The sequence below is a fragment of the Pinus tabuliformis genome, chromosome 1_2, assembly GCF_031772625.1.
Source record: "Pinus tabuliformis cultivar Carrire ecotype Pingquan chromosome 1_2, CPIR1, whole genome shotgun sequence".
Lineage (NCBI taxonomy): Eukaryota > Viridiplantae > Streptophyta > Pinopsida > Pinales > Pinaceae > Pinus > Pinus tabuliformis.
Window position 1 is genome coordinate 941953014 of NC_142298.1, and position 288358 is coordinate 942241371.

The window sequence follows — 288358 nt, forward strand, 5'->3', positions numbered from 1 at the left end:
ATGATAATACTAAGAGGGGGGGTGAATCAATATTAAGGCTGATTTTAAATTTTTATGTCATTTACTTTTCTAATTCGTACTTGGCAACCATCCATATAATGAGAAACAATATAAAATCAACATACAAGCACACACCATGAGCATCATACACATGAGACACAAGGTTTTACGTGGAAACCCTTTTGGGAAAAAACCACCAAAGCTTGTTACTGTTATTGATGTAAATAAGAACACCTACTCTATTACATCAATTTTTTTTGTGAGAATCCACTCATAGGAAGCACCAACTCCCTTTCATTTTTTTCTAGCACTGACTAGCAGGAAGCACCAACTCCCTCTTTTTGTAGACACCTGTCCAACTTACCAAAAGCACCATGTGAGGCACTGACCTCATGGATTTTTTGCAAGCAACAACTTGCAACTCCTTTGATTTTTGCAAGCCAACATGTAGGAGGAACCAACCCCCAAGCCTTCTTAAGCGCCCGCTAGAGATGGAAGCACCAACTTCCTGTATGCAGGCACCAACCCACACTCAAATAGGAACTGAATTTCCTCTGTAGTTTGGCAGCCACTCTGCCTGATAACAACTTTGTTCTTTGCTCCCTCTGCTCACTCTGCATCATCACACTGACTTATTCAACAACAAACACTCATCACATTCCATGCAACTCTGTTCTATGATCTTCAAAAATAGTCACATTGCTCTCGACCTTTTTCTCTCCAAGCCACCCACATAGCTCTTGACCTTCTTTCTCTGCATAAGGACCTTTGGACTTTCATCCAACACAAGAAAATTCCCTCTTTACTCATAGCACACAGGAAATTTCTGCCTTACACATAACGCACAATAAACTTCTTCCTTTCTCACACATCATAACTCTTAGGGTCTCTTACCTTTGCATAGGCACTCTCAACCTTTCTCTACAGAACAAGCTCTCTCGCAGCCTTACACAACAGTGCACACATTTAGAGATTTTCCACTTAGATCACTTGAAACTATGCTACTTTCCCCCATTTTTCTCATTTAAGCTCTTGCGTTTTGTTCCTCTACTGGCTCCCGATCGATACTGCAACTTTGTCCTACATTCACACTGTACGAGTGTACCTCGACATGGATCTACCATTCTTATGTCACGTCTAACTTAGTCTCTTCCACTACATTAACCATGAGAATGGGCACCTGAATGTTTCTCCATACTAAGAATGAATTCTCATTCCACCTGCACACTCCAACCAGACATTATACTCTCTATGTGAAACTCTCCTATCACCGAGGCTCTCCATGCTTATTCATGGTTTCGCACAGCTTGGCTGTACTTCAACCTAGCTTCTTTGTGGACCATTGTCCTTGTTGCCTTGTCTCAGAGTTTTCTGCTGATCCGTTTGACTCCATGAACCAACTCCGTCAATCTGCATTTGTTCTATGGTAGCCAATCCACTTATCTCACTAAGACATGCATTGGATCACATGAATATCTTGCCTCACCTCAAGGTAGACCCAACACTCTTTCTTGAAGATCATGGTCCTTGCTGCCTTGACCCAACGATATTTTATAGCCGCCCTTTATTCCAGTGACCAACTCCTGTGCACTCATTTACTCTTTATCTACCGACTCATCCAACCTTCAATATTCCTCTGCGCATCTATATAAGAGATTTTACACCACAGTGCAATTTCAGAGCCCAAATATCTCATAACTCTATTAAGAAGATGTTATGATATTACAATATTCCAATTGTCCTTTAGCCTCTTATTCTTATCTCCTTATCACATCTCCACCATAGGACCACTTCCTGTGATTGTCGGTATAGCACTTAGGTGCTAAGTCCTTTAGCATCCTGCCGGGGGCCTTTATCCTTATGTTATTACTCTACGCCCATGGTTTTTTGGGCTTCACAACCAAGCGCCAACAACATCGGAAGCTTCACATATCGTAAATTTCTCCAAAATTCATTTAGAGCGAAGTTATGAAATCTCCAACCTATGATGTGCTCCATAACACTTAGGTTCTAAGCCTCGCTCTACATCATTGGTTTTTTGAGTCTTTACGATCGTGGTGCCAACCCAATATCGGAAGCTCCCTCCATCAGAACTTTTCAATAACCAACTGTTATCAAGTTTTGATATCTTCAATCCTCCGATCACCGACTTCCGATATGATGTCATCACTGCCATGTCATGACTCCTGAGAGGTGACACATGTCACTTGTTTATGGCCCATTAAACCACCGAATATGGTTGAATATGCCTACCATATGTCTTTTCATACTGCCACATCATGCTGATGTCAGTTGCCACTGTACCTTATTGGAGCCAATCATATCATGCCATATGTCCTTATCATAGCCAATCACATGTTGCCATGTGTCCTTATCGGATCCAATCACATGTTGCCATGTGTCCTATCGAAGCTAATCATATTTTGCCATCTGAGAGAAAAGGGCTCGCCCACCTTTGGTTTTGCAATGAATTCCTTTATTAATCCTTTATCATTGTTCCCAACGTTTTTTAACACTATCAACGCTTTACCCATATGGCAACTTTTAAAATTTTCTCACGTTTAGAGGTTATGATTCTTCAATCAATGATCTCTGATGTCTCTAGATCTCCAATATGCGATGCGCTGATATGCTTGATGCTCTGATGTTGTGATGTGCTGGTACGCCTGACCTCTGATATGCGATCACCGATAAGGCTGATGCTCTGCTGTTGCGATCGTCGATATGGCTGATGCTATGATGTTGAGATCATCGATATCTCTATACCTATGATATGCGATCACCGATATGCTAATATGCCGATGTGCCGATCTTCGATATCCTGGACCTCTGATATTCTAATCTTCTTTAGGACTTCAAGTCCCTGATCATCGACAAGCCATAAATTTTGATCCAGGATTCCATTTTTAGACTTTCACATATTGTTGGAAAGATCTTTTAGAGAAATTTCCAATGGATAATGTATGATTTAGGATTTGAGCCCACCTTCTACCTCTAATATGCCTCCAAAATCTCTTCAATTTTTTTCTCTTTGACTCTCGGGACAGAGGAACTCACAACCACCTGTTGGGTTGTGTTATATTCTTTCCACGACTAGCTCACGTAGTTAACTGGGGGGTTAGGGGGGGGGGGGGGGAGGGGGGCGTAGGCCCCCCCCCCCTCGTTGCTTCGATTGCATAGCGGGGGTGTCATAGGGGGTTTGAGGGATGTAGGTAACCCCACTCTATGTCGTTCGGGGCAGCAGAATTTTTTTTTTTTGGACCCTATATTAGGTTGGGCGGACCTACCTATGGTTTTGTGCATATTTCTCACACATGGTTTTGGACGCAATGGTTTTCAGTCCATGGTTTTCGATGCAATGGTTTTCAGTCCATGGTATTGGATGCTTCGACATGTATAAATATGTATTGTAACATTAAAAGGAACATAATGAAAAATCAAGCTGGTAGTCCCGGTTTTGGTATCGAGGGGAAAATATCTGTGTATATTTGTTTTATGTGTTATGCTCTCGCATTGTTTATTTTCTGTGTTTTAGAATTTATATGCAGGTAATTTCTATACAGGGTTAAAACCTACACCACCATGACGATCCTCTTCATGAAGCCTACAAATATCATGGACTTCCATATGGTTCATCAATGTAATCATCATTTTATGGCTTCTCCAATAATCCTGCTATTGCGATGATTTTCTACATGAAGCCCACAGCTACCATGAGATTCTTTTTGGGCCATCACTGCAAACATCTGCTACGACAATTATCAAAGCTAGTTTGGTTGACATCAATTCCAACACTCCTGCCAACAGTTAGGAAATGTTCTTGCCAATAGTTAGGAAATTCCAACTACCCAACACATCTCCCCAACATGACTATTGACATCAATACCAACACACTTGCAGATTCCTTCACCAGGCCACTAGCCATCCAAACAATGCCAATTGTCCAACAAATAATAAGTTTTGATTTTCCTTGATGGAAGCTAAGGAGGAAAACATAGTTTTAGGTTCATTCAGAAGAAGTTTCAGATGTTTGTTTGATTATGGTTACAACCATAAAGGTAAGGTTGTAGGTCGGTTAAATTTAGTTTTTATAACACATATTTTTACCTAAGGTAATGATTTTAACCTTTTGTGCAAGATATTCAAGTTCTTATCTTTCCTTTTGCACATTATAATATATCGATTTTAATTGCTCAAATATTTTTGATTGTAGGTCGGGAAAAACTATGGTGGTTACATTGGAAATTTCATTACACTTAGCCCTGACCTTCTAGATGGTTAGGTTAGGAGTAGGTCTAATTACATGAAAGTTTCCCTTGCACACTCATCTTGGATTTCCTCTCTGTTAGTATTTCCTCTATTTCTTATTTTGTCTTGCATGTAATTGATTTTTCTTTATCCTTTTGGTTTTGTTTGCTTTTTTTTCTTGTTTTTTCTTTTTATATTTTTCTTAATAAGACCCTACATGAAAGATGCTTCTATTCGGCTCAAAAGACAATGTGGAAAAAATTGAAAATGGGCAATTGTAATGATGAACGATGCTTGGATAATATGTTACCTCTTCTATATTTTGGTTTAGATATCTTTAAAATCAATGATATCTGAATGGAAAATATGATTCATTTTGGACATAAATTCTTTGGCCAAACTATGAAGCCTCTACCTATATTAGGACCTTCATTCCTAATTCAACCTTGTTTTGAATGGTGTTTCGACCTTTCATCTCATCCGAGTAGAGAAGGGAGAGGAGAAAAACTTAAAACAAACATATTAACTTTGATTATCTTTCAAATCCCTTAATAAAATATCAACCTATCTTGCAAATAAATAATTCGGGATCCCTCTTCCACCCATGTTATAAATGTTCATTAAATTCTTCAAGCTTGTAATTAAGGAAATTAAATAGAGGACGAAGAATATAAATTCTTCCTACGCGGAGAGGTAAAGAAAACAACTTCATTAGGGTACTAAACAAGCCTGTTGGCAGTGAAGTGATGCTTGTGATTCCTTGAGGTGACTCTATTGGGGTACTGAACATGCTTGCTGATAGTGGAGAAACATCGGGGAAGTGCTTAACTTCGATTATCAAAATCTCATTATACTTATTATCCTTATCCCTTGTCGAAACAGTTGAGGCATGACTAGTCTTGCTAATGTGTTTGAAACTAAGAAAACAAAATAAGGTACTTTATATTTAACCGAGATAAGTGGAAAATCAAGGGAAATATACATGGTGAATTAATAACTACGGAAAGAATGAGACCTTGCACTTAAATGTAATACCTAAATAGAGAATTTGGATTTCTACCAGTGCGTCACCAAGTGTTGATGCTACGATTAACATCCTCCAAAAATTTGCCTACACTTGAATTTTGGAGCCTACTGAGGACCTTATGATCTATCATTCTATGGTCACTTCATCATCTATTAATGTTTTTGTAAGTTATTCAGTCTTATTCTCAAGTTCTAAATGTCAAAGTCACTTGCTCACACATGCTCAATCCTTTATGAGTTTGTAAGTGCACTTCCTTTATGCAAGCTTGAATAGGCATAGCGCAATCCACCAAGACAAAGTCTGTGAAATATTCAACATATTTCACATTCAGTGTACACTCTCTATTGACAGTCTCCCTCACTTTGGTTGTAATTTTACTTCTATTTTGGTGAGTTTTTCCCACTGTCTCTTTTTCACAAGTGTCTCTTTTACTTTCGCAATTGTCATTTTTCTTGATTTCACTTTAACAAGTGGATTTTTCATGTTATCTTCACTTTAACATGTGTCACTTTCAATTTCTTTATATTTTGCAAGTGTCTCATTTTATCTTTTTTCTTACAGTCACAAGTGTCGTTTCTAACTGTTTTCACAGGAAGCACCAACTCCCTTTGATTTTTTTCTAGCACTGACTAGCAGGAAGCACGAACTACCTCTTTTTGTAGACACCTATCCAACTTACCAAAAGCACCACGTGAGGCACCGATCTCATGGATTTTTTGCAAGCAACAACTTGCAGCTCCATTGATTTTTGCAAGCCAACTTTTAGGAGGCACCAACTCCCAAGCCTTCTCAAGCACCCACTAGAGATGGAAGCACCAACTTTCTGTATCCAGGCACAAATCCACACTCAAATAGGAACTGGATGTTCTCTGTAGTTTGGCAGCTACTCTGCCTGATAACAACTTTGTTCTTTGCTCACTTTGCTCACTCTGCAACATCACATTGACCTATTGAACAATAATCACTCATCACAGTCCATGCAGCTATGTTCAATGATCTTCATCAATAGTCACATAGCTCTCGACATTTTTCTCTCCAAGTCACACACATAGAACTCGACCTTCTTTCTTTACATAAGAACCTTTGGCCTTTCTTCCAGCATAAGAAACTTTCACCTTTACTCACAGTGCACATGAATCTTCTGCCTTACACGTAACACACATGAAACTTCTTCCTTTCTCACACATAGCAACTCTTGGGATCTCTTACCTTTGCATAGGCACTCTCAACCTTTCTTTGCAGAACAGGATCTCTTGCAGCCTTACAGAACAGTGCACACACTTAGAGGTTTTCCACTTAGCTCACTTGTAACTATGCTACTTTCCCCCATTTTTCTCATCTAAGCTCTTGGGTTTTGTTCCTCTACTGCCCCTCGATAAATTTTTCCACTTTGTCCTGCATCCACACTGTGTGAGTGTACCTCGACATGGATCTACCATTCTGATGTCACGTCTAACTTAGCCCCTACCACTGCATTAACCATGAGAATGGGAACTTGACTATTTCTCCATCTGATAATGAATTCTCATTCCACTTGCACACTTCGACCAGGCACAATCCTCTCTATGTGAAACTCTCCTATCACTGAGGCTCTCCATGCTTATTCATGGTTTGACACAGCTTGGCTGTACTTCGACATGACTTTTTTGTGGACCATTGTCGTTGTTTCCTTGTCTCAGAGTTTACCGCTGATCCACCTGACTCCATGAACCAACTCCGTCAATCTGCATTTGTTTTATGGTATGTGACCGATTCATCCACTTATCTCACTGAGACATGCTTTAGAGCACAGGAATAACTTGTCTCACATCAAGGTAGACCCAACACTCTTTCTTGAAGATCATGGTCCTTTCTGCCTTGACCCAATGATATTTGACAGTCGCCATTTATTCGAACGACCAACTCCTCTGTGCTCATTTACTCTTCAAGTACCGACTTATCCATTCTTCAATATTCCTTTGTGATACTATATCATAGCTTTTACACCATAGTACAATTTCAGAGCCCAAACATCTTGTAACTCTATTAAGAAGATGCTACGATATTATAATATTCCAATTGGCCTTTAGCCTCTTATGCTTAGCTCCTTATCACATGTCCACCATAGGACCACTTCCTGTGACTGTCGGTATATCACTTAGGTTCTAATTCATTTATCATCCTACTGGGGGCATTTATCCTTGTGTTATTACTCTACGCCCTTGGTTTTCTGGGCTTCATGACCAAGCGCCAATAACATTGGAAACTTCACATATTGTAACTTTCTCCAAAATTCATTTAAGGCATAGTTTTGAAATCTCCAACCTCTGATGTGCTCCATAACACTTAGGTTCTAAGCCTTGCTCTACATCGCTTGTTCTTTGAGTCTTTACGATCGTGGTGCCAACCCAATATTGAAATCTCCCTCCATTAGAACTTTTCAATAACCAACTGTTATAAAGTGCTGATATCTTCAATCCTCCGCTCGCCGACTTTCGATATGACATCATCATTGCCACATCGTGACTCCTTAGAGGTGACATGTGTCACCTGGTTATGGCCCATTAAACCACTGAATACGGTTAAATATTCCTGCCATGTGTCCTGTCATACTACCACGTCATGCTGATGTCAGCTACCACTATACCTTATCGGAGCCAATCATATCCTGCCATGTGTCCTTATTAGAGCCAATCACATGTTTCCATGTGTCCTTATCAGAGCCAATCATATTTTTCCATCTGTCCTATTAGAATAGAGAGAAAAGGGTTCGCCCACCTTTGGTTTTGCGATGAAATTCTTTATTAATCCTTTATCAACATTCCCAATGTTTTTAACACTATCGATGCTTTACCCATGTCGCAAATTTTAAAAGGTTCTCACATTTATAAGTTATGATTCTTCAATCGCTGATCTTCGATGTCTTTGGACCTCCGATATGCGATGCGTCGATATGATTGATGCTTTGATGTTGTGATGCACTGGTATGCCCGACCTCTGATATGCGATCACTGATATGGCTAGTGCTATGATGTTGTGATCGCCGATATGGTTGATGCTATGATTTTGTGATCACTGACATCTCTAGACCTATGATATGCAATCACCAATATGACAATATGTTGATGTGCCGATCTTCGATATCCTAGAGCTTCGATATCCAGTCTTCTTTAGGACTTCAAGTCCCTGATCATTGACAAGCCATAACTTTTGATCCAGGAGTCCATTTTTGGACTTTCACATATTGTTCGAAATATATTCAAGAGAAATTTCCAATGGAGAATGTATGATGTAGGATTTGAGCCCATCTTGTACCTCTAAGATGGCTCCAAAATCTCTTCAATTATTTTTCTCCTTGACTCTCTGGACAGAGGAACTCACAACCACCATGATGATCCTCTTCATGAAGCTGGAAACTATCATGGACTTCCATATGGTCTATCATTGTAATCATCATTTTATGTCTTCTCTAATAATCCTTCTACTGCAACGATTTTATATATGAAGTCCGCATCTACCATGAGATTCCTCTTGGGCCATCACTACCAACATCTACTGCAACAAGCATCCAAGCTAGTCTGGTTGACATCAATGCCAACACTCCAGCCAATAGTTAGGCAATGCTCCTACCAATAGTTAGGAAATGCCAACTACCAAACAAATCTCCCCAACACGACTATTGACATCAATGCCAACACACTTGCAGATGCCTTCACTAGGCCACTAGCCATCCAAACAATGCCAATTGTCCAACAAATAATAAGTTTTGATTTTCCTTGATGGAAACTAAGAAGGAAAACATAGATGTAGGTTCATTCACAAGAAGTTTCAGATGTTTATTTGATTATGGTTACAACTGTAAAGATAAGGTTGTAGGTCGGTTAAAGTTATTTGTTATAACACATCTTTCTAACTAAGGTAAGGATTTTAACCTTTTATGCAAGCTATTCAAGTTCTTATCTTTCCTTTTGCACATTATAATATATCGATTTTAATTGCTCAAATATTTTTGACTGTACGTCGGGAACAAATATGGTGGTTACACAGGAAATTTCATTACACTTAGCCTTGACCTTCTAGATGGTTAGGTTAGGAGTAGGTCTAGTTACATGAAAGTTTACCTTACACACTCATCTTGCATTTCATCTCTTTTATTCTTTCCTCTATTTCTTATTTTGTCTTGCATGTTTATCCTTTTGGTCTTGTTTCCTTGTTTTTTCTTTTATGTTTTGCTTAATAAGACCCTACATGAAAGATGATTCTATTCGGCTCAAAAGGCAATGTGAGAAAAATTGAAAATGGTAAACCGTGATGATGAATGACTCTTGGATAATATGTTACCTATTCTCTATTTGGGTTTAGATATCTTTAAAATCAATGATGTCTAAAAGGAAAATATGATTCGTTCTGGACAGAAATCCTTTGGCCAAACTATGAAGCCTATATCAATATTAGGACCTTCATTCCTAATTCAACCTTGTTTTGAATGGTGTTTCGACCTTTCATCTCATCCGAGTAGAGAAGGGAAAGGAGAAAAACTTAAAATGAACATATTAAATTCGATTATCTTTCAAATCCCTTAAGAAAATATCAACCTATCTTGCAAATAAATAATTAAGGATCCCTCTTCAACCTATGTTACAAATGTTCATTACATTATTCAAGCATGTAATTAAAGAAATTAAATAGAGGATGAAGAAGATAAATGCTTACTATGCGGAGAGGTGAAGCAAACAACTTCCTCAGGGTACTGAACAAGCCTGTTGGCAATGAAATGATGCTTGTTATTCCTTGAGGTGACTCCGCTGGGGTACTAAACATGCTTGCTGGCAGTGGAGCAACACTGGGGAATGTTCTTAACTTCGATGATCAAATTCTCTTTATACTTATTATTCTTCTCCCTTGTCGAAATAGTTGAGGCATGACTAGTGTTGTGAATGTGTTTGAAACTAAGAAAACAAAATAAGGTACTTTATATTTACCCGAGATAAGTGGAAAATCCAGGGAAGTCTACATGGTGAATCAATACTTCTGGGTAGAGTGAGACCTTGCACTTAAATATAATACCTAAATAGAGAAGTTAGAGTTCTACTAGTGTGTCACCAAGTGTTGACGCTGCGATCAACATCCTCCAAAATTTTTCCTACACTTGAATTTTGGATTCTACTCAGGACCTTATGATCTATCGTTCTATGTTCAATTCATCATCTATTGATGATTTTCTTAGTTATTCAGCCTTCTTCTCAAGTTCTAAATGTCAAAGTCACTTGCCCACACATTCTCAATCCTCGATGAATTCATAAGTGCACTTCCTTTATGCAAGCTTGAATAGGCATAGTGCAATCCACCAAGACAAAGTCTGTGCAATATTCAACCTATTTCAACATTCAATGCGCACTCTCCATTGACAGTCTCCCTCACTTTGGTTGTAATTTTACTTCTATTTCGGTGAGTTTTTCCCACTGTCTCTTTTGCACACTTTTTGATTTCACAAGTGTCTCTTTTACTTTCGCGATTGCCATTTTTCTTGATTTCACTTTAGCAAGTGGAATTTTCATGTTATCTTCACTCTGACATGTGTCACTTTTAATTTATTTATCTTTTTCAAGTATCGTTTTCGATTTTTCTTACGGTTGCAGGTGTTGTTTCTACTAAAAGTAGTCCTAGCACACTTTTTTGCATTATATGGTCCTACATATAATGAGAATATGTGCTAGACAAATTCCTATAGTGCAGCACATGTTTTGGTCACAATTGACACTTACGTTGCAACTTGTATTCTAGGTTTCACAATGTGGCATTTGAACTAAAGGTGTGATTACTATTCATGAGTCTTGTGTTTTCCCATAGCTTATATTGATATCTTCCATCTGTGTGATCCATGTTTGAGTCTTGTTCATATGATTTTCCCTATTTTACTCTACATATCCCACACTTAGCCATTTTGAAGCTCTTCTTGATCCTCATGTTCAGTGAAAGTTATGAAAGCTTCAATCTTCTCCCAGGTAATGAGAACTACCTATTCATGAGCCTTATTGATGAGATCTCTCCCTCCTAGAATTGTGCACTGATTATTTCTTACGGTCATCTCCTATGGCTGCACATTCAGAACCTTTAAAGCACAATCATTTAACCCTTACTTGAACTGACTTACTGCACTGAGTTTTGAGAAATTATTCCTTGTATAGCACTTGAAGCATTTCTAGTGGCACTCTGCAAAAGAAAATTGCACCATACAAGGTCTGTTCCCTCTCAAAGTGCTTTAAATCTCTCCTTCAGCAAAGTGACTTTCCTTCCACTACTTGCCTTAGCCAACAACGCAATTTTCTCTTCCAGCGAACTTTCTTGATCGTAGGATGCATTATAGTGGAAAAACAATCACTATGGAAGCAAACTACACTAGCATAGGGTACAAGGTACATTTCCAGTCTACAGACAACCACTACTGAAGAAAAATGTTCCTTTATTTAAGCCTGTAGTCTCCCCAATGCATGGTGAAATTCTTGTGGATAATGTGACACTCTCTCAATCACTATTAAAGAAAACTATTCCCTCCTTTAATTTCGCCTCTTAATTATAGTGCATGGCACAATTTTAGTCAACAAGCCTTCAAATCTTGTCCACTAGAGCCCCTCATGAGTTTTTTCCTTCCTCCTAAGCACATGGCACACTTATAATCCATAGTAAGGGCCTCCCTCAGTCACTGTGAAGCTCGACTGCACTCTCATTGTCTCCTTCTCCCTTGAGCCTAGCATGTGGTGCAATTTTATTCAGCAAGCTCATCACACTATCTCTTGCACTTTCCCACTATTTTGGACCTTGAAGAACCCCTCCTCATAGTGCATGAAACATTTCTAGTGAGTTGTGTTTCTCTCCTTAGCCATTGCTCAGCTCAACTACGCCATCCTCATCAAGCTTTTCCTCCTCAATCCTTACATAGGCCTATCACATGCAACTTATTCCATGAAAAAGGTAGAGATAGAATAGATTATTTCAAGACTGGTTTTTCCTTATCATGAGTGATCTTCATTGGTAGGAATACTACCTCAACATGGCAAGATGATATGATCAAGGAATATGCCAAGGATAATATACAAAGAAGCACTTACAAAGAAGAAGGACAAAGAAGAACCATCATGAAGACATGAAGAGATCCTTAACTAAGACAGATTAAAGACATTTCATGATTACTCAGAAGGTCCCAATGTTGATCCATGACACTTTGGAGGGTGAAGATGAAGAAAAAAGAAAACATTTCATGAAGAGGGAGTACACATCAAATCTATCATAAAGAAGTCAAATACATAGCAACAAGAGAGAAACTTGGCATTTCCACGTCATCATGAAGTTCCATGTCATCAATGCCAAGTCATTACTTGAAGAAGTATCATCATAATGTCATATGTGTCAATGTGTCTTACCACATCATATGTGGAATGTAATTATGTATTATCGAAGGAAAATGACAAAATGTAAATGTGTGGAAGTCCAAGAGTCACATGTGAACCATATAGTCATATGTGGACAAAAAGGTCATTAGGAAAAGTCCAAAAGTCTTATGGAAGTCAAGAGGTCACATTGGAAGTCCAAGAGTAATGAGGCTAGTTCAAGATTCATGGGGATATGAAAGGTCATTCATCTTGTTTTAAAAGAAACCTCATAACTCAAGAAAAGGGTTTTTGGAGGCTTAGGCTTTGGAGAGCTAGTCTTGGGTTCTCTAACTTGGCATAGAGAGAAAACTATTCCTTAGAGAATAAAGAAGTGACTTAATGTTCCACTACCAGAGCTAGTGGCTCACCATTATAACTGTGTACTTGGATCTTTCACTTAATAATTGAAGCTCATTGAGCCAACACATTTTCATGCATGTATCATGAATATTGTAAGACTATATTTTGGATGTTTGCAGTATATGTTAATTTCATATGTACTGAAGAAATTTAACTACTTCATTGGATTTGGTGTTTATCTTGTTGAATTCACGTTTTATTTTTAATAATGATCATTGTTTATATATGAAATACTTTTCTAGACAACTAATGAATATTTCCTTGCTCTTGTGTGCCTCTGTTAGGATAGTAATATTACTTCCCTTGTAGAGACTCACTCGTATCTCCGTTCTAGTGAAGGCCTCCTTTTACAAATTGCAATTGGTGTTTCTTAATGTCAGCTTACTTGTTTTTTCAAAGGTTATGTGTATAATATATTATGTTATCCATTGAAACCGAGGAAAACCTGAATTTATGGTGGTCAAGACGATACTCCACATGGGGTTCCTACTCAAAACGGTGTGAGGTCTAATTGGGACTTCACATCAGGGAGATCCCATATATGTTAGCAGTATCCAACACTGTCAACAAGATACTACCATCCCCACCCCATTAAAGGAACACAATCCTCATTGTTCTACTATTCATAAAACTAAATTTATATAGATAACAAAAATGGGTATGACTTTCTCGTGGCATCCTCTAGTTCCCATGTTGCTTCATTTGCTACAAAGTGCCTCCATTGCACCTTGGCTTGCATGATCACTCAATTCCAAAGCATAGTCTCACTTTTGTTGAGTACACACTAATATTTTTGCTAGAATTCTCCTTCTATTTCTACCTATTCAATTCTAATCAATAATATGGTTAACATCATGCATATATCTTTTAAGAAAGTATATAGGAAACACATCATGTGCCTTCATTTACGGAGGCAAAGCAAGTTTGTATGCTAATAGCCTTACTTTCTCCAAGATTTAGAATGGTCCATAGTATCTTGGTGCTAACATAGAACATGATTCTACTTTTAAGAAATGTCTCTTTGGATTGATTTAGAGACATACATGCTTTATGAAATTCGTTATGAGTCCTACTCTAGTCTACATACCTCTTCTATCGGTTTTGAGCTACCTTAAATTTTTTCTTTATGTTGATCATTTCCCCTTCCATTTCCGTTAACATATCTTGCCCAAGTTTGACTCTATACACTATATTATCCCAACTTCTTGGGATGTTTCACTTCCTTCCATACAAAGGTTCAAAAGGGATCATCTTTAACGACTCTTGATAGTCATTATTGTAACCAAATTATACTAGAAGCATAAAATCTTATGGTCATTAATATAGTGCATTCACGTTCATCAATTTTATGAGAGGGGGTTGAATAAACCTTACACACCACTATAATTAGCTTTACTGATTCACCCCTTCTCCGGAACCCTGCTTATTAATTTGAAATTAGTCATTTAAAAAAAGACATGATTACTGATTCATCCCCCTATCAATAATTACCTAGTTTTCAGTAATTGGTATTAGAGTTTGTTCCTTTTGCAACAACTTAACAATTGGAGGGAAGATCAAACTCATAGAAATGGATACTCATGAAGGATGTTCTACAAACAAATCTCCTTTATTTAATGGTACTAATTATACTTTTTGGAAAATTATAATGAAGACATATTTAATGTCACTCAGAGTAGATGTTTGGGGTGGAATACAATATGGGTATGAGAAACCACTAGTCATTGTTAATAAAAATGATAAATTGAAATTTTTCTACAATGCCAAAGCCATGAGTTCTATACTTAGTGGGATAGGCAAGTCAAAATTTGTAAAAGTAATGCACTATAATATTGGTAAAGAAATGTGGGATAAACTGAAAAACATTCATGAAGTAGATGGTAAAGTGAAATTGGCTACAAGTTTACAAAATGAAATTTGAGTCTTCAAGAATGAGTGTGATGAAGATATAACTAAGTCATTTCTTTGATTTGATGAAATTGTTAATGTTATAAAGGGCCTAGGTGAAGAAATTAAGGAGTCTAAAATAGTGCAAAGTGTAGAAATTATGGTGTATATTTGCAACTGCTCATGAAGTTTTAATCAAAATCACAAGACACAAACCTACTCTACTTCTCTGCGAAATTCAATTCATAATTTACAATAGAAATTTTAGAGATGAAATAAGAAATAACACACATGCACACAATAATTTTCCGAGGAAAACAATCTGCACTAAGCACAACTTCTTTTCTCAACTAAGCACAACCTATAAGTGAATAACATATGTCTTTGCTTACTGAGAAGCTCTGCCCAGACTTATTCAATTTCTTCTTCTGCTTGAGCCCCTATTTCCTTGCACAATTCCTTGAGAAATTATGCCCCTATTATTTAGGAATTTCTCCAAAATGGATTGCGTAATTCCCAAGGTTGATCATCAAACTGCATGCAACACCTATGCACTCAAGACTAGTCTACAAATGATGTAACACTACCTTGGAATCTCCACCAAAACTAGGGAACTCGAATTCTCTACATGCACTAGCTATTTTGAGTGGATTGATCACTTAACTAGATGATCACTGAGTTAGACTGAAGTCCCAATGCACAAATGACCTTCCACTCGTTCCTGCAATAGTTAGAACTAGTTTAACTAAAAAAACTTGAAATAACTGACCTTGATTGCTACAAATTAGTAATCAAACATTCTTAAATGAACTCTAACTCCTCCAACCCGAATTTATTGAGTAAATTGGATGACACAAGCCATGCCATGCAAATTAACTGTATCCAGGTTGTCTATTGGTGTGGAAATTGAAATTTTCTTAATTTAATCAAGGCAAAATCTAATTGAGAATTTCTTGTTGCATTTTTTAACACTCCATCTAGGTAAGAAAGGGATTATCAGCCACCCCCATCCTATGCCCGTGGAGCTCGAACTTCCCTCTTGAAAAGGCCTTTATCAAAATGTTAGCATCTTGTTCCTCTATTGGAATGTACTGTAGCAAAATTATCCACCTATGCTCACAATCCTGTAAATGGCGATACCAGATATCTATAGGCTTGGATCGATTGTGAAATACAAGATTCTTAGATATCTTGATGCAGCTCTGATTATCATAGTAGATCACAATTGGATCCATCATCTGACCAAACAATCCAACAAGTATCCTTCTCATTTAGATCGCCTGGTATGTTGCTTGACTTGCAGACATGTATTGTTCTTCTCCCAAGCCGAGCACAACATATATTTGCTTCCTGCTGTACCAGGAAACTGTTGCGGACCCAAAACCAAAAATTCCACCTGATGTACTCTTTCGGTCTAACGGACTGCCCACCCAATATGAATTTATAAAGCCACACAACTTCACTACCTCTATCTGTCTATACCATAGTCCAAACTAGGTAGTGCCTCTGAGGTACTGTAAGACATGCTTTGCTGCCTTCCACAATAATTTGGTTGGCCTAACCATAGCTTGGCTCACCTGGTTGAATTCATAACACATATATGGTTGTGTTCACAAGATACATGAGTGAACCCATTAGCTGCCGATAAATGGTAGCATCCACTTCCTGACCTGAAGTGGCATCCTCCTTCCTCTAGTTTGTTTATAGAGGTGTCTCCATGGGTTTCAAACTCTCCATGTGAAACTTCCATAGTATCTCATTTGTATACTTTCCTTAAGAGACAAATATATCCCCATCACCTTGCCATACTTCCAACCCAAGGTAGTAGTGCATGAGACCCATCTCCTTCATTTGAAATTCCCTTGCAAGGAACTCCTTAAAATATATGATCAGCTGCTCATCACCAGTTAAAGTTAAGTATTCAACATATAATACAATAATAAGAAATTTACCTTCTACCAAGATATGATAGACGTTTGCATCCGCTTCACTTTTGGTGAAGCCCAAACCAATGAGTTAGTTGTTGATCTTAGTGTACCAAGCACAGGGTGCTTGTTTGAGACCGTATAATGCTCGCTTGAGTCTGCACACATGAGACTCCCGATCAAATTTCTCAAAACCTTATAGTTTCTCGATGTACACCTCCTCCTCAATAAATCCATTGAGGAATTTTGTTTTTACATCCATCCAATGGATCTTCCACCCCATCTACGCAGCCAGTGAAATAATTGATCTAATGGATGAGTACCTTTCTACATGTGAAAATGTCTCCTCATAGTTAATTCCCTCAGCTTGAGAGTACCCCTTGGCCACAAATCTAGCTTTATACTTCTCTATATTTCCATATGATGCATGATTAACCTTGAAGATCCATCTTGAACCCACTATTGATTTATCTTCTACTCTTGGAACCACTTCCCAAACATTCTTTACAATAGATTCATATTCCTCCACCATTGCATCAACCCATACAGGTTTCTCTACTGATTCCTTGAAACAAGATGGTTCAGTCTCTACAAGCTCAGTCATTAGAGCCATGTATCCAATGTACTAATCAGGTGACCTCGTTTCCCTGTGCAAATTTGAAGGAGCTCCCACATTCTCCCTCACATCCTGCACAAGTCTCTCAACTTCCCTATTCCTTTTCCTACCTTCCTTGGATGTCTCCACTCTTTGTTCCTCTACTTGTTGCTACTCCACAACTTCTTGAGGCTCCTCCTTTGGAGCTAAAATCTCCTCTTCTGGTAGGATCTGAAGCTCCCTCTCAAGAGAGCACCACATCATTTTCTGCTCATCAAAATTTACATCCCTTTGCACAACTGTGATTCTGAGGGATGGAAGGTACATACAGTAGTTGTGGTTAGTTTCTATGTAACCCACAAATACCCCCAATTATGCTATTGGTCAAGCTTATTCCTTGATTCTTTGGAGAGATGGAAGTAAACAGAGACTCAAAAAATCCTGAAGTACGACACATCTGATTTCCTCCCCAAGAAAGCCTCCTCCGGTGTAATCATGCCCAAAATACTATAAGGATTCCAGTTTTGCAAATAGACTACTGTGTTCCATACTTCAACCCACAAATGTAGAGGTAGGCCTTGGTCATGCAACATCACCCTCGCTCCTCCCACAATACTATGGTTCTTTCTCTTAACCATCCCATTCTGCTATGGTTTGTGGGGTGTTTTCAACTCTCATTGAATGACGTCTTTCACACAAATTTTTAAATTTATTCGACACGTACTCACCTCCATTAGCTCTCCTGAGAGCCTTCCCCTTCTTGTTAGTTTTTTTCTCAAATAGTGCCTTGATTTATACAAACTTGGAGAATTTCTCATGTTTCCTCTAATGAAGAAGATCCAACACTTTTGTGAGAAGTCATCAATAAAAATGAAAAAATATTTGTGTCTGGCAGTGGAGGGTGTCGAGAAATGTCCATAGACATCAGAGTTGATCCTTTCTAGGACTGCATGTGCTTTGTTGTCCCGATCATGGGATGTGGATTTTGTGTACTTCCCCAAGGTACATCCTTTTCATACATCTTGCTACTCAAGTGCTCCTTTGGGTAGGCGAGTGGTTATTTGTTGCATAATGTTCAAGGCACCAAGATGTAAATTCCCAAGTCTTATGTGCCAAATTTCACCGACATCACAACCCTGCACTCCCTTTGCCTTAGCGCTTAATCCAACATAGTCTTCCACATCAATCTTATATAGGTTGTACACATGGACCCCAATCTTCTTCACCTGTCCCATGGCTATGCGTCTCGGGAATGCTTTTCCTTTGCTAAAGATCACATCATAACCACTGTCTTCTTAAAATGTAATAGAGATGAGATTTTTCTTTAGGCCTTGAATGAACATGACATCCTTGAGTCTGAGAGGGGAGCCTAAATCCCTCTGAAAGGTGACTATACCAACCCCGATCACATTGTACCTTCTGTTGTCTCCTAACTAAATGTGCATCTACAATATTTTCTCCTCTAGGTCATTGAAAAAATATATACACCCTGTCATGTGGAACGAGGCACCTGAGTCCAAGTACCACACACTCCCCATTACTATGCTAGCTATGCATTCGATAAGGGTAAATTCAAGCTCGAATTGTGAAAGCAAGGCTTCACCTACTTCTCCTCTTTAAGTCATCTTGCTTGCATTTTTGTGTGGACACTTTGTGGCATAATGCTCGAATTCATGACAATGGAAGCCTTTATTTTTTGACAAATATTTCTTCTTGCCCCCTAGGCTAGATTCTGGTTTGGTTTGAGATTTCTTCCCTTTTTCCTTCTTTCCCTTTCCAACGAATGAAATTTTTTCTTCATCCTCGCCCTTGGATGAAGTCCCATCTCTGGCATTCTACCTTATTTCCTCTTGTACCAAATCATACCATAAGCGTTCCCAATTCGGTAAATTCTCCCTCCCATTCACCGAATCTTGGTAGCTATGTCAGCTCTTGGGAAGGCCTAGAAGGGCTAGGATTACCAAATCATCATTTGAAATAGTGGCACCAACTCCAACAATATCATCATGAACTTGTGCGAACCTACTCAGATACTGCATAATAGTGTCATTCTTCAACAGTTTATCCATGAGCGTCAGCTTCCTATGGTCACTACTATTCTTGAACAGATATGGCAGTTCTTGCCACATTGCATAAAGAGTTTCTTTCCTATGTATATTGGTGACAATGTGATCCCATACTCCCTCGAGTATTATTTTCCTTGCCTTGGCTACATATTTCTTCCGATGAGAAAGGTTATGGACATCAAATTCCACTAGTTTTGCAACATCTCTCTTGATGTATTCTAGCAATCCATTGTCATTTAACACCGCCTCCATGCGATGAAATTAGAGGTGACTTCCAAGGAATACTCTAGCCTCATCCCATTGAAGGTGATCGTCTCAGATTTTAAGAGATCTTAAATTTAAATTTGAACCTCCTGAGAAATAAATTCAAAATTCCTAGTCTGATACCATGTAGAAATTATGGTGCATATTTGCAACTTCTCATGAAGTTTTAATAAAAGTCATAAGACAAAAACCTACTCTACTTCTTTGTAGAATTCAATTCACAATTTAGAACAAAAATTTCAGACATGCAATAAGAAATAAAACACATGCACACAATACTTTTCTAGGAAAATAAATCTTCTAAAAACCCAATGCCTTCTTGCATTAATCTGATGAATAAAAATGTATTACAATTTCTTTGCTCAACTGAGCACAACTTGCAAGTGAATAACATATCTCTTTTCTCACTGAGAAGCTCTAACCTATACTTAGTCAATTTATGCCTCTACTTGAGCCCCTATTTCTATGCACAATTCCTTGAGAAATTAAGCTCCTATTATTTAGGAATTTCTCCAAAATGGATTGCACAATTCCCAAGGTTGATCATCAAACTGCATGCAACACCTATACACTCAAGAATAGTCTATAACTGATGTTACAATGCCTTGGAATCCCCACCAAAATTGAGGAACTCAAATTATCTGCATGCACTAGATATTTTGAGATGATTGATTAGTTAACTGGATGATCACTAAGTTAGACTGAAGTCCCATTGCACAACTAACCTTCCACTTGTTCCCCCAACAGTTGGAACTAGTTTAACTGAAAACAAATTGAAATAATTGACCCTGATAGCTACAAATTAGAAATCACACATGCTTAACTGAACTCTAACTCTTCCAACTCGAATTTACTAAGTAAAGTGAGTGACACAAGCCATGCGACACAATTTAGTTGCATCCAAGTTGTTTGCTGATGTGGAAATTCAAATTTTCCCAATTTAATCAAGGCAAAATCAAATTGAAAATTTCTTGCTACATTTTTCAACACAAAGAGTATTTAGGTCTCTACCAGCCAAGTTTAATCCAAAATTATTAGCAATTAAAGAAGCGTTTAATATTGGAGAGCTAACAATGGATCAATTTCTTGGGTCCCTAACAACATATTAATGACGATTACAAAAGGAAAGTCATCCACAAGGGATGAAATATTCAAAGTAGATAAGAAATATACATAAGACTAAGAGTGTTCATGTTCATAGTTTGATGAAGAAGAAGCAAAATTTGTGAGAACACTGAAAAAAGGGGTTGATAAGTATAAAGGAAAAATTCCTTTAAAGTGCTTTAAATGTTGAAGAGTAGAGAATTACGCCTCAAAATTTCCAGTTAAGAAGGAAGAGAATAAGTTAAAGGTACAAAAAAGAAGAAATAACAAAATGAAGAAAGAGAAAAGATTAAAAAAGAAAAGCCTTTATACACAAGAAGATAATAGTTCCTCTGATGACACAAATAAATATTTTGATGAAGAGGGAATTAACGAGTTCATCGTTATGGCGCTAGAGACTCAATTTGGAGAACATAAGGAGTGTAAGTTAAATGAATAAGAAGAAGGTGAATCGAATCTTGAGGGGGCGCTAATTAGTGCTCTAAAATAAATTGACAGACTCAAGTATAAGAATAATAAACCAAAAGATAGTTTGTTAAAACATGTTAAAGAAGAACCTAAGTCTAAAGATCTTCTCCAGTTAAAATTTCAACTAGAAGAGGCCAAAAAGTTGGAAGACATTATGCTACAATAGTTAAAAGAGAAATGAAAATAATGTGAGAAGCTGGAAGAAGAAGTAGTTACTCTGAGAAAGAAGCTAGAGAAAGCACATTTTGAGTTGAATTAAGGGATCTGAAAAGTTGGATGAGATATTGAATACTCAAAGATCTCCACTTATGAAAGTTGGTTTGGGCTATGAAGGGGAAACAAATGAGGAAAACAAAATATAAAAATACCATTAGCTTTGTCAAAGTTGTCACAAAAGATAATGACAATGATCAACAACTAAAGAATAAGGATAACAATGCACCTATTGATAGTGCTGAACCCACCAACATTCATGGGGACTCCTCGATATGTGGTTCCAATTGGACCTCACACCATTTGGGATAGGATCCCCATTCGGAATATGGAACAATTACTAGTTTCTTAAATATTTTTCTTGGCTCTAACTATCATCAAGAGAGAGGAATGTAAGTGTTCCTTCGAAAAGCAAGTAATTGTGTCTGGTGAGTGTTTGGTTGTAGGTGTGTCAAGGTTCTTCTACTGCAGAGGGAAAATAAAGTGAGCCTGTAAGAGAGAGATGATAGTACCACTCTCATAGAAACACACACAAATAAGAGGTATATTTCTAATATCCAGCGGAGTAATCCACAAAGATGCGACCGGCATTGCAACTGATGAGCCCCAAATTTGGTAACATTTTGGGCTCATTTGGCCTACTTACCCTTGCTCAACCCTTCATTTTTCATCACTTATGCATCATTTTTAGTATATTCATGTTATTTGTACGAAGGAGGGCAGTCACTATTTCTAGGTGGCTAACACATGTTTATTTCAGGTTTTTTGACATTTAATGGAGCAAAACCATGCATATGAAGGCTAGGAGACAGCCAAGATGGGATTGCGGTTTTGTAGGAAGGTTGTCCACAGCCTTGAATGGCCTTCCTCATGATCTCCACCCCAACTCCGAGCTCCAACCACCACCAAGCTAGAAGGCAGCCAAACGGATTGAAAGGAAACAGTAGATTACTCTTAGTTTGGACAGCCAAGCCCCACTAATTTAGGAGTCCAGCTTGGCCCTTGTAATGTATAAATGATGAGGCTGTAGCCTTCGATGCGAAATTTTCAAACTTTGTTGTTTATTCTGGACTACGAGCTGATAGCTCTGTTTTGCTCTTTGTAAGCCATTTTTGGCATGTTGTTAGACTTATGACTATTATCTTTTAATAAAAGGCAGGCAGATTTGAGTTCAGTTATGAGTTCTTAGAGGAGCTATAGCTCTCGGGGTTGGGCCCAACCTGAGAGCAATAGGCCTCCTTTCGTTGTATTGTTACTTTCCTTTCAGCATTTTATTTCTTTTCCTTTACATGCATTTGGAAACATAGTTTGCTGAGTTGAATTTCTTGATGTGATTAAGTAGGTTAGTTTTATGGATAAAGTTGCTTCGAGTAGATTAGATTAGAGTAAGGAGATTAGAGTTAATCAGAGCTCGAAAAAGGGTTGATTGCACACTCACTTCCACCTCTGTTTAGAGATTGGGATTGCAGCCCGTGCCACCCACCAAAAACACAGTTTTACATGTTCATGCAAGCTTTGATGCATTGTTCTCGGTTGTAGCAGCATCCATGCGTTCAGATCTTGTGGAATGAATCTTTGTTTCAGTACCATGCAAGAGTTTCCTTACAAAATCACGTTGCTGTTCTATGATTTTATAAAAACAGTTAGAATAGGTTGATGAAATCTCGGTTTTGTGCAAGACACGGATGATTTGTTTCATTTACACTATGCAGTATCACTCTCTCACGCCCTTACCCTCCTAAGCCGTGCCTAGGCCATCCACTCTTCCCTCAGTTAGACCACTTACCTCCTAAACCCTTCTATCACCCACGTGATTCTACCTTTTCGGCCTTCCATTCCCTCTAACCTCCTCTAGACCAACCAGCTGTGCACACCCCCTCTCCATCTCATCTCTCTGACCATAAGCCATCAAAAGCTCCCCTCCTACCTCCCTGTCCATCCGTATAGCCTCTTCCACTCATCCATCACCCAAAAATCCTATTGCAGAACATCCTGTAGAAATTAACAGACTTCCTGTAGAAATTCTGAACATCCTGTAGAACCCCTGCAGACTTCCTGTAGAAGCTTGTAAACACGGTTGCCAAGCATCTGAACTTTATGAACTTCTCTGAAAGGATGCTAGGGATCCCTTAGACCCTCTCTGAGCCTTCCTGACCTCTTCCAAGCATTTCCCTCCTTGATCTATCCCTGCACAGTCAAGACCCAGTTAGAAGCACACACATAATAATTCCAACAACTTGAACAAAAATACAAAAACATGTTTTCTTTAGATCAAAGTAGTCTAGACACATGCACCTCACCTTCCTAGAAGTAATGACACCTCTTTCAGTAGTTTGCATTCCCACCTTTGCATCAGTAGGACTAGCTGGTAGAATTAGGGTTTGCTAGGGTTTTCATTCCTTGTTGGCTTTCAGTTTCTTCCTGCAGTAGGTTAATTTCCTTTGAGATAGCTTTCATTCATCGGTTAAAAAGCTTCTTCTGAGAACTCATAGAAGTTGGCTTGAGCCCTAGCGGACTTGTGCCAGCTGACCAAGTGACAGCTGCGACAAGAGCTAGTACTTGTGCATACAGCACCGTCGCTTCCAAGTTTGTTACGAACTACCGGGTTGATAAAATTAGAGAAGGAAGCTCCAGGAGTTGTAGCATTATTGCTACAATACTGGAGCCCACCATGTTTTTGGCGCCGTTGCCGGGGAAGCGTCAGAGTATTAGTAATTGTTTCTTTTCTTCTATTTTCCTACTCTCACCTTCGGCCAAGTAGTTTATTTCATTTCCATTCTGCAAAAGTAGCATAGACATTTCTTGCTTTCATAGATTAACATTTCAATTCTGCAATTTCATTTTTGCAAGCATAGATTAGCATTTCAATTCTGCAAGCGTAGACTAGCATTTCCATTCCTACAATTTCATTTGAGCAAAGTAGATTAGTTCTTTCCCGCTTTCATTTCAATTCTGCATTTTCATTTCAGCAAGATAGTTAGTTGTAGATCAATCTGTTTCAGTTTTTGCAGGTACCAGAGAAAAAAAAACAAAAGCAATCAAAAGTCTTTCCATTTCATGCCTCGTAGGAATCGAGATAAAACAGGCAAATTCTTACCCAGCACCCCCACTACATCACTGAGTCACCCTTCTCTCTTCTTCAGTGACAGTGATCCAGAAGAACTTATAGGTGAACCTCCTGAGATATACGAAGATCCTATAGCAGAAGAAGAATTAGAGACCATTCCATCTGAAGCTATGGCTGACAATAGAGGAGATTATGAGAGAATAGAAGGTGCCTTCCCCATCTGAGAGACCAATGGAGACATGAAGATGAAGAACATTAGCCCCTCCGCTTTACCTCACTTCCATGGACTGACTATTGAAGATCCTGATACCTTCCTGTTTGAGTTTGCTGTCCTTTGTCGAACCTATGATTATACTGAAGATGAGCAGAAGCTGAAACTCTTCCCCTCAACTCTTAAGGATGCAGCATTACGCTGGTTCATGGGCTTACCTGGGAACACTATATCCACTTGGGCTCAGATGCAGCAAGCTTTCAATACCAAGTACCGGGACTACTACAGGTCCAAGGAAACCAAGGGAGAAATCCTCGGATGACCATGGGAAATGATGAGTCCTTAGAGGATTATGAGGAAAGGTTCCAACTTAGCTATAAACGGGACAGGTGCACACTTGACCCTGAATCCCTCAAGTTGGTCCTGCTCCGAGGAGTCCCTGAAGACCTCTTAGATACCCTTCACATGTTAGTTGGAGGAGATATTTACCAACTTCCTTATGAGGACATAAAGACTGTGTTTAGAAACCACTCTAGGGCAGCCCACAAACGAGGTAGAGGAAACCTCCTCTCAGCTGGTATTCCTTTCTCCAAACATGAGTTTGCAAATCAATTAGAGGATCTCAAAAGTGAGGTGAGACAGACCATTTCCATGCAACTTGATACATTCAGGATCCAACAGAAGAAGGAAGAAGCTGAGAGGGCCTTGGCTATCTTCTGCCCTAGGTGTACAAGGAGACACCCTAAGAACGAATGCCCATTACATTCGGTTGAAGTATGTTTCGTTTGTGAGGAGGACCACCCCACAAACCAATCTCCAACCTTACCTGGGCTTAAAGCCATGTATCAAGGGACAGAAACCCCCACCGAACCTCTCTATTTCCTCAACCAAAGGAGGCCACAAGGACCTAGACCTTACCAGCAGGGGATGCAAGGGGCACCCCAAGCTTATTACAGCCCCAACCAATCTACTCCTATGCCTTCCTGGGCCCCCCCTGCTCATCCTTCCTGGTCTATGCCTCCTCCATGGTCTTACCCACCTCAGTACCATACTCAACCCACTACTCATTCGTATCACTCACATGCCCAGCCACAACCTCAGTGGAATGCACCTCAATCGGGGTGGAGGCCCCAGTACAACAATCCTCCCGCCATTTTGCCTCCACCACCAGTTCAACCTCAACCATTACCTCCTGCTCCTCCAAGGCAACCTCAAATGCCTGCTCAACCGAACTCGAACCCCAACAACAGACAGGCCCAACAGGTATACACTAGGGAAACATCATGCCCTACCTATGCTGTGGAGATCCAGGAGATCAATCTGCGATCTGGAAAGACTCTTCCGGATCGCCAACCTCCTCCCCCAGAGGACGAGGAAGACAAACAGGAAAGTGAACCAAAGGCTATTTCACCCTTTCCTGAGAGACTAACAGCCATCACACAACCCAACCCAGAGGAGGATGAGCTTCTGGGAGAGCTCAAGCAGTTGTGTATGAAAATACCACTTCTCCAAGCCATCAAGGATGTGCCAATATACAACAAACTGGTTAAAGAAAAGTGTTTCAAACACCCAGGCAGGCGAAAGAGGGATGCTTCAACCATCAATGTCATAGGACAACTGTCTGACCTTATGTTGGGACAAGTCATCTGCCCAAAGTACCTAGATCCTGGGAGTCCTATAGTAGATGTCCACATCAATGGAACCATCATACCTCACACCTTGATTGATCTGGGGGCTGCCATTAATGTGATGACCAGGGATACCATGCTCAAACTAAACCTTCAGGGTTCCTTGAGGAAGACCTCGACAGTCCTACAACTAGCAGATCGCTCCACCGTGACTCCCGAAGGGATTGTGGAGGATGTCTTGGTCTCTGTTGACTCTTGGGAATATCCTACAGATTTCTTGGTGCTGCAACCAAAGGCAAAGCTCACTGGATATCCTCTTATTTTGGGAAGGCCTTGGTTAGCCACTGCAGATGCTTACATAAGTTGTCGTGCAGGAAACATGACCATCAAAAATGGTCCTATGTCCAAGCAACTAGTCCTATACCCTCCTGCCCAGCCCTCATTAGAGCATGACTTACCACTTTGGTTGGAGGAAGGAGAAGAGGATGAGGTGTACTCATCACCTTTGTGCACCCTAGACACCACTAGGGGAGACCCCCCAACCGAGGATGATTTGATTGAGACCTTGATCCAGAATCCACCTCCCAGTGCACTGACCTTAGAGGAATTGGTGGAGGATGCCCAAGCCAGCACCTTAGTGGACCTTTGTGCAACCAACCCTGTCACTCCCAGAGTCAAGAATGTGGAGTTCGGCCCTGAGAGGACGTTAAAGATCAGCTCCTCCCTATCTCCTTCTCAGGAAAAGGAGCTGTGTAGTCTGTTGGCCAGTCATCTAGATGCCTTTGCTTGGAGCTATAAGGAGATGAAAGGAGTCCATCCTTCGGTCTGTACCCATCACATTTACATCAAAGAGGATTGTAAACCGGTTAGGCAACCCCAGAGGAGGATGAATCCACCCCTTAAGGACATTGTCAAGGAAGAATTGCAAAAACTGTTGGATGCCGGATTCATTTACCCCATCTCAGATAGCGAATGGGTGTCCCCTCTGGTGTTGGTTCCCAAGAAAAATGGGAAGTGGAGAATCTATGTGGACTACTGAGAACTGAACAAAGCTACCAAGAAAGACCATTTCCCTCTACCTTTCATAGATCAGGTGTTGGATGGATTGGCAGGAAAGAAGTTTTTCTCTTTCCTAGATGGGTTTAGCGGGTACAACCAAATCCAAATCAGCTCGGAAGACCAAGATAAGACCACCTTCACTTGTCCTTGGGGTACCTTTGCCTACCGAGTTCTTCCCTTTGGGCTATGCAATGCTCCTGCTACCTTCCAGAGAGCCGTCCTGAGCATCTTTTCTGAGCTGGTCCATGATGCGGTGGAAATCTATATGGATGACTTCACTCCTTATGGGTCCAATTTCCAGGAAGCATTGTCCAATCTGGGAAAAGTCCTAACCAAATGCATTGAGATGAACCTGTCCCTTAGTCCTGAAAAATATGAATTCTTGATGACTGAAGGGACCGTGCTAGGCCATACCATTTCTTGCCAAGGGTTACAGGTGGATCCTAACAAAATTGCTCTCATCAAGAAGGTTCCACCTCCCCAAAAGGTAAGGGATGTTCGGAGTTTCTTAGGATTAGCAGGGTATTACAGAAGATTCATTAAAGACTTCAGCAAGCTAGCCTCACCATTGTTTGGCTTGTTGGCAAAAGAAGTGGAGTTTAAATGGACTGACGATTGTCAGAGGGCTTTCAATGAATTAAAGGACAAGTTGGTGTCTGCCCCAATCTTGAGAGGTCCAAACTGGGCCCTACCTTTCCACATCCACACTGATGCCTCGAACAAAGCCATAGGGGCAGCCTTAGGACAAGTTGAACAAAAACTTCCGTATGCCATTTACTTTGTCAGCAAAAACTTATCCAAAGCAGAACTGAATTACACTGTAACCGAGAAAGAATTCTTGGCTGTGGTCCATGCACTGAACAAGTTTCGACATTATATCACTGGCTATCAAACATTTATACATACTGATCATGCTGCAATTAGATATTTAATGAATAAAACAGATGTGAATGCTCGTATTATTAGATGGTTACTTTTGTTGCAGCAATTTGATTTGACTATCGTTGACAAACCAGGTAAAGAAAATGTTGTTGCTGACTTTTTATCTAGATTGGAATAATCTGCAGATGAGGATGGAACAGTGGATGACCAGATGCCCGATGAACATCTGTTTGCTATTTCAGTACTCTCTCCATGGTTTGCTGATATAGCAAACTACCTTGTTTCAGCACAGTTCCCTCCGCACCTATCTTCAAGAGAGAAGAGCAGAATCATCAGAAAAAGTGCCTCATTTACTTGGATCGGGGGCAATCTGTTCAAGCTTGGCCCTGATCAGATCTTAAGGCGTTGTGTAAGGGAGGAGGAAGTCTTTGATATCCTCCTCACCTGTCATGATGGGCCTTGTGGACGACATTTTGTAGCAAAGAGGAATGCCTTCAAAATCCTGCAGGCAGGCTACTATTGGCCCACACTTCATCAAGATGTCAGAAGGTATATCAGCCAATGCGACCGATGCCAAAGAATGGGGAAACCGACTCAAAGGGATGAGATGCCTCTCCAACCTCAAGTGACTCTTGAGCCATTTGAGAAGTGGGGTATGGACTTTGTGGGTCCAATCAACCCTCCTTCGAGGCAAAGGTCTTACATCATTGTGTGCACTGACTACTTGACAAAGTGGGCAGAAACTAAGGCAATCAAAGCAGCAACAGAAGAAAAGGTGGCTGAGTTCTTAAGAGAAAACATCTTCTACAAATTTGGCTACCCAAGCGAGCTAGTCACTGATCAAGAAAGCCAGTTCACATCCAACTTAATTGAAGACCTACTAGCTCATCACAAAATCAAGCATAGGACTTCCACCCCCTATCATCCACAGGCAAATGGGCAAGTAGAAGTCACCAACAGAGCATTGGAAGGGATTCTGACTAAGGTGGTGAGCAGCAGTAGGAAAGATTGGGAAGATCGTCTGGTTGAGGCCACATGGGCTTATAACACCACCTGGAAGACCACAACCCGCTTCACACCTTATGAGCTGGTCTATGGGAAGAAAGCTTTGCTGTCAATTGAATTTGAATACAACACTTTGAGGTTGGCAGCTCAGCTGGACCTAGATATCAGCCATGCCCAACAAGAAAGGTTATTGTAGCTGAATGGACTGGACGAGCACCGAATGCAGGCCCTCCTTCACTCAGAAGTGGTTCAACTTCAGAGAAAGGTGTGGCATGACCAACACATCAATGACAAGCAATTCCAGCCAGGAGATTGGGCGCTGTTGTATGATTCCAGGCATAAAGATTTCAAGGGGAAGCTGAGAACCAGATGGCTGGGACCATATGCAGTGGAAAAATGTCATGACAATGGATCTGTTCTTATTCGGACCATTGATAAGGAGGCCATCCCCATGCTTGTCAATGGACATCGACTGAAGATCTACAGGAAACCTCTCTCAAGACAAGAGTTCATCAAAACTGTGGAGAAATCAGTGTTGGTCATAGAGAAGGGTTCTGCCTCTGTTTTGGGCATACCCTGAAAGATCTAAAATAAAAATAAATAAAAATAAAGATCCTTGGGTGAAAAACTTTCTGAGGCTCCCAAGGCAGGTGGTAGGGGTGAAAACCTCATTGAGGCGCCCCTATTGTCTTTAAAAAAAAAAATATTTGAAAAAGATCCTTGAGTGAAAACCTCTCTGAGGCGCTTAAGGCAGATGGCAAGGGTGAAAACCTCATTGAGGCGCCCCTGCTATCTTTCAAAAAAAAAGAAAAGAAAAAAAGAAAAGAAAAAAAACAATGGAAAAAAACAGGGACAACAAGTTTATAATGTGGCAATGCATGCAAGTTGCAGGTATTCTATGAAGGAGAGGTCTCAACTCAAAGCCAAGGATCCTTATCATGCTGCCAGGAGACCTCACCAGCACCTCCTCCATAAACACTCATCTTCTCCAAGGTATGGGCACAATTTCATCACAGCTTAGTCTTCTACAGGAAGGTGCAGACTTTCTACAGGAAGTTCTGTATTTCTACAGGAAACTTCCTGTAGAAGTTTAGGACGACCCAGAATTCATTGTGTGAGGAGATCTACCGACCAAGGTTCGACATGGAGACATGCAAGCTACTATTTCCTCCATCACACACTGCGGTCACCTCCTTCTACCACCCCAGTTGACATGCAATAAAAGTACCTGCAAAATCAAAGCAGATCATTGAGTTATCAAGAGAAAGCAATTTTTAAATGAAAAAAGATGCTGAGATGCCATGCCATACCCATCCCAGCTATCCAAGAGCCCTGTGAGCGTGATTGTGAGGCCACTGTCTTCATCGTGCAACATGCACCTGAGGAGGAAAAACTGCTACAAGACATCCTGCAGGAGTCCCGTAGCAGTTAAGCCAACTAGAGTGTACACCATTCAAGCGCCTGCAACATGCAATGATAACGCGGGCACATGCAGCAGAATCATAAGCTTCATTGCCAGCGGCTTGTGAAGAGGAACCTCCAGGCCTGTGCAATTAAGCAGCAGCAAGCAAATCCAGTCATCGTCGTCCAAGAGCCTGAAAAATCATGTCGCGGCCGCACAGGTAAGTGCCTAGCCATTTCTTTCGTCGAATTACATGAATTTTACTTTGAAATGGTTGCAAGTGTGAAGTGAATGGGTTTAGCGGTCGTATGGACATTCGACTGGCCACGTAGACCAGTCAGATGGTCTACTCGGATGTGTAAACGGTGGTCGTGGCAAAAGGAACGGGTAGTGCACAGGTGAGAGCCATCCAGTCGGGGAGAAGCGCGTTTTAACAGAAATGACGGCGGTGGATCTGCGGGGAATGATGCGGCAGTAAGGGAACTTGCAGAAGAATGATTGAGTGACGTCGTCCAATGGTCCAACAGGGACAGCTCACCCCCGCGCCACGGATTCCGCCGGATTCAAATCTATCTGCTAGATTGCCACCCCACCCATTTATCATCCGCCGTTTGAAAGTCGAGTGAGCATCCGAATTCCTGTGAAGCTCGACACTCCAAGTCTTCGGTCGTTCGAACGTCTGCTAAGCAGCACAGAGAGCACAAAACCACTGCAGTGTTCTCCAGGACCCGTGCGCTGTTTCTACAGGAAAGCTGCTTCTACAGGAAGCTCGCTGTCATGGCAAAATTGGGCTCTTCACGTCAAAGGTGGCAAATTAAAAAGGTAAGCCTGAACCTTGCCTCCCATGCAATTGGTTTCGAGGGTGGCAGAGTCCACGTTCTACAGTTTGCTCATAAAGGAATGCAAGTATTGTTTGCCGTTTGCATGAATTGTCGTCGGGGTGTATGTAAAGTCTCCTACAGGATATAATTTGTAATTAAAGCTCTGTTAAAACTCATCTAGAGATAGTTTCGTGAATTGTATGCGCGGCTCTATCCCAAAAGGCTAGTTTGTTGCATCGCCACCTCCAGCCAACGTAGCAGTTTTTCACCATGCTGGGTGGGTTCATCAGAAAGGAACCAACTGACTCTAAGAAACTACGAGAGAACCCTGAGGTGGTGGAGTTGTTCACCCGTGCGCAATGGATGTCGTTCCGCGACAAACTGCAGGGGTATGATGATGACGTGGCAGAGGAGTTCTTGCGGGCTCTGAAGCCGAAATCAAAGACATTAGCCATCGTCAATTTCAGGGGTTTGAGTCTCAGACTCACCCCACAGTTCATCAGCCGAGTTATCGAGCTCCCAATGGGAGTACCATGGGACAAAGAAGAGAGGAAATTAGGCTAACAGGCTAAGAAAGAATTCTTTCCACCAGAGGAGCAATTCTCAGAAGATAAGAACGGGGTTCGCAGGACTAGCTTACTGCCACTTTGGAGCGAAGTCAACCTCCAAATCATGAAATACATCACCTGCGAAGGTCGGTTTAGCATTGTGTATGGGTACCATTTTCGGTTACTCACAGAATTAAGGCATCAGATGGGCCAACCTGCAGAGAACAAATTAAGCATTCCCTACTTTCTATTGCAGTCTATGACTGAATGTGCCACCAAGTTGAGGGAGGGCACACCAGACCAGGTAGCTCATCATGGGCTCATTAAGCTCCTCGTGGAGGATGCAATCCACACCTAGAAAGTCCCTCTCTCATGGGAAGCCTTTCGAAATTTAACCAAGGATGGCAATATAAAAATGTTGACTGAAGAGCTTGGTTCCTCCAGCAGCAAGGAGAAGGAGTCAGTACCCACGGGGAAGAAAGAAAAAGGCCAGAGACCCACGGCCAAAACACCAAATACAAAGAAAAAGGAGAAACAAGAGAAAAAGGGTGCCAAGGAGAAAGAGGAAGCACCCATATTAACACCTCGAGAGAAGAGATTACAAAGCAGGGTGGACAAGACTGAGCAGGTCCACATCAGCAAAGGCACCTCGACAGCAGCCTCGACCAAGTCAAAAAGTAAAACACCCTCAGCAAAGGAAACTAAAGTGGTGCCACCTGTTCCTACAGGAAAACCGAAACCGACTTCTACAAGAAGCCCGAAATCAGCTGAAAAAGGGCCTTCTATAGGAAGCCCTGAGAAAATAAAATCAAAGGAAAAGAAGGTCGACATTCTTGCAAGGGAGGCAGTAGCTGTGCTGGCCGCCCTTAGTACACCTCCTAAGCCCAAGGAAAAGAGAAAGAGGGAGGCCCCTCTATATTTTAAAGCTAGGAAAAGTGTGAGAATAAAGAAGGGCAAGCCACAGCGTCCGTCCAGCAGCCCAATCACTATTGAGGATGCCCCTACTTCGCCCAAGGAGAGGTACCCCTCAAAGATATCAGTCACCTATGAGAGGGGGAGCCCAAAAACAACCACTTGGAAAGCAAGGTTAGATCAATTGGCTTCAAAATCCCGGCTACAGGATGCTGAAGCTGCTCTATAGGAAACCTTAGCCCGGCTTAAGGAAACAGAGAGAATGGAAGGGGAAGCACCCTCATCACCACCGAGGGAGGGCGAAGTAGAGCCATCAAGAGAAGAAGAAAAAGAGCATATCCCGGAGCCTAGCCCTCAGCCAAGTCTGAGCTCATACTATAACTTCTTGGAAGCTGGAAAAATTATACCATAGAAATTCACTGTGCCACTGTTCTTTGCATTGGAGGAAGAGAGAGTACGTACACACACGTGGATGAAAATAGCCAAATCAAAAGGTGTGGCGGACATAGGCCCCTTGGAGGAGCAACTCAAGGAGGCCAGAAGGGAATTAGCCATGGCTAAACACGTGGCAAATTGCCAACGGGTGTTCCTACAAGAAGAAAACGAAAAGCTTAGACTGCAGCTACAGGAGCTGAGGAGAGGAACATGCACATCCTCCGGGGACATCACAGCAGAACAACAAGGCAAAAAGGAACTGCACAACGGTCTTGGGGAGCCAACCACACATCTACAGGAAGCAGAGCTGCAAGCACAAATTGAGGTGCAAGCTCTGAGACAACAGTTGCAGCAGAAAGAGGCACAATTGGCCTGCATGGCCAGTTGGGCCATGGATGCTATACAATGCAGACAGCCGGCCAAATCCTATGGCCTGTACCTGAGAGACCAATGGCTACAATTTCAAATCAACACCTTGGCGCAAAGGGGTATCTCTCATCTCCAAGACCCACAATAGTTCACTGAATTATGCAATACCAGTTCATCTAAGGATAAGGCCAAACTATCGGAGTTCTACCTCCATAATTTGGCCCTTCCTAATGTAATTTCATGGGATCCCAACTGTTATAGACATTTTTGTGCCTAACAGCATGGAGCATGAAATGTCAATAATCTGAGGGATCCAAAGTCCCTAAAAATGTTGTTCTTACCCCTAGAGGAACAAGGTCAACAAATCACAGCACTAAAAATCAGTTCTCCACCTGAAAACACTCAAAAACAAGCTATTTCTGGATCATGTCAACTGCTCCACTGAGCATCTGCGCTGAATGTCAACTGCTCCACTCTATACCTGCGCTGAATGTCAAAAGCAATGAAGGCTACCTGCGCTGGGCGAGATTGGCCAAGTGGCACAGTCATTCTGCAAGGTGTCAAATGCCCAGGAAGCTTCCAAACTGACACTTGGGTCAAGAAATTCGCCTTGTGATGAGTAAGAGGGTCTTGATCTCCATGTGGAAGCAAGAATCTCCAAGTGGACTCAAGAACTGAAGATTAACTAAAGTGGGAGAGGACACTAGTCAGCTTCATGCCAACCTCACGCTGACTCATCCTTTCTCCAAATCTCCTATATATAGAGCTCTCTCAAGAGGTCTAGGGAGGCTGGAATTTTGTGCAAGTAAGGAAGTGCTATTGGTTTGTGTATAGAACTATTGGGTGATTGCTTGAAGGAGGTGAAGAGGAGATTTCTTTCTGCTGGGAGGTGTTGCTGGATTGGGCCTATTATGGTTGTAACTCTCTCAGAACTTTACTTCTTCTATTAATAAAGTATTTGAGGTTCTTCTATATGCATGTGTCTTTATGGTGAATCGATGCTTGTATATTTGATTTATGCTAATCCCTGAATCGATTATGGATGTATGCTTCTTGTAGTTTCCTTTTCTTGTGCTTTTACAAGATCTTTGTGTAGCTGGGCCGGTGAAAGAGAAAGGAGCTGGGAGCAAGCAGCAAGGAGTGAAGATTGGATCAACCATTAGCGCAAGATAACGGTTAGTGGATCATCCTTCTCTTCTCTCTCTCATCTCATAAAGAAGTAATCTTGAATAGCTTTGCATTTAGTTGTTGCTGAGGTACTATCACCCTTAGAGTGGGATAGGGTCATTCTGTATTGGATACTTTTCCCAACAACAAATTGGTGACTCCACTGGGGATCATATCTTCTTGGTTACTTGTGTTTTTTGCTATTCATTTTATAAACAAAGGGAGTACCAAATCGAACTGTATTTGAATCTTCCGAATACAAAGTAGAGGGAAGCTACTCTAGCTCAGTTTCTGGGCAAGTTTATAATTTGAAGAGCTGATCCAAAATGACTCTAATAAGATCTTAGTGATAGCTTTTCATCCTCCTTGTCATCCCTTAGTGTGTCCTTGACTGATAGCTTCTGATTTGAGCAAAAACTGTGAATTTTTGAGCAATCTGTGACCCGGAAACCACCAGAAACAAAAGTTTCGTTCTTCAGTGCAGGCTGTACAAAGGCTGTTTGCATTTCAACGCAGTTCCCGAAGGGGCTACCTGCGCTGAAGGTCAAACAGGCAGTGTTCCACCTGTGCTGGACCAGTCCTGCCTTGTGCTACTGGGGTTTCCTGCTATTTCTTGCCTTGTTTTCACTCTTGTTTTTGCTGTTTGTTACCAGTCAGTAGGCCTATCTGAAACCAACTTCCCTTGCCACTATTTCGCCTCAGTTGTATAAAGAAACTGTGTTTGTTCTTTATGTATTTCTTATATCATTTACAGTTTCCCATAACGAAAGTGAACTAGTCTTGTTGTGGCCTCTTAGATCTAGACCTGTGATTAAGTGTCGTATTGATCTTAAGAGTTAGTTTGTTTGCTGTTCATAGCTGATTGAGCTTGTCGCTTTTGTCATATGGTTTGAATTTATATATTTCTAGTGTCAAAACAAGTAAATCTTAAGGTGTCTTTTGATTTTGGACAAGCTTGTTTGCTTTCACTTGAAATTGAATTCAAAATTATACAACAGCTTTCTTTTTGCACTTCACCAACATTAAGAAAGAGAAAAGAAATACCTGCATCTTTGCATTTTTCATATAAGTTTGTATGTTGATTTAGGGAAAAAGTGCATTAGCGAGTGCTCTTTGATCTGTGTGAAAAGATTCTTGTCTCTCTTTTCCCTCAGTAGTTAAGATTTTCATAAGTCGAAAAGATTGAAAAAGCTTGCTTCTCATCTTAGACTGCATTTAGGAATTTGTATCAATACATCTCATGGGTAACCTTGAAAGGCAAACTTTAAAAAGATCAACTTAAAATATATTGAATGAACCTAACAACGCTTTGAAACATAACACAAACATCTAGAGGTCTAAGCTAGAGACGTGTTCCGGCGTCGTTAAACGTAGTGACTGTCGATCTCGACGAAGGTGGGTGATTCCTCCTGAGAGTCGGTGGCACTAATACGGACTTGTGCTCCCACGTACCGTCGCGTATATATTGGTAGACCCCTATAGGAATAAAGCCTTTATCCAATAGGAAACCGTGTTGGCCGCCCTACTGATCGCAATGCAGTGAACACAGCATTCACGAAGATCGACCACTTGTACCGTAAAACGTATTCTGTGGTTTTGCGAAAGGTTTGGCACACCCTCTGCCTAGATCTCCAGAGCAGTTTCTTTTGGCCTTTTTCAAACTCTATAACTGAAAAAGTCCAACCGAGCATTTGTCACTTCGGGCTCGTTAATACATCGAAGGAGACTAGAGTCATCTTTAGCTTTTTCTCGACTCTTAAAAAGTGAAAAAGAAAGTTGTGTCTAAAAGCGTCTAATAAAATTCATTCAATTCGGAAACACAATTTTCCCCTTTTAATATTTTAGTTGATCGAGTAATCCGCAATCGTGGAAGAAAGTCAATTGAAACTCCGTCGTTCGCAAAGGCTTACGAGTCAACTGTCTTCGTCCCCGGAATCGAAAACAGTACGGGCAAAGCGAACTCGTTTAACCGGTTCAAAATCCCCTTTGAAAGTTAGAACAAGTGTTCCGACTGAATCCGAGGTTCCGGTTACTCCTTACGTTTATGGAAACCCTGCCTCTATAGAAGAAGTTCAACAGCCACAGAAGGACAGTAATACTGATCCTGGTCTGGGGGCAAATACTTGTGTAACTGAACCAGTTCCATCTGTAACCGGTCCAGAAAGTTTTGTTCCCCAAACAACTGTCGCTGTCGAAACAACCACTTCTTCAGCACCAGAAATATTTTACGGACCTGACGGTCTTCCTGTTCCACTGGGTTTGATTGCGATAGAGGAAATTGTAGAGGATCCGCAAGCAAGTACTCCAACTCATTTTGGAGTCGGGGTCACTCTTTTTCCTTCATCAGAAGTTAATCCACCACAAGTGGAAGTCCATGTAGAATCGCTAGGCAATCTACTGGATAGACTTAAAATGTCTGAACAACCGTCATCATCTAGGACTGTGTCAAATGACACAGCGACAGCAGAAGCCCCTGCCGTCACTCCAACGATGTTTACCGGCATACCAGCTGTCCCAACTAGCTCTCAACAGCTAGAAGGAGTCCACCAAGGGACTATTTCAACAGTATGGTCTATTCCAGTTTGTTCATCCGGAGTAATACCCGGTAATTCTTATGTTGAAACTCGACAGATTGATCCTCATGGAGGTCAATTTGGGCCATCTAGTCCTCAAGGACTAACAATCCCTCTGAGTTCCGGATTGCTACCATATGGGGGGCAGTATGCCCTTTCATTACCTCCTTCGGGAGGATATCCATATGGCAGTTCTCAACAGTATTCAGGTTATACTGGAATTGCATCAAGTAGTTGGGTACCTATGCTACCTCAACAACCAAGGATTGTATATTCTATGCAACAGTGTGTACCTGTGACGAACATCCCAACCACCCCGGCTATTGTAACCGTGTCGCAAGTTCAAGCGATACCTGTTACATGTCAAACTCAGGTTGTAATGCAACAGTCGCTTAACCATGGGTCACAACCACAATCACCAACTGGTGGGACGACACAAGTACAAACGGGTACAATTACCCCACACCTTGGTCCAATGGTTAGCATGGCGCAACAGAACATGGCGTCACAACCATGGCTTGTACAATACCAACAACCGCAGTTCCAGCAAGTGTACCAAGGTTCTGAGCAGCAGATCTTTGCGAATAGTGGACAGCCGTATATCCAAAACAGTCAAAACCAACCACTTTACAGTGGTCAAGTCCACCAACCGTATCAATCATACCAACATCAATTACATTATGCTGGTATGCAAAGGCCCACTGCTCAAGCGATTCCATCGTACTCTGGTTACGCTTCGCCTAACTTGAATCAACAGTTACCATTCGTGGCAACTTTAGAGTTACCTGATTTACACCTTTTAACCAACGATCCGATTGCTTATGCCCCTTGGTGGCCAGCGATTCCTCATAAACTTCCATCTGACATTCCTAAATTCAATGGAAATCCAGGTGAAGACCCGTCGAATCACGTGATGACTTTTCATCTGTGGTGTTCGTCGAACACCCTTAACGACGATTCGATAAGACTTTGCCTTTTTCAGAGGACATTGACAGGTCCAGCGGCTAAATGGTATATTGAATTGCCAAGAGCCTCTTTCGACAATTTTAGTTCCCTAGCCACGACTTTCTTAACCCACTTTCAATTACCGATAAGGTATGAAACGGGAACAGAAATATTAACCAACTTCAAACAGACAACTGCTACCCATATATCTGATCATATACATGAGTGGCATCGTCGTCGTAGGATGGTGAAAACATATGTTCCTGATCAGCTATTAGCTGAATGGTTTATAAAGTCGTTACTTCCGGCTATTACGGAGGATGTGGCCAAGGGGGGAGTCGTAACAGAGGAGCAAGTGATTGCTCGTGCCCAATATTTGGACTTAGTGTATACTCAGTCCGGCACACTCTATGACAAAATACCTGACGCCCCTAGACCGGAATTTTCAATTCCTCCCCCTCCTAAATCAAATAGTGACTCTCATGCCGGTGATGGCGTGATTGGCACAGCAAACGCGAAATCGATAAAGGCTTCGTCAAAGAAAGCCCGTAAGAATTCGGATCAAAATGCAAAAGAAGAAATTCTTGCTTCGGAAGTAAATGCCGTATCGGAAGATAAAGGCAAAGAAACCAATCAACCAGGGAGCAAGAAGAAACAAAACAAAGGGAAGAAGAAGAAACAGGGTGAGTCATCCCCTGGAAAAAATTCTTCAAACCCTCCTGGCAAAGGGAAACAAAATTATCCATGTCTAATATGTGATGATAAGGATCATAACACAAAGAATTTCCCATTCAAAGCTGAGTTAAAGAGGTTCTTTAAAAGTTCCCAAACATCAGCTGTGTTAACTGATCCGTTTCCCAACCCAGGTCAAAATCTGGTTGATAGTGGAAATGCTTCCCCGTCGCAAGTCCTTATGTTGTCGGTTTCGAAACAGCAGAATGATGCTTTGATTTCGACAAGGAACAAAGATTATGGGAATCCTCAGGTGTCGAACGAAAAAGGTAAAGATCAACCAAGCAGTTCGACAACAACTTCGACAGAAGTTGTAACGCCCACCATCCCTGAATTAACAATAAAACCACCAAAGGGTGTAGTACATAAGTCAACATTTAATCCTCGCGCCAGAGCGGCGCAACATTATAATATAGTGGAAGATTTGGCCCAATCGCCATCCGCTATGTCGACTCTTGAAGTACTACAAAATTGTCCAACCTAAAGGCAAGCATTGTTATCGGCAATTGGTGGGGTTGATCCTAAGGATTCCAATCTTGTATCCTTTGATCACAAGGGATATGACCCTCAGTTACCAGCTCAGCTAGCTTTCCTTATTCAAGTGAAAGCACTCAACAAAACTGTTCATAGAACAATAATTGATGAGGGAGCCTCAACATGTATTATGTCAATGAGTTGCTGGAAAACTTTAGGATCTCCAACCTTGTCGCGATCTTCGACGACATTAAAAGCTTTCGACGGAAGGACTTATACCCCTTACGGTATACTTAATAACTTGAAAGTTGAACTAGGAGGAAAAACAGTAGGAATTGATGTAGAAGTCATTGATGGAAATCTTGACTATAACATCATACTGGGTAGACCATGGATTTATGCCATGGCGGCTGTCATGTCGACTTATTTTAGGAAGATCGCATTCCCGTTTGAAGGAGGGATTACGATCGTCGACCAACAGAACTTCCTCCCTAATGGTTCACAAGTTACAGGAAGCATTCCCATGATCCATGAGAGTAACCATTCAATTCAAGATATCGGAGTAGGATTATTGAAAGATCCCACCTTGATGGGAACTTTCGCGCTACCACCTCCTATTTATATAGGAAATGTACCGTTTGTAGCAACCTGCAACATGATATCTTCCACGAAGGTCAACATGGATCATTCAATGGTTTTGCCCCCAAGCCCTTTAGAAATATTGTAGCAATCAATGTTTCAAGCATGGGAGGCGAACCCAAATCAACGCTCGTCAAGCGTTTGGGTAGATAGATCTAGAGAATATGGAACCCCATTAGATCCTTGGTTGAAAGTACATGGGACTGAAGAAGGAATCTTACAATCAATGATGATTGAGGGGGCACCATGGAATGATCACCACCATCGTTCCCTTCTTCCGGAATATGAAGAAGATACTCAAAGTGACCTTTATCACTCTTCAGTATTTGAATTCCTAACGAATACTGTAAATACGGTGGATTTCGAGCGAAACCTATCCAATATTGAAGAGACTATAGCCATAAATATCTCGACTAAAACAGATGTTGTAGAGAATATTTATGTTGGCAAAGGTTGTTCCCCTTCAGAATTGGAAATATATAACGCTCTTTTTCGCGAATTTAGAGATGTCTTTGCTTGGTCATATGATGAAATGCCAGGCATTGACTCGAGTATCGTTGAACATGAAATTAAAATGTATCCTGATGTCAAACCAGTAAGACAACGGCTTCGGCAAGTGCACCCGAAGAAAGCCGCTGCCATTAAGGCGGAAGTTGAAAAACTCCTCCATGCTGGATTCATCTACCCGGTTCCTCTAACCGATTGGGTATCGAATATTGGCCCTGTTATGAAAAAACAAGGGACGATTAGAGTGTGCGTTGATTATAGGGATGTAAACCAAGCTTGTCCAAAGGACAACTACCCTACACCCTTCATCGACCAGATAATTGATGAATGCGCTGGATGTGAAATCTTTTCATTTATGGATGGATTTTCGGGGTATAATCAAATAAATATCCGCCCACAGGACCAGTCGAAGACTGCATTTATTTGTCCGTGGGGCACATTCGCTTATCGAAAATTACCCTTTGGTTTAAAGAACGCAGGGGCGACGTTTCAGAGGGCGATGAATTATGCCTTCCATGACATCAAGAACATTGTTCAACCTTATCTCGACGATCCTCCGGCTCATTCGCGAAAGCGGACTGATCATCCGCAGCATTTAAGAGCGATATTTCTATGTTGCCAACACTACAAGATAAGACTCAATCCGCACAAATGTGTGTTTTGCATTGGTTCTGGTCGTTTACTTGGCTTTGTAGTCTCTAAAGATGGGATTCGTCTCGACCCCTGTAAGGTTCAGGCAATCATTAATTTGCCTCCACCTTCAAATTTGCTTCAGATTCAGAAACTCCAAGGGAAAGCAAACTTTCTGATGAGGTTCATTCCAAATTATGCAGAACTTGCTAAAGGTTATACTCGTCTTTTGAAAAAGGATGTACCTTTTGTCTGGGACCAGGTGGCGCAAGCTTCCTTTGATGCTCTGAAAGATTGTCTAGTAAAAGCATCATTAATGTACGCCCCGGACTATCAAAGAGATTTTAACTTGTATCTGGCTGCAGCGGATACGACCATTGCGATGGTTTTAGTTCAAGAAGTCGATGGAATTGAACATCCTATATATTATTTAAGTAAAAACTTAAACGATACAGAAAGTAAATATTCTTATGTTGAAAAACTAGCGCTTGCAGCTGTTCAAGCGATTCAAAGGTTTCGACATTATGTCCTCTTTCGGAAAACTACCATCCTGTCAGATTGCAACCCCATGACTTACATATTGTCGCGACAGTTGCTGGGGGGCAAATATTCAAAATGGATAGCGATCCTTCAAGAGTTTGATTTGGAATTTGTGAAATCCAAATCAAAGAAAGCTCTAGTTTTCGCAGAATTGTTATGCGATCTCCCATCATTGTCCAACGATGAAACATCAGAAGAGTCAATCGTGGACGAAAGTTTGTTTCTGATATCTGTAAGCGATGAGTGGTATGGAGATATCATAGTTTATCTCCAAACCCAAAAGTTTAGGCCTAACACCTCTCGCTCCAAACAAAAACGTATACGATACCAAGCAAAAGACTACATGATCATCGGTGATACGCTTTACCGTCGTGGTATCGATACAGTTCTGAGGAGGTGCCTTACCCATGAGGAGGCCGAAAAAGCCCTGAATGATTGTCATTCAGGCGCGTGTGGGGGGCATCAGTCTGGATATGCAACAGCACAAAGAATCTTACGAGCAGGATACTTCTGGCCAACCATGTTCAAAGACTGCATAACGACAGTCAGAAGTTGCCATGCTTGTCAAATCTTTGATAGCAAAACCAGACGACCACCCGCACCTTTACAGCCAATAGTTGCTGTTGGGCCCTTCGCCAAGTGGGGCATTGATTTCATGCAATGTAACCCCACCTCGAACGGGGGGCATGGGTATATTATAGTCGCTGTTGACTATTTTACCAAATGGGCCGAGGCGATGCCTACATTGGATAACACTGGTGAAACAGCTGCCCTTTTTTTTTTAATCATGTAGTCGCCAGGTTCGGCGTACCACAGGCTATAGTTAAAGATCATGGGTCACATTTTCGCAACCACATGATGGTCGAATTAGCTGCCAAGCTAGGGCTATCTCACGATAGCTCTACCCCATATTATCCACAAGCCAACAGACAAGTTGAGGCGATCAACAAGGTCCTGAAGCGTATGTTGCAAAGGATGATTGGGGTTTATAAAAGAAGATGGCACCTAATCCTGTACTCAGCTTTGTGGGCTTACCGAACCTCGGTAAAGAACGCAACCGGGTTCACACCTTTTCAACTAGTGTATGGCCTGGAAGCAGTCTTACCAATCCAGTGTGAAATTTCATCACTTAAACTCGCAATCGACCTCCTCCCCGGAACTTCAGAAGAAGAGGCCCGTTTCTTGGAATTAATCCAGTTGGATGAAACCTGTCGTGACGCCGCTTTGGCTAACGAAGCTCATAAGAAACGAGTCAAGGCTCAGTTTGACAAAAATGTCAAACCCCGTGTCTTCTCAGAAGGTGATTTGGTCTTGCTTTATGATCAAGAATCCGATAAATTGGGAGCAGGTAAATTCAAGTCCTTATGGATGGGCCCCTATATTGTTAAAAGGGTGTTAGCAAAAGGAGCCTACGAGTTAATGGATTATGATGGAGTTCCACTAGCGCAGCCCCGCAACGGGTTGTACCTCAAGCGTTACTATGTTTAAATAGTAACCTGCATGCTTTTGTTGTATTTTGTTTTCGCTAAAGTGTTTGTTCTGGTTGAGTGATCCACCTTTTTCCGTTGCAGATGTCGAACCTTCTGGAGACATGTGTTGGGTATGCCGACGGAGCGAGTCGTAGTTCGCGGAACCTGTCCTTCGCAGCCTGGGCCATTTTTGATCCAAGCGGCGAGTTAGTAAGTTTCAGAGGTGTATGTATTGGGCAATCAACGAATAACATCGCTGAGTATAGCGCGTTGATAAAACTACTCTCTGATGCCATCACACATGGCATACGCCGACTAATTGTCAGGCTAGACTCACAGCTCGTAATACTACAACTCAATGGTATATATTCTGTTCGCAATCCAGCTATTTATCGCATGTTCCTAAGGGTTAAAATCTTGGAAAGACGATTTGATTCAATTCAATATCAACATATTTCAAGAAACTTAAACACATTAACTGACTCATTAGCGAACTATGTGTTAGATAGACATTTGCAAAATTTATAAAAAGGACACATCATCAAAAATTGTACATATGGATCACGTAAATCAACTAGAATAAAACCCAAAAATCAAAATATATAAGCTGTTTATATAAGTTCATACATAATGTTCTGTAACCAAGACAAAATTGGTCATATGACCTAAAAACTCAAAAAGATGCTAGGGGGCACCCTAGCCTAGTGGTGCTCATGATAGTACATCATGGCCTGTGCAATCATGCGCAAGAGACGAGTCCATCGTTTAGGCACACCGATAGTATGCCGCTGCATCTGTAAAGGTAACTCGTCAATCTGTACATCCGGAAGGCCACGAGTAAGGCTCTCAACCTGCTCCCGCACAGCTGTAAGGGTCTCAGTATCGTCAAGATCGCGAATAACAACTCTCCTAGCTTGAACGAACTGTTGGACAAACAGGACCAATATCTGCATGCACCGAAGAGTACAATTAAAAGTCTTGATAGAATAAAGCACAACAACATTATGAGTAAGAGCAATAAACAGTAATATGGTCGAAGAGTTTACCAATGGCACCCCACTACTCGCCATCCGGTAGCACCAAATCCGGATCACCTCGGAAATCCATACCCACATATGGATACTCAGAAAACGCCATCTCCTGGCGCTCAAACCACCTAAAGAAGGCCTCAGTAAAAGTAATCTGAGGTTGACCTGCATGCCTAGACATGTGGTCAACCCACCTCTGCATGCGTGGCTCGGTCGGAGAAGGCAAGTCAAGTATGATGTACTGAGGCTGCATCAGTGGGATTTTCTCCAAGGCAAAGGTAGTCAGAATAGAACCAAATCCAAAGTTCTTCAGCTTCCCGTCCTTTACCTTGGTCAATTGACTTTTCATCTGAACAAGTACTGCATCACACCAGTTGAATACTTTCGGTTGGAGACACTCCAAGGCGTGCTGCATATAAGACCTGTTGGCAACATGTAGAGCTGCGCTGCCGGCCATCCTACCAATAGTGAACAGAATGGACCTGAGAGCCCGATCAGTAATCTAACGGATAACAATCTTGCCGTCTCTGCTCGGCTGAGAACCTTCCCTGCAATACTGGCGGACATAATCTCTGGTGGAATCAGTCCCCCGGGCCATACCTGATAAGGAAATGGGGGCACCTCGTCTTGATAATCCAGTCAAGAAGTACATGTCCTCTATAGTCAAGGGGATGGTCTTCCCCCTAATCTGGAACACTTGGTTAACAAGATCCCAAGCATCAAGCATATACTGCAGTAAAGAAATCTGTGCTCTCATACTAGAGATACGGAAGAACTTCAGCAGGCCACAGTTCCGCAGCGCGTTCACCGTGACCGGGTCATGGAGGGAAATCATGTCCTCCTCTTCATGTTCTCGCTCTCGCCATGTAAGGGACATTTTGTTCAAGGTTCCCTGCAAAGCAAATAAGAGAAAGAGTGAATTCCTGATTTGATGAAAAACTGGCGAAAAAATCATCAAAAATAACCTTAAAACTCAGTCTTTTTGAGCCCAGCGCAGGCAGGAAGTCTCCCACTTGCGCTGAGGGTCAGGCTGCCTTAAGGTAGCTTGACCTTCAGCGTAGGTTTCGAAAGGGAAACCTGCGCTGATCCTAGGGCGCCCTGGCAAAACCCCAGGGGCTCAGAAAGACTGGAAAACAGGCAAAAAATAGGAAAAGAAAACCATGAAAAGAAAGAGCTAGGGTTTAGCTCCTACCTGGTCCAGACGGCACCGAAAATCGTCCGCAGAATCTCCCGGAATCAGCTGGTGAAAATCAAGGGGGGAGAGGCACCTCCAGAGCTCCAACAAACCAAATGCAAATGAAATGGTAAATGAGAGGTACAAACTCCTTTTAATGGCTTTTTACACAGTTTAAAAGTGAAATATTAGGGTTATAATCTCATTTTCATGCAAATATTATTCATTTCTAACAAAGTTTGTTGCAGCAATTGAAAAAGCAGTACTATATTTGAAAAGGGAAAAGCTAGTAATGGTAAAAAATCAAAATTTGGCCATAAGATCGAGCAGTTTTACCGCGGAATTTATGCTCGTTAAAAAATAAAAAGCGAGATTCGAGCAGTTTTAGCGTCATAGTTCATGCTCGTTAAAAAATAAACATAAGCTTTTGTTCAGTGTTTTGGCGCACTCAAGCTCTTTAAAAAATGAACCCAGTACCGGTAAATAACCATTGTGATCATAAATTTATTAGCCATAAAAGCCTTGGTCGTGTTTTGCACCTGCCACCTCCATTTCATTTGGCCAATCGTTCACCTCCATATGATTGTTTACCCATTTTGAGGAACAACTGTGAAGAGTGATTTCACTTAGCCATCCTTGTGACACTGCCGTGATTGGAAAATTCCAACCTGTACCTGGAATCTGTTGCTATCCCTGTTTATCACTCATTCCTCAAAAGACGAGTCTTCTTTGAGCTCTTTTCTCCTGACTCGTAAAATATGAAAAGTTTGCCGAGTTTTGGCCTTCCAGCTCGTTAAAGTGACCGGAAGAGCTATCCCTCCTCTAGATTTTAATCTTTTTGGACCTGAGGGATTATTGCACAAAAAGGTCGAGCGCTTGTTTTATTCGGCTCGTTAAAATTATCGAAAACTCATCCCTTCTGTATTGTTTTATACTTTTTCGGACTTAAGGGATTAGATGACGAAAAAGGAATTTTGGAGTTAACTTTCTGTACCTTTTTAGACTCTCTAAAAATGAAAAGGACCGAGTTTTCCTTGTCGTTAGACTCGTTAAAATGATTAAATAGCGACAAACTTGTCTTTAGACGAGAACGAGTTTCCCTATCGCTAAGCTCGTTAAAACATAGCGATGGGCTTGCCCGAAGGGCAGTTTATAGAACAAGCATATGTTATCCTCCTCAAGCTTCACAAAAATAAAGAGGTACTGGTCAGAAATGACTGGGGAAAAATTGGGAGAACCTCAAAGCTTTAATGGTAGCAAGTCGCTCTTGAACATGACACTTTGTCCTTCGTATCACATCGGGTTGGGTTGTTTCATTCACTGGTCTCATCACCATGGTCCTCGCCAAACCATCCACATTTGGGGTAATGCTACCGATCCATCACATCAGTGTCATTATATGTTCAAAAGATGTGTTCAGAAAGAGTCAACCGTGTCCCATCCACTGCCATAAATTATCCTTCATCCACCCATGATCGCCACCCTGAATCATATTTCACAGATCATTTTCACCTCCACTAAAATCATTAGCTCCGTTCCGTGTCATTGATGTGGGATTCATTAAGGCCCTCCTTTGACGGATCGCTTCTTGTCGACTTCAGCTCCTTATCTAGGAAGTTGATCTAGGAACAACCCCCCAGTACTTTGAAGCTTGCATGCCTCAATGGCAAGTTTCTCACTTCTGGCGACAGGTATACATCAATGACCTTCGACCAGAAGATTTTGCATGGTGTTCGACGCCAAGTCCTTTATTCACACCACGTGAATTGTACTGTAGTACCTTGAGGGTCATTGTCATTATTGGTGATTCCTCTCGCGCTTGTTAACGGTTTACATTATTGACCGGTAATCAAGCGATGTCTTTCCATGTTCGACTTCAACACAATTCTCACATGGATCGACTTGTACTTAGAGTGAAGATCAAATGAGTTTGAAGACCCCGGATCTAGTTTCATCCATCCGGGCTGCGATATATATATTCAGGATATAAAGACATTTGTTATGTACATCATTGCAGCAGATGATCATCCTACTCAAAGGATGATAATTTCAGCAGAGAATTATCAGTCTACCATCAGACGATTGTCTGTTCTATGTACCAAAATGAATTTATAAAGCTGAGCATGGGAATGCCCGCCTCAGCTAGATCATGAAAGCAGAATGAAAAATAATGTATTGTATTGTATTTTATTACAGGGCACCTCTCAGCGATTGAATGAACTTTGGATCCTCCTGATAAAGCATTTCACCCGATAAACGACCTCATACTTTAGGGGGCAACTGTTATAGACATTTTTGTGCCTAACAGCATGGAGCATGAAATGTCAATAATCTGTGGGATCCAAAGTCCCTAAACATGTTGTTCTTAGCCCTAGAGGAACAAGGTCAGCAAACCACAACACTGAAAATCAATTCTCCACCTGAAAACACTCAAAAACAAGCTGTTTCTGGATCCTGTCAACTGCTCCACTGAGCATCTGCGCTGAATGTCCACTACTCCACTCTGTACCTGCGCTGAATGTCAAAAGAAATGAAGGCTACCTGCACTGGGCGAGATTGGCCAAGTGGCACAGTCATTCTGCAAGGTGTCAAATGCCCAGGAAGCTTCCAAACTGACACTTGGGTCAAGAAATTCGCCTTGTGATGAGTAAGAGGGTCTTGATCTCCATGTGGAAGCAAGAATCTCCAAGTGGACTCAAGAACTGAAGATTAACTAAAGTGGGAGAGGACACTAGTCAGCTTCATGCCAACCTCAAGCTGACTCATCCTTTCTCCAAATCTCCTATATATAGAGCTCTCTCAAGAGGTCTAGGGAGGCTAGAATTTTGTGCAAGTAAGGAAGTGCTGTTGGTTTGTGTATAGAACTATTGGGTGATTGCTTGAAGGAGGTGAAGAGGAGATTTCTTTCTGCTGGGAGGTGTTGCTGGATTGGGCCTATTATGGTTGTAACTCTCTCAGAACTTTACTTCTTCTATTAATAAAGTATTTGAGGTTCTTCTATATGCATGTGTCTTTATGGTGAATCGATGCTTGTATATTTGATTTATGCTAATCCCTGAATCGATTATGGATGTATGCTTCTTGTAGTTTCCTTTTATTGTGCTTTTACAGAATCTTTGTGTAGCTGGGCCGGTGAAAGAGCAAGGAGCTAGGAGCAAGCAGCAAGGAGTGAAGATTGGATCAACCATTAGCGCAAGATAACGGTTAGTGGATCATCCTTCTCTTCTCTCTCTCATCTCATAAAGAAGTAATCTTGAATAGCTTTGCATTCAATTGTTGCTGAGGTACTATCACCCTTAGAGTGGGATAGGGTCATTCCGTATTGGATACTTTTCCCAACAACACCAACACGGTCTTAGGGGATATGCAGTTAATGGCGCTTGCCTCATGGTTGAACCATGAAGACAAAAGAGCAGCAGAAGCCAAAGCGGTCATGAACCGAGAGCTGAATGAGCCATTACTAATTAGACCAGAACCAGGGGATCCAACTGCACTAATATCAGCACACCAACACTTATCCACCGATCCTCAAGCTTCATTGAAATTTATGGATCAGCAGGCCCAAGCCATAGCGCATTTCGAGGATATGGAGAGACTGTTAGGAGATAACTGTATTCAAGCTTGCACCCGCCGATAGAATACATTGGACCACAGTCTAAAAATCAGAGAATATCATACTCCAACTCGAATGAGGGAAGCTCTAGTATGGGTGCCCCTCCATAAGAAATCTATGCAGAACCTCCAGGCCAGCTGGACTGGCCTCAAGCTAAGCCCACCTCTGCTGTTAGGATTGATGGAAGGCAGCACAGAGAAAGATGAGCAGGAACAGTGGGAAGAGGTGGAGAGAAAGGTTGGGTTCCATGTCAGTAAGGAGGACACTACTGCAGAAGCTTGGGATGTGAGGGTGGCAGTAAAGGCAATGAAGGATGAGGAGCTGGATTAGTTGCTCAAGGATGAGCAATCACTTTAGCTGGGGGTGATGATGAGCCCCAAATTTGGTAACATTTTGGGCTCATTTGGCCTACTTACCCTTGCTCAACCCTTCATTTTTCATCACTTATGCATCATTTTTAGTATATTCATGTTATTTGTACGAAGGAGGGCAGTCACTATTCCTAGGTGGCTAACACATGTTTATTTCAGGTTTTTTGACATTTAATGGAGCAAAACCACGCAGATGAAGGCTAGGAGATAGTTAAGATGGGATTGCGGTTTTCTAGGAAGGTTGTCCACAGCCTTGAATGGCCTTCCTCGTGATCTCCACCCCAACTCCGAGCTCCAACCATCACCGAGCCAGAAGGCAGCCACACGGATTGAAAGGAAACAACAGATTACTCTTAGTTTGGACATCCAAGCCCCACTAATTTAGGAGGCCAGCTTGGCCCTTGTAATGTATAAATGATGAGGCTGTAGCCTTCGATGGGAACTTTTGAAACTTTGTTGTTTATTCTGGACTACGAGCTGATAGCTCTGTTTTGCTCTTTGTAAGCCATTTTTGGAATGTTGTTAGACTTATGACTATTATATTTTAATAAAATGCAGTCAGATTTGAGTTCAGTTCTGAGTTATTAGAGGAGCTATAGCTCTCAGGGTTGGGTCCAACCTGAGAGCAATAGGCCTCCTTTCGTTGTATTGTTACTTTCCTTTCAACATTTTATTTCTTTTCCTTTACATGCATTTGGAAACACAGTTTGCTGAGTTGAATTTCTTGATGTGATTAAGTAGGTTAGTTTTATGGATAAAGTTGCTTCCAGTAGCTTAGATTAGAGTAAGGAGATTAGAGTTAATCAGAGCTCCAAAAAGGGTTGATTGCACACTCACTTCCACCTCTGTTTAGAGATTGGGATTGCAGCCCATGCCACCCACCAAAAACACAATTTTACATGTTCATGCAAGCTTTGATGCATTTTTCTCGGTTGTAGCAGCATCCATGCATTCAGATCTTGTGGAATGAATCTTTGTTTCAGTACCATGCAAGAGTTTCCTTACAAAATCACGTTGCTGTTCTATGATTTTATAAAAACAGTTAGAATAGGTTGATGAAATCTCGGTTTTCTGCAAGACACGAATGATTTGTTTCATTTCCACTATGCAGTATCACTCTCTCACGCCCTTACCCTCCTAGGCCGTGCCTAGGCCATCCACTCTTCCCTCAGTTAGACCACTTACCTCCTAAACCCTTCTATCACCCACGTGATTCTACCTTTTCGGCCTTCCATTCCCTCTAACCTCCTCTAGACCAACCAGCTATGCACACCCCCTCTCCATCTCATCTCTCTGACCATAAGCCATCACAAGCTCCCCTCCTACCTCCCTGTCCATCCATATAGCCTCTTCCACTCATCCATCACCCAAAAATCCTATTGCAGAACATCCTGTAGAAATTAATAGACTTCCTGTAGAAATTCTGAACATCCTGTAGAACCCTTGCAGACTTCCTGTAGAAGCTTGTAAACACGGTTGCCAAGCATCTGAACTTTATGAAATTCTCTGAAAGGATGCTAGGGATCCCTTAGACCCTCTCTGAGCCTTGCTGACCTCTTCCAAGCATTTCCCTCCTTGATCTATCCCAGCACAGTCAAGACCCAGTTAGAAGCACACACATAATAATTCCAACAACTTGAACAAAAATACAAAAACATGTTTTCTTTAGATCAAAGTAGTCTAGACACATGCACCTCACCTTCCTAGAAGTAATGACACCTCTTTCAGTAGTTTGCATTCCCACCTTTGCATCAGTAGGACTAGCTGGTAGAATTAGGGTTTGCTAGGGTTTTCATTCCTTGTTGGCTTTCAGTTTCTTCCTGCAGTAGGTTAATTTCCTTTGAGATAGCTTTCATTCATCGGTTAAAAAGCTTCTTCTGAGAACTCATAGAAGTTGGCTTGAGCCCTAGCGGACTTATGCCAGCTGACCAAGTGACAACTGCGAGAAGAGCTAGTACTTGTGCATACAACACCGTAGCTTCCAAGTTTGTTACGAACTACCGGGTTGATAAAATTAGAGAAGGAAGCTCCAGGAGTTGTAACATTATTGCTACAATACTGGAGCCCACCAGCAACCATTACAACACATTCTCAATACGATAGCACTAAAATAACCGAAATAGTTCAATTACTTTAGTACATGTAAAAAACAAACATAAATCATAAAAATTCATTGAACAATATTACAAACATTCATAGTCCATGCATGAAGAACGTGATGACCATCAGGTTTCATGTACTAAGTAAAATTCCCAAGACACATGTATACATCGAACACCACTAACTCTAATAGTGGAGCACTAGAGCCATCACTTGCTCCCCAAAGGAACTAGCTTGTCTCTCTAATGTCTTGCGGGAGGAGACAAGGTGAAAAGTCATTGTATCATACAATGAGAGTGTATATATAACCAATGGGGTGATGTTTCACCTCCCTTGTGACTCTTTGACTACCCTCATGACTATTTGACTTCCTATGACTTTTCAAATTTACATGACTCTTCATATTCTGTACATGTCCTTTGGAATTCCACTTTACAATACATTTTCAAATAATAAATTACATAATCCACAATAATGATGTGGCATATGACGACTTATGACATGACATGACATGACACTGCTGACATGGAATTCTTGATGACATGGAAATGTCAAGCCATTCTTGTTGCTCCTTGCTATGTGTCTTCTTGGGAATTCTCTTCTATCCACCTCCATATGGCTTAGAGGTAAGGAGTCTTTGGTGATATCAGGTCTTGAGCTGCGATCACAAATTGGTGTCCCTTTTCTTTCTCTTGATTGATCAGCCTGCGTAATCAACTACAAAGATGTTTTCAACATGTTACCTTCTCCATCTCATTCCTCATCATCCTGTCATGGACTAATAGAGTACATGCATATGCACTTCACTCATGACAAGACGACACAAATCCGATAAACCCCTAGTCTTAGATGTTGCATGTTGATCCACTGACTAAGCTGAAACTGGTTGCAAGCTGAGGGATAGGCTTAGTGACTGTGCAATTACACACCTCAGGTAGTAAGGGTTGAATCTTGAGCATTGATATTGCGCAATGCACAGTTTAGGCTGGGTTGAGGAAGATAATTGTGCAATTTTGGAGCTCAATGAGCTAGGTTTAAGGGTTGAGAATTGATTTAGGATACTACGCAGTTATGGAAGGCAAAGCAGACCTGCTGATTGTGTAATTGTCTATTTCAGGTTTTCAAGGGTTGTGCTTTAGCTTAGAGACTTCACAATGCACAGTTGGGGCCATGATGGAGGGTTTAATTACACAATTTTGGAGGCCAAGGTATGGGATTGAGCACTGAAACTACGCAATGTGTAGTCCTAGCAGGTGGGAACTATGTATTGTTTAGTTTCCAGAGGTAGGGTTGAAGGTTGTGGGTTAGAACTGCGCAATACGTAGTTCAAGAGGGTCATATGAGATTAAGTTTCTTAGTCAGAAAGTTTTTTGGGATTTGACTAAATGTGGGATCGATGAAGCTGATGTGAATAGTGATGAGACTCGACTATTATGCCACACTTAGAACACATGAAAAAACAAAAAAATATATCATCTAGGACACATGGGCAATATACTTTCCTTAGTGCGATAACTTTGCGATGACCTATGACAAGCACAACACTAAAGATACACTTTGCGATGACCGCGACGACACTTGTGCGACAATGCTTAAGACTTTGGGAATGAGTGTGAAGCATATTTACATGGTAAGATGAACTCATTTTCACAAATATAATCCCTTAAAACCACCAAAATAAGATCATATACATCGTGCGATAATTAACATGTGAAAAATGACATTTTTCTTTTCTCACAAAAGGGACCAAAACACTTAGAGAAAACACATGGAATGGATTTCAATGTTTGCGGTGATAATATACAAGACCAATGTAGGATATGAAATTTGGTGTAGGGAAAAAATTTGGAGGGTATTTTAGCAGAGAAAACAACACCTCAGCTACAACAAAATATTTATCCCATTCAGTAGCAACAAAGGACTAATCCTACTCAGCAACAACATACAAGAAGATTGGGCAAGCAATCAATGAGCTATCAAATAATTTATTTCTTTACAAGGAAAAACTATAAGACGTCAAGGAGATCATATTTACAAGCACCATCCTTCCCCATGTATGAATTTATTTCTATGGATACTGTTATGTGTGCAAAAATTTTGGCCAAAAAGTTATGAACTACAAAACATACATTAGAAGGAATGAAACAAGAAGCATGGAAACAAGTGAAGTGAGCAATATATTTGTAAATGCAAGAACAAACATGAGCAGGAACAATAATATATTTTCCCTATTTTTTCATGTCACTAAGTGTTACTATTGTCACAATTTTTGACATAAGTATTATGAATGTCATCTTAGAAACTTCAGACCATAGTATCAGGACAATCACAGGATATAAGAAACTATGTAGTGGAAAAAGAAAAAGATAGAAAAGAAAACTAGTAAGTGTGGCCTAGTTCTTTATGCTCAGAACCATAATAGATAGTGGTATGTGGATAGTGGTTGCTCTAGACATATTACCAGAGACAAAATAAAGTTCTTGTCTCTAGATGAAAATAATTTTGGAAATGTCACCTTTGACAATGATGCAACAGGAAAATTAAAGGGAGGTAAGGAACATGATGTATTATTCGTAGATGGAATGAAACATAACTTGTTGAGTGTGAGCTAGATGTGTAACATAGGATATGATGTCATATTTAGGGATCAATAATTTGAAATAAGGTCAACTATAATATGAAAGATATTAGCCAAAGGAATCCAAATGCAAAACAATGTATATGTTTTGAAGGAAGAGAGTGAAGAACGTCATTTGGGAAAACGAGATGATTGTTGGTTGTGGCATAGAAAACTAGGGCATATAAAATTTGAACATATCATTAGACTCAGTTTAAAGTGACTTCTAAGAGATCTACCTAAGATAACAAAGCCTATAAATCCTATCTATAAGTCAAGTGAAATGGTGAAACAAGCTCATGTTCCATTCAAGACTAAGGATCAACTATATACTGACAAGCCTCTATAACTAGTACACATGGATATGTGTGGAAATTCTAGAATAGAGGCACCTGGAGGTGAGTGTTACTTCATGATAGTAATAGTTGATTATTCCATACTAACATGGATAACCTTTTTTAGAAATACATTAGATGCATTTGAAAAATTCAAAATCTTTTAAGCATTAACAAAGAACCAAACATGTTGCATGATAAAGTTCATACAGTCAAAAAGAGAAGGATAGTTTACATTAGATGAATTTGTAGATTTATATGATAAAAATGGAATAAAGAGGAAATATACCATTGCAAATGCACCCCAGTAGAATGGATTTGATGAGAGGAAGAACATGTTTATACAAAAAATAGCTAGAGATATGATCCAGGAAAGGAACATATGAAAAACCTATTGCACATAAGTTATTCACACAGAAGTCCACATACTGAGTAAGGAAAATATTAGACCTAATTGTGACAAGACCCCTTATGAGCTATGGCATGGAAAACCAAAATCAATTGAACACTTCAAAGTGTTAGAAAATAAGTGTTTTCTTAAAAACAATGATGAAAATTTTGGTAAGTTTGATGTTAGGAAAAAATCTAGGAATCGTTTTGGGGTACTGTTGATGGTGCTCAAAATTTGTCAACCAAGGGGGTATCCCTAATGTGAAGTCCCAATAAAACCTCACACTGATTGGAGTAGGATCCCTGTTTGAAGTATTAGCCCGAACACTATAACTTAAAGGTTTTCATCATCTGTAATGAATAATGTAAGAGACTATGCACATAAGCTTTGAAATCAACAACAAAATTGACACTGTGAAACACCAATTGCAATGTGTAAAAGGAGGCTTTCATGAGAGGGGAGTATGAGTGAGCCTCTAGAAGGAAAGTAATAATACTATCCTAGGAAAGGCACATGAGATGAAGGAAATATTTGTTAGTTATATAGAAAAATAGTTCACATAGACACAATGAAAATTAAAGAAAATACAACACACATTCACCAAGACAAGTACCAAAGCCAATGAAGTAGTTCAATTTCCTTAGTACATATGAGAAAAACATATAGCACAAGAATTAAAGAATAATCTTACAATATTCATGATACATATAGGAAAATGTGTTGGCGCGAAGCTTATAATTATAAGGTGAAATATCCAAGTACATAGTTATAATGATGAGCCACTGGCTCCAATAGTGGAGCATTAAGTCACTTATTTCTTTTCCAAAGAATGATCTTCTCTCCTATGATAAGTTAGAGAAGCCAAGGCTAGCTCTCAAAAGTATAAGCCTCTAAAAGCCCTTTGCTTGAGTTATGGGGGTGTATTTATAACAAGAGATATGGATTTTCATATCCCCATGACTCTTGAGCTTCCCTCATGACTCTTAGACTTCTAATGTGATCTTTGGACTTCTATATGACTTTTTGAATTTTCCTAAAGACTCTTTTATCCATATATGACTATGTGACTTTTTATATTCCACATATGACTCTTGGACTTCCACACAATACATTTTGTACTTCCCTTTTGATAATTACATCCACAAATAATGTAGCAAGACACATGGGAATGCATGAAATTGTGATGGAATTGGTAGAAGTCACAACTTGGCAATAATGACATGGGCTCCATGATGAAGTGACAAGACCAAGTTGTTCCTCTTGCCACTTTTTCTTAATTATTCGTGAGAGGTTTTTTTAGTACTTCATTAAAGATATGCTTTGTTATTTTTCTTCATCCTCCAAGGGGATGAATGGCATGGAGTCTTCATGTGGTTCTAAACTTTGGTCTTCTATCGTAAACTGGTGTCACTTCATCCTCTTATGTAATGGTAGACCTGTCTTCATGACTTCTTAAGCGTCTTATAGTATGGTCTCATTATCCTTATCTTCAATCATCATCCTGTCATGAACATATATAATACCTTGTTGACAGTTATGGAAATCCATCAACCGAGGGGTCTCCTCAATGTGAAGTCCCAATTAGACCTCACACTGTTTGGAGTAGGAGCCCCATCCGGAATATCGATCCGGTTGCAATATATTTTAAAGATATCTCTTGGCTCTAACTATTATCAAGAGAGAAGAGTGCAAATGCACCTTCGAAAAGCAAGGGGGTGTGCCTGTTGAGTGTTCGATCATATGCGTGTCAAAGTTAGTTTATTGCAAAGGGGAGGTGTTATGAAACCAGCTCAAGAAAAAGATAGAAAAGATAGATCAATGCCTTAAAATTCAGCCTCTTCGAGGGGGCAACCTCCTTTATATTACATAAATGAAAAATTCTTCGATGATACAAATGAAAAGACCCCCTTTCTATATATAGGAGTCTAAGGGTCATAACATAATCAGAGCCGACATAACAATAATAATTTAAGGGCACAATAATAACAATAGTGGGCTTCTATGTGGCACAATAGTAACAATATGGGCACTACATGGGTACATCAATATAATAAGTGGGTTGTACTAATAACAATAAGGGGTTACACTAGTAGCATAGGGGCCTAACATGCCACTCTCCTTCAAAAAGCGTTGTCCTCAATGCTTGAGTAGTTCTTGATGCTTTTGTATAAAATTCTTGTCCTCCCATGTGGAATCTTCAGTGGGTAAGTTTTTCCACTTGATGAGATACTCTGAAATTGATCGATTTTGTAGCTGTCGGGTTCTTGTTTCTGTGACTGCTCCAGGTTCCAATATGATTTTTCCTTCCTCTTCAATTTCTGGCAATATTGTTTGAATTGGGATCTTTTCCAACTTTTGAATAAGTGGCCATACTTCTTCGTCCTTCTTCCATTCATCCCTTGCTTCATTTATCCAATCTGGTTGGATAATAGAAATAGCACAAAACAATGCTTCCACATCCTCATCCTGGAAGAGTCTTCCCGTTCGGTAAGGTCGCCATTTTTTAAGTGCATGTAGTGTTGCCAACATTTCCTTCTCATAAATATCTTGCTTGAGATGTAGCAGTAAAAATACCCAATCACCTACATCAAAACATTTTCCACTACGATGTTGATCTACCTGTTGTTTCGTTTGATTTTGCACTGAAGTGGCATTATCCTTTAGAAGTTGGAGAACTTGTTGTTGATGCTCGATGTGATCTTTCTCTGCTTGAACCTTTTTCTTCTTGATATGTCCTTCTATCTCTAGAGTTTGAGGAGTGGTAATTTCTTCCAATCCTTTACAAGATATGGTCGGATTCATTTCTTGATGCTCGATGTGATCATTCACTTCTTGAACATTTTTCTTCTTGATATGTCCTTCTATCTTGATAGTTTGAGGAGTGGTAATTTTGACCAATGAATTAAAGATATGGTTGGATTCATTTCTTCTTTCTCGATGTGATCATTCACTTCTTGCACCTTTTTCCTCTTGATATGTCCTTCTATCTTGAGAGTTTGAGGAGTGGTAATTCTTGCCAATGCTTTACAAGATATGGTCCGATTGATTTCTTCTTTCTCTAGGGTGGGGTCCTGGAATATATCCTCTTCTTTTGATGTTTCTTGATTCTTTTCTTCCTCCTCTTCATATTCTATGTAAAATAATTTCTTCTTAGCACACTTATGACCTATAGTGCATTTGCAATCACAATTGTAACAAAGCCCTTTTTCTCTTTTTTCTTCAAATTGTTGTGGTGTAACCCTTGTAGGTTGTGGAAGGCTGGGAGAAACAACACTTCCATCTTTATAGTTGTGAGGGGAATGCTTCCTGGTTTCCATAATTTTGCTTTCCACTATGTCACAAAGCCCTTTTACTCTTTCCATTTGTTGTGGTGTTGCTCTAAAGAAGGTGTTGCTCTTTGTATCCTCATAATGTGCTATTATTTCCTCCGTGAAAATTGACCACGTAACAAGTTTTTTACGAGAACAAAGCCCTTCATACCATAAAAATTGATCCGGTTCTAAATATGAAGATGCAATTCATAGCTTTTGTAACAGTGGTACACCATGTAGATCAAAATATTGCTCCATCTGAAGTATCCAATTTACCGGATCCTTTCCATCAAACTTCCTCATGTTGTTTTTTCTTGATTTTAGGAGCTCGATCTTGAAACGACTATAACTCTGTACTTATGGATCTTTAAGTTATGAAATTACGACCTGTAGTACCCCTTTGCATCCTCTTTCCAATGCCACCAGTCTGATCCAAATTGGATTCTCCAAGGAAAAGTTATGCAAAATCTCCCACAGTGACCTGATTATAGACTAGTTCAGTAGAGCGAACTTGTACAACGTGCCACGAGTCATTGTTTCGACCTTTGGCTCTGACAAATTTATACAAGAGACTACAGTCCATCCTCTTTTTGTACCTTCTTAGGAAATTTCAATCCGATGCTCAGAGAGAAAGTTATGACAATTTTACCCAGGTCACCTATTTGGAATGTAATTCAGGAGTTCGCAAAAATACCAACTTCCTCAGATCATATCTTCGCAAATATAGCGTGAAAATATTTGAAATTTGGGCCCGTGTTTCAACACGATTTCTTCTCAAATGGGGTTTTTTTAGCTTCTGAAACGTCGTAGAAAAAAGTTATAGCAAGGCCACGATGACCTGTTTGGAGCAGCGAAACCTTAGAATCCAAAGCTCTGATACCAAATGTTATGAAACTAGCTCAAGAAAAAGATAGAAAAGATAGATCAACGCCTTAAAATTTAGCCTCTTTGAGGGGGAAACCTCCTTTACATTACATAAATGAACAATGCTTCGATGATACAAATGAAAATACCTCCTTTCTATATATAGGAGTCTAAGGGTCATAACATAATCAGAGCCAACATAACAATAATAATGTAAGGGCACAATAATAACAATAGTGGGCTTCTATGTGGCACAACAGTAACAATATGGGCACTACATGGGTAAATCAATATGATAAGTGGGTTGCACTAATAAAAATAAGGGGTTAGACTAGTAGTATAGGGGCCTAACAGGAGGGAAAGTGAGCCTCTAAGAGAGAGGTAGTAGTACCACCCTAGTAGAGACACACATGAACAAGAAGGGTCTATACAAGATTAAGAAGAATAGTCCATAGAGATGTGATGATCATTGAAACCAATATAGTGAGGAAGATCTGTCTAATATTCGGCGGAATAGTCCACTAGGACGCGACAACGATAATAAAAGCTACAACACATTCTCAATATGGTAAGTAACAAAATAACTGAAATAGTTAAGCTATTTTAGCATAGATGAAAGAAAACATGAATTAAAAACATTCATAGAATAGTCTTACAAATATCCATAATCCATGCATGAAGAACATGTTGGCCATGAAGGCTTATGTTATTAAGTAAAAGTTCCAAGACACATCTATACAATTAACACCACTAGCTCCAATAGTGGAGTGTTGGAGACACTCCTTACTCAAAAGAACTAGCTTATCTCCCTAATACCTTACGGGAGGAGCCAAGGTGAAAAGTCATTTGCTCATACAATGAGGGTGTATATATAACTAAGTGGTGATGCTTCACCCTCCTTGTGACTCCTTGACTACCCTCATGACTGTTTGACTTCTTATGAATTTTTGACTTACATGACCCTTCATATTCCATGTGTATCCTTTGGACTTCCACTTTAAAATACATTTCAAATAGGTAATTACATAATCGACAATAATGATGTGGCATATGATGACATGCGATAGGACATGACATGACATTGATAACATGGACTACATGATGATGTGACAGTGCCAAGCTATCCTTCTTGATTCTTCCTTCTTTGTGTTTTCTTGAATAAATGATACATTGTAGTGTCCCTTCATGGTTATTTAGTTTTTGTGACACCTGGAGGGTGATTTTGATGGTGTGTATAAATATTATATATGTCAAACTTATGTATATGCTTGTACACTATAGACTTGGTTTGGTTCACATGGTTTTTGCATGCTTATGATAATATCTATGGTTGTGTATTTTGGTTAAGTGCATATTATTGATGTTTCTCTTTTGGCATCCTATTGTGACTTGGGTGCATGACATGAATGATGGTCTATGATTGCGACACATGAACAAAATCTACTGTGTGGATAGTTAACTTACCATAATCTTGTTTATGGTCTACGAATTACATGATTATGTTTGCTTAACCATGTATTTAGCAAGAATTGGCAGGGAACTTAGTTACTTGTCGAGAAGGATGCTAAAATAATAAATGAACGTGGAGGTCATGTATACAATTGGTTAAAATATGATTGAATTAATTCATTATGAATTTTAGTTGTTGTGTTTAATAAACAAGGTTATGATGGGTACAAGTATGGGGAAACAAGACCATGCCAACAAATCATCAGATGCATATGAGCTCACAACCAGTACCTTGAGGAAAAGCATGGAGCTTCAAAGAATCATAGATGACAATCTATGGAAAATATTAGGGCATGGAGTCCCAACTTACTGAAAGATCAAGGCCTGGAGTCTTGATTCTACTAGGATGCAAAGTCCTAGGTACAAGGAAAGGGCACAAACTTTTAACAAGTCGAGAGAGGTGCACAATAGGGGTTTGGAATCCCTATTCTCTGACTGAAAATAAACACCACTTAAGGGATTACATCAACCAGGTGAATTAATCTAAGTTAAAATTTCACTTGAATTGATTCCAATTTACCCACTTTAGAGGGTCATTTGAATAAAAATTATTTTAAAATATGAATTACCTATTTTTGAAAAATCAATAATAGAAAGTTTTCTAGAAAGGACACGTGGTGGGATTAATATTATATAATTAAAGTAATTAGATAATTAAGAAAAAAATGAGAGGTTTCCACCTCAGGGAAGGCAGTGAATAATATGAATTATAATAAATTAAAAATAAGTTAATTTTTGCATGAAGGTGGTGAGGTGTCACTCCACTCAATGATTATAAATATTGAAAGAATTTTACCCATGGAGAGGGGATACAAGGAAGAGTAGGGAGATGTTGTCGAAACGACTACTAAATTCCTAAATTAGATGCTGTTGAAATGCCTACTAAATTCCTAAATTTAAAATCCCAATAAATTTACTTTGTTGATGGAAACTTAGTGGTGTTAGAGGAAGATAAGATAACTTCCTTAGTTTTCCCAATGATTCTCACTATTGCTGAATTTGGTACTGTTTGTGAGCTCATAAGGCTTGAGGGTTCCAGGGAAAAATGTTTCCCTTGGATATGGTTGGGTGGTAAAACTGATTGGTCTGTTGGAGTTGGCAAGCGAAACTGCTGAACAAAGATGACTAAGTATCAGGTAAAATTTCCAGTTTGTTATATTTTTCTTTAATTAACCTTTCTTGGATGAAGATGTAGCTAGTTTACCTTTTAAATAGTTCTTTTCATTCTAAAAGATCTGATCATTGTTTTTGTTTTAACTAATGGGTGAATAGCGGCTCCAATTAGTAATTATTTCATTTAAATGGGTTGTAAGCCGACAACATGGTAGTGTTAATTGTAGTCCCTATGTTTTCTATCCATTACAAGTGTAGTGTTCTTATTTCTAGTTTGCAACTCTTTGATTTATTGTACATTTTTGCTTATGAAATCATATATTGAAGACAAGTTATTTTGTTAATTTTTGTTGAGAAAGATTATTTTCAATTTGTAGCTCTCTGATTTATTGTACATTTTTTCTTATGAAAGCATATATTGAAGATGATTTATTATTTTGTTAATTTTTGTTGAGAAAGAAAGGAGGATTACAATTTAAGGTTAAAAAATAGGTAGAAGAAAAAAAAACAAACCATCTCATGTAAATTATAATTGGAAGAGGCGATGTTCATATTCGTATTCTCTCACATCCTCCTTCGGTTAGTTGGTTTCATAGGTTATATGTTTATCTTTTATCTAATAATAGTGTACCACACAAGTCTTGTTTCAGAGTTTAGAAGTCGTTGTTTTGAAGGCACCATGCACAATTTTTCTTCTTGTTTTCTTTGAAATATAACACTTATTCTTTTTACAGAAAATAAAGTATTCTTAACATTTATTCATTTTGCAGAAAAGAAAAACATATATCTCTGCTTAATTGCTTTTTTTACGAATGTTGATGTGCTAATTTAGAGCGTTATATCTTTTGCAGAAAAGAAAAACATACATATCTACTTAATTACTTTTTTTTTAACCAATGTCAATGTGCTAATTTAGAGTGTTGTATCATTAAATGCAATGGTGGATACTGCTTTTAGTTTGATGGGTGTATATATTGGTGTGTTACATTTACCTTGGTTAATATGTGATATACCTACTAGTTTGTGAGATAAATTAATGCGGTAAACTTTGATGGGTGTATATATTGGTGTGTTACATTTACCTTGGTTAATATGTGATATACCTACTAGTTTGTGAGATAAATTAGTGCAGTAAACTTTGTAAATTTTACTAGAAAACGTAAATTAATGCGGTAACCTTAACCTAAGAAGTTAACCTTGGTAATATTTTATAATGTTGGTAATCTTTATATGCATTATTGGCAAATGGTAGTTTATAATTTATCCATTTGCATTATGTAGTTTAAAGTCTTTATTTTTGTCAAAAATATTAGATGCGATAATTTTGAAAGAAGATAAGCTTTATAATATTTTATAACGTTTACTATTAAATGTTTTATACACTGGGATCTTTGGTTAATTTACCAATAGTTGATATTCTCATTGAAAATAATACTTCTGAGTCTTTCTGTAGGCAAGGTATACTTTGATTTTGTTTCATGCAACATGCAATTGTATATTTCAAATAGTATAGATTTTGGTAATTATGACGAATCACTTATGGACACCATACTTTTGGTATCCTTCCCTGACAGGTATGTGGATGTTTTTTGTTTTTTGTAAGCTACGACATTTCTATTATCTACATCAAAATTAGAAGTACAACCAGAGGAGCCTCAATCCGCCCAACTGGGAAACCAGATCTGTTGGCTCCAATTCATCAGACAGTCAATAAAGTTTTTCATGCTGAAAAATGTCAAAAAAATTTGAAGGACATTAAGCCCTATCTCTCCAGGTTTATCCAAAAAACTATTCTGTCCCATTACTGCTAACAGATCTAGATTAACTACTACTGCTAAGGCATACAAACTCATATTCAAAAACCAAGCAGTATCATTCTACATTCAAAAGAAAACAGATAACAGGCCTCTCAATTCGCCGCATTTCCTCTTCCGGATTTGCTGCTGTCGTTGGTCTTCCCCAGCTCCTTCAGCATCTCTTGGATTTCCTTGAGTTGCTCGTTCTGTTGTCGCAGCAGCCCTTCCACGTTCGCCACCTCCTTTTTCACTGCCGCCGTTTCCTGCGCCATTTCCACCATCTCGGCCGCGACTTGCTCCATGGCTTTTGCCAAGAGGTGCTTCAGCACCCAGTAAGTGTGAAGCGCACGGCGGTACAGGGTTAATCTGCCCCGCGTGTTACCAGGGTCCGGCAGCTGCGAGGCCCATTCATCCATCTCCGGGTCGGACGGTTCCTCTAATACCCTGTCCTCCATGGCATCAATGATTTTCCTTATGTCCAGATTTGTCTCCAAGTTGTAAGCCTGTTCAGCTTCATGCACCGCCATGCTAATTGATTTCTTTCCCCTTTTCCGTCTTCTTTGCGCCTGATTACCCTCCTCGTTGATGGTTGGTTTTCGGGGTCGACCTCTTCCTCTATGTTCATGCGTCTTCCATCTCCCACCTTTTCTGCCTCGTTTAATTCCTTTGCTGCTTTGCCCTGTTTCGAAATGCTTGCCCCTGAAGCCTCCCCCCTGGCTATGCTCCATTTCGTCTGAGCTTTCTATTTCAATTTTGACGCGGCCCCGTTCAAAGTGCCTGTCGCCTACTGCCTCCCTCTCTGCCTGGACTGTCTTATCCCTTCTCTCAGCCATTTTGGTGTGGTTGAGGCGTTGATTATGATTCCTCTGCCAAATCTCCCCTTCTCTCGCCACCTTCTTCGAATTCTTGTTGCCTGTCATTCTCCTCCTGTTCTGCCTTATAAACTTCTCGCCACCTTTTCGCTTATGATGGGTTTGCTCTCCACTTCTTATCTCCCTTACGCTTTGAATGATGGTTCCTGCGGTGATGTCCGGTTTTCGCTTTGGGCCGCGTCCCTGCTGATCTGAATGATCATTAAATGCTGATGACAGGGATTTAAGGCCGTCGTCCTTCTGTCCTGTCTTCGCTGCCGCATGAGCCTGCCTTATTCTCCTTCTCCCGCTCCATGCGAAATTTTGATTACCATTATGCTGAGTCATGGTTATCGTTGTTTATGAGCTGTTTTAAGCCGTCCCATCTTGCCATCGCTGCTTGATTGGACCAGCTGTCATCCACTTTCGCCAATGATTCTTTACTTCCCCAATTGGCCAAGCAATCCGCGGGCTTATTTCCTTCTCTTCTTACATGAGAGGTGATCTTGTATTCAATCCCTTTCAGAGTTTCCTCGATTTCTTGGACTATACTTGCTGTCCTCCAGCTTTTAACTACCTTCTCCCACTGTTTCCCTTGGATTAATTTCCTTATGGTACTGATGACCAGGGCTGAATCCCCTTCGATTTCGATCTTCCTATATCCATTCCTTATGGCGATTTTGAGCCCCTGATACACTGCCATAAATTCCGCTTCGTTATTAGTCATTGTTCCTCCGTGTTCTGCATAGATCCATTCTACCTCTCCTTGTCTGTTTCTGAAGACTCCTCCAAATCCAGCTGGACCTGGGTTCCCCTTTGCTGCCCCGTCGAAATTGAGTTTGATAAACCCTTCCGGAGGTTTTTGATAGATTGAGTGACTTTGGCCTGCTATAGGTTGGTGCTGCTTCGCTTTTTGATGATAGATCATCCCTTGATCCAAATTCAGCCTTTTTAGGATTTCAGTTTCTGCTTCAGATGTCTTCCAATCTTCTTCTGCCCAATTTTCCGCTAGGATTGATTCTCTGATTTGTCTTAGGGTTCTTTTCCAGACTTCTTCCGGGTCTGAAGATTTCCCCTTAAATATTCTACTATTTCTCTCTTTCCAAAGATTCCATACGTTGAAGCCTGCTGTCAAGCTCCAGGCTCTTCTTACAATCTTGCTTTTAAACTTCCCTTCTCCCCAATCACATAGGGTTTGAATTATATCCTGTGGATTTCGTTCCGTGGTCGAGAATAAGTTTCTCGTCTTTTCCCATTGGAATTGGGCCGCGCTGCATCCATTGAGAAGGTGTTCCTGGTCTTCTTCGTCTAGATGACAAAGGCTGCATCTTGAAGGACCTGAGAAGCCTCTTTTTTGAATTCGATCCCATGTTAAGATGCGTTTCCTTCCTACCAGCCAAACGAACATTTTGATCTTCGGCCACCATTTATTTCTCCATATCTTCCTCCACTTCTGCTCTTCGGCCTCCCCCTGCTCTTGCTGTATCTTTACTTTATAGGCTTCCCTTATGGTGAACGCTCCTTTTGTTTCCTTGCCCCATCGAAGGATGTCGCTGCCTCCTCTCTTTTTTATTTTCCTGGAATCTAATTCTTTACTAAATATAATTTTTTGATCCTCTGTTGCATCCCTATTCCATTCATCCATAGGTTTCCATTCCCTCCATTCTACATTCCCTCTTTCTTCTGTCCAATAATCTTTAACCCTAATGAGGTCTCTGTCCATACCTGTTCTGTAGATTTCTTGCATTCCTTGTAGATCTAACATTTTCTCCCTCTGTTGCCAGGCTTCCTCCCAAAATCTCGCTATCTGGCCTCCTCTGATTTCCCAAAAAATATGCCCATCAATTAATTCCCTGTTTTGGATGGTTAGGTTCCATATGTCTGATCCTCGAGGTGCTTCTTGCTTCCTTAGTATTTCTTCCGGAGTGACTGGCATATTATATTTTGATGTCCAGATCTCTTTCCACAGGTCCTGCCCCCCTTGCATCCATCTCCATCTTAACTTAGCTGCTAGCACTTGATTTAGGGTCCAAGGGTCTCTCAGACCGAGACCTCCTTTTTCTTTTGGTTTGGTTAGGCTGTCCCAAGAACAGAGGGCCCATTTCTTTTGTTGCTTGGGTCCTCCCCACAGAAATTTTCTGTAAATCTCTACCAGCTTATTGCATATTCCTTTTGGAGCTGCCATCACTGATAAGGGGTATATCAGGATCACCTGAATGGTGGATTTAAGCAAAACAACCCTTGCTGCCAAGTTCAGAGTACGAAAAGTCCAATTTTCTAGTCTTTTCATGATCTTTTCCAGGGTGTTCTTCCAGTTTCCTATTTTGAGGGATGAGGAGTCTAGCATCGTTCCTAAGTACTTTGTAGGGAGATCCCCTTTCCTGTAACCCAAGATCCTGGTTAAATGGTTTTTAATGGGCTCCACCGTATTAAAGAAGAAAGTTCTTGATTTTTCATTGTTTACCTCCATGCCTGAGCCTTCCATAAATACCTCTAAAATTTTCTTTATTCTTCTCACCTCCTTCATGGATGCTTTGCAATATATCATGATATCATCCACGAACTGTTGGTGGGTGACTGTAGTTTGATTACCCCATAGTCTCAGGCCTTGGATTTTCCTTTCTCTTAATTCTTTTTTGAAGTATCTACCTAATCCTTCTGCTGCTATTATGAAGAGGAAGGGGGATAGGGGGTCCCCTTGTCTAAGTCCTCTTGTAGCATTAAATGTCTTTGATGGCGCTCCATTCAGCAAGATAGAGAAATTCGGGGTGGAGATCATGCTCAAGACCCATTTCACCCATCTATCACAGAATCCAAATGCTTTGAGGATAGTTTCAAGATAATTCTAGCTTAACCTATCATAAGCTTTTGATAGGTCTAATTTTATTAGCATCCCTTTTTCTTTCTTCGTTTTCCAAGTGTGGATTACTTCTTGGGCCACCACTAACCCATCCAGGATCTGTCTTCCTTCTACGAACCCAGTTTGCTCTGGGGAGATTATGCTTGGTAGAATCGATTTCAGCCTTTGAGCCACCACTGATGCTACTATCTTGTAAATAACGTTGCATAAGGCTATAGGGTGAAAGCCTTCAGCCTGATCCGTTTGATTAGTTTTAGGAATCAGGGTCAGCAGGGTTGAGTTTATTCCTGGCCATATTCTTTGATTTATTCTAGCTTCCTCCGCCACTTCTAGGACTTCCTCAGCGAGAAAATGCCACCCTGCTTGAAAGAATTCTACTGTATACCCATCCGACCCAGGAGCTTTGTTCCTTTTCATGTTCCTGACTATATCCTCCACTTCTTCCATCGTAACTTTCCTCATTAGGGCCAAATTCTGATCTCTGGTTACCAGTTTTGGGATCTCTCTACTTATCTTAGTTATGGCTTCTGATCTATTATCGTGAGATTCCTTTAATAGATTCTTGAAATGATTGACCAGTACTTTTTCAATTTCTTCGTGCTGGAGGACTCTCTGACCTTCTTGATTTTTTATTGAGACATGTATGTGGATGTTATTCAAATATTACATTGGATTTATTTTACTAAGCTTGAGATTTAATGACATCGTCTTCTTTTTCATGATTTTAAAGTAGTATAAATATTACCATATTATTAAGTAATTGAAATTTTATACGATTTATTAAGTATTGAAAATCATATCTTACTTTTTAAAAACTGAAATAAGAATTATGTTGGATTTTTCCTTTTAGACTATATATATATTCCCTTGTAATATTTTGCATGTAAAGCTATGGTATTGATGAAAGATTCTTAGAGTACATAAAGAGATTAATTTTAGTTGTTTGGGGTAAATATGAAAACTAATTGGGAAGTAAGATAAATGGATTTGAAATTAGAAATATTATTCAAGTTATAATACTAGATATTTAAGAAGAAAGTATTATAGTGGGGTCAACAATATATGAGCCAAAAGAATTTCCATGACGACTAAAAATCTTTGACAATGATGTTAGTAAGTAAGTTATTGAGAAGAGGAAATGGAAATGAATCCCCATGTTGTGATCATTTAATGGTTTCATAATGGTATCAAATATTTCTAAAATGACAAAATTTTATATTTAAAATATAGGGTATTGTTGCAAAGAAAGATTCTTCAAATGAATGGATCAAATGTTAATATCTAAACTTTATGTTACATGGAATGAATGTTTTTGGATATGATGAGTTCTTCTTCATTTTTGGAAGACTTATAATTTATGCGAGGATTAATGTTTTTAGTTTTCATGTTTTATGAAAGGCCAAAAGCATGATACAAAGTCTATATAGAGTATTGTTAACATATAGAAATAATATGGATCTATTTTCAATGTTTGTATGAAACATGGATGGGTTTTATGTGTGAAGTCATATTTTATGATTTAAAATTAACATTTAATATTATAGTTGGATTTGAGACAATTTAATTATATCTTCAAACATTTCTTAAGAATTTATATGATTTAATTGAAAACTTACATATTATATATATATATATATATATATATATATATATATATAATATATATATATATATATATATATATATATATATATATATATATATATATATATATATATATATATATATATATATATATATATATATATATATATATATATATATATATATATATGGTGTACTTCTGAATATATATACAAATTAATCGTAAAAGAGAAAAAAAATCACTTGTTTTGGGTAACTTAAGTTATCGACCTAGTTGGCAATTGAGGGATCTTACATATGGTATCAGAGTGAGCTACAACACTAGGGCCTAATTGATATACCTGCTTGCTAGTGTATTAATATATGAATGTGTTGTGGCCAGCAACAACCCCCCTTCTTATTTAGTGTTATTCCTAATACTAAATAAGTGGGGACCCTTAGTTAAAAAATCTAAGAAATCAAAGTTATGCTTAAATTTCCTTTTCGAATAAACTTACCATCATAAGCTTAGGAAAACCCCCTTGAAAAATCTAAAAAATCTAAGTTTTATGATAAGGTAAGACACAAATCTTTCCTTAGGAAATATCGCATCGCAAAAAGATGATAGAAGACAACCTTACAAACCAAATTCCGATATTGCGAAATTGCGATATGCGATAATATCGCATCACATGTAGCAAATACAATTTACATTGAAAACATTTTAATTTGCCGATATGCGATGACGCCGATCGCAAATCGCATTTCGCAAAAAACAAAGATTGTCATATATAATGTTCCTGCGATCTGCAATATTGCGATCTCGCGATACCGCGACAATGCGATACCACGAGCGACCAACTTTGCGATGTTATCATTTTACGATGTTGCGATCTGTGATATTGCGAAGCAAATCGCAAAATTGCTTCATCACAGATCTTTCGGGCTCGTTATTCAAGAAAAGCATTTTCCCTAAGTTAACACCTGGTTATGCGCTTTAATGCTAATAAATGTGTTAGTTGCCAGTTATTAATGGAATATGGGTTCGTGCTTATCGAAAAATCATCTCACGTAAGGCGGCCTATTTGATGTGTCTTTGGCATTTAAAACTTTCCCATCACCCTTCCTTGTTATTATTTTCACTTCACTTGTGAATCGTAGGAACGGAGGACAGAGGACAATACAAAGGAATACGTAGGTTAAAATGGGAAAGAAAAGCAAAGCTCCAAGCTCTGAAGAAAAGGAAATGGTGCCCTTATATACAGACACGGCCTGTAATAGAGACGCAGGAATTGCTACGTGGGAAGGCATGTATAATCTGCTTGAAGAGGAGAATCCCAGAATAATGGAAGTTGCTGCTACTGCGGGCTTAAAGAGTTCTTCTGAGGCATCTATCATAGAGCTAGCTTACTCATTCTTGCACCGGATAGCAACAAGACCTAAAATTCTACCATACACAGACATGGTTAAGTGGATACTGGACAGCGCAGATATCAGGAACAGACAGTTTAAAACTCAGGGTCAAGGACTCATCGGCTCATTCGCTACATAGGATTTAAGGCTCATGTATCATTTACCGGAGCCATAGGCAACTTATAACAAGCAGTTTATGGAGACATTTGTAAAAGAAAATCAAGACCTGGTAGAAACCACCAAAGACTGGTCTAGGAGGGACGAACCTCTAAAGAAAGATAAACACGGTATGTACAATACTGGTTCTCTCACATTCCCATATTGCTTTGCTGCTGCCATGCTCTGTAGATTGTTTGGAATGCCAGATATCAACAAATTTTCATCTGAATGGCTACAATTATTGGATGCCGCCACAAATGCCACTATTTTAGATTGGGCCAAAATCTTGTTTGAAAATCTAGTCATGGCCATCATAAGTTACCGATCTAAAAGAACTCTCTCAGAGAGAATCTATCCTCCTTTTTACCTATTTGCATATGTAATGGATGCGATATGTTATGTTTCTAAGTTTCCTGTTATGGGTTGGAAGTGGACTACCCAAGACCCCTTACCCATCCATGTCTATCATAAATAATTGTGGGACTCTAAATTCACTCCGCACTTCTACCAAATTTGTCTTGGAATTATGCTGCCCTTGTATAGAATGTTGTATGATAAAGATGCATCGAAATGCTCCCCTGAAGCAGAGGTAGACATCCTCCTCGTCGCAAGATGGTTTGGAGAGGAATTGTTTACTTATGTCAGGTTATTTGGAAGTTCTGCTTCCTCTCATGTCCTACCATTATATGTCCCTGATAAACTCTTAGCTCGAGAAATTGCTTATCAAACCTGTGGAGAAGGGGGTATGACTAAAGATTTGAAAGACAAAAAGAAGGTTATCTGGGCACAATTCCTGTAGCCTGTGGGGCCTTTTCACTATTTGATGTAGGCCATGCATTCACAGAAGGAAAAAATATGACGTGTTTACAGTTATTCAAATTTTCAGGAAGACCATTTGACCCTCATGATGTTGCTAATAATTTCACTACTGTAGTCAAGATAAAGGTGTTTTCTGGGGATGATGATTTATTTGATGATATATTCCAACAGAAAAGCACACTTGAAGAAATTTTGCATGCAGCCCAAAGGCAATTCTCTCCAGAAGAATTTCAAAAGTTCAAAATATATAGGGAAAGAAGGTTAGCCAGTATTCCTTTGGAGAAATTACGCCTAAAACCCGCAAGGGAACCAAGTCCAAGTGTTAGCCTTAGTGGAAGTTCAGGCACAAACGGATCTAAATCAAAGTCTGGAAAAGAAACATCTGAATAGTCTAAAAGATCCGTAAGTGAACAGGATAAAAGCGAAGAGTCAGTAAAAGATACTGCCCAGTCAACGAAACTTCTACAGCAACAGGTTTTTACCTCTCCGCAAAGAGATCCTCCCCCTCTCATCGTTCAATAGCCATCAGTCACAACCGAACTAGATAAAGAATGGGAAACCTTCAATGACTTGTTCAATCTTGAAGGGAAAACCATAAAAACACCTGCGAGCAATGCACAGGTAACAAAAGAAGTAGTCACAAGAACAGTTAGCAATGTCTCAGATATGGAACATATTCCTATTGCCCCATCCTCTGAGCTTATGCTCAAAATAGAAGAAATTCATCCTCTTGATTTATTTTATATCCCACAGCACAAAGTAGTAGTAAGAAGACAGAGGAAGAAAAGGAAATTGGAAAGCGTGCTCCCTCAAGACGCAGAACAATTAGACGTCCTGTGGCAAGATCCCACTAGCAATCCCATTGAGAATCTCACCAAACTATCTCAGATTGCAGGAGCATATGCCTCTGCAACTATTAATAAAGCGTCTAAGGTACAACAATTGCTAAAAGAAAAGAAAGACCAGATACAAGTATTGCAACAACAATTGCAACAAGCTAACGCCAACAATGAAGCACATAAACAGCTTGAAAGGTTACAACAGGACTTCCAGCAGATGTACATAGGATATCAGAAAATTTTGGATGAGAAAGGAAAGCAATTACAGTATTTACAGGAGATTAACAAGGACAATCCTAAACTCACAAAATTTATCACAAAGTCCATTTCCTTGAATGAACAATTACTACAGCAGCAAGAAGCATTGGGCAAAAAGATATCACAGTGGAACTATTATTGTGAAATAAGTGATAAAACCACTAATCAAGATGTAGATTTACGAAGTGACTATGATTTAGTTGATAAATGGGTTATCAAATATTTGGCTTGGCAAGAAATAGACGCGGGAAAAAGACCAGGTGCACCAAGGATCAATGAAAATCACAAATAAATGCTCTTTAACAAATGGGACAACCAAATCAGGGAGGCAGAGCAAGCAGCAGAAGGAGCAGCCACGACAGCAAGCAGTATTATTGATTTTGTAAATGAAAATTTGCACGGGGAAAATTTGATCGCAGAGACCACTCCACGATATTTACCTAACACACAACAACTACAGGCAGATTGGAAGAAGAAGGCAAAAGAAAAGGCAGAAGCAATCCAAGGGTTAACGAAGTTAAACTGGGATTATTACTGGGCTTACTTGGTAAAGCCACATAGCCAATGGATGACTCTTAAGTGTATCATCAATTCGGCCTAAAAGATGGCACCAGCTCTTGTTGATTCCGTTTTCTCAGCTTAGCTAAAATCGGCAGTCGGCCAACCGAATCTTCTCAAACAGATGCTGCATACGTGCGATTTCAAGGATCAAATACAAAAGTAGTTTTAATTTTAGATTCAATTTTAGTTTTATTTTGTTTTATTTTCTTGAAATGAGGACGGTCACTTAAACTGCATCCTACACTTTTGTAATAATTTATTTTTAGATTTAGTTAGTAGTATTTAAACCCTTCTCATGCATTTAGAGAAGGGTCCTGAAATTTATCAAAAACTTATCCCCAGAACATGCACTTCTGTACCCTTTGAGGAGGTTTTGATGAATGAATGGAACAAGATTTATTGATGTTTGCATTTGATATCTGCTACTAATGTTGCACTTTTGTACTCTTAGTGGATGTTAAATCAAGAAGAGATAAATCGTTATCACTTGAAGCTCATGAGTAGGACTAGTTATAAATGGTATTTCTATCTCTTAACTATTTCTGCCTTGTGTTAGAGTGATTTTCATGTTCAATTATTTATATATTAATGTATGAATGCCTGAGTTATCATTTGGCACTTTTGTACGGTGATAGCTATTTATTTATGCTTAGTGTATGAGTAGCTTACTATGCGATATGTTTTTCACAACTGTTTCGTCTAACTTTTTATACGAAGTGGTTCATCTTTATTGAATTCTTTTCTCATAACAGTTGAATGATCTTTATTACCAGTTGTTATTTGAAATCATTTTAGATCGCATAAAGGAAAGATTACACCCCGGGTTAGTGTAGATTTAGATATTTCTGCTTATTAGAATATAATTTCCTTATTATTAGATTAGAATTAGAGTAGAAGTATTTCATTTAGAAACTATTAGATCAGAAATATCAATATTTCTCACACACACACAAAAATTGGGAAACTGGTCCCATATCCCCAGTCAGACCCGCTATACCAAACGGAAAAGGAGCTGCCAACCAAGGTCCGGACCGGGCGGGTATCCCCCTTGTTGTAGACCCGATTTTCAGGGCTTCAACATATTTGGTGCTAGAAGGAGGGCCACGAACTGTGAATGACAAGAAAATCTAAATCTAAATACCATTATGAGTGTAAATCGCCCTCACCATCTCCCCCGACTTCTCCATTGCATTTAGAATCTTTAAATCCAGAGTCAAAAGTCGCTGGAGCAACAACCGTTGCTGCAAACCCTGACTTTTCATAACAATGTACTATTGAACCTCCTGAAGTTGAATCTTTGATTCACAAACTTCATTGATTTTTTATATCTCCTCAAAAATATGATAAATCTCAAGGCAGCGTGACTTCGCAATATAATCCTGCTCATCCTCTTACCAGGTTAAAGAGCGAAAAGTTTGGTGTTCAGCCAACTGAATTACCTCTACCTACTAGGAAGAGAGCAAGGAAGTCTCCTAAAGGATATGATAGCGAGACTTTTTCATCATCATCATCCATCTCAACCTCTTCACCGCGAAGTCAACCATCCACTCCTCGACTTCAGATCATTGTCCATCAGCCTATTGGAACTTCCCCAACTCCTTCTCAACCATCTGGAGTCATAATATCCTCATCCTCTCAGCCACAGGGATCATCTTCTGCACTTTCCTCTGTTAGTAGTTCAGCGATGGCCCAAACTCCATGGAATAACCCAGGGGCAGTCTTAATGCCTGCACCCTTGAGTCAATTACCAACCCATCCCCAAAAATGGCTTCCTAAGTTTAATCCTGAGGCAGGCATGCTAGTGGAAGAACATATAAATAACTTTATGCTATCCATAAATCTCAATGGAGTGGTTAATGAAGATGTTATTGTTTGACTTTTTCCCTATACTCTGCAAGGAACAGCCGGATCATGGTATTTCTCATTACCATATGGATCTATTACTAGTTGGAACATCTTCCAAGAACAATTCTTGACCAATTTTGGTGATGACAGGTCTATAGCGTCACTGATCAATGACTTGTCTAACCTTAGGGCCGAGTTAAGAGAACCTATCAAAGATTTCAATTTATGTTTCAACAAAATCTTAAACAAAATTCCTACTGCTTCTCAGCCTAGTGAAGAAGTGCGAAGTGAATGGTACATTACTGCTTTACCATCAAACTTAGCAATCTTTGTTGATAGGACTAACAAAACAACTTTGGTTGAAAATATGAAAGAAGCAATAGCAGTAGAAAAATGTATTATGGCCTTAGAAAAGAAAAATGCGATGGAAGAACGAAAATCTAAGAAGGTCTCTTTCAAATAAGATCGCAAGAAAAACCAATCGAAAGATCCATTCGATTTAGAGGGATTACAACAAGTTTTGAAGACCATGTCTAGATAAATGGTCGACATTAAAGAACAAGTGGCAGAAACTTCTTCTAAAAAGCCATACAAGCCTTTTAAAAGAAATCCTTCAACCGATTCTAAACCCCCTAACACTATTTCAAATGCTGAATTAGAAGAAGAAGAAGAGGAAAACACTACTGAAGAATACACCGATAAAGAAGAAGTTGTAGAGTTACAAGGTATGTGGGATTTCATCCTCCCAGATGAAGAGGGGCAAGAGGCATTCTCGGTTAGTACTCGCAGTAGAAATCAACTTGATCCTCCTCAACCTACACCTAAGCCAAAGAGCGCAAGCTCGATGACTAAGGATAAAGTCGCAACTAAGAAAACATCACCTAAAGCGACTCAAACCAGCCCAATCCAAACAGACACATCAACTCCGTCTAAAACGCTAATCACTTCAGATGAAATGGAGTATAACATCATGGAAGATATGAAAAAGACTAGGGCCAATATTACTCTTTTTGAATTGAGCAAATTAAAACACTAGCAGAAAGTACTTTTGAAAGAATTACATGCTGTACCAGTTGCACCTCTACCAGTTGCCGTAATCTCTCAAGCTTCCCATGATATGGGAAGACCTCCAAGTAATGCGATGAATAAAGTTGATCGAAATGATATTGCCTTAATTGGAGGAAGATTGAGATCGCATACTCCCCCATTTCTCCTTATGAAATTTTTAATAAAAATGTGCATAATTGCTTAGTGGATTCTGGAGCTTCATCAAATATCTTACCAAGATCAATTTGCGCAAAATTGAACGTTCAACCACAGAAATCCGTTGTGCGCATAGTTCAGCTAGATCAATCGCAAGTCAAAGTGATTGGCGAGTTAAATCAGGTTACCATAAGGCTATCATCCAACCCAAAGGTATGTCAAGTTACTGACATTTTAGTTGCTGATATTCCTAAATTTTATGGCTTAATTCTTAGCAGAGATTGGTCAGAAAAACTTCATGGATATTTTGCAACTGACTGGTCGCACATGTGGCTACCTTATAATGGTAAACCAAACCAAATAAAAGTTGAACGCAAGCGACATCAGAAATACATAGTAACAGAACTCGAGGGAGAAAATGAACCAGTAGCATATAATTCTAATATCATAGGCAACTATTCAGTAGATTCTTTCCTAGGAAATTTTAATGCTCACACTTCACCATATTTAGAACATTCTGTTTTATCTCAAGTAGAAATTTTTTCTCAAACAGATAGTTCTAAATGCATTAATTTTATAGATAGTCTTGTAAATAAATCTTTGTATTGAAAACTATTTTTTGATGGTTCTAAGTCTAACGAAGGAGCAGGAGCAGGATGCGTATTAGTAAGCCCAGAGGGAGATAAAACCATGCTAACTTGCAAATTCGAATTTGAGTGCACCAACAATACCGCAGAGTACGAGGCTCTAGTCCAAGGGTTATACAAAGCAATCGGATTAGACGTCAAATAACTGCAAGTTTTCGGAGATTTTGAAATTGTAATAAGTCAGGTACGTAATACTATACACTGTTTATCAGGTCATTTAAAGCATTACCAATCATTAGTTGAAGATCTAACTAAACATTTTATAGCATTTAATATTTCATCAATTCCTAGACTTCAGAATGCTAGTGCAGACCTCTTAGCCAACGTAGCTTCCAAGATCATTCCTTCAGAAGATTTTAGCCCTGACTGATTTTCAATTGAGGTAATTTTTAGACCATTTATTCCTGATAACATTACCAATTGGAGAATTTTCAACGATGATCTTGATATCGTGAGTTTCCTCACATCTGAAGGATCCTACACCAATCAAATAATTGACGAAGACCAACATGACCAACAATTGCAACAGGATAGTACTAACAATGTTATACCTAAATCAGTAGTCAAATTAGAAGACCTTTATGATTTGAAAGATCGATTCAAAAAATCTACCAATTCAAAACTCCAAAGTTCAACTTTGAATTATGAATTAGTAAATCTAGGAACTAATGCCAAACCATAGAATATCAACCTAGGCCTTGGCCTAGCCCCTAAACAGAAATTAGCATATATCTGTCTCTTGAAACTGTACAAACGTGCATTTGCTTGGAATTATGACGAACTCAAAACATACGACACCTCCATCATCCAACATACTATCCCAATGATCGATAATGAAAAACCTGTCCAACAAAAGTTGAGAAAGATCCATCCAAATTTAGAAAATCAGATCAAAACTGAACTCAATAAGTTATTGAAAGCCAAAATAATTTTTCCTATTAGAAATTCTAAATGGGTCTCCAATATGGTACCTGTTAGAAAGAAAAACGAAGATACTAGAATCTGCATTAACTTTCGAAACCTTAACAAGGCCTGCCAGAAGGATAATTTTCCTTTGCCCCCCATGGAACAAATACTGCAAGCAGTTGCGGGCTCAGAATTAATGTCATTCTTGGATGGATTCTCAGGATATAACCAAGTGCTAGTACATCCCGACGATCAATTAAAAACGACATTCAGAACTAAATGGGGCACATCCGCATATCAAAAGATGCTGTTTGGTTTGATTAACGCGGGTGCCAGATTTCAGAGAGCCATGGACATCGCATTCAAAGGGTTAGTTAATAAGTCAATGGTAATCTATTTTGATGATATAACTGTTTATTCCAAGAAAAGAAACAACCATCTCAGGGATTTAAAACAAATCTTCCAACATTGCCTAAGGTATGGAATTTCGCTTAAACCGAAAAAAATCTTTTTTCGCATTAAGTGAAGGAAAGCTTCTAGGATTCATTGTGTCAAAATCTGGAATTCACATCGATCCTGATAGAATCAAGGAAATTTCTGCAGTACCCCTACCTCACAACAAGAAAGCCATGCAATCATTCCTTGGTTAGATTAACTTTGTAAAGAGATTTGTGCGAGATTTTTCAAGAATCGTATCTCCTTTACAAGCCATGATTAAAAAGAATGCAAACTTTAAATGGGGCCAAGATGAACATGAGGCATTCAATCTGATCAAACAAGAAATTATCAATGCTCCATCTTTAGCAACTCCAAATTTTTTTGATCCTTTTATTTTGTATACATTTGCCTTAGATAGATCATATGTTGCGATACTCACTCAAGAAAATTAAGAAAAGGCTGAAGCCCCAATTGCTTCTTTCGGTTCCAATTTACAAGGAGCTGAGTTGAATTATTCAGATGTGGAAAAACAAGCTTACGCTATTTTTAAAGCAATTAAATATTTCAGACCTTTTTTACTCAAAACACATATTAAGATCGTAGTACCGTTTCCAGCGGTAAGAAATATTCTAGTATAGAAGGATGTGGGTGAGAAAAGGGCCAATTGGGTTACTGCCTTACAGGAATATGATGTAGAAATTAAACCAACAAATATTGTAAAAGGTCAAGGCTTTTGCAAAATGCTGGTAGGAGCATCGCTAGTACTTGAAAATCCATCTGAAGAGGTACAAGTGTACGAGGTAAGCCTAAATGATGTTGAGTCATTATATGCTAATATTATTTATTATTTAAAGAATGGATATGCTCCTCCAAATCTTGATCATACCAAGAAAAGAGCCCTAAGATTAAAAGCCAAACAATATCAACTTGTGAATGACGTTCTTTTCAGAATAAATTATGATTCTGTTCTCCGTAGATGTCTTGAGAAAGCTGAAGTTGAAAAAATCTTGTAGGAACTCCACGATGGGCCAGCAGGCGGACACTACGCTGGAGATGCAATTGCTCACAAAATTTTACGCGCAGCCTATTACTCGCCCACATTATTCAAAGACGCAAATAACTATGTAAGGAAATGTCAAGTCTGCCAAATTGCTGCTAGGAGACAAAAAAAACCATCCTTGCCACTGCAACCAGTTACCATTGAACAACCTTTCGATCAGTGGGGATTGGACATAATAGGTGAGATCGTTCCTCACTCTTCTAAACAACATAAATACATCCTTACAACAACATATTACTTTACCAAATGGGTAGAAGCAGTTCCACTCAAGACAGCTAACACTGAAAATATCATTGAATTCATAGATCAGTTCATAATCACCAGGTTTGGATTGCCTTCCGCTTTAATGTTTTATAATGCATCATATTTTTCTGGTAATACAATGACTGAATTTGCACTCAAAAGTGGTTTCAAGCTTAAATACTCGGCCAATTATTATCCACATGGGAATGGGTTAGCTGAATCTACAAATAAGAACTTAATTAGGATCATTAAGCGAACCATTGACCAAAATCATAAAAATTGGCAGAAGTCTTTAATATATGCTTTATGGGTAGACCGAATAACGCAGAAAACCTCTATCGGCACTTCTCCCTTCAACTTAGTTTATGGGAAAGAAGTAGTTCTTCCAACACATCTGGAAATTCCCTCTTTAGCCTTAGTTCAGTACATTGATGAAGTACCAACTTCCTCCTTACAACTAAGACAAATGGAAATAATCAAGTTAGAAGAACAATGAGAGCAGGCCAAAAGAACTCACGCTCATCATCAAGCATTGGTAAAAGCCTCTTTTGATTCCAATATGGTATCCAGAAAATATTTTCAGATGGGAGATCTAGTTTTAAAATGGGACAAGGCTCATGAGGAAAACGGAAAACATACAAAATTTCAAAGAATGTGGCTTGGTCCTTTTCAAATTGTAGAAGTCGTAGGTCCGTCTACCTTCATGTTACAAGATTTAACAGGGAAAAGAGATTCTTTACCTATTAATGGTCAGATACTCAAGAAATATTTTCCATAGAAGATTATTCTTCTATTTTGTAGAATAGTTGTTTTTCTTTTCATAATAAAACAAGTTGTGAATGGTTACAATAGGCATTTATGAAAAAGACACCAATTCTCTTTCAAATTTTGATATTTTTCTTGCATAAATAGCAAATCTTTTGGAAAATTGATCTTTATTATTGAAATATACAGTTAAAAACTCTAGCCTAGATATGATACTAGTTTCAACTTCATAAAATTTGATGAAAACAACCTTTAGTGAGAAATTGTTTTATATCAGTGCAATGAAAGGTATCAATAACAAAATAAAGATTCTATGTAGAACAGCTATTTCCAAAAAACTCTACTATTTTCGTCTAGAGCTATCTTAAGGAAACAATGACTTCCTCCCTACTAAGAAAATCACAACTTTCAGAGGAACAATCCAAGGATACACTTTATCTTAAAGAGTGAGAGGTCTCATCACGAGCCGACTTATCATAATCACATATATTATAACTCGCTGACTTTGCCAATACTATATACCACAATACGACAATGACTCAAGATTGTTGCAATCAAAATACAAGGGGTCTCATCGCAAGCCAGCTTGTTCAACGAAGTTATAAATCAAGTGAATGACTATGTCATAAATTGGCTATGAAACCAAGACATTGTTCTTTAAGAGTAAAAGAAAATCAAAGCAATAAGTGTGGATGTGGATTCTTCTTTGGGAATTGTAGGTTTCTTTAAGTAGGATACAGGATCATTGCTGGGTAACAGGTAACCCTGTCGAGGCTATAAACGCTTGCTGGCAGCAGAGGCTCTACCTACGACAAATGAGCATATTTAAAACTGGTTTACAGAGAACACTTTGTTTTATCTTTACAAGCCAAGTAATGACTGATGTAAATACAAGGACTAGCTTGAGGTAGCAAATAATCAAAGTTGATAATAGTTGAAACAAAATATCATTGACAGTTTAAAGTATAATGTACTTTATCTTTCGATAATAAAGTTTAACTTTCTGGAAAATTTTCTGTTTTGGAAGTTTTGAAAATTTAAAAAGCAGCAGAGATAACTGGTTCTTCCAAGTGAATCGCCAATTGTTGTGGCCAACAACAACCCCCCTTATTATTTATTTTTATTCCTAATACTAAATAGTGGGGACCCTTATTAAAAAAATCTAAGAAATCAAGAGTTATGCTTAAATTTCCTTTTCGAATAAACTTACCATCATAAGCCTTAAGAAAACCCCCTTGAAAAATCTAAAAAATCTAAGTTTTGTGATAAGGTAAGACACAAATCTTTCATTAGGAAATATCACATTGCAAAATGATGACAGAAGACAACCTTACAAACCAAATTCCGATATTGAGAAATTGTGATACGCGATAATATCGCATCGCATGCAACAAATACAATTTACATTGAAAACATTTTAATTTGCTGATATGCGATGACGCCGATCGCAAATCTCATTTCGCAGAAAACAAATGTCACATATAATGTTCATGCGATCTGCGATATTGCGATCTCGCGATATAGCAACAATGCGATAATGCGATACCACGAGCGACCAACTTTGTGATGTTATCATTTTACGATGTTGCGATTTGTGATATTGCGAAGCAAATCGCAAAATCACTTCATCGCAGATCTTTCGGGCTCATTATTCAAGAAAAGCATTTTCCCTAAGCTGACACCTGGTTATGCGCTTTAATGCTAATAAATGTGTTAGTTGCCAGTTATTAATGGAATATGGGTTCGTGCTTATCGAAAAATCATCTCACATAAGGTGGCCTATTTGATGTGTCTTTGGCATTTAAAACTTTCCCATCAGCCTTCCTTGTTATTGTTTTCACTTCACTTGTGAATTGCAGGAACGGAGGACAGAGGACGATACAAAGCAATACGCAGGTTAAAATGGGAAAGAAAAGCAAAGCTCCAAGCTCTGAAGAAAAGGAAATGGTACCCTTATATACAAACACAGCCTGTAACAGAGACGCAGGAATTGCTACGTGGGAGGGCATGTATAATCTGCTTGAAGAGGAGAATCCCATAATAATGGAAGTCGCTGCTACCGCGGGCTCAAATAGTTCTTCCGAGGCATCTATCACAGAGCTAGCTTGCTCATTCTTGCACCAGATAGCAGCAAGACCTAAAATTCTACCATACACAGACATGGTTAAGTGGATACTGGACAGCGCAGATATCAGGAACAGACAGTTTAAAACTCAGGGTCAAGGACTCATCGACTCATTCGCTACACAGGATTTAAGGCTCATGTATCATTTACCGGAGCCACAGGCAACTTATAACAAGCAGTTTATGGAGAAATTTGTAAAAGAAAATCAGGACCTGGCAGAAACCACCAAAGACTAGTCTAGGAGGGACGAACCACTAAAGAAATATAAACACGGTATGTACAATACTAGTTCTCTCACATCCCCATATTGCTTTGCTGCTCCCATGCTCTGTAGATTGTTTGGAATGCCAGATATCAACAAATTTTCATCTGAATGGCTACCGTTATTGGATTCCGTCACAAATTCCACTATTGTAGATTGGGCCAAAATCTTGTCTGAAAATCTAGTCACGACCATTGTAAGTTACCGATTTAAAAGAACTGTCTCTAAGAGAATCTATCCTCCTTTTTACCTATCTGCATATGTAATGGATGCGATATGTTATGTTTCTAAGTTTCTTGTTATGGGTTGGAAGTGGACTACCCAAGACCCCTTACCCATCCATGTCTATCATAAAGAATTGTGGGACTCTAAATTCACTCCGCACTTCTACCAAATTTGTCATGGAATTATGCTACCCTTGTACAGAATGTTGTATGATAAAGATGCTCTGAGATGCTCCCCTGAAGCAGAGGTAGACATCCTCCCCGTCGCAAGATGGTTCGGAGAGGAATTGTTTACTTATGTCAGGGTATTTGGAAGTTCTGCTTCCCCTCATGTCCTACCTTTATATGTCCCTGATAAACTCTTAGCTCGAGAAATTGCTTATCAAACCTGTGGAGAAGGAGGTTTGACTAAAGATTTGAAAGACAAAAAGAAGGCTATCTGGCCACAGTTTCCTGTAGCCTGTGGGGCCTTTTCGCTATTTGATGTAGGCCATGCATTCACAGAAGTAAAAAATATGACGTGTTTACAGTTATTCAAATTTTCAGGAAGACCATTTGACCATCATGATGTTGCCAAGAATTTCACTACTGCAGTCAAGATAAAGGTGTTTTCTGGGGAAGATGATTTATTTGATGATATATTCCAACAGAAAAGCACACTTGAAGAAATTATGCATGCAGCCCAAATGAAATTCTCTCCAGAAGAATTTCAAAAGTTCAAAATATACAGGGAACCAACTCCTAAAACCCGCAAGGGAACCAACTCCAAGTGTTAGTCTTAGTGGAAGTTCAGGCACAAACGGATCTAAATCCAAGTCTGGAAAAGAAACATCTAAACAGTCTAAAAGATCCGTAAGTGAACAGGATAAGAGTGAAGAGTCAGTAAAAGATACTGCCCAGTCAACGGAACTTCTACAGCAACAGGTTTTTACCTCCCCGCAAAGAGATCCTCCCCCTCTCGTCGTTCAGCAGCCATCAGTCACAACCGAACTAGATAAAGAATGGGAAACCTTCAATGACTTGATCAATCTTGAAGGGCAAACCATAAAAACACCTGCGAGCAATGCACAGGTAACAAAAGAAGTAGTCACAAGAACAATTAGCAATGTCTCAGATATGGAGCATATTCCTATTGCCCCATCCTCTGAGCTTATGCTCAAAATAGAAGAAATTCCTCCTCTTGATGTATTTTATAGCCCACAACACAAAGCAGTAGTAAGAAGACAGAGGAAGAAAATGAAATTGGAAAATGTGCTCCCTGAAGACGCAGAACAATTAGACGTCCTGTGGCAAAATCCCACTAGCAATCCCACTGAGAATCTCACCAAACTATCTCAGATCGCACGAGCATATGCCTCTGCAACTATTGATAAAGCATCTAAGGTACAACAATTGCTAAAAGAAAAGGAAGACCAGATACAAGTATTGCAACAACAGTTGCAACAAGCTAATGCCAATAATGAAGCACAGAAACAGCTTGAAAGGTTACAACAGGACTTCCAGCAGATGCAGATAGGATATCTGAAAAGTTTGGATAAGAAAGGAAAGCAGTTATAGGATTTACAGGAGATGCACAAGGACAATACTAAACTCACAGAATTTATCACAGAGTCCATTTCCTTGGATGAACAATTACTACAACAGTAAGAAGCATTGGGCAAAAAGATATCGCAGTGGAACTATTATTGTGAAATAAGTGATAAAACCACTCATCAAGTGGTATATTTACGAAGTGAGTATGATTTAGTTGATAAACGGGTTACCGAATATTTGGCTTGGAAAGAAACAGACGAGGGAAAAAGAGCAGGTGCACCAAGGATCAATGAAAATCACAAAGAAATGCTCTTTAACAAATGGGACAACCAAATCAGGGAGGCAGAGCAAGCAACAGAAGGAGCAGCCACGACAGCAAGCAGTATTATTGATTGTGTAAATGAAAATTCGCACAGGGAAAATTTGTTCGCAGAGACCACTCTAGGATATTTACCTAACGCACAACAACTAAAGGCAGATTGGAAGCAGAAGGCAAAAGAAAAGGCAGAAGCAATCCAAGGGTTAACCAAGTTAAACTGGGATTATTAATGGGCTTACTTGGTAAAGCCACATATCCAATGGATGAATCTTAAGTGTATCATCAATTTGGCCGAAAAGATGGCGCCATCTCTTGTCGATTCTGTTTTCTGAGCTCAGCTAAAATCGGAAGTCGGCCAGCCGACTCTTCTCAAACAGATGCTGCATACGTGCGATTTCAAGGACCAAATACAGAAGTAGTTTTAATTTTAGATTCAATTTTAGTTTTATTTTGTTTTATTTTCCTGAAATGAGGACGGTCATTTAAATTGCATCCTACATTTTTGTAATAATTTATTTTTAGATTTAGTTAGTAGTATTTAAACCCTTCTCATGCATTTAGATAAGGGTCCTGAAATTTATCAAAAACTTATCCCCAGAACATGCACTTCTGTACCCTCTGAGGAGGTTTTGATGAATGAATGGAACAAGATTTATTGATGTTTGCATTTGATATCTGCTACTGATGTTGCACTTTTGTACTCTTAGTGGATGTTAGATCAAGAAGAGATAAATCGTTATCGCTTGAAGCTCATGAGTAGGACTAGTTATAAATGGTATTTCTATCTCTTAACTATTTCTGCCTTGTGTTAGAGTGATTTTCATGTTCAGTTATTTATATATTAATGTATGAATGCCTGAGTTATCATTTGGCACTTTTGTACAGTGATAGCTATTTATTTATGCTTAGTGTATGAGTAGCTTACTATGCGATATGTTTTTCACAACTGTTTCGTCTAACTTTTTATACGAAGTGGTTCATCTTTATTGAATTCTTTTCTCATAACAGTTCAATGGTCTTTAATACTAGTTGTTATTTGAAATCATTTTAGATCGCATAAAGGAAAGATTACACCCCGGGTTAGTGTAGATTTAGATATTTCTGCTTATTAGAATATAATTTCCTTATTATTAGATTAGAATTAGAGTAGAAGTATTTCATTTAGAAACTGTTAGATCAGAAATATCAATTTTTCTCACACACACACAAAAATTGGGAAACTGGTCCCATATCCCCAGTCGGACCCGCTATTCCAAACGGAAAAGGAGTTTCCAACCAAGGTCCGGACCGGGCGGGTATCCCCCTTGTTGTAGACCCGATTTTCGGGGTTTCAACAGAATGATGATTTTGGATCCATGTTGAATTGTTATGTGTGTGTTTGATTATTTGTTCTTAGAAATAGTGTAATTTGGATTACTATCTATCTATCTATATATATATATATATATATATATATATATATATATAGGCTTAAGGCTAAAATTTCATGTTGTTGTTTAGATATTTATTTATTTTTGGTTTGAGTCTAAATTTTGAGAAAAAGACAAAAAATTGACGGAGAGCTCCAAAAGATATTTTTTTTGTTTATTTTTGGTTAAGATTTTGGAAATATATAGATAATTTCTAAACTTATAATCCCCTCCAATTTAATAATTAAAAAAAATGTTAGGGCACTCTAGCAAATAGTTTACTTGGCTTAAAAGCTAATTTTAAAAATATTACAACACTTTAGCACAAAGCTTTTACTTTAGCACAAAGCTTGTACTTCATCTTGTTGTACTTTAGCATTGAGCTGGTACCTCATATTGTTGTATTTTTCATGGTTTAAGTTTTAATTTGCATGGAGATTTAGCTTGGAATTCATCTTCATGTTTTCTGGTTTAAGGATATACTTTTGAAAAAATTTGTAAAATTATGGGGAGACTAAATTTGGAGTTTCTTTCCATTTCTTGTTATTCCATTTAAAGGTTATAATTTTGAGATTATTTCGAAATATTCGAGTTGAAGCTTAGTTTGGATTTAAACTTCATATATATTGTTTTATCAAGTACAATGATATGATTTTAATATTATTAGTGAAAATTCAATTTCTTGTCCTATATCTTTAAGTTTATTGCTAAAAACATTTATTGGAAAATCTGCATGGTATTTTTTTTCACGTAGTTTCTATATTAAAGTCATAATAATGAAATTATTAGAGAATTAATATAGATAATCATTAAAGTTTTAGAATAATTGCTACAAATTCACACTTGAGTTTAAGCTTGGAATCTTCATACTAATAACCTCGAAGTTAAATTTGAGCTAGTTATGGTGAATTGCTCTTAATATGCTCTAGCTAGTTTAAAAGAAAAAAATGAAAACCATAAAATTCACTTCCTATTTTTTATACTAGTCTATAAGAAGTTGTAAAGAGATCAACTGCAAAAGAATTGAAATACCATTCTATCTTAGACCTATCTGTGTGTAGTCTCCATTAAAAAAAAACCACATTTTCCCGATGAAATCACACATGCCAAGAAAAACCATGGCTTAGTATGGAATGAATACTTAGTGTGTATGGATTGGTATTGTGTAAAAAGTATGAGGCTGAAATTTCATTAGTGTAATGATTGAGTTCATAATACTAATCTTGATTATGAAATTATCCACGCTAATTAGAACTCAATGTAAGTTAGCCCCAACAAGTCATTTTTAACTATGAATGTAGGTGCATAACTAATGCACAAACATTAAAGAGTTAAAATATGTTTTATGAAGACCTTCTTAATGGTTAAGAATGAAATTTTTGTGGTTTCTTTTATCTAATTTGTGATCTTGTTAAGTGTTGATTATGGGTTGGTTTTCTTCATGAGATAACTTGAAATTATTCTAGGACTAGGTTGAGATATGCCATGCCTAATAAATAAGGGGTTCAAAAGACTTGTAGGTGTGAATGGTTATGGAAACCATTTTAGGGAAAGTTGAAGGATGTACTTGCTATGTTATGTATGAGGGTAGAATGTATATTAACTTATATATGTAAGGTAAGTAATTATTTATGTATATAATGAAGAATTGATTTTGATGAAATCTCATGGACATGATTAAGAAGGGTTGATTATGCATACTTTGAATTTAGTGGAATAAATGTTCGTAACAAGAATTTGTTTGAGATTTAAATGCATTATTTTCCTTAGATTACAAATGAAGAAAATAAGATTGGTATAGTGTACACCATTAGGTGGTTTAGAATGTTTGTAATAGCTTATCTTGATATATGTAGTTAAATGTGGATTAAGTATTTATACTCCAATATTGTAATTATTTTTGTATGTGTGATAGAGGTAGGGTTAAATTGATTTTTAAATCCTTGAAAATGCAGAAAGAGATTATTTTAATAAGTTGATGAAATATATTTTTAGTTTTCTTAAGACAAATGAAATCTAGCATATTTAAAGAAGATTTCATATTGTTGTGCCTAGGAAATTCATAATGGTCTCCTTAATGAATTTAAGGATTGCATATTGATTGAATTGTATTTAATTAAATTAATTAGAGAAATTATGAAGATTGAACTCATGAACTTCTCAAACCTATTTTTAGTTAGTTGATAGATTTAAAATTCATATTGTTTATGAACATGATGAATTACTTTCTTGGAATTTGATTAGAACGTAATTGTTAAGAGAATAACATGTTTAGAGATAAACCTTTTTTGTGATTGGATTTTATTTATTTATTTTTATTTTAGCTTAAATCATAAGGTATGAGGTTAATGTAAAGTTGATTTGAGTTCTTATTTTATAAGAATATGTGTTCGTGATATTATTGAGGGGAAATTTGAAGAAAAGTGATTTCACATTTTTTTATGAATTGGAATTGTTGCATGATTTAGAAACCTAATATGATTGTATTGTATGTGGAATGGAAGAAATTGTTGGATTTAGGAATTTGTACTGGGATGTATAGTTGTATGAGTAGTGAGTAGCCCTGCAAAAGGGTGTAATATTTTGAGAGGGTACTAATTCTTATTTATAAAAATAAAATAAAGAGAGAAATAAAAAAAGAAATGAAGCTTAGCTTTGCACTAGAAATGCCATTGTGATAGTGTAAATCTTACGTAAAATCAACATGATTATTCATAGTTTGAGAAATGTATGGTTTTCATAGATTTGTTTAAGGTTTATTATTATTATTATTATTTTATATGTATTAATGTTAAGAAATAAGGTCTAAAACCAAATTAATTACCTAGCTATTCAATAGAAATCATGAGTAATTGAGAAATGGGTGTTGATATAATCTTATAGGTGACCTAATTTATGAGTTATCTTCGATTGAAAGATAAATCAAGATTGCATAGGTTCTCAAAATTGATATGTTGAAATGAAATTACTTTAAACCAATATTGAATTGGTTCTCAGGTAATGAATGTGAATAACATCAATGGTTGTGGAATTCAAAGAAAATTCAGTGGTACAAAGTAGATGTTGCCACTTTATCCTGAGAAGTTAAAATAATTGTGCTTTGAGCTTCAAATTATTTTTATTCTTAGGATTAAACTTTTGGTAAAAATAGTAATTGGTTCCTAAGATTTTTTATTGCATCTATGTATTGTGAAATGAAAAGAGTAAATTTAGAGTGAGAAAACATGTCATTATTTATATCATGTTTGGTAACTAGATTGACACGCAATTGTATATGTATGATTTGCTACCTATTGTCATGAAAGTTTGATTATATGATAGGATGGACCATCAATGTTGTTATACAACTAATGTGGGAGCTATTTATAACTTGGAAAGCTCAATATACTATAGAACCAAAAAGATGACACATGAAGGATTAATGAGAACTATGAGAAGAAAAACATGTGGAATTTCAATCTATTATAGATAACATAAGTAGATGTCCTATCAATTACATAAAACATTATCTTGTTATGGTATTATAAATTGTACGGTTGATTTTGATATAAAAATATTTGGAATTTTATATATTGAAACACAACTAATATAGTTGTCGAGCAGTAAAAAGGGTCTTTTTCACCTCTATTTATCCTACATTAATTGTCAATCCAGGAACGATTTGCTATCTCAAAGAGTGTACTTAGTTTGAGGCGGTCATTTTTTAGAGTAATGCTAGTAGTATAGCGCTCTCAATACAAGAGTAAACAGAGGCTTGGAATGAAATCTACTTGTTAGAAAATTATATATTACGGAGCAATGGAACACATAAAATATTGCAGAAATATAAACACAGAAAACACACAAAACAAGAGAGACACAGATATACGTGGTTCACCCAGTTTGGGCTACGTCCACCCTGAATAGCCAGTCCTTCCTTTCTATTATCCAGCAAAATGAAGAGACACAACCTACAACAAATCTGCTGTAATATCCTTTGTTTTCTCTCACAGTCTCACCTCTCTATTTCTCGCTCACAGAATACACATCTATCACACAGACTCAAATACAATACCCTCATACAAAGAGAGGGGTTGCCTTCTAGGGCAAAAAACCCTAAACTAAACATAAGTTCTACCGTCAGATCATCCGCCTAATGAACGACCCAGATTGACTAGAAATTACTGTACTTTTACAAGGCAATTTTACAGCTGTTTTTAGCTTCGGGGGCGCTGCCCCCGAAACCCCCCGCCAGGGGGGGCCTCCCAAAGGTCACAGCCGCCTCCCCCTAGACCCCCCTTGCAGCGAACATTTTACGGGCGGCGTTGCCGCCCCCATTTCGAACTGGGGTCCTATGTGGCGATACCTTTGAATATAGAAGACAATCAGGCTCCATACCCAACACTACTTGCCAAAAGAAACCTAGGACTCAAATCATGCATTCAGAAAGCTACAACAATTTATCAGTCAAGGGTACAGTAACGGTAACTCTTCCCTCTATAAACTGATGCAATCAAGAAGGCACTCAAAGGAAGGATCATCAAACTGGGAACTAGACAACGTATGTCGATGTTCACTACAGTCTCAGACCTTCTGCACACCAAAGCAATGATGATCTTCAAATGACAAGAAATGGAACAACAACTATCTCTATAAATAGGATTGAACAACAAAACCTTAACCTACGGAAATGAATGCAGCAATAATTATAATCTACAGGAATTAAGTAACAACCTTTGAATTGAACAGCAAATAGAAATGGAACAACAGACTATCAGAAATAAAGTATAGAACAACAACTTAAATATGAATGTACAACAACCCAAGTTAAACATGCGACACACCTAACATTAAAAGGAACAATAATCTGAGCTTCGATACAATACACATGAATCACAGCTATAAAGTAACAACAATTGTAATGAAACAACAATCCCGAATGAACATCAGCCACAATATAAGAACATAACATACGATAGTACCGATTTAGGAACATATAGTGCGGTTAATCTGTAATCGAATGGCAATATGTAAGGAACAACAATGTTATATCAATTGTCAAAAGGAAAAACAATGCGATACAAAGTTAGAATGATAACATAGCATTCCTATTGCAGATAACAATAGTATTTAGTCAAGTATATATAATAGAGCTGATATGTAAAACAGTAAAGCACATTAGATTACTGAACACAGTAAATGGAAGAAATCAAACCACACATGAATCAGAAATATGTTACAGGAGCAAGTGATCCACCAGGGCCGAGCCCTTAGCCTCCAGGGACTCACTACTTAAGGCTACTCCAGAATCAACGATAGAACAACAACCAGGTTTTTATATTAAAACATTAAACAGAGTTACAATGAATCACTCTTCAAAGAGAGTCGATGATCAAAGTTCAAGTACCAAGGAAAATTTCATAAAAATAACAATAGTTCCCTCTCCCAAGCTAACAGTGCTACCCCTTCTTATAACAGCCGAGCAGCGATATCAACAATGTAGAGGATTGTTAAGATAGCGATCCCTCAGGATTTGCTAAGCTATTAGTTTGCAGTTATCCTCTTGTTCTTTTGCGCCGATTGGAGATCTCCTTTTCCTTTTTCTAGCTGTTACGCTCCAATTTGGATCGCCTTGTTTGAACGTGGTTCCCTGCCAAAGGGACAGCAGTTAACTTGGTCTCGTTCTTTCCTTTGGGATGACAATCTTCCGTTTTCTCCTCTTTCTGCATAGAAAAAGGGTAATTATTAGTTATTTCACATTACATATAAATCTTCTAGATTTTATCATATTCTTTTGTCATATGCCTAGCTCATGATGTGAAAAGGTTGTGAGTTTTGATGTTATATACCTAGGGGGGATAATATGGGGTACCAAGGGAGGTACCCAAGGTAATAATGTAATAATGGGATGGGCCATAGTAATAAATAAGGTGGTTAACCATGTCATGTAAGGGACCACAAGTAGTTAATAATAATGTAATGGGCCCATGGTATTAGTTGATGGTATGAGGGAACCATGGTAATGATGCATGGTATTCTATGTATGAGGCCTATATAGAGGCTAGAGACTCCACATGGAGAGATATGAAGAGAAGTATTATTGTATGAACAGGCATATGGCTTGTGGAGTGCTCTCCTTCCTTAAGGAGTGAATGTATGGTGTTGCCCTACCTTAAGGGTTTGACAATAAAGAATCATTTCATCTTATTCTTGGGTTTATTTGCATTGTCTTATATCTTTATATCAGATCTGTAATATTCTTGGGTTAGATCTACAACATTTGAAGAAAAGATAACAAAGTAAATGAAAATAACATACCTTCTCCAGTGCTCAACACACCCCCCTGCTTACCCTTTTTCATGGCCTCATGAAAACATTGTAGTTGACATGCAAGGCAGTGAGGGAGTAGGCTGGAGACAGGATCTCATGAGGAGGTCTACAGCCATGATGCCTAGCTAGGTGCTCAAAAAGATGTCATGTCTGGCCCTCAGGTATTTTGTATAAGGCTTGGTATCCTGGTGCGAGATGCCAAATGACCAGACTTCGGAACCTACAACCTAACCAATATGGCCCTTCCCTCAAAATAAGATCACCATAGAGGCCCAAGCGATCAACAGCTAACTTAAAATTCTCATAATTAAATGGTTCCCTGTGTTGGATATTCGGATTAGAAGTTTGATATCGAAATTTAGCAGCTGCAATGGCAAGGTCTTTGATGGTAAAAAGGTATTCTATCCCTTGCCGATTGATTGCTGTATGAATGGGTCCTAATGCTTCAATCACGCCCAGAGTCCTCATGAGGTTCCTATGTTTATTCCATAACTGCAATGGATCTCTAGGCTCAGCTCTTACCCATAAGTCTAATCTGTTTTCTTGTCTTTGGAAGGCATTATAGGCTTTAAGCCATTTTATTTGATTAACTCCAAATGAAATAAATGCCTGCAGTTGGATATCCCCAACGAAAGGGCCGAGATTCTGCTCTGTTTCTTGATCTAACACAAGGTTGTGCAAATAGAACTCACATAATAATCTCTGAACCTTTACCCCATAGTGCTTACAACAATTTATGAAATCATCAATAGTGTTTATTTCTATAGGGGCTCCTGCTTTGACAGCCTTAATTTTCAATTGCAAATATCTTTCCATTAAAAACAAAGCATAATTCTTAGCAGGTGCTCTACATGCTAGGATGTCAGTATACAAAGAGCATAAGGTATCCATTTGTTTGATAACTACATCTAGCCTATGAGTTACCTTTGTGACTCTTTCTTCTTCCTTTCGCCATCCTTCAAAAGCCTGACTTTCGGATAAATTGACATCCCTTAGCTACTGTTGTAATTCTTCATACTTTTCTCGAGAGACAGTTTGTTCTGTAAGTTTTTCTACTGCTTGCTGGGCTTGCATCAAACCCTCTCGTAGGGTTACTGTCCTCGAGTCACTATCCCACATAGTAGTTGTAAGTGGGAGGTTCACTTGAATCTTCTTATTGCGTCGCTCTGTAGTTATGGTTCGAATTTCTTCAGAGGACTATGCCTCTGTCTGAATTTATTTGTCACAGGCCGTTATGTCATCTGTTTGAATTTCGACATGGGTAATAGCCGAATGCTGTTCCTTTTGATTTTGAATGGTAGGCTGGACCTGAGTCCTCTTAACATTTTTCCTAAGGGGTTTCCTTGGAGTGGTTGCATGCCTTACCACTGAGGTCCTTTTTTCTCTCTTCCCCATCTTCAAAATCCTGATTTGTTATCGAAGTTGCGCAATTACATTAAGCAGTCTTTTTTGTTCCTTTCGTAATCTTTTGATTTCTTCTGTTTTATTGGAAGGAACAACTATTCGCGCACTTGGGCCTGGATTTTCTCCTTGACCAATTTCTTGATTTTTCTCTTGGGGTGCTTCCTCATTATTCTGCTGATCGGGTTGTTCGGGGGTAGAAACCCTAGCTTTCTCTGCAATCCCCTAGGTAACTTCTTCTTCCCCCCTCTCTTCTTCATAAAATTCTTCCAATGTATTCTGACTTGGAACAAATTGTTCCTCCTCTTCATCCTCATCATTTTTCTCTGCAGATGCACTTTCATCATGGCCGGAGTGATTCTCTTCTTCTTCTTCCTCGTTGCATAACTCTTCAGATGCACTCTTATCATGAACAGAGTGCTCCTGTGGCTCATCTTCAGTATGGAGGTTTAGTGGGCTGAGAGGTTGAGTATATTCTCCCATGTTGGCCAGAATATGGGCTAATTCATCCTCTCACAACGGATTTTGCAACGGGCTTTTCTCAAGTTACCTTGTTTCTTCTTCAACCTGACCAAATTGTTCGGTCTCTCCCTATGTTTCTCCCTCATCATTCAATTCTCTTTCATTCTCTCCTCCTTCCAATTACGGGGGTTGCTCATCCCCTGAATCAACTATTTCCACCGGTTGACTGGTGTTTCCTTGGGAATTTTCCAGCCTCCCTCTGATCCATGCCAATCTGACAAATTTCCTCCATTTCAATGGTCTATTCGATGTACTTGCAGTACGCTTTTGTTTGGGGGTTGGCAAAGCCAGTTCCCCGTGTTTGCTAGCCCCCTGTTTATTGTAAAAATTAGTTCTTCCCAACTGCTCTATTGCTAAGTAATACAATAGCTAACTATCAATCGTATCAACCCATGATGACTTACTACCGATTCTACGTGGCGAGATTTCTTCATGCTTCGGGCAACATCATGTAATAAAGAATTTAAAAACGCAGGAAAATTCATAGTGCATTTTTGTTTTAATACAGCTAAAAGCTTAAGGTGGCGTGGTCTTACCACGTCTTTTCTGCCTTCACAGGTAATGTAATTCTGAATGATCTTTGCCAATTCTACCCACGGTTCTCCCAAGGCTGCTGGTAGAACTCCCTTTCCACTTCGAGTCAGGTTCTAACCTTCATCTTGGAAGATTTTGATGGCATCTCGCAGTCTTACTTTCTTCAGAGTCCACACAGATCCAGTGGTTGGTAGTCCCGAAACCTCTGTGATTATGTCATCGGTGACTGCTATCTGTCTCCCTCTTACTGTGGAGTGATATTCTTGCAGGTTCTGCAAAAATTCAATTGCCACAGTCTCGTTGGACTATTGCAGATGATTGAGATAAACTATCCATCCTGCCCTTGTTAGGATTTCTCGTGTGGCATCAGAGACTGTCAACACTTGTGGTTCTCTACGAATTGATCTTCCTCCCATGCTTATGTTGAAGCCTCGACAATCAGGTCTACAACAAGGGGGATACCCGCCCGGTCCGGACCTTGGTTGGAATCTCCTTATCCGTTTGGTATAGCGGGTCCGACTAGGGATATGGGACCAATTTTCCAATCTATGAGTGTGTGTGTGTAGATTTTGATGTTCCTGGTCTAACAGTTCCTAATTAAGATATTCTAATTCTAACTTTAATCTAATGCTATGCTATTGTAATCTAATAAGCAACAACATCTAAGTCTATACTATCCCGGGATGTAATTCTTCTATTATGCGATCTAAAAAGATTTCAAATAACAACTGGTAATAAATATCATTAAGCTATTATGAGAAAAGAAATCAATAAAGATAAACCACTTCGCATAAAAAGTTAGACGAAACAGTTGTGAAAAACATATCGCATAATGAGCTATTCATACATTAAGCATAAATAAATAGCTATCACCGTACAAAAGTGCCAAATGATAACTCAGGCATTCATGCAATAATACATAAACAACTAAAAATTGTATATCACTTTAACACATAAGCAGAAATGATTAAGAGATAAAAGTACCATTTATAACTAGTCCTACTCATGAGCTTCAAGCGACAATGGTTTATCTCTCTTTGCTCTAACATCCAATAAGAGTACAGAAGTGCAACATCAGTAGCAGATATCAAATGCAAACATCAACAAATCCTATTCCATTCATTCATCAAAACCTCTTCGGAGGGTGCAAAAGTGCATGTTCTGAGGACAAGTTTTTGATAAATTTCTGGACCCTTCTCTAAATGCATGAGAAGGGTTTAAATACTACTAACTAAATAACTTATTTACAAAAATTCAGGATGCGGTTAAATGACCATCCTATTTCTAGGAAAATAAAATAAAATTAAAGCTAAAACTGAGCCTAAAATCAAGCTACTTCTGTACTTGGTCTTTAAAATTGCACGTATGCAGCCTCTGTTTAAGGAGAGTCGGCTGACGGTCTTCTGCTTTTAGATGAGCTGAGAAAACAGAATCGACGAGAGCTGGTGCCATTTTTTTGGCCGCATTTATGATACACTTGACAGTCATCCACTGGCTATGCGGCTTTACCAAGTATGCCCAGTAATATTCCCAGTTTAACTTGCTCAGCCCTTGAATTGCTTTTGCCTTTTCTTGCGCTCTCTATTTCCATTTTGCCTCTAGTTGCTGTGTGTTCGGTAAATATCCTGGAGTGGTCTCTGCAATTAAATTTTCCTTGTGCAAATTTTCATTTACACAATCAATAAGTCTGCTTGCTGCCGCGGCTGCTCCTTCTGCCGCTTGTTCTGCCACCCTGATTTGCTCGTCCCATTTGTTAAAGAGCATTTCTTTATGGTTTTCATTTATCCTTGGTGCACATGCTCTTCTTCCCTCGTCTTTATCTTTCCAAGACAAATACTCAGTCACCCGTTTATCAATCAGATCATAATCACTTCGTAAATCTACCACTTGATTAGTGGTCTTATCACTAATTTCACAATAATAACTCCACTCAGATATCTTTTGGCCCAACACTTCTTGCTACTGTAGTAATTATTCATTCAAGGAAATGGACTCCGTAATAAATTCTGTAAGATTAGGGTCGTCTTTGTGTATCTCCTGTAAATCCTGTAACTGCTTTCCTTTCTCATCCAAACTTTTCTGATATCCTATCTGCATTTGTTGGAAGTCCTGCTGCAACCTTTCAAGCTGTTTTTGTGCTTCATTATTGGTGTTAGCTTGTTTCAACTATTGTTGCAGTACTTGTATCTGGTCTTCCCTTTCTTTTAACAATTGCTGTACCTCAGATGCTTTATCAATAGTCGTAGAGGTGTATGCTCCTACGATCTGAGATAGTTTGGTGAGATTTTCAGTAGGATTGCTAGCGGGATATTTCCACAAGACGTCTAATTGTTCTACGTCTTGAGAGAGTGTGTTTTCCAATTTCCTTTTCTTTCTTTGTCTTCTTACCACTTCTTTATGCTGTGGGCTATAAAATATATCCAGAGGGGGAATTTTTTCTATGTTGAGTATAAGCTCAAAAGATGGGGCAACAAGAATATGCTCCATATCTGAGAAATCACTGACTGTTGTTGTGACTACTTCTTTTGCTACTTGTGCATTGCTCACAGGTGTTTTTATGGCTGGTACTTCAAGATTGATCAGTTCGTTGAAGGTTTCCCATTCTTTATCTAATTCGGTTGTGACTGGCGGTGCTTGAATGATGAGAGGAGGAGGATCTCTTTGCGGGGAGGCAATAACCTACTGATGTAGAAGTTCCATTGACTGGGCAATATCCTTTACTGACCCTTCGCTCTTATCCTGTTCATTTCCGGATCTTTTGAAGTGTTCAGACATCTCTTGTTTAGATTTGGATTTAGATCCATTAGTGCTTGAACTCCCACTAAGACTGACACTTGGAGTTGGTTCTCTTGAGGGTAGGCGTAGTTTCTCTAGAGGAATACTGGCTAACCTTCTTTCTCTGTATATTGTGAACTTTTGGAAATCTTCTGGAGATAATTGCAATTGGGCTTCGCGCAAAATTTCTTCAAGTGTGCTTTTCTGTTGGAATATATCATCAAATAAATCCTTTTTCCCAAAGAACACCTTTATCTTGACTGTAGTTGTGAAATTCTGGGCAACCTCATTAGGGTCAAATGGTCTTCCCGGGAATTTGAATAGTTGTAAACACGTCATATTCTGTACTTCCGTGAATGCGTGACCTACATCAAATAGTGAAAAGGCCCCACAGGCTACAGGAAACTATGGCCATATAGCCTTCTTTTTGTCCTTTAAGTATTTAGTTAGACCACCTTCTCCACAGGTTTGATATGCAACCTCTTGAGCTAAGAGTTTATCAGGGATATACAAAGGTAGGACATGAGGGGGTGCAGTGCTTCCAAATACCCTGACATAAGTAAACAATTCCTCCCTGAACCATCTTGCGACAGGGAGGATGTCTACCTCTCATTCAGGCGAGAACCTTGGGGGGTCTTTATCATACAACATTCTGTACAAGGGCAGCATAATTCCATGACAAATTTGGTAGAAGTATGGAGTGAACTGAGAGTCCCACAATTCTTTATGATAGACATGGATGGGTAAGGGGTCTTGAGTTGTCCACTTCCAACCCATAACAGGAAACTTAGAAACATAACATATTGAATCCATAATATATGCAGATAGGTAAAAGGGAAAATAAATTCTTTGAGCTGCAACTCTTTTGGACCGGTAACTGACAATGGTCGTGACTAGGTTATCAGATAAAATTTTGGCACAATCTACAATAGTGGCATTTGTAGCAGCATCCAATAATGGTAGCCAATCGGATGAAAATTTGTTGATATCTGGCATTCCAAATATTCTACACAGCATGGCAGCAGCAAAGAAATATGGGCAGGTAAGGGAACTAGTACTGTACATACCGTGTTTATCTTTCTTCAACGGTTCGTCTCTCCTGAACCAGTCTTTGGTGGTTTCTGCTAGGTCCTGATTTTCTTTTACGAATTTCTCCATGAATTTCTTGTTATAAGTTTCCTGTGGCTCGGGCAGATGATACATGAGATTTAAATCCTGCGCAGCGAATGAACTGATAAGTCCTTGACCATGAACTTTGAACTGTCTATTTCTGATTTCTGCACTATCCAGTATCCACTTGACCATGTCTGTGTATGGGAGGATTTTTGGTCTTGCTGCTATCCAATGTAAGAATGAGCAAGCTAGCTCTGTTAGGGATGCTTCAGAAGGACTCTGTGAGCCTGCAACAGCAGTAACTTCCATTATTCTGGGATTCTCCTCTTCGAGCAGATTATACATGCCTTCCCATGTAGCTATTCTCGCGTCTCTATTACAAGCCGTGTCTGTATACAAAGATGCCATTTCCTTTTCTTCGGAGCTCGGGGCTTTGTTTTTATTTCCCATTTCAACCTGCGTACTGCTCTGTATGTTCCTCTGTTCTCCGTTCCTGCAATTCACAAGTGAGGTAGAAATGAATGACAAGGAAGGGTGATGGGAGAGGTTTTAAATGCCGCAGACATACCAAATACACCACCTTATGTCAAATTATTCTTCGAAAAGCACGCACTCATATTATATTAATAACTGACAACTAACTCCTTTATTAGCATTTACAGCGCATAACCATGTGTCAGTTTATGGGAAATAATTTTCTTGAATTACGTGCCCAAAATATCTGTGATGGAGCGATTTTTCGATTTGCTTTGAAACATCGCAACATCGCAATATCGCAGAACCGCAACATCACAATATCGCAGAATCGCAAAAACACAACATCGCAACGTTGATCTGGCCTGACGTCGCAACATTTCTTTATCGTGAAATCGCGATATCGCAATATCGCAGATCGCAGGAGTTTTATGTATGACAAATTTCTTTAACCTGTTTCTTGCGAGATGTGATCTTGCGATCGGCGTCATCGCATATCGGTAGTCTTTGAAGTGTTTCATGTAAGTTTCGCTGAATGCGACGCGATGTTTGTTTATTGTCGCGATCTCGCAAATGTTGGGGTTGTGCTTGTAAGGTGGCATCCCACTATCTTTTTACAATGTGATTTTAAAGATTTTTACCTCATCATAAACTTAGATCTTAAGAATCTCCAAGAAGCCTCCTAAGCTTATGATGGTAACTTTATTTGCAGAAAGGGAATTTAAGTACTACTTTGTTTTTCCTGAATTTTATAACTAAGGGTCCACAAACATTTAGTATTTTGGATGACACTAAATGAGAGGGGGGTTTTTGCTGTCCACAACAATTGGTGATTCACTTGGAAGAACCAGTTATCTCTTTTCTTCTATTGAATTTTCTAAACTTCCAAAACAAAATTTTTTTCAGAAAGTTAAACTTCATTATGGAAAGATAAAGTACATTATGCTCTAACCTGTCAATGACATTTTGTTTCAACTATTTTCAACTTTTATTATTTGCTTCCTCAAGCTAGCCCTTGTATTTACATCAGTCATTACTTGTTCTTGTAAAGATAAAACAAAGTCTTTTCTGTAAACCAGTTTTTAAATATGCTCATTTGTCGTAGGTAGAGCCTCTGCTGCCAACAGGCGTTTATAGCCTCGACAGGGTTACCTATTACCCAGAAATGATCCTGTATCCTACTTAAAGCAACCTACAACTTTTGACTTAGTTACCGGAGAATCCACAGTACGAACCATTTTTATGTCGTACTGTGGATTCTCCGGTAACTAAGTCAAAAGATATAAACCACAGATCTCTTAAATCCACAACCTACAACTTTTAAAGAAAAAACCACATCCACACTTATTGCTTTGATTTTCTTTTTTATTCTTAAAGAACATTGTCTTGGTTTGGTGGCCAATTTATGACACAGTCATTCACTTTATTTATAACTTTGTTGAACAAGCTGGCTCGTGATGAGACCCCTTGTCTTTTGATTGCAACAATCTTGAGTCATTGCCCTGTTGTGGTGTACAGTGTTTGGCAAAGTCAGCAAGTTATAATATATGTGATTATGATAAGCCGGTTCGTGATGAGGCCTCTTATTCTTCAAGATGAAGTGTATCCTTGGGTTGTTCCTCTGAAAGTTGTGATCTTCTTAGTAGGGAGGAAGTCATTGTTTCCTTAAGATAGCTCTGGACGACAATAGTAGAGTTTTTTGGAAACAGTTGTTCTACAGAGAATCTTTATTTTGTAATTGATACCTTTCATTGTACTGACATAAGACAATTTCTTTACAAAAGGTTATTTACATCAAACTTTATGAAGTTGAAACTAGTATCATATCTAGGCTAGAGTCTTTAACTGTATCTATCAATAATAAAAATCAATTTTCCAAAAGATTTTCTATTTATACAAGCGAAAAATCAAAATCTGAAAGAGAATTGGTGTCTTGTTCGTAAATGCCTAATGTAACCACTCACAACTGGTTTTTATTATGAAAGATATATTTAAAGAAGATGAGAGGTAACTATTCCCTTGGATATTTATATGAAATGAAGAGGGCTAATTACTTCCTTTATTTTAACTTTCAGTTTGTTAAAAATAAACTATCAACATAACTAACTAAATTAATTCTACTCCTATTCTAACTATATACATGAAATTGACTAGGTATAGTCATATTTACAGTGCAACCATTCTCTCATTTTTATTCCTACACATATATACATTTCAAATATTAGTACTAGAAATAAAATTTTTGCTGAACTAAGAACATTAAATATGGAATTAGAATGCACAACTATTGTTAGAATTTTACTTGAAATATCCTGATGAAATTTTCTTTCCAATTGAATACCTATTGGATCATAGAAATCTAGATGGAATTCTATTACGGATTGATAAACGTTCAAGGAAAGAGATGACAGGCTAGATTGAAGATATGGATTTTTGGATTTAACAGCCTGTATCATATTATTAATGTTATGTGTGAAAGTTAAGCTTTTGACAATTTCCGGTGAAAGAAAAGTTTCCACATATATTTCTTTGAATGGATCAATGAAGAATGGATGGAAATCTTTCAAAGGAAAATTATCAATTAAATTGGATTGCTGGCAAGTTTCTAAAAATACATCCTTTTGTTGATATTGTCTTGGATAAGATAGAAGCTTTTGATAAAACATTGACAATGATTGAAATTGGAATTGAAACAACTCTGCATTCTTTCGAAAAACTTCAACTTTCCAATAGGGCAACACATCACTGGAATGTCTGATAGTAAGGTGCTCAGTATGCCAGCATAATATATCAAAAGTCTGAAAATTAAAATCTAAAGCTAAATCTGATTTTATACAAAATGGGTGTAAATGGAATAGAATGCAATGACTATCTATACAAATAGTGTTATAGCACAATTGGGATCATTTTGAAATATTCTCTCTTTCACAAGGATTGGCCAGAATTATGAAATTCGAATAATTTCGAACTCCATCTTGTGAATTAGAAAGCGAATTATGATTATGAGCAGGCGTAAAAGCTTGATCATGATATGAATCATAGACTGGAATACTTTCTTGGATAGTGAAGTCATGTAGATGATTTGCTGCTTTAGAATGAGGATGGGTTGAAATGATTTCTGAATTAAAATGCCTCTCATTCTCATTTGTCTTTTGAAGTTTCTGATGATTCTCTCGAGATAAATCAACATCTTCAATATCAAAGTAATTATCGTAAATGACTTCACAAGATTCTCTAGATTTCCCTTCAGTTTCATTCAGTATATTCAAACAAGGAGGGACAAGCCTTTCATGTTCATTAATGGCAAAAGAATGTTCTATAACTGCTTCCCTATCTTGAAAACTTAATGGTGATTCATTTAGATCAGCCTCTGTATCTTCTAAAGTATCATTAATACTGCTAGGGGAAAAATTACCATCATTAAAAATATCAGGATAAAGAGAAAAATGTGACTCTGAAATAATGCATTTAAAAATATCTCTTTTTGAAAATTCTTGTGCATTATGTTCATCGTAGATCTCAGGTTTTAGATCATACCTTTGTGTGCTCATGTTTTTTGGAAGAAAATTACTTTGTTGTTCTAACCTTGGAATTTGCATTTGTTGGGTTGCGATCATATTTTCTGAATTTTCCTCAAAGTTGCTTCCCGATTCCAAGGCGTCCTTTCTTCCAAAATTTCCGCCTTTGTCTTCTTGTATTGGATCAGAAATATCCTCTAAGCTTTGGGAAACTTCTTCATAAAAATTTATTTGCACATCCAAATTGGATTTTTTATTTATGTTAGAAGGGAATTGAACAAAGCATGGAATAATTTCATATGGATCGGGGATAGGAGGTAGAGAATAATTATGATCAACACAATCTAGTGATTCTTCACTTATGGGTTCATTTTCCACATCAAATTTCAAACAATTCAGATGAAATCCAATATTAAAATCTCTAACAGATTCATCTTCTTTTCGTAGATACTCAATTTCATCATATACCTGATCATAATCATAGCAGTCAAATTTACAAACGAAAATCGTGACAAATTGATCCCAGCTGTGAATTGAGGCAACTGGAAGGGTTCTACACCAGTTTCTAGCTTCTGCTACGAATGTGAGGGTAAAATTTTTGCATAAAATGCCTTCATCAATTCCTTGAAAATTACAATTTGAAACATTTTGAACAAATTGAAGGGCATGATTAAAAGCAGAAGAATTTCTCTTACCATTGAATTTTACCTGAGATAAGAGTCTTACCACTTCGGGTGGAGTGTTGGAAGATGCACGTACATGGATGCAACTCCAGATTGGAAGTTTAAGAGAGGCCATCGTAATTCAAATATTAAAATTGAAAACAAACCTCAACAGACAACATGTTTCAGCCCTCCTTCTAGCGCCAAATATGTTGAAGCCTCGACAATCGGGTCTACAACAAGGGGGATACCCGCCCGGTCCGGACCTTGGTTGGCAACTCCTTATCCGTTTGGTATAGCGGGTCCGACTGGGGATATGGGACCAGTTTCCCAATCTATGGGTGTGTGTGTGTGTAGATTTTGATGTTCCTGGTCTAACAATTCCTAATTGAGATATTCTAATTCTAACTTTAATCTAATGCTATGCTATTGTAATCTAATAAGCAACAACATCTAAGTCTATACTAACCCGGGATGTAATTCTTCTATTATGCGATCTAAAAAGATTTCAAATAACAACTGGTAATAAAGATCATTCAACTATTATGAGAAAAGAAATCAATAAGGATGAACCACTTCGCATAAAAAGTTAGACGAAACAGTTGTGAAAAACATATCGCATAATGAGCTATTCATACATTAAGCATAAATAAATAGCTATCACCGTACAAAAGTGCCAAATGATAACTCAGGAATTCATGCAATAATACATAAACAACTAAAAACTGTATATCACTTTAACACGTAAGCAGAAATGGTTAAGAGATAAAAGTACCATTTTTAACTAGTCCTACTCATGAGCTTCAAGCGACAATGATTTATCTCTCTTTGCTCTAACATCCACTAAGAGTACAGAAGTGCAACATCAATAGCAGATATCAAATGCAAACATCAACAAATCCTGTTCCATTCATTCATCAAAACTTCCTCGGAGGGTGCAAAAGTGCATGTTCTGAGGACAAGTTTTTGATAAATTTCTGGACCCTTCTCTAAATGCATGAGAAGGGTTTAAATACTACTAACTAGATAAATTATTTACAAAAATTCAGGATGCGGTTTAAATGACCGTCCTATTTCTAGGAAAATAAAACAAAATTAAAGCTAAAACTGAGCCTAAAATCAAACTACTTCTGTACTTGGTCTTTAAAATTGCACGTATGCAGCATCTGTTTAAGGAGAGTCGGCTGGCTGACTTTTGCTTTTAGCTAAGCTGAGAAAATAGAATCGACGAGAGCTAGTGCCATTTTTTCAGCCGCATTTATGATACACTTGACAGTCATCCACTGGCTATGTGGCTTTACCAAGTATGCCCAGTAATATTCCCAGTTTAACTTACTCAACCCTTGAATTGCTTTTGCCTTTTCTTGCGCTCTCTGTTTCCATTCTGCCTCTAGTTGCTATGCGTTTGGTAAATATCCTAGAGTGGTCTCTGCAATCAAATTTGCCTTGTGCAAATTTTCATTTACACAATCAATAAGACTGCTTGCTGTCGTGGCTACTCCTTTTGCCGCTTGTTCTGCGTCCCTGATTTGCTCGTCCCATTTGTTAAAGAGAATTTCTTTATGGTTTTCATTTATCCTTGGTGCACCTACTCTTCTTCCCTCGTCTTTATCTTGCCAAGCCAAATACTCAGTCACCCATTTATCAATCATATCATAGTCACTTCGTAAATCTACCACTTGATTAGTGGTCTTATCACTAATTTCACAATAATAACTCCATTGTGATATCTTTTGGCCCAACACTTCTTGCTGCTGTAGTAATCGTTCATTCAAGGAAATGGACTCCGTAATAAATTCTGTAAGCTTAGGGTTGTCTTTGTGTATCTCCTGTAAATCCTGTAACTGCTTTCCTTTCTCATCCAAACTTTTCTGATATCCTATCTGCATTTGCTGGAAGTCTTGCTGCAACCTTTCAAGCTATTTCTGTGCTTCATTATTGGTGTTAGCTTGTTGCAACTGTTGGTTGCAGTACTTGTATCTGGTCTTCCCTTTCTTTTAACAACTGTTGTACCTTAGATGCTTTATCAATAGTTGCAGAGGCGTATGCTCCTGCGATCTGAGATAGTTTGGTGAGATTTTCAGTAGGATTTCTAGTGGGATCTTTCCACAAAACGTCTAATTGTTCTACGTATTGAGAGTGTATTTTCCAATTTCCTTTTCTTTCTCTGTCTTCTTACCACTACTTTATGCTGTGGGCTATAAAATATATCCAGAGTGGGAATTTCTTCTATGTTGAGTATATGCTTAGAAGATGGGGCAACAAGAATATTCTCCATATCTGAGACATCACTGATTGTTGTTGTGACTACTTCTTTTGCTACATGTGCATTTCTCACATGTGTTTTTATGGCTGGTCCTTCATGATTCATCAGTTCGTTGAAGGTTTCCCATTCTTTATCTAATTCGGTTGTGACTGGCGGTGCTTGAATGATGAGAGGAGGATGATCTCTTTGCGGGGAGGCAATAACCTATTGATGTAGAAGTTCCATTGACTGGGCAGTATCCTTTACTGACCCTTCGCTCTTATCCTATTCATTTCCAGATCGTTTGAAGTGTTCAAACATCTCTTGTTCAGATTTGGATTTAGATCCGTTAGTGCTTGAACTCCCACTAAGACTGACACTTGGAGTTGGTTCTCTTGAGGGTAGGCGTAGTTTCTCTAGAGGAATACTGGCTAACCTTCTTTCTCTGTATATTGTGAACTTTTGGAAATATTCTGGAGATAATTGTAATTGGGCTTCGTGCAAAATTTCTTCAAGTGTGCTTTTCTGTTGGAATATATCATCAAATAAATTATTTTTCCCAAAGAACACCTTTATCTTGACTGTAGTTGTGAAATTCTGGGCAACCTCATTAGGGTCAAATGGTCTTCTCGGGAATTTGAATAGTTGTAAACACATCATATTTTGTACTTCCGTGAATGCGTGACCTACATCAAATAGCGAAAAGGCCCCATAGGCTACATGAAACTATGGACATATAGCCTTCTTTTTGTCCTTTAAGTCTTTAGTTAGACCACCTTCTCCACAGGTTTGATATGCAATCTCTCGAGCTAAGAGTTTATCAGGGATATACAAAGGTAGGACATGAGGGGGTGCAGTACTTCCAAATACCCTGACATAAGTAATTCCTCTCCGAACCATCTTGCGACAGAGGGGATTTCTACCTCTAATTCAGGCAAGCACCTCGAGGGGTCTTTATCATACAACATTCTGTACAAGGGCAGCATAATTCCATGACAAATTTGGTAGAAGTATGGAGTGAACTGAGAGTCCCACAATTCTTTATGATAGACATGGATGGGTAAGGGGTCTTGAGTTGTCCACTTCCAACCCATAATAGGAAACTTGGAAACATAACATATTGAATCCATAGTATATGCAGATAGGTAAAATGGAGGATAAATTCTTTGAGCCGCAGCTCTTTTGGACCGGTAACTAACAATGGCCGTGACTAGGTTATCAGATAAAATTTTGGCTCAATCTATAATAGTGGCATTTGTGGCAGCATCCAATAATGGTAGCCATTCGAATGAAAATTTGTTGATATCTAGCATTCCAAATATTCTACAGAGCATGATAGCAGCAAAGCAATATGGGGAGGTAAGGGAACCAGTACTGTACATACCGTGTTTATCTTTCTTCAGCGGTTCATCTCTCCTGGACCAGCCTTTGGTGGTTTCTGCCAGGTCCTGATTTTCTTTTACGAATTTCTCCATGAATTTCTTGTTATAAGTTTCCAGTGGCTTGGGCAAATGATACATGAGCTTTAAATCCTGCGAATGAACCGATAAGTCCTTGACCATGAACTTTGAACTGTCTATTTCTGATTTCTGCACTATCCAGTATCCACTTGACCATGTCTGTGTATGGGAGGATTTTTGGTCTTGCTACTATCTGATGTAAGAATGAGCAAGCTAGCTCTGTTAGGGATGCTTCAGAAGGACTCTGTGAGCCTGCAACAACAATAACTTCAATTATTCTGGGATTCTCCTCTTCGAGCAGATTATACATGCTTTCCCACGTAGCTGTTCCCGCGTCTCTGTTACAAGCTGTGTCTATATATAAAGGTGTCATTTCATTTTCTTTAGAGCTCGGGGCTTTGTTTTTCTTTCCCATTTCAACCTGCGTATTGCTCTGTATGGTCCTCTGTTCTCCATTCCTGCAATTCACAAGTGAGGTAGAAATGAATGACAAGGAAGGGTGATGGGAGAGGTTTTAAATGCCGCAGACATACCAAATACACCACCTTATGTGAAATGGTTCTTCGAAAAGCACGCACCCATATTCTATTAATAACTGACAACTAAATCCTTTATTAGCATTTACAACACATAACCATGTGTCAATTTATGGAAAACAATTTTCTTGAATTACGTGCCCGAAAGATCTGCGATGGAGCGATTTTGTGATTTGCTTCGCAACATCACAGATCGAAACATCGCAACATTGCAATATCGCATAATCAAAACATCACAATATCGCAGAATCGCAAAAACTCAACATCGCAGCGTTGATCTGGCTTGACGTCGCAACATTTCTTTATCATGAAATCACGATATCGCAATATTGCAGATCGCAGGAGTTTTATGTATGACAAATTTCTTTAACCTGTTTCTTGCGAGATGCGATCTTGCGATCGACATCATCACATATCGGCAGTCTTTGAAGTGTTTCATGTAAGTTTCGCTGAATGCGACGTGATGTTTGTTTATTGTTGCGATCTCGCAAATGTTGTGGTTGTGCTTTTAAGGTGGCATCCCACTATCTTTTTACAATGCGATTATAAATATTTTTACCTCATCATAAACTTAGATCTTAAGAATCTCCAAGAAGCCTCCTAAGCTTATGATGGTAACTTTATTTGCGGAAAGGGAATTTAAGTACTACTTTGTTTTTCCTAAATTTTATAACTAAGGGTCCCCACACATTTAGTGTTTTGGATGACACTAAATGAGGGGGGGGTTGTTGCTGGACACAACAGCTTAGCACACTGTAAAAACACAGAGACGAAAATGGAATAGCATGTTGTTCAAGCTGTTAGAAACCACAGAGAAAATGACGGAACAACAAGCTTGTTCAAATTTCAAATTACTGCTAATTGTTGTAGAGCATAACGTAGAAATAACTTTGAAACAACAATCCATGCAAATTGGAAAACAATATACCGTTAAGCCTTGCTATTCCCAAGTAAAAGTTCTCAAATGATAAACTAACATGTATGCCAGTGAATTATGAGGTCACCTACTCCCCCTTGCAATGTGATAGGCCATCCTTGGCCGTCAAATGAGGGAGCGATGTGCTGGAATGACATGATACAGAGTCAGAAAGGAGTAGCGTATACCGAGATGCCATGTTTACAAGAACGAGCAGATTGCCAAAATCAAGGTATATCATAGAATCACTTAATAAATAAGAGAATGCCATGATATGATGTGAGATTTGGAGGATAGGACAGCTAACGTGCTCAAAACGTTTAGTGCAGTCACGATCAACTTTTTCCATCATGATTGATTGTAATAGATTTCATGTATTAGAGGTTCGAAAGAATTATGTTCATAATCTTATTTGACCCATTACAAAGGTAGAAGAAGGGATTCATAACTGCTATTGGTGTATAAAGAATGTGACTTCAATACCATCAACAGAGCTCTGTTGCCCACAAGTGTCCATAACCTTGACAGAGTTATTTATTTCACCCATGGAACCATGATCCTTTGTGTATGCTTAGGAAAGTGCTGTGGAATGTCAGAATGGAGGCCATTATGCTGGCTTGGTAACCAGATAAATCATAATGCCATTCACTAGGAAGGAGTGAAAGGTGGGCAGGCCGGCTCGTGATGAGACCTCCTGTTCCAAGGACTTTTTATTTTTTTTCTGATGTGCCTCTTGGATCATATCCCTGGTGTGGTGGCCATAATGGGAATGCCACTTCACTTTCTTCCTTATGATCATGGTAGGTTGGCTCCAATGAGACCCCCTATCCTTCATTGACAAACCATGTTAGCAAATTATATAAACATTTTTCTTTTTATTATTTTTTCTCTTTTTATAAAGTACTTTTCCTTATTTATACACAAAGGGTGGTTCAGCACTCCTTAAGAGTAGGGATGGTGGAAGAAGTCTTAACATCTCAATAGAAAAATATGCCCTTCGTTCTTATTCCTTAATAATGATCAAAGAGGATTATGAGATTTTAGAAGGAACCATCATGATAAAGATAACCAACCATATCGGTATTAGTAGAACAGTGACAACAAGATAATCAATAGTTGTGTCCTTTCCTCTTTTCTCTTATCAATTCAGAGCAAATTCTTGTAAAGATAGTGAATTTTATGTAATTTGCTGATTTCAGTATCTTCTAGTTCTCATATTCATTGCATAAGTGTATAGCTGTGTTTCAGAAGTGATCCAAATGATAAAACACACAAAAAAAGAAAAAGATAAAACAAGTGCTATGTACAAAATCGCAAGAAAAAAGAAAGAAAAACTCGAAACTGCTGTGCACTAAGAAGAATATCAGCAAAGAAAACAAGCGCAAGCAAAATAATGAAAAAATGTTGTGTTTTTCGAAAAAAGAACAGTAGAAAATGCAAGTTCTGTTCCTCTGTAAAAAGGAACAATAGAAAACAAAAACGCGTCGTTCCTTTGGAAAAGGAACAAAAGAAAACGAAAATGCTATTCATTTGGAAAAAGGAATAGCAGAAAAAAAAAAATGTGTCGTTCCTTCGGAAAAAGGAATAGAAAAAACAAAAATGTTGTTCCTTTGGGAAAAGGAACAACAGAAAATGAAAATGTTGTTCCTTCGGAAAAATGAATAGCAGAAAACGAGAATTGTTGTTCCTTTGGAAAAAGGAACAACAAAAACAAAAATGTTGTTCCTACGAGAAAAGGAACAGTGGAAAATGAGAATGTTGTTCCTTCAGGAAAAGGAACATCAGAAAACAAGAAATGCTATTCCGTTGGGAAAAGGAACAACAAAAAAAATGCAAGTGTTGTTCCTTTCGAAGAGGAACAACAAAATAGTGTAAATGTTGTTCCTTTTGAAAGGAATAGCAGGGTGCAAAAGTGCTGTTACTTGAAAAAGGAATAGAAGAATGGTGAAAATGCTATTCCTTTCGAAAGGAACAACAAAGTGCAGAAGTGTCGTTCCTTGAAAAAGGAACAACAAAATGGTGAGAATGTTGTTCCTTTCGAAAGGAACAACAAAGTGCAAATGTTATACAACTGCAAAAATATATACAAAACAAAAGAATTATGTACAATGTGTAAGAGTAGTCGAATTACTTAATGAACCAAAGGTGAGGAAGATTTCTCTTCCTCAACCAGAATCTGCATGTCAGAGTCTTCGCGGAGTTGCTGGTAGAAGGATTCTCGAGTAAGTGGTTTGCAGTATAATCGAACTCGGTGGTCGTTTGCCTTAAAGGTATGTCCGGATCCATCAATGGTGGTTAGAGTAATGGTGCCATTATCATGTACCTTCTGGATTTTGTATGGTCCCAGCCAGCGAGTCTGAAGTTTCCCCGGAAAATCTTGGAACCTGGAATCGTATAGGAGCACCCAATCTCCTTCGCGGAAGACTTTATTTTTAATGAGGACATCGTGCCATTTGGCTCGCTGTTGTTGGATTAACGCAGTATGTTGAAGGGCAGAGAGCTTGATTTCATCTAGCTCATTGATCTGCTGTAATCTATTAATCTGGGCCTCGTCTAAATCTAGACCGACCTCTTGTGCTGTTCGTAATGTCTGTATTTCAAATTCTATCAGAAAGATGGGTTCCTTTCCAAATACTAGCTGGTATGGTGAATAACTGGTAGTACTTCTCCATGTTGTTCTGTATGCCCACAATGCTTCTGGAAGTCTTGCAGCCCAATCGCGTCTGTGTGACGCAATGGTTTTTGTCAGTATTGCTTCTATTATTTTGTTCGTGCTTTCTACTTGATCATTTTCCTGTGGGTGGTATGGAGTAGTAATTTTATGTTGAATATGATAGTTTTTTAGTGTGGCAGCAATTTTATTACCAGCAAACTGAGGTCCTCCATCCGTAATTATATCTCTTGGGAGGCCATATCGCACAAATATGTGGAACAGGAACTGTATGACGAAATCCTCTATAGCTCTCAGCAATGCCTCTACTTCAACCCATTTGGTGACATATTCTGTTGCTACTAGAATGTATGTTTTCTGATTTGACGATGGGTTAATTGGACCAACAAAATCAAGCGCCCATCGTTCAAATGGTTCAATAACTAGCTGTGGGTTCAGGGGCATTTCATCAGCCTGTCCAGGGCGTCCTACTCTTTGGCAGCTGTCACAAGCTTGAATGAACTTCTTTGCATCTTTGAAGATCATGGGCCAATAATACCCTGTTTGTAGCACCTTGTGACCAGTTCTCCAATCTGCGAAGTGTCCGCCACATGGTCCATCGTGACAAGCTTTCAAGATGTCAAAAATTTCATCTTCACGGACGCATCTCCTGATGTGCATATCTGCCCCTGTATGAAACAGGTAGCCCCCAATCCAAGAAAATTGAGTACTACGCTGGACAATCTGTTTTCATTCATTGGGGGTCAAATGTTTTGGTAATTTGCCTACTGCTAAATAATTTGCAACATCAGCATGCTAGGGTGTTTTAACAGTAACAACGAACAAATGTTCATATAGAAATTGATCTTTAACCGCTGCTGCATCCACTGGTTTTGGTATTCCTGAGAGAAAATCAGCTACATGATTTTCTTTTCTCGGTCGGTCCTTTATTGTGGTATCGAATTCCTGCAATAAAATCAGCCATATGGTTACTCTATCGTTTATGATTGGTTTATTTGCTAAATATTTTATGGCAAAGTGATATGTATATAAAATAACAGGATATCCAGTGATATAATGCCTAAATTTATTGATGGCATGTATTACAGCTAAAAATTCCTTTTCAGTCACAGTATAGTTCAATTCAGCAGGAGACAAGTTTTTGCTAATATAATAAATTGCATATGGTTTTTTATCTTCTTCCTGCCCAAGGACTGCTCCAATAGTTGTGTCTGAAGCATCTGATGAAATTTGAAATGGTAGGTCCCAATTTGGTCCTTGGAGTACTGGGCTGTTGACACAAGTTTTTTCAGATTCTCAAAAGCGCGATCACATTTTTCTGTCCAAACAAAGTCAACATTCCCTGTCAGTGCATATAAAGGTGCAGCAATATGAGAAAAATGTTCTATAAATCTTCTATAATAACCAGAGAATCCAAGAAAACTGCGTACCTCTGTTTGAGTGGTAGGAGTAGGTATTAACAAAATTATTTGAATTTTGGCCGGATCTACCTGTATTCCAGCTGTTGAAATATAATGGCCTAGAATAAGTCCTTTAGTCATCATCATATAGCATTTTTCATGGCTCAGACAGAGCCTGGTGGCAATGCATCGCTGCAACACTTTTTCTAGTGTGTCCAATGCTGGGTCGAAATCATCTCTGTATGGTGTAAAATCATCCATATATACTTCGAGCCCTTCATTTATTAAATCTGAAAAGATGCTGAGGATAGCCCTTTGAAATGTGGCAGGGGCATTGCATAGGCCAAAAGGTAAAACTCTGTAGGCAAATGTTCCCCAAGGACAGGTAAAAGTAGTTTTGTCTTGGTCTTCAGGGGCAATCTGAATCTGATTGTATCCACTGAAGCCATCCAAGAAAGAAAAGAATTTCTTTCCTGCTAACGTATCTAATACCTGGTCAATGAATGGAAGGGGAAAGTGGTATTTTTGTGTTGCTTTATTTAGTTCTCTATAATCTACACAAATCCTCCACTTTCCATTCTTCTTTGGTACCACTACAAGCGGAGAGACCCATTTGCTATCGGAGATAGGGTAAATAAAGTTCACATCTAAAAGTTTTTGAAGTTCAGCTTTTACAATGTCTTTTAGGTGAGGGTTAAGTCTCCTTTGTGGTTGGCGAACAGGTCTTGCATCCTTTTCTATGTAAATGTGGTGTGTACATAACTGGGGATCAATTCCTTTCATGTCAAGATAATCCCATGCAAATGCTTCTTTGTATTTTCTCAGTAGCTAGATTAGCTTGTGTTCTTGTTCTGGAGTCAGGTTGCCATTAATATTTAAAGTTTTTCCTGGCTCAATTTCTACAGTTTTGCTATTTGATACAGAGGTAGTAGGTATTGTTTGATCGTGAGTATCTTTGAGAGGATCTTCTTCTAATTCATTATCAAATGCTACTTCTATCATATGACATTGTATGTGGGATCTAGATTTAGCCTGGCTAAGAAAGTTGTTAATGACATCATCCTCTGTTTGATCTTTGAAATCAAGGGCATCTTCTATGGTTAATGGGGATCTAATATTTTCGGTGAGGTATAATACAGGATGTTTGTTAGTTTTCATTATTGTGACACTTGGCTGGGCTGGAGGATACAAGGCTAGATTCTTGATATTAGCCCCTCTAGTTATGGTCATACTGCCTTGTCGACAGTTAATATAAGCGTCAGTGGTTGCAAGCCAAGGTCTGCCTAAAATCAATGGATGTCCATCAAGTCGGTTTTTGGGGTTTATTATCAGAAAGTCAGCAGGATACTCCCAGGAATCAATGGATACCATGACATCATGTAGTGTGCCTTCTGGCCTAACCACAGATCGGTCAGCCAGTTCTAATAAAGTGGAGGTTGGTTCTACTGATGTAATGCCTAGTTTTTGACAAGTGGTGGTTGTTAGGATATTAATTGCAGCCCCTAAATCAACTAAGGAATTTGCAAAAGTTTTCCCATTGATTTGTACTGTTACTATTGGATTTCCTGGGTCTTCATATTTAATGGGTGTTTCTTTTCCTGATAATAGGTCGAATAGGGTGCCAACTACTTGGACTGTTGGGTTATTTGTTATTCTCCTTGATTTTTTTTATACATAGCTCTTTGATGGTCTTTGCATATATTGGGATGTCTTGGATGGCTTGGAGGAGTGGAATTTATGTATAGATTTTTAAGTTCTCCTAGAAGGTCAAAATCACGATGTTGTATAGGTCGAGGTATAATTAACCATTCTGGGAATGGAGGAGAAGATGTGATTACTCGATTATGAGTTTGTTGTCTAATCATATCCTCTTCTTGCAGTGGTTGTTCTATATGTAACTGGTTTTCAACTTGAGCGGTTTTATCTCCCTTTGTTTCAATGATGCGCCCAGATCTTAATTGAAGGTCATTACACTCCCTTAGATTGGTTCCTATCTCTGGTGTTTCAATTATTTGAATAGATTGGACTGGTCTGTTATTCAGATTAGGGTTGGGTTGGGCTGGGAGTTGCAGTCTTAAATTAGACTAGGGGTTTTGTTGTAATCCTAACAGTGTGGGTTGAGGGAGCAGAATGGTTCCTACTGGCTGATTCATTGGTCTTTGTGATTTTGTCTGCCAGACTTGACTCTGTGAAGTAGGAGGGGAACATTGCACTAGATATACATTGTTTTGCCAATATGGTGGGGTATAGGGAAAATTTGGCTAATTGGGTTGACTTGCTTGATTCGGCCATGGTGATGATGAAGGAAATGGTTGTTGTGACAAATTTGAGAATGGAGGTTGATTTTGCCACATAGTATTATATTCCTGAGCATGATATTGTGGAGGCTAAAAAGAAGAAGTTGGATCGGAGAACATACCTGATTGTCGCGGCTGCCATTGACGGCGCTAATTAAGTAGGTACACCGGTTCTGGCTCTTCTTCCACTTCCTTGCAGACTGCTTTCAATCTAGGAAGTGAGGGACAACTCTCTGTAGAATGGTCTTTTGTACAAATGGCGCAAACTTGAACCGCATCTAATGGACATTCTTTGTGGTTGTGTTTCTTTCTGCACTTGGGGCAGAAGATTACCAAATTTTGTTCCGCCTCTACTTGTTTTTGCTTGGCCTGCATAATATCAAGTTACATTGTTAGAGTCCCCAATATGCCGGTATTGAATTTTTCTAATAAATTTCCAATTTCTGCGTGAGTTACTCCTTCTGCAGAAATTCTGTTATCTCTTGCAAACCGATCATGTTTTGCTGGTTTTAGTCTTGTGTTGCCTCTTGAACTCTTGATACATAAATTAATAATGTCAGCAAATTTTTTATGATAAATATCTCCTTTTCCCATAATATTTAGTGTCTCAATCCATTATTCCTTCATTCCTCTAATTAATGTTATTTTTAATATATTATCACATAAGGGTAATGATGCATAAGGAGATCTTTGAAGATTATACTAAAAACGCTCAACATATTCTTCTAATGTTTCAATTGGTCTAGCCACCATCTGAAATATTTCATCTTTTAAATCTCTAGACCTACAATAATCCTGATATTTTTTTAAAAAAGACTCTTTCATTTGATCCCAGTTATTTATAACACCACCACCCAACCCCATAAACCATCTTAAAGCAGCCCCTTTTAATGTAGAGGGAAATAATTTCAGTTTTTGGGGGTCGGTGGTATAGTCATAATCTCTACACAACACATCAAATTCAAACAAGAATGCATTCGGATCTTCTGATGTAAGGCCGTGAAATGTAGGGATATGCTAGAGAGGAATTGCTTTCATATGAGAATTAGTTGCAGTGTCCACAATGGGATATTGCAGTGTAGAAGTTTGGGTGTTTCGCTGGTTTTGGGCCATTTGGTTAAATATGTGCCAATAATCTTCTGAGGTGTCTAGGAGGGTATTCCTAGGCTGACGAGGGGGATTGGCTTCAACAGGAATGGCCTTAACAACACTTCCTTTATCTGGGATGATGAGAGTTCCTAATGTCTAGGGGGACTTTGGCTCTTGTGATTCTTCAACTTCGTTATGGATGATTTTTGCAGCACTTCCCTTATCTGGGCTACTTAATGGCGGAATTATCCCAAGAGGATGTTATGAAACCAGCTCAAAAAAAGATAGAAAAGATAGATCAACACCTTAGAATTCAGCCTCTTCGAGGGGGCAACCTCCTTTACATTACATAAATGAACAATTCTTGGATGATTCCAATGACAAAACCTCCTTTCTATATATATGAGTCTAAGGAGCCACAATATAACCCAACCGACCTAACAATAATAATATAAAGCCACAAAAATAACAATAGAGGGATTCTATGGGGCACAATAATAACAATATGGGGACAATAGGGGCACAACAATATTAATAAGGGATACAACTACAATAGTAATGGGGTAATCACTAGTATTATAGAGACCCAATATGCCCCTCTTCTTCAAAAAAGTGTTGTACTCAATGCTTGAGTAGTTCTGGATGCTTCTGTATAAAATTCTCATCCTCCCTTGTGGAATCTTCAGCAGATAAGTTCTTCCACTTGATAAGATACTCCGAAATTGATCGATTTCGTAGCTGTCGAGTTCTTGTTTCTGTGACTGCTTCCGGTTCCAATAGAATTTTCCTTCCTCATCAAGTTCTGGAAATATTGTTTGAATTGGGAGCTTGTTGCCTATAACCTTCTTTAAACATGAAACATGGAAAACTGGGTGCAATCGAGAAGCTGCAGGAAGCTATAATTTGTATGCCATAGTACCAATCTTTTGCAACACCTTGTACAGACCATAATACTTTGGTGATAATTTATTATCCTTCTTAGCTTTCTTGAGGGACATTTGCTTATATGGTTGTAGTCGTAGGAATACCCAATCATCTACATCAAAACTTCTTTTGCTGCGATGTTGATTTGCCTGTTGTTTCATTCTATTCTATGCCAACACGAGGTTATCCTTTAAGAGTTGGAGGACTTGTTGTTGATGTTTGATGTTATGAAACCAGCTCACAAAAAGATAGAAAAGATAGATCACGCCTTAGAAATTAGCCTCTTCGAGGGGGCAACCTCCTTTACATTACATAAATGAACAATTCTTGGATGATACAAATGACAAAACCTCCTTTCTATATATAGGAGTCTAAGGAGTCACAATATAATCCAGCCGACCTAACAATAATAATATAAAGCCACAAAAATAACAATAGAGGGATTCTATGGGGCACAGAAATAACAATATGGGGGTAATAGGGGCACAACAATATAAATAAGGGGTATAACTACAATAGTAATGGGGTAATCACTAGTATTATAGGGACCCAACATGCCCCTCTCCTTCAAAAAAGTGTTGTCCTCAACGCTTGAGTAGTTCTGGATACTTCTGCATAAAATTCTCATCCTCCCATGTGGAATCTTCAGCGGATAAGTTCTTCCACTTGATAAGATACTCTGAAATTGATCGATTTCGTAGCTGTCGAGTTCTTGTTTCTGTGACTGCTTCCGGTTCCAATATAATTTTTCCTTCCTCGTCAAGTTCTGGCAATATTGTTTGAATTGGGAGCTTGTCACCTATAACCTTCTTTAAACATGAAACATGGAAAACTGGGTGCAATCGAGAAGCTGCAGGAAGCTCCAATTTGTATGCCATAGTACCAATCTTTTGCAACACCTTGTACGGACCATAATACTTTGGTGATAATTTATTATCCTTCTTAGCTTGCTTTAGGGACATTTGCTTATATGGTTGTAGCCGTAGGAATACCCAATCACCTACATCAAAACTTCTTTCACTGCGATGTTGATCTGCCTGTTGTTTCATTCTATTTTGTGCCAACACGAGGTTATCCTTTAAGAGTTGGAGGACTTGTTGTTGATGTTCGATGTGATGTTCCACTGCCTGAACCTTAGAATTTTCTCTTAAATATGATGTGATGGATGGTGGTTGATACCCATAAAGTGCCATAAATGGGGTCATTTTTGTTGCTGTATGGAAGGAAGTGTTATACCACCATTCAGCCAGAGGCAACCATTTGACCCATTGTGTCTGTTTATCAGATACAAAGCAACGAAGATATCCTTCCAAACATTTGTTTACTATCTCAGTTTGCCCATCAGATTGAGGATGATAAGATGAGCTATGAGCTAACTGAGTACCAAGACAAGAAAATAATTCTGTCCAAAAATTTCCAGTGAAAATGGGATCTCTGTCACTTACAATAATCTTTGGGTTTCCATGTAGCTTTTGAACTGTTTCCATAAATGCAGTAGAAACTGTACTGGCTTTAAATGGATGTGATAATGCACAAAAGTGTGCATACTTGGTAAGTCTGTCAACTACCACCATGATGACACTCTTTCCCTCAGACTTGGGTAAACCTGTGATAAAATCCATTGAAACCTCCTCCCAACGTTGGCTTGGAATGGATAAAGGTTGTAATAGACCCGGTGTCTTAATTGTTTCAACTTTATTTTGTTGGCAAACCAAACATTCCGCCACAAACTTTTGAATATCTGATTTAAGGCCATCCCAAAAAAATTCCTTCTTAACCCTGTGGTAAGTTTTTAAAAATCCTGAGTGCCCTCCTAAGGGAGAAGTGTGCAATTCCATAAGAATCTTTTGTTTTAGCTGGGAATTCTTACAGAGGTATAAGCGATCTTTGTACCATAACGAATCATTTTTCCAGCTAAATGTATCAGAAGTACTGGAATCTTGTTGTAGCTTTCGAATAAGTGCCCACACTTCTTCGTCATTCTTCCATTCCTCCCTTGCTTCGTTTATCCAATCTGGTTGGATAATAGAAATGGCACACAACAATGCTTCCACATCCTCATCCTTTCTTGAGAGTGCATCTGCCACCACATTTTGCTTCCCTTTTTTGTAGATGATTTCAAAGTCATAACCCAACATCTTTGTGACCCACTTTTGTTGCTCTTCAGAGGATAATCTTTGTTCTAAAAAGTATTTAAGGCTATCATGATCCGTTTTTACCTTGAAGTGTCTTCCCATTAGGTAGGGTCGCCATTTCTTAAGTGCATGGAGTATTGCCAACATTTCCTTCTCATAAATAGCTTTGCTTAAAAACTTTCCCTTGATTGGACGACTTTCAAAAGCAATGGGTCTTTCATCTTGCATTAGAACAGCACCAATTCCATTTCCTGAAGCATCACATTCCACAATAAAGGTTTTTGTGAAGTCCGGTGTAGCTAAGACCGGTGCTTGGCACATTGCCTCTTTAAGATGTTCAAAGGCCTTTGTTGCTTCCGGAGTCCATGAAAATGAATCTTTCTTCAATAATGTTGTTAGAGGTGCTGCTATTCTCCCATAATTCTTAACAAACTTGCGATAATACCCTGTCAACCCAAGAAATCCTCGCAGATGCTTTATGGATGTGGGGATTTTCCATTCCTTAATGGCTTTAATTTTGCTAGGGTCTACCTTAACTCCTTCATGAGATACAATATGACCCAAATATTCCACCTCCTGGACTCCAAAGAAACATTTGGATCTTTTTGCATATAATTGTTTCTCCTCCAATAGTTGTAGCACCCTGTCAACATGTTCAACATGATCCTTCCAAGACTTGCTGTAGATTAGTATATCATCAAAAAATACTAACACAAATTTTCTAAGGAATGGTTTGAAAATTGAATTCATCAAACCTTGAAATGTTGAAGGTGCATTGGTAAGGCCAAAAGGCATGACCAAAAATTCATAATGACCCTCATGAGTTCTAAATGCCGTTTTCGGAATGTCTTCAATCTTCATTCTGATTTGATGATATCCCGAACGAAGATCCAACTTGGTGAAGTAAATTGATCCATGCAATTCATCCAGTAATTCATCAATGACAGGAATGGGGAACTTATCTTTAATAGTGAGCTTGTTGAGCTCCCTATAATCTGGACACATGCGCCATGATCCATCCTTCTTGTGCACCAATACTACTGGAGCTGAGAAAGAACTTTGACTCGGTTGAATTATACCAGCCTCTAGCATTTCTGCAACCATACGTTCAATTTCACTTTTTTGGACATAGGGATATCTGTACGGCCTGATGTTTGGAGGAACACTTCCTGGAATCAGATGAATAGCATGATCATGATCACGCATAGGTGGGAGACCTTTGGGAGTCTCAAATACCTTGGAATGATTGTCCAGGACTTTTTGGAGATCTGGAGAAATAGATGATTCCAATGTGGAAACATCTAGCGAACATAATTGTGCAATTACACCTCTTTGCTCCTTTTTTAGAAGCTTTGTCATGCCATTAGAGCTGATTATCTTTCCTGGTTTCCCTGCAATACCCCTTAATTCAACTTCCTTTCCTTCCACAGAAAATTTCATGAAAAGTTCTTGAAAATTAAAAGCTATTGTACCCAAGGATTGTAGCCATTGGACTCCTAGTACAACATCAGCACCTCCCATTGGAATGGAAAGCATTGGGCTAGTCAATACATATTCTCCCATGGATAGCTTGATATTATGGCACTTTCCAGAGCAATTTATTGTTCCTCCATTTGCAATCATCACTTGACACTCTGGTGCTGGATATAGGAAGCAATTCAATTCTTTTGCTACCCTACAATGAATAAAATTGTGGGTGCTTCCTGAATCAATCAACACTATTACCTTTTTCTTCTTGATTTGTCCTTCTATCTTGATGGTTTGAGGAGTGGTAATTCCCGCCAATGCATTACAAGATATGGTCGGATTTATTTGTTCTTCATCTAGGCTTTGTTCCTGGAATATATCCTCTTCTTTTGACCTTTCTTGCTCCTTTTCTTCTTCCTCTTCACAATCTATGTAGAATAATTTCTTCTCAGCACACTTATGACCTTTTGTGTATTTGCTATCACAATTGTAACAAAGCCCTTTTGCTCTTTTTTCTTCCAATTGTTGTGGTGTCAACCTTGTAGGTTGTGGAAGACTATGGGCAACAACACTTCCGTCTTTATAGTTGTGAGTGGTATGCTTCCTAGTTGCCATAATTTTGCTTTCCATTTTTCTTGCTAACCTGAATGCCTTCTCTAATGAATCAGGTTCCCAAAGGCGAACATCATGTTGGATATTATCCTTTAAAGACCCTATGAACACATCAATCCTATGCTCCTCTGGAATATCTTTTACCCTTATGTTCAATTTTTGGAACTCCTCAATGTGCTCCATTATTGAACCCTTTTGTTTGAGACTTATCAATTGGCTAAAAAAAGTGTTGCTTTTTGTATCCTCATAATGTGCTATCAATTCTTCCGTAAAAATTGCCCAAGTGATAAATTGTTTACGAGAACAAAGCCATTGATACCATACAAACTGATTTGGTTCCAAATATAAAGTTGCCATACGTACCTTTTGTGTGTTTTGCACATTATTGAGATCGAAGAATTGCTCCATCTGTAATATCCATGTGGCGGGATCCTTGCCATCAAACTTCCTCATATCGATTTTTGGAACATGGTGAGTCTTCGATCCAACATTAGAGTCTATGGAATCATGATTAACATTTCTTTTGTTCTCATCATGAGTTTCCTTTACTACCTTTTCACCATTAGTGACCCTTTCTTGTAGCAACTTCTTCAATTCTTCCATCTTATCATCCATGCCATCAATTTTAGCGTCCATGCCATTCACCTTAGCTTCCATGCCATCCATCTTAGCTTCCATGCCCTTTATCTTAGATTCCACGCCATTTACATTAGATTCCATGCCATTTATCTTAGATTCCACGCCACTTATCTTAGCTTCTGTTAGCTTTTGTGAGCGTGACATTTGTTGCACTTGTTCTTGTAATTTTGATATATCATGTAGCATTTCTTCCTCTTCTTCATGAGTCATGCTAGAGCTTTCAGGTTCCTTACTAGGTGTTTGCATTTTCTTTCCTCGGGGCATCAGTTACCGATAATAATGCTTTACTATGCCCTTTGAATTCCGTTAAACCAAGCTTACACAAAAATTAAAAAAAAAACTACACACCTTTTTTCACTTTATAGAAGCCTGATATTGAATCTGATGTATCTCTGTAATTTCGGATCATCCAGTTCTGAAATTGCTACCTGTAGTAGCCTTCTGTGTCCTCTTTCCAATGCCACAAGTCTGAGCCAAATTGGATTCTCCAAGGAAGAGTTATGTGAAATCTCCCACAGTGACTTGCTTTTAGACTGGTTCAGTAGAGCGAACTTGTACGACGTGCCACGAGTCACTGTTTCAACCTTTGAATCTGAAACACACATACAAGAAACTACAGTCCGTCCTCTTTCTGTACCTTCTTACGAAATTTCAATCCGATCCCCAGAGAGAAAGTTATGACGATTTTCCCCAGGTCACCTGTTTTGAATGTAATTCAGGAGTCTGCAAAAAGACCAACTTCCTCAGATCATATCTCCGCAAATATCGCGCGAAAAGCTCTGAAATTCGGACCCAAGGTTCAGCGCGATTTCTTCTCAAATGGGTTTTTTTTGCGACTTCTGAAACGTCACAGAAAAAAAGTTATAGCGAAAATGCCACGATGACCTGTTTGGAGCAGCGAAACCCTAGAATCCAAAGCTCTGATACCAAATGTTATGAAACCAGCTCAAAAAAGATAGAAAAGATAGATCAACGCCTTAGAATTCAGCCTCTTCGAGGGGGCAACCTCCTTTACATTACATAAATGAACAATTCTTGGATGATACAAATGACAAAACCTCCTTTCTATATATAGGAGTCTAAGGAGTCACAATATAATCCAGCCGACCTAACAATAATAATATAAAGCCACAAAAATAACAATAGAGGGATTCTATGGGGCACAGAAATAACAATATGGGGGTAATAGGGGCACAACAATATAAATAAGGGGTATAACTACAATAGTAATGGGGTAATCACTAGTATTATAGGGACCCAACATTTGATGTGATGTTCCACTGCTTGAACCTTAGAATTTTCTCTTAAATATGATGTGATGGATGCTGGCTGATATCCATAGAGTGCCATAAATGGGGTCATTTTTGTTGCTGTATGGAAGGAAGTGTTATACCACCATTCAGCTAGAGGCAACCATTTGACCCATTGTGTCTGTTTATCAGATATAAAGCAATGAAGATATCTCTCCAAACATTTGTTTACTATCTCAATTTGCCCATCAGATTGAGGATGATAAGATGAGCTATGAGCTAACTGAGTACCAAGACAAGAAAATAATTCTGTCAAAAAATTCCAGTGAAAATGGGATCTCTTTCACTTACAATAATCTTTGGGTTACCATGTAGCTTTTGAATTGTTTCCATAAATGCAGTAGAAACTATACTGGCTTTAAATCGATGTGATAATGCACAAAAGTGTGCATACTTGGTAAGTATGCCAACTACCACCATGATGACACTCTTTCCCTTAGACTTGGGAAAACCTGTGATAAAATTCGTTGAAACCCCCTCCCAATTTTGGCTTGGAATGGATAAAGGTTGTAATAGACCCGATGTCTTAATTGTTTCAATTTCATTTTGTTGGCAAACCAAACATTCCGCCACAAAATTTTGAATATTCGATTTAAGGCCATCCCAAAAAAATTCCTTCTTAACCCTATGGTAAGTTTTTAAAAATCCTGAGTGCCCTCCTAAGGGAGAAGTGTGCAATTCCATAAGAATCTTTTGTTTTAGTTTGGAATTCTTACAGAGGTATAAGCGATCTTTGTACCATAACAAATCATTTTGCCAACTAAATTTATCAGATGTACTGGAATCTTGTTGTAACTTTTGAATAAGTGCCCACACCTCTTTGTCATTCTTCCATTCCTCCCTTGCTTTGTTTATCCAATCTAGTTGGATAATAGAAATGACACACAACAATGCTTCCACCTCCTCATCCTTTCTTGAGAGTGCATCTTCCACCACATTTTTCTTCCCTTTTTTGTAGATGATTTCAAAGTCATAACTCAACATCTTTGTGACCCACTTTTGTTGCTCTTCAGAGGATAATCTTTGTTCTAAAAGGTATTTAAGGCTATCATGATCCGTTTTTACCTTGAAGTGTCTTCCCATTAGGTAGGGTTGCCATTTCTTAAGTGCATGGAGTATTGCAAACATTTCCTTCTCATAAATAGCTTTGTGTAAAAACTTACCCTTGATTGGACGACTTTCAAAAGCAATGGGTCTTCCATCTTGCATTAAAACAGCACCAATTCCATTTCCTGAAGCATCACATTCCACAATAAAGGTTTTTGTGAAGTCCGGTGTAGCTAATACCTGTGCTTGGCACATTGCCTCTTTGAGATGTTTGAAGGCCTTTGTTGCTTCTGGAGTCCATGAAAATGCATTTGTCTTAAATAATGTTGTTAGAGGTGCCGCTATTCTCCCATAATTCTTAACAAACTTGCGATAATACCCTGTCAACCTGAGAAATCCTCGTAGATGCTTTAGGGATGTGGTGATTTTCCATTCCTTAATGGCTTTAATTTTGCTAGGGTCTACCTTAACTCCTTCATGAGATACAATATGACCCAGAATTCCACGTCTTGTACTCCAAAGAAACATTTGGATCTTTTTGCATATAATTGTTTCTCCTCCAATAGTTGTAGCACCCTATCAACATGTTCAACATGATCCTTCCAAGACTTGCTGTAGATTAGTATATCATCAAAAAATACTAACACAAATTTTCTAAGGAATGGTTTGAAAATGGAATTCATCAAACCTTGAAATGTTGAAGGTGCATTGGTAAGGTCAAAAGGCATGACCAAAAATTCATAATGACCCTCATGAGTTCTAAATGTTGTTTTCAGAATGTCTTCATTTTTCATTCTGATTTGATGATATCCTGAACGAAGATCCAACTTGGTGAAGTAAATTGATCCATGCAATTCATCCAGTAACTCATCAATGATAGGAATGGTTTTTTTTTTTTTAGCTTCTGAAACATCGCAGAAAAAAAAGTTATAGAGAAAATGCCACGATGACCTATTTGGAGTAGCGAAACCCTAGAATCCAAAGCTCTGATACCAAATGTTATGAAACCACCTCAAAAGAAGATAGAAAAGATAGATCAACACCTTAGAATTCAGCCTCTTCGAGGGAGCAACCTCCTTTACATTACATAAATGAACAATTCTTGGATGATTCAAATGACAAAACCTCCTTTCTATATATAGGAGTCTAAGGAGCCACAATATAACCCAGTTGACCTAACAATAATAATATAAAGCCACAAAAATAACAATAGAGGGATTCTATGGGGCACAATAATAACAATATAGGGACAATAGGGGCACAACAATATTAATAAGGGATACAACTGCAATAGTAATGGGATAATCACTAGTATTATAGGGACCCAAAAGAGGAGATCTTGGTTCTTCAGTTTCCCCGGTTTCTCCTCTCCCTTCACAGAGGTTGCTAAGGTTCCCTTCTTGCAATGATTTTGGGCTAGAATTCTCAATTTCTTGAAAATCTTGCTCTTTGGTGTGACTATGCACCTTAGCAAAGGCTACAGATGGTGGTCATGTGGCCTGAAGGGAACTAGTAGGTTGTCTCGAAGTAACTTTTCTAGGCCCTACTGAAGGCTGAGATTCTTCTTTCTTAAGGATTTCGCCTATAAAGGTTGATCAACCAAGGATCACCAGCCCCTTAGCTTTATCAACCTTGGGTAGAGGTTTCAATTTCTTTTCTGGATTTTTCTGCTTAGTTATGCACAAAAATCAACTACGAATTTCTACCCAAAGAAAACAACAACAAATCTGCAGGAAAGCGGGCAAGGGAGCAGGGCTATTACATGCTCCGCATGCAGGTTCTTACCTTCCATTTTTAAAACCCAATTCTCTCCTAGCAGGTTCTTACACTACTTTGGAAAAGAAACAAATGGCTACACTCTTCCCCGGCAACGGCGCCAAAATGTCAAGCAGTAAAAAGGGTCTTTTTCACCTCTATTTACCCTACATTAATTGTCAATCCAGGAACGATTTGTTATCTCAAAGAGTGTACTCAGTTTGAGGCGGTCATTTGTCAGAGTAATGCTAGTAGTATAGTGCTCTCAATACAAGAGTAAATGGATGCTTGGAATGAAATCTACTTGCAAAAAGAAACCTAGGACTCAAATCATGCATTCAGAAAGCTACATCAATTTATTAGTCAAGGGTACAGTAACGGTAACTCTTCCCTCTGTAAACTGATGCAATCAAGAAGGCACTCAAAGGAAGTGTCTAGTCAATTTAACGTCTTAAATTGCTCTACATAAATTATCAATTTGGGTATCGTAAACTGATGAAGTGTGGTGCACCATATGTGCTTAGTTAACCTTTTTCTTACTTCGTTGTTTTATAGATTTTATTTTCTTTTGGGGTTTTGTTTTTGTTGGTTTCCTAAAGTACCTAATGCAAATGGAAATCCTATTCTAAGGTCTTAAGAATACTTTTAAAGGTCAAGTATGGAGGTAAATTTCAGGACAAAGTCTATGTCCCTAATGGTAACTTCCAAAACTTAGCACTTCAAAAGATCTCGAAACATGTTATTGATGGAATTAGTACTTAAACAAAAGTGTAAATATGCAGCTACTTCAATAAAAATTGAATGCAACAACCAATCAATGAGCTAGTGACTATGAAATCCAGTATCCTTGCTTCTGTATAAAAAGAAAACTGAATTTAAAGCAATTCAAAAACTATAAGTAAAGTAAATTAAATCATATTACATCAACTCATATTCTGACCCCTCACCATTCGACTCGCTCTGGCTATAGGAGGTAATCATAAACAAATTGAGCAATCTGATATCTAATTTGCATAAAAGGAAACTAATATTAAACTACACATTCTTACTTCAATCCCTCACCATTCGACTCGCTCTGGATATAGGAGGTAACTGAAAATGACATGAGCAATTCAATAACTAACTTGCAGAAAAATAAACTAATATCAAACTACACATTCATACTTCAATCCCTCACCATTTGAGTCACTCTGGCTATGGGAGGTAACTGAAAATGGCATGAGCAATTCAATAACTAACTTGCAGAAAAATAAACTAATGTCAAACTACGCATTCATACTTCAATCCCTCACTATTTGAGTCGCTTTGGCTATAGGAGGTAACTGAAAATGACATGAGCAGTCTAATATCTATCTTGCAGAAAAGTAAATGAACAAAACAAAACTGAAAGAAATAACAATGCTGGAATTAGAACTCAAAAAATAAATCTGCAGAAGGACAAGATGATTCTGTCATGTCATTAGTTATTAAAAATCTATGTGCATTACTAACCTACAATCAACCGGTTGAACACACTTGCATGAATGAAAAATCTAATCTATCAAACTTGAAAGCAATCAATGACATAATGAAATCAAAGCAAAATTTACAAAATGAAATCTAATCTACCTTACATTCTAATATGCTCCATGAAATCTACTTCACATCTCCTTCCATGTTGAGAACTTCAAAGCTTTATTCAAATTCTTCAAAATTACAAAGTACAAAAAAGTTCTCCAAAGCTTTCAAAAGCCATCAAGGAAGAACTACAAACTCCAAGCTAAAGAACTCACAAGCTAAAAGACTAACAAGCTAACAAATGAAGGAGAGAGATCTCCTATTTATACAAAAAGATGAGAAGCCATCTCATTAATGAGAGTCCATGAATCTCTCCCTCTACCTCTAGAGTCCTAATCAAAATAGGAACTGATAAGACACATGTCTTCTGAGAGTTACAATACAATTAGGAGATGTGAAACATATCCTCATGATCCCATGATTCTTTCCACTCAAATTCGAATTTGGCCTTAGAGTGCCACATAAGAGTCTTCTAGAAGCCTCCTTTCAACCTACACATGTCAACAATCTCAACACATTTGTTAGGTATAAGCATATGCACATTATTTTCTAATTTTTAACCACAAATTCACTTAAAAGGCTTAGAATTAATAAAGATTGGAAAAACATAAATGTGCCCCAATGATAATGAAAGTGGGATGAATGTGGTGACATAGTAGTGAAATGGAGGTGAAATGGAGGTGATATAATGGACATAATAGTGAAAGTGTAATGGAAATGAATGACATTTTCAAGACTCAACAGGAAGGATCATCAAACTAGGAACTAGACAGCGTATGTCGATGTTCACTACAGTCTCAGACCTTTTGCACACCAAAGCAATGATGATCTTCAAATGACAAGAAATGGAACAACAACTATCTCTATAAACAGGATTGAACAACAAAACCTTAACCTATGGAAATGAATGCAACAATAATTATAATCTACAGGAATTAAGTAACAGCCTTTGAATTGAACAACAAACAGAAATGGAACAGTAGACTATCAGAAATAAAGTATAGAACAACAACTTAAATCTGAATGTACAGCAACCCAAGTTAAACACGCGACACACCTAACATTAAAAGGAATAGTAATCTGAGCTTCGATACAATACGCATGAATCACAGCTATAAAGTAACAACAATTGTAACGGAACAACAATCCCGAATGAACAACAGTCACAATTTAAGAATAAATCATACAGTAGTACCGATTTAGGAACATACAACGTGGTTAATCTGTAATCGAATGGCAATCTGTAAGGAACAACAATGTTATATCAATTGTCAAAAGGAACAACAATGTGATACAAAGTTAGAATGATAACATAGCATTCCTGTTGCAGATAACAATAGTATTTAGTCAAGTATATATAACAGAGCTGATATGTAAAACAGTAAAGCACGTCAGATTACTGAACAGAGTAAATGGAAGAAATCAAACCACACATGAATCAGAAATATGGTACAGGAGCAAGTGATCCACCAGGGTCGGGCCCTTAGCCTCCAGGGACTCACTGCTTAAGGCTACTCCAGAATCAACGATAGAACAACAACTAGGTTTTTATATTAAAACATTAAACAGAGTTACAATGAATCGCTCTTCAAAGAGAGTCAATGATCAAAGTTCAAGTACCAAGGAAAATTTCATAAAAATAACAATAGTTCCCTCTCCCAAGCTAACAGTGCTACCCCTTCTTATAATAGCCGAGCGACGATATCAACAATGCAGAGGATTGTTAAGATAGCGATCCCTCAGGATCAAAGGATCCTGAGGGATTCGCCAAGCTGTTAGTTTGCAGTTATCCTCTTGTTCTTTTGCGTCGATTGGAGATCTCCTTTTCCTTTTTCTGGCTGTTACGCTCCAATTTGGATCGCCTTGTTTGAACGCGGTTCCGTGCCAAAGGGACAACAGTTAACTTGGTCTCGTTCTTTCCTTTGGGATGACAGTCTTCCATTTTCTCCTCTTTCTGCATAGAAAAAGGGTAATTATTAGTTATTTCACATTACATATAAATCTTCTAGATTTTATCATATTCTTTTGTCATATGCCTAGCTCATGATGTGAAAAGGTTGTGAGTTTTGAAGAAAAGATAACAAAGTAAATGAAAATAACATACCTTCTCCAGTGCTCAACAATAGTATGGATATATTTCCTACTTGATTAAGAATGGTATGTTTTGGTTTTCTTGGAGATGCTTTCACTTTAGCAAAACATTGAGTTATGAATTGGCATGAAGAAAAAGGTGTCAAATACTTATACGCAAGGTTAAAGACTTTATGAAAAGAGAATTAAAAAGAACCAAGTATCTTATACCAGTAGGAAAACTTAGGGCCAAGTTTAGCCCAAGAGGGGGAGTATGTAGTGTCCCTTCTTGGTTAGTTAGTTTTGGTGACACTTGGAGGGTGATTTTGATGGAGTGTATAAAGATTATATATGTCAGACTTATGTATATGCTTGTACACTATAGACCTAGTTTGGGTCACATGGTTTTTGCATGCTTATGATAATATCTATGGTTGTGTATTTTGGTTAAGTGAATATTATTGATGTTTCTCTTTTCACATCCTATTTTGACTTGGGTGCATGAAATGAATGATGGTCTATGAGTGCGACACATGCACAAAAGCTACTATGTGGAGTAGTTAACTAACCATAATATTGTTGATGATTTATGAATTACACGATTATGTATGCTTAACCATGTATTTAGCAGGAATTGGCAGGGAACTTAGTTACTTGTTGAGAAGGATGCTCAGATAATAAATGACCGTGGATGTCATGTATACAATTGGTTAAAATGTGATTGAATTAATTAATTATGAATTTTAGTGGTTGTGTTTAATAAACAAGGTTAGGATGCATGTAGGTCTGGGGAAACAAGACCTTGCCAACAGATCATCAGATGCATATGAGCTCACAACCAGTACCTAGGGGATTGAATGGAGATTCAAAGAAGCATAGATGAGAATCTATGGAAAAGATTAGGGCATGGAGTCCTAACTTTATGAAAGATCAAGGTGTGGCGTCTTGGATCTTTGCAATAGATGAAGGTGTGGAGTCTTGATTCTACTAGGATGCAGAGTCCTAGGTATAGGGCAAGGGCACAGAGTCCTAACAAGTCGAGAGAGGTGCACAATAGGGGTGTGGAACCCCTATTCTTTGACTGAAAATAAAGACCATTTGAGGGATTTCATCAACCAGGTGAATTAATTTAAGTTAAACTTTCACTTGAATGAATTCCAATTTGCCCACTTTAGAGGGCCATTTGAATAAAAATTATTTTAAAATATTAATTTGAAAAATCAATAATAGAAAGTTTTCTAGAAAGGATACATGGGGGGGATAAATATTAGAGAATTAAAGTAATTAAATAATTAAGAAAAAATGAGAGGTTGCCACCTCAAGGAGGGTGGTGAATAATATGAATTATAATAAATTAAAAATAAGTTAATTTTTGCATGAAGGTGGTGAGGTGTCACTCCACTCAATGCTTATAAATATTGAAAGAATTTTCCCCATGGAGGGCGATACCGGGAAGAGCAGGGAGATGTTGCCGAAATGACTACTAAATTCCTAAATTGAGATGCTGCTGAAATGACTACTAAATTCCTAAATTTAAAATCCCAATAAATTTACCTAATTGATGGAAATTGAGTGGTGTTAGAGGAAGGTAATGTATTTTCATTAGTTTTCCCAATGGTTCTCACTATTGCTAAATTTGGTATTGTTTGTGAGCTCATAAGGCTCGGGGTTCCTGTGAAAAATGTTTCCCTTGGATATGGTTGGGTGGTAAGTGACTCCTCTGTTGGAGTTGGCAAGCTGAACTTTTGAACAAAGACGACTAAGTATCAGGTAAAATTTCTAGTTTGTTATATTTTGCTTTAATTAACCTTTCTTGGATGAAGATGTAGTTAGTTTACCTTTTAAATAGTTCTTTTCATTCTAAAAGATCTCATCATTGTTTTTGTTTTAACCGATCGGTGAATAGTGTCCCCAATTAGTATTTCTTTCATTTAAATGGGTTGTAAGCTGCCAATATGGTAGTGTTAATTGTAGTCCCTATGTCTTCTATCCATTACGAGTGTAGTGTTCTATTTTTAGTTTGCAACTATCTGATTTATTGTACATTTTTTTCTTATGAAATCATATATTGAAGCAGGTTATTATTTTGTTAATTTTTTTTAAGAAATATTATTTTTGGTTTGCAGCTCTTTGATTTATTGTACATTTTTTCTTATGAAAACATATATTGAAGACAACTTATTATTTTGTTAATTTTTGTTGAGAAATATTATTTTCAGTTTGCATATGTTTGATTTATTGTAAAATTTTTTTCTTATGAAAACATGTATTGAAGACGAGTTATTATTTTGTTAATTTTTGTTGAGAATGAAAGGAGGATTACAATTTAAGGTAAAAAAATAGGTAGAAGAAAAACAAAACCATGTCATGTAAATTATAATTGGAAGAGATGATGTTCATATTCGTATTCTCTCACAAGTATTGTTTCATAGTTTCGAAGTCATTGTTTTGAAGGCACCATGCACATTGTTTCCACTTGTTTTCTTTGAAATATAACACTTATTATTTTTGGAGAAAAGAAAGTATTCTTAACACCTATTCATTTTGCAAAAAAAAAAAACATATGTATTTGCTTAATTACTTTTTTTTTACCAATGTCAATGTGCTAATTTAGAGTGTTGTATCATTAAATGCAATGGTGGATACGTCTTTTAGTTTGATGGGTGTATATATTGGTGTGTTACATTTACCTTGCTGAATGTGTGATATACCTATTAGTTTGTGAGATAAATTAAAGTGCAGCGGTAAACTTTGTAACTTTTACTAGAAAATGCAAATTAGTGCGGTAATATTTGTAACTTTTACTACAAAACGTAAATTAGTGCAGTAATCTTTGTAACTTTTACTAGAAAACTTTGTAACTTTTACTAGAAAATGCAAATTAGTGCGGTAATATTTGTAACTTTTACTAGAAAACGTAAATTAGTGCAGTAATCTTTGTGACTTTTAACTTTTACTAGAAAGCTTTGTAACTTTTACTAGAAAATGCAAATTAGTGCGGTAATATTTGTAACTTTTACTAGAAAACCTAAATTAGTGAATCTTTGTAACTTTTACTAGAAAACGTTACGAGATAAATTAGTGTGGTAATCATCTGTAACTTTTAATATAAAAAGTTTATGATTCCTCCCTTTAAAATATATAGATTGAAGTTTTCATTATTGCCAAAAGTATTGGTGTCTGAAAGAAGTTAACTTTGGTAAACTTTGTAAATTTTACTAGAAAACGTAAATTAGTGCGGTAATATTTGTAACTTTTACTGAAAACGTTACGAGATAATTAGTGTGGTAATAAAAAGTTTATGATTCCTCTCTTTGAAATATATAGATTGAAGTTTTCATTATTGCGAAAAGTGTTGGTTTCTGAAAGAAGTTAACCTTGGTAGTATTTTATAATGTTGGTAATATTTTATAACCTTGGTAATATTTATATGCATTTTTGGCAAATGAGTCTTTATAATTTATCCATTTGCATTAGGTAGTTTAAATTTTTTATTTTTGTCAAAATAATACTTAAGTCTTTCTCTAGGTTGGCAAGATATACCTTGATTTTGTTTCATGCAACATGCAATTGTAATAATAAGAATCTTTATTTCAAATAGCACAAATTTTGGTAATCATGACGAATCACTTATGGACACCATACTCTGGTATCCTTCTCTGACAAGGATGTGGAAGTTATTCGAATATTACTTTGGATTTATTTTACTAAGCTTGAGATTCAATGACATCTTCTTATTTTTCATGCGTTTAAAGTCATATAAATATTGCCGTATTATTAAGTAATTGAAATTTTATATGATTTATGAAGTATTGGAAATTGTATCTTACCTTATAAAAACTAAAAAAAGAATTATGTTGGATTTTTCCTTGTAGAATATATATCTATCTATATATATATATATATATATATATATATATATATATATATATATATATATATATATATATATACCTTTGTAATATTTTGCATGTAAAGCTATGTTATTGATGAAAAATTCTTAGAGTACATAAAGATTAATTTTAGTTGTTTGGGGTAAATATGAAAACTAATTAGGAAGTAAGATAAATGGATTTGAAATTAAAAAGATTATTCAACTTGTAATACTCGAGAAAGTATTATAGTGGGGTCAACGATATATGAGCCAAAAGAATTTCCATCACGAATAAAAATCTCTGACAATGATGTCAGTAAGTAAGTTATTGAGAAGAGGAAATGGAAATGAATCTCCATGCTGTGATCATTTAATGGTTTCATAATGGTATCAAATATTTCTAAAATGACAGAATTTTATATTTAAAATATAGTATATTGTTGCAAAGAAAAATTCTTCAAATGAATGGATCAAATGTTAATATCTAAACTTTATGTTACATGGAATGTGTTATCACAAAAAAATGATCATCTAGCCATAACTTAATACATGGATCAAAGTACATTATGTATGGCCAATTTTACCATAGTAAAATTGCTTTCACTATAAGAAAATACTTAATAAACCACATTTGTTAAGTTATTTCTAGTTAAACCCATAAAGAATAATTAAATAAATCATTATTTATTTAATTATCTTCTAGGAATAATTAATTAAACCATTGTTTAACTAATATTATTTGTCATATTTGACCCAATCATGAGAAATAATTAGATAAATCATTATTTTTCTTATTTTTCTCTAGGAATAATTAATTAATCATTATTTAGTTATTATTCCTTGTCAAGTTTGACAAAATCCTATAGGAATACTTAAACAAATCATTATTTGTTTATTATTCCTTATCCACATTCCTTGAGATGATAAATAAATCATTTATTTGTTTATTATTTCTAAATAAAATTATTTAACCAATTTAAATACATTTTTCCCTCCAACCAAATATAATAAAATATTCCAAACGGTTAATTCTAGAATTTGGTTAATAATAATTTATTATTTCAATTATTTGAGAATAACCTAATATTTTGTTATAAATGGGAGGGTTTTAGATTTCACTTTTGATCATTTTCATTGTTGCACTCACTATTGCAGCTCTAATTATTACCACTGTCACTCACCATTTGTCTTTTTCATTTGAGTTCCCATTTAGCTCAAACATTTTGTTTGTTGGGTTTACACATTGTAGAGGAGAGAGAGACTCCACAAAGCTAAAGATATTGAGGATAGCCAAGAATCCATCCCACAGAGGGGGACTAGTAAAATTATTTGTTCCCTTCACAGGTGTCATCTAATAAAATATATTCTTTATATTTGGTTTCCATGGGATTATTGGAGTTATTTGTGCTCATTTTCTTATTCCATTTTGTTGTTAAACTATTTCTGTTGCATAGATCAGAACTTTGGGAGGTTTTGTTTCTATCATTTGCTATAGATCCACACTGTTTTAAAACCATTTTTACTGTTGAGACTGTTTTCCATCCACAATCTATTGTGCTCTACAACAACCCCCCATTTCATATCATTTTTATTTACAAAATTATCATATGAAATGGGTCCCTTTAGAAGTTAATTGGTATCAATATTGTATTGTTCAAAAAGGTGCGATAACCAAATGAAAACATTATATAAAAACCTTTTGAAAAACCCATTTTGATCAAATAAAATAATCTTTTATCATTGCGATAGAGCGATCGCAAGATCGCATATCACAATAACATAGAGAACACAAATAAGTGGCATATTGGTTTCCGCCGATGCGATATCGCTATCGGCTATCGGCGATATATATATACGCAGTCTTAAAGCACCCCAAGCCTTTCACCCCGATGCGATGCGATATCACAATCGGCAATCGGCAATATCCTATGCACATTGTTAAGGCGCCCAGGTGACCCAGACTGATGCGATGCGATATCGGTAATCGGCAATCGGTGATATATAATGCATATCTCATATGATCCCAATACTCCCGATGTGATATCGCTATCGGCTATCGGGGTTTTAGAAATACGTCAATATAAAGGATTTAAGTTTCCCCCGATCGCCGATTGCGATAAAGCACAGTTTTCAAAAAAGCCGTTAAGTGGAGGAATATTACGATCCGTTCATATTTAAAGCTTGATCTGTTAAGCAATCATTCACCTGCGCTCAACCGCCAAAATATCCATAGCACGCTTAAGCGGGCCATTCGGCCGAATAATGATATAATGTGCATTTAAGGGGTGACAGGTTTTAAACGGCCATTTAATGTAATTGAAAGATATTCCCATAGATTGTATCTGCGGCCATTTTTCGAGTTAATCTCTCAGCACGCTTTGATCAATATATCTTTCCCATATTGGATTTTCATTGGCATATCTCTGTGTTACGTTTATTTTCACCTCTGTGCAGAATTCATCCAAAGGAGAAAGCTCAAGCAAAATGGGGAAGAAATCCAAGAAGGCCACAGGCACTTCCGCTGCGCCAGCTGCAGGACAAGCTGTCATGGACAAAAATAAGGGTTTGATATCTGATACTACATGTTCGGGTCTCGTCAGAGTTACTTGGCAAGGTACCTACAACCTGATTGAAGCTGAAGAACCAGCAAGGACAATAGTAGAAGCTACTGTAGATTCTACTCGGAAATCAGAGAATACTCTCAAGGATTTAGTTGAATCTTTCCTTCACCAGATAGCAGCCAGGGAACAAATTCTCCCATACACAGATGTAGTGCGGTGGGCAATTGAAGAAATCCCAATCCTGGATAGAACCTTCAGCACCAGAGACGGGAGAATTTTCGGGTCATTCAAAGCTGATGATTTGTGGCAAATGTATCATTTTCCTGAGCCAGAGAAGATATACAATAAGGCATTCCTGGAAAAATTCTCGAACGAGAACGAAGTTGAATCTGAACCCATCCGAGATTGGAGAAAAAATCCGGCCAAGCACAAACACGAATCTTCCGGTAAGTACTCGGTTGATTCTCTGGCTTCTCCTTATTGCTATGCTGGAATAATGATGTGTAGATTATGGGGATTGCATGACTCTGCTAATTTTACCATAGAAATGGTTCCTCTAATGGAAGCAGCATGCAACAGTGTAATTATGGAATGGGCCACTATCCTCTCTGACAAATTAGCAACAGCTGTGCTTGAATTTAGAAGCAAGACCCGTATTTCTTAAAGGGTAATTCCCCCATTTTACTATAGTGCCTATATTCTAGATACCCTGTGTTTTAACTTTGAATTCCCCGTACTCGGCTGGAGGTGGACTGTACAAGACCCCATGCCCATTCATATATATCATCAGAAATTGTGGAAATCTTCTTATAAACATCATCTATACCAAGTCAGTAATGGCTTTATGTTACCTATTTATTATTCCATTTTCGATAAACCTGCTCCCAAGATTTCTTATCAAGCCAGAATTGATTTAACCTCAATAGGTAGATGGTTTGGAGAGGAGATATTTACCTACATAAGAGTTTTCGGTAGCCAAGAAAGACCTCATGTCCTCCCTTTATACATACCGGATAAACTGCTGGCGAGGGAAATTTCTTACCAAATCATTGCTGAGAGTGTTACACAAATGCTAAAGAAAAATAAGAAGCAAGGCTGGCCCTCTTTTCCTTTGAGATGTGGTGTATATACCTTGCATGATCTCAAACATGCAGAAAAGGAAGCTACAAAGATTCAATCCTTAACCCTGGCGACTCTCCCAAATAGGCAGTTTGATCCAAACAAAGTTGCCTATATTGCACTAGAACATGCCAAATTGACAAGATTTGACCATAAAGAAGATATGTTTGACGACCTGTTCTCTTCAGCTGAGACAATAAATCAGGTTAAGGCATTCGCCAAAGCGAAATATAATGATGAAGGGTTGACTGAATTCAATAAACTTAGAGAACAAAGGTTGCAAACTCTGCCTCTAGATTTACTAGCGACAACCCCGGCGACATCATCAAGCGAGCTTGATCAACAACAATCAAAGGAACCTCCCGTTATAACAAAGGATCAGAAGAAGGAACAGGAGGAAAAGCAGAAGAGAGAACAGGAAGAAAAGCATAGAAAAGAAAAAGAAGAAAAACAGAAGAGAGCGCAGGAGGAAAAACAGAGGAAAGAGAAAGAGGAACAGCAGAAGAGAGAGCAGGAGGAAAGACAAAAGAAAGAAAAAGAGGAACAACAGAAGAGAGAGCAGGAAAAAGTGCCGAAGGAGTCCCAAGCCGAAAATCAAAAACACACCACCATTGATGTCAATATAGATACTCATATTGACCCTAAATTGCTCCAGCAATGGAAGCAATTTGATTCTATCATCAGTGGGTTGGAATGTTCAAAGGATACAAACACTTCCAAGACAACCGATACATAGGACATCACTTCACCTCAGGTTCTAAGTGGAACCAACAACCCACCCATTTCCAAAGAAGTTGAGATTATACCAAAGGACCCCTCCGACCAAATCATTTTGCAGGTAGAAGATATTCCTCCCCTGGATGTCTTCTACAGCCCAAGGCATAAAGCAGTGGTTAAATAACAAAGGAAAAGAAGAAGGACTGATCAACCTTCCCTTTTCCGAGAGCAAACTGTTACGGGAAATGTGGTTTGGAAGGAGGAATTTGACCCCTTCGATGACCTGACAAAACTGTTGCAGTATGCGGGAGCCTATTCGGCAGCGACAATTGATAAGGCATCGGAGGTAAGTCTTCTACTGAAAACCAAGGATCAAGAGATTTTCTCATTACAGGCAGAGTTAGCTGAGACAAAGCAGAAGGCAGAGCAGCAATTGTTGACACAACAGCAAGTAAACAGTCAACTAACTCAACAATTGCATGCAGAAAAGCAAAGGATCGACCAAAGCGCGATCCAGAAACAAAAGGAATTATCAGAGGCATTGGCACAGTTAAAGGCAGCAAATGAGCAAATGATGAAAACAAAGGGTGAGAAAATTGCTCAATTGTCATCGCAGCTCGAAAAAATAAAGGGCGTTCCACAAGTGGCTGAATTCAGAGCAGAAGCATTACAAATAAACACTGCATTAATATCCCAAATTAAGCTTCTGTGTCAACAAATCGCCCAGGCAAAGCCACTGTGTGAATTAACGACATCCATAAATCAGCAGGTAGAGAAGGCCAGAAATGAATTGGATCAAGCCGAAGAAACCATAGCTGCATTTCTTGACTGGCAAGATTCTGATCAAGGGAAAGCGGCGAATTTGCCCAGGATCCTAGAAACGCATAAAGATATACTCTTCACAGAATGGCAGTCCCAGTTGATGAAAGCAGAGAGGGCGGCTTCAAGATGTAAATCAACTTCCAGCAATCTAGTTGAACTAGTTAACAACACTCTCTACTTATCAAATATGATTTCCTTATGTACACCAGGAAAGTTGACAACAAAGAACACATTGGAGCAATCATGTTATCCTGATTTAGAGCAAAATGGGAGGTTAATCACTGGGATTAACAGTTTAACCTGGGACGCATATTGGTTCTTCCTGGTAAAGCCGCATACACAGAGAGCCGCCCTCAAATGCCTAACAGATGCAATCGGGTATATGATTCCCGATATTCAGGATGCCACCTATGTCGCCCAGCTCAGATCGTGCCTCAACAAACCTCCTGAAGTAGAGCCAATTCTTGCGATAAGTCAGCTCAGATATAAAGGCAAGCAACCTACCTGATGAATCATGCCACCGACTGCCAGATCGCTGAAGAAAATCATATCAAGATTGATTGATACCAATTTAATAGGATTTCTGTTTCATAGATAGGTAGATTAGTTAAGTATTTATAGACCCTTTCATTGTTTTGGAAAGGGTCGTAAAGTTTTGTACCAGACTTGAAGATTGAAGTTTGCACTATTGTGCTTCAGTCAATATTCTTTTATGAAACTGGACCAGTTATTCTTAATTTGACAAGGAAGCTTTTTATGCAATTGTGCACTATTGTCTTTGTTGAGAATGTTTCTGCGTTGAAGGAAGAATTACAAGTAGCGATTGATATTGGGAGTGTCAAGCAGCTCATATGGTATTTCTATCTATGTCTAAATTCATTCCTTTCATATGAATTTTTATGTGATTATTCTTGCTATTATTGATTATATGCATGCGTCGTAACAGCAGATCTATATTCATTCCACTATTGGATGTTTTATGATGTGCCTTTCTTTTTAATCATGTATATGTCAATGATATAAATGATAAGTGTGGTAATATCGCTTCAATCGCTTTGCTTAACTATTTAAGCATAGTAATCATGAATGAAATAATGTCTATGTCCATTAAATAGAGTCATCTATATGCTTGTTTATAGACACAGATCATCAAGCGCTGCACTTTAAAGCTCAATAAGTTCCCAGGATAGATCATAGTTTATGTATTCTTGTTAATAGTTTAGTTATTCGCTCACCGTTAGTCTAGTTTATAAATCATCCATTCATCCCGTTTATCCACTTTTGGGAAACTGGTCTCATTATCCCCAGTCGGAGCCACTATTCCAAATGGAAAAGGAGTTGTACTAAGGTCCGGACCGGGTGGTTATCCCCAATGTTGTTGCAGCGATTTTCGAGGCATCAAAATTTTTGGCGCTAGAAGGAGGGCATGACTGTGAATGGCACATAAACCAAAATCTATAAGCCATTCTAAGAGTAATTCTCCCTCCAAATCCCCTCAAGCTTCTCATTCGCATGCTGGTTCTCCAGTATCCAAACAAGAAGAAGAGGAATCAACTACCACTGCTCAAACCCATCATACTCCAGAACAATTAAGTCTTGAATCACCTGAAGTCCAGTCTCTTATCCATAAACTTCAAAGCTTCTCGATTTCACCACAGAAATCTGAGGTGTCATAAAGCAGTGCGACTTCGCAGTTCAATTTACCTCACCCTCTCACCAGACTTCAGAGCGAAAAGCTCGGTATTGAACCCACTAAGTTCCCTTTACCCAAAAGGAAAAAGGCGAAGAAATATACTGAAGGATCTGACAGTGAAGAGCTTTCATCCACATCCTCCATTGCATCTTCTCCTCTGCAAAGTCAACCATCCACTCCCCCATTACATATTATTGTTCACCAGGGATTAGGAGCTTCAGCATCCCAACCTGCTCACTCCTCAACATTATTTCCTTTCCATACATCTGTAGTCCCGACAGTAGTATCAACCACTACTGCTGTTATAATGGCAGATCCATGGACCAGACCTGGCGCAGTCAATATGCCTGTACCATTGCATCCATTACCAGATGCTCCTGAAAAATGGCTACCCAAGTTTAATCCAGATGATGGGACCCAGGCTGAGGAACACATCAATAATTTCATGTTGGTAGTCAACTTGAAAGGAGTAACAGAACAAGATGTCGTTGTTAGACTTTTTCCTTACATCTTGCAAGGATCAGCAGGATCCTGGTATTTTTCTCTACCCTCTGGTTCCATTACTAGTTGGAACACTTGCCAAGAGCAGTTTCTTACCAAATATGGAGATGATAGGTCTCTGGCTACCCTAATAAATGACCTCTCCAATCTTAGGATAGAGCATAGGGAACCAATTAAGGAATTTAATGCTCAATTCAATAAACTCCTCAATAAAATCCCGACAGCCTCCAAACCAAGTGAACAAATTCGAAGCAAATGGTATATAACAACCCTGCCTCCCAATATAGCCATTTTTGTAGATAGAGCTGGGAAACCTACCTTAGCCGAAAACATGAAAGAAGCGCTTGCTGTGGAGAAACGTATCAATGCTCTGGAAAAGAAAGCTGCCCTGGAAGATAGAAAAGCCAAAAAAATCTCTTTTAAAGATGACTCAAGAAAGAAAACCTCAAAAGACCCCTATGACATGGAGGGTTTGCAAAAAGTCCTAAAAACTTTATCAAATGAAATGGTTGAAATAAAGAAACAGGTAGCCGAGACATCAACCAAAAGATCCTTTAGGACTTATAAGAAAAATGAATCAAAGCCACCAAATGCCATATCTAATGCTGATTCAGAGCAAGAAGAAGAGGAAGAGGAAACGATTACACCAACTAGCGATGAAGAAGAAGAAGTAGAATGTCATGGAATGTGGGATTTTATACTCCCCAACTCCGATTCCGATAATGAAGAGGAAGCATTCCCGGTCACTACTAGGAGTAAAAGTGCTTCCGAACCTGTTCAGATAACCTCAAAGAAAAGGAGTGCAGGTGCTGCTACAACCAAAGAAAAAATACCTTCAAAGAAACCACCTGCAGCAGTTCCCCAAAACCAGCCTTCAACTTCTAATACTCCTTCAACATCTAAAACATTAGTGGTATCAGATTCAATGGAGTACAATATTGTTGATGACATGAAGAAAACTAAAGCAAACATTACTATGTTTGAACTTAGTAAATTAAAGCATCAGCAGAAATTGCTTCTCAAGGAATTGAATGTCGTTCCCTCTGCACCTCTTCCCAGTGCTAAAGCTGCTAATGATTCAGGCCAACCTCCTTCAGGTATGGTTGAAGCTACCGATTCAGTTCTGATTGGCGATAGATCAAATTCTCATACCCCACCTTTCCTATTGACCTACGAGATTTACAACAGAAACCTGCACAACTGTTTAATTGACTCAGGGGCATCATCTAACATAATGCCAGCTTCAGTTTGTTCTAAACTGAACATTGAACCCCAAAAGTCTGCTATTCATATTGTACAGTTGGACAGGACCAAAGTACAGGTTTTAGGAGAAATTAATTCTGTAACTATTAGGTTATCTGCTGATCCAAGAATAGTACAGAGGATTGATATTCTAATATCCGATATACCTGAATTTTACTGTTTAATTTTGAGTAGGGATTGGTCTGAGAAATTGCATGGGTATATTTCCACTGATTGGTCACATATGTGGCTTCCCTACAAGGGTAAGCCAAATAAAATAAGGATCGATCGGGAAAAACATATGACCCATACAGTTACAGAATTCGAACAAGAAAACCAGCCGGTAGCATTCAACAACAACATTTTGGGGAATTATTCAACAGAGTCATTCTTTGGCAGCTTCATTGCCCAACCCTCTCCGTTCTCAGTAAACCATTCTACATCTCAGATCGATCAAGATGTTTCAATGATACTGAGAAAATTGTAAATACAATTGTTAATACTTCTTTATTTTGGTCTTTATATTTCGATGGGTCTAAGTCTAGTGAGGGCTCAGGAGCAGGATGTATTTTAATTAGTCCACAAGGGGAAAAGACAATGCTGTCCTGTAGGCTAGAATTTGAATGCACTAACAATACAGCTGAATATGAAGCCTTAGTCCATGGACTATATAAAGCAATCGACCTTAAAGTGAAATATCTAAAAGTATTCGGCGATTCTGAAATTATTGTTAAACAGGGGAGGAATGCAATCCATTGTCTTTCAAATCACCTCAAGCATTATCAATCGCTAGTACAAGAACTTACATCGCACTTTTCCGCGTTCAACATTTCCTCCATCCCTATGTCTCAAAACTCGGCAGCCGATCTCCTAGCCAATGTAGCTTCCAAGCTCCTACCTTCTGAAGACTACAGCCCAGATAGATTTTCCATAGAATTGCTTTTTAGACCCTCAATTCCTGACAATGTCACTAATTCAAGAGTATTCAACCATGATGAGGATATTTTACAATTTCTAGCTTCTGAAAAGTCCTATGGCGATCAAATTATCGAGGAAAATGACCATGATCTACAAATGAAAGAAATGCCGCAGGAAAATTCAATCCCTAAGCCAGTGGTAAAGCTCGAGGATCTTTATGATATAAAAGATAGGTTTAAACCTGTAACTAATGCAAAGCTCCAAAGTTCTACCTTTAGGTTTGTATTGATAAATCTTGGCACCGAGCAAATTCCTCAAAACATTAACTTAGGACTAGGACTTTCCTTGGAAGAGAAGGAGGCATTCATTAGACTGTTAAAGAAAAATAAACAGGTCTTTGCTTGGAAGTACGATGATTTGAAGACTTATGATACATCCATTATCCAGCATACCATTCCAATGCTTCCCGATCAGAAACTGATTCAGCAGAAGTTAAGAAAAAATACATCCAAACTTAGAGAGCCAGATAAAATCGGAACTTAACAAACTCTTGAAAGCCAAGATTATTTTTCCTGTCTGACACTCAAACTGGGTCTCTAATATGGTGCCAGTCAGAAAGAAAAATGGCGACGAATTTGTATTGATTTCAGAAATTTGAATAAAGCGAGCTTGAAAGACAATTTCCCACTACCTACTGTGGAGCAAATACTTCAATCAGTAGCTGGCTCTGAATTGATATCCTTCCTAGATGGTTTCTCAGGATATAACCAAGTCCTGGTTCATCCTCATGACCAACTTAAAACTACGTTCAGAACAAAATGGGGAACATATGCATATCAGAAAATGCCTTTCGGACTTATAAATGCAGGAGCGACATTCCAAAGAGCTATGGATATAGATTTTAGAGGGTTGATTAATAGAATAGTAGTCGTCTATCTAGACGATATTACTGTATTCTCTAAGGAGAGGTACAATCATTTGCATGATCTAAATCAAATTTTTCAGCGTTGCAAAAGATATGGTATTTCTCTTAACCCTAAAAAATCTTTCTTTGCTCTTGATAAGGGAAAGCTCTTGGGTTTTATTGTGTCCAAAGATGGCATTTATATTGATCCTGATCGGATCAAAGAAAACTCTGAAATCCCTTTCCCACACAATAAAAAATCGATGCAGTCATTTTTAGGCCAGATCAATTTTGTTAAAAGATTTGTTCCAGATTTTTCTCAAATTATTTTGCCACTTCAAACAATGATTAAGAAAAATTCAGTCTTTAAGTGGGGATCAGCAGAAAAAGAAGCTTTTGATCTAATCAAGCAATCAATAATCAATGCCCCAGCCTTAAATACTCCAAATTTTTCTAATCATTTTATATTGTATACCATCGCATCCAACTTGTCTTATGCTGCAGTACTCACGCAACTAAATGATCACAATCTGGAAGCACCCATTTCATTTTTTAGCTCAAATCTTCAGGGTGCTGAATTGAATTACTCCGATGTAGAAAAACAAGCCTTTGCTGTATTTAAAGCAGTCAAGCATTATAGACCCTTCCTTTTGAAAACCCACACAAAAGTTATAGTTCCTTTCCCTGCAGTTAGGCAACTATTAATCCAAAAAGAACTGGGTGAAAAAAGGGCAAATTGGGTCACAACGCTTCAAGAATATGACTTAGAAATTAAACCAGCAAAGATTGTTAGGGGCCAAGGTTTTTGCAGGATATTGGCAGGAGCATCCAACATTCCAGAATCAAGCGATACAAAAATCAACCAGATAAGTGTTACTGATTCTGAATCTCAATATGCAGATTTAATCTTTTATTTAAAGAATGGTTATGCACCTCCAAACCTGTCTTAGAAAAACAAAAGGGCCATTAGGTTAAAAGAAAAGAATTTCACAATTATTGATGATGTGCTTTTTAAGCAAAATTATGATTCTATTTTATTAAGATGCCTTGAGAAACCTGAAGCACAAAAGGTTTTGCAGGAGTTACATGATGGACCAGCAGGAGGACATTTTGGAGCTGACACAACAGCTCACAAAATTATTCATGCTGGATACTATTGGCCCACTCTGTTTAGAGATGCTCACGAATATGTAAGGAACTGCCTCAATTGTCAAACTTCTAGTGAAAGACAACGTAAATCAGCTTTCCCTTTGCAACCAGTCAACATTGAACAACCATTTGAGCAATGGGGATTGGACATCATAGGGGAAATTACTCCACCATCTTCCAAACAGCATAAGTATATCCTTACTGCTACCGATTATTTTACTAAGTGGGTGGAGGCAATTCCTTTGAAGACAGCAAATTCTGAAGCAATCATTGAGTTCATAGATCAATTCATCATTACCAGGTTTGGTGTCCCAAATGCTCTTGTTTTTGATAATGCATCTTATTTCTCAGGTAATGCTATGTTTGATTTCGCTATTAAAAGAGGATTTAAATTGAAATATTCTGCTAATTACTATCCCCAGGGTAATGGTTTAGCAGAGTCTACTAATAAGAATCTGATCAAAATCATTAAGCGAACTATCGAACAGAATCATAAAAACTGGCATAAATCCTTAATGTTTGCATTATGGGTTGATAGGATAACACAGAAAGCTTCTATAGGATCTTCCCCATTCAACCTTGTGTATGGAAAAGAAGCAGTACTGGCCACAAATCTTTTTCTTCCTTCTCTAGCCCTAATTCGGTTCATTGAGGAAAGTCCTTCCTCTTCTATTCAGCTTAGACATGACCAAATTCTAAAATTAGAAGAGGAAAGAGAAAAAACTAGGGTTACTCATGCCAAACATCAACAAATCATCAAAGCAGCTTTTGATTCAGTCTCATCCGGTTCAAAACAATTTCAAGTTGGCGATTTAGTTCTGAAATGGGACAAAGCCCATGAGGACAAGGGTAAACACTCCAAGTTCCAGAAGATGTGGCTTGGACCATTTCAGATCTATGAAAAGATAGGCCATTCGACCTTTATATTGCAAGATTTATCAGGTTCAAGAGATTCTCTCCCTGTTAATGGCCTTATCTTGAAAAAATTCTTCAATTGAGGAGGTAGCCCCTTCTCCTTTTATTTTAATAGGATTTTATAGTTTGTAGGATCATTAGGAAATAAAGTTGTAAGGTATCTTCCATCGACTTTTTGCTGTGTTTGAAAAGTTGTCCCACAGAAGTAGTATGGATACTTGCTTTTAAATAATAGAGCTCACAACCAAAAGGGATAATTTCTAGGCAATTAGGTATCATTGTATTTTGAAACCACATTTCAAGTTTTGTGAACTCCTCTCAAAGTTTAGAAGTATTGTAAATCATTTTCTGTTTTTAAAATTGGTCTCAAAAGGTTATCAATATCAAGATAGAAGCTAATCCAATTTCAGCATCTTCAACTCTTACCCTGTCATCCATTTACTCTTAAAAGAGAAAATTGTCCATCCCATTCACTAAAGTTTATGATTACTCAGAGTGTAATTCTAAAATATTTGATATAAAAGATAAGAGGTCTTATTACAAGCCTGCTTACCATGATCATAGGGAAATAGTTTAACCGACATTACCAATACTGCATACCATAACAGGGTAATGGCTTAACAATTTTAAGACAAGGGGTCTCATCACGAGCCAGCTTGTTCGGTTAGATTACTACCAGTGAATGGCATTGTCAATAACTGGCCACCAAACCAGGACAATGGCTTTTTATCTTATCAATAACAAGAAAGAAATACAAAATATGAAAACATGTTTTGAATTCATTCTGTTAATCACACTCTTAATTGGATGGAACAATGGACAATAACATGGTTAAAAGGTATCCCTGTCGAAACTATGAACGTTTGCTGGCAGCAGAGGCTCTACCTATGACAGAGGAGTTCACTATAAAAGCTGATTTGGAAAAGTTTTCTGTTTTATCATTATAAACCAATAGAGGCCTATTTAAAACTTAGAATGTATCTATTTTCTTAAAAAAGAGAGGAAATTAGCAAAAATACATTCATTTTACTTGGAATGCATGTATACCTAGTTACATTAGAATTTTCCTTTTTGATTAGAACTCTATTTTGAAAAAGTTTAAGTATTTCTAGGCTTTTCAGAGATAACTGGTTCTTCCAGCGAATCGCCAATTGTTGTGCTCTACAACAACCCCCCATTTCATATCATTTTTATTTACAAAATTATCATATGAAATGGGTCCCTTTAGAAGTTAATTGGTATCAATATTGTCTTGTTCAAAAAGGTGCGATAACCAAATGAAAACATTATATAAAAACCTTTTGAAAAACCCATTTTGATCAAATAAAATAATCTTTTATCATTGCGATAAAGCGATCGCAAGATCGCATATCGCAATAACATAGAGAACAAAAATAAGTGGCATATTGGTTTCCGCCGATGTGATATCGCTATCGGCTATCGGCGATATATATACGCAGTCTTAAAGCACCCCAAGCCTTTCACCCCGATGCGATGCGATATCGCAATCGGCAATCGGCAATATCCTATGCACATTGTTAAGGCGCCTAGGTGACCTAGATCGATGCGATGCGATATCGGTAATCGGCGATATATAATGCATATCTCATATGATCCCAATACTCCCGATGCGATATCGCTATCGGCTATCGGGGTTTTAGAAAGACGTCAATATAAAGGATTTAAGTTTCCCCCGATCGCCGATTGCGATAAAGCGCAGTTTTCAAAAAAGCCGTTAAGTGGAGGAATATTACGATCCGTTCATATTTAAAGCTTGATCTGTTAAGCAATCATTCACCTGTGCTCAACCGCCAAAATATCCATAGCACGCTTAAGTGGGCCATTCGGCCGAATAATGATATAATGTGCATTTAAGGGGTGACAGGTTTTAAACGACCATTTAATGTAATTGAAAGATCTTCCCATAGATTGTATCCGCGGCCATTTTTCGAGTTAATCTCTCAGCACGCTTTGATCAATATATCTTTCCCATATCGGATTTTCATTGGCATATCTCTGTGTTACGTTTATTTTCACCTTTGTGCAGAATTCATCCAAAGGAGAAAGCTCAAGCAAAATGGGGAAGAAATCCAAGAAGGCCACAGGCACTTCCGCTGCGCCAGCTGCAGGACAAGCTGTCATGGACAAAAAGAAGGGATTGATATATGATACTACATGTTCGGGTCTCGTCAGAGTTACTTGGCAAGGTACCTACAACCTGATTGAAGCCGAAGAACCAGCAAGGACAATAGTAGAAGCTACTGTAGATTCTACTCGGAAATTAGAGAATACTCTCAAGGATTTAGCTGACTCTTTCCTTCACCAGATAGCAGCCAGGGAAAAAATTCTCCCATACACAGATGTAGTGCGGTGGGCAATTGAAGAAATCCCAATCCTGGATAGAACCTTCAGCACCAGAGACGAGAGAATTTTCGGGTCATTCAAAGCTGATGATTTGAGGCAAATGTATCATTTGCCTGAGCCAGAGAAGATATACAATAAGGCATTCCTAGAAAAATTCTCGAACGAGAACGAAGTTGAATCCGAACCCATCCGGGATTGGAGACAAAATATGGCCAAGCAAAAACATGAATCTTCTTGTAAGTACTCGGTTGATTCTCTGGCTTCTCCTTATTGCTATGCTGGAATAATGATGTGTAGATTATGGGGATTGCATGACTCTGCTAATTTTACCATAGAAATGGTTCCTCTAATGGAAGCAGCATGCAACAGTGTAATTATGGATTGGGCCACTATCCTCTCTGACAAATTAGCAACAGCTGTGCTTGAGTTTAGAAGCAAGACCCGTATTTCTGAAAGGGTAATTCCCCCATTTTACTACAGTGCCTATATTCTAGATACCCTGTGTTTTAACTCTGAATTCCCCGTACTCGGCTGGAGGTGGACTGCACAAGACCCCACGCCCATTCATATATATCATCAGAAATTGTGGAAATCTTCTTATAAACATCATCTATACCAAGTCTGTAATGGCTTTATGTTACCTATTTATTATTCCATTTTCGATAAACCTGCTCCCAAGATTTCTTATCAAGCCGGAATTGATTTAACCTCAATAGGTAGATGGTTTGGAGAGGAGAGATTTACCTACATAAGAGTTTTCGGTAGCCAAGAAAGACCTCATGTCCTCCCTTTATACATACCGGATAAACTGCTGGCGAGGGAAATTTCTTACCAAATCATTGCTGAGAGTGTTACACAAACGCTCAAGAAAAATAAGAAGCAAGGCTGGCCCTCTTTTCCTTTGAGATGTGGTGTATATACCTTGCATGATCTCAAACATGCAGAAAAGGAAGCTACAAAGATTCAATCCTTAACCCTGGCGACTCTCCCAAATAGGCAGTTTGATCCAAACAAAGTTGCCTATACTGTACTAGAACATGCCAAATTGACAAGATTTGACCATAAAGAAGATATGTTTGATGACCTGTTCTCTTCAGCTGAGACAATAAATCAGGTTAAGGCATTCGCCAAAGCGAAATATAATGATGAAGGGTTGACTGAATTCAATAAACTTAGAGAACAGAGGTTGCAAACTCTGCCTCTAGATTTACTAGCGACAACCCCAGCGACATCATCAAGCGAGCCTGATCAATAGCAGTCAAAGGAACCTCCCGTTATAACAAAGGATCAGAAGAAGGAATAGGAGGAAAAGCAGAAGAGAGAACAGGAAGAAAAGCAGAGAAAAGAAAAAGAAGAAAAGCAGAAGAGAGCGCAGGAGGAAAAACAGAGGAAAGAGAAAGAGGAACAACAAAAGAAAGAGCAGGAGGAAAGACAAAAGAAAGAACAAGAGGAACAACAGAAGAGAGAGCAGGAAAAAGTGCGGAAGGAGTCCCAAGCCGAAAAGCAAAAACACACCACCATTGATGTCAATATAGATACTCATATTGACCCTAAATTTCTCCAGGAATGGAAGCAATTTGATTCTATCATCAGTGGGTTGGAATGTTCAAAGGATACAGACACTTCCAAGACAACCGATACACAGGACATCACTTCACCTCAGGTTCTAAGTGGAACCAGTGGCCCACCCATTTCCAAAGAAGTTGAGATTATACCAAAGGACCCCTCTGACCAAATCATTTTGCAGGTATAAGATATTCCTCCCCTGGATGTCTTCTACAGCCCAAGGAATAAAGCAGTGGTAAAACGAGAAAGAAAAAGAAGAAGGACTGATCAACCTTCCCTTTTCCCAGAGCAAACTGTTACGGGCAATGTGGTTTGGAAGGAGGAATTTGACCCCTCCGATGACCTGACAAAACTGTCGCAGTATGCGGGAGCCTATTCGGCAACAACAATTGATAAGGCATCGAAGGTAAGTCTTCTACTGAAAACCAAGGATCAAGAGATTTTCTCATTACAGGCAGAGTTAGCTGAGACAACGCAGAAGGCAGAGCAGCAATTGTTGACACAACAGCAAGTAAACAGTCAACTAACTCAACAATTGCAGGCAGAAAAGCAAAGGATCGACCAAAGCGCGATCCAGAAACAGAAGGAATTATCAGAGGCATTGGCACAGTTAAAGGCAGCAAATGAGCAAATGATGAAAACAAAGGATGAGCAAATTGCTCAATTGTCATCGCAGCTTGAAAAAATAAAGGGCGTTCCACAAGTGGCTGAATTCAGAGCAGAAGCATTACAAATAAACACTGCATTAATATCCCAAATTAAGCTTCTGTGTCAACAAATCGCCCAGGCAGAGCCACTGTGTGAATTAACGACATCCATAAATCAGCAGGTAGAGAAGGCCAGAAATGAATTGGATCAAGCCGAAGAAACCATAGCTGCATTTCTTGACTGGCAAGATTCTGATCAAGGGAAAGCGGTGAATTTTCCCAGGATCCTAGAAACGCATAAAGATATACTCTTCACAGAATGGCAGTCCCAGTTGATGAAAGCAGAGAGGGCGGCTTCAAGATGTAAATCAACTTCTAGCAATCTAGTTGAACTAGTTAACAACACTCTATACTTATGAAATATGATTTCCTAATGTACACCAGGAAAGTTGACAACAACGAACACATTGGAGCAATCATGTTATCCTGATTTAGAGGAAAAGGGGAGGTTAATCACTGGGATTAACAGTTTAACCTGGGACACATATTGGTTCTTCCTGGTAAAGCCGCATACACAGAGAGCCGCCCTCAAATGCCTAACAGATGCAATCGGGTATATGATTCCCGATATTCAGGATGCCACCTATGCCGCCCAGCTCAGCTCGCACCTCAACAAACCTCCTGAAGTAGAGCCAATGCTTGCGATAAGTCAGCTCAGATATAAAGGCAAGCAGCTTACCTGATGAATCATGCCACCGACTGCCAGATCGCTGAAGAAAATCATATCAAGATTGATTGATACCAATTTAATAGGATTTCTGTTTTATAGATAGGTAGATTAGTTAAGTATTTATAGACCCTTTCATTGTTTTGGAAAGGGTCGTAAAGTTTTGATTCCAAATGATGGAATCAACTCCATTGCGTTTTTAATTCCAATTTGGAAACTTGGGTGACCTTCAGTTATCAGCTTAGGGTTTTTCTTTTTTCAATCTCTTAATGTTTTTTTACTAGAATTAAAACCCTAGATTATTCAAATTTCTAACTTCCAAAAGTTTTATGGTTACTTCAGGTGATCGGAACCAACCGCAACAGAGACGACACATTTTTCTAAAACTTGCTGTCCAAGAACCAAGGAGTAGAAATCACAGTTTTCAAGCGAAACCTTGCACTATGGACCTCCAGAACGCACTTCCACGACCAAAAAGTGTGATATGAGCCTAAAACAGATTAGTACATTCTATTTTAATGTTTTCTAGGATTTTTTATTATTATTATCTAGGTCTTGCCAAGAGCACTCTGCTGGGTTGGTTGACGACTGTCTTAGCTTGCTTAGGCCTTGATCTACTCTGTTTTTCTCATCAAAGTGTAATTTTTGTTATTATTGCCCCAATTTCCAGCAACGTAGTGTCATTTGATCCCAGTAACGCCGAGACTTTTATCTCTTGGCCATTTTAGTGTGTTTTCTGTTGATTTCACCACCAACCAGCACAGTGTTTGTAAACCCAGTTTGGGTGGGGTTTAGATAGTTAATTTGTTGTAATTGTTGGTGTTTTTTTTTTAAAGTTTATTCACAGTATTTCAACAATTTTTTTCTTTTTCTTTTTTCAAACATGATCTAGGCTTAATTAATAAACACACATATTTGTACACACAAGCACACCTTAAGCGAAGGGCGCTTGGTTAACACCGCCAAGACAAGACTTAAATTAATTAATTTATCTCGCCAACAGAGACAGAGACATTTTGTTTATCTTCCTTCACCATTTCTGTGTCCCTTGTGTTTTGCAACCATTGCGCCACAAGGTGTTTGTCATGGATACTTTTAGGTTTTTATCCCTAGTTTCCACTTGGACATATTACTCCTCCTCGTAGGGTTCGAGTTAATCCTCCCGTGAGTCGCCATACTGACTCTTCTTCTAGTTCAGCTGATTCCTCATCTGATTCCAAGGCTCCTTCACCGCATTACTGTCATCATGTCAGGACCCACTAAAGGTGCAGGAAACCAACCTAATGGTGGCTCCAGTTCTACCCCAGTATTAGCGGAACCATTACAGGAACCATCCCAACATCTCCTTTGCTACCTTTCATGACTGGATTAAGTCTCCCATGTTTTATCCAGTTGATTAATGACCCCATACACCAGGATGCTAGTTGGTCAGCTGTGCTGACTAAGCTTCCCTCAAACATTCCCAATTTTGAGGGTAATTCTGGAGAGGACCCTACTAATCACGTCCACTCCTTCCATATGTGGTGTTCATATAATTCCATTACCAAGGACTCCATTCGTCTTCAATTGTTCCAACGCAAGCTCATTGGAGATGTTGTGAAGTGATACATTGACCTGCCCTTTGCTTCTCATTCCACTTTTGTGATGCTTGCTAAAGCGTTCCTTTCATATTTTCAGTTACCTCTCTAATAAAACATTGGTACGGGGCTCTTGACCACATTTTGTTAGTCCTCTGCCACCCGTCTTTCTGACCATGTCCAAGAATAGTGTAGAATGAGGATCACATGTTATGCTTCTTCCTTCGAAGACCGTGTCTACCTCGATTGGTTTCTTAGGAATATTTTAGTGCCCATTGCCAAAGATGTCACATATCACTTTCCTCAGACAGAGGAAGAGGCTCTCCAAACCGCTTCATGCCTATATTTTTATTCCATACCTCCCTCATCCTAGAGGTGCTAATGCACCGAGGGCATCCCACACCGCTTACGGCATCGTTGGAGCTATTTCACATCATTCGTTGTATACTCGACAAAGTTATGGCTATCTGCAGGGGGGCACCAGTTCCTCCAACACTTATGCCCCTCCTGCCAAGAACATGTGTTCAGGACAAAACAAATCTTATGCATTCACTCAACCACATTAGTAAATGTAAGGGCTAGATAGTGCTCAACCTATCTACCAGACTATTGCACCTTCACCATCTTACACCTATGAACCACCGAGCGCTTGAAACCCTCAAGAATTAGTGCCACAGCCTCCCATGCATCCTCAAACCCAGTAGCCACTGCCCCCTTACGGTTAAGCGTATCCACAACAGAGTGTGACCAATCCCCAAAATTTAAAGAAAAAGAATAAGGGGAAGGGTAGCAAGGGTAACAAGGGTAATAAACCTAATAAACCCTAGGGGAACCAACCTAACACCAACAACCAGCAACAGGGCAACCATTCCAAACAGAACAATGTTGTTCCTATGAACAACCCTTGTGCATGTTGTGGTGTACATGGCCATTATACATGCACCAAATTTGGGAAGCCCATGCAGCTTCTAGAGGTCAACCGCCCATGCAGCAACCGCCTCAGAATCTGGTGCCATCTCAACTAGCCGTGCTTACGAATCCTTTCCCTTAGCAAGGATTTGTTGCTGCTCACCCTCAACAAGGTTAAGCATCCCACCCTCCCCAACTTTCTTGTCCTGGCGACTACTAGATTCTCATGATGAATTCTGATGGGGTCAATACCTCTAATTTCAACTTGTAAACTTGGTCACATCAATACGACAAGCCATTGACTTCATTTGCAATCGAGCCCAAAACCAAAGAATCTACTGAGTCTCTTACGAAATCAAATGGTCCTTTACAGATCCCTCAACCCAAGGTTGAGTCAATTCTGAAGATCCCCAAAGTGCCATTACACTGTAATTCGACTTCTAATGGAGCTGCCCACACATACAGTATAATAAATGACTTGGCACAATCACTTGCTGCCATGTCAATGCTAGAGGTTCTCCAGTCTTTCCCATCTCAGAATAAATCTCTACTAACTTCTTTGGGAACAACAGGTCCTTTAGACGATCGTTTGATTGTCTTTCATGTTGATGAGTCAAAAAATCCTCCATTACCATCATCCGTTTCTTTCGAGATACTAGTCCGAGTCCGTAATGCCATCATCTCCCAATGGATTATTGAAGAAGGTGCATCTACCTACGTGAATTCTGCTACCATTTGGAAGCAACTAAAGTCACCTGAACTGTCCCCATCCACCATCACTTTTTGTGCTTGGGATGGTCACCCCTCCCAGCCTCTCGACTTGTATCACAATTGTCCAGTGACTCTTGTGGGAAAGACTATTTCTGTAGACATTGAGGTTATCGATGCCCCTCTAAATTACAACATTCTATTGGGTTGTAGTTACACTTATGACATGTCAACCACCGCATCCGTGATTTTCCACAAGATGTGCTTCCCCCATGAAGGGAAGATCGTCACTATCGATCACTTGATGTACTACGAGCCATCATCCTTGACCTCTCTTGATTCCTCTTGTCTGCTGCCCCTCATTGTTGTTTCACCTGGAGTCTACAAAGAGTCCACCTTGTTGGGTGTTTTCCCTGGTCCTCCCCCTCCCATCTCTGAGCCCAACTCATAGAGTCCGTACATGTTACAAGCGTCACAGGCTTCTTAAAACAAGTCTATTACCTTTGGTCAATCGTTAGTTCCACAACACCCTATTGTTGCAACTTCAACCGAGCCATCCAAATCCACCCCTCCAGGACCTCCTCCTTTTGTGGATGCCTCTCTTTTTTCCCACCAAGAACTCTTCCTCCAGGTCTTAACCATCCAAGAACCATTCCATCGGGACATTATCATGCAAGATACCTTTCTTGTTTCCTCCTCCTGAAATCTTTTTTGTCCCCGTCATGGCTTCATTGAGTCCCCCTAATATGAATTTTGGGATCCTAGTATGGTACATTAATCCCCCAGTGCAACTGGTCAACTTAGATCATATCATGCTTTGACTCCGGTTCAACCAGTTCCTATGACCCCTATCACTGCTCCAATTCCACCGCAACCTCAATAGGAAACCACTCCTGTTGCGAAAGCATCCAGACAAGGGGGAAAGGCCAAGAAGAAGGAACCTAAGGACAAGGATCCCTAAGCACCTCCATCTCCCAAGGCTCCAAAGTCGACACCTCCATGCACCTTTGATTTATGTCGTTGGGCATGCCACCAATAACTGTCTTGAACTTCCTCGCCTCAAACCATTGGTCAATGATAAGTTTCTTGAGTCTAACATACCTGAGGTCCAAGTGACCTTACCTAATTCAGCCAAGAAACTTAAATCATTGCATATAAATCACCCTTGTTCTTTGTGCAATCATTATGGCCACTATTCCCATTGTTGCCCTTTTGACGATGAATTTTATGACTGCCTTCATAAGCTTTGTGAATTCGAGGCCACTTGTAGTGGATCATCTACTCCTCTACATATGGATTCTGGTACCACTAGTACACCAAAATAGGGGGACTCTGGTCCCACCATCGTGATCCCTCTCCCTCATGTCGAGATGACAGACTCCATGGTCCACATCCTTTACCTGTCGTCATCCTTGAGATCCTCGCAGGAAAAATTCTTTGTGATTCCCGTGCCCGCTTCTATCATACCTCCCTCGTCGGAAACTCAGGTTTCAACATTGATAGATCTTCCAACTACTAGCTCATCATCTACCATTTCAAATGATGCGCATCTGAACCTTCTTTCTCGGGATGATGCACCAAGTACTGCTGCTGCATCATGTAGTCAATCTTCCTCCCATCCACCCATCTTCCATTCTAATGAGGACATCATGGAATCCATGACTACCCTTGATTACCCTTGGGATGATATGCACCATCGTGCATACTTCATCACATATTTACGAACCCAAAAGTTCCCCCCCATCTTACTCGTGATGATCAACGGCATATCTGATACCAGGCCCCTCGCTATCTTCTTATCGGCGATGACCTTTATCGTCATGGTGTTGATTTTATCCTTCGTCATTGTCTCACTCATCATTATGGCTATGACCTTACATCGTTTGTAAGGACTTGGGTAAGGGGCCATATCTCTTAGAGGATTTCGAAGGCCAACTTCTTCCTAATCCTCGTAATTCACTCTACCTCAATAAAGTTTACCCATAGCATATCCCATTGATTTGCGTGTATTTATTTCTATCATGCATTTAGGTAGGTTGCATCATCTCATTTGTTGTCTTTTTCACCTTTCTGATGGATCCATCATCTACACTGTATATCGGTTATGCAGACGGTGTGAGTCACTTCTCCAAGAATCTAGCCTTGGCAACATGGGCCATTTTTACCTCCTTTCATACGTTAGTCCATTCTAACGACATGTGCATTGGATTTTCCACCAATAACCAGGACAAATAGGATGCAGTGATAAGTTTGTTAGTCGATGCCCTTGCTCATCACATCCTTCATCGTCATGTTCATTTAGATTCCTTACCTCTTATCATGCAATTGAATGCCATGTATCATGTGCATAACCAATTCCTATTTAGAAAACATCTACGAGTTAAGCTATTGGTATGTGAATTTGAAACCATTACTTTCAGTCATGTTCCTAGAGTCCCAAAAAACTATGTAGATACCATTGCAAACAATATTCTAGATTGGCATTTATCACATGTATACCACAAAGGACAACCATAACAAAAACAAATGGCGAACCACAATCATCATATAAAAGATGCATAACCACATTATGTATCGACATATAAAAATAAATGTGTTTGGAGTCTACCACTCTAAATACATCCGGTACGCCCATAGCATACTGGGTGGCAAAAAGGCCCCTACATCTCCTTATCATCCTTTGGATGATCTCATGCCAAGTTGGGCCGAGATGCTTGAATCCCTTTTTCGAGCACTCAGAACACAATGACACTCCACAAACACCTCCTGCTAAGGGGCTTCATTCCCACCTTTGCATACCAGATGAACCCCTCCATCACATATGCTTGCGGGAAGTATCCCATGCTTTGGGGAATGATGGTTTTACCCTGGCCATCTTCTCAATTGATTATCATAAGTCTCGGCCTAGATCCCATTTGGATCTAGGTATGGCTGATTATCCTCCCATTCCTTAGATAGTTTGTCCTACCAGCCTCTCCGACAATCCATATTCACATCACATATCGTAGATGTTTGATACCATATCTTCAAATATTCTACTCTATGTCATACCACCTTTACCACATAGTCCCCATGTTTGACTTAGTGGGTGAGGATGATTGTAGACCTCCTCTAGTAGTTCATTCTTGTTTTCCTCTTCCCTTAATTCTTCACCAGGAACCATCGTTCCAAGAAGAATTAAGACCATCTTTAGACAAGTAAGGCCACTTGCCTGAAAGTCATAGATCTCGATTCTGATGGTTGATTTTTCTGGTACGATCTCCACAAGATTTAGGGCATTTTCCTCCTCTCCAAATTCACCAAAGCTCAGTGTGAAAATAAATTAAATTGGAGGGAAAAATCCCCTTTCTAGGAAAACCCACAATTTTTCTGTCGCACATTGCGACTAGACCATAGCTCTGTTTGAGGAACCCTCAACACCATTAGAAATATCTCACAGAGTACTCTAATGGTTTTATTTTATTTTATTTTGACACTTCACTAGGAAACCATTTTTCCATGAAGCATTACTTTACCGCCTCTTAAAATCGAATTTCTATATATGAGTTGCTTGTACTTTGGGACCACTTTCCCTTGGCACTTGTCATCTCAAGTGTCGATTTTCATCATGAGTAACCATCAACAATATAAACTTTGAAATGGAAACTATAAACTCAAAACGGGAACTCTGGCCAAAAAACCCCGTAAAAACATCAAAAACTGTGCTAAAAACGAAAAGTGTTAATGTTGGAATAACACCTTTTTTTTTTTTTTTTCTACGGTAAATTTTCAACGTGTTTTAAAAATGGCAGTGAAAACCAATTTTTTGTGCAAAAAATGTCCAAAACACACCCTCAAAATGAAAAGTGTTGATGTTCGAATAACACCTTTTTTTTCAATGGTAAATTTTGTGCAAAAAACACCCTGAAAACGATAAGTATTGATGCTGGGATAACATTTTTTTTTTCAAGGGTAAAATTTCAACATTTCGAAATAATGACATAAAATATTTTATCATGACCCCGAAAAACATTAAAATTTCAAAAGAATAATGAAAACATAAAATAAAATAAAAAATTAAAGAAATGAAAAAAAAAAAAAAAAAAAACAAAACATAAATTAAAATATATACTAAAAACAAAACATAAACTAAAAAAAAACAAAAAAATCAAACATATAAAAAAAATACAAAAAAATCAAACACAAAAAAATTCAATCATAAAAATGTAAAAAAAAAACAAAATTAACCCATAAAAGTTAAGAATTAAAAACCTAAAAAAAATCTGAAAAATTATATACAAGTAAATAGTAAGATAAACATATTTAAAAAAAAATGGGAAAAAAAAGTTATCTTATAAACAATAAAAAAAAACTCAAGCTGTTTTATTTTTCTTTTTTTAAATGTTGATTACTTAAAAAAACAAATATAAAAATATATATAAAAAAGAAAAAAAAAGGTTAAAAAAAATTATCTCATAAACCATAAAATAATTTGAAATAATATATATATATATATATATATATATATATATATATATATATATAAGTAAGTAAAAATAAAAAAATAAAAAAAAAACTAGAAAAAAAATTAAAAAAATTAAAAACAAACTAGATTAAAAAAAAAAAAAAACAAAAAAAAATTAAAAAACTAGTAAAATTAATATTAACATTTAAAAAAAACCTAAAAAAACAAAAATAAACACAAATTGTAAAACAAAAAAAAACAAAAAACTATGAATTTTTTTTAAATATATGTATCTTTTCAAGTTAAAAAAAAAAAAAAAAAATAAAGTTTAGGAAAATATGTATTTTTCATTATATATATATATATATATATAGCCCTATCTCTTTAATTTAAACTTCCCTTTTTTTTTTCAAAAAAAAAATTAACAATTTTTTTTAAACAATTTTATTTTTTTTATTTAAAAAAAATTTTAAATTATTTTTTCAAACTATATATATATATATATATATATATATATTCCGCCCCCCGGCCGCCTGTGGTGGCGCGGCCCTGGGCGAAGGGGCCTTTACTCATAGGGCTTAATATATATATATATATTCTGCCCCCCGGTCGCCCGTGGTGGCGTGGCTCTGGGCAGAGGGGCCTTTACACATAGGGCTTAATATATATATATATTAAATGAAAAATACATATTTTCTTAAACTTTTTTTTTTTTTTTTAAACTTGAAAAGATACATATATTTCATAGTTTTATGTTTTTTTTTTTTTGTTTTATAATTTGTGTTTATTTTTTTTTTTTAAGTTTTTTTAAAAGGTTTTTAATATTAATTTTACTACCATATATATATATATATATATATATATATATATAATCTAGTTTGTTTGTTTATTTTTTTTTCTAGTTTTTGTTAATGTTTTTTAAAATTTTTCTACTTTTACTTACTTAATTATATATATCTTTTTTAAATTTTGTTTTTTTTAATCAAATTATTTTATGGTTTATGAGATATATATATATATATATGTTTTTTTAATTTTTTTGTGTCTTTTTTATATATATTTTTATATTTGTTTTTTTTAAGTAATCAACATTTAAAAAAAAAATAAAACAACTTGAAAATTTGTTAAATAATCATAATTTCAAAAAAATGGGACATAATAAATTTTAAAGTGTGAAACCTAAGTCCTCTAAAAAAAAAGATACGCTTCATCAACATGTTGCATCAACACGTTTCAAAATCAGCATGAAAATCACTAACATTTAAAAACAAATATTTATATTTGATACATAAGAAAATTTAAAATGTAAAACATATGCTCCGAAAAGAAAGAAGTATATACTGCATCACCACTTTTCAAAATCGGGTCACGTTTTTACTACCCCTACAAAACAGCTAATTGTATCGGTTATTTAAAGTGGCAAAAACTATGCTCTAAAAAAATATGTGTGTTCTGCATCGCCCCTTTTCGAAATCGGGTCACTTTTTTGCCATCTCTACAAAATGGGTAACAATATCAATTCTTGTTTCAAAGTTTACGCTGTTCATCGTTCACTCATGTTTTCATGGTCCCCCTAGGCCTATTCTGTGTGGCAGCATCATCGAGTCATCCTTGTTTAGAGCATCTGTAATGAGTCACCCTTGTATCCATGGAGTCTGTTTTGAGTCCCTTTGTGTCCCATTATAGTATTTCATCCGATTCATCCCACGTTGTCCATTTTTGGCCTCCAGTGATACTATCCACCATCCCTTCCGGAGTCAAGTCTGTCACTGCCACGTCAACCATGCACTTTATCCTCTGACAAGGGCAGTAATCTGTTCCTTAGTCCCCATTCCCCTTATCATTCCTGGTGTCAGTCCATCAGTTACATTACTATTTTCCCTCATGCCTTAGTTGAGGATCCTCATTGCCTCACTTATGGCGGGCCCTATTCTGTTGACATCAACACATTAATTCCATAGGAACGACCTAGAGGGTAGTGTACCTTGTCTCCAACTTCCATTCTTGTTCAGTGCATCAGATCAAGCAAAGGGAATCATCATTTCCCTTTGACTTGGTTGTTTCATGCTCATGATTCATACACTTAATGGTCTAGTGATGCAACAGATTGTACAAGTGATTCTCGTGTGTGTGTGAGATGTTTCAGACCTCATGAGGGGGTGGCTCTTCAGGTGTCCCCCATGTTATAGACATTTTTGTGCCTTACAGCATAGAGCATGAAATGTCAATAATCTAAGGGATCCAAAGTCCCTAAACAAGTTGTTCTTACCCTTAGAGGAACAAGGTCAGCAAACCACAGCACTACAGTTCAGTTCTCCACTGAAAAACATTCAAAAACAGGTCAGTTTTGGATCATTGCAACTGCTCCACTAGGCATCTGCGCTGCATAGCAGGTACAACAAAGGCTACCTACGTTGCAGAGCAGGTAGAACAAAGGCTACTTGCGCTGGGCGTACCTTGACATGTGGAGGAATCTTTCTCTCAATGTGCCAGTGCCCAGGAAGCTTCCAGAAAGGCACTTGATCATAAGATTTGCCTAATGATGAGTTAAGAGCTTCTAAAACTCCAAGTGGAAGACAAAAACTCCAAGTGAAGGACTGAAGAACAACTGGAGTTGAAGAGGACAACAAGTCACACATCAAGCTGGCTTATCTTCACTCCAAAACTCTATATAAGGATCTCATCCCATGGGATCTGGAGGGCGGAATTTAGTGCAAAGAATTGCTGTTGGTTTGCAGTTGAGAGCATTGGGTGATTGCTTGAGGGAGGTGAAGAAGAGATTTCTCTCCGTCGGGAAGGTGATGCTGGATTGGACCTCGCATGGTTGTATCACCGCCTGAACCTTGCTTCCATATATTAATAAAGCATTTGAGGTTCTTCTATTCGCATGTGTTTCAATGATGAATTGTTTTACTTGCGTCTTTGATTTATGCTAATCCTTGAATCATTTATGCATGCATGCCTCTTGTAGTTTCCTTTTCTCGTCTTATTTGCAGGATCTCGTGTAGCTGGGCCCGTGAAAAGACTTGGAGCTGGGAGCAAGCGGCAAACAAAGGAGACAGGATCGACCATTTGCGCAAGACATCCGTAAGTGGATCTATCCTTTTTATCTCTTGCATGTCATAAAGAAGAAACTTTAGATAGCTTTGCTTTCAGCTGTTGCTAAGGAAATGTCACCCTTAGAGTGGGTTAGGGTCATTCCGAGTTGGATACTTTCCCCCACAACAGACTGGCGACTCCGCTGGGGATCGTGTCTTGTTGGTAGCTTGTGTTTCTTGCTATTCTTTTCTTAAACAAAAGAGTACCGAATCGAAAACTGCATTCGAGTTCTTCGAATGCAAAGTAGAGGGCAGCTACTCTAGCCCAGTGCTGGGCATGTTTATGAGTTGAAGAGCTGATCCACAAGGACTCTTTTTAGCTCTTTGTGATAGTGTTCATCTTCCTTTAATCATCCTCTAGAGTATACTTGACTGATAGCAACTGATTTGGCCAAAAACCGCTCGTTTTTGAGCAAACTGTGAGCCGGAATCTGAGAGAGACGAGAGTTGTCTCATCAGTGCAGCTGCAACAAAGGCTACCTGCACTAACAACGCAGCTCCCGAAGGGGCTACCTGCGCTGCAGCGCAGGTTGACAGTGCAGCACCTGCACTGATCCAGTTTTGCCTTGTGCAGCTGGGGTTACCCACTGTCTGTTGCCCAGTTTTCAGTATTGTTTTTGCAGCCTGTTGTCAACCTGTATACCCAGCTGAAACCACTTCTCTTTGCCTTCATTCCCCCTCAGTTGTATGAAGAAACCGTGATTGTTCTTATTGTATTTCTTGCTGTCATTCACTGTTTCCCATAGCGAAAGCGAACTAGTCTTGCTATGACCTCTTGGATCTAGACCTGTGAGAAAGTGTCGTTACGATTCTAAGAGCTAGTTTATTGCTGTTCATAGCTGCTTGAGCATTTGCTTTCGTTATATGGTTCGAATTTCATTATTTCTTGTGTTGAAACGAGTGAATCTTAAGGTGTTCTTTTGATTATTGGACAAAACTTGTTTGCTTACGCTTGAAATCGAATTTGAAATTATACAACAACTTTCTTTTTGTAATCATCAGCATTAAGGAAGAAGAAAAGAAATACTTACATTGTGCATGTGCATTTTGACAGCTTGCATGTCGATTTAGGAAAAGTGCATCAGTGTGTGCTCTATGATCTGTTTGAAAAGATGATGTCTTTCTTTTCCTTCAGTAGTTAAGGTTTTCATAAGTTGAAAGAATTGAAAAAGCTTGCTTATTATTCTTAGACTGCATTTAGGAGTTGTCTCATACATCACGTGGTGATCCATAAAGGCAAACTGCTAAACAAGATCAACCTAAAAAGAACTGAATTTATCTAACAACGCTTTGAAACATAACGAAACATAGTAGAGGTCTAGGTAGAGACGTGAACCGGCGTCGTTAAACATAGTGACTGTCGATCTCTACGAAGGTGGGTGATTCCTCCTGAGGGACGATAGCACTAATACGGACTTGAGCCCCCGCGTACCATCGCGTATATTGGGGGACCCCTATAGGAACAAAGCCTTTATCCATAGGAAGCCGTGTCGTCCGCCCTACTGATCGCGATGCAGTGAACACAGCATTCACGAAGATCGACCACTTGTACCGTAAAACGTATTCTGTGGTTTCGCGAAAGGTTTGGCACACCCTTGCCTAGAACTCCAGAGTAGTTTCTTTTGGCCTTTTTCAAACTCTATAACTGAAAAAGTCCATCCGAGCATTTGTCACTTCGGGCTCGTTAATACATCAAAAGAGACTAGAGTCATCTTTAGCTTTTTCTCGACTCTTAAAAAGTGAAAAAGCAAGTTGTGTCTTAAAAAAGCGTCGTCATATAAAATTCATCTTAAACGGAACATAATTACCCCTGATTCCTACGTTGATCTTAAAAGTTGAGAACATGGAGCACACCAACAAAGGGATTCCACATGATGGGACCCCTAGCCCTTTCTCCTCTTGGGGAGAAGTTGGTGCGCCCCACATGGCCACATTGTCGCTTCCAGGACTGACAATTGGCCTGCCAGTTTGGCTATTCTCAACCGCTGTAGTTCAGACCACCACGGTTCCTGAACAGTCAAGTCAACAGTTAGAACCGTCTAGAGCTACCCTCCAGCCTTCCACTTCTTATGAGCCTTCCTTCGATCCTTCTTCTTCGAGAGGTCAAGCCGCCAAAAGTGCAGCTCCCCTAGAAAAGAAGAAGGAAAAGAAGAAGAAAGAAAAGAAGCAGAAGGAGCCAAAGGCACCTGGGGGCAAGCAGAAGGTATCTAATGAAAACCCACACATAGCACGGACCGGGCCCAAATCGCCATGTGTCATATGTAGAGGGAACCACTTCCACAGTGATTGTCCCAGTATTCCCCAGATACTAAGGGACTGGTCTCCTCGTTTGCACGATTTGGAAGCATCAACCTCTGACAACCAGGTTGAATGCTTACCATCGACCAGCGAAAGTGAAGGTTCTAGACAACGAAGGGGAATGAGATCCCCCTGCGAACTGTGTGAAGGCAATCACACCCTTCGCCGTTGTCCCTTTTTAGACGAAGCAAAGAGAGTTTTGGAAGATCAACCGGTGGCACCGGTGCTACTTCCTCTTGGATATCAAAAACTCGCGCCAAGTCCTTCGTTGGTCGAAAATACAGCTGCCCCGCTCATAGGGCCAGCTGAAGTGTCAGTCGCTGAAAGTGAACCTACTGAATCTAGACCAGACGAAAGTCCAAAGGTCGAAACGGTAGTTGACCCGGTTCTCCCTTCAGAAGTTTCATCTTCACATACCACAGTCACTGAGGATTCATCTTCAGTTGACACCCCTACCGAAGAGAGTAAGGATGACACCATCCAGGTCCTCTTCGTCAACATCGATTCTGATGAACATCAGGGCAATGTGCCCACTCCTTTATCGCAGGAAGGAGCGTCGTCAGGATCATATCCAGCCGTATATTCGGTCCCACCACCGAGCAACCTAGTTGTGTCCTTTGATTGGAACCAACTAGGCAGACCCCGGTTACCAGCCAGTATACCGTTTAGAATTATAGTCCAAATATACAAAATGGTGATGGCTGGAACTATCATCGATGAAGGGGCATCTGTGAGTATCCTATCCTCTATTGCTTGGAAAGCACTGGGTTGCCCGGCGCTTTTGCCTGAGACAAGAAATCTCTCGGGTTTTGACAGAGGAACCAGTCGACCATTAGGGATTCTACCTAATGTGCCTATTGCACTGAAAGGGAAGGCTATCAAGATGAATTTGATGGTCATCCAAGGACCCTTGGATTATAACTTACTCCTTGGACGAGACTACATATATTGAATGGAAGCAATAGTCTCCTCGCTCTTTCAAATAATGTGTTTTCCATACGAAGGAAGGATGGTCAAGCTCGTAGACCAACTTTCACTTCCGGGATCACGCATCGCAAGTAGTCACATACCTATCCTCAATGGTCTATTTGATCAAGAAAGGTCTCTACCTCCGGTTCTTCTTCCTGATGAAGGCGAGTGATTCGGGAAAGGAAGGCTGGAACCCAGGGGGCATGCATCCTGGTCTGCTCTGGAGGCAGAAGAAACCTTGGGTGTAAAGTAGAATTTCCGCGGGAGAATATGACTAGTCCGTACCCCGTCCCCTCCTTCTTCTTCGTAAAACAGAAGAGCCAGGAAGAGCTCTCATGCGGAAGAAGGGGCTGTTAGGAGTGGGGTTGTTCTAGAAAAAGATTCTTTTGTTAAAGTTAAGTGTGTGGCGGAGCATCGTCATCCACCTTTGTCTAAATATGTAGGCTCTACCAAAGAAGGGGATCCGTTTGCAGCAGCAAGTAGGTACCGTCTTTGGGTAAAAGGCCAGCCTCACCCATTAAAACAAATGTTTTAAAGGATAAGTAGGGGCAGCCCCCAAAGAAAGAGATGCTATTTGCTGCAACAAATTGTAACTATCTTTGTGTAACCTAATGATAGACATCGCCGAAGAAAGTCTCTGTTTGAAAGAATTAGCAGGATAATCTTTGGGTAACCTGAAAGAGGTAAGCCTCACCTGTTGAAAACAGGGGTTTTTGACAGAAAAGTAGGGGCAGCCTTGAAATTAGACTTACACCTGGGGGCATGCAAACCTCTTGGAATGCGAGCTCGGGCGGCTTTTTAGTTTTAGGTAGGACTAACCCCTCTAACCCGTAGGATAGGCCGATACCCAACTTGCATAAAGAGAGGATATGGAGCAAAGCGTAGGGAGATGAAGCTCTTTAAAAAATAGGGATCTTCCATGAGACCTTACTACTTTATGACTGGTAAAAACGAGCAGTTTTGGAAAAGTTCATGCTCGTTAAAAAATAAACGCAAGATCCGAGCAGTTTTAATGCAGAAATTCATGCTCGTTAAAAAATAAACGTAAGCTTGTGAGCAGGCTTTCCCCCAGAGTTCAAGCTCATTCAGAAAAAATGAACCGGTAAATAACCATTTGAGACCGTAAATTCATCAGCCATAAAAGCCTTGGTCGTGTTTGTGCACCATCACCTCCACTTGTCATTTGGCCGATCATTCACATCCACTTGATTGTTTACCCATTTTGAGGAACAGCTGCGAAGAGTGATTTCACCTAGCCATCCTTGTAATACTGCCGTGATTGGAAAATTCCAACCTGTACCTGGAATCTGCTGCTATCCCTGTTTATCACTCGTTCCTCAAAAGACGAGTCTTCTTTGAGCTCTTTTCATTGACTCGTAAAATATGAAAAGTTTGCCGAGTTTTGGCCTTCCAGCTCGTTAAAAGGATCGGAAGAGCTATCCCTCCTCTAGATTTTAATCTTTTTGACCTGAGGGATTATTGCACAAAAATATCGAGCGCTTGTCTGGTTCGGCTCGATAAAGATATCGAACATTCATCCCTTCTGTATTGTTTTATACTTTTTCGGACTTAAGGGATTAGATGACGAAAAAGGACCCCTGGAGTCTACTTTATGTACACTTTTCAGACTCTCTAAAAATGAAAAGGACCGAGTTGTCTTTGTCGCCGGGCTCGTTAAAAATATTAGATAGCGACAAGCTTGTCTTTAGACAAGAACGAGTTTCCCTATCGCTAGGCTCACTAAAAACATAGCGATGGGCTTGCCCGAAGGGCAGGTTATAGATCAAGCATATGTTATCCTCCTCAAGCTTGTCAAAAAATAAAGAGGTACTGGTCAGAAATGACTGGGGAAAAATTGGGAAGAACCTCAAAGCTTAATGGTAGCAAGTCGCTCTTGGACATGACACTTTTGCCTCCGTAAATGTCGGGTTGGGTTATTATCATTCACCGGTCCCTTCACCATGGTCTCGCCATACCATCCATACATGGGGTAATGCTACCGATCCATCTCATTAGTGTCGTTATATGTTCAAGAGATGTCATTCAGAAAGTGTCAACCGGGTCCCATCCACTACTGTACATCATCTTTCATCCTTCCATGACGGCCACCCTGAATCATATTTCACAGATCGTTTTCACCAATCATCACTAGCTCCGTTTCGTGTCACTGATGTGGGATTCATTAAGGCCCTCCTTTGACGGATCACTTCTTGTCGACATCGGCTCATTATCCAAGAAGTTGATCTAGGAACACCCCCTCAGTACTTTGAAGCTTGCATGCCTCAATGGCAAGTTTCTCACTCCCGGCGATAGGTATACATTAATGACCTTCGACCAGGAGACTTTGCGTGGTGTTCGACGTCAGATCCTATATTCACACCACGTGAATTGTGCTGCAGTACCTTGAGGGTCATCATCATTATCGGTGATTCCTCTCGCGCTTGTTAACAGTTTACATTATTGACTGGTAATCAAGCGATGTCTTTCCATGTTCGACTTCAGGAAATTCTCACATGGATCAACTTGTACTAGTGTGAAGATTGGACAAGTTTGAAGACCCCGGATCTAGTTTCATCCATCCGGGCTGCAATATATATTCAGGAGATAAAAACATAGACATGTGCAGCAGATGATCATCCTACTAAAAGGATGATAATTAAAAGCAGAGAATTATCCGTCTATTATCAGACGATCGTCTGTTTATGTACAACAAATGTATTTATAAAGCTGATCATGGGAAATGCCCGCATCAGCTAGATCATGAAAAGAAAGTATGAAAAGATAATGTATTGTATTGTATTTTGTTACAGGTCACCTCCCGGTGATTGAATGAACTTCGGATCCTCCTAATAAAGCATTTCACCCGATAAACGACCTCATGCTTTAGGGGGCAACTGTTATAGACATTTTTGTGCCTTACAGCATAGAGCATGAAATGTCAATAATCTAAGGGATCCAAAGTCCCTAAACAAGTTGTTCTTACCCTTAGAGGAACAAGGTCAGCAAACCACAGCACTACAGTTCAGTTCTCCACTGAAAAACACTCAAAAACAGGTCAGTTTTGGATCATTGCAGCTGCTCCACTAGGCATCTGCGCTGCATAGCAGGTACAACAAAGGCTACCTGCGTTGCAGAGCAGGTAGGACAAAGGCTACCTGCGCTGGGCGTACCTTGACATGTGGAGGAATCTTTCTCTCAATGTGCCAGTGCCCAGGAAGCTTCCAGAAAGGCACTTGATCATAAGATTCGCCTAATGATGAGTTAAGAGCTTCTAAAACTCCAAGTGGAAGACAGAAACTCCAAGTGAAGGACTGAAGAACAACTGGAGTTGAAGAGGACAACAAGTCACACATCAAGCTGGCTTATCTTCACTCCAAAACTCTATATAAGGATCTCATCCCATGGGATCTGGAGGGTGGAATTCAGTGCAAAGAATTGCTGTTGGTTTGCAGTTGAGAGCATTGGGTGATTGCTTGAGGGAGGTGAAGAAGAGATTTCTCTCCGTCGGGAAGGTGATGCTGGATTGGACCTCGCATGGTTGTATCACCGCCTGAACCTTACTTCCATATATTAATAAAGCATTTGAGGTTCTTCTATTCGCATGTGTTTCAATGATGAATTGTTTTACTTGCGTCTTTGATTTATGCTAATCCTTGAATCATTTATGCATGCATGCCTCTTGTAGTTTCCTTTTCTCGTCTTATTTGCAGGATCTCGTGTAGTTGGGCCCATGAAAAGACTTGGAGCTGGGAGCAAGCGGCAAACAAAGGAGACAGGATCGACCATTTGCGCAAGACATCGGTAAGTGGATCTATCCTTTTTATCTCTTGCATGTCATAAAGAAGAAACTTTAGATAGCTTTGCTTTCAGCTGTTGCTAAGGAACTGTCACCCTTAGAGTGGGTTAGGGTCATTCCGAGTTGGATACTTTCCCCCACAACACCCCACATGCTCAAATGACTTCATATTATGCTACAACCTCATATGTCATTCTGCAGATTTGATGGGTTCGGTTACTGCCGCTTGCAACGCTCATAGAACGCATGTCTCCTTCAGATGATCCATTCGATTTTGCAGAGCCCTTTACTATTCAACATGGCTTCTTTGGTTGTTATAACCTCCCTCCCACCCATTTTTTGAGGGAAGGGTCATTATGTCTCATGTACTCAGATGTTATTGTATTCAGTCCCGGGTCATGTTTTTCTAGGTGCATTATGTATATGGGATACATTGTATTATTTCTTGGCTCATTTATGTCAGCATCTTATGTACCATTGAACATGTACTTTAGTGCTCAATTTCATTCTATTGGGCACACCATTATTTTTTGTACTTAGCTATCTCGATGGATATGGGTATGCCTGCCTCGCCTCACTTGATATCACGTACCACATCATAAAAGGAGACTTAAATCAGTTAGTTAGTCTCACCCCCTCAGTCACTATCCTCTTTCGATTCAACTCCGTTGGTATCTCTCTCTCACTCTCTCTGACTCCCCTTCGGTGTCTAGTGATTGTGTCCTTATAATGTACTTCGATCATACATTTTTCTCCTAATGCTTGTACGTTGGGGAGAAATCTGTTATAACCAATTTGATCATCTAGCCATAACTTGCTATATGGATCAAAGTACACCATGTTGGGAGAATTTTACCATAGTAAAATTGCTTTCACTATAAGAAATTACTTAATAAACCACATTTGTTAAGTTATTGCTAGTTAAACCCATGAAGAATAATTAAATAAATCATTATTTATTTAATTATCTTCTAGGAATAATTAATTAAACTATCGTTTAACTAATATTCCTTATCATATTTGACCCCATCATGAGAAATAATTAGATAAATCATTATTTTTCTTATTTTTCTCTAGGAATAATTAATTAATCATTATTTAGTTATTATTCCTTAACCACATTCCTTGAGATGATAAATAAATCATTTATTTATTTATTATATCTAAATAAAAGTATTTAACCAATTTAAATATTTTTTCCATCCAACCAAATATAATATAATATTCTAAACAGTTAATTCTAGAATTTGGTTAATAATATTTTATTATTTTCCATTATTCAAGAATAACCTAATATTTTGTTATAAATTGGAGGGTTTTACATCCATTCTTCACTTTTGATCATTTTCATTGTTTCACTCATTGTTGCAGCGCTTGTTATTAACATTTTCGTTCACCATTTTCCTTTTTCATTTGAGTTCCCACTGAGCTCAAAGATTTTTCTTGCTCGGTTTACACATTGTAGAGGAGAGGGAGACTCTATAGAGCTGAAGACATTGAAGATAGCCAAGAACCCATCCCATAGAGGGGGACTGGTAACATTATTTTTTCCCTTCACAGGTGTCATCTAATAAAATATATTCTTTATATCTGGTTTCCATGGGATTATTGGAGTTATTTGCACTCATTTTCTTATTCCATTTTGTTTCTCATGAGCTTGTGGATTGTGATTGTGTAGTGCGCAGTTAGGACGAGGCTAGGAGAAAGAATTGCACAATTCTGGGAGGCAAGGTCAGGCTTGATCACTGAATTTGTGAAATGTGTAGTTCTGATCTGGAGCATTGAGGTTGTGAAATGCTCAGTTCTGGGCTTGAGCACTGAGGTTGTGAAATGCGTAGTTCTCGAGGGCTGGATGAGGCTAGGTTGCTAGGATTTTTTTGAAATTTGGCTTAGTCTGGGACTGAAGAGATTGTTGTGAACAACGATATGACTTTACTGTGATCACACACTTGGAACACTTTGACAAAAAAACATAGACCATCTGAATCACGTTAACGACATATTTCCTTCAATGCGACAACTTTGCAATAACTTTATGAAAAGTGTGACACTAAAGGTACACTTTGCGACAACAGTGACGAAACTTGTGCAACAATGATTAAAACTTTTGGAATGGTTGAAACTAATATTTACATGGTTATACCAACTCATTCACATAAGTATAACCCTTTTAAATCACCAGAAAAAGCATACATACCTTGTTCACCAGCTAACATGTAAAAATACGACACTTGTTTAAGTGCAAATGACTCTTGCGATATGTGAAACAATAGTGAAAGTAACACATGCTAGAGTAAATATAACATGAAAATTCCACTAATTAAAGTGAAAGTGAATGAAAGCGACTGTCGTAAACACAAAAAATACTTGCAAAAGAAAAGTCACATAGAAGTGACAGTTTGCAAAACTCATCGAAATAGAAGTACAAACATAGCTAGAATGTGAGAAACTATCATTTTCAGTGAGAACTAACTGTTGACATGGATTAGACATCACACAAGCACACTCTTGATAGGAAAGTGTTATTATTGTCCAAGTTTGCATAAAAGAATGCCCTCACACACTTGTTAAGGACTGAGCATGTGTGAGAAATTGACTTCAACACTTCCAATCCAAGAAGGGAGCTCAAAATGCATTAGTTGACCAAGAAGTGACTATGGAGTGGCCGATTGCAAGATCCACTAAAGGATCCAAAATTAGAGTGTACATAGTTTCTTGCTTCACCTCTCTGCGCAGGAAGCCTTTCTGTTCTTTCACTTTTATTTAGTTATTTAAAGAGGACTATGCATCGAAACTTATTTATTTATGAGTGGAAGAGGGATCCTGAATTATTGAGAGAATGAGAGGTTGTCCCTTAAGAGAAGCATATATAAGACCTATTATATTGGTTTACTTTTTTGGATTTCCCGCTTGTCCATCTCTTCCTGATTGGATTAGCTTGAAAACACTAAAACATAAAAACTCGAGTGCAGGCATGATGTTTCTAGAATAGACATGGAGATCATGGTTCAACACAAGGATTTATTAATGCAAGGATCATATTTTTTGTTAGAATATCATCGACCAAAAGATGTAACTAAGACAAAGAAGAAAGACAGAGAGTCAACCAAATGTTGTGGTGTTACAAAGTCCTTTCTATTTTTACACATTCCCTTCTGAGCCAATAGAGCATCTTCATGCAAGGTATTATTAATGTAACAAAAGGGTAAGACACAACACAACAAGAAGGAAAAAACAAAGCATAAGAAAAAGAAGCTAAATGAAAGCATAATGCAAGACAAAAGTAAGAAAAGACAAGAGAGACTAAAGAGAATAAGCACGAGATGAATGCAAGAGAGGGAAAACTAGAATGCAGCTAGTCCTACTCCTAACTTAACAAATAGAAGGTTGGGGTCACATATAGTGAAATTTCTAGTGAATCCACTGTAGTTGTTCTCGACTTGTATCCACAAAGACATGAAAAATTAAAACAAATATAAATTAATGTGCAACAAAAAAGATAAAAAAAAATGATTAAATTGCACAAAAAATTGAAGGTCTTGCGTGTGGGTAAAAATATGCGTCACAATCACTACTTTCATCCAATTCACATTCTTACCTCTTCGATGAAAAGTATAATCAAACAAACCTCGAATACTTCTTATGAATTCAGCTTCTTCTATGTCATCTTACTTAGAAAGCATGAGAAAAATATGAAAATTGTTTATTGCAATGGAGCTTCCTAAGTAAGATTGCTCCAATCATTTAGTGTTTGGATCATAAAATTCACGATGATCCTCTTGAAAACTATGAAATATTTGAAAATATGGATTTTCAATTAGAGGCATGGGATGATAATGAGAATCTTGTGAGGGAAATTAGATCTGATCATATTTAGTAGTCATGTCAAGGTAGTGAGGACCTGACATAACCATCAGTGAAGGCTGAAGCACCTCAACCGCTCAACAAAAAATCGAATAGTAAGATTTTGAACGATGAAGATCGAAGGATGTATGCCAACTTCCATTGGATATACTGATGGGAAAATGATAAGCTGACTGATAGTCATCATAGACATAATAATGATATAATGGGATGATTAAAGCATTTGATTCCTAGTTTGTAATTAACAAAGATAAATAAATTTAACAGTTCCAAAAATGCTTTGCATAGTAGAATCGTCTTCCTCACATGACGAGTGTAACAAACCATTTGCTCATGACTCATTAGACACTGCACTAGCATCGTAATCATCGAAGGAAATAAACATGAATGTTAGTATAACAAACACATGAAACAAATTAGGGTAAAATAAGAGAAGAAGAATTTGATTCATCAAGTAAAACATGCATTCACTGATGCTCAAGAGTATTTCAAGTGCGATGAAGAAAAGGATTAGCATCTGAATATTCGCAAGAAGGATCAGCATCTAATTGTTTTCAAAAGAGTGGGACACATATGACTCCTTTTTCCAAAGATAATATTTAGAATAATCAACTTCACAATTCGATGATTCTATGAGACATACACATTCCAAACCTGAGTTTGATATAAGATACTTGCATGGAGATAAATAATCTTAAATCAGATTAGAATTTGGATCTTGAAAGTTCAATAAAGCATATCCGCAATGCCAAATATATTTCAAGAAAGAATTTACATCGAGTTAAACTGTGCAAAAGGAAAAGTTTTTCAAAGAAAACCGGGCCTGACTTAGTTTGATTGTCTTACCAGAGCTGCAAGATCATGACATAACCATCAACGAAATTTACAGTGCCTCGAATCCATGACAAGTCCCAGAACTTTCAAAAAATTATAAAATCGCATTTGGAATATTGAACTAGATTATGCACGGTGTGAGGATAGATGCTTTCTATTAGGATATTCTGACACATAGGAAATAGTTAAGTATAACATGGTCTAGTGTATAGTTAGGCAAAGTGTGTTTCTTTAGTTTGTACTTTTTGTAACTTACAATCCGACAACCACGATATGTTCTAGACATGAAGTGATCCGATGGTTCATTCTCTCCTTGGTATTACCGACACTTGATCCATGGCTTAACACCTGATTGGTCCATGATCTCTATTTAAAGAGTATGGAGGGTCATTTGTAAGGTGAATGTTCATGAGAGAAGCTTATGTAAATTTTCTTTCTTTTACATTAAAAAATTGCCTGAAGTGGCCATGTTGGCTCAGACCGTGGACTATTTCCCTCTTTGAGGGTTTTAACCACATAAAGAATACTGGTGTACTGATCTGTGATATTTTTTTGAGCGGTGTCTTATGGTGTTCTATCTGAAGAATTTACCCTGTATATTACTACATGGTACCATAGCTATTAGAGGGCCGCATCTGTTGGTGATCCAAATCCGAAGTCGGTACCATTGCAACTAAATTTTGTTTCCTAGATCTATTGTTTCTGACCACTTTTGGACCGAGAGGGCTGCTCTATTACGTTAGGAGCATCTGTTCTAGTGAGGAACCTCTTTGTAGTTTTAGTTATTTATCTCTCTATTTATTTTGGTTTAGTTATCTCTCTATTTTTTATTATCAGATTTATAACTTTTATTTCTGCGTATGCTCTTTGCCTTGCGATTCTGTGCGATCATGTTAATTTTAGGTATGTTCTATGCTTAGAGAAATTTATTTCAATTTTCACAGTTAGCTCAATATCTTTTCCATATTAGCAATTACATCAGCATTAAAGTAAACTGTAGATAGAACATAAACATAAATCGCAGAAGACAAGCCAAGACAAGAGGACACAAGATTTGGTGCTAGCGAGGGACAAACCCCAATGTGGGGAAACCCTTGATCAATTCTTCTTATATGTTCTTCAATAGTTCAGTAGAGAAAGAGAGATAGTACGTTTACAACAGAAGTCAACAATTTGACTTATCTAGATAAGAGCATAGATCATCTCTAAGAAGACGATACATGAGATCAGTTGAAGACATGTTGCTTCAACTGATTCTCCAAGGTGACTCCTTCACCTATCATTGTGATGCATTTCGTCATCATGCTACACCTCACCACACTACACCATGTTGCATACATCATCACTATGATGCATCTCATCACGCTTCATTAATCATGACTGTACCCATCACTGTATTGCATTTTGTGCCATTGCTGCACCATGTTGCCATACTGGCCTATGTGTTGGCTGCATCTTGCTTGCTTGTTGTCCCTAGCATGCTTGTTGTCCTTAGCGTGCTTGCTTTTGCATGCTAGTTGTCCCTTGCATGCTAGCTGTAACATTGCATGCTTAATGTATTTGCTGCTAAGTACCATACAACTGTCCCAATGTTCATTAGTTGTCCCTTTCATGCTGTTCTCCTTCGGAGACAAATGCTCTGGCTCTTCTGGCATTTCTCGATAGTTCTAGTAGTTCCGGCTGTTCCTGGCAGTTCTGACACTTCCCGACATTTTCGGTAGTTCCCGCAGTTCTGGAAATTCCAGCTGTTCTCGATAGTTCTAGCAATTCTGGAAATTCCGGCTGTTATGGTTGTTCCTGGCAATTCCAACTTCTGCCCTCTGCATCATCTTTCCCACCTGTTCCAGCAGTTCCGGCTTCTGCCCTTTGGATTAGGGCAACTTTATCCCTTAGAATATCTCCTCCTACTAAAAACAAAGACAAGTAGAGAGGAAGAGATCCCAAGTGTGTTCAAAATGACTTGAAGGCCACCTCTATTTACACTAAAATGTTGAGCACAAGTGGGGTTTATTTGGTTGTTGGCCGACCTTGACAAATTGTCCCATAACACAAATAAATTCATATCTCCATGAATAATTATCAGAATCGGATGATATTTAGATCAATCCTACACCTCTCGATGAGAGGGATCCAAGAAAAATATCAGCTTCCATTAATAAGATGACCCACATGGAGTTTGGCCCTAGTTGCCAATTTTAACACTCCCTCTCAACTAGGGAGAACTCCATTTGCTGATCCATATGTCCGACTATACTATCTCTGCCATCAATTCCCTGCACTTCTCTGCTTTGCTCTGCTCTGCTCTGCTTTGCTAAACCATTAAGAAGAAGAATTGATCGAGAATGTCTCAACCATTCTCTACTGACCCAAAGTCAGTTTCATCTGAAGAGAGTGTGTCACATCACTCTTACTGACCCAAAGTCAGTTTTATTGATACCAAATCAATATCACAAGAGAGTGTCTCAAACCACTCATACTGATCCCAAATCAATGGAGGTCATCCTAGCATAGGGATTATGGTAGATACAAAGATGCATCCTTCGATAGTACTACTATGGTCCCTAACCCCATTTCCTTGCTCATTGATCAGATGAGAGGTACTTCACATGAGTCCTAGACTGCATGGGTACAATGCCTCAACAGGAAAACTAATCATCCTGTCCATAGGAGAACGAATCATCCTGCCCCACAATCACCATGGGAGAACTAATCATCCCGACCCACAGAAGAACTAATCATCCCGTTTCACAGTTGCCATGGGAGAACTAATCATCCCGGCCCACAGGAGAACTAATAATCCTGTTTCACTATTTCCATGTGAGAACTAATCATCCTGGATCATAGGAGAACTAAGCATCCCATTCCATAGTTTCCACAGGAGAACTAATCATCCCGGCCCACAGGAGAACTAATCATCCTATTCCATAGTTGCCACGGGAGAACTAATCATCCTGGACCATAAGAGAACTAATCATCTTGTTTCACAGTTACCATGGGAGAACTAATCATCCCGGCCCATAGGAGAACTAATCATCCTATTCCATAGTCGCCACGGGGTATCACAGGGGAAGGTTGAACCTATCATCCTGTACATAGCACACCACCAGGGGAGGGTGAGTCGCCCTGTGGTTGTATGTTGTTCCAGTAAGTACCCCAAGCCCCCCAGAGCTCCCAGAGCTCAATTCATGCAACATGCATGACCCTTATAAGAAGGTCTCTCAACGACTCCAAGTCGTTCGGGAAAGTCACAAATTTGATCTTTCCTAAGGCTTTGACAAAATGTTTGCGACCTGTACATTAGTCTCAATGTGATGGAGCCTCCTCGCTCATCAAATTACCATATCCCAGATAAGGCAGTATCTGATGTCTATCTGCTGGAGCAATCACCGAATACGGGATTCCTCAATAATCAAATCCCCCCTCTGGTTTTCACAGAGAATCACAGTGGTATTCATCATGTGTACAAAAAGCTCACTGAATAGCTTCCACAACTAGGCAACTCCATACGAGATCATACTCGTTACTATGTATTTGGTCTCGATAGTGCTTATAGCAACCGACTTCTGCTTCCTGCTCATCCATGATATCGACGCAGAACCCAAAGAGAACCAATGCTGAGAAGTGCTCTAGTGATCCTCCACACTGCCTGCCTAGTTAACATTCGAATAATCATGCAGCTTCATATTTCCGGTAGTGTGTCTCAGTCCATGAGAGATTGTGCCCCGAAGATATCTCAGAATATTCTCAGCACCAATCCAGTGAGGCTCAACCAAATATGAGATCACCATGCTAACTTCAAAACATATGTCCGGATGGAAGTTCACCAAGAACATCAATGCAAATGAGTTTATGTAACTCAGAGGAATTTCCCAAATATGGTCCGACATCATCACTATATAACTTTTGAAAGTTAAGATCCTCGAGGTAGTCATGGGCTTGCAGTTTACCATTCCACATATGGAATCCAACTCCCTCTTACTTCTGCAAGTGAGAGGCTCTGCACCAGTTTGAAATAGGTCATCCTCAGAAGGTGTTGGTATGAGAGGTCTATCATCCACAACCTTCAAACAATGGTTTGTATCGGCTTCACTCTTAGTGAATCTCATCTTCAGCTGACAACTATCGATCCTCTCATACTACGCCCAGGAAATTTTTCTTCAAGCCATAGAGGGATTTCTTCGACCTGCATACGTGAGATTCCTGATCATGAATCTCAAACCCCTTAGGTTGTTCCAAACTTGTCGACCTGCTACATGAGGGGAATGGTCCCCTTGTAATATTTTCCTTTAGTACATCTCAGACATGTAATTTAATGTTCTTTTTGAATTCAGGCATCCTTGTCACCATCTGACTCACAGACCTTCAGTGCTATGTGTCAATGGACATGGTCGCCAGTGGACTTCCTACAACTTGATACAACCCTGAACTCAAAAACATCTTTGAAAATTCTATTTTCAAACGCGTACCTTTCCATCGATGAGTGCCACCCTGTGACCTTTGACTTCCATTTCCGAAATGGACACCAGGTTCGTCTTGCGATTAGGTACTTAAAAGATATTCTGTAAATGAATCGAGTTACCATCATTCAATTGGGGGGTAACATTCCCTACACCCTTTCCAGGATAGGTGGCATTAGCTCCAAGTATGATCCAAATTTAAACAGGAATACAACAAATTACAGAGATAACCATAAACACAGAGATGCAGCAGAAATACTACTTCATTTCATTAATGTAAAATACTGAAATATGCTTACAACAGAAATGGAAATAAACCAGTTAGGGCGATGGTAGCTTATCTTTGAGAAGAGATGTGGCAGCTACATGCCTCTGAACTATGTTACAATGAGGCTCGAAGGCCTATTTATTGTTGAGAAACAATTTAAAACCCTTAACATCTCAAAACCTAACCCTAGAAGATGAAACGCCAAATTGTGGGCCCCGTTTTGGGTAAGTTGGTACATCAACTTCTCGGGGTCGTAACTTTGGCACCCTATCTTCGTTTAACGTGTACAATAGTTCGTTAGAAAGATCTATCTAAGACCTACAACTTTGGGAAGAGCAAACTTGGTCCATGGACCCACGTTACTCCCAGATTTCCCAAAAAATGTCTTTTAGGGCCTCAAAACGGCTCCAGAAGTTTAGGACCCGAAAAAAAACTACTAAAAATAGTAAATTGTGCTACAATTACGGAAACTAAAAAACTGAAAGAGACAATTGTGGGGGTCCAAGTGGGATAGGTGGGTGGCCACCAAAATCCACCTCGATCATTCCTCCCCCCTTAGGAAGCAATGGTACCCATTGCGTTGAGTTCCTCCATTTGTTGAACTTGGTCCCTGATGAGCTGTTCTACAATCTCAGATGTGTCCAGTAATGGTGGGAAGCATGGTTGAGGGCGGTACACATTGAACACTTGGTGCAGGCGAAGGAATGGAGGAATTCCGTGCTCCAAAGCATTATTTCCCATAGGCTTGGTAATGGTGTAAGGACCATGTTGGCATGGTTGAAGCTTCTTGTTACACAACAATTTGTCACCGTCCCTGTTACCCCTTCTCCCGCACATTAGAGGACTTATTCCAGGACCTGTGAGAAGTGACATAACCTGAAAACACTTGCATTGTATCCCCTTGAGTATGTACTTCATATGCCCTGAAGACACCTTCTGCAAAATACCCATAAAAATAGCCATTTTTCCATTGGCGCGGTTCCACTGTGTATCACTCGCGCCAATGGGGGAAATACTCCAAAGAGGGCGTGACAGCTGGCACTCTGTCTCAGAGTCGCACTCGCGCTAGCCCAGTTGGGTAAAGTTTTTAACAAACAAACTTACGAAGGTTCTTCCTAACCCACTCATGAACTGAATCTATATTGAGTTGGGTCAGTTGGGCTTCGAATCTCCATAGAAGGGAAGTAGCTCTCCACCTCTCATGGAAGCTTCTTAGTGATAAAGCCAATCTCATGAATCTTGTGGATGACCCTAAATCCTTCTCTTCTATCTATAAAATCTTGTCCTTTTGCCTTTGACAAGTTAGTCTCCAAGTTCCAAATTCTAAGTCCCAAAGTCTGAGAATTGCTAAGCTCATGCTACAAGAAGCCTTCTTCATTCCCATGAATCTAAATCTAAAGTGAGGAGATTCTTGTCCAAGTGACCAAGGAGAGAGAGGCTTGTTCCCCATTCCCAACAAGATTTACAAGGCATGTGTTGCTGATCACCTAGCCAAAGGAGGATTTGACGTCAGAACTATGGTTGTATTCTTATTTGTTGTTTATCAGTAATAGATGACTATCATTATGGTTCCACTCTAGTTATTATTTGTGATGATGATGATTTATATCCTTTCTGACTGATATATAGTTGCATCTATTGGATTTTATGCTTGTATTTGTGTCATTATTTGCATGTGCAGGCGTCCGTTCACGAGGATCGTGGGGATTATGACCGGCCGAAGCAAAGGAATGGGAGCGACGACTCTTCTACAAATATTAGCATTGGAATCCAGGTAGGCCCTCATCATCGATCTTTGATTTGCAATTAGGAACCTGCGTGTTAGCGTTGTTTGATTATTGCTAGACCCCATTTGGGCTAGTAGGGATCACCTCTGTCCGTAGAGGGGATTTACCTGCACAACAATTTTGCGACTCCACTGGGGAGTTGGCTTTTTGTCTTGTTCTTCGTTTTGTCTTGTTGTTTGATTTATAAACTTTAGATGGAGCCTGAAGTACGACCAGATAGCCTTCGAAACGCTATTGCTCCACATTAGCAAAGTAGATCAATGCCACTTCAGTCCATCTCCGGTTTCGTTTACGAGCTGAACGACTTGGAACTTGCCTTGTTTCTTGGTTTCTCCTGCTTGATTAGCTTGCTGGGTTGAGTCCCTGTGTTGCTTCTTGCCCCTTGGTGTACCTGGGTACTGTTGACTTAGCTTTGGCTCGTTTTTATTTTTATTTTTCCATAGCAAATTCGGCTGGTGCTCTTTTATAGCGTTAAAGTCATGCCAATTGGCGCTAGTTGCACATTGACAACCTGCGCCAATCCCTGAAAGGCGCTAGTTTCAACCTTACAGTCGTGCCAGGCCTGGGAACTTTTGAAGTTTGCTTGGTTGTGATCCCTCTGAGCTTAGTTTTTGTTATGGGTAACTTTTTTAGACTACTTGAGTGTGTTGGAGTGTGATTTGATTGGCTTTGATCTTTACCCTTTGGGTGTTTGCTTTTTTCTATCGATTTCACATTTCTAGCCCTAGGGCATCTAGTGGCTTTGTGTGTCGAGCCTTCCTCAAGTGTTTTGATCTTCTAGTGGTCCAGTCGATTCTTTGATTACTCCCTTGAACTTGTTTGGTGGTTGTAAATCATTTTTTTGCGTTATTTGGGTGACTTGCTTTGTCTTCACTTGAATTCTTCTTCGTCTCACTTTGAGCCTAGATTACACGGCTCATTGGTGTCTTTGGGATCTTTCTTGTTCTTTGGAGTTTTGATTTGTGATTTAGGGAACTGAATGTGCTTGTATTGAATAGAATTTGTTTTTTTTCGTTTCTCAAAGTTGTTTAGTGCGTTTTGCCATCACCAAGAAGGAAAAAATCTCTTTTGCTTTGTATTAGTTAATGAGAATTAGAACTTTTCATTTTGATTAGTGATTAGTGATCTCGAAGAAAAGTTTTTTAATTTCCATTAGTTGCATTAGGAAAGTTCTTTGTTGTGTTGTGATCATTTTGTTTGTGTGAAAGCCCTCAAACCCTCTCGTAACTAGCATTCATCGAATGATATGACATTTTTTGGCATATAGTTTGCATGTAGGGAATTTTGAGAGATTACATACGGTAAGGCCTAAAAACTGAAACCTAATACAAGATCAACTTTAAAATGAACTGAATAAATCTAACAATGCATTGGAACATAACGCATACTTTTTAGAGTTCTAGGCTAGAGACATGCTCCGGCATCGTTAAACCTAGTCACTTTTGTTTCCACTCAAGGTTGGGTGATTCCTCCTTTTGTGACTCATATGGACTTGTGCTCCCACGTACTGTCGAGTATATGGGGAGACCCCACTAGGTTATCATCCTTTATCCACATGAAGCTGTGTCTGCCACCTTACGACCCGTAACGCACCGAACACAACATTTGGGAAGATTGACTGCCGTACGGAAAGTTCTTGGTTTTCATATGATTGCCAAGGTGTATATGCAGTTTTACGGATTGTCTGATAAACCTTTTTCCTATTTCTCCAGAGTAGTCACTTTTTGATCCTTTTCGGACTCCCTAAAAGAAAAGGCTCACCTGAGCATTTGTCACTTTGGGCTCACTAAACATTCGAAGGCGACTAGAGTCATCTTTTTGTCCTTTTCTCGACTCTTTAAATATGAAAAGGTCAAGTTATGTCCTTGTGTCTTAAAATTTATTCACCCGCGATCACACGCCCTGTTAGATTCTACTTGTTGGCCGTTTGATTGTGTGTCTTGACTCTTTTTCAGCCCCGTGTGTGATTTTCAGTTTTTGATGGAAACTTTTCCAGAGTTCACCAACCCAGGAATCCCCTCTGACGGGAATCCTGGTCATTTTCCTCCTTTTGGAAATGTTGGTGCTCCTTACATGGCAACACTGCCCCTTCCTAGGTTAACTGTCGAGTTTCCTATTTGGTTGTTCTCAACCTCTCTGGTCCCTAATGTCGCAACTACTCGTCAATCAGTTCCTCCACCCGAACAACATCATGTTGATTCTAAGGTGGACCTCTCCCCTTCTTCGCCTATTTCTACGTCCTCATCTTCTACTTCGCCTGGTGAAAGTCTGGATTCAAGTAACCGGGTGGCTAAGAAGAAGAAGAAGAAGAGAAGAAGAAGAAGTCTCATAAGCGAGAGGTTAAAAGTACAACTCAAGTCGAGCCACCTTCTACTCCTCCGCGGAAGGTCAAATTTCCTTGTAGATTGTGCAAGGATGACCATCTTCTTCGTGATTGTGCTGGTATTCCCAGGATCCTTGAAGTATGGTCTCGCGATCTGGCTCGTCCCTCATCGTCCTTTAAAGCTCATGGCGATGTCACCCTATCAATTGACAACATTCAGAAGAAAGGGAAGATTCGAATCTCCTGTAGACTATGTGAAGGCAATCATCCCCTTCACCTTTGTCCGCTCATGGATAAAGCTTCCGCTGTTTTGGAAAGTCTTACAGTTTCATCACCCCAACTTCCCATTGGTTATCAACATCTATCTGCAGCTACAGATCGTGTCCATGTTGACAAAGAGATCGACTTAGATTCTTCTCTTGTCTTTCCTCCTCCTTCTGAACCTGGCTGTGCCAAGCCTACTCCAGACCAACCATTGGTCAGAGAGACTGTTGACTTGGGTTCACCACCTGTTGATTACTTTGTTCTGGAGGAGCATCATGATTCTAATGCTCATGTTCTTCTCGTCTCATCAGATTCGCTTGAGTTCGAGAATGACCCTCCTATCGTCGCTGATTAAGAGGGTCCTTCTTTGGTTCCTGTAGAGCATGGGGGCAATCATACGATTCCCCCACCAAGTAGTTTGGTCGTCACCTTCGACTGGTGTCATTTGACTACATTTCGCCTTCCACCCCATGTGCCTTTCCAGATTACAGTACATGCCTATGATAAGGTAGTACCTGGCACTGTCTTGGATGAGGGCGCATCTGTTAGTCTCATGCCTTTCACTACTTGGCAAGCTTTGGGCTCCCCACAGCTTTTGCCAGTCACAAAAAATCTGTGAGCGTTTGACGGAGGAACCAGTTAACCTCTAGGGATCCTCCCGAAGCTTCCTGTTACTTTGGGAGGCAAAACCATCTATATAGACATACTGGTTACCCAAGGTGCTTTAGATTTCAGTCTTCTCCTTGGTCGTGACCATGTTTATGCCATGGGGGCCCTCATCTCTTCACTTTTCCATGTGGTTTGTTTTCCACACGACGGAAGAATCATGACTGTAGATCAATTATCATTCTTTAGTCCCCCGGTGCCTCCTGCGCAGTTGTCATCCCCTCTTGGTTTTTATCCACCAGTTCTATCTGCCCCACCACAGATCAACTACGTGGCCACTTATCCCGTGCCTGTATCCAGTGATGCCGCCGTCGTCCGTAGTGTCCTGGGGGCATTGGGTTCTAACTTCTGAGATGTTGTCCTTCCACGGGAGTGGCACTCTTGGAAGCCCCGAATTCCTGTTCATTACGATGAAGTTCGGGCGGAGCATAGTTCCTTCCCTGTGTCAAGCTCCTTAACAAATGAAACAATGTGTCCGAGGATAGTTTTGATCTTGTGAGAACCTCGTTAAAAAATGAAACAAGGTGCCCGAGGATAGTTTTGATCTTGTGACGACCTCATTAAAAAACGAAACAAGGTGTCTGAGGATAGTTTTGATCTTGTGGCGACCTCGTTAAAAAACGAAACAATGTGTCCCGAGGATAGTTTTGATCTTGTGACGACCTCGTTAAAAAATGAAACAAGGTGTCCGAGGATAGTTTTGATCTTGTGGCGACCTCGTTAAAAAACGAAACAATGTGTCCCAAGGATAGTTTTGATCTTGTGATGACCTCGCTAAAAAACGAAACAAAGTGTCCGAGGATAGTTTTGATCTTGTGTCGACCTCGTTAAAAAACGAAACAAGGTGTTCGAGCATAGTTCTTGATCTTGTGTCAAGCTTGTTAAAAAATGAAACAAGGGCTATGAGGATAGTTCTTTTACTGTGTCAACCTCATCAAAAAATGAAACAACTCCCTTTCCAAATTGAGTCTTTTGATTAAGATCTCGTAAAATCCTAGTCGAGTCTTTCCAAGATCTTGAAAGTGAACCTTCATTCCATCCACTTTGTTGAATGCAATTAAGCTTGGGGGGCATGTACCTCATTTTGCGTCATTATGCTGGGGGCATGCGAACTCATAACAAACATAGTTTTTCATTTCAAGCTTGTGTAAACATGAAACCGAATCCAAGCAGAGTTCTCCATGGTTCAAGCTTGTGTAAAAATGAACCCATACCTAATTCACATCTTGTAATTGCCACCTATCCACTAAATTCTGCTAGATGAACCTTGGTTGTTTCGTTCCATTGCCACCATCTCTTTGGCCGATCATATGCTTTCACTTGGTCATTTTCCTTTCCCGAGGAACCGCAGCAATGAGTGGTTTTATTAGCCAGCCTCTTGACCATTACATGTTTTGAGCAGTTCCACCATTGCCGGAACCAGTTGTTGCCATTTATACCACTCGTTCCTCCAGGACGAGTCACCTTTAAGCTCTTTTCTGACTCGTAAAATATGAAAAGATTGCCGAGTATTTTTTTTTCCCTTTTTAACTTGTTAAAGAGAATAAAAATGGAGGTCTTCTTTTAGCTCTTTTCTGACCATCTAAATATGAAAAGATTGCCGAGTTATTCCTCTTGACTCGTTAAACGTAAATAAGAGGCGGTTGTCTTTAAACTCTTTTCCGACCGTGTAAAGACGAAAAGATCGTTGGGCCCTTGTCGTTTCAGGCTCGTTAACGGTTACGAAACGACGTGATTTTGATCGCTTTTTTACCAAGTCGAAGTCACTAATCATGAAAAGTACTCCTCGATCGTAATGGTCGGGCAGTTTTTTCGAGCATTGTTTTATACCTTTTCGGGCTCGAGAGACACAACTTTACGAAAAAGGACCCCCCTGGAGTTTACTTTTCCGCTGTCTTTTCAAACTCTCTAAACATGAAAAGACGCCGAGTTTTTCCTCTGTCAGGCTTGTTAAAACTTGATGACATTGGATTCCGTCGAAATGATGCTTTACAAACATATGTTATCCTCGTCAAGCTTGTTGATAAAAATAACTGGGGTACTCGCCAGAAATGGTGGGTAAAAATGGAACCACCATCATTGTCGTGTCGGCAGTATGTCGCTCTTGAACATGGCACTTGTCTGCCTTCGTGTCTGGGTGGGGACATCTCATCTTGTTTTTACACTTGCCTCTGTGGGTTTGGGTTATCCTGTTTGACCTCTCATCTACTCATTTCCCTGTCACCATGACCCCTGACCATTTGATGTCAAATACTGCCAAGTCCACTGTTGTGCCGCCAATATGTTCAAGAGAAGTTGACCTCTGCAGAATACTCAACCTCCCTCTGATGCCTCACATAAGCCTGATTCACAAAACATTTTTATCTTTATCTGTCTCGTGTCGATGATGTGGGAAACATTATGGCCCACCTTCGATTAAGGTCACCTCCTGTCGACTTCAGCTCATTATCCAGGAAGTTGACCTAGAGATTCCCTTCTGGTGCCTTGGAGCCTGCATGCCTCAATGGCAGGTTCTTCGTGTTCAACGTGAGGTTTTCATCATTGGCCTTCGATTGAATGATTCTACGGGTGTTTGACACCGGCTCACTGATTCGCACGCCGTAGATTGTACTTATAGTACCTTGAGGACCGTTGTCATTATTTGTGGTACTTCTCGTGTCTGTTAACAATTTTCGTCATTGACTGGTAATCAGACATTGTTCTTGCATGTTCTACTTCGACTCCCATATTGACATGCTTGAACTTGTACTTTGTTCGGGTCGAGATGGAGCGTAAGACCCTGGATTTTGTTTTTTGAGATCCAGGTTGCGATTTTGTGGATTATTATGATCATTACATGACTCATTCACTGGATGGCTGCAACCATGGCTGAGTCTACTTATCGATCCTTACTGGATGGCTGCGCCCATACCTTGGATCCAGATTTTCATGTACTCTGCTATGGATTGCTGCATCCATACCACATACATCATGTACTTGAGATATCAGTTGTACTTCTTCATGCAGGTTCTTCGGCGGCAGTGTTTTCAGTTGGCAATGTACTTGTAAAGCATTTCACCCCTCTCTCTCTCTCGAGCTTCATGCTTTAGGGGGCATCTGTTACACAGTAATTTGTCACCGTCCCTGTTACCCCTTCTCCCGCATATTGGAGGACTTATTCCGGGACCTGTGAGAAGTGACATAACCTGAAAACACTTGCATTGTATCCCCTTGAGTATGTACTTCATATGCCTTGAAGACACCTTCTGAAAAATACCCATAAAAAGAGCCCTTTTTCCATTGGCGCGGTTCCACTGTGTATCACTCGTGCCAATGGGGGAAATCCTCCAAAGAGGGCGCGCCAGCTGGCGCTGTGTCTCAGAGTCACACTCGCACCAGCCCAGTTGGGTAAAGTTTTTAACAAACAAACTTACGAAGGTTCTTCCTAACCCACTCATGAACTGAATCTATATTGAGTTGGGTCAGTTGGGCTTCGAATCTTCATAGAAGGGAAGTAGTTCTCCACCTCTCATGGAAGCTTCTTAGCGATAAAGCCAATCCCATGAATCTTGTGGATGACCCTAACTCCTTCTCCTCTATCTATAAAAGCTTGTCCTTTTGCCTTTGACAAGTTAGTCTCCAAGTTCCAAATTCTGAGTCCCAAAGTCTGAGAATTGCGAAGCTCATGCTACAAGAAGCCTTCTTCATTCCCATGAAGCTAAATCTAAAGTGAGGAGATTCTTGTCCAAGTAACCAAGGAGAGAGAGGCTTGTTCCCCATTCCCAACAAGCTTTGCAAGGCATGTGTTGCTGATCACCTAGCCAAAGGAGGATTTGACGTCAGAACTATGGTTGTATTTTTCTTTGTTGTTTATCAATAATAGACAACTATCATTATGGTTCCACTCTAGTTATTATTTGTGATGATGATGAGTTATATCTTTTCTGACTGATATATAGTTGCATATATTGGATTTTATGCTTGTATTTGTGTCGTTCTTTGCATGTACAGGTGTCCATTCACGAGGATCGTGGGGATTGTGACCGGCCGGAGCAAAGGAATGGGAGCGACGACTCTTCTACAAATATTAGCGTTGGAATCCAGGTAGGCCCTCATCATCGGTCTTTGATTTGCAATTAGGAACTTGCGTGTTAGCGTTGTTTGATTGTTGCTAGAACCCATTTGGGCTAGTAGGGATTGCCTCTGTTTGCAGAGGGGATTTACCTCCCCAACACTTCTGATGGGCTCTTGTAAAGCATTCTTTTTGCCGATGCAACTAGACTTTGTTGTCCAACTGGAACTTGTGTGGTACCCCTGTGGGTGAGGAGAAGTTGTTGCTATGTTCTGTCATGACCGTATCCGTTTGTTGCTACTGCCATGTGGAGGAACCCTTCACGGGGGTCATGGATGTGGTGACGATCTTCCCCTTACTTTGGGATCGAACTAGACATAAAATGAATTTCCTGGTGTGGGAGACGATCTTGTTGCATTTCTTAGCAGAGATCAAAGAGGTGGCAGTAGGTGGGGCTACCTCCGGTATCCTATATAATGAAATACCCAAAGTAATAATAATAGCACGAGGCCTTGACTCATACACAACATGTTGCCTCCACAAGTATGGTTGGCCAAATAATACATCACAAACATCCAGAGGTGCAACATCACACAATACCTCATCTGTGAAGGGCTTGATGTGGTAGGGAAGGTGGCACTGCTAGCGAACTCGGAGATCTCGTCCTTAGTGAAGCCTCCCGATACTGTACAGATGTGGGTGTGGTGTAATCGATATGCCTAACCGCTTCATGAACTCTACTGAAATGAGGTTCTTTTGGCTGTCACTGTCGACATTGAATTACAACGACGAACCCTTCACCCACATATGTGAGTGGAAATGACGTTCCCCCTCCTCTGGATCTTCGGGCTCATTCTTCTGGATCTTAGCGGTGGAAACAGTGACGCTGGGCTCCACATCAATGATCTGCTTCCCTTTACCTTTCCCCTTGTCAAGTTCTAACTCAGGGTCCAAACATGCATCTGATTCTGAAGCCTTCAACTTGGCCACCAGTGACTGCTTGGTCCGACACTCGTGTTGTGAGTGGGTCTCTTGTGGAACTCACACCACTTTCCTATGTCCTTATTTGACTTTGTGGTGTTTTTCTTTTCTTGCAACTTCGACAGGTTGTCTTGGGTCACACTGCCTTGGCTTTGTCCTTTGGTCTTCGAATTCACAGATCCAAAGTATCACTTCTTCTATTTGAACTTTTGCTCGATTTTGAGAGCGTATCGGTATGTCATGCCGAGCAAGGAGATGTTTAGGAACTCCATCTCTTCCTGGATGTATCTGTGTAGGCAGTCGCGGTATTTGAGTACCAAATGTAGCTTAGAATCCTTGATACCCAACTGTGTGCGAAGGGTATGAAAAATGTTTGTGAACTTTGGCACATCTTGGTCCCTTCCCTACCGTAACGTGGTCCACTTTATGTATTTGTCATCATAGTTTTTGATAGGGTAGTACTGCTCCTTGATGGCATCTCGGAATGAATTCCAAGTGGGTGCGGCCGAAAATAGTGAGCTCATACTTTCATCCTTTTTCTTGTAGTAGGTTTCCCACCAGTCCTTGACGTGGGAGGTTGCTTTGAGAAGAACGAAAACAATATTTTCCTGACTAAAAAATTCATGAACAGAAAAATGCCCATCTAGCAGATTTAACCATTTATCTATGCCATCTACGTCTATTTGACCCTCGAAGATGGGGATTTCAATATTAACTTGTACCTTAAATAGTGTGGCATTTCCATAGTAGCTGTTGGAAGCCAATGCATGGCCTCTGGGTAGTCGCTGAAGGATTTAGGCAAAGTTGTCCATCATCACATTCCTTTGCTGTTCGAGGGCTTCTTTGAGTAAGATATTGATAGTATCTCCTGTCCCCTCATCTTTCTTTTTATCTGCCATGGGAGGCCATCTGGATTTGCGAGGCTGGTCTTACAAAGGTTCGACAAATTCAAGCCCTAGCTCCTTATATCTCGACCTCGTTGGGGACAAGCAAAAAAAAACAGAGAAAAAGCAAACCGCTTTGATACCACTGATCCAAATTTAAATAGGAACGCAAAAAATTACAAAGGTAACCATAAACACAAAGATGCAGTGGAAATAATACTTCATTTCATTAATGTAAAATACTGAAATATGATTAGAATAGAAATAGAAATAAACTAGCTAGGGCAATGGTAGCTTATCTCTGAGAAGAGATGTGGTGGATACATGCCTTTGAACTGTGTTACAATGAGGCTCGAAGGCCTATTTATTGTTGAGAAACAATGGAAAACCTTAACATCTCAAAACAAAACCCTAGAAGATGAAACTCCAAATTGTGGGCCCCGTTTTGGGTAAGTTGGTACATGAACTTCCCGGGGTCATAACTTTGGCACCTGATCTTCATTTGATGTGTACAATAGCTCGTTAGAAAGATCTATCTGAGCACTACAACTTTGGGATGAGAAAAATCGGTCCATGGACCCATGTTTCTCCCAAATTTCCCAACAAAAGTCGTTTAGGGCCTCAAAATGGCTTTGGAAGTTCAGGACCTGAAAAAACTGCTAAAAATAGTAAATTGTGCTACAATTACGGAAACTAAAAAAATGAAAGAGACAGTTGTGGGGGTCTAAGTGGGATAGGTGGGTGGCCACCAGCATACACCTAGATCAAAGTATATTCCCACGATTGTTTTCATCTCTACCAAATTAGAGAGTGCACCCTACTATCCGATGAAGTGCCTTGAAGCACTACAATCAATAAGCTAGATTCCCAAAGAATCTGAAGGAGAGGGCCAATACAAGATAAAGCTTCTTTATTTTATCAAAAAAAACATTTGATTATTCATACCTGGGGTTCCTTGCTTTTTTTTTGGAAGAGTCAGCCATTTCCTTGATAACCTGCATTACCTGTCATTCCTTTGATCATTGAAGATGTCCCTAGAATGCTTGTTATCTTCATCAAGATATGTGTGTCTTCCATTCGGACACTCCTTCGCATAATGGTCGAACTTATTGCAACCAAGGCATCTGCCTTTCCTTCCACCCTTAGATCCGGACTTGCCAATGAAGTGATATTTAGGTAGGCCATCTGAAACTTCTGCTGCACCATTCTGATAATATTCTCTGCTTCGACTTCACCCTCAATGAATTTGAAGAGGGATGAGGAATCCACTGATCCTTTTGTCCTTTCCCAACTGTCTTCGGTGATTGCTCTTTCACTCTTGCTTGGGCATTGTCTTCACCTCAGCTCTGATACCAGGTTAATTTTAGGTATGTTCTATGCTTAGAGCAATTTATTTCAATTTTCACATTTATCTCAATATATTTTACAAATTAGCAATGACATCAACATTAAAGTAAACTATAGATAGAACATAAACATAAATTGCAGAAGACAAGTCAAGACAGGAGGACACAAGATGTGGCGCTATCCAGGGATAAACCCGAATGTGGGGGAACCCTTGATCAATTCTTCTTATATGTTCTTCAATAGTTCAGCAAAGAGAGAGAGATAGTACGTTTACAACAAAAGTCAACACTTTGAATTATCTAGATAAGAGCATAGATCGTCTCTAAGAAGATGATACATGAGATCAGTTGAAGACATGTTGCTTCAACTGATTCTCCAAGATTACTCCTTCACCTATCATTATGATGCATATCGTCATCATGCTGCACCTCACCGTGCTGCACCATGTTGCACCCATCATCACTATGCTGCATCTCATCATGCTTCATTAATCATGACTATACCCATAACTGTATTGCATTATGTGCCATTGTTGCACCATGTTGCCATACTGACCTATGTGTTGGTTGCATCTTGCTTGCTTATTTTCCCTAGCATGCTTGTTGTCCTTAGCATCTTTGTTGTTGCATGCTAGTTGTCCCTTGCATGCTAGCTGTAACATTGCATGCTTGGTGTATTTGCTGCTAAGTAGCATACAACTGTCCCAATGTTCGTTAGTTGTCCCTTGTGTGCTGCTCTCCTTCGGAGATAGATGCTCTAGCTCTTCCGGCAGTTCCAGCATTTCCAACTGTTCCCGGCAGTTCCGGCAGTTCCCGACAGTTCCGGCAGTTCCCGACAGTTCCGGCAGTTCCAGCAGTTCCGATAATTCCAGCTATTCCTGATAGTTCCAGTAGTTACAACAATTCTAGCTATTACGGTTGTTCCCGAAAGTTCTGGCTTCTACCCTCTGTGTCAGCTTTCCTGCCTGTTCTGGCATTTTCGACAGTTCCGACAATTTCGGCTGTTTCCGACAGTTTCGATAGTTCCGGCAATTTCGGCTATTCCCGGTAGTTTCGACAGTTCTAGCTTTTCTCGGTAGTTCCGATAGTTCCAGCTTCTGCCCTCTGGATTAGGGCAATGTTATCCCTTAGAATCTCTAATCCTACTAAAACCCAAAGACAAGTAGAGAGGAAGAGATCCCAAGTGTGTTCAAAATGACTTGAAGGCCACCTCTATTTATACTAAAATTTTGAGCACAAGTGGGGTTTATTTGGTTGCTCGCTGACCTTGACGAATTGTCCCATAACACAAATAAATTCATATCTACATGAATACTTATCGGAATCGGATGATCTTTATACCAATCCTACACCTCTCGATGAGAGGGACCCAAGAAAAATATTAGCTTCCATTAATAAGATGACCCACATGGAGTTTGGCCCTAGTTGCCAATTTTAACAGATCAGGGAAAATTAGAAACACAAAGGAAGGATTTTCTCATGCGTATGCTGTTTTTCGCCGCGCCTTAGTGTGATCTTGAAAAATCAGAAACATTGAGGAAAATATTTAGTTTATGGTAAAATCTAACTTCAAGTTGTAAGGTTTGATTTTTTTTGCATGTTCGTTTTGGGTTGTTTGGTTTTTTGTTTTGTAGGAAAAAATGGCTTTCTCAAGTAAGAATGCACTCCAAAGCTTCAATGACTAAAAAAAAATCCCTTCCGCTTTTCCAAATATTACTAACCTTTTAAACTAGCTCACTTGGTCCAAAGTTAATTTATGAGAATAGAGGTCTTGGGTTGAAGTCTTTCTTTTTGTTGAGTAAATTTTTCAAAAAGCGTATGTAACTTATGTTTTAAAGTTACTTTATGTAAAAGTGCTCTCAGCCATTATAAAAATTGAGTCACTTATAATTCTAAAGTCTTTTTATCTTTTATTTAAGTTACAATTTAGTGGGTAACTCATAAAGTACCATTGTAAAAGTGACTTTCACTTATTTATAAAAGTGGGTCACATAATTTTTTTTTTTTTTTTTTTTTGTGAAGTGAGCTAATTAGATTAAGTTTGGAACGGGAGGAGGGTTTTTTTTTTAAAGATAACATTATCATTCACTTCCACACATTCACGTACTTCATTGGCATCTTCAACAACTTTTCTTAAAAAGCCATAACCTCTTCATCCAGAAGCTGTTTTGAGAGCCTTTTTTTTAATTGGCCTAATTTTTTGAGATCTTTCCATTGGAACACTTAGTTTCAGTATATACAACTTCAGTTCTTGTTAAATTGGAAAGTCCATGCCAAATTATTCTTGACAACACCGACTACTTCCAATGGTTTTCCTATATTGAGGATCTACTTAGAAGTAAAGGTCTTTATAGACTAGCCTCAGGCCAAAAGGTTAAACCTAAATATGAAGATAAGTAAACCAAATGGGAAAATAGGCAAGATCAAGAACGTGGGTTGATAGGGATGTCTATTTATCCAGAACTTAGATTCCATATCACAGAACTTGATACCCGTGATGAAGCAATGAAACAACTCAATAAAGTTTTTGGAATTAAAAATGAAATTAGAGCCCATCAACTTGAAAATGAGTTGGTTACTTTGGACCCCAATAATTTTTCTTCCATTGAATATGTTTTGTTCAAGTTCAAGAGCCTTAGAATTCTCTTGGAAGGTGTTAAGGTTAAGAAATAATATGGTAACCTTATCTATTCCATTCTTACTAACTTGGGAACAACTTACTATGTGTTTGTTTCCACCTTCCATTCTATAAGAGAAGCCTTTATTTCTCAAGGACAAGACTACAAGTCCCTCTCTTTTGATGCCTTTTGTGATTATTTAATAAGAGAAAAAGAAAACTCTTACATCTTAGTCTTCTTAATATTGGAAACTCTTCTAAGAAAGCCTTAGCAGCCCATCAACAACCAAATTCAAAGAATCCTAAGAAGCAACATCCAAAAAAGAATGGTCCTAAACCAAACAAGGGTCCTAAGAAATTTTAGTCTCAAAATGAAAAATCAATTCAACAAAATGATAAAGAAAATAAAAACAAAGGGAAGAAGATTGATAGACATTGAAACTTTTGTAATCATGATGGCCACTTAGAATCCAAATGCTTTAAAAATATGGAAGCCTTGGAAGCAACATTGAAGAAGCATAACATCCATTTGGAGCACTCTTCAACTTCAACTTCATCTTTAGGAATAACACTTTCTATATGTGGTTTTCAAGCACCTCGGTTTGGTTATGCACTAAATGTATCTTCTTCTTCTCATTCTCATGAGTGGATCATTGATTCTAGATGTTATTATCACATGGCCAAAAACAAACCCATGTTTTCTTCTTTAAATGATTGTAACACCAAAAATATAAATGTTGGTGATGATAGATCTCTTAGTGTTGTAGGGAATGGAACTGTTCATCTAGAAAATGGTCAATTTAATGATTTATTATCTGTTCCTACCTTATCCTACAACCTTTTATCTGCATATCAGATAACTCATTCAAGTGAAGGTAAAACCGTTGAATTTTCACCTCATGATGTTGTAATTAACGACCTAAGAGATCCTAGATAGATTTTAGCTACTAGCATTGCTAATGATTCTACAAGGTCGTATAAGTTTAACAACTTTGGGTCATCAACTCTTCCCTCAGTATTTGTTGCTCATAATGATGAAGTGAGCAAACATTGGCATGAATAATTTGGTCACTTACACTATTTCTCCCTTCAAAATCTATGTAAGGAAAACATGGTGATACGTCTTCTTATGGTGTCTTGCAGAGATGGTGTTTGTTCTAGATGTGTACTCAGAAAACTTCATTGGGATAGTTTTGAAAAACGTGCCTCTTGGCATGCCTCAACCCCTTTACAGCTTGTGCCCAGTGACTTATGTGGTCCACTTCCAGTTGTTTCATTCTCTGGCTACAAGTATTTCTTAACTTTCATTGATGACTTCTCCATATGGACTTGGGTATACTTCTTTAAAATCAAGAGTGAAGTCTTTAACATGTTCTTGGCCTTTAAGGCCTTTGTTGAGAAACAATCTGGACCTCAAATTCTTAAGCTAAGATCTGATAATGGCGGAGAATATGTTAACAACAAATTCATCAACTTTTGGATTGAGCATGTAATTCAATTGCAACATACTGTTCCATATACTCCACAACAAAATGGTGTAGCTGGAAGGAAGAATCACACCTTAAAGGAAATGGCTAATTGTATGCTTCAATCTAAAGGGCTTAGTCTTAATTTTTGGGTAGAAGCAATTAATTCTGAAAATTACATATTAAATCACACTCCTACTAAGGTTTTAAATAATATCACTCTAGAAGAAGCATGGAGCTCAATTAAACCAGATGTAAGTCACTTTCGTGTTTTTGGAAGTGAAGCATGGGCCCATATTCTCGATGACAAACATAAAGCCTTAGAACCTAAGAGTGAAAAATGTATTTTTGTTGGATATTTTGAATATTTCAAAGGATATAGACTTCTTCCACCTAAATCAAAAAATGTTATGATTAGAAGAGATGTAAAGTTTGCTGAAAATATATCAGCCTACAAGCCTAGTTCAGCGGATGTGCCACCTCCCTCTACACCTTCTACTTTTGAAAATATTTCTTCTTCAGATGACGAAAATGAGGATGAAAATCCTCTCCCACCTTCTCGGGATCCTCATTGAGGTCCTCAACTTCTAAAATAGGTTTGTGCTACTCGGGATGCAGCAGGTGCTCTTGCAATTGATCCTACAGATCAATGTCGTACACGTTCTCAGTTCGATAGAGCCTCTTCTTTACTGGCTCAAGCTTCATCGAATTATGATCTTGACACCTTTGTAGAAGCTTCAGGCCATCCAGATTGGGATGCAACTATGAATGAAGAATATAATTCATTATTGGCAAATGATACATGGGATCTTGTTCCTCTTCCAAAGGGATGAAAACTTGTTAGATGCAAATGGGTTTACATAACCAAGTTTGGACCAGATGGAAAAGTTGATAAACATAAAGCTTGTCTTGTTGCTAAGGGTTTTTCACAAGTTGAAGGCATTGACTATACTGAAAAATCCTCCCCTATTGCCAAAATGAACTCTATCCGCCTTGTTCTTTCCGTTGCTGCCTCTTTCAAATGGGAAGTCCATTAGATGGATGTTAAATCTTCCTTCTTGCACGGGGACTTGCATGAATAAATATATATGGAACAACCTCCTAGCTTTATACAAACAAACTCTAGTCTTGAATGTTGGCTTAAGAAATCCATTTATGGTCTCAAGCAAGCCCCTCAGACTTGTTATGCCAAAATGGATAGATTTCTTTTAGATACTAGATTTTCTAGCTGTCATTCTGACAATATTGTCTACACCAAGAAAGTGGGTAAGTCCCTTATCATTCTTGTTCTTTATGTTGATGATCTTATCCTCACTGGTAGTGACGTCCAACCTTATAAACCACGTGACGTCCAACCTTAAAAATTTGTTTGAAATGACGGACTTAGGACACTTGCATTATTTTCTTAGTCTTCAAGTTTTGCAATCCAAGGAAGGTATTTCCCTTTCCCAGTCCAAGTATGCCTGTGATATTCTATGCCACTTTCACATGAAAGACTGTAATCTAGCCCCTTCTCCCTTTCAGTCTGGAGCCAAACTTTCAGTCACTTGTAATTCCCCTGAAGTTGACGCTACCTTATACTGTCAGCTTGTAGGAAAACTTTTGTATCCGTCCCATACCCATCCTGAAAACCCACATGAAAGTCATTGGAAAGCATATAAAATAATACTTAGTTATGTTCAAGGTAAAATTCAGTTTGGGATTCATTACAGTGCAGAAGCATCTCCTCTATTGGTTGGTTTCACTGATTCCAATTAGTTTGGTGACCCTGATGATTGGAAGTTTATTACATGTTATGTATTCACCCTTGGTTCTGGACCTATTACATGGGTTTGCAAGAAACAAAGTGCCATTTCTCTTTCTTCAATAGAAGTAGAGTATCATGGCACTGATCCGGATCTTGGGAGGAGGCCCCCAAGATCTAAAAGATTGAAATGGATCTTGGGGTAGAGAGACCCCCAAGATCTCAAAGATTGAAATGCAAGAAGAAAAATAGGAGAATGCCCAATAAAAAAAACCACAAAGAAACTTTTATTTGAAATAGTAATGAAAATAAACCAGCTAGTGCGATGGTAGCAAGCAGGAACGCAATAGATTACACAGATAACCATAAATACAGAGATGCGATAACCATAAAAACAGAGATGCAGCGGAAATAATGCTTCATTTCATTAATGGAGAATACTGAAATATGCTTACAAATAGAAATAACCCAACTAGGGTGATGGTAGCTTATCTCTAAGAAGAGATGTGTCGGCTACATGCCTCTGAACTGTAAAGGCTACATTGTGGTGGACCATCTGCCATTTTACAAAATGTGACTTGTTACTTATAGTTTTTTTCAGTTACAATACCACGGGTCAATTCCATGGGTGAATGAATACCATGGGTGGATTTTACAATACCACAGGTAGATGCCATTTACAATACCATGGGTAAATTCCATGGGTGAATGAATACCATGGGTGGATTTTACAATACCACGGGCAGATGCCATTTACAATACCATGGGTAAATTCCATGAGTTGATGCCATTTTCCATTCGGATCATTCCTCCCTCCTTAAGAAGCAATGGTCCCCATTGCGTAAAGTTCCCTCCTGCGAAGCCTTTGTTGAAAATGAAGAGCCACTGAAGATAAGGGTTTTATGTGGTTAACCCAAAACCCTGATAAACGAAGATTCGAGGATAGAGATACCCTGTAATGCTTGTGACCAACTGTGATTCTGACAGTGTGCGGCCTAGCAAATGGACTTCAATGACAAGGATTTTATGCGGTTGACCCATAACCATGATGTTGGTTGCTGATGAAGTAGCAGGTGCCTACATAGTCTGGGGTGGGAGGGCACGTCTCCAAATAACCCAACCTGAATGCTGCTATGTTGAAACTGATGAATGTGAAGCAGGTGCCTACTAAAGTGGGGTGGGAGGGCACGTCTCCAATGGAAACCCACTCCGAATGTTGCTCTAGAATTAAAATGGACATAACTCGGCCAATATAACTCAGAATATTTATTATAACCTGTTTTTAGAAGCAGAAGGATCAATTTGAATCTTCCCATGAGTTGGAAATCCTTATCTGGACACTCTGAGATCTCAGATTCATGCTGCAACAATTCCGCCGTCATAAAAATTCTGATAAAATAGCAGATTTTAAATCAGCGATATCTCCCACATCCGAACTCTGATTCGACCCATTTTTTTTTTGAAATTGGGCGATTTTTTGAGAGGAATCCAGATCTGGTATTTGTTTTTGGAAAATTTGTACCAAATGTTTCATATATAATCTGCAAAGTCGCCGCCAAAAAAAAAATCCTGCAAAAAAAATGAGAAAAGAAAAATTCTTCTTGCTTGACCCAAGAAAGTGCTCTGTGGAGGTTGTAGAACATGCCTGAAGTTTGTTGAATATTGCTGCAAAATTTGAAACTGAAATATGCATCAAGCCCTCATTCCCATGGAATCATAACCTGCTCTGATACCACTAATCCGGATGTTGGGAGGAGACCCCCAAGATCTAAAAGATTGAAATGGATCTTGGGGTAGAGAGACCCCCAAGATCTGAAAGATTGAAATGCCAGAAGAAAAATAGGAGAATGCCCAATAAACAAAACCACAAAGAAACTTTTATTTGAAATAGTAATGAAAATAAACCGGCTAGGGCGATGGTAGCAAGTAGGAACGCAATAGATTACAGAGATAACCATAAATACAGAGATGCGATAACCATAAAAACAGAGATGCAGCGGAAATAATGCTTCATTTCATCAATGGAGAATACTAAAATATGCTTACAAATAGGAATAACCCAGCTAGGGTGATGGTAGTTTATCTCTGAGAAGAGATGTGTCGGCTACATGCCTCTGAACTGTAAAGGCTACATTGTGGCGGACTATCTGCCATTTTACAAAATGTGACTTGTTACTTATAGTTTTTTTTTTTCAGTTACAATACCACGGGTCAATTCCATGGGTGAATGAATACCATGGGTGGATTTTACAATCCCACAGGCAGATGCCATTTACAATACCATGGGTAAATTCCATGGGTGAATGAATACCATGGGTGGATTTTACAATACCATGGGCAGATGCCATTTACAATACCATGGGTAAATTCCATGGGTTGATGCCATTTTCCATTCGGATCAGGCACCGTGGAAGCTAGTAAGGAATCCTTGTGGCTTAGTCAGATCCTGTCAGAGTTTGGCTTTCAGCAGCAACATCCGACTATACTTTGGTGTGATAATCAAAGTGGCATTCAAATATGCAAAGATCGAGTCTAAAATCAATGCAACAAACACATTGAACTACACATGCACTTCATCAGAAAGCTCATTCATGACCATGTTTTTGAAGTACAATATTGTTCATCATCAAGTTGCAGACATCTTTACAAAGGCTCTCATAGAGGCGAAGTTTACTAAACTTTGATTTATGGTTGGATTTCAGGAAGTTGTCACTAAGGGGGGATAGGCTCTAATGCCTCCTTCCTTCTCCTATTGTGTCATATTTTTACATCCTTCAATCCTATCCCAAGTTGTTCTTAAGGGGAGATGTTAGGATATTTCGATAGATAAGAAATAGTTAAGTATAACTTGGTCTAGTGTATAGTTAGATAAAGTGTGTTTCTTTAGTATGTAATTTTTGTAACTTACAATCTGACGGTCACAATATGTTCTAGACATGAAGTGATTTGATAGTTCATTCTATCCTCGATATTACTGACACTTGATCCATGGCTTAACACATAATTGGTCCATGATCTCTATTTAAAGAGCAGGGAGGGTCATTTGTAAGGTGACTGTTCATGAGAGAAGCTTATGTAAATTTTCTTTCTTTTACATTAATATGTTTCTTGAAGTGGCTGCATTGGCTCAGGCCATGGACTCTTTCCCTCTTTGAGGGTTTTAACGACGTCAAGAATATTGGTGTACTGATCTGTGATTTGTTTGTGAGCAGTGTCCTTTAGTGTTCTATCTAAGGAACTTACCCTGTAAATTCCTACACTTTCACTGATATTGATGAGATCACTATTAACCGGGTGGAAGCCATCTCTGTCACTAATTTGATCATATTTTTCAATTTCAACAACTAGATTACTCAAGTTAAAATATTCATTTGATTAGAAATCTGAAGATGTATGAAATGGGAAAATGTCATGAGCAATGTGGTTTATATATTTGTATCCATGCAAGAGAAGAGATGATGAGGTATGGAAAGAGTACTCAATGATTTAATTGTGTTCAGTTTCATTATGGATAATCTCACCACCTTGTGTCAATTGAGAAGTTAACTCATTGGATGAAGAACTTTAAGAGCATGGAGTATCTCTATTGCAAGTAGATGCATCACAAATGGTAGAGCACAATGGATTGTGAGATGAAGAGGAAGTTTCAATATGGAGATTTTCTTTGGTTGGATTAGATTCCAGATCTAATTTGGTTAGATCAACATGTTGTAGAGGATCCCAAAAATTAGATAATGTACCTAGGAATTCATGATCGCATACATAAATATAGTCACCATCATCAAAATGATTGTTTCCCAATGTTACAAATTGATCGAAGGAGTTGATTTCATTTGATTCACTACTGAGATTAGCAAACTGACAACCATCCAAGAATGGAAGCACATCATATTGACATGGATGATCTTGAAAAATATAAGAAATATTGAAAACATCTTCAACTTCCTACTCCTTTGCCTGTGTAAAGTGACTGCCTTGTCCCCGATCGAAGTTTGAACTAATGATGCAAAAATCAAGAGAGTGTGAAACACTCGTTGGTGGAGAAGATTGATCGGGCATATCATAATACAAAAGGTCATCTCATGTAGATGATAGAGGATTATAGAACCTTAGATCAGGTTAGAGGCTAGAGTTATGAATGATAACATCATGTTGTAGAATGGAGAAGTTAGTCTTCCCCATGGGCTTCATGAGCCATTTTGGGATTTCCTCCATTGAATCTGAGTCATGAGAAATGGAAGAAGAGTGAGAAGATGGATTAGGAATTTGATTTGTGGATTTTTCAACTTTATTACCATCACAGAGAGGCACCTTCATCAGAATTGGAAAAGGTTGAGGACACAAAACAAAAGGATAAGTAAATTCCTCCTCTGAAATTAGATGTGTCTCATGATTCACAAGAATTGGGTAGTAGGAAAATCAGGGGGTTCAGTTTCATAGTGTAAAGAGATAAGAACTGAGCGCTCAAAATCTTGTTTCAAGCAATCCTGATTCATTTCTTATTTAGAAATTTCATAACAAAGGTGAAGGAATCGATCAAAAAAATCCTCAACTGATTCATTAGGATTCACTCTTAAGAGATTGATTTTCTACAAACATATCGGTAATTATACCTATCAAAGGCTTGATGAAGCTCCCTGAGGAAATGATGAAGGGAATGGATGGAAGTACATGGCAAGGTATGGCACCATCGATTAACACAACCTTCAAGGGTGAGGAAGAAAAGAACATAAGAAAACTCTTCATCACTGATTTCGTAAGATTCACAAAATTTAAGAAAATTAGGAATGTGATTGGTTATGGATGTTCCATCATCACCATCAAAATTTAACTGGGACAAGGGATAAAGAGGCTCATTGAGGATTGAAAATTGATAAATGGAAAAATTAGAGAAACACCCTGGGAGTAATATTTGTGGATGATCCATTTTAGGTAAGAGGTTCAAACCAGATTCAATGGGCTTAGCTTTTCATCTGACCCTCCTTCTAGTGCTATTATTGGCAGTGCTAGAAATCCATCAACTGAGGGGTCTCCCCAATGTGAAGTCCGAATTAGACCTCACACCATTTGGAGTAGGATCCCCATATGGAATATCGGCCCGGTTTCCATATATATTAAAGATATGCCTTGGGTCTAATTGTTAGCAAGAGAGAGGAGTGAAAATGTGCCTTGAAAAAGCAAGGGGTTGTGCCTGGTGTGTGTTCAATCGTATTTATGTCAAATTTAATTTACTATGAAGGGGAGGGAAAGTGATCCTCTAAGAGAGAGGTAGTAGTATCACCCTAGTAGAGATACACATGAACAAGAAGGGTTCATGCAAAATCAAGCTGAATAGTCCATAGAGATGCGACGGTGGTTGAAACCAATATAATGAGGAAGATCTGTCTAATATCCAATGGAATAGTCCATGAGGATCCAACACCAATAATAGCAACTATAACACATTCTCAATATGATAAGTACCAAAATTAAAAATATTTCAAGTTCTTTAGTACATATGAAAGAAAACATGAATTACAAAAATTCACAGAATAGTCTTACAAATATCCATAATCCATGCATCAATAACATGTCGGCCATGAAGGCTTCTGTTAGTAAGTAAAAGTTCCAAGACACATGTATATAATGAACACCACTAACTCCAATAGTGGAGCATTGGAGCCACTCCTTGTTCCTCAAAAGAACTAGCTTATCTCTCTGATGCCTCGTAGGAGGAGCCAAGTTTAAAAGTCATTTTCGCATACAATGAGGGTGTATACATAACTAAGGGGTGGCCCTTCACCCTCCTTCTAAATCCTTGACTACCCTTATGACTATTTGAATTCCTATGACTTTTCAAATTACATGAGTCTTAATATTACATGTTTGTCCTTCAGACTTCCACTTTACAATACATTTCGAATAGGTAATTACATAATCCACAATAATGATGTGGCATATGATGACTCATGATAGGACATGACATTACACTGATGACATGGTTGGCATGATGATGTGACAGTGCCAAGATGTCCGTCTTGTTGCTTATTTCTTTGTGTTTTCTTGTACAAATGGTACATGTTCTTCTTCCTCCTCCTCCTTATGACTTGAAGGTGAGGTGTCTTCCATGTGATCTTGATCTTGATCTTTTGTTAGAGTTTGATGTCCCTTTTTCTACTCACCTTATAATAATCTTATCTCTTCAGCTCCATATGTGTCCTCTAGCATGTCCTCCTTATCCATATCCTTCTTCATTATCTTACCATAGCATGATAGAGTTCTCGCATTTGCAATTCACTCAAGACAAGATGACATCAGTATGATAAACCTCTAGTCTAAGATGGCTTACATTGATCCAATGACTGAGTTGGAACCAAAACCGGGTGACAGGTTGGAAAATAGGCTTAGTAATTGCGCAACTATGTAGCTCTGTCAGTCAGGGGTGAATCTAGAGCCTTGAGATTGTGCAATGCGCAGTTTCGCTGGGTTGAGGAAGAAAACTGCACAGTCTGGGAGCTCAGGATGACAGGCTGAGGGGATAGGCACTAGATAAGCCTATTGCACAACTTCGAAGGATAGATGAGCCCAGGTAACTACACAATTGCTTAGTTCAATAGCTCAGGGATGAGGCTTGAGCCTTGAGACTATGTAGTGCAGTTTAGGCTAGTCTAAGGGATAAAATTGCACATTTCTGGGAGTCAGTGAGGGAGGTTAAGGGGATGGAAACCAAGTGAACACATTGTGCAGTTTTGGTAGAGAATGAAGGATGGGATATTGCACAAATGTGCAATTCAAAATCTCAGGGAATGGTCTTGTGGCTTGTGATTGTGTAGTGTGCAGTTAGGACCAGGCTGGGAGAAACGATTGCGCAATTTTGGGAGGCAAGGTTGGGCTTGAGCGCTGAAGTTGTGAAATGTGCATTTCTAGGATTGAGCACAAAGTTGTGAAATGAACAATTCTAGGCTTGAGCACAAAGGTTTCAAAATGTGTAGTTCTGGACGGCTGGATCCCCCATTTCAAGAAAGTCCTGATGATGGATCCCAGTTGGGATTTGAAACGTTGATGGAAAATGGTTTTTAATGTGGATTCTCCGGTAACTATGTCTAAAGATATATACCACAAATGTCTTAAATCCAGAATTGTTTCCCTATACGGAGGGGATACATGGAGTGAAATCATTGAGCTGTAGACCTTCATTTTCTCAAGAACTACCGTGACAATAATATCATTCCACCATTTCAAGAAAGTCCTGATGATGGATCCCAGTTGGGATTTGAAACGTTGATGGAAAATGGTTTTTACTGTGGATTCTCCGGTAACTATGTCTAAAGATATATACCACAAATGTCTTAAATCCAGAATCGTTTCCCTATACGGAGGGGATACATGGAGTGAAATCATTGAGCTGCAGACCTTCACTTTCTCAAGAATTGCCATGACAATAATCTCATTCCCCCATTTCAAGAAAGTCTTGATGATGGATCCCAGTTGGGATTTGAAACGTTGACAGAAAATGGTTTTTACTGTGGATTCTCCGGTAACTATGTCTAAAGATATATACCACAGATGTCTTAAATCCAGAATCATTTCCCTATACAGAGGGGATACATGGAGTGAAATCATCGAGTTGCAGAACTTCATTTTCTCAAGAACTGTCGTGACAATAATCTCATTCCCCCATTTCAAGAAAGTCCTGATGATGGATCCCAGTTGGGATTTGAAACGCTGACGGAAAATGGTTTTTACTGTGGATTCTTCGATAACTATGTCTAAAGATATATACTACAGATGTCTTAAATCCAGAAGCTAGATTGCTGGATATTTTTGAAAATTTGGCTAAGTGTGGGACCAAAGAGATTATTGTGAACAATGATCTGACTTAAATGTGATCACACACTTGAAACATTTTGATGAAACAAAAACATAGATCATCCGAAGCATGTTAAAAACATATTTCCCTCAAAGAGACAACTTTGCGACAACTTTACGACAAGTGCGACACTAAAGGTACACTTTGTGACCACCATGACGACACTTGTGTGATAGTGATTAAAACTTTGGGAATGAGTGCGAATGATGTTTACATGGTTAGACCAACTCATTCACACAAATATAACCCCTTGAAAGCACCAAAACAACCAACCATACATTGTGCAGAAGCTAACATGCGAAAATATGACAATATATTAAGTGTGAACGACTCCTGCGATATGTAAATCAACAGTGGAAGTAACACATGCCACACCAAAGATAACATGAAAATTCCACTAATTAAATTGAAAGACAGTGAAAGAGACAATCGTAAACATGAAAATGATACTTGCGAAAGCAAAGGTGTGCAGAAGAAACAGTTTGCAGAACTCACCGAAACAAAAGTGCAAACACAACTACAATGTGAGAAACTATCGTTGCCAGTGTGAATTGACTTTCGACATGGATTGGACATCACACATGCACAATATTGATAGGAAAGTGCTATGCTTGTCCAATATTGTGTAAACTAATGCACTCATGCACTTGTTACAGACTGAGGATGTTTGAATAAGTGACTTCAACATTTCCAATCCAAGAAGGGAGCTAAAAAAGAATTAGATGAACAAGAAGTGACTATGAAATGACCAATCAAAAGATCCACAAAAGGCTCCAAAATTAGAGTGTATGAAAAATTTTGGAGGGTGTTTGTCACAGCAACAACATACCTACAACTGGAAATTACTCAAGGTAGGATGACATAAGTCTAAAAAATCCTATTCTAACTTGTTTTTATGAAGACCACTAGTTGAGATAGAACTAGGTACCAAACTGAGAAGAAGGCTCAAGGATTGCACTGTGCGCAGTTCCAAAGGCCAGGAGTACAGGGCTAAAGATTGACACTGCGTAATGCAAAATTCTAGAGGCCCTGGTAAGAAGATCGCACAGTTGAAGAGATCAATTAGGAAAAATTGCCCACTTAGACTACATAATGCACAATTTTGTATGGAGATTAGTCAGTGGATTGCACAGTTACATAGTCTGAGCACTCAGGGAGACAACTTGATGAATGAGACTTTGTAATGTGCAACAAGAGACTCACTGCGAGGCAAGATCGTGCAGTTTCTGAAGTAGGGATGCAATCCTTGAGCACTCGGACAATAGAATGCATAATCGTTTGAGGAAGTAACTGCACATTACGTAGTTCCACGAGGCAAGGGATCATCTTGAGGTTTCTTATTGCACAATGTACAATTCAAGGAGGTTGAGTGAGGTAAAGTTAATCGAGTAGAGGATATTATAAAATTTGAATAAATGTGGGATCAATGAAGAAAATATGAAAACAAGGTAAGACTTGAACATGATCACACACTCAAACAATCAATGACACAACACAAAACACTCAACACTGAGAAACACCATGTTCGCCTTAATGTGACATTGAAACAATACTCTCCTCCAAGTGTGACACTTAGGGTACACTTTGCGACTATAATGGTGAAACCTTTAGGACAATGGTCAATACTTTTGGTAATTTGTCTAATGCATGTATTTATGATGAACTTGACACAGTAGTGTAGGAGATATCATCATAACTACCCTTTAAGAATTTACAATTAACTCTCTTCGACTAGGTGCGACACTTAAGATACACTTTGGGATGATAGTGATGACACTAGTACGACAGTGCATGAAACTTTAGGAATGGATCTAATACATGTTTATATGATGAATAAGACCCATTGACACCAAAATTTTCCCTTGAAATGGACCATAACTCTACTTTCAGAATCTTTGACACTTCGCATGCCAAAAGACTACACTTACAAAAGTAAGAGAAAAGAGCAAACAACACTTGCAAAGGCTTAAAGAAATTGGAAGAAACGCATGTCAAAGTGAAGATAATATGAAAATGACACTTATCAAATTGATTGCAAGAAAAAATTATAGTTTCAAATGTGAAAGCGACTCTTGAGAAAACAAAGGTGCGCTAGAGTGACAATTGAGAAACCTCACTGAAATGAAAGTGAAATTGCAATAAAAGTGAGGGTGACTGTCAATGGAGAGTTTGCACTAACTATTGATATGTATTGCACAATACACTATGCGTATGGATTGTGTAGTACCTATCACTAATGATTGTGCAAGCCTTACCTTCAAGGGCTACACAATGCTCATCTGAGTTTGCATAGAAAGATGTGTGTTTGTGGATACATCATAGATAGAACATGTGCGAGAAATTTACTTTGACACTTAGAAGAAGACCTAATGCTTTATGAAACATTACATAGCCATGAAATGACCGTGGGATGATAGATTGCAAGATCCTCCGCAGGATCTAAAATTCAAGTGCAATAGAAATTTTAGAGGGTGTTTGTCGCAACGACAACACTTGGTGACACACTAGTAGAACTCCAAATTTTCTACTTAGGTTTTATCTTTAAGTGCAAGGTATGAATATTTTAAGATGTATTGATTCACCTTGTGAATTTCCCTGACTTTTCTACCTGTCCCGGTTAAAGGTATTGTTTCCCCTATTCCTTGATCACATTCAAACACATTAACATAAGACTAGTCAAACCTCAACTTTTTCGATATGGTAGAATGATAATAATTATACCAAGCTTTTTAAGCACATTCCCCAATGTTTCTTCGGTGCCAATGAGCTTGGAAAATTCACCTCAAGGAACCAAAATAACTTCTTCACTGCTAGCAAGTCTGAACAATACCTAACGAAGTTTCTTGCTTCACCTCCCTGTGCATGAATCCTTTCTCTTCTTTGACCCTTTATGTTTTTTATTTATAGAACTGTGCTTTGACACTTATTATTTATTTGGGGAAGAAGAGGGATCCTGACTTATTGAGAGTAGAAGAGGTTGGTCCCTTATTTAAGTGATTTTAAAGATAACCAAAGTTAATATGCTCATCTAAAGTTTTTCTCCTTTCCCTTATATACTTGATTGTTTCCACAGGTCAAATCACCATTTAATAAAAGGTTGAGTCGTAATGGAAGATCCTAATAAATATATGAGCTTTGTAGCAAGATCAAAGGCTATTCATCTGGAATGAATTTTATTTTCCATTCAGACATCATCGACCTTAAAGATATATAAACTCAAATAGAGAAGGGGTAACAGAGTAGCCAAGCATTGTTCGCCATCATAGTTCCCTTTTCATAATTTGCCACATTGTATTCGGATCCAACAAGAGACATCTCTCATGCAAAATATTATTAAGAAAAACATGAAAGAAAATAAAAAACAAAGAAACAAGACCAAAAATATAAGGAAATGGAAGTTGAACATAAAGCAACATTCATATAGAAACAAAAGAAAACCAGAGACCAAATGGAGAGAAAACACAAGATGAGTGCAAAAAGGGAAACTAGAATACAAATAGACCTACTCCTAACCTAACCAACTAGAAGTTCATGTTCAAGTGTAATGAGATTTCCAATGTAACCATCGTAACTTCTTATGACCTTCAAACACAAAGATACCAACAATTAAAATCATTATATAATGATGTGCAATAGAAAAGATAAGAACTTGAATAACTTGCACAAGATATCGAAGGTCTTTCCAAAAGGTAACAAGATGTGCTATAACAACTAACCTTAAGCATCTTGCAACCTTACCTTCTCGATTACCACAACAATCAAACAAACCTTGAGACCTTCCTATGAATTTACTTGCATATATGTTGTCCTGCTTAGTAAACATCCAAAAAGATCAAAACTTATTTTTAGCATAATGACTTGCTAGGTAAGATGCTCCAGCCAATCATAAATTCGTTCATGAAATCCAAAAAAATCCTCTTGAAAACCTCAAATGTCTTGGAAAAATAAACTTTCAATCAATGTGCTTGAGTTATAAGGAGAATTGACAGGATCTACTGTCCTTTGTAGACAATTCTAGGCTAAGGAATTGTGTCAAAGCATCTAAAATGTTGTTTTAATTTGGGGTTTGGATGACCAATGTTTTAAACTGTTAAAAATATGTAGATCCTAATTATTTATTTTATAATAAAAGGGTTGATTCTTTGCCTTTAACAAAAATAAGCTTTAATTTTTTTATGAAAGGTAGAATTTAAGATGATATATATGATTCCTTAAACATTCAAATAGAATGTTTAACTTGTCATATATAGATGATGCGTGTAAAAACCTTTTACAACCAAACATAACATGTCTAAAGATAACAGGAAGCAATAATTAAATTATGTAGAGGAATCAACTTAAACAAACAGTTTGAGTTAATTAATCTTTGTAATTGATTATAACATTGCAAGGGATTTCAGAAATATTGATATTCAATCTTATCTTACTCAGATTTCCTATCAACTTTAAGAATGTGTAGGTACAAATAAATATGGGAACATAACAAGAAACTTAGAAAAAAATCATGGTAGAACACAAGCTACTTCAAAATAAGTCCAGAATCCTATTAATTTCAGAAATAGGTCAGAGAATTACAATTGTGCTCAATAGCTTATCACAAGGGTTCAACCCTTCATACTTCGAATTATAAGAGATTTATAGAGTCTCTTATAAAAATATCTAGATAGAATAACAAAATTTTATTACAAAATATCCAATCCAACTGATTTGGATATTTTACAAAAATAGAACTAGAAAATAGAAAATAGAAAATCTAAACTAATTTGACATCTCACACATAATTCGAGGAAAATTGGTGATGACTTGGAGCTATAAAGTTGTTGTTTCCTAGAAATATGTTCTCTTCTCCTAAAAACTTGCATCATGGGACTGAAACATCTGCTGCCCTGTCAGTGGATTAGCTCACATAGTTTGTCCCATCTTTCCTCAGTAGGAATAGAAATTATGCTTCATTGATTTCATTATACTTCTCAAAAGTTGGTTTAGTTTTGAATAAATGTTTTACCTCATGTTGAATTAGTAAATCATAACTCAAACCCTCCATGAAAGCTTTACCAGTGTTAGTCCCTTTAATTTATGAAAATTTTTCCTTATCCAGTGCTATGTCATGTAGTCTATGTTGATAATATTCAAGAGGAATTAACTTGTTACCAATGCGTTGTAGACCTGGAAGTTATTTTTGTGTAAAATGTTAAATTTTATATGAAACTTCTTAATATGAACTTCCAGATTATGACACTTATTTTCTAGCTGAAGCATTAAGTTTCTTTTGGTCAACACTCTTCTCACCTCCATGATAGTTTTTGTTTTGTCTTCAATTCCACATTCTTCAAGCTCTTCCTTTGTTTTAGAATTTAGAATTTTGATTAATTTGGTAGCATCTCCTGGTTTGTGATCCAGGTCTCTCTTCACCTCTGCCACTGCTTCCTTTGACTTCTGCAACAATTCTTCCTATTCAAAAATTATTTCTATAGATGGCCACAAGTCAGTCATAGATTCATTTATATCTAACCATATGCTTTCCTTTGCTTGAGCAATGGTCTGAGCCATTACTAATTCACTTTCATATGTAGCTATTTGTTTTGTTAACTTAGATTTTTTTTTTTTTTTCTCAACTACATATGCATTATCAATCTTCAGTTTTTGTTCCTGTAGTTTTTGCAATTGTAAATTGAGTTTTTCAATTTCTTGACCTTTGAGTGTCAAGTCTCCCATGGCTTTAGATAAATTAGTTGCCATATCACCTGACTATGTGACTGTTGGAATATCTTCTACTGTGGATGTTCCTATTGTCGAAGTACCTGCAATAGAAGTTGTTGCTATGGGGATAGTTACTGAAACACTGAGTTGTTGTTCTTTTTCTTTTAATAATGTTTCCATTTCAGCTTCCATTTTTTGTATTTGGAGGTTTTGTTCAATTATCATTTTGAACATATTTTCCTTATCGACCTCCAACTTTCCAACTTCTTTGGCTTGTGGGTGTTTTATAGTTGGAAGCTTCAGTTGCTTCCTTAGTGCCTGGATATCAGTGTTCTTACTTTTTATCATTTCCTCTGCTGCTTTGACATCACCAGGATTATATCCTAATTTTACTACAAGATCCTCCAATGATTTTATCCTGGTATATTTGGCTAGAGAAGACATCTTCTCCATCTTTAACTGTGAATGAATATTGTTCAGTGAGGCCTATAGTTTTGATGTTTCCATGGCTGAACTGGTTAAAGTGGAATAAGTCATTTCACCTGCTTGTTTGTGCAAATCAATTTGGTCAATTGCATGGATCTGTTTAGTGTCAAAGGAAAAAATAGATGTCTTGTAATCATCAACAGTTTTAGGAATTGGAACTTTGGGTTCCAAGAATGCAAGTTGAAACTATCCCTTCTCTGTGTCTAGTGCAGAAAGAAGTCTATGTTGAGTGGATGAGGTTTGTTTCCAAAACTGAAAGTATGTAGTGGATTTGAGTGCCTCATTCTTTCTTTTGATTTCTTTATAGCTAGAAAAATATTTTGTTGCTCTGTACCGTGGGAAACTGATGACATAGGAGAATATGGGGATATCTCCTCAATCCTTGGTAAGGTTGCAACATGCAAACCTTTAAATACAATTGTTTGTTTCTCTTGTTAACTTGTTACTTGAAAAGGGTCTCCCTGAGTATTATTTTTCTTTCTTCTTTTAAACACCTGAAAGTCTGTCTCTTGAATTTTTGAAACTGAAGGAGATAAAATTTCTCTTAGCCTTTTGATTTCTTTCTCTTGTGGAACTGGAGCTTGTGAAGCTATTGAAGTAACAACTTGTTCCTCTACCTCTTGCAGTGTATTATTTTGCCACTCTTCTTGATTGACATATTGTTATATTTATAGCCTTGGTGTATGTGCATAAGGATTTGTCTTATGTTCAACTCTTAATTCAGAAATAATTCCCAAGGGGTCATAAGAACAAGTGAAACTCAATTTGAATTTCATTTTCTTTAACATAGAATCTGCCTCCTTTGTTGCTCTAGTGTTGTAAATGAATTGTCATATCTGTATTTTTAATTTGAATTGAGACTTATTCTTACTAGAAACAAAGTGTAGATCATCCATATTGATTATTTGTCTTTTATATTCTAGTGAAAAAATCCTGACTGGTACAAATTTAGGTAACCTGTAAGGAGGTAACTCACATCCGTAAACTCTGATCTCTATGTAATTTTGGTAAAGATACCAGTCTCCAATTTTTGTTTGCTCGCCGAGGTGAAGAATTATTTTAATTCAAGTGAAATCCTCAGAATTACATCACTACTCAAAAGACATAGGGCCATGTGCATAAATTGATTTACATAGTTTGAGAAAGAGAACTCTTATGTATTCTTCCTTACCAAGGAAGTCCAATGAATAACAGACTAGGGCTTTCCTTGTGTATCTAATATTTGTAATGGAAACTTAAAATTATTTGCTTGGAAGAATAGGAGAAAATACACAAGGACAGACTGATGCTTGAAGGAATTTTCAGTAGAAAACTTAAGAAATTTATCATGAATACATTCTGCCAGAAACTCACTATAATTGAAAATATAAGATGGTTTTTCTCTTGCTGAAAATACTAATAAAAATCCTAAAATTACTTCATCGACCCACTGGTCACTTGGATAACCTAACAAAAACGAAACCAAGGGGATAACCTACCTGAAAATATTTGGAAATATGGAAGAGGAGTAAGGTGGATCATTTTTGTTAATTCAAAATTTTCAGGTAAAAAGGTTTCAAAGATTTTAGCTCTCTGAGGGAATGTGAGTTTCTGATAGATCTCCATAAGAGAATCTACAAAAAATGGGTGCAAGGGGACTGTAGGATTGACCTGAAGGATTTGGGAAATCGACTCAAGGGTGACAGTGAACAAAACTTCATTATTTTGGGCAATAACAACCCTCTGACTTGGGAGGTACCTGAAATTACACCAAGTAACAAAATATAGAAAGAAATGGGTTTGAGGAAAAATGAATTGAGGCAGGAAGGAGTCCCACATACTCAATTCATCATGACATCAAGATATTTTTGCTTCGCCCAGTTGTGCAGTTCATAGAGATCGAACTCGCACTGGGTTTCACAAATTTTGTACTGCTTGTCTACTAAAGGAAGATCATCTAAATTCATAATAGGGGAAATATTGGACTTTCAATTACTATTTTAGACTTTCCCTTTGAAGAAGTCATGTTGAATTGAGGATGGGTGTATTGAATTACCAGGAAATTTTTCGTTTGCTAATATGGCGACTGACTAGAGCTCGATGAAAATCAGATTAGCTACACTGCTGCAAAAGGATGAGAGGAAAATAATTTGAATGGTGGTGGGATGATTTATAGCTTATTCGGGAAGATTATCATTTTGATGCGTCTAATTAATGTAATTAGATGTTGGCAGGGAAAATACAAATGGTTAATTGGTCGTTGGATGAAGGGATAATGGTATCATAGGTAGGCGAATGTGCGAGGGAGATGTGGCAAGGTGTGTAAAAGTCACAAGGAGAATAGTGGTGGAAAGGTGGTTTTTTTTTTTTTTTTGGGGGGGGGGGAGTGGTGCGATGGGGTCTGAAATTCTAATGCGGACACGTACCCCTTGGCCATATTTATTTAGACCTCTTTATTAACCCTTGCCTTGGTTAAATATTGAAAGTGTGGGAGGGGGGGATCCGAAATGCATTCCCCGCCATTGATCGAGGTGGGGATGATCTCGACCATTAAAAACAACGCGACAATTACAAATAATGACAAAATGTCAAATCCATCATATCAATCAACAATTTATTACAATAAACATAATTAATTAATCCTTCATTAATCTAAACTAAAGGATTAACTTAATTAATTAGACTTATGATGACATTTAAATGAACGCGTCAAATACTTTGGGATTTTTGATATTTTTTCAATTTTAACCCCCCTGTGTGTATGTGTGTGTTTAAATCCCAATTTTTTTTTCTATTTTTTCATTTTTCTTATTTCTTTTTCTTTTTGCATTTCTTTTCTTTTCAATATTTTTATATATTTTTATCTATCTATTTTTTAAACATAAAAATAAAATGGAAAATATGACATAATAAAAATAAGTTACAACAAGATCAATCAATGTAGGAAAACTATCACTAGATGTATTAATGGGAAAATGATTCATTGAATGATAGTTGTTAGGACCATTGTTATGAAACGATTGATGAATACACATATGGAATTCCCAATGCTCGATTGGTTCCCTTTGCGTCCCATTCCATACTAGACTAGTAATGTGAAAGCTTGGGGAATTAATATAAATTATTGGCCTTGCAAATCTAGGAAGCCAATAGCATAATGACAAAATATTAGAAGGATATATCAAATCTGATCTAGAATACATATCAATATTGGGTTTTTATCCACTAAACAACTCAATAATTGAATGCCACTCAAAAGGATTGATTGGGCCAATACAAAAATTATTAATTGAGTAACATTCTCAATGAATATTAGGAGTTGATTGTTCATAATAACATTCAACAGATATAAATTGTTTGGCTGAAGATAATATTTAGATTGATCATCTTCATAATTATGTGAATTCATGAAATAAATGCATTCCAATTCCAAGTTAGATACAAGAGGTCTAGATGAAGATTAATTCATTATAGAAGTATCCTCGATTTGATCAGAAACCCGATCTCAACGATAGAAAAATTATGACGAGAAATCCCAAAATCCATCAAGGATTTGTTTGCATACAGTGAAACAATATGAAGTAAAGATTTTTGGGAGGAAATCCATATCTGACATGGCTCAAGGATATTAACAAGATTTCCAGAACTTGACATATCCATAACTGAGAGTTAAAGTGCCTCGACTTCCTGACAAGTTCTGAAACTTTGAAAAGATAGATAACAACATTTTGAGAACTGAGTCAGATCACAAATTTCATATGGATAACTACTATGAGTTATATTAACAAGATCACCATTATCTAGATCGAATCCATCTACCTCAATAATTTGATCATATTTTTAACATTAGAAAGCATATTACTCAAGTCATAATACTTTGCTTATTGTAAATCTAGATATGTATGAATCAGAGAAATCTCATGAGAAAACTGATTTGAAGAGATGTCCTCATTGCAAAGCAGGAGATGATAAGGGATGAAATTGATGCTCTATGATTTCATTGCTTTCTTCTTCATCATGGATAATATCACTATCATGTGTCATTTCAAGATTCATCCTATCAAATGATGAACTTGAAGAGCATGGAGTATCGTCATCGCAAGTTGATGCATTACAAATAATAGAGCACAAGGGATATGGAGCTAAAGAGGAAGAAGCGTTCATAAGAGAATCTTATTTTATCAAATCATATTTAAGATCTAAATATTTTGAAACAAAATCTTCTTGAAAAACTGAAATATTAGGTTGTGTACTTGGGATTCCATCATTTTATATATCAACAAAGTCATCCTCATCTGAATGATGACTTCCCAATACTTCATAGTTGATTAGAAAAAATGATTTCATTTAACTGATTGCCGATATTAGCATATTCAAAATTAGCCTAGAATGAAGAAACACCATATTTACATAGAGGAATTTGAAAAAGAAAAGAAATATCGAAATATCCTTCACCTTACCACTCCTCTACCCATGAGATGTGACTACCTTGCACTTGATCGCTATTTATATTTGGAAGAGGTTGATCATGTAGATCAAGGGACAATGGATCCCCAGAAGGAGATGATAGAGGATGACATATATTTAACCCATATTCAGGACTGAAGTTATGAGTGTTAATATCTTCTTGAATAGTGGAGGGATTGATCTTCACCTTAGACTTCATAAATCATTCTAAAGGTCCCTCCATCAGATATGATCCATTGAAAGGAGATGACGTTTGAAGAGATGGATCAACAATTTGACTTTCAAATTTCCAAACTTCGACATCATCGCAAGTAGGCACCCACATAAGAACTAAAAAAGGAGGAGGACAAAGAACAAAAGTGTTGGAAACTAGCTCACTACTAGAGGGGGAGGTGTGAATCAGTAGTGAAGGAACTTATAGCCTTTTCTACAAATTATTATTCATTAATCATGCATAAACTAAAACAAATAATCAAAGATTAGAGAATATAACATAAACCAGAAACCATGAAAACATTCAATAAAGGCACACAAGTAATTCTGGTGGAAAACCCTCTAAATGGAAAAAAACCACCCGCTACTGCTGTGCTACTAAAATATTTTATTATGTCAGGAAAATTATTTACATAGAGTTACAACTGGATCTTATAAAATGGGAACTCTTTCTCATACAGATCTACAAATTACCATCTATTAGAAGCCACCACAACCAACGATCCTCGCCTGGTTACTCCTGAACTATTAATCTATTCTATAGTCTCCTCTCTTTTGGAAGCCACCACGACCAACGAGCCTCACCCAGTTTCTTCCAAACTATTCAACCACAATTGGATTGAGAAAAACTATTCACTTAAATTAATTTCACCAGAGTCCTCCAATTCCACTCTTCTATGTGTTTCTCTCTTCATACATTTTCAGACTGAAACCGATAACTTCTCAACATGAACACCACAAAAACAATATATTGAAGGAACGCAAACAAATATTCTAAAATAAAATGAATAGCACCAATGCTACATAAAATAATATGCAAAATGCATCAAAAAATCCCTCTCTATAATAATAAATATTCTCACAAACAACTACTACATACAACTAACAAATACTAGATACCAATTTCCAATAGAACTCCAACAAATCATTAGTTCACCTCCTCACTCTCTTCATAATATGTTGATTGAAAAAAAACACTAGTTGTTTGCTGCAACACCTACAAACTACTTCTGAAATTATGCATCACACAACTTACATAGCTTGCACACAATCCTCTAGGCTCACACTCACTCCAAACACTAAGAGAATCAACCATACTATCACTGAGCTTCCTCCAATATATGGATGGAATGAGGTGCTCAACTCAATAATTACCAAGAACTGCTGAGCTCCAAAAACTCTATCCATACTCTTGATTTTATCTAGATTCATCTAATTCACTTGATTAAGCCACTAACTCCACTTTCCTTTTGATATTTTCAACTTTTATTAGATTCTGTAGGCCCCACTACCTTTTCCGTCCATATACTAAAAAGTTCTGATCAAGAACATCGCTACAATACCAAAATTAGTTGAGTTGTGTGAGGATTGTGGAGACATTTCTGTAAAAAATCTTAGTCACACGTACAAGCCTAGATAAGCTTGACTAGAGCTCTTTAGTTGCATGAACATGCCTATCTCCTAGTGGCCAGAAACTTTTAGTCATTCTCATAACCCATCATCCATGCGACTAGGGTAGAGGATGGAAGAAAACTCAATCAAATAAGCTCAAATATCTGCCAAACTTCAAGGACACTTTCATCGACTCCTGAACACACCTCCAAGCCTACGTGACAAATATACAACTAATTACATATGTTGAGAACCTCTACAACAAGTCAATGACTTGTAGACCCTAGTTTTCCAAACTCCTCATCATGACATATACCTCCAGCTCCTCAAGCAACAATGACAACCTTTCCAAACACCTCCAACGCCTGTAGCAGTAAGGACAACTTGTCTAAACGTCTCCAACACCTGTAGCAACATATCCAACAACAACATCAAGTCATCGAATTGCCTCCAACACCTATAGAGGCACCTCCAACACATGTATCAACATCTCCAATGCTTCCTACACATGTAGAAGCATATACAACACCTGTAGCTGTAATCCAATCACTTGAAGCACCAACATTGTCAGCCAACACAACATGTCCTGAATCCACTCTACTTACCTTCCCATTCCTGCACTAGATCATGTCATAAGTATGTTGATATCAATGGAAACCAACAAAAGCAACAAGGCAAACACTCATCACACATCATGAGGACCACTAATCATCATCAAGTAGACATAAGGCATATGATGAAAAACACCAAGACCCTGTTGACATCAATTCCAACAAGATCCCCCTTTGGTATTGATTTCAACCTCAATATGATCTCCAACATTTAAAGCTTATCTCCATACAATATCCAACACTGAAGCTGCGATTCTGAAGCTTATCTCTATCCATCCAAATTCTCTCCCCCTTTGACATAAATGGAAAAGGGCCATACCAACACTGAAGACAATGCCAATAATGTGCTAGATGAGAATAGGACTCCCCATATCATACACCATACAATTCTGATACAAGACTGATGTAGAGCAAGAATGTGCATATAAACCAAGAACCTCAGCTGCCAACATGTCTCTAGCCAATGCCATGCAATCTCTAAAAAGTGAACATGGCCCCCTAAGCATGTAATGAAGTTGAAAACACACTCTCTTTATTGTTGAAGCAACACATCCTCTTCACTAAAATAAGCCTCATTTCCAAGTGCAAGAGACTACTCCTCATGAACCATGATTCCAAATAACTTTGGACAAGATATATAATGAATTAAAATACATATACAATGCTTCATGGAGAAAATACATGGTTGTGACAAATACATAGGACTAACATATGAATCCTTTATAAACTCTCCGTTGTAGTGTTTTTGGAGCAAAAGTGTACCAAAAGACAACCCCTTAGTAGTAGATTGTTCCCTGCAAAGGATCATAGTCAAAATTGGTGTTGTTAATGGACAAACTTAAATAAAGAAAACATTGTAAGTAGTGGAAACAATGCATACATGAACATGAACTAAACAAAGAGGTGAATAAACAAAACAATGCTCAAATGGAGCAAACACATCAATAATATATGGAAAAATCTCCCTTTATTGATTTATGGTGGTAGAGGTTGAATACAATTAGAATCTCAGACACTTGAAGAGAATTCTTTGAGCTATGGAGCTCAAAAATCCTCAGCAAAGGGGTTTCTTTCCTCAATCTATTTGCAAGTTTCTCCTCTCTCTCAAAGAAATGTGAAGACTCTCCAATGGTGGATTCCTCTTCTCTCACTAAGATGTTGGGTTGCTTAGAAGCAATTTGGCCAACATGCTAGTGCTCTTCACTTCCTTGGCTTCAAAAATGCAACGATAGTTTCCTCAAAAAATAATTTGGCCAGCATAACAATGTCTCATGCTTTGGTTCTTCCATGAACTATTTATATAGACTTTTTTTAATCCTTCTTCCATTATTGGTACATGTATGATAAAGACACATGAGTAGGAGAAGAAGATTCCATTGAGGGTTGCATATCTCTAAGGCGACTCGAATTCGACCGTACTGGGCTGATATCATGTCATAGAGACGACCCCAAGTGTGTAAAGTGGTCCTGGATCGCTGAGTCATCCTCTTCTACCACTGTGTGGCTTTTGGAGGTTATGTTGTGCATGCACGTTTATCGAAGAAATATGCATGCGACCTTAATTGCTTTTCCTTTATAAACTTTGGACCTTAGGAGAACTTTGATTTTTTAAACTTCATAATGTATTTGGCTGGAAAAATGTCCATTTGTGCATTCTACTGGACACTTTTAATGTCTTTTGGATTGTACTAGCAAGTGTACGATTTTTTGGTGTTAACAGTTGCCCCCTGTTGTACGAGGTTAGGGGAAAATGTATAGCTGAAATACATCACATTTTAGTTTATTTTGCTGAGTCTCATCAACTTTTTAAGAGAGAGGATAACTTGTTGTAGAGATAAGTAGAGACAAATCCCTTGACTGAGTATTAATGATATGCATGCTCTAGTGAAAACCTACAAAAAATGGTGTCTATATGAGGTGGGCATGTCCGATGCTCGTTATGATGGCTAATCGGAACTGATTACAATTGGACAAAGACTGTTTTTTTTTCTAGTCAACTTGGTGGTTGTTGACATGCTGATAGTTGATGATGATAATTGTTGACGTCCTCAAGGGAGATTTCTGGTTAAAGAAGAAAATTATGGTTCCCCTATGCATAACACATGTGAAGAACTATTGATGGGTGTTGTGGTATGCATAGGTCTTTGGCTGTGGGTATGTCCCCCATATCATAATGTAAGCACTCTTGAATGAGGTGCTTAGTGATGCGGGGGTCTTCAAATAAATGAATGAACTATGATAGTAACTAGGTACGACAACACCTTGACATGAATGCTTGAGTTGTTGTTGAATGTCTAGGGGACCAATGACATCATTTTGCAATAATGGTTCCCAATGTGCCACCCAAGGATATACCTATTGAAGGGGGGAGTATCAACTGTACTACCTCTTTCCTGGAATAGATTTGTTGAAGTCGACAGGGGAGGGGTGTCAACCGCCCGACATGGTGAGTCGGGAAATCAATATGAGATATAAATAGATGGTAATAACTTAGGTCTGATAGGCATGATAGCGAGATATATCGATATCATAGGATACAAATAACTATCCCGAGGTCAGAGCCTGATATGAAAATGGTGGCGGTCAAAACATGTTTTCTGATGATCCTAGGGTCAGTAGGATTTCCAGGATGGGTGTAAGTGTTTTTTAACAGACATGTGAAATAGGGGGTGGTTTGATGGTGAGCTATGAAAAAACGTGATTAGAGACTGCTAGTGGGCGAAGGCCCTGAATTTGTAAAGGTCAGATGTAGATGGGAGATTTTTTTTTATTTGAAAAAAATTTTTGTACACTTGCCAAAATAATAGGTGGTAGTTTGGATGTACAACCATGGATACAGGTGCCCTATGATGACAATAACATGTGTAAAGGTTTGGTGTATCTAATGAGGGTGGGGGCCCCGTTGGTGGATTCCGTGTCGGGTGGGTGAGCAAGATGACGTGATACAAATGGGCTATGTGATATGGATGAATGATAGGCCAAATGTAAGACATAAAGGTGCATCCGTTTAGTGTTGTGAGAGGGACCAAGAACTGGGGTGTATCCATAGTGAATGTAGTGTAATGAGGCAAAACTTCCAAATATGCATGTGAGATGGTTCCCTGGCTAGAGTGAGTGGCAATGGCTCCTTTTAGTGAAAAGGGGTCTATGACCATGAAGGGGGGCATTAAGGGCGGGGTGGGGGGAGGGTTCTATCGACCAACGTGAATATTTACCATATACAAGGGTGTGATGGTGATAAACATGGTCGAGATGATGGACCTTATGGTTAATTTTGGAGAAATGATGTTAGAATATGCAAAGCTTTAGGAGGAAGCAAATCATGTTGTGTGGATAATGATACCTGCTCTTGTTATATTCTTATCAGGCTGTTGGTTGACGTCGACCATGTGTGATGTTCCTGCAATGGATACAACCAAAACTTGAAGTGAAATAATTATTCAATACCTACATATAAATTGATATTATGTAACTTAGAGAGCTAGAGAAGTACATGACATGTGCGACAAGCCAAAAGATGATTTTTTGCACTTATTGGCACAAAGGTTTCCATGATGAAGATGTCGTGGGACTTATCTTTGCGTCTCTTCTGGTTTTGTCAATGGAGATCCCAGGCTTTTGTAATGTATCCCAAAGGATGGAAAAAAGGGAGATAGATAGGGCAAAGGGGCCAAAATATCACTCATTTGCATTACTGAGTTGTGAAGGTTAGACAACATTCTTAAAGCTTTTCTTGCCATTGCGGTCAGCCTGAGTACCCGAGATTTGCATGGAGAGAGCTAGGTAAGAGCTTGAGTCTTATCCTTTGTAATTTTGGATTTTCTAGGTTAGGTAGGACGTACAGGGGTCCCTTGTACGACCTATTTTAGGATTAACATAGCTGGCTATGTGGGCGACTCATCATGAGTCACGTGATCTTCACGCAAAACTTGGAGTTTTGTGTGAAGACATCGCAGAAAAGGTATACTTAGATGTGCGTTGCATGTCTATAAGTTTCGGAATTACATGATGAGCCCTTTCATGGTTTTCCACGTATTTCTTAGAGGTTTGCGCAATGTGTGTGTACCTATACAAGATACAGGCACGCGCACAGTGCGCCTATTTTGGAAACAAGTGCACAGTGGGGGAAGTTTGCTAATTTTTGAGAACTTGAGGGGTTCACTTTTTTGACATGTGGCATCCGGGGTGACAGGATGATTTGGTGGGAGAGAGACTGGGCGACTCTCTGGATTGCTGTGCCATAGGATCCCACAGTGAGCCAACAATTAGTATAGTTGGGGTTAGTGAAGTTTCTTTAGAACCCTTTGATGAGGTCGCAGGACAGGTTCCTACAATTTTTGGTGTGATTCTTGGACGCAGACAGTCAGATGATGGTCATAAAACTTATAGACCTCCCGATATTTGTGTAGATTGATATATACTTCATGACAAATTTGATGCCACACGAGGAGGTGCTTCCCTATCCACTGCCAACTGGGCATGTAGATATTCATGTTTGGGCTTTGGGGGAAGGTCATTGTGGCCCTAACCCTTTTGAGGAGGGTCGTGTTAAGATTGCAATAGTTTTGAACTTAGCTGAGTGAGAAGCACTGGCTATGATTTTCAGAATGGTGGGGTCGGAATCCTCCAACCGGTGTTCGGGGCCACACATAATAGCGTTACACCGGCTGCAAGGGGGAAATTTTTTTGACTAGGCAATACTTCTACATCAGGGGATGCTGTGCCAACTTACACAGGTTCAACATGGGATGTTGAAGAGTTTTTGTTATGGCAGTGTGCTCTGCAACATACTCTATAAGTGGGTGTTCATGCTTCACCTGGTCCTTGAAGTAACTAGAAGACCTGCTCAGGATCCTCGCATGCGCTGTTGGGGAGGGACGATGCCGAGGGAGGGTGGTGGAGTGGTGGGGTGTTATTGTAACACCATGGTAGAGGGTTGGTTTGACTCCAACTGTTAGCTGATCCCAGAGTTTCTGTACCATGAAATCGACTTCTGGGGAGATTCAGATATGAGGCTTCCTCCAAGTGCTACATGGGGACCAACAAGTATATTTTTTATTTCTGCATTTTTATACATATGTGTATTTTCATGTATTTATGGTTTTGAATTTACGATGATGTTGGCACTATGCTTTGTTTACTTGTAGATGCGAGGTTGTAGGGATGTTTACTAGCCTATCTAGTAGGCCACGATCCAAGGAGCTTGGGTGCTGGATGGGTTTCCCCTATTCCACAGAGACCAAGGGTGGTGAGGCCATTGATTGTTCCTTAGGGTGGTGTAGAGTTCCTCACGCAATGACTCCAGTATGAAATTGGTGAGCCCTTTGGAGAGGGGGTGATGGATATAGAAAGACTAGTTGTACATGCTTAGGATGTAGAGGCATGATTAGCGGCTACTGAGGCAGATTTACGAAGTTATCATGATTGCAAGGGACAAGTTGAGTTCCTGAGCAGAGGGTTGCCCTTTGATGGATGGGAAAACCTACTAGAGGTTGTGGTTGAGAATACAGTGTTCTTGGAACGGGAACATCGACCGATTTTACGCTATATTGCTATGGCTACGACTATAGCTAGTCCTATATTGGCTCCAGATGCAGAGATTGGGCCACTAGGGCACTAGGTAGACTTGCTATTTATTTTTTCTTTTTGTCGAGATGATGTATGTACCAAGGAAAGTACCGGTTTATGAGGATGCTCCCCTGTCTTTTTTACTTATTCCTCTTGGTCGTGGGTAAGTGATTTTTGTTCTCATATATTTTTTTATGTATATACGAGGCTATTTTTTGGTGGCTCTTATGATGTGATATGTCAGGATAGGAGGTAACTCCTCAAGTTGATTTTTTTATTCATTAAGATTACTCATGGTTATATACAGGAGGGAGAGACTCTTGGGATTCACCTCCCGATGTCTCTTCATTTTCCATTATTTACTATTTACATTATTTACAAATGTTCACCCAATCCCAATGATTATGTGTCAACATTCCCCCCTTAATCTAAAGGGATGTTGGTGAGTCCAAGCATCATTCTGAATCTTTAAAATGTTTCTCTTCCAAGAGCTTTGGTGAAGACGTCTACAATCTACTCATTAGTGGAACAGTGGTGTAGATGGATTGTCTTGGCCTCAACATGATGTTGAATCAGATGGTATTTTGTATCGATGTGCTTTGTTTGATCATGGAACTCTGGGTTCTTGAAAAAAATTATTGTAGAGGTGTTTCCAATCATGAGTGGAGTTGAATGTACTTGTTTCACTTGCAAATCTTCCATAATTTTCCTGAGCCACACAATTTCTTTTGTTGGCTCAGCTGCTACCACATATTTTTCCTCTGCTGTAGAATCTGTTGGAACTGATTGTTTACATGATCTCCAGGAGCCAAATCCCAATCCAAGACTAATAATATAACCTGAAGTAGATACCCCAGTTTCTTTGTCTCCATCGAAGTCTGAATCAGAGTATCCAATCAAGTTGAAGTCGCCCAACTGTTTATACTTGAGTCCAAAGTCTTGGGTTCCCTTCAAGTACTTTATAACTCTTTTTGTAGTAGACCAATGTCCCTCACAAGGCTTTTTCATAAACATGGAGAGGATTCAACCACAAATGAAATATCTGGTCTGGTAGTAGTCAGGTTGTTGAGACTTCCTACAACCTGTCTATACGTTGTTGCATCCTCAAATTATTTTCCTTCAATGGATGTCAGCTTTAAGTTCTACTCCATTGGAGTAGTCAAAGGATTGCACCTCGCCATGCTAAACCTATATAACATATCTCCAATGTACTTCTTTTGAGAGAGGAATGCATACTTAAGATGTTGAGTTACTTCATTACTAAGATAGTACTGAACATAGCCCAAGTCAATCATTTCAAAAAATTTCCTCAATTCCTTCTTTATGGATGCAATGTAGCTCTCGTTGTTCCCTGTCATCAAAAGATCATCTACATATACCACAAGATATACAACTTTTTTTGTTGACACCTAATCATAGGGATTGGGTGAACAATTGTAAATAGTGTAAATAATAAATAAGGGAAAATGAAAAGTCACTGGGAGATGAAACTCAAGAGTCACTCCCTCATGTATATAGCTATGAACAACCCAAATGAATAAACATAATCTCATTTGAGGAGTTACCTCCTGGCCTGACATGGTATTAGAGCCAACTCTATTTTTAGCATTCCTGCCCTTATAACTCCTTTTCTGCCTATTCTACTTATTTTTCCTTTGTTCTACCCATATTTTAGAACTGACACCTTTGAGTGTATTGTGGTGCCTATTCCAGCATCTACTATTGACACCTCCAATTCGGATATTAGCACTCCCAAATCAAAACTCCGCTAAGTCCAAAACTTGCAGAAGAAAAATCGATGGCCGAGCCGAGAATGCCACTGTCGGACAAGACTCGATTGTTGTGGTGCCATTGTGGCTCTGAGCCATATTTTCAATGTTGTTTTCATAACACCTCCCTCACACTAGTATCATTCATAACACCTCCCCCACACTATTTAATACACCTTTTCTTATTGTTATGAATGCATTGTTATGAAAGTATATGCTCCCATACCATCACTCCCACACTGTCGAGCACCTCCCATACTCCATACGACTTGCATGCTGTCATATTACAAAGGCCTGCCACTACCTATTATATACGTTGTGTGGCCATACCACTCCTAGGTTACACGCAGCAGAATCGTAACTGTGAAATATGTGATATCCGCAAACTTCCCCTCTACTCTCCCAATATGTTGGCTCTCCAATACAAACCCTCTCCACATATATCCGGTCTCTTCACACTGTTATAAAACTTCACAGTGATTGCTCTTGTTATAAAATGCTGCATGTAAACGTTGCCCATATGGACCCTCCTCCCATGTTGTCGTTGCTCCCATATGACCCTTCCTCCCATGTTGTCGCTTCTCCACATATATCCGACATAGGGTATCCGCTCCCTCTTAACTCACAGCGCCAGTCCCACCACTCACTGTGCCTCCATATAAATCCATTCTTTGAGTCCCCATCATACACCAATCCCAGTCCATACAAATGCGCTCCTCCATATAACTCCATTGCATAGTAAATAACTCTGAATTTTTTTAATACCTCCCTTCCATTGTTCCCCCACAAAATACCTTTGTCCTATATATCAAAGTGATTTTTTTTCCCAATTTCACACCAAAATTGCATTTTTTAACACTAGAGGTGCAATTCTTTTTTTACATTTGCCAGTAGAAGTATTTTTACAGCACAAATTTTTAAAATTCATTCATTGATATCTATTGTGGGAGTGGTTTTCACCAGCAAGGAGAACTATCCTGAATGGTCACAGAAAATCAAACACACTCTCATTTTTAATGAGTTGTGGAAAGGAGTGTGTGTTGGAGACGGAAACAGAGAACCATAACAACCTACCTCAGACAAGGAATTTGCCATTTGGGATAATAAGAACAGCAAGGCTTATGCCTTGATTGAAACATCAGCAAATGAAGAGGTGAGTCACCATATTTCACCATTTTCAAATGCTTTCGAGGCCTTACAAAAATTGAAGGAACTCTATGCCTCACACTCTGCACTTGAAGTTGTTCAACTCATGATTAAATTGTTCAGCCTTAAATTAAAAAATGATGATCCTCTTGCTCTTGCATCAAAAGTAAAATCTATTATGCATGATATCAAAGTCACTAATGTTGAACCAAACATTCCTTTGATAGCTTTTGTCAAGGTAATTTATCCCACTTACTCAAAGTATCTTGAGTCATTGCAAGCAAATGGAAACCTCAAAGAAATTACCTTTGAATCTGTTGTTAAAAAAAAATTTGAAAGAGTGAAAGCTTTTGGGAAGAAGATAGCTCCTCACTCTTCTAAAGGGAATGTGTGTATTGCACATCGAGAGAAGGATCTTGCTCAAGATTCTTCTAGAGGAAGAGGTGGTTGAAGAAATTTCAGATGCAGGGGGGGTAGACACTCTCAAGGTGAAAATTTATATTTGCATTGCATACATTGCAATAGAGATGGATCACATGATGCATCCACATGCAAGTTGCCTTGGGACAGAATTGAGCAAGAAAGAAACCAACCCAAAGGTAAAACTAATGACAAGGAGAAAGGTAAAGCACCTAAATCCGCTCACTATGTTGTGGCACACTGTGATATTGGAGTAAATGAAGACTTATTTAATGCTTCACTTGCTTCTTGGAAAAATGATTGGTTGCTTGATTCAGGAGCAACTTGCCACATGAATTTTAGAAGAGATTTGTTTGAACAATTTACTAACAATGTTGATGGAGCAGTATACTTTTCATACAAATCAAAACTCAAGCCATCTGGGCTTGGCACAATCAGGCTTAAATTCCCTAGTCTTCCAGAATTTATTTTGCATGATATTTTATATCTCCCACATCTGAGGAGAAACTTGTTGTCCTTGGTCCACATCTTCTAGCAAGGACACTCCATTCATATGTTTGATGGCAAGGTTAAGGTGAGAAAAACATCACATGACTCATTTGTCATGACGGGGATAGAAGAAGAAAGGATTCTCAAGCTGCAAGATACCTTTGCTCGTGCACAAAATTTATGATAAAATTCTCATTTTGATGAAGGTACATTTCCATCAAGTTTATTATGGCATGCTATATTTGGACACTTGAACTATGACAACCTCCGCTTGTTGAATAAAAATGGTGTTACTGGTTTTCCTACAATTCCTAGGAAACTTAAGCAATGTGATGCTTACATTCTAGGAAAGCATAGCAAACAGTCTTTTCATGATTCACATTCTAGAGCACATAGAAAACTTGAACTCATTCATTTAGATTTATGTGGTCCAATGCCTATTCCTTCTACAAATGGAAATAAATATATGATGACATTTATTGATGACTACACCAAAATGGGTTGGGTTTATTTATTTAAGAATAAATCTGATGCTTTTCAAACTTTCAAGAACTTTCATACATGGATTGAAAATGATGCACAATCTTATATTGGCTCTATTCGTATTGATAATGGAAAAGAATACACCTTCAAATTTATTTGAAAGCTATCTTCGTTAACATGGGATCAAACATCAAACAACTATGCCTTATAAATGTCATCATATATTTATTTCCATTTGTAGAAGGAATAGGCATTGGACCACATAAATCTAAATGAATGAGTTCAAGTTTTCTATGTGCTCTAGAATGTGAATCATGAAAAGACTGTTTGCTATGCATCCCCAACAGAATGTATTAGCTGAAAGAATGAATAGGACAATCTTAAATATGGTGCGTTCCATGATGTTTTTCAAGAATGTAAAATTGATGTTTTGCACTGATGCAGTTCTATGTGTTGTATATGTAAAGAATAGATGTCCATCTAATGCTATTAGAGACAAGACTCCTTATGAAATGTGGTATGGGCACATTCCTTCGATAAAGCATCTTAGGGTCTTTGGTTCCACCTGCTATGCCTTGATACCAAAGGTACATAGAAACAAACTTGGTGCAAGGAGCCGTAAGTGTATCTTCTTGGGGTATTCAAACACCTCCAAAGAATACCGTATCTATGATGAAGTCAATAAAATTTTTTTTGTATCTAGATATGTAATCTTTCTTGAACCATCCAAAGCTGAAAATGTTGTTGAGCGACAACTTGATCACTTGGATAGATTCACAAATGCAAAATCATTTCAAGAATTTGATAATCATATTCCACATCTTGAAGGGGGATTCCTATACTGGATTAACCTGTGGAATCTTCTTCTGAAGCATTCTCTCCCCCACATGAAACTCCAACTAATAATGATACTTTGAGTGATGCGATTAAAGAATTGAGAGAATCAATCTTGATTCAATCCCAACTTAATCAACCGAGCAGCCTAGACCATCTTAGAAAGGTCCCCCAAAGTGGCTGAAAAAGGCACTTGAATATGTTCATCCTAATGAGGTTGGGAAGACAGGAACAAGAAATTCAACCCGACAAAATGGAGGTGATGTAGATTACTCTAATTCACCTATTGATATGGATGTTTTTTATGATTGTGAATTGAATTTGTCTACAGATTTTGAACCAGCTTCCTTCAAAGAAGCGCTTCACATGTTGAATGGAAATAAGTGTTGCAAAAGGAGTATGATGCCTTGATAAAGAATGGCACTTGGAAGCTGGTTGATCCTCCATTAGGAACCAAACCAATTGGCTACAATTGGGTCTACAAGAACAAGTATAAAGTTGATGGCTCACTTGACAAGAACAAATCCAGGCTTGTGACAAAATATTTTACATAGAAGGAAGGGGTCAATTATGAGGAGACCTTTTCCCCCACAAAAAAATGGGCTACCATCCGGACACTCTTTGCGCTAACAGCTCAGAAAAGTTGGAAAGTCCATCAAATGGATGTAAAAAATGCTTTCTTGAATGGATATCTAAAAGAGAATGTTTTTATGTCCCAAAATGAAGGATTTGCTGTGAAAGGACATGAACTTAAAGTATGCAAACTTATAAAATACTTGTATGGACTCAAACAAGCACCACAAGCCTGGTATGAAAAACTAACTGAGCATCTTCTGAAACTCAATTTCAAACATTACGATCTTGATGATGCAACTTTGTTTTTCAAGAAAGTTGGAAAAATAGTTGTATAACTTGTGGTATAAGTAGACGATATTTTGATGACAGGGAACAATGAGAGATACATTGCATCCATAAAGAAGGAATTGAGGAAATGTTTTGAAATGACTTATTTGGGCTATGTTAATTACTATCTTGGTATTGAAGTAAGTCAACATCTGAAGCCCATATTCCTTTCTCAAAAGAAGTACATTGGAGATTTGTTGAAAAGGTTTGGCATGGCTGACTGCATCCTCTAACTACTCCAATGGAACAAAACTTAAAGCTTCCTCCATTGAAGGAAAAGAATTTGAGGATGCAACAAAGTATAGACAGCTTGTAGGAAGTCTCAACCAGTTGACTACTACCAGACCAGGCATTTCGTTTGTTGCTGGAATCCTCTCCAGGTTTATGAAAAAGCCTTGTGAGGGGCATTGGTTTGCTTCAAAAAGAGTTCTAAAGTGCTTGAAGGGAACTCAAGACTTTGGAATCAAGTATACATAGATGGGCGACTTTAGCTTGATTGGATACTCTGATTCAGACTTCGATGGATACAAAGAAACTAGGGTATCTACTTCTAGTTATGCTATGAGTCTTGGATCAGGAGCTGTCTCTTGGAGATCAAGAAAAAAATTAGTTCCAACAGATTCCACAACAGAGGCAGAATATGTGGCAGCAGCTGAGGCAACAAAAGAAATTGTGTGGCTCAGAAAAATTATGGAAGATTTGTAGGTAAAACAAGTGCATTCTACTCCACTCATGATTTACAATACCTCTACAATAAATTTGGTGAAGAACCCAAAGTTCCATGTTCGAATGAAGAACATCAATACAAAATATCATCTGATTCGACATCATGTTGAGGCCAAAACAATCCATCTTCCCCATTGTTCCACTAATGAGTAGATTGCAGACATATTCACCAAAGCGCTTGGAAGAGAAAATATTGAAAGATTAAGAACGATGCTTGGACTCACCAACATCCATTCAGATTAAGGTGGGGAATGTTGACACCTAATCATAGAGATTGGGTGAACAATTGTAAATAGTGTAAATAATAAATAAGGGAAAATGAAGAGTCATCGGGAGATGAAATTCAAGAGTCACTCCCTCATGTATATAATTATGAACAACCCAAATGAATAAACATAATATCATTTGAGGAGTTACCTCATGGCCTGACAGTTTTGCCAACGTTCTTGACAAACAAAGTTGCATCAGCAAGATCATAATGTTTGAAGTTGAGTTTTAGAAGATGCTCAGTTAACTTTTCATACCAGGCTCATGGTACTTGATTGAGGCCATACAAGGATTTCACAAGTTTTCATACTTTATGTTCATGTCCCTTCACAACAAATCCTTCTTGTTGGGACATAAGAACATTTTCTTTCATATCTCCATTCAAGAAAGTAGGTTTTACATCCATTTGATGGAATTTCCAACCGTTCTAAGCTACCAAGGCAAAAAGTGTTTGGATAGTATCCAATTTTTCTATGGGGGGGGAATTCTCCTCATAATCGACCCCTTCCTTCTCTGCAAAACCTTTTTCCACAATCCTGGCTTTGTGCTTGTCAAGTGAGCCATCAAATTTATACTTGTTCTTGTAGACCCACTTGCAGCCAATTTGTTTCGTTCCCAATGGAGGATCAACCAGCTTCCAAGTGCCATTGTTTATTAAGGCATCATAATCCTTTTGCATCACTTCTTTCCATTCATCATGAGCAGCAGTTGCTTTGAAGAATGTTGGTTTAAAATATGTAGACAAATTCAGTTCATAATCATAAGAAACATCCATATCAATAGGTGAATGAGAATCATCTACATCACCTCCATTTTTCTTGGTTGAATTTCTTGTTCTTTTCTTTCCAACCTCATTAGGATGAACACTTTCAAGTGTCTTTGTCATCCATTTTGGAGGACCTTTCTGTGATGGCCCAGGCTCCTCAGTTGACTGAGTTGGGACTGAATCAAGATTGAGTCTCCCAATTCTATCAATCACATCACTTAAAGTATCATTAGTGGCTTGAGCTTCATGAAGGGGAGAGAGTGCTTCAAAAGAAGATTCCACAGATTGATCTAGTACAGGAATTCCCTCTTCAACATGTGGAATCTGATTATAAAATTATTGGAATGATTTTTCATGTCTGAATCTATTCAAGTGATAAAGTTGCCGCTCAAAAACAATGTCAACTTTGGAAGATTCAAGAAAGATTACATCTCTAGATAAAACAAACTTATTATTAACTTCCTCATAGAGGCTGTATTCTTTGGAGGTATTTGAATACCCTAAGAAGATACACTTATGACTCCTTGCACCAAGTTTGTTTCTTTTTAACTTTGGTATCAAGGCATAACAAGTGGAAACAAAGACCCTGAGATGCTTTACCGAAGGAATGTGTCCACACCACATTTCATAAGGAGTCTTGTTTCTAATAGCATTAGATGGACATATATTCTTTACATAAATAGCACATATAACTGCATCAGCCCAAAAAATAAATTTTACATTCTTGAAAAACATAATAGTGCCAATATGAGATTGTGCATAATTTTCAATCCATGTACGAAAGTTCTTGAATGTTTGAAAAGCATCAAATTTGTTCTGCAATAGATAAACCCAACACATTATGGTGTAGTCATCAATAAATGCCATCGTACATTTATTTCTATTTGCAGAAGGAATAGGCATTGAGCACATAAATATGAATGAATGAGTTCAAGATTTCTATGTGCTTTGGAATGTGAATCATGAAAATACTATTTGCTATGCTTTCCTAGAATACAAGCATCACATTGCTTAAGTTTCTTAGGAATTGTAGGCAAGCCAGTGACACCAATTTTCTTCAACAAGCGAAGGCTTTCATAGTTCAAGTGTCCAAATCTAGCATGCAATAAAATAATTGATGGAAATGTACCTTCATCATAATGATAATTGTATGAGCAATTTTGTGCACGAGCAGAGGTACCTTGCAGCTTCAGAAGTCTTTCTTATTCTATCCCCATCATGACCGGTGAGTGATCTGATGCTTTTATGACCTCAACTTTGCCATAAAACATATGAATGGAGTGCCCTGTTGGCAGATGTGGACCAAGGACAACAAGTTTCTCCTCAGTTATGGGATATATAAAACATCATGCATAAGAAAGTTTGGAAGACCAGGAAATTTGAGCTTGATTGTGCCAAGCCCTAATGGCTCGAGTTTGATTTATCTGAAAAGTATACTGCTCCACCAACATTATCACTAAATTATTCAAAAACATATCTTCTAAAACTCATGGGGAAAGTTACTCCTGAATCAAGAAACCAATCATTTTTCCAAGAAGCAAGTGAAGCATTAACCAAGTCTTCATTTACTCCAATATTATAATGTGCCACAACATAGTGAGTGGATTCAGGTGCTTTACCTTTCCCTTTGTCATTGGTTTTACCTTTGGCTTGATTTCTTTCCTTCTCATTTTTTTCCCAAGGCAACTTGCATGTGGATGCATCATGTGATCCATCTCTATTGCAACGTATGCAATGAAGATTATACTTTTCTCCTTCAGAGTGTCTGCACCCCTACCTCTGAAATTTATTATTCCCCTTCCTCTTCGACCACCTCTTCCTCTAGAAGAATATTGAGCATGGTCCTTCTCTCTATGTACAAGACACACAACTTCTTTAGAAGACTGAGGAACTACATTTTTCCCAAAAGCCTTTTCTCTCTCAAAAAACTTTTTCACAAGGGAGTCAAAGGTAATCTCTTTTAGGTTTCCATTTGCTTGCATTGACTTAAGATAATTTGAATAGTTGGGATAAAGTTCCTTGAGAAAATCTATAAGAAGAATGTCTAGTTCAACATTAGTGACTTTTATATCATGCATACTAGGTCTTACTTTTGATGCCAAAGCAAGAGGATCATCATTTTTAATTCAAGACTGAACAATTTAATAATCAATCAGACAACTTCAAGTTTAGAGTGTGAGTCATAGAGTTCCTTCAACTTCTGTAAGGCTTCAAAAGCATTTAAAAATGGTTAAATATAGATATTCACCTCTTCATTTACATATGTTGCAATCAAGGAATAGGCCTTGTTTTTCCTATTTTCCCAAATGGCGAACTCCTTGTCCGAAGTGGGATTTTTAGTTGCATTGTCTCCTACACCTTCACAGACTCCTTTCCACAACTCATTGAAAATGAGAGTGTGTTTTATCTTATGAGACCACTAAGGATAGTTCTCCTTTCTGGTGAAAACCACTCGCACGATAGATATCAATGAATGCATTTTAAAAATGTGTATTGTGTAAAACAAATAACTCTTGTGGTGAAAAAAGATGCACTTCTAGTGGCATTTTTTGTAAAAATTGCACTCTGACATATAGAGGATAGAGGTATTATATGGGGGAGGTGGTTTGTGGGGAAAGTATTAAATGTTGCAATGGACAACACATGTTTGGAGCGGCACCGAGTGGTGGTATCAGAGTTGTGAGTAGAGTGGTAAGGGAGAAGGTATTATATATGAGTTATATATATGGTTAATGACTGAGATTATAAACCGGTGGTAGGTAAACTTGTGTTTGTTGTGAGTTCGACCAAATATGTAAAAGGATAGAAGGAGAAACCACAGGGGCTGACTGTGCAATAGTTTGGGTCGACTATGTATAGGAGTCAGGGATCGGTATGGGAGAGTTAATGTCACAAAGCCAAAATATGGGAGTCCGTTCTGCACTGTTTAAGACAATGAACATGCCACATAGGGACGTTATGACCGGGGAGTGGTCGAGGAGCTAAGGTCGGAAACAGTCACCAGAATGACGAGGGAGGAAAAAATCACTAGAATATTGAGGGAGGAAACATTCACCATACCACACTTCTCATATTAAAATACCAGTGATATTAAAATTCTCACTCATAAAAATCCAATGCAAGAATGAATGCATAAATACTGCATTTCAACAGTCTTGAAAGAAAACACACTCACAGTCTCCACGCTAACACATAATTAGTGGTGATACCAATAGAGGTTTCAATGTTAAGAAATGTTCACTAGGCAGGCACAAAACACAGTCATGCCAATATCACAGCTCCAAGGAGAATATTTCGACTCGTATCGTAACTCATTTCTCCACAGTCCTCCATGCAACAAAAATATGAATAGAGGTAGACATATCCGCGAGCACCGTTAAGAGAATGCCATGAACTATTTGAACCATGAGACAATGGTGTTATTTTTAAAAAATATTCAGAACAGAGATAGGATTGTTCAATGTGACAGAGGGGTGGAGGATAGACTACAAAAAAAATGGCAGAAGGGAGTTACAAGGGAAAAATGGGATGCCAAAAATAGAGTTGGATCTGATACCATGTCAGGCGAGGAGGTAACTCCTCAAATTGAATTGTTTATTCATCAATATTACTCATGGTTATATACAGGAGGGAGAGACTCTTGGGCTTCACCTCCTAATGTCTCTTCATTTTCCATTATTTACTATTTACATTATTTACAAATTTCCACCCAATCCCAATAATTAGGTGTCAACATGATACATGCGTCTATAATTTTAGTGTATGTCTGCATTTATGTTTCTAGATGTATCTTATCTTGATGTTTTATATATCTTGATGGTTATATATATGTGATGCATGCCAGTCTAGGATTTGATTAGCGATATGATCAACTATATGATTTTGATCTCTTGGTATATGTGTAAATGTGATTTGATCAAAATATCTAGCTAACCTTTGTTCATGCACATATTTATGAAAAAGCCATGGATCATAGATTTGAAAAGTCATGTTTAACTGCGATACTATTAGCTGGGAATCAAGGAATCCATGCAGGAGATAGATACCTAGGTGGTGGGCATCGACCAATAGGCCTATGAGGGCATCATATTCTGCTTGATTGTTGGTGGTTGACTCGATACAAAGTCCATGAAAGGGATGAGGTGTTCGGTCAGGGGAGTATATGGTCCATGTTGTAGCAGCGAGATTTTGTGACCATCGAGACACAACATTAACAAACCCATGGTGATAAGCTGGCGGAAGATCCATCTGTTGACATGTAATGAGAGAATGGTTTGTTTAGAATAAATTCATGTTGAGGTGATCATCATAAAAAATAAGTCATTGTACATACATGTTTACTCTAGCATTTTATGGATGAAATTTTTTTAGGTATAGACCATTGACGAGACTTTTTAGGCAAGTCCCATCAAGCTCTGATAGTATGTATTCCCCCTTGCGGAGGCAATTCTTGATGATGTATGGGCGCTTTTGAAGAGTTTCGAGTTTTCCAAGTCCTACTGCTTCCTGGGCGACATCATAGTAGAGGACTAACTCCCCCTCGATGAATGTCCAAGGGTGATGTGGCGATCGAACGAGGCCTTTACTCTATTTTACCAGGGATTCCTTTTTTGGACATGCGTACATTATATAGGTATCATTCATGTTATGAGAAGATTTAGTAGAGTTTACTTGTAGTGGTTTGATACTGACCGAATAGAATGTATGAGAGGTGGTACTACTCATAGTATGGGATGTTGATGCCTCGTTGTTGTTGCTCGATAGAATATCCTGTGGGGGTATCCATGTTTTTTCGTGGTCTTGTTACGATGTGGTTGGTTGGTATAGATTGGTTTTAGTGATGCTCTTACCGCAAGAAACCATGCAAGGTACTGAAAACTCCTTATATGGTGGAATTGAGAGCATATGCAACAATAAAATCATGTGATCTTCTCTTGGTTGGAGAGGTACTTGTGGGGGATGTGGGCCACTGTGGAAAATGTTGTTGAACCTACTCAGTTTGTGACATTTATTGATCAAATTATTGGGTTTATAACATAGGCCACATGTGATGGTTTATTTTCTTGGCCAGATGGTTTTGGGTTACTTTTGGCCTAGTCTGGCCTGGTGATGGTGATGTGAGGTGAAATGCATAATTTTGTTGTCTACCTTTTCTCCTCAAACACACATAGGATATCTAGGGATCCTTCTTCACCAAGTGGGGGAGTGGGATTTGCAGATTTTGTATCTGAGTCTAATAGATCAGGGTTTTTGTTCATGAGTTTATGTACAAAACTCAATTCTTTGTGAAACTTGAGAAGGTGCGGGCAAGTGTTCGTATGATGCTTTTCCTCACAGATCATGCATATATGTCGTTGGCGCCTAGGTTTTATTTTTTGAGCAACCTAGGTAGGTGGGTGGTTTTGGGAATGTGTCTGCAGTTCAGGGCAGAGGTTCATTGGATGAGTAGGTTTGTCACACATAGCACATGGTAAAGAAGAGGATGGGTGTTGCTACTTATGCTACCTTCATGTGTTGTAGGCCAATTTTTAGAGCATGAAGATTCCTCTTCTTGAATGTAGAAGATGTTTTGGCATTTATTGTCCATTTGAGAGTTGCTTGGCGTTATTGGCTCATTCATATTGGTTTGAATGAGTGTGTTTAATGTTTCTCTATATCAAGGGATGTCAGGACAATGATGAGTATAGTACCCATGTTTTTCACATATAGTGCACTCATGGCTGGTATATATTTCTTTATTAGGCAAAGGTACGTTTTTTGCTCCTTTTGGTGGAGCTACTGTTGGCGATGTTTTGGTGGCGTTAATGAGAGTTGTTAACTGCTCTAATTCATGGCATATGTAGGTTGGGTGCCCAAATTCTTCACATAATGCACAGGGTTGTAGGGTTGTAGATGAGTTTGAGGACTCTCCTTTTTTACCATGTTGTTTAGCCTTTTTGCAGGCACCGGATGGTGTAGGTGTAGGATGGTTTCGAGTAAGGGTGGTTTCTTGAGATGGAGGTACATGGATATTTCCTATTGGAACATGTCTTATCTCAACCGACATGGTCATGGGGACTAGATACCAAACTGGTATCATGAGAGCCATATTTGGTAATGTATGAGTTGTTGTGGCTTGGCGTGAGACAAATATGGGTGGGGGGCATAAAATGGGGGTTTGTGTAATAGCACGAGGTAAGGTAATGAATTTATCTGTTGTCGGTGGTGTGGTATCTAAAACTAGTTCTGATTTTGGGGTGGTGTTTGATGAAGTCATCATGTACACCAATGCTTCGGTATTTGGGACAAGATCTTGTCTTACCGGATGGTATCCTGGGAATGTTCCTAGGAGGTTTGATAGGTGTAATCAGAGAAATTTTGAACTCCAATGCTTCCCAGGTTTTCCCTCAGTAAGTATTTCCTTTTTAATCAAACTCAGGGCATTAATAATTAATATTCAAATATAATAATTATTAATCTACTAAAATAATAATATTTAAGTGGTAGATAATTCATAATTTGTATTGACTATTAATTATGACTATTTAGTATCAATAGTATTATTAATTATCATTATAAAATTACTACTTATGATTATTAAAAATTATTATTATTAACTATCACTAATTATTATTATAGATTATAACTATTAGTATTATCATTAATTCAAAAAATTAAGAATTAATCCAAGTAACCCCCTAAAATAATCTAATTAATATTCAAATTAATAAAATCTCATTAATTTTGATAAATTAACTCATTATTATTAATATTTAGTATTTATATTATTTATTATTTATTAAAAACTAAATTAACAATAATTATTTATAACAATTATAATACTTACTATTTATTATTATTCTTCTTATTTTTATCATTAATTATTATTATCAAAAAATTTAGATTATTAATAAATTTAACTACAAGATACTATTATTATAAATCATTTCAAATTATTATATGAAAGATTATTATTAAGAAAGAGAAAAAAAATATTAATTATTAAGAGAGAAAGTATTTTACTAAGAAACCTTTACTATTTATTATTAATATTAATTTATCATCAGAAATTAATATTATATAATTAAAACTAAAATAAACTTAAATTAAAAATAAATAAAATTAAAAATTAAAATAAACAAAAATTAATTAAATAATTAAATAAATAATAAATAGATTAAATTAAATATTTTGATATTATTAATTATTAAACAACCGACTTTCATTTTTTCCTTAAATCAAAACAACTTTCTTCATAACTATTTATATCTCCCTATCAAGCTCTTCTTCTATCAACACTCAATAGTTGTCTTGATGATGGATCCCTGTTGGGATTTGAAACGTTGACAGAAATAATGGTTTTTACTGTGGGTTCTCTAGTTTCTAATAAAGAAGATATTAACCACAGAAGTCTTAAATCTAGCTTAAACTGGCCCGAGCTAAGCTCAGTGTAAGTAGTGATCACCTCATGGGAGGATGATACTAAGGGAAACATGCCATATAGTGTGGGTAAAGTTGCCTTCTCATAGTATGTGAGTTGGTCAATGGTAATGACCTTCCCATCGTGGGGGAACATAATTGCTCTAAACACTGATGAGGTGACTATGAGCATTTCATACCTATAGCTTAGAACTAGGAGGATCTTGTAATACAATTGGGCGTCGAGTACTTCAATGTCTATTAACATAGCTTTCCATCCAACTTATCTAGCATGCTAGGGTATAAACTGACGAGGGTTGAAGTGCGTATGTCATATGATCTGAGTGTTATCTAAGAAGGCTTAAGTTCAGGGGATCCTAATTTCTGCCAAATGGATTTGGACATGATGCATGTGGAAGCCCCTTCGTTGATGATGCAATGATGGATGTTGATATTCTGGACTGAGACAGTGATTTGGAAAGCGACAGTTGGGGTAGCCTTGGAGTAGCTTTGTTGAAGTTGAATACTATGAGGCAGGAATCAGATGGGTCGATTGTGTCTAGAGCGGAATGTAGGGTTTTCCATTAGGTTGGGCACATTTACAAGACTTCAAGCGCTAACATAGTTGATGGTGATTATGCTAAGTTGTCGACTATGCAATAGTTATGGGCTTCTTTCGAGTTCTGTGCTGTGTGATGTAAGGGTCCTTTGACCATTTTCGGCATGGCTTCTACAAAAGGTTGAGGCATAGTCAATGGCCCTATAGGTATTTTCGTAGCCAAGGTGGAAAAATTGGGCTCTGGAGGGGCTTCATAACTTCAATTCATTTTTTGCAAAAGGATATCTTCCCCTTTCATGAAAATATCATGATTAGGGTCGTTATGGAGGTTCGCTCCAGATGGATGAGTTTGGGGAATTTGTTGTTGGGTGTTAATGACTCCTTGATGGGGGAAGGGGCCCAACATCACTGCAGCTTGTTAATCACCTTGCCCCCTATTGTCTTGTATCCTTTTTAGGTCAGGAAGTTGAGGAAAGTGGTGGGTATAATGACCGTACTCTCCACAGATAGTATATGCATAATTAATCTGCAGACTAGTGTTCTTGCCTTGTTTCTACGCATTATTGTTGGTCATACCCTAGTTTTGGTTTTGTTTGGGGCTATCCCTTCTTGGTGGCCTTGGGGGTTGTTGTTGATTGTTTCCCCCCTGACTAGGGTTCTCTCTTTGTCTTTATTTTTTATTTTTTCTTATCAGTGTTGGAAGGATTAATTGAATTCATTTTTTCCTTCGATTGTTGTTGTGAATCTAGAGAAGGTTTCACTAGATTTACCCATGCATTATTTTGCGTTAGCGGGATGTTCTGTTGTTGTGTTGGGAAAGGAGAATATTGGTTTCCTTGTACCTAGTTAACATACTAACTCGGGGGAGAAGACATTTTGTCCGTACTACAAGAGGATTATTGGTTTCCTTGAGCGGGAAGATATGTGCCTCCTTGCACGGGCTGGTATTGGTTAACCCTGTTGACTATATTATGCATAGGTGTGGTTTGACCATTATAGTACCCTGAATGTTGCAATGGTGGTGTGTTATGGGTAGCATCACATGCTTGGCCATTGAAAGAATACCCAGGGTTTTGGTAGTTGTTGCTGTGGTGATTTTGGGATAGGGACCCCATTAATTAGTCAACACTACCAGATGTGCGTGGGATCTCTTTATAAGTTTACATGCATGGCGCATCTCGAAGCACATGATAAATACACCCATATTGGGTATAGATAAGCTCTAGTTATTGGGATTTACTAATGGCTTCTTCCTCAGTTTGCGAGGATGAATTTTCCACGTCCTTAGAGATTTCAGATGTGAGGGATCTCAAGAATATGTCCAGGAGGACTTTATCTTCAAACTAGGTTTTTCACATGCTACGGTGTTTTCTCCATTCATGGAGATGGTCTGAGATGTGAGTAGCGGGTGTTTGTTTGAAGTTGGTGAGGAGTTCCAGACCTGAATCATGATGGACTAGGAGCTAGAAGAAGGTGAGGAAAGCATTAGCTAATGAGCTAAAGTTCACATGTGACATAGAGGGCTGGTCCACATACCATTTCGTGGCGAGCCCAATTAGGGTGTGTTGAATTAGTCATAATCTAATAGTGTCTTCTGTGATACTATTAGACGAACACCATAAGTGAAATTTCATGACATGGATTCCTGGGTATTTGCCTTGTTTTCCCTCAAACTTTAGAATGTTTGAAGGGATCTTGGTGGGGATAAATAGCCAATTTTGGCCATGGGAGATTGGGTCATTGGTTAGCGTGCTTAAATATGGTAGGTTTAATGAGGCTAAGAATGGGATCTGTGCATTACCTGCCACCATAAAATGATTCTGGACAATTATATGCAACATAGTCCTCTGTGGGGATGTCACGAGAGAATTACCTTGATGGGTATCTTGGGGACTGTCTGGAGGAGAGGTGTGTGCACTCCCAAAGGGGGTAGCATATGAGGATCCTTCTAGAGTGGTGAAGGGTGTACTTTTCCAAGGGGGAGTTCTGAGCAAAGATGCACGGATAAAGGAAGACCCAATAATGGTGGTTGAGTGACATCCTCTCTGCCTAAACGATGGGAGTCCTAACACACCTCTCGACAATGGGGGGAGGTTTAAAAAATGTCTAGATCGACGGGGAGCCATGAGGTCCCCTATTGTGTTGATTTAGAGTGTGCACTACTTTCTGTTTAGTGAGGGAAGGAGATAAATATCAATGCAATTAGATCACATACATAAAATAAAGAGAAAATATAAACGATTTATTTTCCTTTAATTTAAATATGTAATCAAGAAAACATGAAAAAGGTTTTTGTTTGTTGTGTATGATAAAAAACCCTATGAATACCTAATCATTCTGTCCACTCTCAAAGTAACCGAGCCTTGCGAATATGTCCTCTAATGAGTCCTGGGGCAACATCCCGAAAGAACTAGCGACACTTTCCAGTGGCTGAAGAATCAACCAAAGTAATGGTAATGAGGCTTAAGTGCTACCAACACTATCACATATACGAAAAGGATGCCCTATATTTAGTCACTAAGTACCTTTGTCCCATGTGAGCATTCAAGTCTTTAGCTTCTTGGTATTCAGTTACCAATACCGAGCATTAGATGGGTTAGGTAGACCCAAGGAGTACTGCATGCACTGGACCTAAGCCGAACCCCCTCTGAATCAAGTCTCTGCCATGCTCAGGTATTATTTTTCATGGGAAGACTGAAGAATTTTAGGCTACCTAGAAAGTCAACACCTATGATTCAAAGGTGTAACATGACCATGGTGGCTTATGGGATACCTACCCACAATGGTCCTAACCTGAACTATAAATTGTTTGGTGGCCCCTGTGGGGAAATTGAATTGGTTTAAGTTATGGTTGTTTTTAAGGAGTCTTAATTCACTTATGGAGTGATTTTGTAAGCCAAAATAGACTAACTACCCAAAGATCTAAAAACCTGGAGGCTTTCTTCAGTACAAAGTGTATGAAGGCTTAGTGGGTGATGCAAGTGAACATACAAAGTGTGATAAGACATGGATATGCGATGATCATTTTCAATATCCTTCTAATTACGCTAAGTGTTGATTATTCCTTGCATGGAAAAAAGAAATATATTTTTGGATTATGGGCCATTTAATTTTTTCTTATTAAACTATGTGGGGTATATTTCTGGATATGCAATCCTAGGTTCATCTAAGAGACGCAAGGGAAGTAGAGATTACTTACTTTCTCCAGTAACATTTGCTCCTAGTCCCAAAAAAATGATTTGGTTAGCAGAAATATTCATGGATAATGGGCCACATACTTGCTTCACTAATTAAGCTATGTGATTTGCAGAAAATTTAAGCAAAATAATTTGAAAACATATGTGGATTTTTTCCACTTACTTTTCTCCCTAGTTAAGCTATGTGGGTATTTTGCAAATACATAAAAAAACTTTAATTGCTTGAAAAATTATGATTCATCAAGCAACCAGGGGTACTAAAAAGAAAATATTGAATGTAGAGTTGAAGGTAATTCACTAAAGGCTTCCAATCACATGAGAAAAATGAAAAATACAAGGATTTTCTTGCTTTCTGTTTACAATGCGGTTTTTTTCTGACACAGACACACACTCACAATTTTTAAAGAAACAAATGTGCGCTCATGTTTGTTAAAGGAAAATTAGTGTGGGAGAGAAGGATCAAATTATTTTTTACTTTCGCGAGCTCAGAATAAATCCCAGGGGTATGTAAAAAATCCAGGGAGGTGAAGAACGCCTTGTATGATGGTTGTGTAAAGAGGAGGTCCTACAAAAACAATCTCTAGATTAATGAAAAGAGATTAATATGACCACCATTCCTATTATAGTGTTTTTTGGAGCACAAGTGTACCAAAAGACACCCCCTTATCAGTAGATTGTTCCCTGCAAAGGATCATAGTCAAAATTGGTGTTGTTAGTGGACAAACTTAAATAAACAAAACATTTTAAGTAGTGGAAACAATGCATACATGAACATGAACTAAAAAAAGAGGTACATAAAGAAATATATGCTCAAATGGAGAAAACACATCAATAATATATGGAAAAATATCCCTTTATTGATTGCTAGTGGTAGAGGTTGAATACAATTGGAACCTCAAACACTTGAAGAGAATTCTTTGAGCTATGGAGCTCAAAAATCCTCAACAAGGGGGTTTCTTTCCTCAATCTCTTTGCAAGTTTCTCCACTCTCTCAAATAAGTATGAAGACTCTCCAATCTTAGATCCCTCTTCTCTCACTAAGTTATTGGGTGTGTTAGAAGCAATTTGGTCAGCATGCTAGTTCTCTTCACTTCCTTGGCTTCAACAATGTAATCGTGGTTTGCTAAAAAAAATTGCCAGCATAACAATGTCTCATGCTTTGGCTCTCCCATGGCCTATTTATATAGAGTTTTTTAAATCATTCTTCCCTTTGTTGGTACATGTATGATAAAGAAACATAATTAGGACAAGAGGATTCCATTGAGGGCTACATATATCTAAGGAAAATCGAATTCAGTTGTACTGGGTTGATATCATGTCAGAGAGTCGACCCCAAGTGTGTAAAGTGGTCCCATATTGCCGAGTCATCATCTTCTGCTAATAAGCGGCTTTTGGAGGTTATGTCATGCACATGCATGTTTATCGAAGAAATATATGCTTGGCCTTAATTTATTTTCCTTTATAAACTTTGGACCTTAGGATAAATTTGAGTTTTTAAACTTCATAATGTATTCCACTGAAAAATTTCCACCTGTGCATTCTGTAGGACACTTTTAATGTCTTCTGGATTGTACTAGAAGGTGTGTGATATTTTGGTGTTAACACTCTTATATCACCAACCAAGAATTTTATGGACCCAAGTTTACATCATGCACCCAATGTAGTGGGGATAGATCAATGTTATAAAAAATAATACATGACTTGGACTTCCATTGACCCATAGATAACTAATGACAAGACATACTAGACACCATGGGTCTCTCCATGAGAAACATTCTAGCAAGATAAAACAACAAAGGTACACGACTTTTACATTTGCACATAAGTGTGCTCTCATCTATGCATGCCCAATATGGTAATATAATATGAGTACATGGCATCAATGAACAATGAAATATGCTTCATATAGCAACAATAATAAAAATGTAATATTTGGCATGTGCATGAAATATGAGACCTCCACGAGAAATGACATAAGCTGACAATACATAGCAGCAAAAAATAGAGGAACTTACAACATCATATGATATTGCATGGCCACTCAGCACCATCCCAACAAAGAAGATCCTGCAGCAAAAATCATGATAACCACTAGCAACCACCACCATGCTCCACATGTGCATCAACAAGAAAATCAACTGATAGCAAGAACATATGGATATGTCACAGGACAACAACAAATACATATCCTCATCATCATGAGGCTCCTTGACCATCAACATAATATATCATCAACTAAGGCTATAAGAAACACATCAATTGGTAGCAACAACAATACTAGAAGAATCAATGTGCAACAAAACATCACTATACATCATGAACAACAACATAAGATCCAACAGTAAAGTATTGTGAGCAACATATAATTTCATCCTCTCCATAAATGCACAATATCTCATCACCATCATGCATCAAAACACATGAGCAAGACTAACCATCCTCCTCATGTCTCATCCATCCAAAAACACATGAGAAACAACATGATACATCTACAAATAGAAGATATAAGAAATAATATTCCAACACATAAACTATTCTCAATGGAAGGAACATAAAAAAGAAATCAAATCAATGCTAAACATATGTACTACATGCTCCTACATAGGAACACAATGCCAACCATCTACAACTCCATTAGAAAGCAACAATGCTCCCCATGAATGTGTGATCCTCCATCACGCTTTGATCATGCACATAAGACAACCATGTGGGTGTCATATCTCCAAAAACATCAACAATAACTCAATATGTAGCTGCTCCAAAAACTGTTAGTAACAATATAGCTGATCCAACTAAAATCAAACTAGAATAGAAATATGTCAGAAATGGAAATGCACTTCAAACGTCATGAACTCCCCCTGAACTCATGAACCTCCTACAATATGCAATTTTTTCTTCATGAACTCTTTCATATATGGATGCACATATAAAAATATACATGTATGTCATGATGCAACCATATGCCCCCTTTGAGATAAATAAAACCTCAATTTTTGGTGGGAGTTCCTTGTTTCTCTTTTCTCCTCCAAAATTTCATCTACTGATCCTTCTTCTTCTTGTGTTATTGGCCTTGCATATTTTCCTCTCTGATTCAATATCCTATAACACATGGGAATCTTACAATCCTTGGCCTTATGGCTAATATTGTCACACACAAAACATTTAATGTGACCAAGGAACTGAGGAATAGCTTGATATCTTCTACTGATATGAGTTTTAATCCATGCATGCACCCTACAATCAATATCCCTATGGCCAAAATCATTACATGAGAAACAATAACTATAAAAATGAATTGTTATACCTGAATGATGGTGATATTCTTTGTATGTAGGCTTGATGTAACTTCTCCTTGGATTCTCCTTTTAGTTAGAAGATTTGATCTCTCTATTATTGTAGATTGTTGGTATATGTCTGCAAATTCCATAGTTGTGACATTTTCCAATTCTATTCTTTTTCTTTTGCCTCCTCCTCTTATTCTTCTGCTTCTTGGATGGCTGGTGATTTTATTGACGATTCTTCTTTTTCATGCTACTACTTCCAGCTCCAACATTTTCTGATTTTCTCCTTGTTTCTTGAGCATTAGATCTAATCCTTTCTAATTCTTCTCTTTCATATTTTGCTTAAGCTTTCAATTTTTGACACTCATCCACCAACTACTTATACTGCTTCCTGATTACATTTTCAATTTTTCTTCCTTCTTCCAGCAGAGCTTTTAGATTTTACATTTCTTCTTTGAATTCACACTCCTTTTCATCAAACATTTGCAGAAACATTTGTTGATATTTATTTTCAGTTGTGAGCCTTTTAATTTATGATTTTAGAACCATTATCTTTGATTTCTTTTCATCTTTACTACTGATCTCTTCTTGTTGTTCCTATTGATTGATGTTCGATCTATCACTACTATCACTAAGGATTTCATATCCATCTTGTGGGAAATTTGTACTTTCATCTTCTTCTTGAGAGGAGGCTTGATTTACCACTGCAATATGTTAATTACTTTGCATTTTTCTCCATCTCTGAAATCTGAAATTTTCCTCTAAGATATAGATTCTGTAGCCTGTCCAGCATCTCGTTTGCAGTCTCACAATGCTTCAGATACAACTTATTAGATCTTGAAATTCCATGAAAAATAATTTCTTTAGCTTTATCATTAAAATCATCTTTTACTCCATACTCTACTGATAGCAAAATATTTTCATCAAGAGATAGAAAATATGAATCCAATTTCATCATCCAACTTGCAAATTTACCTTCATGAAGCATTGGAATTCCTTGCTGATGCATTTCAAAAAATTTGCAAAAATATTGAAAAAAATTCAATATCCACTCTCTAGTGATTAAGCTACAATCGAGAGCCCCTCTCTGATACCAATTGTTGGAAACTAGATCACTACTGAGAGGGTGGGGGGGGGGGGGGTGAATTAGTAGTGAAGGCACTTATAAATTTTTCTCCAAATTATTATTCATTAATTATGCATAAATCTGAAACACATAATCATAGATTAGAGCATCAAACATAATCCAGAAACCATGAAAACATTCAACAAAGGGACACAATTATTTATGGTGGAAAACCATCTCTAGGGAAAAATCCACCCACTGTTGCTATGCTACTCAAATATTTTATTATGTTAAGAAAATTATTTACATAGGGTTACAACTGGCTACTATAAAATGTAGATTATTTTTCATGCGGATATACGGAATACCATCCATTAGAAGCCACCACAACCAACGATCCTCACGCGGTTTCTCTTGAACTATCAATCGACTCTACAAACTCCTATATGTTGGAAGCCACCACAACTAACAAGCCTTGCCCAGTTTCTTCCAAACTATCCAACCGCGATTGGATTGAGAAAAACTGCTCACTTAAATTGATTTCATCGGAGTCCTCCAACTCCAGTCCTCTATGTGGTCCTCGTTTCATACATTTTCAGACTAGAACCAAGAACTACTCAACATGAATGCCACAAAAATAATCTCTTCAAGATACACAAACAAATACACTGAAATAAAATGAATAACACCAACATTACATAAAATAATATGAAAAATGTATCAGCAAATCCCTCTCTACAATAATCAATCTTCTCACAAACAACTACTACATACAACCAAAAAATACAAGCTTTTACCAATCTCCAATAGAACTAAAACAAATAATTATTTCACCTCCTCACTCACTACATACTATCTTGGCTTAACAAAAAAAAGACTAGTTATTTGCTGCAACACTTGAAAATTGCTTCAGAAATTCTACATCACACAACTTACACATCTTGCACATAATCCTCCAAGCTCACAATCAATCCAAACACTAAGAGAATCAACCATACTATCATTGAGGTTCCTCCAAAATATGAATGAACTAAGGTACTAAAATAAATAATTATCAGGAAATATTGAGCTCCAAAAACTCTATTCATATGCTTCATTTTATCCGGATTCATCTCATTGACTTGATCAAGCCACTAACTCCACTTGCCTCTTTAGATTTTGAACCTTTAATTGCGTCTAGAGGCCCACTACCTTTTCCAACCATATACTAAAATGTTTTTATCAAGAACATCACCACAATACCAAAATTAGCTGAGTTGCAATAGGAATGCAGAGAATTTTCTTTGAAAAAGTCCAGTCGCATGAACAACACTGCATAAAATTGACTGGATCTCTTCAGTTGCACACATAGGCATGTCTCCTAGCGACTATAAAATTCTATTCGCTCTCATGACCCATCATCCATGTGACTGTGGCAAAGGATGGAAGAAAATAAATCAAATCAACCCAAAGATCTACCAAAATTTAGGAGCACATTCATCAACTCTTGAACACACCTCCAGGCCTCTGTAAAAAATCTGTAACTAATAACATAGGTTGAGAAACTTTGCAACAAATAAATGACCTGTAGACCCTAGTCTACCAAACTCCTCATCATTACCAATACCTCTATGTTATAGACATATTTGGGCACTGCAACCCCAATCACATATGTCCATAAACCAAGGGATTCTAAACCCCTAAAAGTGTTGTTTCATACCCTAAAGGAACAAGGTCAACTAATTACATCATTTCCCAGAAGTTCTCCCTGAAAAACTGCTCAGAACTGGTCAAAACTGGACCATACACACTGCTCCATGTTAAGGGTGCGATGCATCTCACCCGTTACACACAAAGGGTGTGATGTATATTGAAAATCCCTTCTATAGGGTGAGATGAGTGAGAGCAGACAAATGGCAGAGGTAGTTTGCTAGGCGGAAACCTAGAGAATCTTCTAGAAACTTCTCATATGACACTTGCCTCTCTGAATTTTCCCAGGGATGAGTAAGAGATCATGAAATCTCCAAGTGGAACCAATAACTATCAGTGAAATGACACTAATCAAAATCCCAGAAGCTGACTCACCCCCTTGCAAATATCTATATATGGATCCCGCATCATAGAGATCCAGAGGCTGGAATTTTTTATTTTGTAAGGAAGTGCTGTTGGTTTCTTTGTGAAGCATTGTATTGTTGGGTGATCTAGCTTTTCATGAGGTGAAGAGGGCTTTCATGCTGGGAGGATGGTGCTGGATCAGACAGTTGGGTTGTAATCCTCTCTTCTACTACTTCTATCAATAAAGATATTTGATTTTTCCTCCATATACTTGTATATTTATAAATCTTGTATTTGTGTATGCATTTGTATGGTTAATGTACCTCCGATTCTACATTGTTTATGGTTATAGATCTCTATGCTTTGATGGTATTTTGTTGTTTTGACTCTACATGTGTTATTTAAAGCGGAACAAGTGAGAAAGGAGTGGTGAAATCTCTATCAAAGGGGAGAGGAAATGAGCAAGGAGCCAAGCGAAAGACTGAGGTTGGTACTCTCTGCTTCTCTCTCATCTATCTCTCATAAAGGAAAACACAAGTTACTTTGAATTGTTTGTTTCTAAGATAGCTATCAGTCTTAGTGGGACTAGAAGATCTGAATAGACACTAGTTTTCCCAGAAAAAAATGGCGACTCCCCTGGGGAGCGAATAGTTTGTTTGTTTGTTACTTTTGTTTGCTTTATAAACTACAGACGGAGCCTGAAGTTAAGCCAGCTAGACTTCGAATTGATTTTGCTATGCAACTACAAAGTAGATCAACACTACTTCAGTCAATCTTTGGTTTAGTTTATGAACTGAACATCTGACTTGCAAACATCCTAAGTGCCTTGGTGGTGGCTCAATAACCTCATTAGATCAGCCCCTATACTTTTTGTTTACTGCCTATCATAAGCTCAGTCTAAATTCCTGAACTTAGCTGTAAACTATGGGTGAAAACCAAGCTCATTCTCATCCCTAAACCATCGCACTGTCTCTCATTGGTAGTATGGATGCATTGCACCTCCCGTGTGCTGCAGGTGATATTCATCCCTGTTTCCCTTAAGGACAGGTGCGATGATTGAATAAGACTGTTCCTCTCTCCATATTTTGGTTTTTTCTTCATTGTTTTCAGCTCTATTCAGTAGTTTTGCTGTCTATGATCAGTATATCACTATTGAAACCTTCTTCCTTTACATTATTCAGCCTCTATTGATAAGGAATTGTGAATGTTTTTTTATGTATTTTTCATCATTTACAGTCCTCCTTTGCAAAAAATAGCTTAATCAAACTGTCGTCTTTTGATTTGAAAGTGTCGCAATTGTCGTTTTCAGTCAAGAAAAAGAGTGTCCTAAATTCTTCCTCTTTTAGATAGTCGATTACACTTTTTCCATTGTATTTGGTTTGAATTATTAGTCATTTGAAGTGTCGAAAGTAGTTTTCATTCGAAATTGAAAGTGTCGTCTTAGTCTTCCTTTCGTTTTTGAAAAGAAATTGCTAAAGTGTCGCTTTGAAGAAAAGTAGCTCAGATCTGTACTTAGTTTTCTTTTTTTCATTCTCACATTAAGGAAACTAAAAAAAAATACATACATGTGCATTTTCATTTAGATTTCATGCGGAAATTGATTTAGGAAAAGTGCATTTAGTGTGTGCTCTCTGCTCTATGTTGAAAGAATCTTACTCTTCTTTCCTTAGTAGCTAGGATTTTCATTGCTAAAAGAAAATAAAGAACTGTTTAACATCTTAGATTACATATTTAGAATTGTACATCTACATCATGTGGTGAACCTTGAAAGGCAAACTTCTTAAGAAAGATCAACTGTAAAATAAACCTTAATGAACATAAAAACGCTTTGGAACATAACGCACAACATCTAGAAGTCTAGGCTAGAGACGTATTCCGGCATCATAAATCCTCGTAACTATCGTTTTCGTCATAGGTTGGGTGATTCCTCCTCTTTGATATGAAAAGTGCTAGTACAGACTTGTGCTCGCACGTACTGTCGAGTATATATTAGGAGACCACAATAGGCTGGTATCCTTTATCCTTAGGAAGCCGTGTCTGTCGCCCTATTGATCGCAATGCACTGAACACAACATCCAGGAAGATTGACTACCGTATGTAAAGTCCTTGGTAATTTCTCTACAATTTACCACTGAGGTGTATATTGCAGTTTTGCGATTGGTTTGGTAATCCCTCTGTTTAGATTTCTAGAGTAGTCACTTTCGTTCCCTTTCAGACTCCTTAAAAGAAAAGGTCCATCTGAGCACTTGTCACTTCAAGCTCATTAAAAATCAAAGGCGACTAGAGTCATCTTTAGCTTTCTCTCGACTCTTAAAAAAAGAAAGAGCAAGTTGTGTCAAAGCATCGTAAAATTCATTTAATTCAGAATAACATTTTCCCCTTTTAATTTTGAGTTGATCAAGTAATCCACAATCGTGGAAGAAAGTCAATCAAAACCATGTCGTTCGCAGAGACTAATGAGTCAACCGTCTTTGACTCCGAAAATGCAGCCATTCTGGGCCAAGTGATCTTGTTTAACTGGGTCGAAGTCTCCTAGTTTATTTGAAACTTGTGTTTCAACATCATCAGAGACTCCAGTTACTCCGATTATTTTTGGTACCATTGCCTCTATACAAGAAGTTCTGCAGTTACAAGAGGACATTAGAACTGATCCTAGTGTAACTGTAAACACTTCTATTCCTGAACCAACTCCATCTAGGGCTGATTCAAAAGGTGTTACCCCTCCAACATCTGTCGCCATAGAGTCTATACCTTCTCCGGCATCAGAAATATTTTACGGACCTGACAGTCTACCTCTTCCACCTGGACTGATTGCTATAGAAGAGATTGCAGAGGATCTTACATCTAGTACCCCATTGAATTTTGGAACTAGGATCCACATATATCCTTCTACTACAAAAGTTAGTTCTTTTGATCACCCTTCATCGCAAGTTCCCGTCGAATCGTTAGGAAATATTTTGGATAGACTCAATATGTCTGAACAACCGTCAACATCTAGGATTGTGTCATCTGACACAGCAGTAGCAGAACTTCCTGCTGCTACTCCAACAATGTTCGCTAGTATACCATCTGTCCCAACTAGTTCTCAACCACTAGATGGAGTCCACCCAGGGACTGTTTCAACAGCATGGTCTGTTCCTATTTGTTCATCCGGAATCTTATTTGGAGTTTCTTATGTTGAGACTCAACAAATTGATCCTTCACATCAGTATCAATTTGGGCAATCCAGTCTCCAAAGACCAATTTACCCTTTGAACACTGGATTGCCACCATATGGGGGCAGTATGCCTTTTCATTGTTCCCTCCGAGAGAGCAACCATATGAGAGTTCACAACAAAATTTGGGTCAAGCTGGAATTGCATCCAGTGATTGGATACCAATACTGCCTCAACAGCCAAGAGTTGTATATTCAATGCAACAAAATCAACCTGTGTCAAACATTCCCACTACACTGGCTATTGTGATGGTGTTGCAAGTACAAGCGCTACCTATTGTATGTTAACCTCAAGTCTCTTAGGTTGTAATACAACAACCTCTTGTCTCCGCAACTCAATCACAACTGCCGATTAGTGGCTCCTTAACGGAAGCGACTCAGGCTCAAACAGGTAATATCACCCCTCATCTTGGTCAAACATCAAGTATTGGACAATAGAAAATGGTCTCACAGCCATGGTTGGAGCAATATAAACAACTACAATTCCAGCAAGCTTACCGAGGACCTGAGAAACAAAGCTTTGTAGGTAATGGGTAGTCGTATATTCAAAACGGTTACCAACAATCATATTATAATGGTAATGCCCATCAACCTTATCAAAGTTATCAGCATCAAATACATTATGCTGGTATGCAAAGACCCATTGCTTAGGTGATCCCATCTTATCCAGGGTATGCTTCACCAAACCTGAATCAACAGTTGCCTTTCATAGCAACTTTAGAATTACCAGATCTGAATCAGCTAACAAATGATCCAATTGCTTATGCCCCTTGGTGGCCAACGATTCCTCATAAACTTCCGTCAGATATTCCTAAGTTCAACGGAAATCTAGGTGAAGATCCATTGAATCATGTGATGACCTTTCATCTGTGGTGTTCATCCAACACCCTCAATGATGATTTGATTAGGTTTTGACTTTTTTAGCGAATGCTAACTGGCCCGGCAGCGAAATGGTACATCGAATTGCCTAGAGTTTCATTCGATAACTTCAGTACCCTGGCCACCACCTTTTTAACCCATTTTCAGTTACCAATAAGGTACAAAACAGGAACGAAGCTCCTTACCAATTTTAAACAGACAACAGCCACTCACATATCTGATCATATTCATGAGTGGTGATGTCGTCGTCGAATGGTAAAGACATATGTTCCTAATCAGCTTCTAGCTGAATGGTTTATCAAGTCATTGTTACCTTCTATTACAGAAGATGTGGCCAAGGGAGGAGTTTTCACTGAAGAGCAAGTCATTTCTCGTGCGCAATATCTAGACTTGATCTATATTTAGTCTGGCATGCTCTATGAAAAAATTCCTAATGCTCCTAGACCAGAATTTTCTATTCCTCCTCCTCCTAAATCGAACAAGGACTCTCATGCCAGCGACGACATGATTGGCACCTCAAGTACGCAAACCGCAAAGGCCCCATCAGGTAAAGCCCTTGTAGTTTCCAGTAAAAAGGCAAATGAAAAACTTCCTGCCTCGAAGGTTAATGTCGTCTCGTCTGACAAAGGCAAAGAACCGAAGCAACTAGGGGGAAAGAAGAAAGGGAAAAACAAAAAGAAGAAACAGGAATATTCAACTCCTGAAAAATATTCTGGAAACCCTTCTGGGCAAAAGAAACCTAATCGGCCATGTCGCATATACGATGAGGACCATTGGAAGAAAGATTGTTCGCATCAAGCTGAGATAAAGAAATTCTTTAAGAATTCAAACACCTCGGTGGTATTGACTGATCCGTTTCCAAACCTAGAAACCAATCTGGTTGATAGCAACAATGCTTCCCCATCCCAAGTGCTTATTTTGTCCATTTCGAAATAGAAAAATGATTCTTTGATATCGACAAGGAATAAAGATTATGGGAATCCACAAATGCCGAACAACAAGGATGCAGATCAACCTTAGTTTGACAACGACTTCAACTGAAGTTGTGCCATCCATTATTCTTGAGCAAACAATAAAGCTACCAAAGGGAGTAGTACACAAATCGACATTTAATCCTCGTGCTCGAGCAACACAGAATTATAATATAGTAGAGGATCTAGTCCAATCACCGTCTGCTATGTCTACACTTGAAGTACTGCAAAATTGCCCCTCCCAAAAGCAGGCTCTATTATCAACAATAGGTGGGATTGACCCAACAGATTCCAATCTTGTGGCCTTTAATCATAAAGGATACAAACCTTAGTTACCGGCTCAACTCGCTTTCTTCGTACAAGTAAAAGCGCTCAACAAAATTGTTCATCGAACAATCATTGATGAGGGGGCATCTACCTGCATTATGTCAATGAGTTGCTGGAAAAATTTAGGCTCACCACCCTTGTTAAGATCATCAATGACATTAAAAGCATTCGATGGACGAACATACACCCCGTACGAGATTTTAAGTTACTTTCAAGTTGAACTGGGGGGCAAGGCAATAGAAATTGATGTCGAAGTTATTGATGGAAACCGCGATTACAATATCCTACTAGGAAGGCCCTGGATTTATGCTATGGCTGCTGTTGTGTCAACATACTTTAGAAAGATTGCATTTCCCTTCCAAGGAGGAATTACAATCGTTGAACAACAAACCTTCCTCCCCAACAGTTCACAAGTTATGGGAAGCATTCCAATGATCCATGGAAGCTCTCAATCAGTTCAAAATATTGGAGTAGGCTTCCTAAAAGACCCTACCTTAATGGGTAATTTTTCCCTATCGCCTCCAAGTAATCTGGAGAAAGTGGCCATGGTGGAAACCTGCAATATGGTATCTTCTATATCTACAAGGATTCAGAAGATTTCCGAGAATTTTGTTAGCATGCATCATCGCAAGGTATTGCCTCCAAGCCCAATAGAAATATTATAGCAATCAATTTTCTTGCCATGTGCGGCAAACCCAAATCAACGCTCATCGAGTGTTTGGATAGATAGGTCTAAGGAATATGGCACCTCTTTAGATCCTTGGTCACATGTACATTCTACAGAAAAAGGAGTCATTCAGTCAATGATGATAGAAGAGGCACCATGGGAAGATTACCACCATTGTTCCCATCTTCCAGATTACAACGAAGATTATTCCAACGATCTTATTCATCCTTCAGCTTTTTATTTTCTATCAAATACTGTAAATATGGTGGATTTTGAGCGAAATCTGTCCAATATTGAAGAAACTATCGCCATAAATATCTCAACCAAACCAAATGTTGTAGAGAATATTCATGTCGGAAAAACTTGCTCTTCTTCAGAACTGGAAATATATTGCGCTCTCTTTCGCGAATTCAGAGATGTCTTTGCATGGTCATATGAAGAAATGTCAGGCATTGATTTGAGCATCGTTGAAAATGAAATCAAGATGTATCCAGATGTCAAACCGGTATGACAACGGCTTCGGAAGGTACACCCGAAGAAAGCCGCTGCCATTAAGGCAGAAGTTGAAAAAATTTTACATGCTGGTTTCATTTACCTGGTTCCTCTAACTGATTGGGTATCAAATATTGTTCCTGTAATGAAAAAGCAAGGAACGATTAGAGTGTGCGTTGGTTACAGGGTTGTAAATCAAGCCTGTCCAAAGGACAATTACCCTACACCCTTCATCGACCAGATAATTGATGAATGCACCAGATGCGAAATCTTTTCATTCATGGGTGGATTTTTCGGGTATAATCAAATAAATATCCACCCACAGGACCAGTCAAAGACTCCATTTATATGTCCGTGGGGCACATTCGCATACCGCAAACTACCTTTCGGTTTAAAGAACGCAGGGGAAACGTTTCAGAGGGCTATGAACTATGCCTTCCATGGCATCAAGAACATCGTTCAACCATATCTCAATGATCTACCAACTCATTCGCGAAAGCAGTTTGACCATCCACAGCATTTGAGAGCTATATTTCTACTTTGCTAACACTACAAGATATGACTCAATCTGCACAAGTGTGTGTTTTGTCTCTATTCTAGTCGTTTAGTTGGTTTCGTAGTTTCTAAGGACAGGATTCAACTCAACCCATTTGAGGCTCAAACAATCATCGATATGCCTCCACCTTCAAATTTATTTTAGATTCAGAAACTCCAAGGGAAAGCAAATTTTATGAGGAGGTTCATTCCAAATTACTCTGAACTTGCTAAATGTTATACGCGTCTTTTGAAAAAAGAAGTACCCTTTAACTGGGATTAGGTTGTGCAAGCTTCCTTTGAAGCTCTAAAGGAATCCCTAATAAAAGCATCATTAATGTACGCTCCTGACTATCAAAAAGACTTTAACCTGTATCTAGATGCAACAGATACGACCATCGCAATGGTTTTAGTTCAAGAAGACAATGGAATCAAACATCTTGTCTATTATTTAAGTCGAAACTTAAATGATACAGAAAGCAAGTACTCCTATGTTGGAAAGCTGGCTCTTGCAGCTGTTCAAGTAGTACATAGATTTCGACACTATATCCTCTTTCGCAAAACTACCATTTTGTCAGATTGCAACCCTATGACTTACATTCTGTCACGTCAGTTACTAGGGGGCAAATATTCGAAATGGGTAGCCATTTTGCAAGAGTTTGATCTGGAATTCGTAAAGCCCAAATCAAAGAAATCTCTAGTTTTCACGGAGTTACTACACAACTTCCCATCGTCATCCAACAATTCAACATCCAAAGCATCAATCATGGATGAATCTTTGTTTCTAATATCATCAAGCGATCTGTGGTATGGATATATACTGATCTATCTCCAAACCCAAGAATATAGGCCTAATACCTCTCGCTCAGAACAATGACGTACTCGATACCAAGCAAAAGACTACATGATCGTCGGTGATACACTTTACCGTCGCGGTATCAATACAGTTCTGCAAAGGTGCCTCACGCATGAGGAGGCCGAAAAAGTCTTGAATGATTTTCATTTAGGTGCGTGTGGGGGGCATCAATCTGGTTACGCTACGGTGCAAAAGATCTTACAAGCATGCTACTTCTGGCCTACTATGTTCAAAGATTGCATAATTGCAGTCAGAAGTTTCCATGCTTGTCAAATATTTGACCGCAAAACCAGAATACCACCTGCACCTCTGCATCCAGTAGTTGTTGTTGGGCCATTCGCCAAATAGAGCATAGATTTCATGACATGTAACTCCACCTCGGTCGGGGGGCATGGGTATATCATAGTCGCAGTTGACTATTTTAAAAAATGGGCCGAGGCGATGCCTACATTATACAACAGCGGTGAAACAACTGCTCTTTTCTTTTTCGATCATGTAGTCTCTAGATTTGGTGTTCCACAAGCTATAGTCACAGACCATGGATCACATTTCTGCAATCACATGATGGTTGAATTGGTTGCCAAATTTTGGCTGTCCCATGACAGTTCTACTCCGTATTATCCGCAAGCCAACAAACAAGTTGAGGCCATCAACAAAGTCCTAAAGTGCATGCTGCAAAGTATGATTGGAGTCCACAAACGGAGTTGGCACCTAATCCTGTACTCGGCCTTGTGGGCATATAGGACATCGTGAGAAATGCAACCGGATTTACACCCTTTCAGTTGGTGTATGGCCTGGAAGCGGTCTTACTGATTCAGTGTGAAATTTCATCTCTCAAGCTCGCAGTTGACCTTCTCCTCAGAACTTCAGAGGAAGAGGCTCATTTCTTGGAATTAATCCAACTGGATGAAACCTATCGTGACACCACCTTGGATAACGGAGCTCATAAGAAATGATTCAAGATGCAATTTGATAAGAATGTCAAACCCCGTGTCTTCTCAGAAGGTGACCTGATCTTACTTTACGATCAGGAATCCAATAAATTGGGAGCAGGTAAGTTCCAATCATTGTGGATGGGTCCCTACATTGTTAAGTGAGTATTAGCAAAAGGAGCCTATGAGCTAGTAGATTACGATGGGATTCCACTGCCGCAACCCTGAAACAGGTTGTATCTTAAGCATTACTATGATTGACTAAGTCTAGTAATCTCTTCATATGATTTTGTTACGTTTTTGTTTTCATCAAGAGCGATCGTTTTGGTTAGGTAATCCACTTTTGCATTTGTTGCAGATGTCAGACCTATTGGAATCATTTGTTGGATACACCGACGGAGCTAGTCGTAGTACACGGAACCTATCTTCTGTAGCCTGGGCCATTTTTGATCCAAGCGACGAGTTAGTGAGTTTCAGAGGGGTATGTATTGGTTGGTCAACGAACAACATTGCTGAGTACAGTGCGCTGATAGAGCTTCTCTCTGATGCCATCGCACATGGCATACGCCGACTTGTTGTCAGGCTAGACTCACAGCTCATCATCCTACAGCTTGCTGGCATCTATTCCATTCAGAATCCAGCTATCTATCGTATGTTCCTAAGGGTCTGGATTTTGGAAAGGCAGTTTGATTCGATTCAATATCAACACATTTCCACAAACTTAAACACATTAACTGATTCAGTAGCAAATTATGTGTTAGATAGACATTTGCAGAATTTATAAAAGAAAAAGCATTTTAATCAACATTTGCATCAGGATCATTTAACTTAACCAAAATAAAACTCCGAAAATCAAAAAAATATATAATTGTTTATAGCTTTTTACAAAATTTTCTATGTCCAAGACAAAATTGGTCATACGACCCAAAAACTCAAAAATACAGGAAGCACCCTAGACTAATGGTGTTGGTGATAACAAGTCATCGCCTTTGCGATCATACGTAAGAGCCTAGTCCATCGACTCGGCACGCCAGTGGTATCGCGCTGTAATCTCAGAGGTAACTCGTCGCTCCTCACATCCTGAATACCAATGGTGAGACCCTCGATCTAATCCTGCAATACTACAAGGGTCTTGGCTACATCCAAATCGCGAAGGACAACCCTCCCTACAGCCTCTCCTGTTGGAACAATAGCTGCTACAGTCGGGCGCACTGCTGGTCGCACTGGTCCAATATCTACACAAATATATGGGTTTGATTAGTCTTGATAACATTTAAAAAACACAAGAACATTATAAAAGCAATGAACTAAGATATGGTCAGATCTTTTTACCTATAACACCCCACTGCTCGCCAGCCGGCAGCACCAAATCTGGGTCACCCCAGAAATCCATCCCAACATATGGATACTCGGTGTAGACCATCTGCTGACGGTTGAACCACTCAAAGAAGGCATCAGAGAATGAAATCTGTGACTGACCAGCGTGTCTGGCCATAAGATCAACCCATCTCTGCATCCGTGGTTCCGTCGGTGCTGGCAGTCCGAGTGAAATGTACTGTGGCTACATCAGTGGGATCCTCTCCAAGGTGAAAGCGGTCAGAATAGAACCATAACTAAGGTTCTTGGATCTTCTATTCTTAACCTTGGTAAGTTGTTCTTTTATAATTGGAAGTACTGCATCACACCAGTTGAATACCTTTGGTTCAAGGCATTCCAAGGCATACTGCATATAGGACCTGTTGGCCAAGTGAAGAGCCGCGCTACCAGCCAATCTAGCAAAGGTGAATAAGATAGTCTTCAAGGACCGGTCAGTGACATCTTGAATACTGATCTTGCTATCCCTGCTCGGCTGAGATCCATCTCTACAGAATCGGCGAATGTAATCCCTCACAGATTCACCCCTACCGGCGGATCCTGATAGTGAGAGAGGGGCACCACTCCTCGACAACCCAGTCAAGAAATATATATCCTCAACTATAAAAGGGATGGATTTACCTCTAATATGGACCACTTGGTTGGTAGGATCCCATATGTCGAGAAGATATTGCAATAAATTGATTTGTTGCCTCATGCTGGATATGCGGAAGAATTTGAGCAAGCCACAGTTTCGCAATGCAGTAACCATACCCAGATCATGTAAGGAAATCATATCCTCTTCTTCATGCTCACGTTCATGCCATGTAATGACCATCTTGATTGAATCTCTAAAAAACAAACAAGAGAAGAATTAGGATCCTGATTTGGGCAAAAAACAGGCAAAATTTCCATGAAAAAACAGTGCACAAACTTTTCCCCTTGTGCCCGTCGCACCCTAGCTATGTATAGGGTGGGATGCATACTAACTGGCCAATGGCCAGCTCAGTATGCATCGCACCTTTTGATGTATATTAGGTACGATGGGGAGAGAATGAATTGTTCAAACCCATGAGGCCCAGAAAAATAGGAAAAGATGCTCAGAATCAGAAAAGGAAAGAATGCAATTGAAGAGCTCAGGGTTAGCTCCTTCCTGGTCCAGACAGCACTGAAAATAGTCCACCAAATCTCCCGGAATCAGCTGATGGAAATCAAGGGGGAAAACACCTCCAGAGCTCCAACAATCCCAAATTTGAATGAAATGGTAAAAATGAGATGTAAAACTACTTTTATGTTATTGTTCACATAATTCAAGTAAGATGTTGGTTTTTAACTCGTTTTTCAAGCATGTATTTACATTTCTAATAAATTTGATGGGGAAATTGAACAGGTAGTACAACCGTCAAAAGAACATAGTGTTAATGGTGAATTGAACATCTCTGACTATTATAACGAGCAATGTTTCCGCAAAGTTCAAGCTCTTTAAAAAATAAACTTTGCAATGAGCATAGTTTCTGAAAGATTCAAGCTCATTAAAAAATGAATCCACCTTTCGGTAAATAATGTTTGTGATCACATTACTATCAGCCTTTTGAGCCTTGGTCGTGTTCTTACCCTCACCTCCACTCTTTTAGCCGATCATACGCCTCCACTTGATTGTTTACCATTTTGAGGAACAACTACGATGAGTGATTCTGTTAGCCACATTCTTTACACTACTGTGATTGGAAAGTTCCAAACTTACCTAGAACCAGTTGCTACTCGAAAACATCACTCGTTCCTCAAAAACAAGTCTCTTTTAAGCTCTTTTTAGACTTGTAAAATATGAAAATATTGCCGAGGAATTGCCCTCTCCAGCTCGTTAAAGTGATTGGAAGTGACATCCCTCCTCTATATTGTAATCTTTTTGGACCTGAGCGATCATTACACAAAAAGATCGAGCGCTTGTCTTGTTCGGCTCGCTAAAACTATCGAGAAGTCATCCCTTTCGTATTGTTTTATACTTTTTTGGACTTAAGGGATTATACTATGAAAAGGGACTACTGGAGTTTCCTTTCCGTCTCTTTTTAGACTCTCTAAAACTGAAAAAGGACTGAGTTATCTTTGTCGTTAAAATTGTTAAAACAATAGTGAAAAACTTGTCCATATGGACAAGAGCGAGTTTCATTGTCACTGGGCTTGCTAAAACATAGCGATAGGTTTTCCCGAAGGGAAAATTATAGAACAAGCATATGTTATCCTCCTCAAGCTTGAAAAAAATAAAGAGGTACTGATCAACGATGACTGGGGAAAAAGGGAAGAAAACTTGAAGAAATTCGTTGGTAGCATGTCGCTCTTGAACATGACACTTTCACTCCATCACCATGATTGAGTTGGGTTGGGTTATTCCGTTCACCGGTCATATCACCATTGGTCATCCGTACCATCCATTTTTGGGGTTAACGCTACCAATCCATTTCAGTTTCGCTGATATGCTCAAGAGAAGTCACTCAGAGGATTCACCAACCCAGCTTACACGTCATTTGCTGCAATACCTTCACGCTCCATTCATTCATGACTGCAAGCCTGAACCTTGTATCATCAGATTGTTTTCACCTCCACAAAATCATTTGCTCTGCTTCGTGTCATAGATGTGGGATTCATTAAGGCCCTCCTACGACGGGTCACTTCTTGTCGAAATCAACTCATTATCCAAGAAGTTGACTTAGAAACAACCCTTTCAGTACTTTGAAGCTTGCATGCCTCAATGGAAAGTTTCTCACTTTCGGCGACAGGTTTACATCAATGGCCTTCGACCGAAAGATTTTGCGTGGTGTTCAACATCGACTTATGTATTCACACCACGTGAATTGTACTGTAGTACCTTGAGGGTCATTATCATTATCGGTGATTCCTCTCACACCTGTTAACAACTTACATCATTGACTGGTAATCAGGCGATGTCTTTCCATGTTCGACACCAAAACATCATTTTACATGGATCCACTTGTACTTCAGGCGAAAATTGAACGAGTTTGAAGACCCTGGATCTAGTTTCATATATCCGGGCTGCAATATATTTAGGAAAATAAAGACATCAAATGTACATCATAGCTGCACAGATAATCATCCAAGCTAAGGGATGATGGCTCTACCAGAATCATCAGTCTGTCACATAGACGATTATCTGTCTATGTACATGAAAATGAATTTATAAAGCTGAGCATGGGAATGCCCGCATCAGCTAGATCATGAAAATATTATGAAGATAATGTATTATATTGTATCTTATTACAGGTCACCTTCCAGTTCAAAAAACCTCGGATCCTCATGATAAAGCATTTCACCCGACATCAGAAGATTTACGACCTCATGCTTTAGGGGGCAACTGTTATAGACATATTTGGGCACTGCAACCCCAATCACATATGTCCATAAAACAAGGGCTTCTAAACCCCTAAAAGTGTTGTTTCATACCCTAAAGGAACAAGTTCAACTGATTACATCATTTCCTAGAAGTTATCCCTGAAAAATTGCTCAGAATTGGTCAAAACTGGACCATACAGACTGCTCCATGCTGAGGGTGCGGTGCATCTCACCTGTTACACACAAAGGGTGCGATGCATACTAGAAAGCCCTTCTGTAGGGTGCAATTTTCGACAGTAGACAAATGGAAGAAGCAGTTTGCTAGGTGGAAACCTAGAGAATCTTCTAGAAACTGCTCATATGACACTTGCCTCTCTGAATTCGCCCAGGGATGAGTAAGAGATCATGAAATCTCCAAGTGGAACCAAGAACTATCAGTGAAATGACACTAATCAAAATCCCAGAAGCTAACTCACCCCCCTGCAAATATCTATATATGGATCCCTCATCCTAGAGATCCAGAGGCTGGAATTTTGTATTTTGTAAGGAAGTGTTTTTGGTTTCTCTGTGAAGCATTGTATTGTTGGCTGATCTAGCTTTTCATGAGGTGAATAGGCTTTCATGTTGGGAGGATGGTGCTGGATCAGACAGCTGGGTTGTAATCCTCTCTTCTACTACTTCTATCAATAAAGCTATTTGAGTTTTCCTCCACATACTTGTATATTTCTGAATCTTGTATTTGTGTATGCATTTGTATGGTTAATTTACATCTGATTCTACATTGTTTATGGTTATAGATCTCTATGCTTTGATGGTATTTTGTTGCTTTGACTCTACAGGTGTTCTTTAAAGCGGGACAAGTGAGAAAGGAGTGTCGAAAGCTCTATCGAAGGGGAGAGGAAACAAACAAGGAGCCAAGCGAAAGACTGAGGTTGGTACTCTCTGTTTCTTTCTCATATATCTCTCATAAAGGAAAACACAAGTTACTTTGAATTGTTTGTTTCTAAGATAGCTACCCGTCTTAGTGGGACTAGCAAATCTGAATAGACACTAGTTTTTCTAGAAGCACTCTAGCTTCTCAGCAACAATGACAACATTTCAAAACACCTCTAGCACCTGTAGCATCAATGAAAACCTATCCAAACATCTCCAACACATGAAATAATAACATCAGTTCATTGAACTACCTCTAACTATAGAGGTGCCTCCAACACATGTAGCAACATATCCAATGCTTACTACACATGTAGAAGCATATGAAACACTTGTAGAAACAATCCAATCACTTGTAGCAACAACATATTCAATGAACACAACATGTCCTAAATCCATCTCTACTTAGCCTCCCATTCCTGCACTAGATCATGTCATAAGTATGTTGACATCAATGCCAACCAACAAGACCAACAATCCAAACACTCGTCACACATCATGAGGACAATTATTCATCATCAAGTAGACATAAGGCATATGATGAACAACACCAAGACCATGTTGACATCATTTCCAACACTACAATGGAAACAAAAAGGAATAGTAGGTTCCTCTAAAATTAGAGGTGTCTCATGATTTACAAAATTTTGGGTGGCAGAAACTTCAGGGGGTTCAGGTTCACCATGTAAAGAGATATGAACAAAATGCTCAAACTTTTGTTTAAATAAATCCAAATGCATATCTTCTACAGGAAATTCATAACAAAGGTGAAGGAATCAATTAGAAAAATCCTCAATTAACTCATTTGGGTTCATTCCTAGTTGATTAATCCTTTTAAGGACATCCCAACAATCATACATATCAAAGGCTAAATGATACTCCTCGATGAAGTGTTTAGAAGAATGTATGGAAGAAGGTGGAAATGTATGACTCCATCAGTTAACTCAACCTTGAAGGGTGAGTAAGAAAATTATAAGAGCAACATCAAAATCAATTTTATAAAATTCACAAAAATAGAGAAAATTAAAGATGTGCCCGGCTATGGATATTTCACCTTCACCATTAAATTTTAGTTGAGGAAAGTTATAAAGAGAAACATTATGATTGAAAGTTTACCATCCGATTTATTAGTGGAACACCTCGAGAGTATAATTTGGGGATGAGCCATTTAAGATAAGAGATTCAAAATAGACTCAATGGTCTCATCTTGTCATTTGACCCTCCTTCTAGCACTGACTATTGACGGTGTTGGAAGTTGTTAACCAAGGTGGTCTCCCCGATGTGAAGTCACAATCTGACCTCACAGTATTTGGAGTAGGAGCCCCATCCAGAGTAATATCGACTCGACCATCATAACTTAAAGTTTTCCTCAGCTGCAATGAATAACATAAGAGAGTATGCACATAACCTTTTAAATCAACAAGAAATTTGACACTGTGAAACACCAATTACAATGTGTAAAAGGAGGATTTCATGAGAGGGAAGTAAGAGTGAGTCTATAGAAGGAAATTAATAGTGATATCCTAGGAGAGGAAAACGAGAACAAGGAAATATTAATTAGTTATCTAGAAAAATAATTCACATAGACACAACGAACATTAAATCAAATACAACACACATTCAACAAGATAAGTACCAAATCCAATGAAGTAGTTCAATTTCCTTAGTACATACGAGGAAAACATATACCACAAATATCTGAATAATAGTGTTATAATATTCACGATACATGCATGAAATTATGTTGTCTTAGCGAGCTTCTAATTATAAGGTGAAAGATCCAAGTACATAGTTACAATGGCGAGCCACTAGCTAAAATAGTGGAACATTAAGTCACTTCTTTCTTCTCCAAAGAATTATCATCTCTCTTATCCTAGGATAGAGAAGCCAAGGCTAGCTCTCCAAAGGCTAAGCCTTCAAAAGCCTTTTTCTTGAGTTATGAGTGTGTATTTATAACAAGAGGGATGATGTTTCATATCCCCATGACTCTTGAGGTTCCCTCATGACTCTTAGACTTCTAATGTGACCTTTGGATTTCTATATGACTTTTGGAAATTTCCTAAAGACTCTTTTCTAAATATATGACTATGTGACTTTTCATATTCCACATATGACTCTTATAATTCCACTCATTACATATTATCCTTCCATTTTGATAACTACATCATTAAATCCACAAATGATATGGAAAGTCACATGGATACACATGACATTGTGATGGCATTGGTACAAGTCACACCTTGACAATAATGACATGGGATCCATGATGAAGTGGAAATGTTAAGTTGTTCCTCTTGCTACTTTTTCTTCAATATTCATGAAATGTTTGTTTAGTACTTCATCTTCATGAGAGAACTGCTTTGTTCTTATTCTTCACCCTCTAAGGCATTGAATGGTATGGATCCTTCATGTGGTCATAATCTTTAGTCTTTTATCGTAAACTGGTGTCGGTTCATCTTCTTATGCAATGATCAACCTATATTCATGGCTTCATAAGTGTCTTATAGTATGGTATCCTTCTCCTTATCTTCAATCATCTTCCTATCATGAATAGATTTAATACCTGAAATTAAAAATTAGTCATAATATGACAAAATCAGTATGAAAAACTCCTTTTCCAACTTACTTCATGAAGACCACTGATTGAGCTATAATTGGGTACTAAACTAAGAGGAAGGATTAGGTATTGCGTAGTGCGCAGTTCTAGAGGCTAGGAGTATGGGAAAGAAGATTAAGGCTACACAATGTGCAGTTCTGAAGGCTTAGGCACGAAGAGTGCACATTTGAGGAGCTTAACGAGGCAAGATTTCCCACTAAGACTACCTAATGTGGATTTATAAAGGGAGACTAGTTATTTGATTGCACAGTTGTGTAGTTCAAGGACTTAGGGAGATAACTTGATGACTAGGACTTCGTAATGCATGACAAGAGATAGTATGGGAGGCAGAATCACACATTTTTTGAGAGCAAGGAGGCAATCCTTGATCATTGTGATTGCACAATGTGCAGTACTTGGAGGAAGTAACTACGCATTGCATAGTTCCAAGAGGCAAGGGATCAACTTGAGGCTTATTATTGCACAATGTGTAGTTCAAGGAGGCTGAGTGAAGTCAAGTCGATTGGTCAGAGGATCTTCCAAAATTTGAGTAAGTGTGGGACCAGTAAAGAAAATATGAAACCAAGGTAATAATTGAACATGATAACACACTAAAATAATCAATGACACAACATAGAACACTCAACACTCAAAAACAACATGGTCCCTTTAACGTGAAGGTGAAATAATACTCTCCTCCAAGTGTGACACTTAGGGTACACTTTGCAACAAAAGTGGTGACACTTGTACGAAATGGCTCAAAACTTGGTGAATGTCTAATGCATGTATTTGTGATGAATATGAGACAATAGTGCAAAATAATTCATTAGAACTTCCCTTTAAGAATGTGCAATTGACGCCCTTCGACCAGGTGCGGCACTTAAGATACACTGTGCAACAATAGTGACGACATTAGTACGAAAATGCATGAAACTTTAGGAATGGATCGAATACCTGTATATATGATAAGTAGGACCCTTGGACACAAATTTTTTACTTTTAAATGAACCATAACTCTTCTTTCATAATGTGCGACACTTCCCATTCCAAAAGACGACCCTTACGAAAGTAAGACAAAAGTGCAAAGGATTAAAGAAAGTAGAAGCAACACATGCCAAAGTGAAGATAACATGAAAAACAAACTTATAAAAGTGAATGTAAGCAAAACTATAGTTTCAAATAAGAAAGAGACACTTGAGAAAACAAAGGTTCACTAGAGAGACAGTTGAGAAAACTCACCAAAATACAAGTGCAATTGCAATGAAAGTGAGGGATACTATCAATGGAGAGTGCTCACTAATTGTTGATATGCTTATGGATTGTGAAACCACTATCATTAGTGATTTTTCCAACCTTACCTTCAAGAGTTGCATAATGCTCATATGAGCTTGCATAGAAATACATGTGTTTATGGATTCATTGCAGACAGAAAATGTGTGAGCAAGTGACTTTGAAAGTTAGGACAAGAATTAATACTTTTTGAAACATTATATGACCATGAAATTACCATTGGGTGATAGATCGCAAGATCCTCAACAGGCTCCAAAATTCAATTGTAAGCAAACTTTTGGAGGGTGCTTGTTACAATGACAACAATTAGTGACACACTAGTAGAACTTCAACTTCTCTGCTCAAGTTTCATCTTTACGTGCAAGGTGTCAATCTTTTAAGAATTATATATTAACCATGTGAATTACCTTGAATTTTCCACTTATGCCAGTTAAAGATAAAATTTCTCCTATGCCTTGCTTAGCTTCAAACAAATTAACATAAGGCTAGTCAAACCTCAACTTTTTTGATAGAGGAGGGTAAAATTATACCAAGCTTTTTAAGCACATTCCCTAGTGTTGTTCTGCTTCCAGAAATCCTAGACAATTCACCTCAAGGAACCACAAGCATTGATTCACTACCAGCAAGCCTGAACAATAACCCAACAAAGTTTCTTGCTTCACCTGCCTGTGCAGGAAGCCTTTCTCTTCTTTCACCCTTTATTTATTTTATTTATAGAACAGTGATTCGACACTTATTATTTCTTTGGTCTGGAAGAGAAATCCTAACTTATTGAGAGAAGAATATGTTGTTTCCTTATTTAAGGTATTTGAAATATAAATGAAGTTAATATGCTCGTCTAAAGTTTTTCTCCTTTCCCTTCTTTGCTTGATTGAGTCAACATGTCAAAACACCATTTAATACAAGGCATAGTCAAAATGGAAGATCCTAATAAAGATACAGGTTTCGCAGTTCAATCAAAGGATTTTCATCTGGAACGAATCATATTTTTCATTGAAACATCATCAACTTTGAAGATACATAAAGACAAATAGAGAAGAGGTAACATATTAGCCAAGAATTTTTAGCCATCATAGTTCCCTTTTTAGAATTTGCCACATTGTATTTTGAGCCAACAAGAGACATCTCTCATGAAAAATCTGATTAATAAAAACATGAAAGAAAAGAAACAAGACCAAACAGAAAACAAAATGGAGGCTAAACATAAAGCAACGTGCAAACCAAAACAAAAGAAAAGCAAAGACCAAATGGAGAGAAACCACAGGATGAGTGCGTAAAGGGAAACTAGAATACAACTAGACCTACTCCTAACCTAACCAACTAGAAGGTCAAGGTCAAGTGTAATAAAATTACCAATGTAACCATCGTAACTTCTCCCAACATGAAAACACAAAGACGCCAACAATTAAAACCATTATATAATGATGTGCAACAAAAATATAAGAACTTGAATAGCTTGCACAAGCTATCAAAGGTATTTCCGAAAGGCAGAAATATGTGCCATAACAACTAACCTTAACCATTGTGAAACCTTACCTTCTCAATACAACAATCAAACAAACCTTCATACCTTCTTGTGAATGTACTTGCAACTATGTTGTCCTACTTAGCAAACATCCAAAAAGATCAAAACTTATATTTAGCATAAGGGCTTGCTAGGTAAGATGCTTCTAGTTAATCATAATTTCGGTCATATAAATTCAAAAAAATCCTCTTGAAAACACCGAAACTCTTGGAAAAATGAACTTTCAATCAACATGCTCAATTTATAAGGAGAATTGACAGGATCAACTGGTGTAGGACAACTATCAATATATGTATTAATGGGAAAATGATTCATTGAATGATAGTTGTTAGGATCAGTGTTAAGCCCTAGTTGATGAATCAACATATGGAATTCCAGATTCTCGATTGGTTCCATTTGTTTCCCATTCCATACTAGAACAATAATATGAAATCTTGCAGTATTAAAAGAAATTGTTGGCCTTGCAAATTTGGGAAACCAATAACATGCTGATAAAAGTTTAGAAGGATATATCAAATACGATCTAGAATCCATATCAACATGGGGGTTTTTATCCACTAAATGATTCAAGAATTGAATAATTCTCAAAATGATTGACTGGGTCAAAACAAAAATTATTAGTTGAGTAACATTCTCTAAGAAGATTAGGCATTGATTGTTCACCATAGAATTCAATAGATATAAATTCTTCAGTCGAAGATAATATTTACATTAATCAACTTCACAATTTTGTGCATTCATGAAAGGCATACATTCCAATCCCAAGTTAGATACAAGAGGTCTAGATGAAGATGAATTCATTATAGTGGTATCATTGATCTAATAAGAAACCCGATCTTGAGAGATAGAAAAATTATGATGACAAATCCCAAAATCCATCAAGGACAACTTTGCATCCAGTGAAACAATATGAAGTAAAGATTTTTTGGAGGAAACCCATATCTAACATGGTTAAGGGATCCTTCCAGGATTACAAGAACCTGGAATAACCGTAAAAAAGGTTTGAAGTGCCTCGACTTCCTCGCAAGTTTCAGGACTTTGAAAATATAGATAACAACATTTTGGGAACTGATTCAAATCACAAATTCCATGTGGATGACTAATTTTAGTTAAATTAACAAGATCACCATTATCTGGATGGAAACCATCTACCTCATTGGTTTGATAATTCTTTTCAACCTAAATAAATAGATTACTCAAGTCATAATAGTCTTCCGATCGCAAATCTAAATATGCACAAATCAAAGAAATATCATGAGAAAATTGATTTTAAGAGATGTCCTCATGTAAAATAAGAGATGATAAGGGATGGAATGAATTCTCAATGGTTTTGAATGCTTTATTCTTCATTATGGATAATCTCACTATCATGTGTCATTTAAAGATTCAACTCATTAGATGATGAACTTGAAGAGAATGGAGTATCTTCATCACAATTTGATGCATTACAAATAATAGAGCATAAGGGAGAGGGAGTTGAAGAGGAAGAATTTTTCATAAGAGAATATTCTTTGACCAAATCAGATTTAATATCTAAATCTTTTGAAACAAAATCTTCTTGATTGTCTGAAATATCAATTTGTTCACTTGGGCTTCCATCATCATATATATATATATCAATGGAGTCATCCTCATTCGAATGATGACTTCCTAATACTTCAGATTGATTAAGAAAATTGATTTCATTTGATTGACTGTCGAAATTAGTAAATTCAAAATCAACCAAGAATGAAGAAACACAATCTTTACATAAAGGACTTTGAAAAATAGAAGAAAGATCAAAAGAGCTATCACCTTCCTTCTCCTCTACCTTTGAGATGTGACTACCTTGTACCTGATCACTATTTAGATTTGGAAGAGGTTGATCAAGAAAATCAAGGGACAAGGCATCTTGAGAAGGAGATGATAAAGGACGATAGGTATTCAAATCAGATTCAGGACTGAAGTTATGACTGTTAATTTCTTCTTGGAAATTGGAGGGAGTTATCTTCACCTTAGGCTTCATAAACCATCAAAGTTTCCTCCATAAAATATGATTCATTGAAAGTAGATGGATATTGAAGAGAAGGATCAACATTTTGATTTTCAAATTTCCCAGCATCAACATCATCGCGGGGAGGCACCCACATCAGAACTGAAAAAGGAGGAGGACAAGGAACAAAAGGAATAATATGTTCATCCTCTAAAATCAGAGGTGTCTCATGATTTACAAAAGTTGGGGCAATAGAAACATAAGGGGTTTTCGGCTCGCCATGTAAAGGAATATGAAACAAATGCTAAAATTTTTGTTTAAATAAATCCAAATTCGTATCTTGTTTAGGAAATTCATAAAAAAGGTGAAGGAATCAATTAGAAAAATATTAAATTGATTCATCTGGATTCATTCTTAGTTGATTGGTCCTTTTAAAGACATCTCGGTAATCATACTTATCGAAGGCTACATGAAGCTCCTCGATGAGGTTTTCAAAAGAATGTATGGAAGAAGATGGTAAGGTATGACACCACCGGTTGATTTGACCTTCAAGGGAGAGGGCGAAAACTATGAGAGAAACATATTCATAATTGATTTTATAAAATTCACAAAAAATAGAAAATTAGAGATGTGCTTGACTACATATATTTCACCCTCACTATCAATTTCAATTGAGACAATTTATAAAGAGACTCATTAGGGATTGAAAGTTTACCATCATATATATTAGTGAAAGACCTCGAGAGTATGATTTGGGGATGATCCATTTAAGATAATAAATTCAAAATAGACTCAATGGAATTAACTTGTCATCTGACCCTCCTTCTAGCTCCAAATGTTGATGGTGTTGGAAATCCATCAACCAAGGTATCCTCCTTGATGTGAAGTCCCAATATGAACTCACATTGTTTGGAGTAGGATCCCCATCTAGAGTATCGTCCCAACCCCATAACTTAAAGGTTTGCCCCAACTACAATGAATAACATAAGAGAGTATGCAGATAACCTTTAAAATCAGCAATACAGTTGACACTGTGAAACACCAATTGCAATGTGTAAAAGGAGGATTTCATGAGAGGGAAGTAAGAGTGAGTCTCTAGAAGGAAAGTAATAGTACTCTCCTAAGAGAGGCACACGAGAGCAAGGAAATATTTTTTAGTTATCTAGTGAAAGAGTTCACCTAAACACATCAAACATTAAAGAAAATATAACATACATTCAAATAGATAAGTACCAAAGCCAATGAAGTAGTTCAATTTACTTAGTACATATGAGTAAAACATATACCGCAAAGATTTAAATAATAGTCTTATAATATTCATGATACATGCATGAAAATGTGTTGGCTTAGTGATATTTTTATTATAAAGTGAAAGATCCAAGTACATAGTTACAACAACGAGCCACTAGCTCCAATAGTGGAACATTGAGTCACTTCTTGCTTCTCCAAAGAATGATCTTATCTCATATGCTAAGTTAGAGAAACCATGTCTAGCTCTTCAAAGGAAGGATCACACAATTTCTAAGAGTAGGGTGGCAATCCATGAGAACTATGACTATGCAATGCATAGTCCTTGGAGGCACAAACCGTGCATTGCGCAGTTCCAGGAGGTAAGGGATGAACTTGAGGCTTGTCATTATGCAATGTGAAGTTTAAGAAGGTTGAGTGAGGTCAAGTTGATTGGGCATAAGAACTTACAAAATTTGACTAAGTGTGGGATTAGTGAAGAAAATATTAAACTAAGTTAAGAATTGAACATTATCACACACTCAAACAATAAAAATAGAACATACCACACTCAACACTCATAAACAACATGATCCCATTAATGCGATGACGAAACAATACTCTTCTCAAAGTGCAACATATAGGGTACATTTTGTGATGACACTTGTATGACAATGCCCAAGAATTGGGAACTATGTCTAATGCATGTATTTATGATGAATAGGTTTCAATAGTGCAGGAGAATGCATCAAAACATCCCTTTAACAATGTACAATTGACTCCCTTTTACCAAGTGCAACATTTAAGCTACATTTTGCAATGATAATGATGACACTAGTATGAATAAGACCCATTGACACCAAAGTTTCCCCTTAAAATGAGACATAAATCTTCTTACATAATGTGTGACACTTCCCATGCCAGCTAATAACACTTACAAAAGTAAGAAAAAAGTGTAATAGACACTTGCAAAAGTTTGAAGAAAGTGGAAGTGGCACATGCTAGAGAAAAGATAAGATGAAAATGACACTTATCAAAGTGAAAAAATGGCAATTACGAATGTGAATGTGATACTAGAGAAGAAAAAGGTGTGCTAAAGAGACAATTGAGAAAACTCACCGAAATGAAAGTGAAATTGCAATTGAAGTGAGGGAGACTGTCAATGGAGAGTGCACACTATCTACTGATATGTATTGCATAGTAAACTATACTTATGGATTGTACAGGCACTATCACTAGTCATTGCGCAAGAGTTACCTTCAAAAGTTTCACAACTCTAATATGAGCTTGCATAGAAATATGTGTGTTTGTGGATTCATCGCAAAAAGAACATGTGTGAGAAAGTGACTTTGAAACTTAGAAAAGGACTTAATATTTTTTGAATCATTAGACGACGATGAAATGAACATGGGATAATATATCACAAGATCCTTAATCGGCTCCAAAATTCAAGTGTAAGAAAATTTTTGGAGGGTGTTTCTCACAATGAAAATAGGCACTCAAAAAAAATCAAAGGGTATGCCATGTGTTACAACAAAAGAATATATACGATTGTTTATTATATAGATAAAAAGTTGACGAGGAGCTACCTATCAAGAGAAAGGATATATGATTCATGAATCTACTTGATCAGAAAATTAGTGAAGAAGTGGAAGAAAATTTTGAAGCTGTTGAGCAAATAAAGATCCATTTGAAAGAACCTTCAAGGTATGTACAAAAGAACCATCCTGAAGATCAAATTATTAGTAACAAGGATGCATGGTTTCAAACAAGAAGGAAAATTGTTAAAACATTAGATCAAACTCATATTTCCATGTTGTCCATGATCGAACCTATTTTTCTAAAGAAAGCAAAGATGAACACTGGATATATACCATGAATGAGGAACTGGACCAGATATAAAAGAACAAGATATGGGAGCTAACACCAAGACCAATAGAGAAAACAATTTTAGGGACAAGTAACAAGCAGATGATAGTAGAAAGTGGGAAACAAAGGATCAAACTTAGATGCCATGGTAGAAACTCAACCAAGACTAAAAAATAAATGAATGAAAAGGACGCGACTCACAATACTTACAAAGTATTCCCATCAAATCATACAACCAATTTCCCATTTAAGCATATAATAAGGTAGTTTTGACGGTGATGGAAATCCACCAAATAACAACGTAAAAGAGAAAGCATATAACTTTTGAGACAAACAAGCAATGTTAGCTCTGTCAAACATACAACTGAAATGTGTATAAAGTACTTCCATGGACAAAGTAAAAGGAAGAGTTCCTCTAGAAGAATAATAATAGTACCACTCAAATAACGACACACAAATGTATAGAGAAAATCGTTAATTAATATGAAAAGTAGTTCTGAAACTAACAATATCATGAAAGAAAACAAGAAACACATTTCAATTAATATGTGTACTAAAGCTCAATAAATAATTCATTTTCTTTAGTGCATATAAACATAAACATAAACATATACCAAAAACATCAAAATAAAATCCTTTCAACATTTTCGATACATTCATGAAAGTATGCATGGCTCTAAGATCTTAAAAATATTAAGTCAAAGCGCCAAGAAACATAATTACAAAGATGTATCACTTGTTCCAATAGTGGAAAATGAAGCCACAACTTTCTCCTTAAAAGAATGATCTTTGTCTCCTACGCTAAGCTATAGAATCCAAGAATAAAATTCCTTTACTTGAGGCATTAGGGCCATTTATAACAAATGGGATGACTTTGTGATTTTTCCACTATTCTATGTTCTTACAATCACTCTAGCCCAATTATTTTCTTCAATTAGCAATCAATTTAAGGTTCCAATAACAAATATTAGTTATAGATAGAATAGTAAATGCAATGTACAATAGAATACAATCATAAGAAATAGCAAGAGATATAACATTTGGTCAATGACCAGAGAAAAACCCCACAAGGGGGGAAACCCTTTCAAATTCTTCTTCTTATTATATTGTAATAAAATGTTGAACAGAGAGATACAATGATTCAATCCATCAATAAAAGAGTCAAAGTCAATTCTTAGGCTATCCAAGAAATCTATCAACCAATATCAAAGATATGAGCAAAAAATTCAAATATGTTCAACAAGTCATATATGGTCAAATTCAACAGTAGTTAACAACACTGAATGATACCCTAACTAGTTAACATTCAACAATCAAAGAGCCTCCAAAAATTTTGATCTTGGTAGCATAAATTTTTTCCTTTTTTGTCGGTAAAATTCAAGTCAAAATAGTCCCAAAAATGCCTCCAAAATTGATCAAGGTCAAAGTCAACTCTTGTGGTCAAAAGGTAACTTTAGATCTATGGCCAAGCATGGTAAAAGGGCCCAGAAAATTTTGGTCTCTCTAGAGAAATGATTGACCTCCAAAATAGATCCAAAATCCCAAGTCAAACCAAGTCAAAATATGCACAAACACCAAAACTTCAACGCGGGTCAAAGGTTGATCAAAGATAGATTTCAGCCCTCCTGAAATTGTCTCTCTTACTCACATGTGTGAAAGGGACCTATAATTTTCAGATTTGTACAAACCACCAGGAGAAGAAGAAGACGTGGGAGAAGTGTGTCCAAATGAGGTTGACTTGTCCTGTATTTCTATGCTTCTTTGGAGACCTAATTTGTCCTTTAGGCTGACTTAAACTTTTGTGCACATGTAGGTTTTCTCATTAAAAATATATTTTTCCTTGACCAAATTAAATTGTTCCAAGGGAAAATAGGGTCTTCTCTAGATGAGGAAGGTTATCCAAAGGAGAGAATTTGTCCCTGAGCTACCAAATTAATACTCCCTCTCAGCTAGGGAGAAATTATGACCGCACCATAAGTCTTATCTCAAATGTCTCATCATCATCAAGCCAAATGTTGTCTCTTCTCATCTCTTCTCATCTACTGAATTTTATCGAATCTAAAAGAAGAAGAATTTGACATCATAGGGGAGCTCAAGCTACCACCCTCAATCCAAGGGAAATATGTGGGATACAACTTACCTTGAGTTAAAGGATCACAACTATCTTATTGTTTTTTGATCTTCCTGTATCGACCTTGAAGAGTCAAGTGGTAGAACACGTCCATCCACTACCTTGGGAGGAGATACACACTTACCATAAATGGTAAGGATCAGACACAACCCAAGGAACTTGGGGGAGATACACACCTACCATGAAAGGTAAGGATCAGACACGCCCAAGTCTCCTCACCCATTGGCTAGATGGGTGGCAATCCAGACAAGCTCATCTTGTGGGTAGGATGCATACTGCGATATTTTCAATAGGGGGAGATACACACTTATTGTGAGTTAAGGATAATAAAAAAAACCCTACAATGACAATAGGGGAGATACACACTTACCGTGTGGTAAGGATCAAACACACCCATTGTCCACGAGCTCCCATAACCCGAAGATCTCTTTGGATCAATTCCTCGATCAGGAGTTCAGACATTGGGGAAGAGCATAGCTCAATGTCCTTGATTAGTCAGGACCCTTACCTGAGAGGGTCACATCCACTAGTCCAAGCTACTCTCTAAATACCAATAAATTCCCTTTTGGAAAATCCTTTGTGAGCATGTCTGCTATCTACTCACTAGTCGAAATATGAGGGAGTCTCACTGCTTCTCTTTGCACAATGTCATATATATAGTGATACATGATCTCAATATGCTTGGAATTGTCATGAAATATGAGATTATCTACCAATCAGATCCTACTCTTATCGTCGCAATATATCATTGTTGTATGTAAGACCTAGTTAAAAAACTCTCGAAAGAGATTTCTTAACTAAACTTCCTCGCAACTAGCCATGCTAGCAGCAGTATACTATGCCTCGACCATGCTCAAGGGTACAAAATTTTGTTTCTTTCTCATCCAAGATATCATGGAAGATGCTAAGATAAAACAACAACCTGATGTGCTCTTCCTGTCAATAACATTTCCAGCCCAGTCAACATCAATTTATCCATGTAGTCTAACATCTCTGGTAGTATATCTGAGACCAAGATTGATCATCCATGCAAATATTTTAGTACATGATTGGCAACAACTTGGTGTGCATCAGGGGCTCATTCATGAATTGACTAAAATTGATGACTACAAAAAAATATGCGTGGACAAGTGTTCACGAGGAACATCAATGCCCTAATCAACTATCGGTACTTAGAGGGATTTGCCGAGTCAGGTCTAACAACATCTCCACATAACTTCTTGAAATTAATCTCCATCACTGTGACCAGGACTTGCATTCTATAATTCCAAATATTTCCAACAACTTCATGACTTTTTTCCTTGAGAAAGGAAAACATCACCAGGTCTTTGTCATGCCTGTAATCTGAGGAAGTATTACATCAAACCAAGATCCTTCATCTGAATCTTAGAGAACATCTCCCTCTTACATTCAATTATCAGAGGCTCAATACCTGTCAAGAATAAATCGTCAACATATAAAACCAAAATTATAGGCATACCTTGGACCACTTTTAAGTAAAGATTTAGGCTAGCATTGCTTCTCGTCAATCCAAGCTTCACCAGGTAGCTATCAATGTGGGCATACTCAGATTTGGGGGCTTGCTTCAAGCCATATAGAGATTTATTCAACCTGCAAACATGATTTTTCTTGTCCGTTACTTCAAATCCATGAGGCTGCTCAACATATACTTCTTCTTGTAGTATGCCATGAGGAAAAAGGTATTTACATCCATCTGGTGAAGGGTCCATCGTTGAATTTCAGCAAGAGAAACAATAGAACAGATAGTATTGTATTAGAAAACTAGCGCAAATATATAATAATAATATTCTCCCACTTTCTAGGAGAAACCTATAACCACAAACCTTACTTTGTATTTTTCGATACTTCCATCAACTCCATGCTTGATCATGTATATCCATTTCGAGGTCACAACAGATTTCCCTTTAGGTCTTGGGACAACATCAAATATATGACTCATTCTCTTTGGCCATGGCATCCTTCCAAACTTGCTCTTTCACTGCTTCTTCAAAAGTGGTAGGTTCAACCTGTATGATGGAGCTCATATCTACAATGTATCCTTGGTATCAACATGGCTTCTTTCTTTCTATAAAGATTCCTTTAGCAAGAACATGTATTTTGACATCATGTAATGTATCATGAAGCCAAATTGGTCTATTATTGGTTGGGGGAGGACTTGGAGGTGAAGCCAATGGGTTCATAGGCTCTATGGGATCATCATCAACACATTTCTCCAGCTCGAGAATAGAAGTGCCATCAATTAAGTACATATCATCATTCTTCTTTTCAACAGGAGGAGGAGGAGGAAGGTCCCTTGCTTTTCCAAGGGCAACATCCTCATCAAAGCTTACATCCCTTCTAAACTCGATTTTCTTTTGACCAAGCACATATATTCTAAAAGATTTATATTTTTCACAGTGCCCAACAAATGTACCTTTATTTCCAGCGACTTCCAACTTATTCCTCTTTTCCTTTGGCACATGAAAGTATATGGGGCAACCAAATATCCTTATGACCAATATCAGGCTTTACAGCCATGAAAACGTGTTTGGGATTTTTTTTTATCTAGAGCTTGATGAGGAAACTTGTTTTGAACATAAACCATTACATTCGAGGCTTCTCCCCAAAGGAACTTCATCAACTTTTTTTCATGCAACATGGATTTGGTATATTCCATGATAGACTTGTTCTTTCTTTTAGCCACACCATTTTGCTCGAGACTATATGATACAATAGTCTCTTTCTTGATTCCAGCCTCTTTGAAAAAGTCAACGAACTCATTTGAGGCATATTTTCCACCATTGTCAGAGTTGAAAACTTTTATTCTCTTCCATGCTTGATTCTCTATCAATGTCTTGAAGTACTTGAACATGTCGAATTCTTCATCCTCATGCTTCAAAAAAAATATCCATGTTTTCTTGGAGAAGTCATCAATAAATATTATGTAGTAGATATGGCCACCAAGGGAGTGCACTAGGTTCAGTCCACATAAGTCAGAGTCGATGAGTAGTAGAATATCATTGGTCTTGTTTTTGCTAGAGGGGGATGGTCCCCTTGTCTTATTTCCACTAGAACATCCCAGACATATTGTATCATGACTAGCTTGAACATCAGGCATCCCAAAAACCAATTTTCTTACTTTAGGCAGGGATTCATAATGTAGATGTGTGAACCTTTGGTGATATAACTCACTTTGATGATTGACATCATGAATCGTAGCTCACAGTGGTCTTCCATTGACTCTATGGAGTCCTTCAATTCTATATCCCAAGGTGAAAGCATCTCTCATGTGATATTCCACAAGACATGTGAGGAATTTTCCTTTTACGAAGGCTACTCTCATTCCTTTGTCTTCCAAGGAAAATATACACACTAAGTTCTTCTTTAATCCTAGAACATACATGACATCATGAAGAAGAACGGATTCCCAGATTCCAAATGAAATTTGATAGAACCAAAACTCCCTATAGGTTGAGTGGATTTGTATCCAAGAATAATATTTAGATTTTCCTCCCTCTCAACCATATTTTAGAGGACTTCCTTATACCCATAGAAATGACTAGAAGCCCCACAATGTACTAACCAAATATCGGATGAATCTAAAGGAGAGGAACTAGAAAGAGCAGAAATAAGAATATATTTAGATTATGAAAAGAAAATATTTTTTTCATACCTTGAGTTCCTTGATCTCTTTTTTGGAGGATAGCCTTCTTCATGATCATCATAAGCATCTCTCCTTCTTCTATCATTGAACCTATTGTTGTTGAAGCCACAGTTAGATCTTGGTGAATCCCTCTTTCTTTGATAGTCTAGGGCATAATGACCATGCTTGTGGCAATTGAAACATTCAATTTGAGGTTTTCCTTTTCTATAACTTCTCTTAGAGTCCGTTGTAGCTGCTACAACCATCCTCCAAAACTTTTCCGATTTGTTGGTTTTGGAGCCTCCCTTTGACCATAAGAAATATTGTTTTAACTTGTGTCAATTTTTCTTCATGTTTACTAAGTGTCGCAACGACTCATTCTTTTATTTTAAGCTTGTGATTTCCTAAATGTGATTTTCTTCTAACAACTATTGGGCATTCCATGATGATTGTTAGGTCTTTTCAACAGTAGCACTCAACCCCTGAAGACAAGCAACACACCTTTTGTGAACACAGGTTAAGTCTTTCTCTGATCAACACTAATTTCATGCCTTGCTTTGAGGAATTATGCAATCCTCTGTCACAGTGAACTACACAACTCATTTTCGGAGTGAAATACACAATCCCTTGAGTCAGGAAGCTGCACCATAAACCTGTGAAAGCAAATTTCACAGTTTTATGTGCTAGTAACCTGCGCAATCCACTAAGAGAGTGAACACCACTATCCCTTGTCACAATGAACTATGTAGACCCTTCAACTAGTGAATTGTCAACTACCTAGAGTTAGCCAACTTTTCACTCCTATAAAATAGGAATTTTACATTCCCATGTAGCAGTGTGGCACATGTTTCCAATTTGGTCATCAAACATCTACTAGTTGACTAGAGATGGCTCCTTGATTTTAGGCATCTGCACCCAAAACCCTAACCCTAATATCGTGAGTGCTTATCTATATAAGAAAAAGATCATAGAGATAATTTTCACACTTTCCATTTGAGTTATAGTCATTCTCACAAGCACAAGGAGATTTGGATTCCATTTGTGTGGTTATTTTCCGGGTAAGTTTCTCAACTGTCGCTTTTTTCCACTTTTTCTTTTGCTTTTGCAAGTGTTGTTTTCCACTTTTTATTTTTGCCTACCATTAATAATTGATTCTAGGTGAAAATCAGGCCAATATATCATTCCCCTCTTTAGTCAGGAGATCTAGAGCTTTCCTCTTTCCAATGCAAACTGTGCAATCCTTTGAGTCTTCTTCCTTCCAAAATTGTGCATTGTAGAATTTATTCCAATAGTGAACCCCTCTTGCTATCTGCAACTGTGCACTATGAAATAATTTGGTCCCCAACTATGCATTTCATAATCACAATCAACAGAGAAACCCCCTTGACCTCTAAAATTGTACACTGTACAGGTAGGTTCTCTCTCTCTAGCAATAATTGTGCATTACACAGATCCAATCCTTAGCCAGGCTCATGGTTGCGGGGGAGTGCCCCCCTCCCCCCCCCCCGCATCGAATCCTCTCCTAGAGTGCGCTCTGGGAGGGAAAGAATTGGGAGCAACCCCGAGAGCACGCTCCCTAAAAGAAAATTATCTCATTGCCTTTTAAGGAGTGATAGAGGGAGTTATTACAATTAGAATTTTAGATCTCACACAAAGTCCAGCAGACTTCTCATTTTTTCAGGACTTTAGGATTGTTGGGAATTGCAATGTTTCCATTGGATTTTTTCAAGTACTCGAGAAAGGAACTTGTATTTAATCAAGAGCACCAAGCCCTCTTTGCGAGGGAGACTCCCAAGGATCAAGAGCACCAAGGTCATTCGACTATGTAGGAAGAGACTCCCAATAAAGCATGAGACAAGAAATTAGAATTTTTCCATGGCAAGAGGGTGAAGCAGTAGATAATATATTTACTTTTCTTTTCTAGTTTCTAGTACTTTTTTAAAATATTGGCTCTTTCGTATTTATTATGGTATTTTTTGTAAACAATATATGATAATTTAAGTTTGAAGTTTGAAGTTGGCATTTATAACTCATTGGTAATGAATTATGAATATGATGCTTCGCGAAAGTTGAAAGTTGAAACATTTCATTTCATGTTAGATATTCTTTGTTATAGTTTGGTTACTTCATAATGGTAATGGTTACAAGTAAAAATTTAGTGATAAATGATGACAAATTTTATATATTGAATTTTGAAAGCTTGAAACTTTAAGATTGATGAATTGTGATACTCAATATGTTGTATGCAAGGAAAATTTTAAGGATGGAAAATTTTCTTGAAGTTTCAAACATTGGCGAATCTCACTAATCCCTAATATGCAAATTATAAATGTTTATTGATATATTTGTAAAATTAATCAAATTTATAATTATTTTATATATAGTCTCTCTATAATGTTGGCGATTTTTAAGGTAAAATAATTTTATATTCTAAAATTTGGGCGAATCGTCTTTTATAAAATTGGAAATTGGCGAATCTTTTTTTTGGAAAAATCATGGAAAATTAGCCCACTGGGCGAACATTAGCCCCTAAAATTTTCCATGGTTGTATGTTTTTGATAAATCCTTTTGGATGAATCACATCATGAGTTTTTGGTCGACGTTTCGAACCATCTAATGTGGTTCATCATCAGGACAAAGGTGATTTTGTCTTTGAAACCTACAAACGATCTCGTTCAAATTGATGAACTTTCTCAGCAATTTTTCTTTGAATCAGTATGTTGTATGTTACTAACTTGTGGATGTGGTTGATGAATATTACAACTTCTAGATGATTGATGTTATCTGGTTCAATCCATGTTTTTATTTATTTTTATACCTAATTCATCATTCTAAATGATTTTGTTGACATATATGCATCAAAATATATAAAAATTCGCTCTAGATTCGCTCCCGAAATGGGATCTTTTGAAAATGTCGCTCCCCACTCCCGCTTCTGCTCTCGCTTCTGTTGAGGAAAGTGTAACTAGGTTCAGTCTTCATAAATGTATCTTTGATATTTGTATTTATTCAAGAAAACATAAATTATTTTTATGATATTTATCAATGAGTTTCTTTCTCATTGAAGTAGGTCAAGAACATCTTTAAGTGCTTCTAGCAAGTCAAAGAGTCAATGTATTTATGTAAGCCCCTTTGAGGGCATGTTACACTATGTATAAAATGGTATAAAGATCAAAGGAATACCTCCAAGAAAATTCAAGTCCTCTCCATGCAACAATGTTCTCCAAAAGAAGAAAAAAGATGAAAAATAGGCAAGTCGGCCTCAAATTGGCCTAAAGGAGGGATAATCCTCTATATATAGAGGTTGTCCACTCCCTCATAATGGACTCAACTCACCTTTGAAATCAACGAAGATGGACAACCAAGGAAAGTGAAGGAAATATAATTCTAAGGGTCTCCAAGAAAAGCGAGGAAGGAAGGAAGTCAAAACGAAGTAAAAGGGACTATTTCTAGGGCAGAAAATAGTCACACGTGCGAGGTAGAAGAGGGTAGATTGCAGATATAACCACATGTTGTGCTCTACAACAAACCCCCCCCCCCACATTTCATACAATTTTTAGTTTTCAAAACTATAATAGGAAATGGGTCCCTTTTCATTTAAATTGGTATCAACTTATCATTATTCAAGAGGTCTGAAAATAAATAAAACATTATAAACCTTTTTGATAAATCACTTAATCGGTCTTATAATAAAGAATGAATAATCTTTTATTATTGCGATCAAGCGATCGCAAGATCGCATATCGCAATAACAAAGGATGCATTACTTAAAGACCCATTGATTTTCCCCGATGCGACAATGCACAAATGGTTATCGGATATCGGGAACGCAAGCGACCATAACAAAAGGCCCCGCTTCGCTCTGATGCGGTATCGCTATCGGCGATCGGAGATGTACCATCCATGCATCTAAAGCCCTCGTTTAAAACTCCCGATGAAAATTGGCGATATCTCTATCGACGATCGGGGATTCTGAAAGGACACCAATATAAAAACTTAAACATTCCCCCGATCGCCGATTGCGATAAAGCTAAGCGCAGATTTCAAAAAAGATTGATAAATCTGGGATATATTATGGTTATTTAGTATTAAAGGCCTTTCTCTTCCTGATAGTGATTCACTTACACTCAACCGCAAAAACTTTTGCACGCTTAAATGAATCATTCGGCCAATAAACGATATGATGAGCATTTAAAGGATTGACAGGTTTAAATGGCCATTTAATGAAACAGTAAGGTTAAAATCTCTTCAGAGATTGTATCTGCGGCCACCTTAAGTTAAATCCTCCATTATTCATTGATTAATATATCTCGTTCATCTTTGGTTTGCACCACCAATTCTCTGCATTACGTTCATTTTCTCTCCTGTGCAAAGCTCTTCCGAAGCAGCAAATTCAAGCCAAATGGGGAAGAAATCTAAGAAAACTGGAACAGCTTCCACTTTGGCAGTTACAGGACAACACATTGCCGATCCAGGACCAAGCAAAAAGGGACTAATATCGGACACCACATGTCTAGGACTTGGTAAAACTACTTGGCTGAGCATCTACAATCTGATTGAGGCCGAAGAGCCTGAGGTAACAACAGTGCAAGCCACAGCAGACCCGACTCGAAAGTCTGATGCTACTCTAAAGGATTTAGCCGACTCTTACCTTCATCGGATAGCAGCCCGAGAACAAATTCTCCCATATACAAATGTGGTGAGATGGGCAATTGAAGAAATCCCAATCACAAACAGGACATTTTGCACCATGGACGGGAGAGTGTTCGACTCGTTTCAACCTGATGATTTGAGGCAAATGTACCATTTGCCTGCACCGGAGAAGAAGTACAACGAAGCATTCCTGGAGAAATTCAGAAATGAAAATGACATTGAACCAGAACCCATACAGGATTGGAGGAAAAACCCAACGAAACACAAGCATGAGTCTTCGGTAAGTACTCTGTCGATTCCTTGTGTTCTCCTTATTGTTATGCCAGAGTAATGATGTGTAGGTTGTGGGGGTTACATGATTCCTCAAACTTCACTATAGAGATGGTACCTTTAATGGAGGTAGAATGCAATAGTGAAATAATGGATTGGGGAAATATACTGTCTGATAAGTTAGCAACCGCATTTCTTGAATTCAGAAACAAATCCCGCGTTACTGAAAGGTTCATTCCCCCATTTTACTATAGTGCCTACATCTTGGATACCCTGTGTTTTAATTCTGAATTTCCTATGCTGGGGTGGAGATGGACTCCATAAGACCCCATGCCCATTCATATATACCACCAGAAGTTATGGAAAGCCCACTATAAACACCATCTATATCAAGTTTGCAATGGTTTTATGTTATCCATTCACTATGCCATTTTTGACAAACCTCCTCCGAAGATTTCCTCACAAGCAGAGATTGACTTGACAGCCATAGGGAGATGGTTCGAAGAAGAAAAATTCACCTATGTAAGAGTTTTCGGCAGCCATGCCAAGCCTCATGTCCTCCCTTTGTATATACCCGATAAACTGTTAGCCCGAGAGGTAGCATATCAGATTACATCCGAAGGAGTTACACAGACTCTAAGGAATAAAAAGAAGTAGGTTTGGCCTTCTTTTCCTCTAAGATGTGGTGTCTACGCTCTGCATGACTTTAAACATGCAGAGAAAGAAGCAGATAAGATTAAGGCACTGAATCTCACCACTCTTCCTAATAGGCGATTTGATCCAAACAAAGTCGCCTACAATGCACTTGAACAGGAAAAATTCACTAAATTTGACCATAAAGATGATGATTTTGATGACCTGTTCTCCTCAGCCGAGTTGCAATTCCAGGTTCAGTCACTAGCCAGAATGAAATATCATGATGACAGGTTAGTTGAATTTAACAGACTTAGAGAATAGAGGTTGAAAACTCTGCCTCTAGATCTGTTAGAAACAACCCCGATGACACAATCAAGCGAGCCTGAGTAGTGACTTACCAATGAACCTCCTTCTACATCAGAAATCGCTGGAGAAATCCAAACAAAAGAGCAGGAGGAAGTGGAAAGAAAAGAGCAGGAGGAAGTGCAGAGAAAAGAGCAAGAGGAAATACAAAGGAAAGATCAAGAGCAGAGTAGCACAGATGTGAATGTAGATGCCCAGATTGACCCGAAATTGCTCCAGGAATGGCAGCAATTCGACTCAATCATAAGCAATCTTGAGAGATCAAAGGAAGTCGATACATCAAAAGCGGCTGACACACAGGATACAACATCTAAAGAGATTCCAAGTGGAACCAGCGGCCTACCCCTTTCTACAAGAATAGAGATAATTCCCAAGGATCCTTCGGATCAGATCATTTTGCAAGTGGAGGAGATACCTCCATTGGACGTCTTTTATAGCCCAAAGCACAGGGCTGTAGTAAAACAACAATAGAAAAGGAGAAGGACTGATCAAACTTCCCTATTCCCTGAACAAACAGTGACAACCAATGTGGTCTGGAAAGAGGAGTTTGATCCTTCTGATGACCTTACAAAACTGTCCCAATATGCTGGAGCCTATTCGGCAGCCACAATGGACAAAGCATTAGAAGTGACTAATCTATTAAGAGAAAAGGACCAAGCATTCGCCTCACTACAAGTACATTTATCGGAGGCACAACAAAAAGTAGAGCAACTTGAACAACAGTTGTCTACACAGCAACAAATAAACAATCAATTGAATAAACAATTGCAGGAATAGAAACAAAGAATTGATTCAAGTGCCATTCAAAAGCAGAAAGAGTTGTCAGAAGCACTGGAAAAAATAAAAGCAGTGCATGAACAAATGGGGAAATCTAAACATGAGAAAATTGCTCAATTATCAGCCCAAATAGAAAAGTCAAAGAATCTTCCGCAGCCTCCAGAGTTCAGAGCAGAAGTAAAACATATTAACAAAGCATTGGCAACACAAATAAGGTTGTTATGTCAACAAATCGCTCAAGCAGAACCCTTATGTGACATAACATCATCAATAATTGATAAATTAGTTGATGCTAGAGCAGACTTGGAGCAGGCCGATGAGACCTTGACCAATTTTCTTGAGTGGCAAGACACTGATGAGGGACAGGTAGCTAATTTGCCAAAAATCTTAGAATCCCATAAAGAGATCCTATTTATGGAATGGCAGTCCCAGTTAATGAAGGCAGAGAGAGCAGTTTCCAGATGCAAGTTAACCACAAGTAATTTGGTTGAATTGATTAATGATACTCTCTACTTATCTAACATGATCTCTCAATGTACCCCAGGTAAATTACTATCGGCTAAAACATTAGAGCAGTCATGTTATCAAGAGCTGGAGAAGAATGGGAGATTGATCGCAGGTATTAACAGTTTGACTTGGGACACCTATTGGTTGTTCCTAGTCAAACCATACAGCCAGAGAGCCGCCCTCAAGTGCCTGACAGATGCAATCAGGTGTATCATTCCCGATATACAAGATGCCACCTGTGTTGCCCAACTCAATTCTCGTCTCAACCGACCTCTAGAAGTGGAACCAATGCTTGCAATATGCCAATTCAAGTCGAAAGGCGAACAGCCAAAGTGATGAATCATGCTACCGACTGCCAGATTGCTATGAGTAAGATACTCCAAATCAAGTTGTACCAATTAAGTAGGATTTTAATTTCATAGTTAGTTAGTTTTAATCAAGTATTTATAGACCCTTTCAATGCATTGGAAAGGGTCGTAAGTTTTTGTATATGACTTAAACTTGGAGTTGCACTACTGTACTTCAGGCATATTTTTTATAAAGACTGGGCCAATATTCCTATTTTGATAAAAAAGCTTTTATGTGGATGTGCACTACTGCCTTTATTTAAAAGTATTTCTGAATCGGAAGAAGGAATTCAGATAGCGATTGATGTTGGGAATGATTTGCAGCTCATATGGCACTACTATCTATGTCTAAGTTCATTCTGTTTATGTGAATTGTTGTTTGATCGCTCTTGCTATTATCGGATATATGCGTGTGTTTTTAACAACATTCTTTACAATTTCCATTATTGGATGTTTACTGCATGCTTTTCTTTTATCATACATGTATCGGTAATATAAAAGGATAAGTGTAACAATGTTTTGTTAATCACTTTGTTCAACTATTTGAACAAAGCAATCATTAAGTGAATGAATGTCTATGTTTATTGTGTAGAGTCATCTATATGCCTACCAATGAACAAAGATCATCAAGCGTTGCACTTAAAAGAATAGAAGCGTCCCGGGATAGAATAGTCATTTATGTTTTTGCTATTAGATTAAGTCATCCACTCATTATCATTTATTAGAAACCAATCACTCATCCATCCCCTTTTATTCATTATTGGGAAACTGGTCCCATTATACCCAGTCGGAGCCACCATCCCAAACGGAAAAGGAGCTGTATTAAGGTCCGGACCGGGTGGTTATCCCCCAATGTTGATACAATGATTTTCAGGGCATCAACACAACAATAGCTTTTCAGTTTAAGATTTGTTAGTGTTTGGGCTAGATATTAGGTCTACAAGGCCTCCCAAGTCAAGTTAAGAAGTCTCTCTCTCTCTCGCAAAGGTTAAAGGACCCTAATTCTCTAAGGGTACCCTCCACATGTGGGAAAACTAGGACAACAAAACAACATTACATTCATACACCCATACCTCAAATAGGACCCCATTTGGTCAACAAAATAAGAAGTCTACTTGAGAAAAGTATAGAAGAGGAACATCGCATCTATAAAGCTCACTCAAGGAAGGTCTATCTTTAGACAAGAAACAAAGAAGGAGGATGAAGTGCTAGGGAGAAAAGTGTCAGAAGGAGGAAGTCTATGTGTTAGGGAACCAAGTGCAGAAAAGAGGAAGGACTTAACTTATGATTGGGGGACATCCTAGTCAAGGAAACTTACCGATGGGTTTTCCTTTCTAAAAGAGATAGGTTTTGGCCCTGGCAGAGAGCCAACATTTTTGTTCTCGTCTTTATGTTTTTGGTAGAAGTTTGATGAAACACACACACTAATAATAAGAAGAAGATCAAGCTAAGATAATTGTAAAATTGCTTCACAAATTGTTATCAAGTCAAGAAGAATCTAACTACACCTAATTTCCCTTGATTCTTCAACATGGTATCAAAGCTAAGGTGACACATCAAGGAAAGGGCATCTCAAGAACATTCATCAAGGAAGAACATCTACAAAAGTTGAAGCATCTAGCCAAGAAGTCTCTGTCACATCAAGTACAAGAAGGTATACCATCTATATTTCATGAAGAAATACTACAAAGAAAGAATAAGAGCCTTACACAAAGGCACCTACAAGAAGAGTAGATCAAAGAAGGACCTACATCAAGCTACAAGTCATCAAGAAAATCTCATCATCAAGCAAGCCCCCTTGGAGAAAGCAACTTGAAAAACATCAATATCTAA